Raw genomic sequence first — 265,241 nt, 5'->3', positions numbered from 1 at the left:
TTAACAGAAAGCCCAATAAAGGGCTTGTGTAGCATCATCTGTATCCACCGATATTTATTATTTATTAATTCCACGGAGTTCTCCCAGTGTGTGTATCTGAGTCTGACTAGACAGTCGACTCGTGTCGATGTGCCCATGCGCGCAACAAACAACCCTGCCTGGACTCCAGTTGCTCGTTCAATTGGCTGACATACTGACATGTGATCAGCATGGATAGTTAGCTCTGATTGGTTTAAATGTACGTTTCTGGGACAAAAAAAAGAAAAAGCTTGTTGAATGAATGCGATAAAAAAAAGGAAATGCAACGGAAAATTGAGCAGATCTTTAAAGTGCCTTTGATACCATTAAAAAAATCTTAAAAAGCATTTTATGTGAATTAAAATCATACTTTGCAAAATGTCATTGTCATTGTTTTTATCTCTCTACTCCAATACTTTTACAGGATATTCTTTTTATTTAAGTATTTTCCCCAATTGCTAAATAAATTATATGGTCATTCAAAATAACAGTCTTGTGCTAAATGGAATATGAAATATTAAAAATGCATTTATTCAGTACGGCAGGGCTGAATCACTGCATAATGGTTAAAACTGCCGACTTCTTAAACCTCCCCAACAGTATTTTATGCCACCGGAGTTAGTCCAGCTTTTGTCATCTCTCTGCCCCGGCTTTGAAGATGGAGTAAAGAGCGTAAACAAAACAGGAGGCGTGAAAGCTAGGCAACATGCTAACCCCAACCAAGCGGCTATTCCAAATCTCTTCCTCGCCTTTCAAAAACGAAAAATCACACAAAACTACTCTGACTCATGTCACACACGGCGACAGGGGTGACTGTCTTCACCGTTCGGCCAAATGTCGCATTCTTTGTGGACAAACCAGCCAACGTCAGAGCGCGTGGCTGGCTGCCCGAGCTCAAGCCGAGTATAGCGCTCTCTAGGCGGGCACATGAAGAAGGCCAAGGTGGGTGGAAGTCTTGACACAATCGAGAACCAGAGACGAGAGCGGGGGGCTCCCCAGGCCCAAGCCGAGGATATCGCTCTATAGATGGGCACACCTTTATCGGCCGTCGACCATGGTGTGCGACAAGCCGCCAGTCGTCGGCCGAGTAGCCTTCTCAGTGGACAGGGAGCATTGTCACCCACAAAATGCAAGTTACCTCCTTATTAAAAGGTTTGCCATGATCCCAGTAATTTACATAATATAAAACATGTAGCTTACTCACTTCGTCAGACTTGTTTTGCCCATTCTTCGTGGTAAAGAGTTTTTGTAATGGCTGCATTGTGAAGATTAGTCCGCTGACATCACATTCGCCTTCTTCTTCAATCCAGACTCTAGCCGGAAGTCACTCATTTTCATGGCGCGGGATTCAAAAAATTGAATAAATATATCGATTGCTTTCACACACATCCAAGCGATCTATTTCATTCAGGAGCATAAAAAACTGTGCGTAATATGAAATAAATACGCTTTTTTTTGTGTCTCAGGCACTTTAAGAGAAAGGAAAGAGTTGAAGAGGTTAATTGTGTGTACAGCTTATTTGCGAAATGTGCAAAACAGGCCATACAATTACAACTATATACATACATTTTAGTCTTCGATTCCTCAGAGGCTTTGGTGGAACTGCAAGTCGCAGTTCTCCTCTGGCTGAAGACACAGGCCCACATTGCATGTCTCACACTTCCAGACAGTGCTCCTTTGACAGAGTTTGCAGCGTTGGCGCCACGCCCTATGCTGGCTCTCTGCGATTTCGGTCTACGACCACACTGGAATCTCCAGCTCCAGCATCTCCACAGTGATAGTTCGCTACTTCGCGCTTTTTTCTTTTTTTGTAATTTAAAAAAAACAAAAAACGAAAGAGCTGTCGCGAGCCGTAGTCTCACGCTCCCTCCATCCCTCCCTCTCATTGCTCGTTGTTGGTCAAGCAGTTAGTGCATTGGAGTAGCTTATTAAAGTTAACAAATATTGACAGACGTTGATGTTTGATGTTTCCAGAGAACCGAGCTTCAAATGCCGCATGCATCAATCATCGTTTAACTTGTTAAACAGTTAACAGTTGCTGTGGCAACTCGTTGTCTGTAAGTGAGCAGCTTTGGATTTGAGTGGACTCAGTCAATGAAGCATTTAATAAAGCCAAGCATTTATTTTATTTATTTTTTGCTTTATTACTGTTTAAAAATAATTTGGTGGGAGAGTAACATTTTTAAAACTTTTTTTTTTTAAAAACATTGTTGTTTAACTGTGTGAGAATAGGGCCTCATTACTATAGACTGAAGTGCTTTTCTTTTTGTGAACATTATTTTTTTTGAGAGATAGGAATATTATTTTTGTTGTGCTTTCACTCAACGTTACTTATGTTTGTTGTGAAGGAGTTGCTGAAGCTTATGCCAATAAACGGGGCGGTCCAAAGAAAGCCTGTGTCCACTCGCCTTTATAAAATATACTGTATATCTCTTTACATATCTTACCCAAAATACAACAAGAGAGACATAATTGCCGCTAAAAGAAAGAAAACTTACCGAAATATGAGTGGAGCACAAATAGCAATTTGCATTGCATTGTGCATACAGCATAAACATCTCACAACTACTAATTCTCCCACGTTTAGAAGAAATAACATTAGAATGGAACGGCGCTGCCCCCAAGCGGCCGGTGGCATTCGCTTCACTCTTAATGTCCATAAACGGCCTCATTGTAATCTGTTTGAGGCAATGTGCGAGCAAGTCATACAGTGCATGCGTTAATTGCGTCAAATATTTTAACGTGATTAATTAAAGAAATTAATTAACGCCCGTTAACGCGATAATTTTGACAGCCCTAATATATGTATATATATATATATATGTATATATATATATATATATATATATATATATATATAAATCTGAATACATTGAACACATATATACAAAAAAAAAATTCATCGCACATACACAGTATAGCTGTTCCTCATCACAACACAAATTGTAGCTGAGTAGAAGTAGTCACAAACGCTGCAGTTTATAGTACCAACAATGTATGAATGATTGCGCATACATGAACATAATAATTTTATACTGTATATAATTTGAAACAGGACTTTGACAATGTAACCCAAATGGTTGCTAAGCCAACGAGGCATACATCGTAGATTGCCATGCGCATTTATACTCTGTACTGTAAGTCAACACACCATACAAAAATGTTTTATGCATAAAGTACCGTACACAAAGTAAAAATGAGCTTGAGTAAAGGAGAGAGGTTCAGCTACAGAGAAACAAACGATACCTTTCTTCACCAAGAGTTGCTTCTCCAGCTGCGCCATTGCTCACAAACTCTTCTCTAAACCTCTGTGGAGGTTTTATTGGATGACCGTCTTGGTGGCATTTCCTCGCAAAAAAATAAATCATAAAAAATAATCAAAGCTGTCATTCTTTGCTGTTTTTTCACCATTCCCCTGACTTTTCCTCTTCTCTGTGTCTAATGCGGTAGTCCAACAGGTCGCATGCGTAAATGTGCCACTGCCAGAACATCAGAAAATAAAAGAGTTGATTCGCTGGTTTCCTGGCAGTAGGAGAATGAGATGACAGCAATGACACCCGTTTGGCTGTCAAGCGCAACCTCTCAGCTTTCAGGAACCGTTGAAAGTTTCTCAATAACACAAACCGATTAGGAGTTACGGTAGATCAAAGTACGCATGCGTAAATGTGTCGCCGTCGACACATTGGTCGTTAAAGGGTTAATATCTTTTGGTGTAAATATCCCATAATACAGTGACGTGCGCGTAATAGTCCAGTGCGGCCTATGAATGAACAAATGCTGTTTTGTGTCAAATTTGGTGGGTGGTGGCTTATAGTCAGGTGCGCCTTATAGTTGGAAAATTACGGTATTTGTGACATGTTTTGATTCATTTTTGTGCATTATAAAATATTTGTGTCTGAATTTCAGGGGGTTTGGAACGGATTACGGCATATACAAAGGAAACACATTTCTACTTAGAGAATTTTCAAGTTACGAAACTACTTCAACTAATTACCACTGTAGTTCAATCCTACAGTAAATGACCTTTTTTCCCGAAATCTAAGCACAGCGTTAATGCTCAAACTGTGGCTTGTAATAATTAAAATAAAATCAAACATATTTTTTTATGTTGGGCATGATGGTGGTACTTGGAGAGCTTACCCCAATAGCAGGCGACTGCGTGCCGGATCTGGCCTCAACTCGCCAGATCCGCATAGCAATCACACCCGCTTAACGTCAGTGCGCCAGATGCGACCCGGATCAGCAATACGACACTCCAAATGATAGGTTACGCACTATTCCTCTTTAAAAGAAACTGCTGTATTTTAAGCCAAAACAACTGTTGTGTTTGATAGAACAATATCTCTATATGCTGCCATAGCAGATTCATGGCACATTAAGCCCCCGAACTATTTTTAATTTGTCCGTTTTACCCTGAAACTGACAACTGAAACATTAAAAACGTCGCGCAACCGCTTTTGTTTCAACCTAGCCATAAAACAAAGGTAATTAATTATATTTATTATTTAAAATGTCTGTCGTTTTTAGCTTAGAATCATTCATTGATGTCTAATATTTCGTTTAAAAAAAAAAAAAAAAATTTTTTTAAACGACTTTAAAAAATTATTCACTCACATATTTTAAACAAATTACGTCACAATGAAAAAAATGGCGTCTGTAAAAAAGTCACTGATATCTACCTCATAACTATCGCTTAATTGTATTTTTTTTGTTACTGTTGCATTTTCTCCGATGTGTTAGATGATAAATAATTGATCCAAACAAAAAAAAGTTGAAAAAAAAAAACGTTTAAAAGGGTAAATATATGAAAAAGAAAATCTCGACCACTCCTTGATGTCTGCGATTTCTGCATTGCGACCCTTGTTATATGACCATGTTTCACCCATAAAATCCAGCTGTGGCCATTCACAGCTGTGTCTTGACACTCAGTGATACATGCTAAATGGAGTTTTTGGATCGAAACAAAGTAGGTACACGATAATATCTCGTTAAAGTCATGGCGTCTGTAATTCTGTTCTCGCGTTCTCTCACCTCCAGATAGGGTTTTGCTGTTTAAAAAAATATTTAAAAAAAAAAAAAATGGCCTCCTGCTCAAATATTTTCTCCCCCCAGAAAATTGAGATTTTAAGCTTTCCAATGAGCTTTCCAATCACACATGCATATCGGACAATTTTGAAAGTTGGCTAAACTGGGGGTCTCAGAGCGGAACTTTAAGTCACCTGAGTGTTTTCCGCCATATGTGTATATATTTGTCGACTAGTCGTAAACGTAACGTTTTTCAAAGGGGTGTACTCACTTTTGTTGCCAGGGGTTTAGATATTAATGGCTATATTTTGAGTTATTTTGAGGGGAAAATAAATTAACTCTATTATGTAAGCTGCACACAGACTACTTTTCAGTGTGTCAAAGTGTCATTTTGTCAGTGTTGTCCCATGAAAACTAAATATCTGCAGAAATGTGAGGGGTGTACTCACTTTTGTGATACACTGTACATTAATGTCGTGTCTGCTACTTTGGACCAGTTCTGTCCCAAAACTGGTTGCTGATCTGGCAAGTGACTCTATACTGAGTTTGGGCCATTGTTCAAAAAGACACTGGGGCATATCCATTTTACGAAGTTGGGCAGAAATTTGCAGGACATCTGGCCCATGTCCGCTCCAGTTATATTTTGCAATCTCAGTAGTATTATTTTAGGTTGTATCTGCTGTTAAACTGTTTGAGAACCAGTGATTGAGCAAGCAGACACATGCATCTTGTTTGGATGCCAACGACCAGGATGCGAAGTTTGGTTTGTCAAACATTGCGTGTGCATTGCAAATGTTCACCCCAGAGCCAGGGCATTTGCAATTTCGCGTAAACTTTTTTGGCTGTCTTCCACATGTTCCGCACCAGGACCGCCTATGTCTCCAACGCGAGGTTCTGCATTTTAGTCAATTCGACACCTCTGCTCAAGTGCGAAGGCTTGTGCGATACGACGGGACTATTTTTTTTTCACCCCTCTGCTCTTGTCTCATCTCTCCCATGGGCTACACTTTCATCCTTCTTTCTGCAGCGGACCACCCTAAGCCCAAATAAGGTGTTTGTGCCTTCAGTTCTGCCTTCTCATCTCTCAAGAGTTCAGAATGTGCCAAAACTTTGCACCACCCCTCACCCACACCCCTTCACATTTATACATACACACACACACATATACACGCTTTGACTCAAAGGGTAATCACAAATAAATAGCATTTCTGGCGAGGAGCACAAGGAGCCTATCTCAGGAGCAGATAACTAGTAGATGCGATTCCTTCGATAAGAAGCAGTAATTTGGCTTTTAGAGATCGCCGCGGGGGCTGGCGCTGATTTACTCTGTATACGGGAGCTTGTTTTTTTTTCTTCACATTTTTATCTCTCCTGTTGAAGAGCTTTTCATCTCTGCCTTTTTTTTCATATGTATTTTCCCCCCAGAAGGAGGCGAGATCACAAGGCAACACAAGGCAAAAGAGTGGTGCCTTTTAAAAAGCGCGCTGGACAAAATACAAATATTTGAAAATGTATTTCATGGCAATTATGTCAGGTTTCATGGCCTTGGCACAGCACTGAGGCACAGCCTGGATGCCTTAATTTGTATAGAAATTGTAATCATTTGTTCATTTCAAGGTGAAAATTGCATTTTTTAATTTAAATTGTATCCTGCGTGATAGGCTATTATCTAGAAAAATTGTCTCCGTGTATGGCGCTCTGTGCCCCGCCGTCACGCCTGTTTGGAGCCCACTTCTCCCTGAGAAAGGGCTTATACATGTGAATCTCCTGACTGAATATGCCCAAGTCACTCACTGGCGCACTCATTTCCATTTGGGTTATTAATATTAATTAGTTTGAGAGCACAGAGGCTGCGATTTTGAATGTAAATGGAGCCGGCCAGGCTTCACAGAGAGATTTCTATCCTTGCACTGATTTACTACTTTGCTTGGACTTTTCATACCCATCTTCTTTCCTTTCTGCTTTAGGGTGCACTTATATGTAGCATGACCATAGGCCATAAAATAAGGCTCACCTGTGCAGCAGTTTTATTTTAAAAGCCCAAACATGGATGTGCCTATTCTTAGTTTTCATTGCCAAAAACCTATCATTACTTTGCTGCAAGGGCGTAGGTTTGCATAGGGACGGTAGGGACATAACACTAGATAATTTTCCGGATGCTCGAATTGTCACTACCAACTTTTAAGCAACCTTATTTGCATGACTTCAGTTGTAGAGGTCATTTAGATTGTCTCCCCATGTGTTGTAAGGATAGAATAGAACCTACTACAACCCCTAGCAAAAAGTATGGAATCACCCATCTCGGACGAGCACTCCCTCAGACATTGTATCATGTAGAACAAACTCAGATGAAAAGCTTGAAAAAATAATGAATTAATTAAAAGTGAAACTCTTTAGTAGTCAGAAACACTAAAAGAAATGAATAAAAAACATTGTGGTGGTCTGTAAATTTTACTTTTATAGAGCAAGTGCAGGGAAATATATATGGAATCCCTCTATTCGGAAGAAATACGCCCTGAATTTAATTGAGCTGCTTGACTGGACGCTAAGTTACTAAACTCAGATTGTTGATTGTGTTATTGTACAGTTTTGATGTATGTTCCATGCCTGAATGTGCGTCTTTAGTTGTATGGGGGACAGGAAACTGATAAGCATATGCTTCATCCCGTCCGCCTTTGTCTTCTTCTTCGGTTCCTTCGGGCAAATCATATCACATTTTGTAATTGTCAATGATTGTCAATGATACCGATGATGATGACACTAAATTTCCATTCCAAAAAATATGGAATCATGAGAAACAAACAAAGAAATAACAATCAAAACACATCTCTAGTATTTAGCAGCACCACCTCTGGCTTTTATGGCAGCTTGCAGTCTTTGAGGCATGGACTTGATGACTATTTTTCATCAATTTGGTGCCAGCTCTCTTTAATTGCAATTGCCAGGTTATCCTTGCAGGTCGGAGCCTTGCTGTGGACCTTTTTTTTTTCTTTTTTTTTTTTAAATTTCCACCACAGGTTTTCAATAGGGTTGAGATCTGGGCTGTTTGCAGGCCATGACATTGACTGGATGAGTCTTTCTCCAAGGAATGTTTTAACAGTTTTAGCTCTGTAGCATGATGCATTGTCATCTTGGAAAATGACAGATTTTCAATTGAAAGGATAACAAAGCTATCTAAAATTTCAATGTAAATTGTGCTTTTATTGAAGATTTAACCACAGCCATCTCCCCAGTGCCTTTGCCTGACATACAGCCCTATATCATCAAGGACTGAGGGAATTTTGATGTTTTCTTCAGGCAGTCATCTTTGTAAATCTCACTGGAACAGCACCAAACAAAGGTTCCAGCATCATCACCTTGTCCAATGCAAATTCTTGTCTCTTGACACCTTGTCCAATGCAGATTCTTGACTCTTGACAAGTTACAAGTTACCTACAATCTACGCCTCGATATCACATGCATATAGACCTATACATGCGAAATGATAGACTAGGCGGCGTTAGTAAACAGCCGCCATTTTAAAGCAGTAGACTTCTCAGAAAGGCTCTGTTGTAGTGAACCTTCCTTGCGAACCTAAGTAACTTTTTATCTAAAATACTCCTAAATCAGCAAATTCTTGACTTGAATCTATCTTTAAATGATGAAATAGTTTTAAAACTTTCACACATCGAAAGTAGAGAGAAGGGAACTAATGCATAAATGGGAGCAATTTTAACAACTTTAAAAGTTGATTCACAACATTAAATGACTTCCAAACATTGCAAAGGTTACTATGGTGTTTTTGTTTGTTTGTTTGTTTTTTAATTAAAAAAAAAAAAAAACCACAAAAGGTAACACTAGTTTCTTTGCCAAGTAACTAATTACTCTTACATTCCGGTAATTGAATTACTAACTCAATTACTTTTAGGGAGAATTAATTTGTAACTGTAATTAATTACTTTTTAAAAGTCAGATTAACAACACTGGTCATAAAGAGTCTGGTCATAAAAGTCTGCAGAATGAAAAGTGACGAAAGCGTAGATTTTATTCTGCCAATTTGTTGCCGAACACAATTTGCCCGCAACTATTGCTGATCACTTCTCAGAATTAGCAAAAGAAATGTTCCCTGACTCAAGGATTGCATCGGTAAGTTAATTTCATCAATTGACCTTTTTAATTTATAATTGGACACACTAACGAACTACCTTCAAGTCAAACTGAATTGCGAGCTGAAGTGCCATGAAGTGCAGCCATCAAAAGACATGATAGAAATTGCCAAAATTGCTACATACAATTATAACAAAAGTCACTGTTAAATTTTAGTAATCATGATGTAGCTGAAGATATGGATTGTTATTTGACTGCACCAGATTATATGTTACAATATTACTAATAAATTCATATTATTTTAAAAATGTAGTTTTATTTTTGTTTCATATTGGACGCCATATGCAAAGTTGTAAGATTAATCACCAATTTGTAAGGGCATACGTCACTATTCGAGTTGACAGGTATGGAGATCTGAGTTTTATAATAAATCTCAGTGGTCCATGGTAGACAGTATCCAATGCATGAAGACAATGAGCAGATGAATGTAAATAAAGGACATCGCCATAGTCATGTATAGACATAAAAGATTATTCAACAAGTCTCTTTCTGGAGTCAAAGGAAAAACAGGCCTTGTTTCTAAAATATAAACCCCAGTTTCAGCTTTTAACTTTTTGACCAAATGCTGAATATGAAGCTTATAAGGTAGTGAATCATCGATTATGAATCCATGATACCTAATTTGTGACAGTGTCTCAATTTCAGTACTCTGAACAGTTGCAATTGATGAGAGATTTACTGGCATGTATTTTGCATTTGCAAATATCATGAGTTTGGTTTTATGAGCATTTAAAGGAAGCTTCAGGTTAAAAAGGGTGCTTGTGGCTTAGGGGCCAATTGCGGTCAGGGGACAATATTTTGGGGACCCATATGGACCTATTTTGAGAGGAGAAAAATCAATTAGTTAAATAGTAATGAATTTTAAAAAAAAAATCATAAAAAAACATGACTAATTAGAAGAAAACATTAAAACAAATTGTAATAAATTGGGAAAAGAAAGAAATGATGAAGACATAAATCCAAATAAGTGTGCCTCGTGTGTATTTACCCCCGGGAATATTTTCGTTTTGTGACCTCACAAGTTTAACTCTTTGGCTGCCACTGATGGCAATAGACATCATTCAATCGCTTCCAGCCCCTCCCAGTTGAAATAGATTACAGATCAATATCAATTTCCCTTTTTTACTAACTACCACAACACATACTCTGTGACCTGACCTGGCAGTGAATAAGTTAAGTTAACGTTATCTTTTAAATAGATGTCTCCTGGAATGACCACTGTCCCTGAAATGGTTAGAAGACAAGAGCTAAGAGTTTTTGGAAAGAAAATTAAACTACTCTAAATTAGAACTGGCTTAAAGTTATTATCATAGAATAGCCACAATCTATCCGCTACGTAAGGAATATTTTTTTTTCTATATTTTGAGGGGGGGGGGGGGGTGCAAATTTCAATGACATTCGCAAATATCAAGAATAGTACACAGTCAGAAATTGATTGATTGATTGTATAATTTTATTTCGAGCCATAATAACAAAAACAGCAAGAATAGGGGAAAACAAATAACAGTAGTACAAGTAATGTTGATTATAACAAAAATCAAAAAGGAGTGGGAAGAAGCTGAGCTTTTTTTGGGTCCCACCCGCAATTCACTCCCCAAAAATTCAATATAAATACAGTCACTTCCCAACACCTTCATCATCATTGCACTATCACCACCACCATCACTACCACCGCCATCATCGTCGTCATCACCGCCGTCCCCATATATTGATTGTAGGGCTATCAAACGATTAAAATTTTTAAGCGAATTAATTACAGCTTAAAAATTAATCGTAATTAATCGCAATTCAAACCATCTAGAAAATATGCCATATTTTTCTGTATACTATTGTTGGAATGAAAAGATAAGACACAAGACAGATATATACATTCAACATATGGTACATAAGTACTGTATTTGTTCATTATAACAATAAATCAACAAGATGGCATTAACAGTATTACATTCTCTTAAAGCGATCCATGGATAGAAAAATGTGTAGTTCTTAAAAGATAAATGTTAGTACAAGTTATAGAAATTTTATATTACAACAAAGGCTGTCAAACGATTAAAATTTTTAATCGAGTTAATTACAGCTTAAAAATTAATCGTAATTAATCGCAATTCAAACCATCTATAAAATATGCCATATTTTTCTTAAGTTATTGTTGGAACGAAAAGACACAAGACGGTTATATACATTCAACATACGGTACATAAGTACTGTATTTGTTCATTATAAGAATAAGTCAACAAGGAAGAGAATTACAAGGAACAAGATTCGGTATGAATGATCATTTCCCGCGCGAGATCAACGAAAGACGGAAAATCCTCTATCCAATTCTGAAGCGGTCCAGAGCAGAGGGCAAACGTGCAATTATCACGCTCGACAAACTTTTCATTGATGGTCAACTATACCGAGACCAAGTGCTCACCCCATGGCTATTCTGACCGATAAGTAATGCCTAAATATTTCTATTATGCATACAATGCTGAATGTAGCTGTCTTGATTTAAGCAAGACATATGTATAGATTAGGGATGCTTAATACTTAGTTTGCTATTCCTAAACACTTCCAGTATGCATATAATGCTGAATTAAGTGGTTTTTTGTTTGAGCAAGGCACATGTGTAGATTAGGATTGCATGATAATCACTTTGTCTGTACTTCCTAAGCACTTCCAATATGTACACAATGCCGTATTAAGTCGATTTTATTTCAACAATGCACACGTACAGATCAGGGTTGCATGATAATCACTTCAGCCGGCATAATAACACAATCACCAGAAAAAATTAATGAAACTTTCTATAGCTACTACAAAAACTTATACTCGGGGACAAACGATCAAAATGAAGACATTGACCTATTCGTTAATAATCTTGACATCCCCCAAATAACTTTAGAAAGCCAACAATTACTAGATACCCCACTTACCCTCGCTGAATTATGGAATGCCGTAAAGGACATGCCAATAGGTCGCGCACCGGGGCCCGACGGGTTCTCGACATCATATTTTAAACACTTTTGGAATATGCATCACCTCTCATTCAGTACCAAAGACGGATATAAAATGTTGTTTACAATGTTCAGCTGCTTATAACAAATGAAAGAAAAACAGTAGAAAGAAACTCTGGTAACACTTTATCATAACTTTCCCCTTTTAACTAGTTAACGTATCATTAGTAAACTGTTAATACATGATTTATTGTTGATGTGTTAAGTGTTTAACAGTTTGTTCAGCATTTATAATGATACCTGATAGATAGTTAATATATAATAAATAAACAATGAGTAAGAAATTACTCGAAAGCTCTATGCCAATTATTTATACCTGTACCTTATTAATTAGCTTTAGGTCATGAACAAGCTCTCCACGCTACATTCCCATCCACCGACTCCTGACGCAGCATCAGGAGCAACGTGGGGTTCAGTATCTTGCTAAAGGATGCTTACACAAGTTCATCACCTATGCTGCGATGCTGTCTGGGCTTTTGCCCCTGGTAGTGTTCCACATGACAAATTGGTCCTAGGCGAACGGTCAGACACAGAACAGTTAAGAAAGACCCTGATGGATAGTAAAAACAGGTGTAAGTGTACCTGGCCCGGAGGAATACCGTGGCTCCGCCTGGGGCTCGTGTACGAGTGCCTGGTGGTCGGGCCTTTGCCCATGGTTACCCGGCCAGGCACAGAACCAGATACATGGGCTCGTCGTCCTGTGGACCCACCACAGACATGATAAAACCGCAGAGTCTGTTGCAATGTGTACCGGGTCGCAGACCATGGCGGTCTGATTGTGGAAACTGTCTTTTGGAACATGGAACATCACCTCTCTGGTGGGGAAGGAGCAGGAGCTTGTGAAAAAGGTTGAGCGATTCCAGCTAGATATAGTTGGCATCACCTCAACACAGGCTCTGGAAGTCCTCAAGAATGGTTGGACACTCTCCTTTTCTGGAGTTGCTCTGAGGTAGAGGCGGAGGGCTGGGCTGGGTCTTTTGATAGCCCCATGGATGGCTTTATGCCTCTGTGTTGGAGTTTACCCTGGTGGACGAAAGTGTCCTTTCCCTGTGCCGGAATAGACTCTGAATAGAGCCGCTGATCCTCTACGTATTTCGAGAGGAGCCAGTTAAGGTGGTTTGGACATCTGGTTAGGATGCCCCCTGGATGCCTCCCTCGAAGGTGTTTCCGGCATGTACAACTGTGAGGAGACCCCGGGCCGAACCAGGGCACGCGGGAGAGATTATATCTCTTGGCTGGCCTGGGAACACCTTGGGATTCTCCCAGAAGAGCTGGTGTTTTTTGTTGAAGTTGCTGCCACTGCGACCTGGATTCGGATAAGCTGGCGACAACGACGACAAGTATATTTGTTGTATTTTAACAAAATGCAAGATAAATAATCTTATGAAAAATTTCAGGCATAATAAGCAGGGTACCCAAACCTTAGCATACTGTAGTGTGTGTAACTATGCAAATTTACAACATGTTTAACGTGCTGTACGTAAATAAATCATCCGATTTCAGCCAGACAGTATCTCTGCGATATTGGTGTGTCGATACTTTTTGCTATGTTGTTACTGTTATTGCACAGAGAAAAAGATGGATTCACAGTCAAACAATAGACAAATTCACCATCAAAATGTATACCCACTTCACATCAGCCATGTTGATGGTGTACTGCGATGTCACTGCTTTTTCCCCAATGTTGTTTTTACATTTTTAAAACCTAATAAAATGTACGTTGAATTTTTTTCCCAATATAAAATGTCCCAAATTTCATACGAGGAAAGTATCAGAGCGACAATAAAGCCTGTGTGTGAAATGAAATGGCATTAATCTGTGACAATACCACTCTTAACTTTTTTTTTTTTTTTTTACTTTTTACATGACAGATTATCTATGTTTAATACTTGAGAGGTTTAACCTTGAAATTCAAAACAGCCCGGATGTTTCCCGAAATAAGATTTGCTTGGCCGTATGCAAACGAGAAGCGAGCAGATATATATATGCGCGTCTGCACAGGATCCTTGGAGGTGACGAGCACAAAGCTGAGGCTCAGGTACATGGCATATGCTGGCATAATTACAGGATTTGCGGGGGATTATTATACTGTAAGTGCTTTCATGGCGACAGCTGGGAGCTTTTTTTTGCTCCCCGCCACACGTAATCTCGGAGAATAAAACCAAGACCCCTGGAGCTTCTCTTAATCATTTCATAGCATACCTGCACACGGCTTCAGACTCTCTTTCTGGCGACACTCACTCGATCTGGAAATGAGAATAGAATGATCAAATACGATAGGTCTGTCTGGGGCAAGAAGAAGCACTTTTCTTTGAAATAAAATTATTACCTGGCACTGAGCTAAAGTTTTCTGTTAGTTAGCAGGCTACTTTGTGGTTTATTTCACTATTAATCCTTTAAATTGTATTGAAAGCCTTATTGTAATGAACATTTTGTCAAATGGTAACCTCGCCAATACGAGTGTAAACGGGGCCATAATAAGATGCTGCTTGGGAGGCAGTACAGTGGTACCTCGGCATACGATTCTTTCGACATCCGACGTAAAATTTGACTCATCACATGACCATAGGCGGAGTTTGACTTTTGGGGCAGGGGGTCCACAACATGTTGATGACCCCGAAACGCAGTGTCATCAATATAATTAACTTACAAGAATATTTATAATAATAAGTTGACAATGAGCGTTTTTTGTTTCCCATCATTCTTGAGGGGAATTCTAAACAAGGCTGCTTAGGCAATACAGTACTTTTCGCCAAGATCGTCATCCAATGAATATGGTACACCCGCCGGTGTCGTGCCAATTTAGTTACCCGAGTCAAAAATGGTATCTCCTGGGCGGAGCCATATGGAGGTAGATTTGTGTCTTTATTATTCAATCCAAAAAAAGTTGCTTGATTAAGAAAAAAAAGTTGCTTCAATCAAAATATATATTTTCAATCAAAAATAATTTGCTTCAATAAAAAAACTGTTTTTACAAAAATAAATTTGAAACTCATAAAAATGTAAATGCATGTAAAAGCTATTTTTCTTTGATTTTTTTTTTTTGATTGAAGTTTTTTTTTTTTTTTTTTTTGATTGAAGCATTTGATTGAAGATTTGAAAAAGTTTGAAGGAAGGATGTCAAGGCAGCATGTTGTGGGCTTTAATTTTGACACAATTTCTGTTAAAGTGGCATTGTCCAAGAGGCTAAACTGTCCAAGATTGACGGTGGGGACATTTTGGGAGGCTTTTAGTGTAACAATTGTTAATCTGGTGTTGCACACAGTCTGTCTAATCTTTAGTACTTTGTGTGTAAAGAATGCTGCGAAATCATTACAGGACACCTCAGATGCAAATCAAGGAAAAAAATCATTTGAAAAATAAAATTGCCCTCCCCTAATTTTGTTTTTTGCTTTTTTTTTGGGGGGGGGGGGGGGGGTTACAGTATATGCAAAGCAAATGACCGTCTAAGGTGCTAGTCACATGATCTGTTCGAAAAATAAGTTTGACCCATTATAAAAATATAGTTTTTATAGTTTTATTGCTTTACAACTTTTATACATATTGGAAAGTCAATTTCATGCAATGACATTTTTCGGCCACCAGGCATATGACGACATTCTCAAAATACGACGATTAATGACAGCATCGCAATGTCATTGTTTTCTCGCATAACGGATGCACGCCGGATTTTCTTGTGACAAAAATCAACATGGATCCTGAGAATGTTAGTGCAGGCGGTGAAAAAGGAAAAAGAGGACACTTACCATTGAAATTAAGAAGGAAAAGATAGAAAAATATGAGCGTGGTGTGCATGTGAGTGAACTGGCTTGACAATATGGCCGGTCTCTTACCTCCGTTCGCCAGTCTCTATCTAAACACTTTGTTATTTCCAATTTATTATTATTATTATTTGTTAGGGCCTCTGCCCCTCCCTCGTGAGACCTAAGCCACCTTCAGCAGGTGTGCATGTTTTATCCACTTTACAGGTTGGACATCAGACGGGTGGAGCAGCCTCAAGTGCGGGTTATCACCATGAGTAGCCTTTAATTAAAAGCCAGTGTATGCCTCACCTCGTCGCCAGATCAACTTGTCTAGTTCAGCTGTCAGTTGCATCACGCCTTGTTTGCTTTTTCTCTGTGATTCCCAGCTCATGATTTTTTACTGTCGTCTGAAGGAATCTGACCTTTTAGCCAGATTGCCGGAGTCACGTCAGCCGAACCACCGGAACTGCGCCGCGCAATTCCGACGACCCGGGCCAGTGGAACCCCAGCAACCCGGCCAAAAGGTGTTCACCTTAGTCTTAACTCCTTGTACTGACTCCATTTTAAAAGCTGGAAAAAGGCTTCGACAATTTATTCCGATTCGACAGCAATCATACAGCCGGAGGGACCCAGGCGAGGATCCAGGGTGACCATATCACAAATTAGCAAAAGGTTCCCAGGAAAAATAACAATGACAATGATTAGTTTACCCTTGAGAGTCGAAGGATGCGCCGGCGCGTCCTCAACGCACGTCGTCTTTGAAGCGCCCTCACGTTTTAATTACGTCACTCACATGCCGTTGGTTGGTCTCGTTTTAAAGTGCGGAATTTGCGGTTTACTCTCGTTATTGTTTGAAGTCAATCAACCAACTAAAACGTGAGGTATTGTCATTTAAGTTTTATAGTTTTATTGTCCCCTCAAAAAAAAAAAATTTACAACGCTGCATGGATCATTTGTTTATGTCTATATTTCCATCATTTCTTGTCCTTTTTCAAAACGGAAGCTCCATGAAAAAAACGCAAATCAAACGAACCCTTTCGAAGTCACAGTGGAAGCACAAAATGCGTTTTTTGTTTTTTTTAATAAATATAACTGCCGTGCGAGGTTCCACCGAACGAGAGGGAGGAGTGTTCTGAAGCAGCGAGGTGGCGAGCGACGGCCGTTTGGGTCGAGCGAGCGACTTTGTGTGACTTTGAGAATGAACGGAAAACTAAATTTAGCGCAAGCAATTGTGCTTTTTGATCAACTTGAGGAAGAGGATGGTCCAAATTCGTCATCATCGTCTTCTTCGGAAGAGTCCTCGAGTGAAGATAGTGACGGATTTGAACACGTGGCTGCCATCGACGAGCAGAGGTAAGCCAGCTCACTTTTTTTTTTTATGCTGAAAAAGTTTCTTTTGAAAGTTTCTTTTGATATTGCAAGACAAAGTTAATTTTTATGCAATATAAGTGTGTGTTTGTGTATATAATAATAAAATGTGCATATCAGATCAAAGTCGTACGTGCACTGTGTGTATCCCAGGCAGGAATTTATAATTTGTGGTGTTCTTCTTTCTATATGAAGATTAGGGATGTAGCACATATTCAGCTATGGTATTCTTTCTATTGTCATACATATAGATTTCCATTATTATTTATTGCTGTATATATTTTTATTTTATACTTTATTATTTTCATAAATACTGACTTTTTTTCATGTACATTTATAGTGGCAATGAAAGTAAAGTGCAATGAAAATGGAAGGGTGGAAGGGTGGAAAGAGGACCGACACCCCGTAGAAGTGTGGGCTGTGTGATGTAGCCCTGTGTCTAATTCCAGGATGAAACTGCTTTTCGGAGTGGCATGCCTGAAAAAAATTTAACTTGTTTATTGTAAATATTTTTGAAAATACTTTTTTTCCCAATGTTATATATATATATATATTTTCCCACAATCAGTCTTCTCAATTTGTGTATATAAATGTGTGTTCAAGAAGCTTGATTGTGTGTACATAGTTTTCATCAGGTGATGGGCCGCAATACCTAAACTCATAAAGAGATGGCCTCTAAACACTTTTTGTGTTAGATGGTATATTTTTTCACTGTTCTTCACTGTTTGGTCTGCTGTATATAACCTGTTTTGACTAGAGCATGTATAATGGCAAAAAACGCCTATGGCTATACCTGTTGTTTATTTTGAATTGTCAAATATAAGACTATTTATTAGGAATAAGCGGCATGGAAAATGAATGAATGAATGAAAGACTATTTATTCTAAATTTTTTTGGTTGAATGTTCATCCTAACATGTTGAATAAATATAGTTTCAAAACGGTTCGTTACGCATGTTTGGTTGTCAATTGGACATCAATATCAAAAATTTTGACAAAACGATTTTGGAATTTTTGGTCTTTTTGGGCTCAAAATGATGATTTATGATTGGTTAGTGAAGGAAACAACAGTTTGGACATGAAGTTCAAGGTGTCACAAAAAAAGGGACCAAACCAGGCCATCGTAAACAATTCTTTCTTTGAAATATAAAGGCAACTTCAAAGGCATGCAAAATCAGACAAAATAGGCCCAGAAGGGTTAAACATTCAGTCTTTTATAGGCTCTGGTGATGCGGGCTGTGGTCCGGAAGAAGGGTGTGTTTGGGTGTTGTTTAGAATTACTGGACTGTCTCAGAAAATTAGAATACACAATATTCTAATTTTTTGAGACAGTCCTGTGTATATATACAGGACTGTCTCAGGAAATTAGAATACACAATATTCTAATTTCCTGAGACAGTCAGGAAATACACAATATTCTAATTTCCTGAGACAGTCAGGAAATTAGAATATTGTGTATTCTAATTTCCTGAGACAGTCCTGTATATATACACAGGACTGTCTCAAAAAATTAGAATATTGTGTATTCTAATTTCCTGAGACAGTCCAGTATTGTCTGTTTGTGAATTGGACAAGAGGATTTGGGCGTTACTGTTGTCAGGCCACACGAGTGTTGAATGTTCACTTCTCGGTCGCGGGTTCCTCCGTATCAGATGTTCCTAGTGGCAAGACAAGATTTCCCGCCATTTGATCTGGACTGTTCGAAAGAAGTGATTGCGGGATTTGGTAGTGCAGACGTGGGCTTGTAGACGTCTTGCCCATCACCTGGTTGTCAGCGTCAATCAGCTGCATGACGCGCGTGTTGGGCTTCCATGGTCAGAGGGAGTCCTGTATCTATCTGTCCTTATCTGCCCGTTGTCTTGGCGTTTCAAGTTTGAATCATTCCAAGTCCAGCTGTTCATAATATCAAATATATTATGCCTGTTTATATATATATATATATATATATTAGTGATGCACGATAATGCATTTTTCAGCCGATACCGATAACCGATAATTTCCTCCTCGTTCCAACCGATAACCGATAATGTCAAGCCGATAATTTTATTAAAGATTTATGTAAAATTTTAAAGTATACACAGGAGAAAATATTGCTGTGCAAAAATAATATTGCTCTTTTTTTTCAACATCAAATGTGAACAAGTAGTAGTAGTAGTAAATTCCAACATCTAAATAAAGACAGATTGTCTGACATTGTGTAATGGTAAACTTTTGGCAACAATTACTTACAGAGTAAATACATAAGTTGCACAAAAATGGCTTTAAAAGTATGCTATTCCTAAAGTATAACACTACTATACAGCAAAAACACAGCTCCTTAAGACTAGTTAAAGTCCCTTGTTTTCAGTGTAAATCTATTGGAAATAAGTTAAATTAACTGCCAGCACTTCAAGTATATTTCACTCAGATTTCTTGAAGAAAAATGGCCAGCTGAAAATAAGATTAACAGCCTTATTTTAAGCAATACATTATTATACATAATCCTAAAAAAAAAAAAAAAAAAAAAAAACCTTGTCAGAAATGTTCTTTATTCAAGAATATGTATGGTTCAAAACATTATTTGAAAGCAATTTTTTCTTGATTTAGGTGAAAAATGACCTTATTTTTTTTATGTTTGGGCTTAATAAGAACAAATTGCAATATTTAGTTCAAGTAAGTGGAATAATCTGACGCATTCAACTAGTCTTCAACACTCAAACAAGATGGGGAAAATTATTTGACTAGATTTAAGAAGCATGATCTGATTACGTCATAAATTTAAAGCGTGCTGAATGCATTACTGACTGGATGACTTCTTTGTGTCGTTTGGTGCATGTTACAATTATCAACTAACCACTGTGCCGTCATGATAAACATGGTTTGTTGACATCACCTGTGTAAATGTCCGTGGTAAAACTAATGTGATCGGCATGTCCTTCACGAAGAATCGTGGTCGTATAAACTGCATTATTTTTTCATCCAGGGGTTTGGCTATCGGGTCATTTCGGGAATTTCCTCCCGCCTGTGCCCTTCAGTCCGCCCGGCTGCCAAATTAGCACCCGCGCCAGGCCTCTGTCTCGAACCGGAGTGGCGGCGGCAGCTAAGTTTGTACCGGATATCCGCCCGCCACGGCCCGCTCGCTGCGGCGCATTCGGTGCGTGGCTCTGCTCTCATGCTCTACCCGCCTAGGGCGAGGCGGCGGAGGCGGCCTGCCGGACCGGCGGGCTCCGTCGGAAGAGAGCCACTTGTCAACTATCGATCTCGTGAGGTGTTTAGCCATAGATGGGAGTTTACCACTCGCTTTGGGCTGCATTCCCAAACACCCCGACTCCGGGAGGACCGCAGCGTCTCTGTATTGTCACAAGCCCCGTAGCTTCCTTTATAGTTTATTTGTTAACAATAGCTTTAGCATTCGTGCTAGCAGCAGCCTCATATTCGTTCCAAAAATCATTGTGATGCAGTTTTAAATGGCTGCTGGGTTAGTGCTAATGGTGTTCAATGAGGACGCTTTCTTTAGGCCTTGAGGAACTGTTTTGTAGATGGCGAGAGCGTCGTTTATTTCATTTCACACACTGGAAAAGCAACGCACGCTAGTGAGAGCGCCTCAACACTGATGTGTAACACCGCCTCCTCTATGACGCCGTACTCCTAAACCCCTCCTCCCACAGGGGCTTCAGAGAGGGGAGGGGTTAAGCAGGCGGCAGTGAAGAAGTGGAGAAAACTGCTTGGTTGCGCACATTTGGAGGCTAAATCAAGTATATAATTATCGGATTGCATTATCGGTTGATTTTTTTATTATCTGTATTATCTGTGTGACGTCATAATTGCCATTATCGGCCGATAATTATCGGTAGCCAATATTATCGTGTATCTTTAATATATATATACATATATATATATATATATATATATATATATATATATATATATATATATATATATATATATCAGGGGTTGCGTTAACCGAATATTTTCCGTCGTTGACCGGTTTTTTAAAACGGTGACGGAAAAAACTGAAGTCCGTCCGTCATTTTGACAGGTTGCAATTCACACCCCAGACCACAGGGTGGCGAGTGAGCATATTAATGATCTATTGTCTCTCTTAATGCATGACGTCGTTGGCTATTCTGTCAGAATATTGTAGCATCACCGGGGTCTGGCGGCGGCACCCTGATTGACACATCAACGCGAGGTTCTTATTGGTGCACCCGGTGTGCCAGCGCGTCATCCAATTGGTGGACTAGATTGCCGCCTGTGTATAGACCCCAATCACATGACGTCACAAATCCGCCCCCCCGACTGGAGCCGCCATATTGTGTGACAGCTCGTCGTGTGTACACATTACCGCTACGTACATGCCTCCTATTACGGCGTGTTTTTCTGCTCGTTAACATTAATAATCAAAATGGTGAAGGCGTGTGTGGCGGTTGGTTGCAGTAACAGAGAAGATAGACGGAGAGACTTGAAGTTCTACCATATTCTGAGAGACCTGAAGAGGAGAGCGAGATGAACTGCTGTAATTCGACAAGAAATCTGGGCACCAAACGATCACCACAGACTATGTAGTAGTCATTTTATATCTGGTAAGATGCATTTAATATATATTTAGAAGATTTTGGGCTGACAACCACAATTAAGATCATTGTGTGACGTTGGTGATTGGGGTCTATATAGTTGCCTCTTTTTCTTTGGGGGCGGAGTTGTTGTTTTGTTGGTGTTGTTGGCGGTAAGCAGAGTAAAAAGAGGGAGAAAAATACCACGACTTCCGTTTCTAATTTTTCGCCGCCAAGCAAGCGTTACAATATTAATTAAAAATGAATGAAAACTAAATACTATTGAATATGTCATCATTATCATTTTAAAAATTTAAGTGACGGGTAAAAATAGATTATGACCGGATTTTTATGATCCTGTCCTCTGATATATATATATATATATATATACATATATATATATATATATATATATATATATATATATATATATATATATATATATATATATATATATATATATATATATATATATATATATATATATATTAAGGGTGTAACAGTACATGTACAGTATTTGTATTGAACCGTTTCGGTACGTGGTGCTCGGTTCGGAACGGAGACGTACCGAACGAGTTTCTGACGTACTGTAAAGTGCTGTCAAATTTAGCGCGTTAACAGGCGGTAATTAATTTTTTGCATTAACCACGTTAAGATATTTTACGCATTTAACGCAAGCGTCGCATGCCCGCTCATGCATCCCATAATCCCACTGTTACGCCCCACGGACGGCTCGCTAAGGGCGTAACATAAAACGAGCCACGGACACAAGTTGCAAGTGGACACAAATTCATTCACACAAGTCGAACTTGCAATGAACAAAATATACACAAACAACAAACAAACAAACAAACAACAAACAAAATGAAACTACCCTTAAACCCCACCCGCTAAGTAAACCCTGATTCTAAAAAGGAAATAACAAGACAGCCACTACTCTGGCTTCTACACTAAACAAAACGGGTTGAACGAAAACGGCAGTTTACCTCTACTGCTGCGGTGCTCTTGTGGTGAACAAAAACGATCCAATAACGAATGAACACAAAATACCTCACCGAAAAAGAGTGTAACAAAATAGCGATCAAATGCACAGGTGAATGAATGGCGAGCAAACAGCTGGTGAGGAGGTACGCGGCACGTATGCTGTCAAATACGACGTTGCGAACTCTCAGAGTGTTGACTGTAAAATGACGAGCGGTCAGATGACTTGTGTTAACGCTGCCTTTATTTGGTTAACAAGACTCAGGCACAATAAAACACACATGTGGGGATGCGAGCTCAAACTACCTTGTATCGGCTTAGCTGCCATAAGCAAGTGTCGTTATTGCCGCAAATGTAAACAAAGCGCTGCATAATGGATACATGACAGACAGCGGCTAGTTTTTGAAGTTGGCCCCCTTCCTCGGGTGGCCCACCAGCGGCGGCGACCTCGTCTGCCCGTCCGGCATCAATCAGAGTACGTCACGTTGGGAGGGGAGGCAGCCAGCTGGCGGAAGCGACGATCAGCTGACTGACAGTCTCAAAAAAGATAACACCACTCAGAAGTGCAGTGAGCCGCGTGGGTAACGGTTAAATGTAAACATGGAAGAAAATCAGGTTAGCTCCCTGGGTGGGGAATTCAAATTAAAAAAGAATATAGATGGAACAACTGTCAGAAAATGTAAATAAGTTGGTTTACTGTATGTGTACACTACACACACTTTGCACACATTATAAATAATACTGGTTTTGTTACTGTTCTATGGCTCTGTTGTGTGTTTGTTTTTGCAGAGAAAAAGAAAATGTCTTCAACAGAAAGAATGTTAATGTTAATGCCATCTTGTGGATTTATTGTTATAATCAACAAATACAGTACTTACGTACAGTATGTTGAATGTATATACAGTACAGTGCCTTGCAAAAGTATTCGGCCCCCTTGAATCTTGCAACCTTTCGCCACATTTCAGGCTTCAAACATAAAGATATGAAATTTAATTTTTTTGTCAAGAATCAACAACAAGTGGGACACAATCGTGAAGTGGAACAACATTTATTGGATAATTTAAACTTTTTTAACAAATAAAAAACTGAAAAGTGGGGCGTGCAATACTATTCAGCCCCTTTACTTTCAGTGCAGCAAACTCACTCCAGAAGTTCAGTGAGGATCTCTGAATGATCCAATGTTGTCCTAAATGACCAATGATGATAAATAGAATCCACTTGTGTGTAATCAAGTCTCCGTATAAACGCACCTGCTCTGTGATAGTCTCAGGGTTCTGTTTAAAGTGCAGAGAGCATTATGAAAACCAAGGAACACACCAGGCAGGTCCGAGATACTGTTGTGGAGAAGTTTAAAGCCGGATTTGGATACAAAAAGATTTCCCAAGCTTTAAACATCTCAAGGAGCACTGTGCAAGCCATCATATTGAAATGGAAGGAGCATCAGACCACTGCAAATCTACCAAACCCGGCCGTCCTTCCAAACTTTCTTCTCAAACAAGGAGAAAACTGATCAGAGATGCAGCCAAGAGGCCCATGATCACTCTGGATGAACTGCAGAGATCTACAGCTGAGGTGGGAGAGTCTGTCCATAGGACAACAATCAGTCGTACACTGCACAAATCTGGCCTTTATGGAAGAGTGGCAAGAAGAAAGCCATTTCTCAAAGATATCAATAAAAAGTCTCGTTTAAAGTTTGCCACAAGCCACCTGGGAGACACATCAAATATGTGGAAGAAGGTGCTCTGGTCAGATGAAACCAAAATTGAACTTTTTGGCCACAATGCAAAACGATATGTTTGGCGTAAAAGCACAGCTCATCACCCTGAACACACCATCCCCACTGTCAAACATGGTGGTGGCAGCATCACGGTTTGGGCCTGCTTTTCTTCAGCAGGGACAGGGAAGATGGTTAAAATTGACGGGAAGATGGATGCAGCCAAATACAGGAACATTCTGGAAGAAAACCTGTTGGTATCTGCACAAGACCTGAGACTGGGACGGAGATTTATCTTCCAACAGGACAATGATCCAAAACATAAAGCCAAATCTACAATGGAATGGTTCAAAAATAAACGTATCCAGGTGTTAGAATGGCCAAGTCAAAGTCCAGATCTGAATCCAATCGAGAATCTGTGGAAAGAGCTGAAGACTGCTGTTCACAAACACTCTCCATCCAACCTCACTGAGCTCGAGCTGTTTTGCAAGGAAGAATGGGCAAGAATGTCAGTCTCTCGATGTGCAAAACTGATAGAAACATACCCCAAGCGACTTGCAGCTGTAATTGGAGCAAAAGGTGGCGCTACAAAGTATTAACGCAAGGGGGCCGAATAATATTGCACGCCCCACTTTTCAATTTTTTATTTGTTAAAAAAGTTTAAATTATCCAATAAATTTTGTTCCACTTCACGATTGTGTCCCACTTGTTGTTGATTCTTGACAAAAAATTAAAATTTTATATCTTTATGTTTGAAGCCTGAAATGTGGCGAAAGGTTGCAAGGTTCAAGGGGCCGAATACTTTTGCAAGGCACTGTATATCCGTCCTGTCTTATGTTTCCATTCCAAAAATAATTTACAGAAAAATATGGCATATTTTAGAGATGGCTTGAATTGCGATTAATTACGCTTAGTTAATTTTTAAGCTGTGATTAACTCAATTAAAAATTTTAATCGTTTGATAGCCCTAATAACCGAGGCTGTGGTCATTAAGTTAAAATGAGAAACTTGAAACCGTTCAGTGTTGATATTTATTTATTATATTTTTTTTAAAGAAAAAGTCTTAGCCAAAGTTAATTATTTTTATTTTGTTTTTCAAAATATCTACATTTCAGAATATTGTATTTTCTATTTTTGAGCAGAATTCTAGCTTTGTATAGGCTAATGATCCTATTGTTGAAAGCACAAAAGTGTGTAATAAACAACTAGCACATTTAGCATTTTGTTTTCTTACTGTGCCGAAAATGAACCGAACCGTGACCTCAAAACCGAGGTACGTACCGAACCGAGATTGTTGTGTACGGTTACACCCCTAATATATATGTATATACTGGTATATAATTCTATTGGTGAGATTTTTATGAATAATTTTATTTCGTGTTTTGATTGTCTTTGTTTTTACGTTCTATTGATTTAATGTGATTTTTATGATGTTGATGTGATGTAAGCACTTTGAATTGCCTTGCGTTAAATTGTGCTATATAAATAAATTTGCCTTGCCTTGCGTTTTTCACATGTTCTAGGTTTCTGCACTGACTTGCAGTCAAGTATTGTTCTGTATGTCCCCTCTAATTTAAAACATAATTTGGATTTTTTTAGGTTGGGGGGTGTACTAGAGAAATTATGGTGAATTCTGTTAGAGTAGCAGCAGGAGTAGTAATGTGAGAATTGCTTTTTCTACTTAATTTTTCAGAGGAATTGGTTTTGTAATATAATGGGAAATAAACTTTATCCTACATATTTAAGTAATGTATAGCTTTTAAATGAAAGTATTGTATTCTTTAGCTAAAACATTTTTAAATGTTACCCAACTGAGGTGGCTGCAAATGTTTACCCATTTATTGGGTCAAATGTATAGGTCTTATTTCTTGTTTATAGTGTCACATTTAACAATTGGTTAGTATTCAGTTCTTTTTCAACAGTAGGCGAGGCTGTTTTGGTTTGGAGCATAGCCACAGCAGTTAATATCTGTTTATTCATTTATTATCTGTACCCCTTATCTTCACGAGGGTTATGAGGGCACTGGACCCCATCCCAGCTGACTACTGGCAGGAGGAAGGGTACATCCTGAATTGAATTGCAGCCAATCACAAGACCCAAAGACACAAACAACCATTAACCCTCACATTTTCACCAATGGACAATTTGGAGTGTTCAATCAACCGTCGTTTAATGTCTGCATTTCATCTTATTTTTTTCCATGTTGAAGTAACTCCACAGTGTAGCAAGCTAATAGTTTTGTATGGTGCTATTTTTTTTCCTATGTTTCTCCCTCCAGACATGGTCCCGCTTCCCCCATGGCATGGCTGTCAAGCAGGCGGCAGGTTACTTATCAAGCGCGTCCAGGTTCAGGGGCCCCAAATGAGATGAGAATCACAACTCCCGCTGCACGGATCATTTCAGAGTGGCTATGACCGGGTTGAGTCTATGAGCGATAGAGCCCTGCTGGCCTCTTCGCCAAGGCTCGGGACCCCACATCCCCCCACCCATTTCCATCCCTGTGATGTAAACAAACCCATTACCGTCAGGGGCATCGCGCGGGGCCCCTGGACCTGAGGACGCAGCCCGCAGCTAAGCTACCGTGGCACTTCTCCGCCACATCTCCTCTCTTCTTCAATGCCCTCATGTCCGCGTCGAGGCGGTAGAGGAGTCAGGATGCCTGGGCACTTTTATCTAAAACCTCCCTATAAGAGAGGCAAGGGAAAAGGGGCTCTTGTTGATCCGCGGCTCCTGTAGTCAATCAATTACTGGATCAAAGAAGGCGGAAGGCCAAAGCTCTTCGGCACAGTGACGCCTGAGCCGCCACCTCGTCCACTCGGAGTGACAGCCGCGCGGCAGAGGGGGGAGGGCAAAACCCAAGGGACGCCAACTCTAATCTGCTCTGGCAAAACACTAACTTTGAGTAGAAGAGATGAAGGGTGACACAGGCGACAAACAATGCGTTCTCAAGGCCAGTATTCAACAACGGCTTTGGACGTCCGTCCACTTATTTTCCATAGGTCCACGGGTGAGCTGGAACCTATCCGAACTGATTTCGCAGCTATACCCTTGACTGGTCACCTGTCAATCACAGGGCACAAACAACCATTCACACTTGCATTTATTCACACTTGGACAATTTTAGGTAGACTGGTGTTTTGACTTTAGTTTAATGCATTAATTCATTTTGTGACCACTCATTACTTGTTACAGACAACACGTTAATGATTTGAATCACTTGGTAGCGTGCGGAAATAAATCTTGTTTTATAAATTGAAAAAACAGAATTTAATGTTTTGGATGTGTAATAGTGGGGAAGAAAAGACAGTATTGTACAAGTTCGTTTCGGCAAGTACGGCTACATAATTACTCATGGTGACCCATCTCATCAAGTGTAATCTGGAGAGAATCGTTGCCGAGTGTATTTGCATTGACATTTTAATAGGCCAAGTCATTATTCATGTGACTTCTTAAAGAAATGGTGATTTTTCCAAAAAAGTCTATTAACGGGTCTATCGTATTCCTCGTCGAATACTCTATAACCGAGGTCACGGAACTGCGGACCTCGGTCCGGTTCCGGACCCCCAAGCCATCTGGACTGGATCTCAAGCTGTCCAGACTAATACAAGTTGCAACATCAAAAATCATTTTTTTCTGCGGGTTTGCAGAGCGGAGGTGGGCAACAAACAAAAACCTTAGTGGTGACACGCGTGAGCCAGCCAATGGGAGTGAAGCATTTGAAAGTTAATTTTAGAACAGCATATCTCACACTCACTTTCCAGACTCCGCGGAGTGACAGCCAAAAACTGAGCCGAATGAAGTTGGAGGAAGAGGCGAAAAGGTACGGCAAATGGCGTGCTCAAAACTACGCAAGATTGATGCAGAAAACAGAGTGTTTAAGGAGGAGTAGACCAACACATATTTGTTCATTTTACCTGGCGGCAGCACAAGTCCGCTATGCCTCATCTGTTCAGAGACGGTGTTCTGCCAAAATCTGCAACATCGGCGAAACGTCCTACATTAGTCGAATTTGACACACAAAGTACTACCGTGCGTGCTAAACTTGTTTTGTTTGGATACATATAGGCAGAACGTACTAAAAATGCCTTGAGAAAATACTTAAATGCAGTTGTACCAAATAAGGACGGTTCAAATACGCTATGTGACTAATGTGGTCAACTGTTTCAAAGCTAACACAAAAAACCACAATGGTTAAAAGTATGAGAGGGTAATACATGCAAAAAGTATTTTTGAGGCAATGAAAAGGTTATAAAAAACTATATAAAAACAAAAATAGGGAGTACTCGCCGCTTCTGACCAATGTGCGCATGCGTCCGGATGCTTGCGCAAGCGCGCTGAGCATTGTGTAGACGTTTCGCCGCGTTGTAAGGAATGGCCGAACAACAGTAGCGCTTGTAAAAAGCAGTAATTTGAAAAGGCACTATGAGACGAAGCACGCATCTTTTTCGCAAAGTTTCCCTATGAACCATCCATTCTCAAAAAATAGCGGGATTAAGGGCTCAATATGATCGCTTTATTATTTACAATTTAGTTATTATCAAATTATATTTATTACTGACCATAAATTTATTTTTTACATTTTATTTACATCTTTGAATGTTGTAATTATCAGCATGGCCACGTAAAGATACGTTTGTATTTTTGGGAAAAAAAGAAGCATTAAAAGTATTTCCGGATCCGAGATTGTTGTAATTTTTTAATTTCGGACCCAGAGGATTTTTAATTCATGACCCCTGCGCTATAAGAAAAAATATAACATACGTATATGCATCTAAAATAATCCTAAACAATTTTATTAGCAATTTTAATACTCCTGTTAGAAAGATTCCATGGGTATGCGTTCGTTCCCATAGCAACCAGTCAGTTTCCTGTTGTTGTCCAACGTCATGAGTCACGATATTTTATGACACCTAAATTGGACAGATGTCATTTCCTTACCCCGGCTTCGGAGAATGTAAACAAACCAAGAGGCGTGACAGCTAGCCGACATGCTAACCCGAACCGAGTGATGTTTCAAAGTCTTCGAAGCGGAAAATCACACATAACTAGCCCGGATTATTTGACATTACGACTGGGATGTCGATTGTCTTCGCGGAGAGCAATGTTCAGTTCGTTCCCTGGAGGAGGGCGGCAGGAGTTGTTGTGCAGCTAACGTGCAGCTAATGTGCTTGAGGAGAGCTTTTTATATGCTCATTGATCAAATGTAAGTAGTCCTTTATTTAAAGAAAGTTTGTAGTGTTTAATCGCTGTATTAATATTTGACATGATACAAAACAAGATGTTTACTCACTTCCTCGTAAGTCCAATGGTCCCACAGTAGTAGGGCTTGGCCAATATCCACGGTGAATGGGAACCTTTTGAAACTCCAAAAAGGCGCATACGCCTCTCCCTCATAAAGCAAGATTTTTCTGCAGCCGTTTGGCTGGCGTGATGCGAAAAATAAACGTATTAATCCGCAAAATCAGCTGAATCCTTAGTCCTCATACACAACAGTACGGCTGTTTAGTGAAGAGGACGCCTTCACCCGTACAGGTCACAGCGCCCTCCTCCTCAATGCAAGACCGAAGCCGGAAGTCACTCATTTTCATGGCGCGGGATTCAAAAAACTAAATAAATATAGCGATCGATTCCACACACATCCAAGCGGTCAATATCATTCAGGAGCATAAAATACCACGTGTATTATGAAATAAACATGCTTTTTCGTGTCACATGCACTTTGGGTGCGCATTTCGTGCAGAGGATGACCACCTGTTGGAGGAAGTATCTGTGTGCGTCCATGAACAAATGTAAGTATTTCCTCTTCATGCCATAAAGTTCTTATGAGAAGTTAGAGCCGTTATCAGCCCGACCGTTTCGTGTTTTTACTGTTACGTCGGCTGGTTGCTCCCGCTTGGTCACGCTGCGTTGAGGAGAGCGTTGTTTACATTATATTCGCGTTGCACATTTGTGATAAGAGGGAATGTGTTAGTTTAGCATTTTAGGATGATGTTGTACATCCATATGAGTGTAAAGTGCTTAGTTTCCACCACTTTTATGGCCAAGATGACCGCACGCAGCTGGCTTCCGGGTTGTGCGCGCGCGCTCGACCCCCCCACCTTTGTGTCATTATAATGTGCGACTCGTGTACATGTGTTATTGACTGCTTTACAGTCAATTTGCATTGTTTATTGCATCAGCACTAATTTTCTTTCCTTTCCGAACCACACATTTACCCACACATTCCAGTCTTGTTCCACACACATACAAATACACCAACATCTTTCCATCATACTCTCATCTGCTCATTGAGTGATTGTCATATCAAGTGCCATTGCCTGTATATAGTTGTGGCTGTTGCCAAGTTGGATTAAAAGTGCCAAAGACCAACTCCACTCTCTGCTCCTTGTGTTCTAACCGACACCCCGAGGCGAATGAACCATAAAACATATTGAACCCAGAACCTCATACAGTCCATTAGTCCAAATTAGAATCGATAAGGAAATCGATAAAGAATCGTAAAAATCTTATCAATTCCCATCCCTAATTATCAGTAATTTGGCCGTTGTTTTGGTACCTGCGTAATAACGTACTTGACACTGTTACAAAATTTATAATATGAAGTACCCCCAAAAAAAAAAAACTTACCGTTTAAATTTTGATGCATTCTCTTCTTGATGAATCCATCCATCATCCATCCATCCATCCATCCATCCATCCATCCATCCATCCATCCATCCATCCATCCATCCATCCATCCATCCATCCATCATCCGCTTGCCCCAGTGTCGGGTCGCGGGGGCAGCAACTTTAACAGGGAAGCCCAGACTTCCCTCTCCCCAGCCACTTCAACCAGCTCCTCCGGCGGGATCCCAAGGCGTTCCCAGGCTAGCCGAGAGACATGGTGTCTCCAGCGTGTCCTGGGTTGTCCCTGGCGCCCCCCGCCAGTGGGACATGTTCAGAACACCTTTCCAGGGAGGCTTCCAGGAGGCATCCTAACCAGATGCCGGAGCCACCTCAGCTGGCTCCTCTCAATGCGGAAGAGTAGCGGCTCGACGCCGAGTGCCTCCCGGATAACCGTGCTTCTCACCCTTCTCCCTCTCTTGGTCCAGCAGCCCTTCAAGGTATGATAACTGCACTGTTTTTAACTGCTGACTAACGAGCAGATCTAATTTGAGGCAGGGGCCTAATTAAGGAAAGGAAATTGACTGGGTATGTCTGTGTTTTCTACTCAAAATTGAGTGATTCCATATTGTTTTTTCAGAATGGACTGATTCTATATTTATTTCCCTGCACTTGCTGTATAAAAGTAACATTTACTGACACCTTAACGTTTTTTATTCATTTCTTTCAGTGTTACGGAATGATAAGGAGTTGCACTTTTGAACTAATTCATTTTTTTTTTTTCAAGCTTTTTATCTAAGTTTGTTGTACATAATAAAATGTCTGAGTGAGTGCTTGTCCAAGACTGGTGATTCCATACTTTTTGCTAGGGGTTGTACTGTACATACATGTTTTGAGAATATTTTACAATGTTCCAGCATTAAGGAATTAAGCATTAAAGAAAGAGAAAAAATAACAATTCAAGGCAAAAGACTTCTTTTTTCATTTAATGCTCTTGTAATTTTACATATAGAATATTAAAATTGTATTCACTCACAATGAATCACATTTTTGTCCCCTAGTTAGTCAGAGTTAACACTTTATTTCTATGATTTTATGACTTTTTCCTCATAATACAAGTTTTATTTGCGTAATTTTAAGTGGTATATTTAAGATAAATTTACTTTTCATTATAAATAATTATTTTGCAAGTGTAAAAGTATGTACCGTATTTTTCGGACTACAAGTCGTACCTGAGTATAAGTCGCACAAGCCATAAAATGCCAAACGAAGAGAAAAAAAAACATATATAGGTCGCACCGGAGTATAAGTCGCATTTTTGGGAGATAGAATCCAACACATAGAACAGATATGTCATCTTGAAAGGCAATTTAATATAAAAATACAATAGAGAACATGTTGAATAAATGTACAGTGTACAGTGCATGAATGATGAAATGCGAATATACTGTCCTCACCAGGACGCTACGGCTCGGCTCTGGCTATACAGCGAACTCCCAAATGACTGTGCTGGACGTCCGTATAATTTGCTGAATCAATTTGGTCCTCGATACCAAACAGGTTCGCGTCAACGTAAATAAATGATAATTAGGTTGCTTTACAGCAACGACATAAACGGTTAGCATGCGTTCGCTGGCATTAGCACATCGTTCAAACACCCACACAACTGGCTCTAAGTGTCCGATCGCGGGTGGAAAACAACACAACAACAACAGAAAAGATGATACACACAGGCATTGCCTGTGTACAGATATTTTAAAAGCATAAACAATGAACGTAGGTTCGCAGCCGTGTTTCTCTCTCGCTAACTCACCTACTCACTCAGAGCTACGTAGCTGTCCGTCTTCTTCTGGCGTATGAGTGCTCTTCACGTAAACAAGTGCGAGTGCGCCCCCACGTGGGCGTGAAAGCGCCACAAACTAAAAGCATGCATTTCAATATAAAAAAGTCAATAATATATTTGAACACACATTGCCAAAAGGCAGAACGCGAACGTGGCCATAGCTATTAAGAGTTATTCAGATAACTATAGCATAAAGAACATGCTAACAAGTTTACCACACCATCAGTGTCACTCCAAAACACCAAAATAACATGTGAAATGATATCATAATGTGTTAATAATTTCACACATAAGTCGCTTCTGAGTATAAGTCGCACCCCCAGCCAATAAATGAAAAAACAAAACAACACGACATATAGTCCGAAAAATACGGTAATTGTAAAACTCATTTCCATTTTATCGGATATGCAGATTGCTTTGGGTAAAGCACCTACATACGTTTCCACCCAGTCAGGAAAGAAAAACAAGTAAAAACACCTTTGGTCAAAGGAAAAATGAACAAATCCAGTAATCTTCTCAATTAATGAGCAACAGATGTTTATTTAGAGAAGTATTTTCTATATTACATTTCTCATCTGGTATGCTTAAAGTGTTGTTCATTCTTGCGATTGCCTTTTCTCACTTCCATTAAATTGCAAATGAACAATAATACACTTTGAATTATTTCTCGCCATGTAAGCGTCTCTCTCTCAGCCTGCAATCATGACCTGATTTGCCGTTTCGACTAATCAACACACGATTCTAATCATGGTAATTCCATAACGTATAACTAAGAGCTCTTAAAGGATGATATGTGAGGCAGGCGACAAGTAGCAGTGAAATAAACACTAAGTGAGCTCAGATGTTTGACATGCAACATAAGATGTGCCGCACTGACAGCATGGCGGGCGGATTTGTCGACAACATTCTTGCGGTTACACGCTGACGGACTTTTCACAGCTGCAAGCCACCACAAACGATGCTCTTCAGTACATACCGAAATGCAGCGGACGTTTTAATGTTTCATCACGCATTTCATCACACACTCTCTAAGCAACAAAATGATCTTTTTCTCAAGTTCTTAAAAAGGCATTGTTATAGCGCTAGCCTGATTGCATTGGAATTTTATTTTTCTTGAAACTATTTTTATAGAAGTAGAAACAATTCTTTCAAAATCACCCATGTTTCTTTCTTTCTTACTTTCAGTTTCCTGTATTAAAATTCACACGTTATTCTCACATTTTTTAAATATAAAATATACATCAAGATATCAATATGTTTCCATTGATTTTTGGGGGGGGTAAAATTTTCCAATAAGGGTCGCATAATTAACATTAGTTTATTCATTTTATACAATATTGTTTAAATAACATTATAAAAAACGATAATAATTCATATAATCCCTTATATAACGTTAACTAATACCATAGACTTCAATACTATTGACGTGATACTTCGTCATTCTTTGGGCGACGCCTTACCATAGGGGGCCGAGCTTAAATCTTCATTTAGTAATAATCAGTCGAAGGCGGCACACGGTCATGTCAAAGCTTGTTTAAGTTAAGTTTAAGTTTAATCTTGGATTTTGGAAGAACTACGAAAGCTGTACCGCAAACAAACAGGAAGGATTGTCTCAGGAGTGATTTGTTCGAGGATTCAAGGTAAATATTTTTCGTACCATGCATGCATTTTGAAAGGAAAAAATTAATGGGACAATGGGAACCGCTACGGCATTGGCGTCATTCTTCGACATAAATACGTAAAATAGATGCGTAACTGCCCGGTTTTTAGCTCTTTCAACAAAGAATCGAGACAGTTTTACGTCCATATCTATTAAGAATTCAGTGATTAAAGCATTTATTCTCAAGAATTTTCATATTTGTTTACACATGGAGGCGGCTTAAAGACAAGCCACACATTAGCCATATTTACGTAAAATACATGCTACCTGCATGGTTTCTTTTGCTTTTAACCAAGCATGGAGACTGTTTTACGTCCTTATCTATGAAGAATTCAGGGATTTAAGCATTTATTCACAAGAATTTTCGCCAGAAAAGCTCTGTTTACGCCAGGCGACCGCTAGCCTCATTCGCTAACAGAGTAGCATTGTACTTCGACAATATACGTAAAATACAGGCGACCTGTATGGTTTCTTTGCTTTTAATCAAGAATTGAGACTGTTTTACGTCCTTAACTATATAGAATTCAGGGATTTAAGCATTTATTCACAAGAATTTTTGCCAGAAAAGCTCTGTTTACGCCAGGCGGCCGCTAGCCTCATTCGCTAACAGTATATACTGTATAACGATTATAAAGGGCTATTCTATTCTATAGTAAGTTGTGTTTGTATATAGAATTTATTAATAATCTATTTACATATTATTTATAATTGATTTTGCATGTTTTCCTCAAATATTAAGTTTCTGATGTTAAATTGAGTGATTTATTAACTGTTGAAAATTTGCAGTAAATAAAAAGAATTAAATTGCTACTTTTGGTCAAAAACTTATATGATATGTTAAATATTGCTATTGATCCTGAAAATATAGGCGATTATCTCTGCATTTGCTGATTTTTGTACATCTAGTGTAAAATCAGACACTTTTATAGCCATTTTAAGTTGTGTAATACTCATATAAAAATAATTAATCAGGATTTTATAAGGGAACGACTTTGAATGTTTTGATGCCACCGCTCATGGAGACTCATAAATGGCTATGGTGCCTGTTTTGGTTTTAGGTTGGTAGCAGCTTTGGTTTTGAAAATATTTGAATTTGAAGTTTTTGAAAATAGGCCCCCTACGAATCAGCCCCATTTCCCGTGTCATGTCAATAGGTTATGAAGTCTATGCCAATACATTTAATAACATTTGTAATGCATAACCATATAGTAACTCATGTAATGGTTTTGTAACATTGAAAAAATATATATAGACAAGTAGAGGAGACAGAACTACCGAGGACAGCGGGAGAAAGCCCGCCTGAAGACCGAAATGTCCGGTGAAAGTTTGGCGAGACTCCGGAGCTCTGCTGTCTGATATTTTGCAATTTTTCCAATAATTTTATAAATTGTGATTTAATGACCTGTTTTGCACATGCACCAATCGTTTTAAATAAAACAAGAAATGGTATCATGTTGTCCAAATGTATTATTGCAATCAGTATCTGCATTAAAAAAGAATTGCATACTATTTTTGTATATATGTACATACCGTGTAGTATTTTCTTGTAAGGAAAAAATCTGCATTCGGCAAATGTAATATAATTTGTCATTTCACCTCATTTTGGCTGGCGTATCAATCTATACCTCACGTCAACACAGGCTGGCAGGTTGTTATAATTTTGTCCACGAATGATCAATGAAGTGATAAGAACAATCATACAGTCTCATCTACGTTGTGCTGAATCCATTTTTGGAGATTCCGTGGGTTCCTCTGGCTTGATTTTGCTGTTTTAACTTTGTCAACACACTGCTAACCTCAACCGCAACTCATGAAGTTTTTTTTCTAAACCGAAAGTTTTTCAAGAAATCAGCCTGTTAGTGCTCAGGCCATACGCCCCACTCTAAATCAAATTGGTGTGCATGGCTGTCACCCCAGGAGGAAGCCTCTTCTGAATACGGGACACAAGAAAGCCTGGCCGTCTCATCAGACCATAGGACATGGTTCCAGTAATCCTAGTGCTTGGTTGACATGTCTTCAGCAAACTGTTTACGGACCCATCCCCCCCCCACCACCGCCTCTTCAATTTCTGCAGCAATGTTGACAGCACTCCTGTAACGAGTCACATGACATTTTGGAAAGAAAATGACAAGTAGTACTCATCTGGACATTTAGTGATGTACCTAGTTTCTATGGGGTGTACTCACGTTTGTTGCCAACGGTTTAGATATTAATGGCTATATTTTGAGAGGAAAATAAATTACTCTATTACATAAGCTGCGCACAGACATCTTCTCATTGTGTCATTTTGTCAGTGTTGTCCCATGAAAGGATATACTTAAATATTTGCAGAAATGCGAGGGGTGTACTCACTTTTGTGATACACTTTATAATAATTAATTGAAAATGAGTCTTTTTTTGTTCCCCATCATTTTTCAGGGGAATTCTAAATAAGGCTGCATGGGACAGCTATAATTTTCCCCAAGATCGATATCAATTGAATATGTTACGCCCGCCGGTGGTGGCTCTGTTGTACAGTACAATTAGCGTCTTTAGTGGGGCATATTAAAACTCCGCTCACCTTTTTGGCAGTGCTCCCTGGTGTTTCATGGTCCACATTTTCAATCCTTGGTTCTTGCTCAGTAGTTGTTGTCGCTTTTGAAAGCTTATGTTTGAAAAAATTACGCATATCCATCTTACCTTTTTGGTCCTTGAGTGGTTTTGGCTAAGCAAAGCAAATGACCATCTAAGGTGCTAGTCACATGATCTGCTCGAAAACTTTAATAGACAATATTTTACCGGAAAACTCTTACTTTGAAAATCATATATAGGAAAATTCTGGGGTGACAGCCATGCACACCAATTTGATGTAAAGTGAGCAACTGGATGCTTCGGAGCTTTTCAGATCCCTTATTGCGTTTTCATCCACTGCCATTAAATCAATAAAATACAAGACTATTTTGGTTACTGTAAGCCATTTGTTCATGTTGTCCTCCCATATCCAGTGATGGCAGATGAATGCGACATTTCCAAATTGTCTTTTTCGAGGGATTTTGATGAGTAATTCCATGCCAGCTCCACTGTTTTTTGGAAAGAGAAAGTGTGTAAAACGGAAGTCGCGAGCAGATATGCGGAAGTAAAATGGAAGTATGTCGGAAACATGTCTATACATATAAAAAATAGATGCCAGCTCCAATGGATTTCAGTGATGACTTCCTATCCAGTTGTATTATTATATCTATAGATTAGACAGACATATTGACGTGTCGAAAAGCACAGGCTAGATTGTGCTAGTTAACAATTTTTTTTAAGTATTTCTCTGCGGCCTGGTAGCAAATGCACCACGGACCGGTAGCGGTCCCTGACGTAACATACCTAACAGCTAATTTAGCTAAATTAACCGTTCATATTACATCCAGGGGTGAAAGTGGGCTGGAACGGCGTACCGACATTAAATTTTAAGGCGAAACGCCGTTTTGGAATACGGTGCTTTGATCCCAAAAATATGACGGCAACTGTCAAAATTCCTTGTTTAAAAAAAAAACAAAACCCTGCCACGCTGCCACACACACATCGGCAATAAGAACAATCTACTAACGTCAGATTTAAATACACAAGTGTTAACAACAAGCCTAATAAAGTGCTTGTGTACCGTAACCCATGTCCACCGATATTTATTATTCATTTATTTATTCCACGTAGTTCCCAGCGTCCCTCTTTGTATCTGACAAGTTGCGTCGCTGAGCACATGCAGGCAGCAAAAAAAAAGACAAACAAAAAAACTGGACTCTGGTGTCCATTCATCTGGCTGATATACTGACAAGTGATCAGAAAAGATAGCTCTGATTGGTTCAAATGGTTTTCTCATCCCAAGGGAGTCCGCTGCAAAACGGGGCTGAGACGAGTGGAAGACGGGCCTGAGAGGTGCGGTTTGCAGCCAGACCCTTCTCCATTTTTTTTGGAACAACAAATAGTGGAAACAAATCAAGCTTGTTGAATTAAAGGGGCAATGCAACGGATTATTGATCAGATCTTTAAGAGAAAGGAAAGAATTGATGAAGTTTATTTTATTTTAATCTTCCATGTTAATGTGCACTTTGCACTTATTTTTGTTCATATATGTAAGGCTACTTATTTATTTCCTTATAATTAAAAAGAAGTTTTGCTTCGTCTTCAAAATAGTATCCATTTCACTGTGCATAATGTATGTCATTTGTACTTATTTTTTTATTAATGTTACTTATATCTTTTTTTAAGTCAATGTTTCCATTATCTTCAATGTTAAAGTACATCCTATGTTCTTGAATAGTGAAAATTGAGGTTTTGCTTTTAGATTTGAGGAAATGAGGGAAAATAAAAATTAGATGGCGTTTCAGATGGAATTTTGTAAATCAGTGAAAAAATACCATTTTGAATGGAAATTCTCATTTATAACTTGCTCCAATGTAATGTAGTAGCCTAATGCAGTGTTTTTCAACCAGTGTGCCGTGAGAGATCGTCAGGTGTGCCGCGAGAAATTATCCTATATCTTTTTTTTTTTTTTCAAAAATTTTTTTTTTAATTCGACGGGCCGAGTTGCAGTAGCAAGGAAGGATTAGATAGAAAGTTGTCCAGTGTTGCAGTGTTGTCCAGATGAGCGAAGTAATGCTCGTGTCGCGTTCAATAACTGCTCGGATTTCTACCCATTAGCAACCTTGCTGTCCGCGACAATGTGGACCACAGCTCGTCTACTGTACATCACTTGGTTAGACTCGTCTAGAGTCAATATACACGAAAGTCACCTTTCCATTTTATCCATATGATATGACTGTCAATTCTCCCCGTGTTTTATTCCAACACATTGTCGAGGACCGCAAAATTGCTGACGGCTAGAAATACAAGCAGTTCTTGAACGCGACACGAGCAGCTATCCTAAACGTCATCTCCAAACGAAACACCCATCACTTCAAAACTAGTTGATGGACTATTTTGTTCGCCTTCATGAAAACACGGAGAAACAGGCAACTTTTTTGAGAAAAACTACACAGGTAAATGAGAAAACCCTCAAAGCCCTCAAAGTGGTGCTAAAACAAAAAAGTCTCACACTGTGGCAGAGACCTTAATACTACCTGCCTGTAAAGCTATTGTCAGTGAGATGCTCAGCCCTGATGCGGTTAAAGACCTTGCTAAAGTCCCCCTGTCTGATAATTCTGAGCTTTTCAAGCCTAACTGAAAAAATAAATAAATAACTGAGAGAGACTGAGAGCTGTTGACGATGATTCCTGCTAGGATATCAGCTTTGTGTTCATCTAAACAGGCTCAAGTTTCACACTGAGTAAGTATAGATATTGAAAAATTATTTTAAAATTAAATATACTGTAATTATGGAACAATTTCGGTTTGTGGTGTGCCGTAAGATTTTTTTCCAATTTAAAAACGTGCCGTGACTCAGAAAAGGTTGAAAAACACTGGCCTAATGCATGTGTTAAACCTTTCATTCATTCATTTTCTGAGCCACTAATCCTCACGAGGGTCATGGGGGCACTGGGGCCAGTCGAAGCTAACTATGGGCAGTATGTGAGGTACACCCTGTATCGGTTGCCAGCCATTCGCAGGACACAAGAAGACGAACAACCATTCGTGCACACAGTCATACCTAGGGACAATTTAGAGCGTTTGATCAGTCTACCATGGATGGAGCCTAGGACTGAACCCTTGATCTCAGAACTGTGAGGGGAATGTGCTAACCACAGTGTGTGTGGAACCTTTCGTGTTTTACTGTGTATTAATAGATACAGCTAGACATGAACATATTACCCCCGTGCTATCCAGTGTTGTTAATCTTACTTTAAAAAAGTAATTAACTACAGTTACAAATTACTTTTCCCAAAAAGTAATTGCGTTAGTAACTCAGTTACCTGAATGTACTGTAAAAGTAATTAGTTACCTGGCAAAGTAACTGGTGATAATTTTCATTTTTTCTCAAAAAAAAAACAAAAAAAAAACAGGTCACACAATGCGAAGTTTAAAGGGTTTTTGGGACAATTGGCCCTAGCCCAATTCTTTAACCTAAACTTAACTAGACACTGGGGTATTGGGGATATTGCGATAACTAGATAATTACCTTTGCTATGTGTGGAAGTCATTTAATGTTCTGAACCAACCGTTAAAGTTGTTAAAGTTGCTCCCGTTATTGCATTAGTTCCCTTCTGACTACTCTCGACATGTGTAAGTTTTAAAACTGTTTCATCATTTAAAGACAGATTTAAGTCAAGATTTTGCCGATTTAGGAGCATTTTAGATAAAAGGTTACTTAGGTTCGCAAGGAAGGTTCTCTACAACAGAGCTTTCCTAAGAGGTCTACTGCTTTAAGATGGCGGCCGTTTACTAACGCATCTTGTTCTTTAGATATGTTGCTAATGCCACCGTGTCTGTCATTTGCTTCTAGTTCTATAATGTATGATTTCTACCGTAGCATCATGTGGGGCCTTGTGGGCATAGTTTGTAGGCTATCGGCTACAGTCAGGTATTATTGGAGCCACCTAGCATCGCGTTTGCAACGGCGTCACCACTCCTGCTCTGCTCTCTCATCTCCGTGAGTCCGTCTCTCTCACTCTTTTCTCACGTCAACCAACATAGTAACGTATAGTAACGCACGGCTTTCCCGCCTCAGTAACGGTAACAGCACTGCCAAGATGAGAAAAGTAATTAATTAGATTACTCACGACTGAAAAAAATAACGCCGTTAGTAACACCATTATATTCTAACGCTGTTATTAACAACACTGTTGCTATCATCGCTCCACTGGCTTCCAGTCCATTTTAGAATTGATTTCAAACTTTTACTGTTTGTTTTTACTTCAATTAATGGCCAGGCTCCTTCTTACCTATCGGAAATTTCAACCATCCGTAATTCTGGCAGGACTCTTCGTTCTACCAGCCAACTTCATCTGCACGTTCCGAGGTCCAAACTCAAACAGTGGGGAGACCGATCTTTTGCAGTTGCTTCCCACAGGTTGTGGAATAGTCTTCCCCCTAAAATCCGCACCACTACGAATTTGGGCCTTTTTAAATCTCGGTTAAAGACACACCTTTTTAGACTAGCCTTTCCCCCAGATTAGTGTAGCCTGGTTTTATTTTTGGTTTTTAATGTTTTCGGATTTTATCTGTTTTATTGTTTTATTTGCTGTCTGACTTTTATCGTGATGCGGTGTTTTGTTTCTTTTTCTTTTTTCTTAATGTCATTGTATAATACTTTCCTGCCTTTTATTTATTTTGAACCCTGTTTGTCCATGTTGTGAAGCACTTTGGGGACCTTTCGGGTTTTGTAAAGGGCTATATAAATAAATTTGATTGATTAATTGATTGTATTATATTTATAACTCTGCCAAAAGCAGTTTTTGCATTTTGGTGGTTTTAGGAGGTTTGAACCTCCCCACCCCCCACCCCTTAAAAGTTAGGGAGTTCCGGCAAGAAATTCTAGCCACTTTCACCCCTGATTACATCCATACATATTACATACTTTAATAATACAACTAAATTCTCGTAATACTAATACTTTTTTCTTGTACTAATACTGTAGTGCGACTTTATTCATGAACTAATAGTACTTTTTTCTTCTGCAAATGATTTTTTATTCTCATACTTATACTACTAGTTTAATCTCGTAATCCTACATTTTTTCTTTTTTTTTGGCCGGAATACTTCAACGTACTTCCATAAATATTCCATTATTTAACAATCCGACTAAAATGTCATACTAATAATACGTTTTTTTACTTGTACTAATACTATACTGCGACTTTATTCATGTACTTTTCTTGTGCAAATAATAATACTTGTACTAATACTACGACTTTAATCTTGTAATCCTACATTTTTTGTTTTTTGGGGGGCCGAGTACTTTATCGTACTTCAATAAAACAAGAACATTGTCATTATAAAATGTATTGTTGGGGGGCTGGGGGGGAATTAACATTTGAAATTATAAGATACAAAAAAAGACATTTTGCAACATTTGATTTGGGATCTTTATTTGATACAGTTACGCCAGTGTTACAGTAAACACACCCACAGGCTGAAGGTAGTAAATACCAATACAAGTTTTCCCACTAGTCTAATATTCATAGAGCAGAATAAATTATACCATGATAATATATACACACACACATGCCAAACAGAAAGAGGAGAAAGCAACTAAACAGGTTAATTCAGCTCATCGGGGCAATAAGACGCTTTAAATATCCAAATGTTTATTGAGAGTTAGAAATGATTTTGATACACTAAAGACAACTCTAATTCCTTTTTTTTTCTTGTCTTTTTTTTTTTCTTGAAGTATCCACAAGTTCACATGAGAAGCAGGTGATTCAGTGCGTACGAATCTAACGCCACTCTTTTTTTCTTTTTTTTTTTTTCTTTTCTTTTTTTTTTTTTTGAGCGAAGGGCGCGTAAACATGAAAATGGTCCAGTCCTCTCTGGTCCGCTTGTAAAAAGATCCATCTGATCTGCCAAGTGTTCTGGTCAGAGTCCATTCGGAGCACTTTTTGGTCCTCTCACTTTACGGCGTCACCAGGGGAATTCATTCCAAAGTGTTTACACATTCTCCTTCCCGAAGAGGGATTCAAGCGCAATTAAATACAAAAAAGTTTGACAAAATCAACAGAAAACCACCAGACAATTCAGGGGAAAGGTTGAGTTTTGTTTTAGTATAAAACATACTCTTTAGAAATAAAACAGACTGTACACATTTGAAAATAAGAAAGAATGAAATTGACACGTGAGGGGGAACAGATGTATGCTTCTGTTGTCTTTGTGAACATGGTATGTAAGTATGAAAAGGGGCACATTAGCATGTATTTCCCATAGTAATACATTTTTTCATAAAAATGAAATATGACTGTTTTCTATACTTGTGACTCCATTTTCTATTGTTTGTTGTTTGTTTGTGTTATTAACAACAACTTTCAAATGATTTTCTGTGATTTCAGTGATGCTTGATAATAACTATCCATTATAACTAGTTAATACATCATTAGTAAACTGTTAATAAATGAGTTATTGTTGACTTGTTAAGTGTTTGTCAACAGTTTTCTGTGATACCATATGCCCCTCATAAATTCAGTTCATCCTATGACTAGCACAAAGTGTCCAACTTATGGGTTCGTGCTGTACTGTTGTATTTTGTTGTTCTGCCATGTGATGGCTCAGTATGCGTGTCTCTGTGTATTAAGCAAAATGTTCAACATTTCATCTGTGGTGTTTCTTTGGTACAGCACACAGACAGGCCTATAAGATGAAGAAATTTGATATTTTAAATATCCATTGACTTCATAATAGTATTGACGGGTCAGATCGGTCATGCACTGCGCCTCGCCTCGAGCTATTGAAAAACACACGCACGCAGCAATCTAACGCCAGATTTCTGTTGAAAAAGTACAAAGGCTGTACCGAATACAAACAGGAAGGATTGTCTCAGTGATTTGTTCGAGGATTGAAGGTAATTATTATATTTTTCGTACCATAAATGCATTTTGAAAAAAAAAAAACAACAATGGGAGAAATTAGCCGCTACTGCATTGGCATCATAGTTCACAATATTTACATGAAATAAATGCGAACTGCACAAATTTCTGCTTTTAACCAAGAATCGAGTCTGTTTTACGTCCATATCTATAAAGAATTCAGGGATTTAAGCATTTATTCACAAGAATTTTCACCGGAGAAGCTCTGTTTACATAAGGCGGCTGCTAGCTACATTCCCTAACAGAAGGGCATTGTACTTCGACATATTTACATAAAATAAATGCTAACTGCACGTTTTTTTGCTTTTAACCAAGAATTGAGACTGTTTACATCCATATCTATAAAGAATTCGGGGATTTAAGCATTTATTCACAAGAATTTTCACCGGAAATGCTCTGTTTACATAAGGCGGGCGCTAGCTACATTTACTAAAAGACTAGCATTGTACTTCGACATATTTACATAAAATAAATGCTAACTGCACGTTTTTTTTGCTTTTAAACAAGAATCGAGACTGTTTTCGTCCATATCTATAAAGAATTCGGGGATTTAAGCATTTATTCACAAGAATTTTCACCGGAAAAGCTCTGTTTATGTAAGGCGGCCGCTAGCTACATTCACTAACAGAAGGGCATTGTACTTCGACATATTTACGTAAAATAAATGTTAACGACACGTTTTTTTTTTTTTTTTTTTTTCTGCTTTTAACCAATAATCGAGACTGGGGTTTTTTTGGTTTTAACCAAGAATGGAGACTGTTTTACGTCCAAATCAATACAGAATTTGGGGATTTAAGCATTTATTCACAAGAATTTTTAACGAAAAAAGCTCTTTGTCTGTGACTTCACTCGGTCAGCTTTGACAGCCTTGACAACAATGCAGTTGTTATATTGTCCTATTTATCAGCTCCGTGCCCCGTGTGCTGTCAATACATTATGAAGTCTATGAAATATCACATCAAATTTCTGTACCTTGAACTTGTTCAACTTATTTGCTGTTCTTCAAAGTTTAGTATATGCTTAGCAAACTATTAACAACTGCTTTGTAAAGTGTGAGTTATAATATATATAATATATTTAGTACTCGTTATAAGCTTATGTATGCTTTTGGGATGTTATTTCTATGTAAAGTTCCACTTTTTCCTCATTTACTAACAATTAAGAAATGAGCAGTTGCAACTTAAGAATAACGTCCCAAGAACGTTAATAAACTATGAACTAATACTTAATAAGTCATTAGTTAATCAGTTACTAATAGCTTGTTAATGACCTTACATGTCATTTATTACTCATTAACCCTAAGTTTATTTATGATATATTAATGATCTATAAGGCATCATTATAAATGTTTAACAAAATGTTAACAAACACTAAACAAATCAATAAACCATTCATTTACACTTTACTAATAATCTATTAACTAGTTGTAATGGATAGTTATTCTTAAGTGTTACCGTGATTTTTGTGGCGATCACATTTGCTAAAAATCTTTTTTTGAATGTATGAAACACAACTGAACACTTAAACTGAATTGCAACTGTAACTGTAAGTTACATTTTTACTGCCATGATACGTTTTTAAATTGTGTGTTTTTTTAAATGAGGGTTAAGTTGTAATGTGACAAGTATAAAATGTACATTACAAGAGTAAAAAAATAAGAAGACAGTCATTTATAGTATAATAAGTCAGAATGGATGAAAAGAATTGTAATATTCATGTAAAATACAACTTTAATGCTTTTGTTTCTTGCCAATTTAAACTTTTCAGGTCATGTTACAATTATTTTCACAATATTTAATTTTTGTTTCATTACATTATGACTCTTTCTCATTAATTTAACTCATTTTGTCATGTAATATTCTAACAATTTGACTAAATTAGACTTTTACTTTGCATGCATCAATTGCATTTCTTACGAAAATAAATAATGAACATGTAAAAGAGCCTTAAATGGAGAATCAGTTTTGAATTTTATTCACCATAAATGAGCTATAAAATTGGAATGTTGCCTAAATGGCAACTTTTTAATCTCAAGTACTTTGAGAAATGTTGTTTACATTTTTTTTTTATTATTGCAACTTTATACTTGTTAATCATTCTTATCCGTGTAATAGTACAATTTGATTCTGAATGATTCATGTAATGACCACCCTTTTCATAAATTGCTGACTTAAAATTATGTCTTGTGTACTTCGTCACTGGAAAAAGTGTTGGAATATTTCTAGATTATTTTTTGGGGGAATGTCATGGAAGGAATGCTTGTTTTGTGTGAGGCCAAGTGAAGGTGCATCATTTTATATTTTACGTGTGATTTAATCTGCTTTCCACTTTGGCAGCCATAATGTTGTCTAGCTTCCATATTTTCAAACAAAATACATTAATTTCCCCAATCCGTTTTCCCCAAACAAAGCCCCCCTTCCCAATGGACCGCGGCTAAGGATGGCATGGAGGTTGTAAGGAAGGGGGGTGGTGCTTTAGGCCGCCAAAAAACTGCTTAAAATTCCCTGCAGAATCCCTCCAGCCAGACTTCCCACAGAGTGGCCAAGTGCTTTTGGAATGTCAAAATGAATATGAAAGCGGGAAGGTCAAATCGCTCGTCCCCCTCCCCTCACACACACGCAAAATGGAGTTCTGGGTGAAGAAGAGCAGCTTGAGGAAAAAGAAAAACTCCTCCTGCTCACCATGGAATCAAAGAACAACATATCAACAGCAACAATAATATTAACAATATGAAAAAAGGAGGGAAAGTAGTTGAAATGATATTGTTAACTACTATCAACATCAAAGTGGCTCCAAAATGTTCGTCCGCGATCGTGCGGTCCTCGGGGGAAGGAGTTGATGCTTCAGTAGGCCTGACCCGTCTCCACCTGCAGCAGTCCAAGCACGGCCGAGTGGTCGCCAAGCTTCATCCTCCTTTGGGTGGACAAACTCACGTTCTTAGCCAGGTAGTCTACGGCAGCTAACGACAAACAAAGACAAAAAGCAATGGTAAATACAGCATGACAAAGTGGCTTTGTGTTTAGAAAAAGCATCAGAGTTTGAAGTAGGGTTGCCAACTGTTCCTTGAAAAACTGAATCATCCAGTATTCAAAAACAAAAGTACGCGTCCCTTATTGAGCTTTCAAGGGACGCACGCGCTCTGTCCCTTATTATTATCAAACTCGAAAATAGTGTGTCATTTGCAGAGGTGGGTAGTAACGCATTACATGCACCGTAATTTTCGCACTATAAGGCGCACCTGACTATAAGCCGCCACCCACCAAATTTCACACGAAAACGACATTTGTTCATAGATAAGACGCACTGGACTAAAAGCTGCAGCTGTCCTCACTGTATTATGGGATATTTACGCCAAAAGATATTAACCGGTAACGCTTTATTTGACAGCGGTATTAAACGACTGACATATGACCAAATGAACCACCATGAAGCTTTGAACCAATTGGCTGCAATGCTTTGTTGCTTTAAGAAGTTTCGTTTGGCCATCCTTGCTCCCTTGGGGGAGACAATCAACCTCTGCTGCCACCTGCTGTCAACACGGTTGTTGTCCAACATGCCTCCTTGCATGCATTGCAGCGCTTTATAGATGTACATGAAAATCAAAAGTCATGTTCTGTGCTAATTATTTCTTCAGTTAGTGTTCCAGTTGTTTCATGAATTGCAATTGAAGGTATTTGGTAACACTTTATTTGACAGTGGCGCCATAAGACTGTCATTAGTCAAACATATTTCTGACATGACACTGTCATGATCATTAATGTATACTTATAAAAGATGTCATTTAGTGTTATCCGGCAAATTATCTCACTTTTGAATGTTTGATTTGATCTAAAAGATCCAAGCTGGACATAAATGGAGTTAGAGACATAATTTGCCGGATGACACTTTATGACATCTGTCATAAGCGTTCAGTAATGCCCATGATAATGTCATGTCATAATTATGACGGTCTTATGACGCCGCTGTCAAATAAAGCGTTACCTATTAACTAGTGTTGCACCGATACCATTTTTTGGGCCCGATACCGATACAGATACCTGGCTGTGCAGTATCGGCCGATACCGATACCATTCCGATACCACTCTTTGCAAAAAAAAATATATATATATATATATATATATATACACGTCATTCAAGAAAAGTTTAGGGCCTATTTTTGGTTATTAGAAAAAAAAAATATATATATATATATATATATATATATATATATATATATATATATCAGAGGTTGCGCTAGACTTTTTCGTTGTCTGTCATTTTGACTGACAGGGTCATAAAAATCCGGCCATAATCTATTTTTACCTGTCACTTAAATTTTTAAAATGATGATAATGACATTGTGGTGACCCTTTGTTTGGCATAATTCACCTTCCGTACTTGTGTGTCCATTTGGCCGAGCGTGTTCCCGACTACGACAGTCACGTGACAGAGACACTTAAGGTTCAAACACACCAGCAACGTGAACGTCGCGTCAACGATCTCGCCGCGATTACGCACCAGTGACGCTCTGCGTCATATTCCATAGGACGCGTTTCACGAGCAGCGCGTCTGTGGAGAGGCTCAATCTGTTCACGCGAGGATTGCAAGATCGCGCGAGAATAGCGGGTATTTAAAGGTAATAAAACAACAACACTTTGCCTTTCAGACCCCGCGTATTGGCGAGCTTTCTTTTTGAAAGAAGAAAAAAGAAGTCGTGCCAAAGCAAAAAGCAATCCCAATAACAAAGATTTTAACATTTTTTTTCTTATGAACATTTTTCTAAGCTTTATTGATGTTTTTTTCTCAAGTTAAAGCACCACGCAGGAATTAATTTTATTGTGTAGCAGGATTTGTGTATTATTCGTATTAATTGCAGGTGTTTTAGCTCATTTCAGTTTATTATATTTATATAGGAAGTTACGGTTGCATATTATTTTGAAAATCGACCGGATCCACTGTATTTTTACACGAGTGACTTCCGGCCTGCCCGATCCTAGCTAGTAGTACTTACGCAGGGGGGCTGCGTGTCACGTCAAAAAACAAACTCTGCTGTTCTTTTCGCGTGCGTCGCGTTTAGCGCTTCTGGGACGCGTCTAACACGCGGACGCACTGCGACTGGTGTGCATTGGCTGATTGACTTTAACGGCCGCGTTTCGAAGCGTAATCGCGGCGAGATCGTTGACGCGACGTTCACGTTGCTGGTGTGTTTGAGCCTTTAAGAGCCGCGCGCGGTCCCCTCACTATCCACTCGCTCTAGCTATATGATTGGCCGAAGAGTCGAAATGCTCTCCCGTGAACTGCCTGTTTAAAAATGTTCCCGTTGTTACTTCTTGCGTTCGCTTATAAGTGCCCATTTAAAAAGGAAAAGCGATGGATGATACTACACACAGAGCGTATTATTAACAAATGTTAAAGTTGTATAATCATCTAGCGAAAATAAGGAACGTCACTGACAAGCGCAGGCCCCCACGAGTGGATAGTGAGGGGGTCTAGGATAGTGCGCCTACAGCTAACAAGACTCTTAACATTGCATACCGCTTCAACATATTCAATAGTATTTAGTTTTCATTCATTTAAAATTAATATTCTGTCCGAACAAGCTTAACAGAGAATCCACACCGTGCCATCACACATCAAGCAGATGAATATGTAACTTTTTCTCCGCAGTGACAAAAACAGCTGACTGTGGCCCCAGTAGTTAGGTAGCCTACCATATGTAGCATATGGAACAATGAAATTAATAGTTCACCTGCTGTGGCCTGAACGTAGTCTCACACTTTCCTCCTGGTGCGCATGGACTTGAATTGCGTGCCCGCTTGTACAGTCCCTGTTTTTTCACCTCTTTTATCAACACCATCGTCGTTTTGGGGCTTTTTGAAGAAACTTCGGACACTCAGTTGCCTTGACATTTTTCAGAGTAAGGCCAACGACGTCATGCATCAAGAGAGACAATACCTAATTAATATGCTCACTCGCCACCCTGTGGTCTGGGGTGTGAATTGCAACCGGTCAAAATGACGGATGGACTTCAGTTTTTTCCGTCACCGTTTTAAAAAATCGGTCAACGACGGAAAATATTCGGTTAACGCGACCCCTGATATATATACAGTATATAATACTGTAATGTACAATACTGTATATGTACATATAAGGGATGCAACGATACAGTTAAGTCATGGTTCGGTACGATTTTCGATACAATTCAATACATTTGATGCTCTGAAACAGAAAATACAACTGTTATTATTATTATTATTATGTTTGTTTTTTGTTTTTGTTTTTTTTTGCTAACAAGCAAAAATAACAGCACCATCATATAAGCAAAAATAACAGTGCCATCATATAAACAAGCATTTTAGTGCATAATATTTGTGTGCTTACCTCTTACTGATCTGAAGAAATGTTGTATATAAGTGCTGAGAACAATCTTTACTGTTAGTAAAGTGGGGCACATTGTTGATTGCTGCAGCTCTCTGAGCAGCTATATTTACCATATAAGCTAAACATCCTATTTGTGGTCCGAGTCCATCTGTAACAAGTAGTGAATTAGCAGTATTTGCAGCATTATCTATAGTCACTGGTATGAATTGATTTGGCCTGCTTAACTTCCATTCAGTCATGGCGGTTTCTAATTCATCAATGTAGTGTATGGACTATGCGTCCCTCTGGGCTCACGCAGCTAATGGCATGTGATCTAATGTAGCACATCTCGGTTGCTATTTGATGATATCTAGTGTGTGCGCGCGAGAGTTGGCATGGGATCTAACATAGGACATCTAGGTTGCTATTTGATGATATCTAGTGTGCGCGCTGCGTCGCTAGAGTGTTTTCTGGCCACAGAAGTCACGTCTGCTCTTTACGGCACAACACCAGCATATGACACTCGACTTTCATAAACAGGACGAGTTTGAATTACGGCGCTCTTAATTTGCCATTGCCACTCATTGTTTATCATGAAACTATGAGTTTGCTTTGTCTCCCACGGTCTTAAGCTTTCTGATCCCATGGCTATACAACAGCAGGCGTTAGCCGACACATGCTAATCATTTGTGAATGTCACGTTAAGAGGCCAGCGTAATATCACGGATATGCGTTGTAGTTTACATCCTTAATGTTGAACGAAGACGAAGGTGTTAATTTTGTTTGGTAATTTCGAGACAAAAACACATGCATCGTGATTTGGAAAGTTAGCTCATGTAGGAGGACAGTACATTTGCGTTCAAGTGGTGCCAGTAGATGGTATCGGCGCCCTAAATGTTGGTACTCGTCGATACCGATACCACCAATTCGGCCCGGATCGGCGCCCCCTGCCGATACTGGCATCGGTATCGGTGCAACTTTACTATTAACCCAAATAAATCAACAAATAAGCCGCACTGGACTATAAACCACAGGATTCAAAATGAAGGAAAAAAGTAGCAGCTTATAGTCCGAAACTTACGGTACTCTGTTTTTATGTTTATTGTTTAATCAATCACGTACATATCTATTTCTACCGTCATCCCACGAGAGAAAATGGCGTCGGTTCGCGCATACGAAGTTGCAATCAGTCGTGATCCGGTAGCCCGTCACGATTGGGTAGTGACAGTCAGGGAATCATTCTACAATATGTTGTTTTTTGGCCACTTACTGTAGATTTTGGGGCATTCTCTGGGTCATTTGCTGTTTATTCTAAAGCATTTACAGATCACTTCCAGATTATTTTGGGTTACTGAAGAAGAAGTGACATGGGAAATGAGTAGGAAGTGACTCAGAATCAACAGGAAGTTGACCTGTAAATACCTGAAAATGAATTTGAAGTAACCTATAAATTTCCCCAAAACTGGGAAAGCTTGGTGCCTTTGACGATCAAAACCGATTGGACGTGTAGCGCTGTCAGTGGCAGCCAATGAAGTAACACAGATACTATTCTAGTGGAAGATTTTGGTAGGAACTTGTTGGTTCCTTGGACACCTTTTTAAAACAATATGTCGATTCTTGGCAGGAGCATATCAATAACGTTTTTAGGTACAAAGTAACCCAATATGTCACTATTTAGATATATTGTCACACCCATAGTTTCCAAACTCAACAATTGCAAGGATATGTATTTTTGTTTTTCCAAACATTTTTTAGTCATAAGTAGAGACATAGACTTTCAAATTGTTGACGGGTCAGTTTCGACCTTCAGTGGGCCACGCCTTCAAGAAGGGGGCCATCCCACAATCCGCTTCAGTTATTCGCAGTCGGTCGCAGTGACACATGCAGCGATCCAACTCTGGATTTATTTTGAAAAAGTGCGAAAGCTGTACTGCATACAAACACGAACGATTGTCCCAGGAGTAATTTGTTTTTCGTACCATGCATGCATTTTGAAACGTGAAAAAAAATAAATGAGAGAAATTAGCAAGCAATATTTACGTAAAATAAATGCTAACTGCCTGTTTTTTGTTGTTGTTTTTTTGTTTGTTTTGCTTTTAACCAAGAATTGAGACTGTTTTATGTCCATATCGATAAAGAATTCAGGGATTTAAGTATTTATTCACAAGAATTTTCAACGGAAAAAGCTTTGTTTACGTATGGCTACTGCTAATTTCCTCAATGACTAGCCTCAAGGTAAGCAATATTTACGTAATATAATGCTAATTGCCCTTTTTTTTTTATTTTTGCTTTTGACCAAAAATCGAGACTGTTTTACGTCCATATCTATAAAGAATTCAGAGATTTAAACCTTTATTCACAATAATTTTCAACGGAAAAAGCTTTGTTTACATATGGCCATATGGCTGCTGCTAATTTCCTTACTGACTAGCCTCATGGTAATCAATATTTACATAAAATAAATGCTAACTCCCCTTTTTTTTTTTTTTTTGCTTTTAGCTTTTAACCAAGAATCGAGACTGTTTTACGTCCATATCTATAAAGGATTCAGGGATTTATGCATTTATCCACAAGAATTTTCAACGGAAAAACTCTTTGTCTGTGTTTCCACTCGGTCAGGTTTGAGGGAGATAGGCCCCTTATCAATTGGCCCCACGCCCGTGCCCCATCGATACGCTATGAAGTCTATGGTAGAGAATATTAAATTTTGCGGGTAAATATGAAATCCAATTAAACTTTATTTCACAACATTACTAACACGGCGTGTTGCAATCACATTGAATATTGTGTTCAATTGAATTTAAAAATATGAACTGCAAAACAAAGTCATGTTAACATGTATTACACACGCACACGCTTCAATTTTAGATGTTTTGTTTAAGTAATAAGCTAATTAATGGTGTTTCATCAGTATAACCTTGTTGACAGGAATTGACAGGAATGCCACAGCAAAAGAAAATGTTAAAAATAAATAATAACAATAATGAGAAAAAAACTTGTTGGCATGCCTCTGGCACCGAGTGTGTGCTGCTTGGTAGAGCCTCCGTTCTGTCACTCAACAACACCCCCCCCACCCCGCCCAAGTCTACCCTCTCCACCCTTGAGTATGCGTGCCAGTCTTCATTACACTTGGCATCTGCGATTTCATGCCCTCCACACTCCACACAACCGATCATTTTCATTATCCGACGGCAGCTCCTCTTCCATTCATTAGCCATCCGGTGCGCTCAATCAGCATCTTAATTAACCCGGCATCAGCTCGTCCGCTTGACGTCGCGTGACGCAACGGCGAGAAGTGAAAGAGGTCTTCTGGTAAATGCAAACAAACGGCGGTTGGGGAAGTGTTCTCTGTTTTACCTCGGCGAAGGGCCGCGACAGCATCAGTCAATTATGCTAATCTAATGAAGCTAACTCTTTCCTAACCCGGGGCTGTGCTAGTCTGTGAGAGGAAGAGGTGGGCAAGAGGACATCGCGGCCCCTGGGGGCATGCCGCTGTTTGAAGTGGCCCTCTTGCTCTTTCTCATCCAAGTGGAGAGGGATATGACTAAGAAGCATGATGGTGCTGGTGGGAGGCGAGCGAGAGGTCTCTTTATCGAGAGCACGTGTCAAAAGGTCAAAAAGGTCTCCGCTCTTTAGTGTTTATGTCTTCTACTTTAACATTTTTGTTGGAAACATGTTGGCAATAGGGGTGTAACGGTTCACGTGGATATATTGAATCCAACTGCTTTTTTCCCCTTATAAAATTTATCATTAGCACAAGCTAAGCGCTTCCAGGGACACAAAGTCCTGGGGAGTTTCCTCACAGACGCCTTACGTGTCAGACAGTATTATAACAATTTGATGTCCATAGTGTAGACAAAAGAGGGCACACCTTCAATGAAAGGCCTTCAATGAATGTTTGCACTTAATGTATTCATTAAAAATTAACCAGTTCAGTGGTCACTACAGTAGACAACTATATTTTAAATGATTAATTATCATTGTATTTTTTGTATTTATTTTAGAATATAAATGTATTTATGAAACATGTCCCTGTGAGCGGCTGTGGTGCAGTTGGTAGCTGGAGTTGTCCTTGGACCGATGGGTCAGCGGTTCAATTCCCGGCTACGACCAGAGGCGTCGCGTCCCATTAGGCAAACCAGGCAATTACCTAGGGCCAGCAGGGGCCCCCAAAGGGCCAACAGATTTAGCACACGCAGCTTTACTGCACTGTTGCAGCGATAAGTGCGACAGTGCCAGTGACAGCCTTGTGTCTGAGTTCCCAGAAGGGGCCTCTACACTCCCCCCCTCCCTCACGTGACTCAGAGTGACAGTGAGCGGCGATTTGGCTTTTTTTTGAATTGGCGTATATCGAAAATGAAGAGAAGTTATCCTTCTGGAAGTGACAAAAGAAAGAAAAAAAAACAGAAGAGGAGAAAAGGGAGCAAGACAGCGGTGAGTGTACTATGTTACTGTAGTTTTATGTCCTAATGTAGTAGAAGCCGAGCACTTTGAGTGTCCTAAAAAGCGCTCTATGAGACCGAGGCGTTTTTAACTTATCATGCTTTTATTAAATATGCTATTGCTCCAAGTCTAACTGTCCCCCTTACTTGCACACGCTCAAAGGGCCCCATGTTGCTTGTTGCCCCTGGGGACCCTTGCTACGCCTCTGGCTATGACTGCCCACAAGGCACTGAACCCTAATTTGCCCCCAGTGGGTTGGCAAAATGGCAGCAGCACCATTGGTGTGCGTGAAAAGGGTAAATGTGTGCTAATGTAAAGTGTTTTGGGCATGGTAACCATCTAGTTAAATGTGCTATATAAGTACTGTCCGTAAATTATTGAAAATTCAAATAATAAAATAAAAATAAAAATAAAACACACACCGGGGATCGACCCAAGTAACACTCTAAAGTGGATTTTTCTTTTCTTCATAGTATTTAACGCTTTGCATGCCATTAGATCGATATCCAAATCATTTAAACTGGGAAGACTGGCTGTGAATGCTCATGTTTCAGCACCACTGACAGTGCTATAAACGTCAAATCTATTTGGAGCGAATGAACGAGTGTCTTGGGAGCTGGAAGTTCATTCACCCCTTCCATTCAAAATGGACTGGACGTCTAGGGGTGTCAGTGTCAGACAATGAATTAAATGAGTCTCAAGTAAGGTAGGAAAAACAGCAATAAACAAAATAAACAAATAAAGTAAAATAAAATAATTAAAAGTGATTAAAAAAGTAAATAAATATTTTCGGGTGCTACTGATGATTTGAATGGGTGAAATTAAATCTTTCCTTTACAGGCCAGTGAAGCAGAAGCAGAAGAGCAAGAGTACGTACTCTGTCCATACTGGCTATACTGGTAGCCTGCGGTGACGGGGTCCACACTGTAGCTGGTGGCGCTGTAGGTAGGGGGGCAGTAAGACTGCGAAGAGGCCAGGCTGTCCACACCTTTAATGGGGTCTGATCGCTGGCTGCAGCTAGCCGAGATGGGGTTTGAGGCGTCCAGACTGCCGTGCAGCGGCGAAATGGAGAAGTCGTGCTGCGGCTGCGAGGCCACTGCGCTCCCGTTGCTCAAGATGCTCATCACCTGAGGACAAGCAAAGGAAATTGGATTTTTGCTCAGTTTAGTCACTTTATGGCTAAAGTTTTCCAAAAAAACAGTTTACTGTTTGAAGAAGGGTCTGTGATTTTTAAGACAGGTAAATTTATACTTTTACACATTTTGTCAAAGTGCTTGTTGATTCCAAACAATCCAACTGAAACCCCAACCAGCTCAGTTACATTTACAGAACAATTAGCGAGGTTGTTTTCAGGTATTGAAAGTAACGAGTTACGTTTACTCTTGTTACTGTAACAAAGTGTGGGGTTTTTTTGTGTTCAACAGACCAAAGAGGAGGTTTATGGATGAAGTTAAAGAGAACATGAAGGTAGTTGGTGTGAGAGCAGAGGATGCAGAGGACAGGGTAACATGGAGGCAACTGATTCGCTGTGGCAACTGCTGAAAGGAAAAGCCGAAAGTCCTGTATCAGTAATTTAACTGGAGATGTTTGTCTTAACAGGGAGCTGCTAGATTCAGCCATGTTAGACGAGTTATGTCATATTCACTGCTGCCACTAAAGGGCAGTGTATCCACCCAAATCAACAAAACTAAACGCAACACTCATAGACTTCAGAATGATATTGACAGGACACATTCCCCAGACACTGCGCCACGCCTTCAAGTAGGGGGCAGTCCCACACTCCACTTCAGCCGGTCGAATTTGGTCACAGATATTCTCAAACACATGCAGTATCCAACACCGGATTTAGGTTTAAAAAGTACAAAGGCTGCACCGCATACAAACAGGAAGGATTGTTTCAGGAGTGATTTGTGTGAGGATTTAAGGTAATTATTATATTTTTCGTACCATGCATGCATTTTGAAACGTGAAAAAAATTAATGGGAGAAATTAACCGCTACGGCATTGGCATCATAATTCGCAATATTTACGTAAAATAAATGCTAAATACCCTGTTTTTTGCTTTTAACCAAGAATCGAGACTGTTTTATGTTCATATCTGTAACAAATTCAGGGATTTACACATTTAGTCACAAGAATTTTAAACTTAAAAAACTCTTTGTGGTGATGAGGCAGCGCCACAGTTGCTTAAAGACTAACAGGACATTCGCCATATTTATGTTAAATAAATGCTAACTGCCCGTTTTTTTTTTTTTTTTTTGCTTTTAACTAAAAATCAAGACTGTTTTACGTCCATATCTATAAAAATTCAGGGATTTAAGCTTTTATTTACAAGAATTTTCAAAGGAAAAAGCTTTTGTCTGTGTTTCTCGGTCAGCTTTGATGGAGATAGGCCCTCTATTAATCGAGCCCACGCCCTGTGTCCCAACAATATTAGGTCTATGCAACACTTTCACAACAAATCATTACAATGCCACTTTTATTAAATGAATCATCAAAGCAGCAAAATTTAAGTCGAAGCCTTTTCTTATTGAATAACTTGATTTAATCGATTAATCGTTGCAGCACTAATTATCAGGCACATATTTCCATATATTTATATTTGCAGGAACCAATTTACAATATCAGGTCCAATATTTTGGGGAAGACTTTACTGAAAATTTAAAAAATCAAATATAATTAAAAAATTGCTTCATAATAAAACTGTGTTAAAAAGTCGCATTTTGAGGGCAACATCTCCATTTTCAGGATCTGTTGTACAGGACACACCAACTCAATGTTTTTGTAAGATTTTGAGTAAGATTTTAGGAATATGTAGGTTGAGGTCAAAATTCATTCTCTTTTTTTGTCCTATAGCTTTTGTCCTCTCTAATGTCCCGTGCGAGGTGGAGCCTAATTCAGCTGACTTTGAGAAAGAGCACACGCTGGACTGGTGTCCTCCACTCGTTACTTTACTTCATGTACCAATAGGAAGGCGTCATCCCCACTCGGGATTGAGTAAAATAGGACGAAGCGGCACGTTTTTTTCTCAAGGATGAGTCGGGAGGGGTTTGATGGGGTTTGAAGGAAACAAGAGAGTCTGTTTCCATTAGCTGGCACTGTCACTAAGTGTTCTGCTGAGGGACACCGGGGTCCCAGGGCGATAATAGACCTGCCACCCGTGCCAGACGGCCCCCGTCCTGAGGCCCGAGCCGCAGCCCGCGGCACAACAAGCGCCAAGGGAGTCCCTAATCCCTCGCCCCCAAGCCCGCCATCTCATGAATAGTAATGGACTTGGAACTGGTAAATGATCCCCTCAGATCCCCGCGCAGAGTCGGAGAAGCCCGCTGATACTGCAGGTTAGGGCTCGGCCCCGCAATATGACTGTGCACGCATTATTCCGACCGCATAAAGCTTCCAATTCAATATTCTAGATTATTGTAATAGCATGTGACATTCGCCAGAGGAAGCACTCGGAATGTGTTCAAACGGAAGAAATTACGTTGAGTTGTGCTCCACTCTCAAGCACGTTTTGAAAGAAAAAAAGGATTATAATATAATGTATTAGAGGTAAAATACTAATAAATAGCAGAAATACAAAAATACTGAGACACTGATGATAAATGCTTGATTTATTTGTGAAAATACTGTAGGTATAGGGATTGTAATGGATATTTACATCAATAGAAATAATACTTTAAAGACAAAGACATCTAACTATCCATTTTCAAGATGGTCACATTATGCTGGACCCTATGCCAGCTGACTCCAGAAAAAAGGCATACTACACCCTAAACTGGTCGCCAGTCAGTGACTGAGCACATACAGAGACTGACAAATGCACTTGCAATCATACAGTCACTATGTAGGAATCGATCCCACACTTAAGTCAGGCAAATGTACCACTATAGCTAGTGATGAAATCAAAACAATAAAAGTAAGGCTTAATATAACACAACATACAGTGATTCCTCAATTATCACCACTGGTGGATGAAGTTTTTGTTTTTTTAACTCAAGTAAAAGTACAGATACAGGGGCAAAAAATTACTTCAGTCAAAGTACAAAAGTACTTGTTTTAAAATTTACTTTACAGGTATAAAGTAAAAGTATTTTCTCCCGATGCAAAAATGTGATATATTTTATATGACCATGCAGGATGGAAAAAGTAATAAAATTTACTGCACTGTAAACAGAAGCTTAACAAGCTCAAAAAAAAAAAAAAAACTTATCTTAATGGCAGATTGCAAGCATCAGGTGCATACCCTCACCTACTGTACAAGATTGTGCAGCACCCATTTATAGGTGCTCCCACTTTTTTTTTTTTTTTTATTGGTCACCTGCCTAATCTTGCTTGTACTCGTGTTGCTCCCTGTAGTGCTCAATAACGGGTAGATATTTGCACGGGGCTTATCGATTGCGCTGGAGGGATGAAAACGAAATTCCCAATGAGAGAAAACCAAACAAAAGTAACATTTAACGCAGGCAACAATTTTAAAAGTCTTGGAGTGTGAATGTAAAGATACATTCTGTAAAATGTAATGAAGTAAAAGTAAAAAGTACTCATTAATCTTTGTACTCAAGTAAAGTACAGATACACAAAAATGTATTTACTGTAAGTATTGTAACAAAGTACTTTTACTTCGTTACATTCCACCTCTGATTATCGATGTTAATGGGGACCAGAACCGACCGCGTAAAGTGAAAAACTGCAAAATAGTGTTAACTCGCCCCCAATTTAACATACGGCGGAAAACACTTAGGTGACTTGAAGTTCCGCTCTGAATTGTCCTGAATTGAACTAAGATTGTCCGATACATGTGTGATACATCATTGGAAAGTTTAAAATCTCAATTTTCTGGGGGAAGAAAAATTTTGAACAGGAGGGCTTTTTTTTTGTTTTGTTTTAAATGTTTTTTAAACAGCAAAACCCTATCTGGAGGTGAGAGCACGCGAGAGCAGAATTACGGACGCCATGACTTTAACGAGATATTATTGCATACTTACCTTGTTTCGATCCAAAAACTCCATGTAGCATGTATCATTGAGTGTCAAGACACAGCTGTGAATGGCCACAGCCAGATTTTGGGGGGATTTTATGGGTGAAACATAGTAATATAGCAAGGGTCGCGATGCAGAAATCGCAGACATCAGGGAGTGGTCGAGATTTTCTTTTTCATATATTTACCCTTTTAAACTTTTTTTTTTTTTTTTTTAATTTTTCTTTGTTTGGATCGATTATTTATCATCTAACATATCGGAGAAAATGCGACAGTAACAAAAAAAATACAATTAAGCGATAGTTATGAGGTAGATATCCGTGACTTTTTTACAGATGCCATTTTTTTCATTGTGAGATAATTTGTTTAAAAGTTTAAAATATGTGAGTGAATAAATGTTTTTATTTATTTTTTCTTTAAACGAAATATTAGACATCAATTAATGATTCTAAGCTAAAAATGATAGACATTTTGAATAATAAATAATTACCTTCATTTTGTGGCGGGTTGAAACAAAAGCGGTTGCGTGACGTCTGCAAACACGGGTTTCCAGGGCAAAAAGGAAAGATTAAAAATAGCTCGGGGCTTAATGCGCCAAGAATCTGCTATGGCAGTATATAGACATATTGTTTTATCAAACACAACAGTTGATTTGGCTTAAAATACACCAGTTTCTTTTAAAGAGGAATGCAAGAGCAGAAACTGCTGCCATACATATATTAAATTATTTGTACAGGTATGCATGCACATATCTAATATATATAAATAAAACAGTGTATTATATATACATTTTTTTCAATCGGAAAAAATATGCAATGGACTGAGGGGCGCCAGGTTTGAAGCACGAAGTTGCGAGGGATCACTGTAAATGATGTGATTTCAACAAAAATTGTGGGACAAGTAGCATTTTCAAATTTCACTATTTTGGGGCAAACAGTCATTTTCGGTGTGTCAAAAGAGTCTCAAATGCACCAAAGAAACTGCATCCAAAAATATATATATATATATATATATTATATATATATATATATATATATATATATATATATATATATATATATATATATATATATATATATATATATATACATACTATAGATAGTAGCTTTTCATTACATGCAAAGCTACCATTCAATACATCCGTTAATAAAAACCTATGTGATCTAAAATTCATGAAAAATCTTATAAACAATGCATGGCAAACACCGATAGTGTAGTGTGAGCGGAAAAGAAGTTGGTTTAAAACCAAAAAAAAGCAGAAATTATGTCCCACACATGCTTCCCTCCTATAGCGCGCAGGCCTTCCTGTCAACATCAGGTTCATGTTGAGTTTTGCCACGCTAGGCTGACCTATGGCCCCTTGGCTGCTAAACCAATTAGGGCCTCACAGAGGCTCTTACCACACGGACATATGTCTGCAAGCACAGGAGGAATGGAGCATTTCCCCAATTCATCACATCCTTTGGAACTCCTACAAATTGTGCGGCGTTGATTTCCATGTGTTGGTTTTATCCGTGAGCAATGTGACGTGTCGTACCCATGAGTGGAAGCTTCGCATGAAAGAAGCCGATTTGACAAAGCGTCCTGCAGGGACAGTCCATTTTAGCTTTTAATTGAAGCTCGATTGCATCGCCCTCCCTGATGAAGCGCAATGGCCAACAATCGCTGCAATTAATATTCACGCCCATAAAAGTTCTTCAAAAGAAAATGGATGGCTTATCTCCGGAAATGGCCGCCGTCGCAATTTTTTTTCTTCTATTTTAGTGAATCAGGATGGGTCAGACAGTGCCGTCAGTACTTCTCAAAAAGAAAAATTTTGCCTTTAATCGTTTCATTTTTGCTGAAGCAGCAAAGATAAGCACTTTTTTAAGAGCACTCTTTGTGTAACTTTTTGATAAAAATACTAATAAAGGGCAGTGTTATTATGCTCTAATGAGAATTTAGCATGATTTCCAACAAGTGGCGTGGCACATTTTTCACATTTTTAGCTAAGTTCAAAGTCCACAAGAGAACAACTATCTCAAGGTACTAAAATTTTTATCATAATTTTCGGATGCTTCAGAATGCTTTGTAAAAAAAAAAAAAAAAAAAAAAAAAAATTAATTTTAAAAAAAGGAGGAGTGGGTTCTGTTACGTTTTTGCCTATATGTACGGATTTTACATTTATCTGTGTGTTTAAGGGGAAACGCTACATGAACGGAATTTGTTAATAAGTCCTGCTGTATGGAAGCTCAACTATACTTGCTGTATAGCTTGTAGCTCAAGTGAAGTGTGGCATCTACATTGTTTTTGTATACCGCCGTGTATTGTGCAGTTCTGTTGAATGCAAGCATTTTTCTTTGTTACAGTTTCACAAACTTAAACAAATTACTTCATACAAAAACAAGAAAAGACCAAACCATGTGTTTTATTGACGAACATACAATGTTAGCTAGCTGTCGGGCAGTGCACGAGGAAGCGCACTGTTTTGAGCAGTACACTTATATATTTTTGTGTTTTTTAAGAGCTAAAAAGTACCAAAATAATCCAGAAAAACAATGGAATTTCCAAAAGAAACAAAAATTTACACGTTTTATCCTCTGCAACACTCGATCGGGACATCTCTATTTTAAATTATATAAAGCGGGCCGGTCTGAGGCATGAAATTCCCGGGCTGAAAATGAGTCCCACTCTGGCCCTGGATAGTACGTTATTCTAAAAGGTAACTTCAGAGATTTCAAAATACATTTCCATGTTTTTCAGACTATAAGGCAGGTAATCAATGAATGAGTTTATTTTCATTCATAAGGCTTACCTGATTAAAGGTCACATCACTACATGACATTACTGCATATTTCATTTGTTACATATGAACATTGTAATAATTGTTTTGTTTAATAATTGATTCACTACAGTGGTACCTCTTCTTACGAACATCGCGACATACAGAATTTTCATGATACGCCTCAACTGGGGAAATATTGCCTCCTGTAACGGAAGAAATTTCATGATACGAAAGGCAAAAAAATACACTATGGACTGCAACTCGCAGCTCCCAGAGTTTACTGAACGTAATATAATTATAGCTGCCTTGCCATAAGGGGGGCCTCTACTGCATGTGGATGTGTGTATCCCAGCGTCCTCTTCATTCGCCATTCCGGCTATAAGGTGTTCCAACAGCTTTACGTTGGTGTAATAACTTTTATTCTTTACTCTATTCTTTGTTTTTTAAACAATGCACAACTCTCATTTTAAGTTTATTGTTCAATAATCTACTTGTAACATGTATTTGTTACATGTTGGATGCATTTTTACGCTCCATAAAAGATTTATGTCTGAACTTTGCAACGGATTAGGGCATTTATATGGAAAACGATTTTTTTTAGTTTAAGGAACTAATTCCCATTTAATTTCGTGAGTAGAGGTACCACTGTAATTGGTTTATTGTTTAATTCATGGGTTTGTGAATTTGTCATGAGCACCTTATTAGCAAAATCTTCAGGGCAACGCTGTGTGCTTTTGTGAACAGTTGAAATGCGTATTTTGCTGAAATGCTTGTGAGGAAAATGTGATGCTATGAAACAACTAATTCAATAACGCAACATGACTTACAATTATAAACCATCACATTTTTACATTATTTCATAAACATGCCTAAGAATAGCACACCGGATTATTATTATTATTATTATTATTTATTTTTTATTTTGGTATGGGGACAGTTGAAAACGTTAAATCTTTTTTATAGCAATGCTGACATTTGTGTCTTGATAACAACTAACTTAAAAGCTATTTTTAATGAAATTCTGGTCAAATACTGAGTTTTGATTTTGAATGTTTTATTGATATGGTTCACGTGTGGCATGTTTTAGTGAAGAGGTTGAACTATAAAAAAAAAAAGTTTTATTGATATGGTTTATGTGTGGCATATTTTAGTGAAGAGGTTGAACTAAAAAAAAAAAAGAAAAGAAGAACTGATTTCTTTTTCCACTATACAGACCCTCGGCACCGCCAATCTTTTTCCTCTTCCTCAGCCGCTCATTTTTTGTTGTTGGTTAGTGCGAGTGCTGCTTGGGGAGATAATGCGAGCCAGGACTTTAGTTTAAAGGACAATGCTCCGGGCTGTTCCCTATACCTCCCCCCTGCCTCCTCCCTCTCTACAGATAGATTACTTTAAAAATAATAACAAAAAAGTAATTAATTCTCTCAAGTTGCGAGCCCAGCAGCCTGCGGAGCATTGTAAATTGATACAATGTGCATCCTTTCAGATAAATAAATAGCGTACTTGAGGCACATAAAGAGTTCCTTTTATAACTCCTGTCTCATGTCGACAACAGTCACATAGTGTTTTTTTTTTTTTTTTTTTTTTTTGTCTGTGAGGATGTTTGACGAGTTTCTCTTTGTGCAATGCTGTTGTTGTGAATTCATGTAAAATTAAGACTTGCTTTCATACTCTTTAAAATACATTTTAAGGGTGACATTTATATTATTTGGAGCACTTGCAGTGGTGTTTGCTAAAAATTGGAAATTTGATGCCAAGTACAATGTGTGGAAAGGAGGTCAGAGGTCTCGAGACACAACTCATTGGCTACCATTGACGACACTAGAGGTCAAATCCGTTTTGACTCGGAGGGGTCAGTTTGAATGAATGTTGGAGTGGAGTGCAATACTATGAAAAAAATAAATAAACAACTTTAGACTTCCAGGAAGTTGCCCCCCCCCCATCAGATGCAAATATTTCCAGTAAAAAATGTTTTTAAAAAAATGCCATTCATTTGTGCTGGGAAAAAAATTACTTTGTGATCCTATCGTTTTATTCATACTGAGATATTATTTTCAGGTGATGATGTCACACAGCCCCCCATTTTTTGCGAAATGTACCCGAAATGGTGCCATTCAATGGTGCCGGTTCCACGGATAGAAAAAGTTTTAGTTCTTAAACGATTAACGTTATTATGAGCTAAAATAATTTGATATTGAAACCCCTCTTGATGTTTTTGCTTTTATACAATTTGTACAATTAGTAGGTAAAAAGTAGTAGGTCGCCATTGTTGTTGACGTCGCAGTGGGGTGACGTCACATGGCTACGCTGCTTGGCTTCCAGAGTATGACTCTAGCGACATAAACATGTCATCTGTTCAACCTATTTAATTTGAACCCGAGAGGAACACTATTGAGCATGGCAGCATGGTCGATAAAAATTGCAAAACTTTTTACAATGAAAGAAAGAACTCATAACTTAAGCAGATATGGAGACTTCACAATACCAAAAATTTGAACAACTCCTAAAAGTTTTTGTGTGTGGAGTGAAACTTTGGAATAATCTGGGAATGCAACACAAGCAATGCCAAACTATCTACAGGTTTAAACAGTTATACATATTTATGGTCTGGTCACAGTATACTGATATAAGGTCATAATTACATCAATAAAATGCCTTGGTATGAGTGCTGTTTTTTTCTTACCATCGCTGGTATAGTTATTGTTGCCATTTATAATTTGTTTGTCCTGTGTGCTTGGCCTTTACCATTGTTGGTATGATTTTACTTTCATTTACCATGTTGGTATAAAACTGTTTTTTGTTTGGGTGTTACCTGTGGTTACCTCATCACAAGGGACAATTTTTTTTTTTACAAAAATGTATATGTACAAAACTGCTGATTTTTGGTTGCCTACATTTTTGGACGGAAGTAGCAAGATTTTTTTTTTTTTTTTTCTTCTTAATTAAATAAGAATAGGGGTGGGATTAAATAAATTTTCTTCTTTCCACTCCTTTTTAGGCATGTAGTTGATGTTGCTATGTTACTTAGTTTTGCTGCACTTTTTTGTTATATGATTATATGAGCTGCATATATTTGCCGTCTTGACAAGGAAAATCATGACCTGAAATAAACGAATAAAATGAAATGAAAAAATGATATTTCACAAAACGAGCAGCAACAGCATATTGAACAGGAAAGACGAGACGAGAGTAGGAAAAAAATCTGTGTTTTGCCAAAATGTGCCACAATTGCAAAACGTCTACAAGAGGCGAATTGGACACCCAAAGTACTACTGTGCGCTTTCAGCTTGTTTTGTTTAGATGCATACAGACAGAACATACTAAAGATGCCTTAAGAAAATACTTCAGCGTAATAATCTCAAATAAGGGTGGTTTAAATATGCTACGTGACTAATATGGTCAACAGATCAACAATCTGCTTTAAAGCTACCACAAGAAAACACAATGCTTAAAACTATTAGAGGGAAACACATGCAAAAAGTATTTTGAGGCAATGAAAAGGTAGTAAAAGACTCAATAAAACACAAATAGTAAGCATTCGCCGCTTTTAACCAATGAGCACATGTGTTGGACGTCTCGCTGCGTAGAAGGAATTGCAGTAGTATTCGTCGAGTGACAGTCACAATCTACACCATCACCCCGAGCGTCCATTGCGCGCTTAAAACATGGAGCCCTCATAGGTCAAAACATGTACTACATATTAGATTTTTAAATCAATGGCAATATTTTAAGTGAGAACAATTGTGGCTTATTAGAGCCTACAAGTATTTAAGTCTGAAGTTCTCTTTAGGTGTCCACCTTTGAATTGCTGTCCCTGAAAGGGTTGAAATACAAGTTTGGAGTAAAATATACAATATTTATTCCCGATTCAACAACTGCATCAGCGTGTGTGTAAAAAGAGAAAGTTGACACGTAAAGGCCAATAGAAGAAGAGCAGAGGTCCTCGAGACCTGTCTAAGACTTAAAATACTTAACTTAAAATACTGAAAAGAAATACATGAGGGCCAAAACTATATTCAAATTCTAGGGAAACTTTGCTCCTTATTCATTCATCTGAACACCTACAACATTGAATGTCAAAGGGAAGGGAGAATGAAAACAGGCAACAGTCAAAGGAGGGCACAGGAACTCGTGATATGAAGAGAAAGCGATATTGAAATGAAAAAGTTGGAGAATTCTGGAGTGAAATTTACCCACCCTTTCAAACACCTGCAGCAATGTGTGTAAAAAATGGGAGAGAGGAGCTGCAAAGTCCTATAGAAGGAGGGCAGGGGTGCTGGAGACGTGAATAGAAAGTGATATTGAAAAGAAAGACATGCAGTAACACGATTTCAAATATAATTCTGGAGTAAAATCTTCAGCTTTCCCTCCCAATCAAACACCTGCAAGGAGTGCATATGAAAAGGAAAGCGGAAATGTGAAGGTCCATGATAGAAGGGAAGTGGCGCTCAAGATGTGAATAGAAAGTGATATTGAAAAGAAAAGGCATGCATTAATGTAATTTAAAAGTGATTTATAGCAGCAAATCTAGTTTTTCTGAGCACTTACAGCAAGTGTGGAAAAGATGGGGGAGTGGAATTCAGATCGAGCTTATAGGAGGAGGGCATGGGTACTTGAAATGCAGAGAAGAGGAGATGCTAAATGGAAAATGTGTAATAAAAGTGGTTAAATGAGAATTCTGGAGTAGAATTGGCACTTTTCCTTAAGTTCAAACAATTGCCAATTTGAAAGTGTACAGAACAGGGCAGTAGCAGAAAGTTCAACCATGTGTTCGGTACATTTTCTTATCTATACCGTGGACAAAAACTTCACTTATATACAGTATATATATTTTTGAATGCAGGTTGTTATAACTGTGTTACTTTTGCAACTAGGGCTGTCCCAAACGACTATTTTTCTTTTTTCTTTTTTTTTCTTGTTTTTTTAATGATTAGCCGACTAATCTAATAAAAAAAAATGTTTCAATAATCTAGCAATTAAGTTTTTTTTTTTACACTTATTATTCATAAAAACATTTTGGAACACTTAAATTCTTTATTAAAGTACAAATAAACATGTAAATAACTATAATAAATCACAAATAAACAATGACGTCAAATCCATTAACTAGTGTATAATAATGGAATGTAAACATTCATAACAATGACTTCGCCTTTCCAACCTGATTCAAAAGAAATCTCAAAAGAGATTGAAGAGGTGGGGGTCAGCCTGTTAGTGCTCAGACCATACGCCGCACTCTACATCAAATTGGTGTGCATGGCTGTCACCCCAGGAGAAAGCCTCTTCTGAAGACGGTACACAAGAAAGCCGCAAACAGTTTGCTGAAGACATGTCAACAAAGCACATGTATTACTGGAACCATGTCCTATGGTCTGATGAGACGGGCGGCCTTTTTTGTGTAACAGGCTGACCCCCCACCTCTTCAATCTATGCTGACAACACTCCTGTAATGAGTCGCGTGACATTTTGGAGGGAAAATGACAAGCAGTACTCAATTTGGACATTTAGGGATGTACGTAGTTTCCATGGGGGTGTACTCACTTTTGTTGTCAGGGATTTAGATATTAATGGCTATTTTTTGAGGTATTTTGAGGGGAAAATAAATGAACTCTATTATATAAGCTGCACACCAGGGGTCGCGTTAACCGGAAATTTTCCGTCGTTGACCGTTTTTTTAAAACGGTGACGGAAAAAACTGAAGTCCGTCAGTCATTTTGACAGGTTGCAATTCACACCCCAGACCACAGGGTGGCACATTAATTAGCTATTGTCTCTCTTAATGCATGACGTCGTTGGCTATTCTGTCAGAATATTGTAGTGTAAGCGGGGTCTGGCGGCGGCACCGTGATTGACACATCAACGCGAGGTTCTTATTGGTGCACCCGGTGTGCCAGCGCGTGATCCAATTGGTGGACTAGATTGCCGCCTGTGTATAGACAAGTTTTCGAGGTACCGGTTTACTTCCTTATGTCTTCCTTCCCCTTCCGTTTCCGCCTGTTTACCATTGAAGTCAATGGCGGTGGAATAGAAGTTGGAAGGTCTTTATACAAGATCCCGGGAATGTTATTTTGATGTAGGCGGGTGGAGAACCAAGCCAAGGCCTCCATGCTTCGTACCATGTCGATTTCCAAACCATGGGTGCTCATACTCGTCATAAGGAGATGGACAAAACTGACAGCTCCTGCAGTCATGCCCCCGCTGTTATGGAAGGTAATGTGCTCTAAAAATACGAAACCTAAAATCTGGCGCATGAAACGACTTGTTGCCTTTGCTATTGATATTACGATGATGATTGTAATTACGAAGTTTAATCATTTTTACAACAACTAGCTTCTGCTACTGCTGCTAGCCGCCTGTTGCTAATCGTGTTTGAATGCACCGCATATATCCAAGTGTTACAAGTTTTTATTCGTTTGTTTACAGCTGGGAAATGCTGTTATAAAAGAGAAGACAACTTGACTTGTACGTTGATGGACATATATCGAACATATATAGTTTGCGTTCCACAATGATGATGACAGCTCGACTCCCGGGAGAGGCCGAGAGAGGGAGGAATTGTGACAGACGGTGGTTCGCCGAGATCGCCGTGATCCAACTACGAACTTGTGAACGGTAGCATTTTTAAATATATGCTATTGGAGCTGGAATTACCGAAGAGGAGAGCGAGATGGACTGCTGTAATTCGACAAGAAATCGGGGCACCAAACGATCACCACAGACTATGTAGTAGTCATTTTATATCTGGTAAGATGCATTTAATATATATTTAGAAGATTTTGGGCTGACAACCACAATTAAGATCATTGTGTGACGTTGGTGATTGGGGTCTATATGGTTGCCTCTTTTTCTTTGGGAGTGGAGTTGTTTTGTTGGTGTTGTTGGCGGTAAGCAGAGTAAAAAGAGGGAGAAAAATACAACTTCAGTGTCTAATTTTTCGCCGCCAAGCAAGCATTACAAAATTAAAAATGAATGAAAACTAAATACTATTAAATATGTCATCATTATCATTTTAAAAATTTCAGTTACTGGTAAAAATAGATTATGACCGGATTTTTATGACCCTGTCAGTCAAAATGACAGACAATGAAAATGTCTAGCGCAACCTCTGCTGCACACAGACTACTTTTCATTTGTCAAAGTGTCATTTTGTCAGTGCTGTCCCATGAAAAGATATACTTAAATATCTGCAGAAATGCGAGGGGTGTACTCACTTTTGTCATACACTGTATTATCAGGCAGAATGGAATGCATTGGCTCTGTAGGCAGAGGTAGGTAGCGTAGCCAAAAGTTGTACTCAAGTAGGAGTAGCGTTACTTAAATAAAAAAATTTAAAAAAAATTACTCAAGTACAAGTAAAACTAGTCATCAAAAATACTCAAGTACAAGTAAACAAAAAAAAACTATTCAATGAAAAAAACTACTCCAATACTTAGTAATTCCTTATGATATCTTATTATTTTTAACCTGATAGCATATTTATTTTTACAGCATAAGGTTATCCATATGAACTGTTATTATTATTGTACTATAATCTATTAGATTACCATATTAGGCCAAAAATATACGTATACAAATATCTGTTCATTCATTCATTCATTCATCTTCCGTTCCGCTTATCCTTAAGAAGGTTCATGGCGTGGGGTTCCTAAATACACACACATACATATATTATATAAAGGTTCTATATACTGTACATATAAATACTAGTATGTATATGCAACCTAGCTTCCAATTTGAACACATTCACTCATATGTGTAAAAACTGAAAGTGCAAATGCAAAGGCCCAAAGGAAGATGGCAGAGGTGCTCCGGAGGTAAAGAGAGAATCATATTGTAAGAAATGTGTACATTAATAGTGTTAAAAATACAATTCAGCAGCTTTTTGAGCACCTGCAGCTGTGTCTAAAGGAAAAAAAATGGCAGTGGAAATGTGAAGGCCTATTGAAGAAGGGCAGGGGTGCTGGAGACGCGAATAGAAAGTGATATTGAGTGCGAGGAAAGTGGGGTCCTTTTGGTGGGGGTGGAGTACAAAGACTCCTGCAGGGCTGCGCTGGCCCGAGGGCTCGCCTGCCTGGAGAGCTGATAGCGAGAGCCCCTCTGTTCCATCCAACACAGCCGCAGTTCCACAAATACTCTTAATCTGCGCAAGACTGGATTAGTTCCTCTGTCACCGATAGCTGCGGCGCTCTGCCCAAATGAAATGGCCCCGAGATGTACCTTTAAGTTAGGCAGAGGTCAAAGGGGCCAGACAGGAGGTGGGGGAATATAATAAGCACTGCGAAAATGTCTGCAAGTTATCTGAACGCTGCAGAATGTAGCATCTTAGCAGATCTGCCGATAGCCCGACAGAGAGCGATTACTTGAGATCCGCGCGGATGACGCTTGAATTGCAGATCAATATTTGGAAGGGTCCATCCTCAGGCTGCGATTACAGCCACTGCTCATCCTGCAAGTGTCTGACTTTGTCAAGGGGACCAGGAACTATTCGGGGGAAAGATATTTATGGGGTACAATGGCTTGTCACACTCAGAATGCTTTGCTATTGTATTCATATCTAATTTTTTAGTTTGGATGAATGAATGTTGCCTTCTTATTTCAGAGCATTAATAAACTTTATTTGGTATACAAGTGTTATCTAAGCGTAATTAATGCCAAACACTAAAGGGACAGAAATCACCTTGATAATGTCCATTCCAGTGGAAAGAATCTTGTTTTATAAAGTGAAACGACACCGAATTTCTTTTTTTTTTTTTTTTAATTAAATAAAAGCCAATATTTTGTGGTGGTCGGCGAAATTATTGCTGTCAGAAATCTCAGATTGTCCCGCCTACTTGTCACACATGTGTGTCCACCCACTGTATTGCACTCGCTGCGTGGGATGGCATGGCTCAGTGGCATACTAGCTGTTCCCCAACCCCAAGGTTGTGGGTTCAATTCTCTGCCTGGATGAGCTTGTCTAAGTATCCTTAAGCATGACACTGAACCCTATGTTCCTCCTGTTGCTGCATCACCAGTAGGTCGATGAGGGTGCACTTTTCTCTTAATGATTTCGTTTCTATAGTTTAACTGCATAGCAACCTCAAGAATGCTCCCTGCTGCCATACTCTATTGAGGTCAATTCAGTGGTCAGTTGGTAAAACTGCAAGTAAATATCCTCTGAACCCAAGATAGTCGACAACCTGCCACTAGTGTCGACTACAACCAGTGTTGTTAATCTTACTTTTAAAAAAGTAATTAATTACAGTTACAAATTACTTCTCCCAAAAAGTAATTGAGTTAGTAACTCAGTTACCTGAATGTAAGAGTAATTAGTTACTTGGCAAAGTAACTGGTGTTACCGTTGATGTTTTTTTTTTTTTTTTCCATTCCAAAAAAAAAACAAAAAAAAAACATAGGAACCTTTGCTATGTTTGGAAGTCATTTAATGTTGTGAATCAACCGATAAAGTTGTTAAAATTGCTCCTGTTATTGCATTAGTTCCCTACTGTCTACTTTCGACATGTGAATGTTTTAAAACTGTTTCATAATTTAAAGATAGATTTAAGTCAAGATTTTGCCGATTTTGGAGCATTTTGGATAAAATTTCTCATTTTATCTACAACAAAGCCTTCCCCGAGAAGTCTACTGCCTTAAGATGGCAGCGAGTAAATCATTTCGCATCTAGTTCTCTGTACATGTGCTAACGCCGCCATGTCTGTCATTTCGCACCTAGTTCTATATACATGTGATATCTACCATAGCATCATGTGGGCGTAATTTGTAGGCTATCGGCTATAGTCATGTATTATTGGAGCCACCCAGCATCCCGTTTGCAATGGCGTCACAACTCTGTTCCCACTTCCCCACTCCCACTCTGCTTTCTCGTTTCCGTGAGTCCGTGTCTCTCAGACTTCTCTCGAGTCATTCAACCAACGTAGTAACGCATAGCAACGCACGCCTTTACGTCCTCATTAACGGTAACAACGTTGCAAAGATGAGAAAGGTAATTAATTAGATTACTCAGTACTGAAAAAAAAAAAACGCTGTTTTACTCTAACACCGTTATTAACAACACTGATCACCAGTAGGTCGATGAGGTTATACCTTTCTCTTTAATGCATTCGTTTCTATGGTTTAACTGCATAGCAACGTCAAGAAAGCTCTCTGCTGCCACACTCCATTGAGGTAAATTCAGTGCTTAGCTAGTATAACTGCAAGTAACTATCCTCTGAATACAAGATACACGACTACAACCGGCATATCCTGTCAATACTGCTATGCCCGAAGAGCTACAGTGGTAAAAAAAAATATTGTGGTATACCATAACATCTGGGGAAAGATAATATCTGTTTGGAATATGAAATATTTGTGTATAGTATATAAAAATCTACGATTAACCATGTGTCCAATGAAGCGGACATCATGCATCCCCAGTATATTTTTTAACACAAGTCACGTAGTTGCGTCACTGTTTTTATGACTGTTTTAGTAAGATGTTAGTATATAATTGTTATATTTCTAAGCTGTTAATTTATAACATACATTTTTGTGCACATTATCTGTACGAAGTTTATCTTATTTTGTAGACTTCAAAAGCAGCAAAGAATAAGGAAATTACGATCCAGGAAATTCCATCTAGCTCCAGTGATGATGGCAGATAGTGACACCAGTGATGATGAGTGGCTGCCAGACAACAACAGAGACATTGGTGCTTAGGTGTAGTAGTCACAACTAGTCGTAAGAAGAATAAAAACACGTCAAAAAAAATTCTGACCAAGAATTTCAAAATTCATATATCAGAGGGTCAAAGGTGGAAAGGCGCTATCAAAGTATAACTCCATTTACCATTTCCATTACATGCAAGCTTTTATCAGGAAGTGAAGCGGGCTTTGACTCAGATGAAGAGGGGAAAGACGGTGACAGACTGAACAGGTACAGAAGCTTTAGTGAGTTTGTGCCTACTTTTTGGTCTACTTTGACTTGTTTAATGTTTATGAGTACTTATTTGTTGTACACGCGTGTCATTACTCATGACTGACGTGGTGTTGGTCACACAATGGCTGCGCTCATAAGCTTTGTCGTTTCTTGTTGAACCATTAATTTCTTTGTTATTAGAGGTCTAAGAAACTTGAAATTTACATGCTTAAATACCTTGTACAACAGTTTTGCATAGAAGGTAATGTACTGCTAGGTGTTGTCTATTGCTTAAAATAAATCTATCAATTGGAAGTTGGCAAAATGTAAGAAGTTCATGAATTGATGGCTATTTTTAAAAAATGTAACAAATAAGTGAGTTTATATCTTTGGTAGAGCCATTTTTAATCATTTGTAAATATGTTGTAAAGATATGGAATTTTGTCAACCTTTTCAGCATTGCAGGTTCCGGTAAAGTACATGTTTTCTTTGTTGGTTTGGAGATTAATCGATTGTATTTATTAAGAATATGTGCAAAATAATCATAAACTAGTGAAATTAGAGAGAAAAGATAACTCAAGAAAATCCATCTATTTCAAATCTAGACTCATTTTAGTAATTCTAACATTGATTGACATGTATGTATTGTGTTATCACAGTTATTCCCTAAATGCCTGATTGTACATATTAATGAAAATTAAAGGTATCAAGGGGTCAAAAAAAGGCAAAAAGTATTTATTATGATTTGTAGTACATTTACAGAATCACTTAACTGATCAAAATGAAGAATGTATTGATTTATATCAATCATCATATATATTTTTTTAATTTTGTTTTTAAAATGTTATAACGTATATTATTCTAAAACTTAATCATAACTTTTTCCTTCGATATTGTCATTTTTTGCATTTTTCCGATTCAGGAAATCACATGGTTCCTTAAGTTGAAGCAAATATTTTAAAGAAAGATTTTTGGAAATACCTTCATAACATCCTTTAGATTTACCTTACTTTAATCATGTTAATATGAATGTATAAATTATATAGGAGCATTCATTGACACTGAATAGCTTTTCAAGGACAAATTCAGCTGTGTCCTTGTAGTTATCATATTTAGCACTTGAAATAGGAGGCACAATCAATACGACCTAGTAAATAAAAGTATCTCGGAGTCAACTCCTTCTCCCCGAAGCAAGCGTCCCCATTTTCCCTCCCTTCACATGAGATGAGGGGGCCATCCCAGCGGGCAGTCAGGCCCCTCATCTGAGCAGACAAAATGACTATTTAAAAATAACAGCGATTGCATAAATTGAATTAAAGCGTTTTGGTCACGGTGGAGGTGGCGCGGTGCATGGGGGGGCCGCAACTGTGGCAGGCAGCAGATGATGGGCTTTGGCCCACATGCCACCGTCTTAATTGGCTGCGGCGCATTAATAACAAGTGAAAAGTGTCTTCCACAAGGAATGAGAGGTACTGGCATAGGGGGGTGACGGAGGGCTCTTTGAAGAATGTGCTGTTGGGGTGGGGTGCTAATTGTGTTCAATTAAGTGGCTGATTGGCACTGACAGAAAGTGGGCACTGACACGGGAGGCGCAGATGAGGATGATTAGCAGCCGCTGGAACAAGCTGTCACTCTTCACAACGCCTTTCCTGTGCGTGTCACCTCTTCCCCTCGTCTTCTCACCAAGACCCACGAACAATAATCAGGCAAATTTTAAAACCAACGTTCTACAGGAACTTGGCTCCCACTTTGTATTCTTCTGTTTATACTGTACATACAGCAGAGGTGGGTAGTAACACGTTACATTTACCTCATTACATTTACTTGGGTAAGTTTTTGAGAAAAATGTACTTCTTTAGTAGTAGTTGTTTTACCATGCAATTTGTTTGTTTTTTAGTTGTTTTACCATGCAATTTGTTTGTTTTTTGTTTTTTAACTTTACTTGAGTAGATTTGTGAAGAAGAAACACTAATCTTACTCTGTTACTTTGGGTTACACTACAGTGGTTGCATTTTCCCCGTTTTGTTCTACATATTGACTTTATTTTTGCCAGAGATGCCAACAGTAGTTGTCTGTTTCACCAATGAGATGTCACAACAATAACCACATGACTTCAATCAGAGGTAACAATGTTTTTTTCTCCACTACAAGGCGCTCATATTCTTTGGATCAGTGATGTTTCATTTTGTCGTTTGAATTCCATAATTTTCATGTATTTATTTGACCTGATATGGTCATGTAATAAATTATCGTACAGTATGGTAATAACAGTTCATATAGATGAAGTTGTGCTGTGAAAAAATATATACCATTATTATCATCATTATTTTAAATCAGACATTGTAAGCAGTTATTCACAATATTACTCCTTACTTGAGAATTCTTTTACACTAACATTTTTTTACTTGAGTAAATTTTTGGATGACTACTTTTACGTTTACTTGAGTAATATTATTAGATCAAACGCTACTCGAGTAAAATCTTTAGCTACTCTACACACCTCTGACATACAGTACTGCTGACTATTAATGCCAAAGATATTATTGATGTATCGATATGTATGTAAGAACTAGGGGTGTAACTGTACACACAAGTTACGGTTTGGGACATTACTTGGTTACGGGCGTCACGGTTGGGTCAGGGTATGGTACAACAGGAAAAGCAATTTTTTTTTTTTTTGCACAGCATTTGAAAGTTTAGGCAAAGTTTAATCTATTGGCTAAAAATCGGTTCTTATTAAAATGCAAAATACATTTAAAAAAAAACATCAAACTTGTGAATTTGTCTTGTTATTTTTTTTTTTTTTACTATTATTAGTATTTTTCACATTTTATGTGCAAAAATAGACAACACACCCTTTTTTGTAGGGACTGACTGAGGTAACAGTTAAAGTCAGGTAACACTCACTAGCTAGCAACCTTGGTAACATTTTTTTTGTAAAATTAAGGTACTATCATTTTGAATGTTGGATTGCACACAGTTAGCTTTAAACCATTACAAGTGAACATACACTCCCACCAGAGTTGTTTTCAACGATGACAATAACGAAAATATTTACTCAACGAACACTTCTTTCATGACGATGCGAGACAATAATGAGCTAAACGTGTTTTTACTAAAACATAAAGAGATGAATGCCAGTTTTCGTTTGACGAGACTATAACGAGACGAATATGCGCAATAGTTTCTGTCACATGTTTACAGCGGGTGACATTTTATGTGTAGTTAGCCTGCATCGTAGTAGTGTCTGGTTGTGTCACTCATGTGATGTGCTGTAACCCCCACCCATCCCCGACTCACGGGTGTGTCTTCTCCAGTCTCCATGCAGGCTTACACACAGTTAAGATTTGTTTTCTTATCTTGGCAAGAGAGAATATGCAATGTTGCTTTAGCCTTTAGGGTCTGTGCTGAGTGATCATCACATACAGTACTAAATGTAATTCATAGCATCAGCATAGCATTCACGTTCGCGTTAGCATTAGGCTAATGCTAACGGCGAGCGTCCTCTTAAAGGCTCGGACAACTTTTTTTTTTTCTTTTTACTTGCAGTTCGTAGTGTCCAGGTGGGTGTAATTAATTTTTAAAATTGTACTATGTTCCTGCTGAGTGTATATTATCACTAAGTCTGCGTTTTCCTTGTAGACGCTACAATTCGTGCTCGTTTTTTAATGTTTATTCGAAATAGTTGGAAACCCTAATTTATTGATTTATTTTTGGAGTACTTTTTTTTTTTATTTTACAGACGAAAATATTTTTTGTAAACGTCAACTAAAACTAGATGAAATTAGTCTTTAGTTTTCGTGAACAAAAACTAGATGAAGACAAAAACATTTTCTGGTGACTAAAATATGACTAAGACTAATAAGTATTGTCGTCTAAAAGATCAAGTCGGGTGGCCTTTTTTGTCCCTAACATGTCCATGTTTCACGTCCTGTCCGTGGCGCCCGGCCGGGTCTTATAAATTCATGAAAATGTCCGGTTTTCATTATTTTTCATGGGACCAACTAGCGTGTGTTGAAATTGAGTGACACTTTGCACAGAATACTACGGTACTGTGCTGCCTGTGACGTGTTCCCAGAGAGCCTGCCCAGTTGTTAAGAGTTTACGATCAATACATATATAATCAAAAGCTCATGTACTCAAAAGATTAATTAAGTCAAAAATACCAATATCCTACTTTGGATACAAATTTCCGCATGCGTGCGCAGTCACAGACTGGCTTTGTCATGGCATTAACTGTCGATTCTCATTCACAAACAAACCTTAGTCAAGACAAGAGCTCACAGGCTACAGGTACACTTGCTAAATTTACTTTTTGGCAACTGTTGAATTCTGTCGGAACTTTGCACTGACGTGATCTATAAAATCCTGTTTGATGTTGCGTCGTTGCTCTGCCGATGATTGTAAACTTTTAGAGAAATGTTTGATTTTGCCTCGGCTACCAGTGCTCACTAATAGGGTAGCTATCAGTGAGCTAAGCCGCGCTAGGCATTATGGGAAATGTAGTTTTGAACTGCTGCGTTTGGAAACCTGCTGGTTGAATAGTTTGTCAGTTTATTTCGGTTACTGTTTGCGTGCAATCTTGAAAGTTGAATGAGAATAACAATTGAGTAAGAATAACAATTTGTCAATGATAATTGTTGTGATAGTAATTTATAAAAAATGTTTAGTTGGCACATAGCCTACACTGTAGGCCCTACAGTGTGTGTGTATTGACTGGACTACATTTCCATTGGTCTGCATTATATTACTATTATTTATCATTACTTCATTTGTTTTTTTGTTTTGTTTTTTTTTTTGTTTTTTTTTTTTGCATTTTTATTGTTTAATGTTTTTATTTTTTTTATTATTTTTTTATTTTTTTTTGAAAGAATAAAGCCTCTTGAGTAACCGCTGAGAATTTGAATTGTGTCTTTAAATTGGTTGTATTCTGTATGGCTGTATTTTTTTTTTTAAATATATTTGATGAAACTGAATTTTTCTAACCAGACAGAGACGGCACATTTTAAATATAAATAGATAGATAAATTTATTAACAGACTCAAGGTCCAAGCCACAACCACACAACACAAGGGAACGAACCATACAAAACTAAAAAACAACATAACAATAAAAGAAGGTATAGTATTATAGTATATATAATATAGGCACCTTTGAGTAAACTTGGAGTAAAATTCAAGTATCTCGAGGCCGAGCCGAGTGTCCTCTTTTTTGGAAATCAAAATATGGTCACCCTAGATTACGAATAAGACAAAAATAAAAAAACACTGACTCCCACATAAGGTATATTTTTAAATTGGCTAAAATAAAATGAAACGTGCAAATCCTCCAAAACTTAAGCATCTCTTGAAATAAAATAAATACTCACTCAGTGTTTCAATGACTTCATCCAAAGGCTAAAGCAAAATAAATATTTCCTGATATGAAAAAAATAAAATAAATACACTTTAAAAAGTGTTAGTAATACTGCATTTGATAATTCCGGCTCTGTACATTCACCATAAATGTTGGTTTTTGGTTTAGGTACATTACTTTTACTGCTCCCTGGAGTGAAGGAGGAATAAATCTGAAAGTTATCAATTTTTATTTATTTTTTGTACTCAAAGTATTCACCGTCTGACTGCATTCACCGAACCATAATGCCTGTACCGTGACACTACGAGACGAATACAAATAACGTTACTATTTTAGTAGGAACATCAACAGACAAAATCATATGAATTTCATCACATTTCATGCGAAAGTACAGTTAAAATTGAATCTTTTTTTAATGAGTGTTTTGCCATTTACTAGAAAATACTAAGCACATAACCCCCACAAACCCAGGACCATCCACCCTGTTCCCCCACTTTCTCATCAACCTTTTTACTAATACCATAACATTTGAGCGACCACAGCTGTCCGCTAACCTCTTAAACACACGAGTACGAGCTATAAAGTCCTTGGCCCTGCACTAACCAGAGGTTAATATGTCGTCTATTGGACTGCAATTGGAGAACGCGTGGGGAGCAGTCGTCTATTCTCCGCTAGTGATATGCTTGAGTAACTATGGGATGGATTCAGCCACTGGGAACAAGAGAGCCCCCCTTTCGAAAGGGCACACACACACAGAATTCTAAATTAAAGCGCAGATTTTCTGATTCCAGGAGAGTGGTTTTTGTCGTGTGTGGATGCGGCAGCAGAAAAGCGAGGCGGATGGAGAAAAGGTTGGAGGAAGACAAGTGGGTAGGGGGATGTTGAGGTTGAGAGGAGGGGATGGTTTGTTTGCTCAAACCAGCAGGGGCCAGGCATGGTGAAAAATGTCAGGTCAAATTGTTCTTGACAGTGTTAATATCTGCACCTCATAGCCATAATTACATGTAAATAAATAGTGAAATAGCTCTCAGCTGGAGGCTGAGTGGGGAGCTACCACGGAGCCTGACGGCACAGCTGAGCTCCGACCGAGCGGGCTCGGTTTATTGGTTGGGGCGACGCTAACGTTGTAAATAAACTTTGCTGCAAAGGGGGTTCGCCCCCATGAAAGTGTAGGTGAGAAAGTCGGAGGTAAAAAGTCAAGGAGGGGTATCAATCACATCAATGCACCTGTCAGAGTGGCATCTGGAACTAACAGGAAGCACATGAGGTGCGCGCGCATACAACACGGGTGAGCTGGGTGGCAGGTTCACAGTAAAAGCAACTCAGCTCTTGCTCGCCTGACCTTTGAACCCCCAGAGGAACAAGACGGGGGTCACCACGGACACTTCACCTGCCGCCACCCAGCCATAAGCAAGTTGACATTATTGGCTTGCAATGCAAAGAGATCAGAGGTGGGTAGTAACATGTGACATTTACGCTATTACATTTACTTGAGTAACTTTTTGAGAAAAATATACTTCTACTAAAAATCTGGTTCCATTGGCAACCTTTATGTCAGGAAGTTCCGGCAAGAAATTAGAGCCATTTTCACCCCTGCTCGTAACAAAAACTTTCCAACATATGGCAAGTAAATTTTGGCTGCCAGGAACATATGATGTCTAATATTGCGCAAGGTACTTGTAACATTATCAAAATGTAAGTTTACATCTCATATCCTCCTAACATACTCAGGGTTTGTAATGTATTAGGTAGTGAAAGAATTCGGCTTCCCAGCCAAGCCGCCGGAACAGCGACATCCGAACCAGTAGGCGTCCCGCTGGCGCAGCCCCTGCAAGTTGGCCGGAGAGCCAAACTCCGCACGTCCACTCCAGCGTTAACCCTTTGTACTGACTCAATTTTGAATGGTTTAAAGAAGGCTCACCGAAAATAGGTTGATAATTTATTCATCGACAGTGATCAAGAAGCAAGGCAAAACAGATGACGGAGAGGCAATGCAGGGCCCGCAAAACAACGGATACATCGGAATGTTCCCGAGAAGCGACAGTTGTTAGCTAAAATGTTCAGTCTTTTGAAAGCGCGGTGGAGTGGGCCGGGCGGAAGACGTGCCAGGGTGTTGTCTTGGGATAATCCTTCTGTGGCAGGTTTGGGCAGTCAAGTTCATGTGTAATCTTTCGTGGCTGCGTCGTGGTTGCCACGGCATCTGAGGTGGGGGTTCGACATGCCTTGACGTCTAAGGCACCGAGCTATCAACTTGTTGCCTTGGTAGGGCGGGGGTATCCTGACCCCACCGAAGAGATGCTGACGTCTTTTCCTTTGCTTATCAGGCGAGGACTTATAAGATGGTCCACTTTACTGTGTCAAAGGGCATGGAGTAAAGTCTGGCTATTTCTTTAAACTACGGTTAAATTCTTTACTATAATAAATATGTTAGACTAATGCAAACAGATATATAGTGTCTGCGAGAAAAGTAACTATCCCCTTCAGTAGCCTGTATGAACGCTTTATAAAGTTGTAATAAAGCTATTGTTAGTATAGTGAAGCCAGCAGATGTCACCTTGAACAGTGTGGATGAGCCAGTCGAGAGCGCAGTGTCATCAGTGTCTATATTAGATAGCATCCAAGTGTGTGCCTCCACTGTAATAAAGGCAGAAGTAGCAGGCCTGTGCACCTTATAGGCATTGCGGATGCGTGGGACACACAGCATGTGAATCAGTCGCAGTCATTTTGCTCCTTAAATCCCCATCTTCTAGGATTTACCCAAATTCATATTGGCTGCCTCGGTGAGATAAATGTAAATCACATTCCCGTTATATTTATTATTTATCGGGATGCGGCAGCTCACTTTCAGCGGGAAGTATCTCTCACCCGCACACAAACACCCTTGCATTTAAATAGCATTTTTATTGTCGCCCTAGCCTTTCATCTGGGCGCTGCCTCTCCGGGGAAGAGACGTTTTGGAGCTCAGGAGGAAGGTGGTGGTGGTGGTGGAGGTGGGTGGGTGGTTGTTGAGGGAGAGGAGGAGGCGGTAGTGAGCGCGCCATGGCATGCGGCCAAATAGAGAGGAAGGAGAGGTTGCTAGGTGAGAAATAAGAGTGTGAACGCATCACCTCAACACCGGAATATTTAGGAGAAAGGGCTTCACACAGTTGCCCTGGAAACCACTTTTTATCATATTATTAATATCCAGAGGTGGGCAGTAACGCGTTACATGTACTCGGTTACATTTACTTGAGTAACTTTTTGACAAAAATGTACTCTAAGATTAGTTTTACTAAGCCGTAGTTTCTACTTTTAATCAGTGTTGTCAGTAACGCGTACTGTAATCTGATTACTTTCATCAGTAACGAGTAATCCAACGCGTTAATTTTTCCAACCCAATAATCCGATTAAAGTTAGTTTCCCTAGTGCCCGTGCGTTACTATTTTGTTTTTGTCCTCATAATGTATGTAGAATGAAGAATACTGTAGTCATGTACGAAGAGCGTTTCTCATCGGGGAAAAAAAAACGGGTCACGTGTTTTACGGCGCTGTTTGAGGCTGAGCGCTGTCTGCCACGGCGGCCAACAACATAGCATTCTGACGAGGGAGCGAGGCTAACAGTGAAAGGGAGGATATGTACCGCAAATAGATGCCTTTGCTTACTGGAAATACAGCCATTACTTCACATTTCTGTCCAGTAAAGATGACAAAAGTATCTCCGTTGGATGTCATGTTTTCTCATCGGGGGGAAAAAAACGGCTCACGTGTTTTACCATGCTATGAGCGCTGTTGGCGGCTAACACACAACTGGCTACCTCTCAGGATGCTAACAGTGGAAGACGTAGGAGAAGAACCGTTACAAACGGCTGCATTTGCTTATTGGACATAGAGCCATGACTTCACATTTCTCTCCAATAAAGATGACAAAAAATATCTCCGTGCGTCGCAAATTTTGCACTGGCTCAAAAGGGCAGTCGATCGCTAACAACTCTACATCTAATTCAGGGAACCACTTGGAATTACAGCACAACGTGACAAAAATCGAAACAAAGCCAACAGGTTACGAGACAGCCAGCACTTTTACAGTTTGTAACCAGCCTTTACGTACATTTTATAGTTATAGTTTGTAACCATAGGCGGAGTGTGAAGTTGTGTGTGTGTGTGGGGGGGGGGGGGGGGACAAAAGAGCGAGTCAAAAGTTTGGACACGCCTCATCATTTGTGCTTTTTATATATTTTCACTACTATTGTAAGTTCTCAGTGAAAATATCAAAACTATGAACATGAGGAATTATGTTCTTGAAAACAGGTTTTATATTGTACATTCTTCAAAGTGTCCACCCTTGAGGTGTCTCCAAACTTTTGGCCTATACTGAATGCATTATGAAATACTTTGTAGGATTCTTGTTCATTTCATTTGTTTTTGTTGTTTGTCTTATTGCTTTACAACTTTTCTAGACAGCATTTTAACGGCTAAGTCTTTATTTTAAAGGGGGAGTTCAGAATTTTTGACATTAGGCTTAATCTTCGAGTTAGTGGGGGTTTAATTAGTCGTTGGAGTTGTTTTGAACAAATTCTGTGCAGTTTGTCAGTTATTTGTTAGTTTCAGGGCTCCGGAGTGGCTGAGCTAGCGCAACTCAGTGGTGGTTGAAATCAACTCCATTAAACCCCTGCTAACTCGAAGATAAAGCCTTATCTGAAAAATTCAATTACATGCAATGAAATTTTTCTGTTGAGGCAGCAAAGGGAGAAAAATTGGGAAAAGTAACTGACAAATTACTTTTAAAGTAACTTAGTTACTTTGATAATAAAGTAATCAGTAAAGTAACTAGATTTTTTGGAGGAGTAATCAGTAATCGGTAATTAAATTACTTTTTCAAGTAATCTGTGATATCACTGCTTTTAATTGACTAAATTTGTGAAAAAAAGAACGCTACTCTTACTCTGCCACTTTGAGCTACACAAGAATCGTTAAATTTTTCCTCTTTATTCTACATATTTGTTTTCTTTTTTTGCCAGCGATGCCAAGACTAGCTCTACCAATTTCACCAATGACACGTCGCAACAATAATCACATGACTCAATTATACCAATCAGACGCAAGATTGCCGTTCTATGATCATGCCAGTCTGTTCAATCACATGGCGTCTTTAAAGCACTGTAAAAAAAAAAAAAAGAAGTATTTGACATACAGCGCTGCCCACAACATGATTCTAAATCGCGTATTTTAACTTCTCCCCCAGTTTTTATTTGGCACCAATTGACCACGGAAAACTGGAGATATGATCCTTTTAATTCCATAGTAACTAAGTTAAATAGTAACTACGAAGGTTGCACATCACGTTGACACTACTGCCATTCTGTTTAAACAAGGAACTATTTTCTCCACTAGATGGCACTCATGCTATTTGGATGGATAATGCTTCATTTCTGTCTTTTTTTTTTTCTCTCGCCGGAATTCAATGTTTGTTTTATTTTTTATTACTTTGGCTTACTGTGGTTATGTAATGGGTTATTTTACAGTATAATTATAATGACAGTTCATATAGATAACTTGGTACCCAAAAAAAAAAAATACCATTCTTAAAAAAATAAAAAATAAAAAAAATAAAATAAAAAATCAAACTAAGATGTAAGCAGTTACTCACGATGTTACACATTACTTGAGTATTCTTTTCACCAAATACTTTGTTACTTGTACATGAGTACATTTTTTGGATGACTTCTTTTACTTTTACTTGAGTAATATTATTTTGAAGTAACGCTACTCCTACTTGGGTAAAATATTTGGCTATTCTACCCACCTCTGTTAATATCCTCACCAAGCACACTAAATTAAAGCATTTATGGTAACGATTGAATTACATCGATCAAATCCTTACAATAAATGAGCATGAGAAGAAATCGTACTTCATGGAGTTTTGTCCAAAATTCAACATCAATGCTAGCACTAGCCACATAACCGCCTAGGAAACAAATTAACTTATTTTACCAGAAACTCTTGTGGGATGGAAGATATAACGTCTCCTCTTAAACGAAATAATTGAGATTAAAAATTTAAAAATTAAAAAAAAAAAAACTTTTTTCATGGACTTCATAATGATATTGACTGGTCACACCCGTTGAAGGGGATAGTTACCTTTCTCACAGACACCCTATAACTGTTTACATTACTTTCATTACAGTAAAGCATTAAAGGAGACGTTACTCCATGCCGTTTGACACAGTAAAGTTGACCGGCTTATCAGTCCTCGCCTGATAAGCGAAGGGAAGGACGTCAGCATCTCTTCGGTGCGGTCAAAACACCCTCGCCCTACCAAGGCAACAAGTTGATAGCGCGGCGCCTGAGACTACAAGACATCCCTCAGTCAAGGCATGCTGAACCCCCACCTCAGTTGCTGTGGAAACCACGACACAGCCACGAAAGATGACACACGAACTTGACCGGCCAAACCTGCCACAGAAGAATGATCCCAAGACAACACCCAGGCACGCCTTCCGCCCGGCCCACTCCGCCGCAGCTTTCAAAAGACTGAACATTTAGCTAACAACTGTCGCTTCTTGGGGACATTTCGATGTATCCGTTGTTTTGCTGACCCTGGATCCAGCATTGCCTCTCCGTCGTCTGTTTTTGCCTTGCTTTTTGATCACTGTCGACGAATAAATTGTCAACCTGTTCTCGGTGAGCTTTCTTTAAACCGTTCAAAATGGAGTCAGTACAAAGGGTTAACAAGTAGGGGACCTGCCCACATCAAGAGGAGTTATTGTCAAACACAGGCACGCAGCGATCTAACGCCGGATTTAGGTTGAAAAACTACGAAAGCTGTACCACAGGAAGGATTGTCTCAGGAGGCATTTGTTTGAGGATTTAAGGATTCAAGGATTATATTTTCCATACCATGCATGCATTTTGAAAAAAATCAGTGGGAGAAATTAGCCGTTACAGCATTGGCATTATACTTCGCAATATTTACGTTAAATAACTGCTAACTGAATGGTTTTTTTGCTTTTAACTAAGAATCAAGACTGTTTTACGTCCATATCTATAAAGAATTCAGGGATTTAAGCATTTATCTACAATAATTTTCAACTGAAAAAGCTCTTTGTGATTATAAGGCGGCACTACAGTGGCTTAAAGACTAGCAACACATTCAACATATTTACGTAAAATAAAAGCTGCACTTTTTTTTTTTTGCTTTTAACCAAGAATATCTATGAAGAATTGAGGGATTTACGCAGTTATTCACAAGAATTTTCAACGTAAAAAGCTCTTTGTCCGTGTTCCACTTGGTCAGCTTTAATGGAGATAGGCCCCCTATTAATAGGCCCCACGCCCCGTGTCCCGTCAATATCATTATGAAGTCTATGCATTATTTTAATTCCCACACAACAAACATATCACACCATGAATAAATTATAATGATTATAAAATAGGGAGTCACTTTTTAATTATCCTGTAAGCATTTGTAAATATACTGTCAGTCTGTAACCAGTTCCATTCTGATACTGAGCAAAAGTCAGGTTGCAAATATCTAGCTCTTTGCCTTTACTCATCATGAGATGTGTCTTATTTAATGTCTAAGTGAGAAAACCACTTGTTTATAGGACCATCAATTTGTTCTAACCCAGCTAATTTTGGTTTGCACTGACTGGAGATATAAGTAATTATTACTGGCACATTTCAGGCATATTTCCATGCCAAACTACACAGGCTCTCCATGATGTGTTCAATACCTTTTTCCTGTGTTTTTGCACTTAATTCTATATAATCATTATTTACACAGTCAAATGTTGTGGTCTCTTTTTATGTGTGGATTATCTGAGTTAATACCAATGTCTGGTAGAAGTTTCATTTGAATTGCAGTTTTTGAAATAACTAAGCAGAAAACAGAGATTTAGCTCTCTTCATGTCATATGTAGGATGCAAATTGACATATTTAGCCTTAGAAAAATGTGCATATACCATTACTTCGGTGCCTCGACATACGAACGCATCGACATGTGATGTGAAAATTTGACTCTTCATTTGTTTCGACATATGACGACATGATCGAAATACGACAATTCATGACAGCGTTGCAATTGCATTTTCTTGTGAGAGAAATCAACATGGGTCCCAAGTAGGTTACTGCAGGTGGCAAAAAAAGGAAAAAGGTGACGCTTCCTATTGAAATTAAAATGGAAATCATGGAAAAACATGAGCATGGTGTGCACGTCAGTGAACTGGCTTGACAATACGGTCGGAATGCATCTATGATCTCTACGGTCCTCAAGCAGATGGAAGCCATCCAATTAGCCATTGCATCCAAGGGGACAACTATTCTCTCAAAACGTCATGGCGTTATTTCAGAGGAGATGGAACACCTTTTGCTGATATGGATTAAGGCTAAAGAGACCTCCACCCGCCATCTCCTCTGACCTCCGTTTGCCAGTCTCCATAAGTTAAGGTTGTAGCGTGGAGTCTAAGGCAGTGTGTCAAAATGCGATGCTTTATTGACATTCCAGCAGCAACGTTACACACAAATCAACCAGCATGCACACTGGTAAAAACTAACAACCTCCAGTTTTTTCCTCAACCAAAAATGTTCCTCACCGGAACATCATAACCGTAACTATAGTTCTGTGGGTGAGTTATGTAAATACCACTACAAGGTGACATTAAAAACACTTTTTTTCCCCCAGATTTATTCACTGCTGGCCAAAAGTATTGGCACCCCTGCAATTCTGTCAGATAATGCTCAATTTCTCCTAGAAAATGATTGCAATTACAAATGCTTTAGTAGTAATATCTTCATTTATTTTGCTTGCAATGAAAAACACAAAAGAGAATTTAAAAAAACATTATCATTTTACGCAAGACTCCAAAAATAGGCAGGACAAAAGTATTGGCACTCTCAGCCTAATACTTGGTAGCACAACCTTTAGACAAAATGACTGCAAATAACCGCCTCCGGTATCCATCAATGAGTTTCTTAGAATGCTTTGCTGGAATTTTAGACCATTCTTCTTTGGCCAACTGCTCCAGGTCTCTGAGATTTTCAGATTCATTCATTCATTCTCAGCCATTTTCAGATCTCTTCACAGGTGTTCTATGGGATTCAAGTCTGGACTCATTGCTGGTCACTTTAGAGGTCTCCAGTGCTTTCTCTCAAAAACTATTTTCTAGTGCTTTTTGAAGTGTGTTTTGGGTCATTGTCATGCTAGAAGACACGTGACCTCTGAGGGAGACACAGCTTTCTCACACTGGGCTCTACATTACGTTGCAAAATGTGTTGATAGTCTTCAGACTTCATAATGTCATGCACACGGTCAAGCAGTCCAGTGCCAGAGGAAGCGAAGCAACCCCAAAACATCAGGGAACCTCTGATTTTGGTTCCATGTTTGACTGCGTGGACTGTGTTCTTTGAAGGCCTTATTTTTTCCTGTAAACTCTTTTCCCAAAAAGTCTACTTTGGTCTCATCTGACCAGAGAACATTCTTCCAAAACGTTTTTGGCTTTCTCAGGTAAGTTTTGGCACACTCCAGCCTGGCTTTTTTATGTCTCTGGGTCAGAAGTTGGGTCTTCCTGGGTATCCTATCATAGAGTCCCTTTTCATTCAGACACCGACGGATAGTACGGGTTGAGACTGTTGTACTGCAGTCTCTCGGACTGCAGGACAGCTTGAACTTGTTTGGATGTTAGTCAAGGTTCTTTATTCACAATCCACACATTTTTTCGTTGAAATCTCTCGTCAATTTTTCTTTTACGTCCAAATCTAAGGAGGTTAGCCACAGTGTCATTAGCTTTACACTTATTGATGACACTGCGTAGACACAGGAACATTCAGGTTTTTGGAGATGGTCTTGTAGCCTTGAGATTGCCTATGCTTCCTCACAATTCTGCTTGTCAAGTCCTCAGACAGTTCTTTGGTCTTCTTTCTTTTTCCATGCTCAATGTGGTACACACAAGGACACAGGGCAGAGGTTGAGTCAACTTTAATCCATTTTAATTGGCTGCAAGTATGATTTAGTTATTGCCACCACCTGTTATGCCCCACAGGTAAGTAACAGGTGCTGTTAATTACACAAATTAGAGACGCATCACATGATTTTTCAAAGGGCGCCAATACTTTTGTCCGGCCCATTTTTGGAGTTTGAAATGATAATGATTTGATTTTTTTTTCCATTCACGTTTGTGTTTTTTCATTGCAAGCAAAATAAATGAAGATATTACAACCAAAGTATTTTTAATTGCAATCATTTTCTGGGAGAAATTGAGCATTATCTGACAGAATTGCAGAATTGCCAATACTTTTGGCCAACAGTGTAATTATTATTATTATTACAATTTGCATTCATAATTTATTTGTTTTGCTACGTGTAATTGCTATTTGTAATTGTACCTGCAGTATTTATGAAGGATGTAGCGTAGGTTTTTGTGCTGTGGAACGAATTAATCAAATTATAATGATTTCATATTGGAAAATCTTGATCGACACATGACAATTTCGACTTACAAACCAGGTCCTGGAACAAATTTAATTCGTATGTAGAGGTACCACTGTATTTTACTGTGCATTAACTGCTGATCCTGTTTTCATTCTTTTCTTCTGATATTTGAACATTAAACAGTAAATGTAGTATTAAAAAAAATCCTGATAAGCAATCAATGGGGCCTTGGCGGAAGCATACACTCAAGTAGGCACCATTCTCATTCAACAAGCTGCTATTGCTGGAAGCAGATCGCTAGTACAAGCTGTTACATTTCTGCAAATGGGAGCACCTAGCAGAGTACACACATACACTTGCACTGTTTGTGTAGCGCACTTTAGTGATGTCACAGTCTTCGCAGGTTTCCTCAGAGTTCAAAAGTATTGCAAACACAACAGGCAGCAGTAATAATCTGAGCACAAACAGCATACCCACTGGATATGATTTACAGTCTCTGGATTTTCTTGGCAGCTGCCAACAGCGGGTGTCGTATTTTATTTATTTTTTTCCACAGAAAGCCTCTTACATTTTTTAAAATACTTGCCAAATTAAAACAACATTTGTTTTAATGGGACTTCTAATTAACCACTATGTGCCCCCCTACACATACACCGTTCACGCACCCCCTCTTGCTGAGCGAGCGCCGGTGCTGTGAATGCAGGCGGGCGATGTGCTCATCCCCTTTGATTTGTTGTCAGCGGAGGCTGCCAGCTGACACAGTGCCCGGTGAACGGCTTAATGCCCAAGTTTTAATAGTGTGGGGGACTACAACAATTCCCCCTCCCCGACACTCTCTCTCATTGGTATTCAGGTGCAGGGAGTCTTGTTAGAAGTCAGGCAGAATGAAGCCAGATTGTTCCATATATTCCCCCCCTCCCCCCCTTCTCTCTTCTCTCCAATTTTTGGCAGCGACAAGAGCTCTTAAAATAATTCATCCCATTTTTTTTTAAAGAAACATCTTCGTAGGCTAATGGAGGAGAGAAGCAGCTCAGTTTGGAGTCTCCCCTGCCTTATCTCGCACAGACAGTTGTGGGGAGTCGCTGGTGAGCACGGTGTCAGCGTGCGTTGGTGCGGTGCAGGCGGGCAGGCGGGCAGGCCCCGGGACACGGATCAAAGGGAGGCAGGGGTGAGAGCCGCATACTGCCTCTGATCCTGTGTACGTATGTGTGTATGTGTGTGTGCGAAGACCCTGCCCACTCACACAGCCCAAAGGCCCTCAACATACACACACATATCGCTGTCATTCCAAAACAGTTTTGCGAAACTGGGGGAAAAAAAGTTCTTTTTTGGTAAACTTTTTAAACTTCCTTCATTAAAATGGCAATGAAATCTCACATATCAGCGTTCGACGGTGGGTGATAGGTGCCTGGAGAGTTGAATATCTTTCTCTGGTCATACAGCATCCCCCAAACACTAATTCAATGACTTTCCATTGGAAATGATTTACACTTACCGGAAATAGTCAGCAAAGCTTCCATCTACTCCGCCCTCAATAAGTAAACACATTGCCTTACCTTGGACTTCTGTAGGTACCGCTTTTTTTTTTTTTTTTTTTTCAAAATAAATCAATTCTAAGTTGCACGTAAGTACAAGTCTAAATGACATTGGAGGGAATTTTATTTCATCAGAGACCAAGAACAAATATTATCGATTAGAGTAATAACAATAAAATGGAGAACAACTTGCTTAAAGTAACACAAGCTTTTTGGTTTTTGGTCGTTTTTAGCGACGCCGGTAGAAAAAAGCGTAAGGGTTTTGCCTTAAGGAAGACCGCGTGTCCCATGAGGACCAGCGCACACCTGCACAGTGTCGTAAAATCACGATCTACCGGTCGCCTGCAGATGGATTAAACGACATTCCTGTTTCCAGTGGCTGTGTGAAGGTTGAATAGTGATAAGGTAATGAATCCAGTTGTGGCTAAACGATAGCATATGACGGATAGCAACCGTGTGGCTTAGTGTGGCTAAACCTCCCACCCGAACTCGTCAGCACTGACGAGTTTGGGGGGGGGGGGGTCACGCCAGCGAGTGAACGCCAGGCCAATGTTTATTCTTGAGTATGCTTTTATCCCTGGAGGCCTCCCTTTTTTTCCCTCCTTGGAAAAAACTTTTAGTCTCTTTTGTTGCTCTGCCATCTTTGTAGAATTCGCGGGAAAGTGTTCGCACCAACTTGTCTTTATAATGAAAGTTGGAAGTGATGCATGTCATAAAGCAGCCAGCAAGTTTGTAGTTTTTTTGTCTGGAAGGGTTCCCCCCACCCTCTTCAAAGTTAATTACTGCCGGTGAAAGCGATACAGACCCCCTCAAGCGATGTCATTCAACTAATTGTCAGTCGACATAACATCACAAATGTTATGAAAATATTTTATTAAGGTTGAAAAGGTCCCTAGTGTTGCTTTAATAGGGGTCTGTTAAAGTAATAAATTAAAAGTCAAAATATATTCTGGTAACTATAGCATAAACCAGTGCTTCTGAACTATTTTCCGTTACACCGCTACAGGAAGAAGTAAATGCCCCCCCCCCCCCCCCCACACACACACACAACTTTCTGTAAATAGTATCATTTGTCTATAAAATTATTATAAGCACACCTCTGCATAACATTAGTTTGTAACAGAAAAGACTTAGAGGACATCAGTTTGCCTAATTTAAAAAAAAACATTCAATGCACATTTTTTGACTGTTTGATGTGAAAATTAAAATTGAATAAAATCAATAAATGATAATGAATTCAAATTGATTATCAACATTAACTCAAAGCGCAGTATGACCAACAAAAAATTATAATACAAAAAGGAGTGTCAATGGACAGTTTTGCAGCACTTGTCGTCCAGCGAGATCAAGACAATGTCTAATGCTGCAGGCAGTATCAGCTCCTCGGCTATGGTATGGGGTTTTTTTTTTGCACTAAACATTTTGGTATGCCACCTTGTATGATGCTAACAGTGCTCGCAAGTTTACTAATGTAGCACTCACATTAGCAGGATCGCTACAAACGACACCTCATACAAACCACGTCCCCTCCAAACCACGCCTGCTGTTGGTACGGTGGCACGAAGAATTGGTTTACTCTGTGAAGTTCAAAGGCTTTTTGGGACAATAGGCTTTAGCCCAATTAAACAAAGAATTATATACAAGACTCTCTTCATCACCTTCATGTCTTGGCCCCAACCTATATATCAGTACTTCTCAAATTGTGGGGCGCGCCTCCCCGGGGTGGCCCATATGACCTCTTGCACACCCACTCAGTGGGTGGCAGTGACGCTCTCATTTTCAGAGTGTGCGCAGTATTTTTTAACCAAACAAGAGCACACAACAAAGAGCACTGGATATGAAGAGCTAGACGAGGGTATATGATGAAGCATATGCAACTTTAGGCTTTTGGCTTTGACTTTTAATACAGTAGGAGACGAGGAAAGACCAGTCTGTTTACTGTGTCTAAAAATAATAGCAGCAGACAGTGGGAAGCCAAATCAATTAAGACGTCACTTAAAGACATTAGACCCAAATCACAGTGATAAGCCACTTGATTGTTTTTCAGCAAAAACGTGCCAAATATTGCCAACAATCGTCCGTCTTTGTCATTGTTTCATCAGTAAACCAGCGAGGACTTTTAGAATGTTTGGTGCAAAATATCCCCACACCATAGCAAAGGAGCTGATGCTGCCTGCAGCAAGAATAAAAAGTGTCCCTCTGTCCAATGACACTGTCGTTTTTTTTCTATTTTTGTTTTTTCGGTCAAATTGTTTGGGATATTGTCTTCGTGAGTTAATGTTGCCAATCAATTTGAATTTATTATTATTGATTGATTTTACTGAAAATAATAACAGAAAATAACTGAGAAGCACTGTGTTACAGTACAACGGCGTTATTTTTTTAAGCAGTAAGTAGCATATTTGCATTGTCATGACCGTTACTTAGGATGTACTTACTACAATTTTTTTAAAACCCTAATTCTTTCTCAAAAAAATTGCGTGCACATGCATCTGCAAGTGCGACGTGGGAAAAAAAAACAAGATTTAGCCAGGTTTATAAATATTAGAGCGGTTATTACACATGTTCATTTTGATTTTTCTTTTATACAAGTTTGAAAAAAAGTTCCCTTAACACCTTATTGTTCAAATTTCCAGATTTTATGACAACTGATTCATGTTGCAGGCCATTAAGGGTTAATGATAGCTTTCTCCTTATTGTGCAGTAGGCTAAACATACAGTTTGAGATTCGCAATGGTTAATGGTAAGTTTACGTTGGTGTTTTCTTAACAGACTACTATAACTGATCCAAATAAATACCAAATGTTCTAAAATACTATATATAGTGTTTATTCTTCAATCAATTAATACAAACATATTTTATGATAGAATGTATAATGTAATAATGTGTAAAACTGTTGTGGAATTCAAAGATCAGACTGACGCTTTTATAGAGCTCACACAGGCATTTTCTAATGATGACCTGACATTTTGGGTCAAAACGGTCAAACTGACCGATCCGCCTCATTAAAAGGCTCATAATTCACACATTGGGTAACTTATAGCCCATGTGCATAAAATCACGGAACTATGCTCATTCGCAATGAAACACAATTTCAAAATTGTCATATATGCATGTGTGATACATCATTGGAAAGCTTAAAATCTCAATTCTCTGGGGAAGGAAAATTTTTGAACAGGAAGGCATTAAAAAAAAAAAACATTTAAACAGCAAAACCCTAACTGGAGGTAAGAGCCAGGAGAGCGGAATTACAGACGCCATGACTTTAACGAGATATTATCGCGTACTTACCTTGTTTCGATCCAAAAACTCCATGGAGCATGTATCATTGAGTGTCAAGACACAACTATGAATGGCCCCCGCCAGATTTTGGGGGGAATTTATGGGTAAAACATGGTACTATTACAAGGGTCACGATGCAGAAATCGCAGACATCAAGGAGTGGTCGAGATTTTCTTTTTCATATATTTACCCTTTTAAACTTTTTTTTTTTTTTTTTTTTTTTTCTTTGTTTGGATCGATTATTAATCATCTAACATATCAGAGAAAATGTGACAGTAACAAAAAAAATAAAATTAAGCGATAGTTATGAGGTAGACATCTGTGACTTTTTTACAGACACCATTTTTTCATTGTGATGTCATTTGTTTAAAAGTTTGAAATATGCGAGTGAAAAAAATTTTTGGTTTTTTTTTTCAAACAAAATGTTAGATATCAATTAATGATTCTAAGCTAAAAATAAAAGACATTTTGAATAATAAATACAGTATAATTAATTACCTTCGTTTCATGGCTGGGTTGAAACAAAAGCGGTTGCGTGACGTCTGTAAACGGGGGTTTCCAGGGTAAAATGGACAAATTAAAAAAGTAGTTTGGGGGCTTCATGCGCCATGAATCTGCTATTGCAGCATGTAGACATATTGTTCTATCAAACACAACAGTTCTTTTGGCTTAAAATACAGCAGTTTATTTCAAAGAAGGGTGCAAGAGCAGAAACTGCTTTTTCAGTGTTGTCTGTGTTTTCCGCCATAGACAAAGGCAAGACTAAACTTGGTTTGAGTGTGTTTGTGTGTATGCGTGTCACCTGCTGTGCCACCAAATAAACAACACGAGCAACAAGGAAAACACTTCTGGTGTCATTGCTGTTGCCCAGCCATGCACAGCTAACCCATCGCCACCCCTCAAGCAGCCACACACGCATCACCGAAATGAAAATGGCGAGCCCTTTCACTTTTTTTCGGGGTATAGCTTTTCCCCTGGCTGTAATGAAAGGGAAAAACGTGTGCTTTTGGGATAGGTTACGGGATTGGAATGGACATGGGGCTCCTGTCAGGCCTTGCAGAACGCTGCAGGATTCCATTAGGGACTTGGCGGCACGCCACCGCAGTCCATTTGCTGGGAAGCAGAGAATTTTTATTCCGCAGCAAAGGGCCATATAGCTCACACTTTGCAACGCACAAGCGTATCTCCTGCAAACAGACAGAACAATACTAAATGCTTATTTCCATTCTAATGAATTGCTCTTCATGTGTGTTTTCCCCGTCAAGCGCTGTAAATCATGACGAGTGAACTCAAGTTGAAATGAATGAAAATATGTTTAATTGCAAGCCGGCTGAACTAACCGGTGGTGTATTTGCACATTTGTCTGCATGCTCGGCTGGATGCAGTTAACTACCGGCGTGAACTTTGATTCCTCTGCCAGTGGGAACGTTTCGTTTCCCTGCTGAGAGACTGATGGGACCGCCGCACAGTCTTGCACACAAGCGTGGCATGACGTATCAAAACATCCACCCCAAGAAAATCTCAAGAATCCACAGAAATGAAACAAGAAGGAAGCCTGGTAGTGTGCAGACCTCTGCCAAAAAAATCCCCAATTTGAATCAATTTTACTAGAATATCCTGCATATGACTGAGGTTCTGGTTGGTTTAAAGAAAACACCTTGTCAATCAACAGCTAAAAAACATTAGGTTTGTTTCTAAAGTTGTTTGTGCTTGTTTAATTAAAAGAAAATTCCATGTATTACAATTTTTGAAACCAAATGTTTTTTGTTAATTTTCCAGAAGTACAGTAATGGCGATGTGTCTTGTCAACAGTGAACTCAAAATTTTATGTACATTTTGAAAATGTGAGAAGGATAATTGTTTTAATAATACAAAGTCAGGAGTGCTCATTGTTTTTTGTACCAAGCATAGACTTCATAATATATTGACGGGACTAGGGGGGTGCGTAACCGAATAACAGGGGGCCTATCTCCGTCAAATCTGACTGAGTGGAAACACAAAGAGCTTTTTACGTTGAAAATTCTAGTGAATAAATACTTAAATTCCTGAATTCTTTATAGATATGGACGTAAAACAGTCTTGATTCTTGGTTAAAACCAAAAGAAAAATGGGCAGTTAACATTTATTTTACGTAAATATGTCGAATGTGCTGCTAGACTTTAAGCCACTGTGGCGCCGCCTTATCACCACAAAGAGCTTTTTACATTGAATATTCTTGTGAATAAATGCGTAAATCCCTGAGTTCTTCATAGATATGGACGTGAAACAGTCTCGATTGTTTTTTAAAAGAGCAAAGAACAGGGCAGTTAGCATTTATGTTACGTAAATATGTTGAATGTGCTGTTAGTCATTAAGCCACTGTGGTGTCGCCTTATCACCAAAAAGAGCTTTTTACGTTGAAAATTCTTGTGAATAAATCCCTGAATTCTTTATAGATATGAACGTAAAACAGTCTCGATTTTTGGTTAAAAGCAAAAACCGGGCAGGTAGCATTTATTTTACGTAAATATTGCGAAGTATAATGCCAATGCTGTAGTGGCTAATTTCTCCCATTGATTTTTTTCACATCGTTTCAGAATGCATGCATGGTACTAATAATATAATTATTACTTTGAATCTGCAAACAAATCACTCCTGAGACAATTCTTCCTGTTTGTGGTACAGCTTTCGTACTTTTTCAACCTAAATCCGGCGTTGGATCGCTCCATGTGTTGAATAACCGCTACTGACCGCGAATATCTGAACTGGAGTGTGGGACGACGGCCCCCTACTTGAAGGCATGGCGCAGTGTCTGTGCAATGTGTCCCGTCAATATCATTATGAAGTGTATGCTCCAAGATTTACTGTACTATTCAGGGAGACAACCTCATGCGATCTACCTACCCTGGCAAAAAAATAAATTAAAATAATTATTAAAATAAAATAAAATGATTTTAATGACTTGAAGGTGTGTTTTTGCAGTAAATTATGTTGGGTGAGCATTATATGAAGTTATGCTGCTCACACAATATAATTAGCTGTGTGCAGTGATATTTTAAATGTACATAGATACATGATTATAATGTTTGACTGTGGCGCAGTTGGTAGCTAGAGTTGTCCTGGGACCTACGGGTAAGCGGTTCGATTCAAGGCTTTGACTGCACACTGTCCCAGTGCCCTTGGGCAAGGCACTGAATCTTAACTGGCCCCCAATGGTTTGTAAAGGGTAAAAGTGTCCTAATGTAAAGAGCTTTGGGTAGTGTAAGTACTCTCCGTTTACAATTTTGTGGATTAAAAATATATATATTTCTTAAATATAGTTAATTATGTATAATATATATAACAATAATAATTATTATTATGTATAACATCATTAACATTCTTTCTATGAAGCGGATCCACGGATAGAAAGACTTTTAATTCTTAAAAGATAAATGTAAGTACAAGTTATAGTAATTTTATCTTAAAACCCCTCTATATGTTTTCGTTTTAATAAAATTTGTAAAATTTTCAATCAAAAAAAAGAAGCTAATAGCTCGCCAGTGTTGACTTTAAAACGTACGAGACCTCTGATAGTTTGTATATTGTGTCTAAATATTGCCATCTAGTGTATTTGTTGAGCTAAACGAAATGCTTGAATAGAGTTTGACCAAAGTCTGGGTCTATTATTTTGCATAGCTATTTTGATTGGGAATGCCAGTTTTCTTTGCATTGAGCGCTTTTCTTTTTGTGAACATTTTTTTTTTTTTTTTTTTTTTTTGAGAGATAGGATTATTATTTTTGTTGTGCTTTCAGTAAATCATACTGTAGCGACTTAACTGTTCCGCCCAAATGCATGATGGTGCATGATGATTAGCTCTCAATATATATAAAACGGCGCCATTGTAGTCGGTTTGCGGCAATGCATGAATGGGTCGTTCCGCGCATGCGTTAAACGCGTTAAATTTTATAACGTGCTTAATTTAAAAAATTAATTACCGCCCGTTAACGTGATAAATTTGACAGCCATATATATATATATATACTGTATACATATACACATAAATATATCACTTTATTTTTTGATGCCGCGAGCTACCCACACTAGCGTTGCGATCGACATAATGCACTAAGTAATTGCTCTATCTCTAACAAGCACAAACTTATATTCATTGTTTGCTCACAAATTTACCAGTACTTGGCTTATTAAAACAAAATATGGGCTTCATTTTTGCCAGTTGTAAACTCCATAAAGCAAGAATTTGACATTTGCTTTCAAAAATACATGCAAAGGTACCATCAATCATCAGAGAGCTAACTAGCTAAGAGAATAGCAAACAAACTAATTGACTAGCCAACTAGCTAACTGAGTAGCAAACAAACTAATTGAATTTTTTGTTGTTAATGAACTACAGTAGCAGTATCAACATGATAGCATTTGACATTGCATCAGTAATCAAATGGATTTTATGACAGGACATAATATGACAGGATATATATATATATATATATATATATATATATATATATATATATATATATATATATATATATATATATATATACTTTTATTTATTTATTTTTTTTTTTTTATAGCGTGTCCTATAATACGCTGTAAATAGCGTGTCCTATAATACGCTGTAAATAAAGTACCGTATTATACACTATTTTATACGCTATATATATATATATATATATATATATATATATATATATATATATATATATACATACACACACACATATATATATATATATACATACATATGTATATATGTATATATATTAATATGTGTGTGTGTGTGTGTGTGTGTGTGTGTGTGTGTGTGTGTGTGTGTGTGTGTGTGTGTGTGTGTGTGTGTGTGTGTGTGTGTGTGTGTGTGTTTGTCTTTGCTACATTGTGGGGACCAACACCTGACAGCCCAGTCATAGTGTGGGGACCAAAAAACTTGTGGGGACCAAAACCCTGGACCCCACAATTTTTATCATTGATATAGTGATAAAATGACTAGATAGACGTTCTGTCAAAATTTCAGCGCTTTACCCACAATACACGAAAACCAACTTTTTTGTGTGAAGTGTGTGTGCTCAGTGCTGCCCCTGTAGACAGAACATGGTACTGCATCTACACACAGTTACGCACACTTTCACACACTTGTCTTGTTTTTATGCCATTGTGTGGACATACACAGAACAAACTTGTCTTGTTTTTATGTCATTGTGGGCACACACAGATCACCCAGTTTTTGATCTGTTGTGGGGACACATTGCGCAACTACAATAATACAAAAATCCCTCTCAGGTAAAAGCTTTAATATATACAACACTTTGAGTTATATAAATTATGTGTATTAAAACTTATACATTCATTCACAAGACACCTTCGCGTTTTTTAACAAACTTTTGCGGATCTTTCCCAACAGATGAAAGCGTAAAATGATCCAATTTTTCAAGCCATGGGTGAAAGGTGTAGGTGGTTCATTACCATTTTATGCTTATGAATACACGAGATGATATCTCGAAAATGTTTCATGCACATCTCAACGTTTATTCAAATAACTAGTCAGTTTTACCATGTTTGGAGTTTACCTTTAATTCTGAATGAAAACTGATCCTTTTTGGAAACTGAGAGCGTAAACAATCGGAAAAACGATGTTTCCTTTATCCTAAATTTGCTAACCATCTAGGATTTTAGAAGTTTTAGGAAGTTTGAAATTCTCAAATTCTGTTCAGTGACGGACTTTAAGCAGAAGCACTTATTTGGATTTTGTTGTTTTTCAATGTCTTAAATTAAAATGTTCAATCTAAACTCACTGAAGCACTTCATTACGACAAGCAATTTCTACAAAGTATGGCATCAAATGCGATGCAATGAAAAATATGGGTCCTAGATTTTGTGCTGGTGCATCCAAAAAAAAAGTTAGGCTCACCAATGCAAGCAATGCAAAACGTGTGGAGCCCTGCCTCACAAAACATTCAGATTTTCCAGACTGGCATCTTTTCCTACCACTGGAGCCAACTCATAATGTGATCAGTTGACAGCTCCACCTCTCTCTTCACCCGAGCGTCCATGACATTCAGCCGCAGGCCTAATGACACGACTACAAAGTCATTAATTGAGCTGCGGCCTAAGGTGTCCAGGTGCCAAATGGACATATGGACTTCTTTATGCTTAGACATTGTATAAATATTGATATGCAATGAGCGCAGATTTCCAGGCATTAAAAACCACTCAGGAGCTGATCTGGGGGTGTTTGGGGTTACTCTCAATCATGCCCCTCCGGGTCTTGCTGTCATTCAGGTGAGGTCAGGTGTGGGGACACGTGCAAGGAAGACGCTTCGCTGCGTACACCCTCGCGCTCCACTCAGCGGCTGATCTCCTAGCGTAGGTCCGGGCGCCTTCCCGGCCCGGTACCCTTACATTCGCAAGATTCTCTTCCAGCTACTACACAGCACCCTCTGTTCCAGAGTACAGAGCCGGGATGAGAACAAGGTGCAGTGGAATGCTGCGGAGCTCCAAAAGTCTCCACAAAGCGTCTCTACTCACTGACTCCAACGCCTTCCTGAAATCGACATAGGCAGCTAATACTTCCTTCTCATATTCAAGAAGTCGCTCTGAAAAAACGCGAAGTGCTAGGATGCGGTCGACAGTGGACTTCTTTGGTGTGAGCCCAGACTATTCAGGACGCTGGTGATCAAGTAGCTGCTGACGTATCCTGTTCAGAAGTACATGTGTGAAGGCTTTGCCGGGCACTGAGAGGCGGGTGACCCTGTGGTGGTTGCTGGACTCTCGAATGTCACCCGAGCTCCAAACGGAGCAGATGAGTGCCTGCAACTCCCGCAGGGCGGCGTCGGCCCAGCTTTAAGCGTCTATCCGTAGACACCGCAGTTGCCTGGTGCACTCCCATCCCCCAACTGGCCAACAGCCTTTCGGACATCCTCAAGGGTTGGCACAACAATGTTGACCAGTGGGTCAGGCGTCAGGCATGCAATGCCCTTGGCGGGGAGCTCTCAGCTGGGAGGCTCGGCCCCACGCAGCTCCTCAAAGTACTAAACCCAGCGCCACGGGGCGTCCTCTTCCGACAGGACTGTGCCATCAGCAGCTAGAACCACCGTGCAGCTTGGACGGGAGGCAGAGGAACGCAGCTCGTGGATGACTTAGAAAACCAGACGAGCGTCGCCGGAATGTGTGTCCTCCTGCTCCCCATGAACTGTGCAGATGGGCTTTCTCCTCAGCTGCCTGTAGGGCTCGGAATTGCGGTCAAGTCTTGCCTTGCGGCTCTCGTCGATGATGTTTAACGTCGCTTCCGAAAGCCCACTCCGATGGCCCCGGGCAACTTTGGGATGCTGTCACTAGCTGTCGCCCGGACACAGTCCCTGAAGCCAGTCCACATATCCTGCGCCTCCCCCACAACGCCCAGTCGCCCAAGCCATTCTGTCAGGTTTTTGGAGTGCGCGTCTGCCACCCGGGGGTCCCGCAGGCTTCCGACATCCAGCCGAATTTGGCTGGCCGTCGCGCAATGCGGCATGCCCCTAGCTGTAGCTTCAGTGTCGCTACCAGCAACTGATGGTCAGTGCTGAAGAACTGGCCACTCTGGAAGACACGACAGTTCCGTCCACGAGTACATGATCGAGCTCCTTCGCAGTTCGGCCAGTATTAGAATACCAGGTCCGTAAATTCGGCCTCGTGAACCACGACCCTCCAACCCGAAGACCGCGACTTACTGCAAAGTCGAGCAGCCTCTCGGAGTTGTCGTCACAGATTCCCTTGGGGACACGTTCCAGAGCTGTGAGGACCGAGACATGACTCCTAGCAGTCCCATGACGTACGAGTGACAGTGTTGAAGTCGCCAAGCATGATCCTTGTGTCTCTCTTTGGAACAGCATCCATCGCCGATTCAAGCTCAGTGTAGAAGGCTCCCTTCTTTGGAAGCTCACTTTCCCTGGTTGGAGCGTACACTGCAACAAACGACATAACGCCCACCGAGTGAGCGGGTCGCACCCTCATGGTACGCTCTGAGACCAGCATGACCTCCCTGACCTGCGAAGCCCCCCTGTTGGCCACCACAATGGCCAAACCCTCGGTGCGCCGACCTTCGGCTCGACCCGACCAGTCATAGGTGTAACCACCTACCTTGATCTGGCCACTGCCTGGTCGATGAAGGCGACTACAGCGATGCCCAACCTGGCAAGCTCAAAAGACAAGGCAGACACGCTGGCATCATCTTGGAGTGAGAGCTTGTTCCAGGCGTCCATCCAGCGTCCACCCGTACCGAACGCCTCAGAATCAGCCGAGAGCGTCGAGGTCCAGTGGATGACTCCTCAGCGCCACTGCGACGCGAGGCGTGCCCTCACCAACCTGGTTACTGGCCCCCTCATCAGCCGGCGGGGGTCCGAAAGGCTTTGCGGCGAGAATTTAATAGGGTGGGGGTGCAAACCCCACTCCCCGAGGCTCCGGTGGCAGGGCCCGCCACAGCCCTTCCAGCCCGATTGGACCGCCAGTCTAAAACTAGGTCTCCTTTACTAGTGAGAAAACAAAAGATGTGGGTGCGAATTGCAGGTGGATCTACTGTAGCTGGCCTTGGGATGACCGACAAACTAGCAGAGGAAACAGTATGGTATGGGATGCTGAAGCTGCTGTCCCTGTGACCCGACCTCAAAGAAGACCGATGGATGGCTGATATGATTTGTATTTAACACCATGGTGTTATAATGGTGTTATATATATATACATATATATTTGATTGAGTGAGTTAGCAGCCAATGGTTGCCCTGCCTGTCAAAATTGATTGGACATCTGCTGCTGTTAATGGCACAGAAACATGATCGTTTGCTTCTCACCCTTACAGTTAAAAATAATAATTTATTTTTCTTATCAATGGCAGCCACAGAGTTCAGTCCAATTTCTGGGGCTAATTGCCAAATGAGTTGTTGTATTTATTTGAAATACAGTGAAGATGAATGGGAAAGTGGCTGTTTTCCCCCAAAACATTCAGATAAACACTATATGTTTTCATACCCTCCACAAAAGTCTGCCTACCTTGCCAAGTCAACCAGAATAACCACGTGGAGAAAGAATAGAACTGCTTTTGAAAAAAAATCTTAAAGTAATCTTAATCGGGCAGTATGTTATGTATGTATACTATGTTGACGGGAAAAAACACATCATCTATCTATCTATCTATCTATCTATCTATCTATCTATCTATCTATCTATCTATCTATCTATCTATCTATCTATCTATCTATCTATCTATCTATCTATCTATCTATCTATCTATCTATCTATCTATCTATCTATCTATCTATCTATCTATCTATCTATCTATCTATCTATCGTAGCGGTAAGACGTTGGATGGAGTCTTATTTCATGTGTTTCTTGTAACTCGCTAGGAACTCTGCTGCTCTCTGTGAACTCTGAACTCAGCCGGAACGCGCGCGGCTCTAAAGTGTCTGTCACGTGACTGTGACGTAGCCGGTAACGCGCTCGGCCAAATGGACACACAAGTACGATGGGTGAATAATGTCAAACAACAAAGGGTCACCCCACAGGTCCCCCCAGAATTCACCCACACAGGACGCCAGGCGCAACCCAAATCAAAAGAACGGAATGCATGAGTTGCTCTGCCGGGGCGTCAGTGGAAAACGACCGAACAGACGGTCAGGCGGCCGTCCAGGACGCCGGATGCGGGAAGTCTGAGCAGAACAGTCTGGAGGACGTCCAGGATGCCAGGCGGCGGGCGACCAAAAGCGACGACCAGGATGCAAGGCGGTGGACGACCGAGCAGGACGATCGGGCGCCCGTCCAGGACGAGGAGCGCGTCGCGCAGCTCCGCCCAGGCGAGGCCGGAGAAGCGGACGCCAAGAGAGGCGGCACGCGTTGCTCAGCTGCGGTCGAGGAAGAGGTCGAGACGTGCGACGTCTCGGCGGAAAGACTATGAAGTGCTGTGCTCTGACCGCCGTCGAGTACCCGAGCGCGGCTACCACGTGGTAGAAGCGGATGGTGTCGTTGGAAATACCACGGAGGACGAACTGCTCCTCCGCGAACGCGAACAACGCGGCCGCAGAAGACTCATTAAACGTCGCCAGCTCGAAAAAGCTAGCGTCCGCCATTGCTTAAAGTGTTCAAAAATGCCTCTGAGACTTCAGCGAGGCTCGTCGGGGTCACCAGGGTAAGCGGTAAGACGTTGGATGGAGTCTTATTTGCCGTGCTCGGCGGCTCATGTGTCTCTTGTAACTCGCTAGGAACTCTGCTGCTTTCTGTGAACTCTGAACTCAGCCAGAACGCGCGCAGCTCTAAAGTATCTGTCCGTGACTGTGACGTAGCCGGTAACGCGCTCGGCCAAATGGACACACCAGTACGATGGGTGAATTATGTCAAACAACAAAGGGTCACCACACTATCTGTCTGTCTGTCACGACTTATTGCAATTAACTCCTAGCATGCGACTGCTATGAGTGATAACCTTGATTTTTGTGCTTTACCCAACATACCCTTTTTTATTCAGTGTTATTACAGGTTTTACCAGAAATTTGAGTAAAAGCAAACAATTTTTTGAATTTATATATATATATATATATATATATGTGTGTGTGTATTTTAAGACGTGCTTTTGGAAATGAACTCTTCTTATGTAAATTGTGTTTCCTGAAAAAGGTCACTCAAATATAATTATTAACAACCACACATTAATTAAAGTTACAGTGAGACCCCTTCAGATCCGCAGTTTTACTGATGGGGAAAAAAATAATACAATCTGCCCTGATTTTTACTCAAACACCACAACAAAGTGCAATTTTTTGGTTTGGTTATTTAAAGTTTTTATTGGTCATTTTTTATGTTAATGTGTTTTTGATGACAAACGGGCACTTTACGTTATTCGTTTTGAAAGAGCCAAAAATAGCAAAGAGGGCTTCTCACTACTCATGATTTGATTTCAATGGGTAAAGTTTCATACAATCATCTCCCAGAAGTGACAATTGCAACTGAATTCACTGTATTTATTGGTTTAGAGATGCGCACGCATCATGTCCTCCCGCAGCAAGTCTGAAGGGGTTAAAACATATTGACGTTCACAGCTGGCGCGGGAAGACTGATTAAGCACCGCCCAATGCATTGCAGATGAGAACAACTGAATGAGAGGAGGAAGTGCAACTTTTGGAAAGTCACCCTGATTAAAGTACATATACTACCTGTTTTAACGCAGAGGTAAGTGTTATTTTGACCCAATATACACTCTCCTTGATTGGAGTGATGGTATAGTTAAAAATAAAACGTTTAAAATAAGCAGCTTCGTTGTGATGGTAGCATTTAGCACATAATTGGCCTTGCTCTGAGGCGCACGTAATTTAACCAACTAATTTAGCATTGTAGCGATAGCGATTTATATAAGCATATAAGACAACTATGCTATGCAGTTAGTGCAGAAATTCAGTGCCGGTATGTATGTGCTGCAAGGACTTACTTTAGTGAGCTAGCTTAGCATAGTAGCCAAAACGTTTTTATTGAAGCACCTCTATGCAAACTAGCAATATGCTATGTAGGACATTAACGTATACCCTCTTGCGTGGACAAATTTAACAAGATAGTTTTGCATTATAGTGTAACTCTTTTATAAAAGCGCTAAGAAAGCTATGTAATGCAGCTACATTGTTTAAAGAAAATTACAAATTGGTGTGGCAGCAGGCAGAAATTTAGCCTATAATACCAATAATGTGTAAAATCATTATATTTTATTTTTTAGAATTGGCAATGCCTTCCCTGAGAAGCAGGAAATCACCAAAACAGGATGCCATTGAACATGCTTTAATGGGTCTGGATAAGACTCTCGAGTTGGAGAAGAAGTACATCAGTTCTTTTAAAGGTACTGTATGGTATTAAAATGTTCACTGAGATATACTGTAAGTTATTGTTTTTGTTTTACTGTATCCGAGTTGACTTCTTAGCGTTTTAGTTCAAGTCAGACGTGTCTAAATCTCAAAGAGTATTTATTTAGATTTTTTTCAAATTATTTAAATGTGGCCTTGCATTATTTTTTTCGGTGATATATATATTTTTTAATCGCCTTATGTCAGCGGTCGGCAACCCGCGGCTCTAGAGCTGCATGCGGTTCTTTAGCACTGTCCTAGTGGCTCCGTGGAGCTTCTTGAAAAATGTCTGAAAAAGATGGGGGAGGTAAATATATTTTTTGTTTTAATATGGTTTCTGTAGTAGGAAAATCATGACACAAACATTTATTCAATTCATTAATATTGTGATGAAGTTCAAAGTTGAGGTAGCATCGTACAACAGAGTAGTCACGTGGTGCGTCATTCTCAATAGGATGCACTGCAGGAAAAATAAACATTTAATGATAAAGGCTCATGATCTATTTGTAGCCAACTTAGTCATTTTGGTCATTGGCTAACATATCTAATATAGATTCGTACAGCATGTGTTGCCTTCATTATAAGGCTAATATGTAATTTTTTGCGGCTCCAGACATGTTTTTTTTTTTTTTGGTTCAATATGAGTCTTCATGAGTCAACATTTTGGGTTGCCAACCCCTGCCTTATGTCATTTTATGAGGTGCGCAAGGCAATTTTTGTGGAAATTGCTTAAAATTTACCTTTTCAAGCAACTTTATGTAGTAACTTCATGCTCCTGAAAACAGCCAAATTCTCATCGTGGCTGACTGTATTGCTGGCTAACCCTATGCATGTAACAGTGCCAAAAATTGGAAATCCGTATATGGTTAACTTTAAATGACCATTGGGTATAGGCATGGGCCAAAATCAGTTTCTTACCGTATGATAACCTTGAGTACAAATATTACGGTATCAAAATAGAAATCTAAAATGCATTATTTTGATAATTTGTTTACATTATTCATGTTTTCTCAAACAATATGTAGAATATTTTGTACTGAAAAAAAATGCTCAGACCAAGTTTAAATTGTTGAATCGAGAACTAACAATATTGCATCACTGGTGAGCTATTTTTAAAACTGTCGACTACTTATTTGTTTTTTGGGGGGCAGGGCACCTGATGACGACGGGCACCATATTGGTTACCGCTGTTCTACAAACATAAAAACTAAAAACCACTATAACAAACGTAACTCTTATTCCCTGCCCGAAACACTGGGATCCCAAGCTTATGCCATTTTAGCAGTGCATATTTGTTAACAATTGACTGTATGCTCGTGTCGATGTATTCACATTATCAACATTCAACAGTATGTTGTGCTAACCGACCCATTTACAGTACGTCATCAATGTCATCGACTACTTGGGACGGCTCTATACGCAATTACATTGAACAACTGTGTTGTGTGCCTAAGATTCGTATTAACAAAACAGCATGTCCTTCGGCTTTGAGAAGCTGATTTGATTCCTGCGAACTGTCAACACCATAAGCTCAGCGAGAACGTTTGTTAGGGTTTAAAAGCAGCCAATAATATTGAAATAGCTCATCTAACAATCGGATAATTAGACATTTTAAAACCTTGGTATCCTTTGAAACTAGTTATCAGCCCATGTCTGAATATATGTTTTTTTTTTGTTTTTTTTTAATATAAAGGGTAGTAACAATTTTGTCCACATTTATCTCCTATACTGCGATGTATCGTCAAATGTTCAATCTTAATTCTATTTTTTTTTTTTTTTTTTTTTCCAAACACCAGGCTATTCAGGTAAACAAATTATTTTTTCACTAATTTTCCTAATTTTCCAAACAACGGTTTGCACTAAACAACTTGATAACAAACCAATCCAGTTGTACACAGATATTACAAAAACAAAAGTATATATTTCAACAAATCCAGAAACAGCAGAAGCATATGTACCACAAATAGAATGTTCTGCTGGCTGTTGCAGGACGTTAATGATAAGATCATCATACAAGAGTGATATCTGGAATATGAAATTTTTTTACATTAACTAGTTCTACCTTTTTTTTTTTTTTTTAATCTTAATTAGGCCTGAACGATATTGGAAGAAACATTGCTGCGATTTTTGGGGGGATTGCAATATATTGTGATATTAAAAATACTTATTTATACCTATTTTTTTAGCATTGGAAAGAGATATTAGACATGTTTTTCACTTTTTTCCCCCAAAGTATGCTTTAAAAAATGTATCTAAATATTTTAAAAAATGGGTTTTAAGCATTTCAAATGAAATAATGATGATCAGTTTTAAATGTAACTGTCCCACCTAATCATTTTTAAACAAGAATAAAGTACTGTAGTAGACAAATGCTTTGCTTTAGTAAATGCTTCTGTTTATCTACCTTGGCTGCAGAATCACTATTGGCGTTCATTTCCAAGACACAACAGGTGTACAAAGAAAACCCCTTAGAAGACCGGCTACCTCGAACGTTTCCACACACACACATTCATTCCAACGCACGCTTCCTTCTTGCAAGAAGTGCTTAACAAGTTAAACAATGACTGAAACATCTGGTGCATTTGAAGTCCGCTTCAGTGGCAAGATCAAACACAACCATCGTTAACTTTAATAAGCAACTGTGCAGAGGAACATAGAGCTGGGAGAGGGATGGAGGGAGCACGAGTGACACTAAAGCGATCAGCTCGGGACCGAGAAAGCATGAACCAACATAAATTTGTGGATTAAAAAAAAATAAAACTATCGCTCATATGCACTTCGCGATGGAGATGTTTAAATGATATATCGTTCAGGCTTAATCTTAATACATTGCCCTGTTATTGTATCGTGACCAGGAATTGTCAAATCCTCAAAATGGGGTGACTCCGATTTAGGTGCAAAAATGTGATCAGGGCATTGTAGAGTAAATGGTGGTACAAATGATGATCTTGCTACTCTTTTTTTTTTTTTTTTTTTTTTCTTTTCCATAGTAATTGTGTCAAAATTATGAAGATGAAGCTACAAACCTTTGTTTTTGTTCATACAAGGTCGAGGAGTATTTACCAAAGCCCCTTTCAGGAAAGAAGATTTTGTGGTGGAGTACAGAGGAGAATTAATAGATTGGGATGAATCCCAAAAGAGAAAGATGGACTATGGAACAGGAAGAGTCTTTGTCTTTGATTTCCGCTGGCAAGAAAAAACTTGGTGGTGAGGCTAAGATTGCAGTTATCAGATTTTTATTTTTTCATGCATTCAGTGTTTTAACTGTTCAGGTGAAAATCAATGCCATAAGACATAAATTGTCTTGAGAAAAATCACTTGATCTCTGAGGATATATATGTTATTATATATATATTATAATATGACCCAATTGTGCATTTCCCTTCCCCTTTTAAATGTGTATATACTGTATATTCTATATATTTTATATATATATTTTTTCATATTGTCTTTTAAGCATTGATGCTGCCAAAGAAGATGGCAGTCTCGGAAGACTGGTCAATGATGACCACAAGCACCCAAATTGTAAAATGAAGATGATTGTGACAGAGGGCAAGCCTCACCTGTGTTTATTTGCACAAAGAGACCTTGACATTGGTGAAGAGATAACTTATGACTACGGACCAGCGGACTGGCCTTGGAGGAAAAAGGTTTGTCAAATAAGTATCAGACATAAAAATAACTTGCAACAGAGCTTTGGTCCCTCAAATGTTGGGGTTTCCAGTTTGTTTTCATTTTATGGTAAACAGATTGACTGTTTGTAGGCTAACCACAAACTAATTTAAAAGTTGTTTTCCTCCTTATCGCATGATCACATCAATAGAAATTGTATGTCTCCATTTGCGGATCAGGACAAAGGACAATCGACTGTGACGAAAACTGCTGAGAGTGAAATTTCCAGGACCAGAGAGCAGCCTCCACAATCTAAAGACTCGGATATGGAGGTATGCATAGCATGTGCTTTAAAGCTGCAGTTTGTCTCATATTGGTTAATGGTTTATATTACTTCTCCACTTGTTGATTAGGTTGGAGGAAGCCATTCCACTGTGACTGAATATTCTGAGGTTGGGGTCTCCAGAACCAGAGAGCAACAGTCTCCGAAATCTACACACGCTGCAATGGAGGTATGCATCGCTTGTGCTTTAAAGCTGCAGTTTATCTGACTTCAGCCAATTGTTCGAGACTTGAAATACAGTCCAGCCCAGCCCAGCTTAGTGTGTGTGTGTCAGGTTTTACAATGTTTGTGGGGACCCCGTAAAGTTATTTATTTTGTTTTTAAAAATACTATTTAATAACCTGTTTCATCATGAGTTTATTGAAATAATAACAGAAGTTGTATATACCCTTAGTCTTAAATAACCTACAACATTACCAGCCACTGCAGCTGTTAATTTGGGAGACGTTTAGGACATGTCGGGCACTGATGTGGTCCCTAACACGTTATTGTTTTCATTAAACCTCAAATGAATAAAATGCTAGTCAAAAAGAGAACAAATGCATCACGATAAAAGTGATTTTGAATCGGCCATAGTGAGTGGATTCAACTGAGTTATGGATTTTTGTTGTTGTATATGGCCTAATCTTAAAATGCATAGAGATATACATTTGATGTTTGTTAATGAATTATATTCTCAACTTGTTGATCAGGATGGAGGAAGCCATTCCACTGTGACTGAATATTCTGAAGTTGGGATCTCCAGAACCAGAGAGCAACAGTCTCCGAAATCTACAGACGCTGCAATGGAGGTATGCATCGCTTGTGCTTTAAAGCTACAGTTTGTCTGACTTCAGCCAATTGTTCGAGTCTTGAAATATAGTACACCCAAGCCCAGCTTAGTGGGTGTGTGTCAGGTTTTACAATGATTGTGGGGACCCCGTAAAGTTATTTATTTTGTTTTTAAAAATACTATTTAATAACCTGTTTCATCATGAGTTTATTGAAATAATAACAGAAGTTGTATATACCCTTAGTCTGAAATAATCTTCAACATTACCAGCCACTGCAGCTGTTAATTTCGGAGACGTTTAGGACATGTCGGGCACTGATGTGGTCCCTAACACGTTATTGTTTTCATTAAACCTCAAATGAATAAAATGCTAGTCAAAAAGAGAACAAATGCATCACGATAAAAGTGATTTTGAATTGGCCATAGTGAGTGGATTCAACTGAGTTATGGATTTTTGTTGTTGTATATGGCCTAATCTTAAAATGCATAGAGATATACATTTGATGTTTGTTAATGAATTATATTCTCAACTTGTTGATCAGGATGGAGGAAGCCATTCCACTGTGACTGAATATTCTGAGGTTGGGATCTCCAGAACCAGAGAGCAACAGTCTCCGAAATCTACAGACGCTGCAATGGAGGTATGCATCGCTTGTGCTTTAAAGCTAAAGTTTGTCTGACTTCAGCCAATTGTTCGAGTCTTGAAATATAGTACACCCAAGCCCAGCTTAGTGGGTGTGTGTCAGGTTTTACAATGATTGTGGGGACCCCGTGAAGTTATTTATTTTGTTTTTAAAAATACTATTTAATAACCTGTTTCATCATGAGTTTATTGAAATAATAACAGAAGTTGTATATACCCTTAGTCTGAAATAATCTACAACATTACCAGCCACTGCAGCTGTTAATTTGGGAGACGTTTAGGACATGTCGGGCACTGATATGGTCCCTAACACATTATTGTTTTCATTAAACCTCAAATGAATAAAATGCTAGTCAAAAAAAGAACAAATGCATCACGATAAAAGTGATTTTGAATCGGCCATAGTGAGTGGATTCAACTGAGTTATGGAATTTTGTTGTTGTATATGGCTAAATCTTAAAATGCATAGAGATATACACTTGATGTTTGTTAATGAATTATATTCTCAACTTGTTGATCAGGATGGAGGAAGCCATTCCACTGTGACTGAATATTCTGAGGTTGGGATCTCCAGAACCAGAGAGCAACAGTCTCCGAAATCTACAGACGCTGCAATGGAGGTATGCATCGCTTGTGCTTTAAAGCTACAGTTTGTCTGACTTCAGCCAATTGTTCGAGTCTTGAAATATAGTACACCCAAGCCCAGCTTAGTGGGTGTGTCAGGTTTTACAATGATTGTGGGGACCCCGTAAAGTTATTTATTTTGTTTTTAAAAATAGTATTTAACAACCTGTTTCATCATGAGTTTATTGAAATAATAACAGAAGTTGTATATACCCTTAGTCTTAAATAATCTACAACATTACCAGCCACTGCAGCTGTTAATTTGGGAGACGTTTAGGACATGTCGGGCACTGATGTGGTCCCTAACACATTATTGTTTTCATTAAACCTCAAATGAATAAAATGCTAGTCAAAAAGAGAACAAATGCATCACGATAAAAGTGATTTTGAATCGGCCATAGTGAGTGGATTCAACTGAGTTATGGATTTTTGTTGTTGTATATGGCTAAATCTTAAAATGCATAGAGATATACGTTTGATGTTTGTTAATGAATTCTCAACTTGTTGATCAGGATGGAGGAAGCCATTCCACTGTGACTGAATATTCTGAGGTTGGGATCTCCAGAACCAGAGAGCAACAGTCTCCGAAATCTACAGACGCTGCAATGGAGGTATGCATCGCTTGTGCTTTAAAGCTACAGTTTGTCTGACTTCAGCCAATTGTTCGAGTCTTGAAATATAGTACACCCAAGCCCAGCTTAGTGGGTGTGTCAGGTTTTACAATGATTGTGGGGACCCCGTAAAGTTATTTATTTTGTTTTTAAAAATAGTATTTAATAACCTGTTTCATCATGAGTTTATTGAAATAATAACAGAAGTTGTATATACCCTTAGTCTGAAATAATCTTCAACATTACCAGCCACTGCAGCTGTTAATTTGGGAGACGTTTAGGACATGTCGGGCACTGATGTGGTCCCTAACACATTATTGTTTTCATTAAACCTCAAATGAATAAAATGCTAGTCAAAAAAAGAACAAATGCATCACGATAAAAGTGATTTTGAATCGGCCATAGTGAGTGGATTCAACTGAGTTATGGAATTTTGTTGTTGTATATGGCTAAATCTTAAAATGCATAGAGATATACATTTGATGTTTGTTAATGAATTATATTCTCAACTTGTTGATCAGGATGGAGGAAGCCATTCCACTGTGACTGAATATTCTGAGGTTGGGATCTCCAGAACCAGAGAGCAACAGTCTCCGAAATCTACAGACGCTGCAATGGAGGTATGCATCGCTTGTGCTTTAAAGCTACAGTTTGTCTGACTTCAGCCAATTGTTCGAGTCTTGAAATATAGTACACCCAAGCCCAGCTTAGTGGGTGTGTGTCAGGTTTTACAATGATTGTGGGGACCCCGTAAAGTTATTTATTTTGTTTTTAAAAATACTATTTAATAACCTGTTTCATCATGAGTTTATTGAAATAATAACAGAAGTTGTATATACCCTTAGTCTGAAATAATCTTCAACATTACCAGCCACTGCAGCTGTTAATTTCGGAGACGTTTAGGACATGTCGGGCACTGATGTGGTCCCTAACACGTTATTGTTTTCATTAAACCTCAAATGAATAAAATGCTAGTCAAAAAGAGAACAAATGCATCACGATAAAAGTGATTTTGAATTGGCCATAGTGAGTGGATTCAACTGAGTTATGGATTTTTGTTGTTGTATATGGCTAAATCTTAAAATGCATAGAAATATACATTTGATGTTTGTTAATGAATTATATTCTCAACTTGTTGATCAGGATGGAGGAAGCCATTCCACTGTGACTGAATATTCTGAGGTTGGGATCTCCAGAACCAGAGAGCAACAGTCTCCGAAATCTACAGACGCTGCAATGGAGGTATGCATCGCTTGTGCTTTAAAGCTAAAGTTTGTCTGACTTCAGCCAATTGTTCGAGTCTTGAAATATAGTACACCCAAGCCCAGCTTAGTGGGTGTGTGTCAGGTTTTACAATGATTGTGGGGACCCCGTGAAGTTATTTATTTTGTTTTTAAAAATACTATTTAATAACCTGTTTCATCATGAGTTTATTGAAATAATAACAGAAGTTGTATATACCCTTAGTCTGAAATAATCTTCAACATTACCAGCCACTGCAGCTGTTAATTTGGGAGACGTTTAGGACATGTCGGGCACTGATGTGGTCCCTAACACATTATTGTTTTCATTAATCCTCAAATGAATAAAATGCTAGTCAAAAAAAGAACAAATGCATCACGATAAAAGTGATTTTGAATCGGCCATAGTGAGTGGATTCAACTGAGTTATGGAATTTTGTTGTTGTATATGGCTAAATCTTAAAATGCATAGAGATATACACTTGATGTTTGTTAATGAATTATATTCTCAACTTGTTGATCAGGATGGAGGAAGCCATTCCACTGTGACTGAATATTCTGAGGTTGGGATCTCCAGAACCAGAGAGCAACAGTCTCCGAAATCTACAGACGCTGCAATGGAGGTATGCATCGCTTGTGCTTTAAAGCTACAGTTTGTCTGACTTCAGCCAATTGTTCGAGTCTTGAAATATAGTACACCCAAGCCCAGCTTAGTGGGTGTGTCAGGTTTTACAATGATTGTGGGGACCCCGTAAAGTTATTTATTTTGTTTTTAAAAATAGTATTTAATAACCTGTTTCATCATGAGTTTATTGAAATAATAACAGAAGTTGTATATACCCTTAGTCTGAAATAATCTTCAACATTACCAGCCACTGCAGCTGTTAATTTGGGAGACGTTTAGGACATGTCGGGCACTGATGTGGTCCCTAACACATTATTGTTTTCATTAAACCTCAAATGAATAAAATGCTAGTCAAAAAAAGAACAAATGCATCACGATAAAAGTGATTTTGAATCGGCCATAGTGAGTGGATTCAACTGAGTTATGGAATTTTGTTGTTGTATATGGCTAAATCTTAAAATGCATAGAGATATACATTTGATGTTTGTTAATGAATTATATTCTCAACTTGTTGATCAGGATGGAGGAAGCCATTCCACTGTGACTGAATATTCTGAGGTTGGGATCTCCAGAACCAGAGAGCAACAGTCTCCGAAATCTACAGACGCTGCAATGGAGGTATGCATCGCTTGTGCTTTAAAGCTACAGTTTGTCTGACTTTAGCCAATTGTTCGAGTCTTGAAATATAGTACACCCAAGCCCAGCTTAGTGGGTGTGTGTCAGGTTTTACAATGATTGTGGGGACCCCGTAAAGTTATTTATTTTGTTTTTAAAAATACTATTTAATAACCTGTTTCATCATGAGTTTATTGAAATAATAACAGAAGTTGTATATACCCTTAGTCTGAAATAATCTTCAACATTACCAGCCACTGCAGCTGTTAATTTCGGAGACGTTTAGGACATGTCGGGCACTGATGTGGTCCCTAACACGTTATTGTTTTCATTAAACCTCAAATGAATAAAATGCTAGTCAAAAAGAGAACAAATGCATCACGATAAAAGTGATTTTGAATTGGCCATAGTGAGTGGATTCAACTGAGTTATGGATTTTTGTTGTTGTATATGGCTAAATCTTAAAATGCATAGAAATATACATTTGATGTTTGTTAATGAATTATATTCTCAACTTGTTGATCAGGATGGAGGAAGCCATTCCACTGTGACTGAATATTCTGAGGTTGGGATCTCCAGAACCAGAGAGCAACAGTCTCCGAAATCTACAGACGCTGCAATGGAGGTATGCATCGCTTGTGCTTTAAAGCTAAAGTTTGTCTGACTTCAGCCAATTGTTCGAGTCTTGAAATATAGTACACCCAAGCCCAGCTTAGTGGGTGTGTGTCAGGTTTTACAATGATTGTGGGGACCCCGTGAAGTTATTTATTTTGTTTTTAAAAATACTATTTAATAACCTGTTTCATCATGAGTTTATTGAAATAATAACAGAAGTTGTATATACCCTTAGTCTGAAATAATCTTCAACATTACCAGCCACTGCAGCTGTTAATTTGGGAGACGTTTAGGACATGTCGGGCACTGATGTGGTCCCTAACACATTATTGTTTTCATTAATCCTCAAATGAATAAAATGCTAGTCAAAAAAAGAACAAATGCATCACGATAAAAGTGATTTTGAATCGGCCATAGTGAGTGGATTCAACTGAGTTATGGAATTTTGTTGTTGTATATGGCTAAATCTTAAAATGCATAGAGATATACACTTGATGTTTGTTAATGAATTATATTCTCAACTTGTTGATCAGGATGGAGGAAGCCATTCCACTGTGACTGAATATTCTGAAGTTGGGATCTCCAGAACCAGAGAGCAACAGTCTCCGAAATCTACAGACGCTGCAATGGAGGTATGCATCGCTTGTGCTTTAAAGCTACAGTTTGTCTGACTTCAGCCAATTGTTCGAGTCTTGAAATATAGTACACCCAAGCCCAGCTTAGTGGGTGTGTGTCAGGTTTTACAATGATTGTGGGGACCCCGTAAAGTTATTTATTTTGTTTTTAAAAATAGTATTTAATAACCTGTTTCATCATGAGTTTATTGAAATAATAACAGAAGTTGTATATACCCTTAGTCTTAAATAATCTACAACATTACCAGCCACTGCAGCTGTTAATTTGGGAGACGTTTAGGACATGTCGGGCACTGATGTGGTCCCTAACACATTATTGTTTTCATTAATCCTCAAATGAATAAAATGCTAGTCAAAAAAAGAACAAATGCATCACGATAAAAGTGATTTTGAATCGGCCATAGTGAGTGGATTCAACTGAGTTATGGAATTTTGTTGTTGTATATGGCTAAATCTTAAAATGCATAGAGATATACATTTGATGTTTGTTAATGAATTCTCAACTTGTTGATCAGGATGGAGGAAGCCATTCCACTGTGACTGAATATTTTGAGGTTGGGATCTCCAGAACCAGAGAGCAACAGTCTCCGAAATCTACAGACGCTGCAATGGAGGTATGCGTCGCTTGTGCTTTAAAGCTGCAGTTTATCTGACTTCAGCCAATTGTTCGAGACTCGAAATACAGTACAGCCCAGCCCAGCTTAGTGGGTGTGTGTCAGGTTTCACAATGTTTGTGGGGACCCCGTAAAGTTTTTTTTTTTTTTTTTTTTTTAAATACTATTTGATAACCTGTTTCATCATGAATTTATTGAAATAATAACAGAAGTTGTATAAACTCTTAGTCTGAAATAATCTACAACATTACCATCCACTGCAGCTTTTTATTTGGGGGACTTTCAGTACTTCCTGGCTCTCCTGGGGTCCATTGCACACTATATTGTTAGCAAACAAAATGGATAAAATACATCAAGATAAAGCGACTTGGCATCAGCTATACTGAGACAGTCAAACTGATAAAATAAATGTTCTCATGGATTGCTAATGCTTAAAAATTGGTAGAAAATCTGTAGCAAGTACAGTGAGGTGCAGAAGTATTTGCACTCCTTGTGAGTTCACCCCTTAAGTAAATAGAGGATTAAAATGTCATTCATAGATGCATTTCCACTTATGGAGATATAGTTTAAAAAAATAAATTTAAAAAACGCAACTGGCATTGTATGATTTTTCTATAATTCAATTATAATTTACTGGGGTTCATAAGTATTTGCCCCCCCCCCCCCCCCCGAGAAAATCAGTGCTAATGTATAGTGCAGAAGCAATTACAGAGGCTAGATGCTTTCACATATGGAAACGGGGATTTTGGCCCATTCCTCCACACAAATCTTCTTTAGATCTGTTGGGTTTTGAGGCTGTCGTTGAGAAACAGTTTCAGCTCCATCCAAAAATTTTCTATTGGGTTTAGATATGGAGTCTGGCTTGGCCACTCCAGAACCTTGATGTGGTCTTTACCCAGCCACTCCTCGGTCAGCTTGGCTGTGGGCTTTGGATCATTGTCATGTTGCAAGGTCAGGTGGCGTGTGGGTGGTTTCTCATGGAGTTAACCTGGACTTTTTTTTTTCAAGGTAGACTGACAACTCTTTGAATGTCATTACTAAGGCTGTCCCAAACGACGAGCTGTCCATTTACCTCCATATTCACTTCAAGCCGGTAGATTTTTGTTTCCAGTACTGCTATCTTCTGGAGCAGTTTGTGGCAATCATCCATTGACAGGGGAGGCATGTTGCTGCTACTTAGCTTCCGTTAGCCGAATTCCTCAGTTCCAGTCGCGATAAGGCAGGCTTGTGTTCCAGTAAAGACAAAAAAGCACTCTAAAAAGGCTCAAAAATGCTCAAAAAGCCTTTGTTTAAATATAAACAAGATTAAAAGAAAATTGCAAGACTTGCTGAGTAATTTAGAGGTGATTAAAAATGATTAAAAAGATGATTGAAGCATGAGAAGCAGGAGCAAAGCAGAGAGATGTCTGCAGGGTAGCGAAGCAGCAGGAAGAAACAAACCCAAAAACATAGTAACCTTTGCTATGTTTGGAGGTCATTTAATGTTGTGAATCAACCGTTAAAGTTGATAAAATTGCTCCCGTTTTTGCATTAGTTCTCTTCTGTCTACTTTTGACATGTGAAAATTTTAAGATTGTTTCATCCTTTAAAGACGGACTCAAGTCAAGATTTTGCAGATTAAGGAGTATTTTAGATAAAAAGTTGCTTAGGTACGCTCGGAAGGTTTACTTCAACAGAGCCTTTCTGAAAAGTTTACTGCTCTAAAATGGCGGCTGTTTACGAACGCTACCGCGTCTGTCATTTCGCATGTAGTTCTATATGCATGGGTTATCTAGCCGTAGATTGTATGCTGTCGGTTACAGTCAGGAAATATTTAACCCGCCTAGCATCGCATTTGCTACAGCGTCTCAACAAAAACTCTTCCCTCTCCGTGTCTGACTTTTCTCGCGTCATTCAACCAACGTATCAACGAACATTCTCGTTGCAGAAACGGTGACCAAATCCGAACGGATGAAAAAAAAAAAAACGTAATGCACGAAAAATGTGCAGATTTTGAACGTAACGTACGGCTTACACATTTAAAAATCAGTGCTCACTTGTACAAATTACGACGAGACCGTACAACTTGACAGGTATGAAGAATTAAAGTGCACCGTCACAGTTAGGTTGTAGCACTCTGTAGCACGGGACGTCCAACTATCAGTGGTCAGGGCGAAACTATGTGCTTTAGCAAAATCATCTTCGATGGCTTTGCTTGCCATTTCATAAATGTTGGGGATTAGGTTGTTGGAGAAATATGTCCGCGAGGGAACAATATAACGCGGGTCAAGCGTGGCAAATAAATTAACGAAGCCCACTGTGTGTTTTCACTGGTGTCATCTTTGGGGTTGTCCTGCCCTGAGAAAGTGATATCTGTGTGAGAAAGTGATATCTGTGGGTGATGCCGGCTGAGGTGCCGGAGTCATGTCATAAAAGTGTTGCCATTAGCATGGGGAACAAGCGCTGAACAAAGCTTGCATTTTTTTTCTCTCAATAGTTTGTCTCCCTCCGCATTGTAGTCCACGGGGAAACCAAAATGTTGCCACACCGCAGATTTGAAAGACGCCGGTGCTTCCTCAAAATTCGGTCCCTCCACTCCTCCGCTCCCCATCGCTATTTGTTTTCTTTCTTGTTTCACTTACACTTCTCTCGTAAGCGCTCTCTGCATCTATTACACAGGTGCTTGACAGCGATCCGACATTTACTTGCGGGGCGGGAATTTCTCCACAGCGGTGCTTCATGTCACACACAGGCACACAGAGGCCGATCAATTCATTCCACAAGCGTTCAGAATACATTAATTGCAAAACCGAAAAGGCGCGGTTCATAAAGGCGTATTGAACCGTACTGGGCGAACCATACGGTTCGGCTTTGAACCGCAAACCGTTGCACCACTAGTGACTGCGCTTCAAGTGTTCGTTCATAGCCGATGTGCTACCATGGTATGTGAGCCCAGCTTAGCAAAGAGTACACACGGTGGCACCCTCCATATTTTCCTTGAAATAATTCCAGGCTCTGGCTATTCTGGTCCGGTTTTTGGGCTTTTTGCCACTTTCAGGTGTTACCAATTCTGCCCTTTTGGTAATTGGCGGTGTTTTTAACTCCTCGCCGTACTGACAAGTGAACCAGTGATTCACTTGGTTCGTTGTCGTCTGTTCGTCTGATTTCCTCCTCCGGAAGGCGGCGGCGTGCATAAAAACACCGAGAGGCGTCGGATAGCTCTTTAGATACTTTTATTGACCAAAACAAAAATGTGGGGGATGCAGCCACTCAACTCCGCGATACCCACAAACTTTTCCAACTCCCTCTCTCTCGCTCGTCCACTTTCTTCCTATTTGCTCAATCTGACATTGGCGGTCACATTGAAATAACAGCGGCCCCCTTGGAGGTGCCAGTAACAACCGCTTGCATCGCGAGCGCCCGCCATTCTAAACTTTATCCGCATTAAAAAAAATTTTAACCCGTCATTACCCGTCGACGCAATTACGTCATCGATGACATCGACTAGTCGGGACGGCTCTAGTTATAACTATTGCTGATTCTCAGGGGTACAAATACTTATGAACCTCAATAAATTACAAATAAATTTAAAAAATTACACAATGTGAGTTCCGGATTTTTTTAGATTGTCTGTATAAGTGGAAATGCATTTATGATTGAAATATCAGACCTCTACCTATTTTGTAAGTGGATGCAAATACTTCTGCTCCTCATTGTAAATATTGTCAACCTAAATCTCAACTTGTTGACAGGACGTACAGTTGAATTTAAGTGAATCTCCGGAATTTGAGATGTCAAGCACCACCGAGCATTCCTCTCTAGGACCTACGAAGTCAGAAGTGAAGGTACTTTTTGTTTTTCAATGTTGGATATATACCGTTTTTGATATTGGTGTGTAGACCTCTTTCCTCTGTGACAGTATTCAGCAATTCATGGTTTCTTTGTTCTTTAGAAATTGGATTCAAACCATTCTTTTCCCATGGACAAAAAAAACCTGCACAATATGGGTTTGGTTAACTACACTGATTCTGATGAATCCCAGGAGCTATCCATAAATCTTTACCAAAGTACTATCCCAAAGCTCAGGAGAACTAAATGTATGCAGGTCAACAGCACACTTAGCCGTTATCAGGTATGTATTAGGTAGAAGTGTGCAAAATTTCCGATTCTTAGATTATTCGCGATTCGGCCGTGGAAGATTCGAGAACGATTCACAAACATCCAAATTCCGATTATTGAAATATGCCAAGTAAAGCAGAAGTACGACACACTCAGCGCGCCGCGCGGTCTTCGGTACGCAATTAGGGACGGAGCGAGAGTAGCTAAACAACCTGCTTCTCATTACCCGGCCCCTCGGGTAACGCCAATGCTCAACTCACGGCTCTAGCTCAACTCATGCTACGAGATAAAAAAAAAAACAACAACATACCTGACTGCTGCCGAAAAGCTACTACAAGCCACATTATGTTACGGTAGATATCATTTATATAGGACTAGATGCATTATAGCTTCGGTATCGTTACCAGCACATCTAAAAAAAAAAACTAGATGCGGGCGTTAGTAACGGCCGCCATCTTAAAGCAGTACACTTCCCTGCAAGGCTGTTGTTGCGAACCTTCCAAGCGAACCTAATTAACTTTTTATCTAAAATACTCCTAAATCGGTAAAATATTGACTTGAATCTATCTTTAAAATAGTTTTAAAACTTTTACATGTTGAAAGTAGACAAAAGAGAAATTATGGAATAACAGGAGCAATTTTAACAACTTTAACGGTTGATTCACAACATTAAATTAATTGAAAGTAGTTTAAAGCTGCTGATATAGAATGGGGACTGGAGTTTTTTAATTTACTGTTATTTTTGTATATTTGTTTACTGCTATATGTTAACTTGATATTGAAACAGTAGTTTGGTTTAGCCTGAGAGGATTTTTGAACAATTTTGGAACTAATGTACAAAAGTAATTTAAAAAAAAAAAAAAAAAAAAAAAAAAGAGTGGGGTGCATCAATAATCGTTTTATAATCGAATCTGAGCCTCTGAATCGTAATCGAATCGTTAGGTGCCCAAAGATTCCCAGCTCTAGTATTGGGAATTGTGTTGAGTCTTTTCATTGGTCGTCTGCCTTCTTTCCTTTATAAGTTTTTTTTTCTAGGTGGGAAATGAAATTGACGGTAATGGAGAGCTTCTTTACTCCACCTCAGAGGACAGTGGAGATGAATATATTCCAGGCACAAGTGAGGAATCAGATGAGAGTGAAGGTTTGCAATGTGTCGACTCTCTCGTTAAGAAGGATATCATCAAAGATTTGTTTCACCTTACAAATACCTCAAAAGCCTCCTCGATGCCATCTGTTATGCACGTTGATGGACCATCTCCTCAGCATATACCCAAACGTCAGTCCACCAAACGGAAACAAAAGTCACCCAAAAAAGGAAAAGGTAAGTTTCCTGAGATGTTTTTAATGTTGATTTCAATGTTTATTTCTCTAATTAACTTTTCAGATATACTGTATATATATTTTCATTTATTTTGGAAATGATATTGTGATGTGCTAGTACATTTACAGTGCTTGGGCTAGTTGACTGTGCACTACGCAACAGCCATATTTAGAACAGCGTGTCATGGACTAAATGACTTGACTAATTTGAAACAAATTTAATGATGAATGTTTGTTTTTGTAAAGGTCGACAACCGGTTAAAAAGAAGCCATGGAAGAAAGAGGTCTTGGCTGTTGAGAAGCATATGATGTCATTCATCACTACCTGCCGTGTTCCACGGAAGAGCGACTGCGATGACTGCCTTAAAAAGGAACAAGTAGCACTCAAAAACAGGCATTGGTCAGCAGTAAAATTTTACATTAAAAACAAGATCACAGATCTCAAAAGGAGAGTTTAGGGGGATGTAGGGGTTATATATGGTGACCCTTTTTATATTGCTATTTGTGCTTTGTGACCATCTGTACAGACCTCCGTGAAGTTGCCCCATCAGATGAAAATTTATATAAAAATGATGGCAATAGTTTGTGCGTTTTTTTTTTTTTTTTGTGTCCTGCTATTGTTGCAATATTTCTCTTATAGGTTTGAGGTCAATCAACCTCCCATTTTGATTTAAAAAATGGTGTCAATTGTTTGTGCTGTAAAAAATTGTCGTTTGTGCTGCGATCGTTTTATAGATATTGAGATATTAATTTCGAGTGAAGACGTCATAACTCCCATGGCTGACGGAGCTTATCAACTCTCAATAACAGAGGGCTGTCCAAACAACTAGCACGAACGTATCAGGAACGAATGGCACTTCTGGTCCATTTTGCGGTTAATGAGGAGCTGAGGGTGACGTCATCACTCGTAATTCAAATCTCAAGCCCCCCCATTCACTACAAAATGGACCCGAATTCGTTTCTGCTCGTTATTGACACCCTCGTTATTGAGACTTGATACGCTCCGTGAGCCATGGGAGTTATGACATCCTCACTGGAAATTAATATCTAAATATATATAAAATGATACCAGCATAAACAACATTTTTTACAGCACAAATGATTGACATTTTCATATAAATTTGCGACTGATGGGGTGGAGGGACTTCACGGATGTCTGTACAGATGGTCACAAAGCACATATAGCAATACACGAAGTGTCGTCCTTTTTTTTTTTTTTAACTTCTGTGTCATCCTTTTGAAGTTGTGCTGTGGCAATTGGGGTTCTTGCTTTTGCCAGTTTGCAATCGCGCTTTAGAAATTGGGGATCGTGTTGTGGCAGGTTGCATTCGTGCTTTTCTTTTGCAAAGTGTTTGGTCTTTTGCATTTTGCCTCACACCTCTCGGCCATGGTAGATATACACAAACTTAACTATCAATGGCATAACTGTTTGCACTTGTTTCGTCTGTTTTGAAGCGATACAGCAGTTAAGAGAGAATAAAGACGATGACTTACCTTGTGCATGTTGCACTTCACTGTTACTGGCTAAAACTTTTCGAACTATAACCCCCCCCTTCGACTTGCGGTTTACGGTCAAGTGTTGCCTATCTATGGATTTTTAGAACCTAAAGTGCACTCCTGCGGCTAAAAGTCGAGTGCAGCCTATGTAAACAACCAATTATTTGTAAATATTGCTGATTGTTTGAACCCCAAACTTTTGAACCGTAGTGTACAGTCTGAAATTCCAGTAAATTTTTATCCAACATAAGGTAGAATTTAAACTGTAAATGTATCGTAATTAATGCAGTGATATACAATGATCCCTCGTTTTTCGTGGTTAAAGGGGATCCCCCCATTATAATCGAAATCGGCGAAGTAGATGTGTAGCTTATTTACATTAAAAAAAAAAAAAAATCTTTTTGGTGTGTGTTCAATGCTTTTACTCAGATTTAGCATTGGAAAGAGTATAGTTTACTATAACAGTATAATTCTTTAAATTCTTCATTGACTGAGTCCTCTCAAATCAACTTGCTGTTTAGCAAGCAAATATCAGCGATGGACTGAGGGCGCAATGTAGCGAGGGATCACTGTAGTTCTTATATGGCTATGCAGTGATTTATTTGAGCAATGCTAGAACAACCTGTGCAAAGTTACTACAGAAATTGAATATCAGAAGTCCAAGACAAAGAATAACTTAATGCCAAGAGGAAAAAAAAAAAGTTTTAAGGCACATTCCATTAAAATATTATGTGTCAGTTTTGACACATCAATGGTCACTGAAGAAAATGCACATATAAAAAAAACTTAATACTACCTGGTCAATTAGTAGTTTTACGGCATGTTCTTCGGGTGACATAGAGTGGTTCCACAAAGTCACAATGATCTGACATTTGTGTGGGTGGTGTGCATTATTACCGTCCCCAGAAGTAGGCATGATCTGACGTTTTTCTAACTGGTACCCAGAAAGGGAGAAAAACAGATGGTGTGCATAGTTACTGACCCCAGAAGAAGGTATGATCTGACGTTTGTGTAAGCGGTACCAAGAAGAGAGGAAAAAGCGGTCAGTGTGTAAAGTTACTGACCCCAGAAGTAAGTATGATCTGAGGTTTGTGTAAGCGGTACCCAGGAAGGGATAAAAAACAGGTATTGTGTATCGTTATTGACCCCATAAGTGACGAAAACGAAAAAATGTCCCCATAAGTCGGTCTGTAGTCAGGTCGATGCCTCTATACTTTGTCTAAATGGAAATTTAAAGTGATTTTTGCATTGTACAATTTTCGAGGATGCTCCCTGATTTTTTTCAGCTCTCTACGACATTCAGAAAGGGTGGTCCCCATAATGCACGGTCTTGTCAGGTGTCCCTACAATGACAGAAAAACAAGGCTGTGTGTGTGTGTGTGTGTGTGTGTGTATACTTTCCTGGTGTTTTTCTGCAGGTTTTGCAACGGGAGCATTAGCAGCTAAAGCCTCCTGCACCACGATTAACAATCAAACACACTGTGAGCTGCTGTGTTATCCTCCTCCGTCGCTCCAGCAGAAGAGAAAATCTCTTTTTTTTTGGTCACAAAATCCTTAATTCTTTCTTCATTGAAAAAAAAAACAGTAATACCAAGATTCAGCTTTTAGAAATATTTAAAAAGGGGGTCGGCGAGGGGGGTTCAAATAAAACACGTGAACGACGGGGGTAATTGTGGACAAATGCAGCATTGAAATTCATTTTCAACTCTTTACGCACCATTTCAATCTTATTTTCTGCTTGTTAACCGCATCTTGTCGGTGAGGGTGGGCAAGGCTGGCCAGTCTTGATGGGTAATTGTGTATAATTCACTCCGTACACACGATTTGCATCATTTACAAATCATTTCTTTGCCACTCTGTGCCGCTTAAAGCTCAACCAAGACCACAGCGCCCTAGAAGGTCAACTCATGGGCCTCTTCTTTATGCAGTAAATGAGAGGGCCAAAATATATTTAAACTGTAAAAAAAATGGACAGATTCTCTGCAAATGTTTGAAATAAAACAGAAAAGAAATAGGGGGGTTTAAAAAAAAAATGGAGTCTTGCAGCTACAGACAATTACACCAAGAAGATTACGGGTCTACATTTTTAAGCTCGAGCTAATTATTTCATCTCCGTGTGTTCTGGCTGCAACGCTCAGGATTTAGACGTCCCAGGAAAGTGGCTGTTTGGAGCGGCTCGAGCGTTCACTGTCTACTATCAAGATGAATTTTAATTTGTTGATGTTAATCCAATTGTTTTACCAATGTAGCAATTTGGAGTCGCTGAAATAAATCCAAGGGCTTTGGAAGGCGCGCATAAAAGCCCACATTAGTAGTTATACCGCCCAACATTTTTAATTGCTCTCAAATACAATGACACACAGTGACAATTCTTATAACTGAGGAGAGCTGCAGAAGGACAGGAAGACGTTGGAGCTTGACTGACCTGCGGGGAGAGCCCGTTGCCGACTGCATTCATGTGGTTGCCGGAAGCCGAGGGGCTCATAAAGGAGTCGGAGTAGCTGGAGAAACTGTGGCGGTTGGACGACAGGCCGTACGCCGAGCTGCTGTCACTCAGGCCTCCCTGGTGCATGGATGACGGGGGCAAGGGTTGAGGTCTGTGCAAGGTACTGCCCTCTGGGAGCAAAAGCACATGGACATGTAAGCAAAGGATTAGTAACGAATGAATCTATTGTCAACCACCGCATCAATAACATCTTCTATGGTTTCCAAAGTAAAGCTTTTCTTTACATTACCAAGTTGTCACTACTTGACCAATGGAGAACAAAAAGCATTGTTCACACTAATTGTCAATTCAGCCAAGACCTTATAGTCATTTTTTTAGTAATAGGAGCAGCTGCGCCAATTTTACATCTGAGCTCATAATGTTACCTCAGCTATAACTGGTACTTGATTAAATTAAACTACCGTATTTTCCACACTATAAGGCGCATCGGAGTATAAGGTGACCCTTCAATGAATGGCCTTTTTTAAAACTGTTTTTACATATTGGGGGCACTGGATTATAAAGCGCAGTAGTAGTACCGTAATTTCTTGACTATAACGCACACCTGATTATAAGCCACACCAGCCATATTTCACAGAATTTTAGAGATAAATCCATATACATGCCTTATCTGACTATAAGCCGCAGGTGTCCATATCTTAACATTGGGTATTCACATAGATGTGACACAGAAATATTTCATCACCAACTCGTTTTGTCTGAATGCTTAAAAATAAACTTTAAAAAACAGGCACTACATTTGAGAAGATATATAATCCACTTTACCTTGCCTTCTAAACTTGAATGGAGGAAATCCTCTTAAATACGATTAACAGTGAAGGAGATAGTACCTTTTCTCGTAGGCACCGTCTAAATGTTTGCATTATTCAAACACACTTAATATAATCAATCAGGGAGTAGTATCTTTTCTCGTATTTACTGGGTCACTGTTTGTATTACATTAACACACCAGATATAAAATAAATAGCAATTATAACGTAGTTTAGGGAAAACTTAAACTATCTTATCACGGAAGCCCAACGTGTGCATCATGCAACTGACTGAACAAGATTGACGCTGACAAGCCCATGTCTGCACCACCAACTCTCGCAATCAGTTCTCCCGGACAGTCCAGAACAAATGGCAGGACGCCCAGTCCCAACACAAGGAACACCGGAGAACGTCAGATATCCAACTGATAACACGACTGATAAGACTCCAAGAGCCCCTTTGACGCTGAGGTGACAAAATCCACAACCCTCGTTCCCTTGACAAGAGTAACTCCCGAAACCTCCTGTCCAAGCCACAAGCAGACAATAATCCTAAACAACACCCAAACACACCCTTCTGCCCACAGCCCGCCCCGCGAGAGCCCTCAAAAAGACTGAATGTTTAACTAATCGTTGCCATTTTTTCTCAGGAACCTTTTGTTGACTTGTGATATGGTGACCTTGGATCCTCGCCTGGGTCCCTCTGTACTGTATGATTGCTGTCGACTCAATAAATAAATTGTCAAATTGCGTTTCGAAGCCTTTTTCCAGCTTTTAAAATGGAGTCAGTAAAGGGGTTAAGATTAACTAACTAGTTTGGCCTTTTAGCCGGGAGTCTCGCCGGCCCAGGTCGTTGGAGCCGCGCCAGCCGGTTCAGCTGCTGTTATATTGCAGCTCTGTTGTAGCATACCTTGGCAATAAATTCCTCCGAGTGTCAGTTGAAAACGGCTAATCAATGCTAGAATCACGTTCTCTTGTCATAGCATATAGTGGATACCCATCCATTTGAAATTGTTTTTTTGTAGTAGCATATAGGAGCCATATTCATCCATATTTTGAGTAAGCCTGTCGAGCTTCTGGCAAGCTTTATCGGTGCTAGTGTAGCGGTTGAGAGCTATGTCCTGGCAAAATTTGGAAAGCCGTTCTTTTAAAATATGTCTAATTATCAATTAGTATTTATTCTCAATTTTCAGCTTAGAAGTTTCGATATGTTTTGAATACAACAACGTAATTGAAATAACAATTGTAAGACATTACCTCCAATTTTTATGTGTTGATTTTTTAAATTATTACCGGTAGTACAATATTTGGTCAAATTTAAGTAAGGGCTCCTCCTACTGTCTACCACCGGCATGAAACAACAACAAAGTTAGCAGTTAATGTAAAACAATGCACAATACTGTGGTACCTCTACATCAGGGGTCGCGTTAACCGAATATTTTCCGTCGTTGACCGGTTTTTTAAAAGGGTGACGGAAAAAACTGAAGTCCATCCGTCATTTTGACAGGTTGCAATTCACACCCCAGACCACAGGGTGGCGAATCAGCATATTAATTAGCTATTGTCTCTCTTGATGCGTGACGTCGTTGGCCTTACTCGGAAAAATGTCAAGGCAACTGAGTGTCCGAAGTTTCTTCAAAAAGCCCCAAAACAACCATGGTGTTGATAAAAGAGGTGAAAAAAGAGGGACTGATGCACTGGAGGATGAAGGATGACAACGAATCAAGTGAATCGCCGGTTCACTCCTCACTGCGGCGAGCAGTTGAAACACCGCCAATTACCAGGAAGGGCAGAATTGGTAACATGGTGAAAGTGGCATAAAGCCAAAAAAGCGGACCAGACTAGCCAGAGCCTGAAATTATTTCAAGGAAAATATGGAGGGTGCCACCACTGTGTGTACTCTTTTTGCTAAGCTAAGCTCGCATACCACGATAGCACGTCGGCTATGGACGAACACTTGACGCGCCGTCACCCAGGTGTATTTCGGAAGACAACAGGAAACAACAAGCTAGCGGATTGTAAATCCATACAACTTTCTAACGATTTAAAAAAAAAAAAAAAAAAGAAGATGCCTTTATGTGTGTCGTATCAACGAGCATTTTTATTTAATAATAATAATAATTTTAAAAATATATATATATATAATGGAATTATATAATATTTTTATTATTATTAAATGTATTAGGATCATGGACCCACTTGGGGGGGGGGATATATATATCCTGTATATACATAATATAATAAAAATATATATGGAAACACAGCACTGGCCTGCTTACTGTAATCCATGACTGCACTAATGTTAGGTACTTTATATTATAAAATATTATTGTATTATTGTGTATATACATGAAGTGACTGCATCAAGATATAGTCATTTTAAAAATTTAAGTGACTGGTAAAAATAGATTATGACCGGATTTTTATGACCCTGTCAGTCAAAATGACAGACAACGAAAAAGTCTCGTGCAACCTCTGCTCTACATATGCATTTAATCTGTTCCAGGACCTGGTTTGTAAATTGAAATTCTTTTGGCGAGCGGGATTTTCACATTAGAATAAATGATAATTCGATTAATCCATTCCACAGCCCAAAAACTGCCCAATACTGCAGGTGCAATTACGGCCGTGTTGTCGAGCAGGGTCACTTACGCGCACACCATGCTATTTTTCTATCATTTCCATCCTAATTTCAATGCTAAGCGTCACCCTTTTCAATTTTTCACCACCTACAACCACCAACCTTCTTGGGACCCATGATGATTTCTCTCACAAGAAAATCCACCACCTGTCATAAATCATCGTACTTCGATCATGTCATCAGATGTCGTGACAAATGACAAGTCAAATTTTATATTGGATGTGAAGACTGTGTCATACTGTATCATAGCATATTGTGCCATGGACATATTTTGCCATCTTTGTGTGCTTTTCTTACGGCCCTGAATGACCACAATAGGTATCTGTTGACCGCCTTATCAGAAACTGTGCTTATGACTCACTGTCGTACCACCTAGGACCAGCTCTCAAGGTCTCTGTCAACAGTATAAAAAGACTTGCCCTGTAATGTGTTTCCTCGTACTTTTGCAAGATCACAGCCCTTGTCTGTATCACATTTGTACCCAGAATATTCTGCAATAAAACCTTCAAAGCAATACTGTTCATCTCCGGCCTCTAATTTACCAGCATTCTCACCACCGGACATTCGCGAAAGACAAAGAAAGAAAACTACGTCCTTCAACAGATGTCAAAAGGATCGTATGTCGGAGCGATCGTTTGTTGAGGTACCACTGTAATATACATTATATGGGGATGCGCAGAGCTATAATATGGTATTTTAGTGTTACAATCTCTCTGTAAGCTACTCCCCTAAATCCCACCACCTTGTACCAATGTATGTGTTTTATGTGAATTTGTTGTTGTTGACAACAAGTTACACAACATACAAGGGTACCTCTACTTACGAACGTCCCTACAAACAGTATTTTCAGGTTAAGACACGTTTAAACGGGCAAAATATTGTTCTCTTCTCCTCTCTTAACTCTTGTTAGGAAAGAAATTTCACGTTACAGGAAGCAAAAATACCATTAAAAACTGTAAAAGATATGTATGTACTTCCTGCTTTCTGCTTTTAAATATCGCACCATAAGATCCTGCTGCCCTAATGCTCATATTTCCCATCATGCTTAGCAATGGAATTCCACTCTCTTATTAGCCTATTGTTAATGACGTTTTAATTTGGAGTCGCAGCATGATGACGTGCACAGGCGCGATGGTGTTATTGTTGATATTGCGGGCTGACGTCTGAGCCAAATGCGCACAAGGCTCCTCGTATTTTTGTCTCACGAAGAGTTTTTTTAAGCCCACAGACGGTTCATTACATTACAACCAAATGAGAGCAAAGGTTTCCTCGCGTTTTTGTGTCAAGAAGAGTGAGATAGATGATAGGCACCATCGATCCCATGAAAGAGGGCATTGCCTCTCTTGAAAGTTAAGATATATTTTTCTCTTTTTTTTCTTTGCATTTTGTTCTATTAGCCACTTCATTACAGGTAACAGTTAGGTTAGGTATATGGAATGATTCAAATGTGTTTGGCTGTTGTTTTTCTTCCGGTTTTACCCCAATTATAAAATTTTATGTGCCATGTCAGTAGTGCTTGGAACGGATTAGTTCACGAAATTTTCAGATTACGAGACAACCTCCAGAACCAATTAATGTCATAAGTAAATGTACCACTGTATGAATAGTGGAATTGACTTTGCTAAAGTGCTAAACTGCGGATATGTTTTTTTCATTTGAGCAACAGAGACCCATAGACTTCATAATGGTATTGAGGGTCGGATCGGTCATGCACTGCGCCTCGCATTCAAGTTGGGGGCCGCCTACATCAAGAGGAGCTATTCACAAACACACTCATGCAGCGATCTAACGCCAGATTTCTGTTGAAAAAGTACGAAAGCTGTACCGCATACAAACAGGAAGGATTGTCTCAGGAGTGATTTGTTTGAGGATTCAAGGTAAATTTTAAATTTTTTCGTATCACGCATGCATCACAAGAATTTATAACGCAAAAAGATCTTTGTCTTTGATTCCACTCGGTCAGCTTTGATGGCCCATCAATGCAGGACCCCTATTTATCGGCCCCGCACCCTGTGTCTCGTCAATACATTATGAAGTCAATGAGAGACCCTTGACTGAACACAAAGGACAGCCGTTGTAACGATAGTGACTACACAGTATCGGCTGAATATTGGTAAGGACATGTCCCAAGCATTTGCACCTGGTTCTTCTGCAGACAATTTTGGTGAAGTGGTGTGATAGACACGAAGAACTTTGAAGATTGTTACTTAGCTCACAGTATGGACTTCGAAAGCTAAAATATTGCAGCATCGTGCACTCACCTTGTGATAGTGTGGTGCCGGGGTAGCTAGACTCTGGGAGTTGGTATGTGGGCAAAGTGGGCATGCCAGTGGGCGGGAATCCACCGGGAAGTAAGTGGTTAAAGGCAGCGAGCTGATTGGCACCGGCCTGTTTACGCCATCTGGCTCGTCTGTTGCTGAACCACACCTGTAGAAGACATCATGGGGAAAATATTCCTTAGACCAAAAACTAATTGTTTCAAGGGTTCAAATTGGTAAAAGTTGTTAAGTGGAGTGTGTGGATCAAATATTTCAGTATCTTTCACAACTTCTGACCACCAAACAGACAAAAAGAACAAAAAGGTCCATATCAATCCAAGCCAAACTGCATTGCTCTTATGTCATTTCATGGACAGTCAACATTTAACACTTTTCTTGTCTTTGTTATGAAACACAATAAGCGTAGTGATGGTTATTCATGGCGCTGATCGAGAAGAATCAGCAGGTTTTTCGATCCATCCAAGTGAGTAGCCAGGAGATACTGATATTTAGATAGTTGAATTACTGCCAATGCTTGCACATAACTCATATTGATACTATTTGGCCTCAACATTGCATACCCCTCAAACAAATAAAGTTCTATTCTAATCTGCGCTACACTTCTGAAGTGTTTAAAGGCAGGGTAAGAAACTTTTACTGGCTTTGGATTGGATGAAGCGGTCTCCAAAGGTACATACTTTAAAGGTGAAGACGGTAGCTTAAATGTTATTGCCAGCAGATGTATATCGCAACTTATAATGACTGCAATGACTACAACTTGCATAGACAATCTCAGCTTTCACAGTGCTGTCAGTTGCAGGTTTGACTTTCCAAAGAGTTGTTGGTTTGATGTGAACCAAAGAGGTCAGGATTATGGATACTTTTTTTCTCTCCATTTGTCTGTGAGAAATCTTATTTTTGCAGTTGTTTTGTAGGGGTGTGACAATACATCGATTCATCAATTGAAACAGGGGCAAAGCTTCACTGGGGTGTGGCCAGACCCGGGCCTCTAGGGCAGGGGTCTCCAACCTATTCCATAAAGTTTTAGCAAAAACCTCATTCGTTCAACGGTCTGTGTTGGTCTGGTTCGAACAAAAAGCAGGACCCACCAGCGGGCCTTGAGGACCGGTTTGGAGACTCTTGCTCTAGGGGTCTAAAAATGATATAGTGAGGAAAATAATTATTTGAACACCCTGCAATTTTGCAAGTTCTCCCACTTAAAAATGATGGGCGGGTTTGAAATGTTCATAGTAAGTGCTTGCCCACTGTGAGAGACAATCTTAAAAGAAATCCAGAAATCACAGTGTATGATTTTTTAACATTTTTTTTTTTTGTATTATACGTCTGCAAATAAGTATTTGAACACCTGAGAAAATCAATGTCAATATTTGGTACAGTAGCCTTTGTTTACAATTACAGAGGTCAAATGTTTCCTTTAACTTTTCACCAGGTTTGGACAGACTGCAGCAAGGATTTAGCACCTGTGCGCTACACAGATCTTCTCTAGATCAATCAGGTTTCTGGACTGTCACTGAAAAACACAGAGTTTGAGCTTACTCCAAAGATTGGGTTTAGGTCTGGAGACTGGCTCAGCCCCTTCAGAACCTTGATATGCTTTTTACGAAGCCACTCCTTGGATATACAGGCTGTCTGCTTCGGGCCATTGTCATGTTGGAAGACACAGTCACGACCCCATAAATGCTCTAACTGCGGGAAGGAGGTTATTCCCCAAAATCTGACAATACTTGGCCTTGTCATCCTCTCCTTAATACAGTGCAGTCGTCCAGTCCCCTGAAGCATGATGCTACAACCCCCATCTTCACAGTAGGGATGGTGTTTTTGGGGTAGTACGCATCATTCTTCTTCCTCCAAACAATATGAGTGGAATTAAGACCAAAAAGTTCCATTTTAATCTCATATGACCACGTGACTTTCTTCCATGACTCCTCTGGATCATCCAAATGGTCAATGGCAAACTTAAAATGGGCCAGGACATGGGCTGGGTTAAGCAGGGGAACCTTCCGTGCCATACATGATTTTAAACCATGATGTCTTAATGTATTCCCAACACTAACCTTGGAAATGGTGTTCCCAGCTCCTTTCAGGTCATTGACTAACTCCTTCTGTGTTCCTCTTGGCTGATTCCTCACCATTCTTAGGATCATTGAGACAGTACGAGGTAGATCATGCATGGAGCCCCAGTCCGAGGGAGATTGACATGTTAGCCTCTTCCATTTTCTAATAATTGCTCCAACCGTGGATCTTATATCACCAAGCTGCTTGGCAATTGCCCCGTAACTCTTTCCAGCCTTGTAGAGGTCTACAATTCTGTCTCTGGTGTCTTTGGAAAGCTCTTTGGGGTGTATGGGGTGGACATGTGTTTATATACAGCTAACCGCCTCTAACAAGTCACAAAGTCAGACTCAAAAAGTCCACCTCCACTCCACTTATTTAGAAGAATAAGTGGAATGCGGGTGGACTTTTTAAAGGCGACTAACAGGTCTTTGAAGGTTACAATTCTAGCTTATAGACAGGTGTTCAAATACTTATTTGCAGCGGTATAATACAAATAAATTGTTAAAAAAAAAAAACATACACTATGATTTCGGGAATGTTTGTTTTTTAGATTGTCTCTCACAGTGGACAAGCACCTACCATGAAGATTTCAAACCTGACCATCATTACTAAGTGGGAGAATATGCAAAATCGCAGGGTGTTCAAATACTCATTTTTCTCATGGTATACGATGATGCGCAGAGGTAAAATATAGTATATAAGTGGTACAATCTCTCTGTAAGCATCCACCCCATTTTTATTATATTCAGACCTACATTTACCCCACAACAATGTTTTTCTCCCATTTCTTTTTGTGTTTCTGAATGCTAAAGAGTTGCACTTTTGAACGAATTCATTATTTTTTCAAGCTTTTTATCTGAGTTTGTTCTAAATGATAACATTTCTGAGTGAGTGCTCGTCCAAGACTGATGATTCCATACTTTTTGCTAGGGGTTGTATATACTCCCTACCAATGTTGAGACCAAACCTACGCCCATTGTTTGTTTGTCATTTTGTTCAAATGTTATGTAAAGCTGTTACATATAGAATTGAATGAAGTGTTTCAGAAACTGTTCCAAAAATGTATTTATGGTGCTTATGCCAATATGCTTAAATAGGGTTTTTTCAATATTATTTGGAAGTATTTATCAAAAGAAAACTTGCAATATTTACACACGAATATAAAGTAATAACTTCATGCATACCGGTACATAATAATAAGTTGGTGGCTGCATTTGACGCCCTAACAAAGAGGTGGAAAAACATTATTTCATTATAGTTATAGTTAGCTTTAATAGTTTTATTCAGAACGCCAAGAAACAAATGTCTCCAACTCTAGTCTAGACAGAAAGCGCTCCTGAAATGAGCAGCACACAATATCAACTCCCTGAATGAAAAGGCAAAAAAAGAAAAAAGTAGGAGTTCTTTGGGAAGATTTACACATTTAAAAAGGCTTCTCCTTCAACAAAACATGAATATAATCAGGGTTTGTGAAAGGAGCCAGCAACCTGTTCCATTTAGCCGAGACAAGGCCCGGCCTTCGCTGCGTGCTCGGGGGGTTGAAGGACATTGATCTATGCCTCGCACAGGCAATTCATCAGAGTTTAATACACTGTCAGCGCAGTTCATCTACTGTTGTGTTTCAAACGGCCCAGTCCATTGTGAGCACACATGAAAGAGGGGGACAAAAGCCCCTCCATACGCCAACCAGAACAGTGGGGACAAAGAGGGGGGCGTCCCTTTTTAAACAGTCCTTCAAGAGGGACACTTTCAAGGGGACTTACACTTGCAGATTTTTTTTTTCTTCAAGAAGAGGGGTGCCTCTTTTTGTACACACAAACATACACACAAACTTATAAAAAGGGTCTACATGGGATCTTAACCGCATTTGAATGTGTAAAAAAGGGATTTTTAGAAAGAGGAGGAAAAGGAAATTCGGTGAAATCTTCATCTTCCGTAGCCTCAATCATTGGCTGAAAAACAAATGTGATGTGTGGCTCCAGTCAAGTGGCTCCTATTGGGATGTAGTAGAGCGTGCTCGCAGGTCTGAACTATCTAAGCTCCTACTGGGCCAGACAAACAGCTGCCTCAACCACCCCTCACTTCCACATCGCAAACCCCCTCACACACACACTTCTTCATCCCGCAGTGCCACTTCACCTCCGACCTCATCCTCTCACCCCGACTCTCTTTTATGTTCACTTTAACTTCCTTCCCCCTCTTTTGTCATCCAAGCTGAGCCAGGAGGTGTTTCATCATAGGAGCTACAAAAGCACTTAAACGTTTCACTTCTGTTCCTTGTGAACAGTGCCGGAGATACACATTGAGAAGCAAATGTGTCGCCGTCACGAGGAATCCCCCTAAACACTTCTGGTTCAGGTCAAAATTTCTCTCACTCCTGGCTGTTGTGTTTTTTACTTACACCTTTAAATTGTTCATTAAGAAAGTCAATGGATTGTTTCCAACATGAACAGATATATTTCACTGGGTTACATGCCCCAGTATTGATCTGCGGTGCCCCAATGTGCATTTCAGTGGTATGAATGAATGAATGAATAAATAAATAAATAAATAAAAGTACTTCGTAGTTTACATACAGTGGTATGAGAAAGTATCTGAACCTTTTAGAATTTCTCACATCTCTGCATAAAATCACCATCAAATGTGATCTGATCTATGTCAAAATCACACAGATGAAAATACAGTCTGCTTCAACGAAAACCACCCAAACTTTTAAAGGTTTTCATATTTTAATGAGGATAGCATGCAAACAATGACAGAAGGGAGAAAATTAAGTAAGTGAACCCTCTGCCTAAGGAGACTTAAAGAGCTATTGAAAACAATTTTTACCAATCATAATGAGTTAGGTGTGTGCCTAATCACTGATGAGTAGTTTAAAGCTGCCCTGCCCACTATAAAACACACACCTGGTAAGAATTGTCTTGTTGAGAAGCATTGTCTGATGTGTATCATGGCTCGGTCAAAATAGCTGTCTGAAGACCTGAGATTAAGGAGTGTTGATTTGTATTAAGCTGAGAAAGGATACAAAACCATCTCTATAAGTCGGGATGTTCATCAATTGACGGTCAGAGAAGTTGTCTACAAATGGAGGGAGTTTGGCACTGTTGCTTGTCTCCCAATGAGTGGCCATCCACCAAAGATGACGCCAAGAGTTCAGCGCAGAATATTAAGAGAGGTAAAAAAGAACCCTAGTGTTCCCGCTAAAGACGTACAGAAATCACTGGCACAGTCCAATATCTACGCACACATCGACTATATGTAAAACTATGACCAAGAATGGTGTTCATGGGAGGACTCCACGGAGGAAGCTGCTGCCATCTAAAAAAAACATTGTTGCTCGTTTAATGTTCGCAAAAAGGCACTCGGACACTCCACAGACGTTTTGGCAAAATATTTTGTGGACTGATGAAACCAAACTTGAATTGTTTGGGAGTAACACACAATGTCATGTGCGGAGGAAAAATGGAACAGCTCAACATCAACACCTCACCCTCACCGTGAAGCATGGTGGAGGGAGCATCATGATTTGGGGCTGTTTTGCTGCCTCAGGAGCTGGACAACTTGCAGTCATTAATGAAAGAATTCAAAAGTTTTGCAAGAAAACCTGAGGCTGTCTGTCAGACAGTTGAAGCTAAAAAGCGGATGGATGCCGCAACAAGACAATGATCCAAAACACAGCAGTAAATCAACATCACAATGGTTTCAGGAGAATATAATACACGTTCCGGAGTGGCCAAGTCAAAGTCCAGACTTGAACCCCATTGAAATGCTGTGGCATGGCCTAAAGACAGCGATTCATGCCAGGCATCCCAGGAATCTGACTGACTACAGCAGTTTTGTAGAGAAGAATGGGCCAAGATTAGTCCTGATCGATGTGCCAGACTGATCTGCAGCTACAGGAAGCGTCTGGTTGAAGTTATTGCTGCCAAGCACTAGCCCTTATTTACCAACTTTGTTGTAGAATATTGTGGCAATAAAGTCCTCTGAGTGCCAGTTGAAAACAGCTAATAAATGCTAGTATGACGTTCTCTTGTCGTAGCAAATAGTGGATGCCCATCCATTCAAAAGTGTTCATTTGTAGCAGCATATAGTATCAGATGGAGCCATATTCATCTATAAAATCCTGAGTTTTGAGTAAGTCTGACGAGCTTCTGGCAAGCTTTATCGGTGCTAGTGTAGCAGCTGAGAGCTATGTCATGGCAAAATTTGGAAAGCCAATCTTTTAAAATATGTCTAATCATTATCCATTTTTGTTATTTTTAACAAGAAAATATGAAAAAAAAATAATAATAATTTTTTTTTTAGAAAAATCCATAAATAAGCTGCTTCCTTATAAAAGCCGCAGGTTAGAAATGCAGAGAAAAAAGTAGCGGTCCGAAAAATACAGTAGTTGACGAAATGTAAACATAGACAAAAAAAAAACACACAGTGCAATAATGATTTTAAACTTCATTGAAGTTTAACTTAGTGTTATTTTATGGTGGTTACTTTGTTTTTTGGGGGGTAAAATTCCTTCAATTCCCTGTTTAGAGCTAAAAATGAATAGAGTTAAAGGTAAATTCTGAAACAATTTGGTTGGTTTTCATTATGAATGAAATATAAATGGTTGTAGATTCAAATTTTTGCAAAATTATTGATCTCAAAAATGGTTCATTTCCCATTTAAAGAGTTCAACATGCATAAAATAAAGGGGACAATAGAGGAGCATATGTCACAAAATGAGGCTCTTTGACTCTCCAAAGCCACATGAAAACAGCACGAAGCCACAGATTTGAGGCTGCTGCACTCTGGAACGTGATCACAAAGTCACCTTGGACCACAATTTTTCTCTCGGCTCTTCTCAATCCGGTTTAATTCTTTGCAGTGGCACAGGCAGAGCTCCCTAGCTACTTCCATGTCTACCTGCACGACGGGCCTCCGTCTCAAAGCGCTAAGAGGTTTCCTGGCGCCTACGTGCACTGGACAAGGCAAAGACAGGACAGCTTCTGAGCTAAGCTTAGCTGCAGGAACCGCAGAGATGGAGGAGGACCAAAGGTGAAGGTTGTTGTAAATCGCATGCAAACCTCACTCACACTTTTTGGAAACATCTGTCATTGTTGAATACAGTGCAAAAGTGCAGAAATGATTGGACATAGTATTCACTGCTAGTGAGTGCGTTGCTTGAAAAAAAAAATCCATTAATAATTAAAAAGTCACTGAGCAATGTTCTGTACACAATTGCAGTTAGCACGTTCACCCGTCTCATAGTTTTAAGGTTCAGGTTTCAGTTGTAGACCCGCCCCAGGCCTGCATGGATTTTTTACAGAAAAATCTGGCCTCCTCGCATTTTTCAAAAATATGAATGTCAGGTTCACTCAAGATTCTAAATGTGGCCTGTCATTGGCTCGGCTCATGTACTGCTTCATTCGCCAAAAGTTGTAAATGCCAATATACAACTAAATTAAATATGATATGTGAAAGAAACTCAATTTTTATCAACCTGTTGTGAACACTAATTTATAATAAGTAAGTACCATAATTTTCGGACTATAAGCCGTTTTTTTTTTCCCCACATATTGAATCCTGTGGCTTATAGTCCAGTGCTGTTTATTTCTTGATTTATTTGGGTTAGTTGGTAACACTTTATTTGACAGCGGCGTCATAAGACTGTCATAAGACCGTCATAATCATGACATGATACTGTCACAGGCATTAATGAACTGTCAGTAAGTGTTAATTTTGTCATTAACTCCATTTATGTCCAGCTCAGTTCTTTTACATCCATTCAAAATTGAGATCATTTGCCTGATGACATGAAATGACATCCGTCATAAACATTCATTAATGCTAATGACAGTGTCATGTCATAATTATGACGGTCTTATTACAGTCTCGTGACGCCGCTGTCCAAAAAAGTGTTGCCGGTTAATATCTTTTGGTGTAAATATCCCATAATCCAGTGAGGACAGCTGCGGCTTGTCTACGAAGAAATGCCGTTTTTGTGTCAAATGTTGTTGGCCGGGGGGGGGGGTTATAGTCAGATGTGCCTTATAGTCCAAAAAATTACAGTAGTAATTTGGCGCTTGAAAACATGCCTAACTTCATGTATCTCAGTTAACTGAAATTTGAAAAAATACTGTTTTGTAGAAGCAAAATGGTACAGAAACAATATTATTCTTATTACTTCTCTATATTAATCTTACTCACTTTCAATTCTTAGTTTTTCTCCTCACTCCTCAAGTCATGCACCTCACAACTACAGTATATACCATCGTGGTGTCAGTAACCCACCAACGGGTGCGCCGCGTTGCCGTATCAAACGCACCAATAGGACGTTGCGCTGCTGTATCGAACGCACAAACAAGAGTGTCGTGCTGACACATTAATGCGGCGCTGGCAGAAGTCTTGGTGATGCTACTATACGTTTCTGTTGAATCTTGTTTTGTGCGCTGCAGATTTTCTAGTGCGCCGAGTCTGTGCAAGCAGTGCGCGATTTGTCATCCCTTAAATTCTGTTAGGTTTATGCCGTAGTGTGCCTTGTCATGTGATTACCCATTGATTTCACCCGTTGTGGCGTGCTCCTTGTGTGTTGACCAATCCGCTGCCTCTTGTGTCACCCACCTGTACCTCATTGTCTTGTTACCCCATGTCTGTATTTAAGTTCCCTATGTGCTTTCTGTTCTTTTTGGGTCATTGTCTTTCAGAGTATCGTTATCAGTGTTCAATTTACCAATTTGCGACATGTTGCTTTAGACTGTGAAATCCGACTCCCGCGGAAATTCGGGTTCTGTCACCAGCGTAGGAACGGAACTCGTGGAATCCAGGTATAATACCGTCCTAAATTTATCGGAAGCACTTGAGTCAAAAAGAATCGTGGCAGATTTTGTTTTACCAGCAAATATTGTATCGTTGTACAAAGAATCAAAATCTGCCAAATACAAAAAAATGTTCGTGAAAAAAAAAAATGAAGTAAAACACAGTTGTGCCAGACAAATACTGCTACAAACAAATATAGTGAAATTGTTGAGGCGCTTTCACACTAGCGCTGTTTGATCCATTTTAAACAGACCAGAGTTCTTTTACTCATATAGTCCGCTTCGTTTTGTCAATGTGAATGCGCATCGAACTCTCATTTGGACCAAACAAGCGAACTCTTGTCCGCTCAAAATCATGTGTCTTGGTCCGCTTTAAGCGCACCCTGCTTCACTTGTGAATGGAACCGGATCAGGATGCGCTTTTGCTACTTTACGTGCAGCATCACAGTGTGGAGCTGTGATAGTCCAGGCTGCGACGCCATACGCAGTGCATCTTTGGAAGCGGAAGTACAGCGCGCACAATTTTTCAAAATCAACAATGGCAAGAGGATAGACGATTAACTATGTCCAAATCAGTTATTTTTTCGTCACTGATGACTATAACGAAAATATTTCGTCAACAAACAATTTTGTCATGACAATGACCAGACGATAACGAGCTAAAAACGAGTCTTGGGAGACCAAAACATTAACGACACGAATGCCAGTTTTCGTCTAAAGAGACTAAAACGAGACAAAAATGCGCCATTGTTTCCGTCACGTTCACAATGACTGATGTTTTATGTGTAGTTAGCGTACATCGTACACTGTCTGTTTGTGTCACTCATGTGACGTGCTGCGCCCCACCAACTCACCCACTAGTGTCCTCTCCAGTCTCCCCATTGCCTGTTTTGAGAAACACACGGTAAGATGGGTCTTTTTATCTTGGCAAGAGAGAATATGCAATGTTGATTTAGCCCGTAAAGGTCTGTGCTAAGTGATCCTCACACAGCAAATGTAACTTATAGCATTAGCATAGCATTCACATTCGTGCGAGCATTAGGCTATTGCAAACGGAGAGCATCCTTTTAAACTCTCGGACAACTTTTTTTTTTTTTTTTATACAAACAGTTCGCAGCATGCATGTGGGTATTATTAATTTAAAATAATGTTCTGTTTTCCTGCTGAGTGTGTATTATCATGTGATTGATTTGTAGATGCTACAATATGTGCTACTCTGTCAATGTTCATTCAAAATAGTTGGAAACCTTTTTTTAAATTTATTTTTGGAGTGAAGCGTTCAAATTTTACAGAAAAAAATATTGAGTAAACGTTGACTAAAACTAGACAAAATTAGTCTGAGTCTGAGTCAAAACTAAAAGAAGACACACACATTTTGAAATGACTAAAATATGACTAAGACTATTGATTACTATCGTCCAACAGACTAAAGCCTGAGTTATACTCCCGCGTTGCGGTGACGGCGTAGCGACTACGGCGTCATTCGACATTCGATAGTTCTGCGGTGAGGGAACGCGTTGCTCTGTAATTCACCGCCAAGCCACTAGAGGGATGTGGCGTTATGTTTGTACGGTTTTGGGGCATGATTGTTGACTACTTCCGCTAGTCGGAGAAAAAATAAACAATGCAAGATGGAACTCTTGAAAGTAAATATTCTGCTCATCAACACTGAATAAATATTGAACATACAAATGTTGACGGGCAGGCGACGCAGAAGACGGTTTCGAAGCGGTCTGGCCGACTTTTGATGCCGCACAGAGAGTTTTAGACTCGGGTGGAGAGAGCTAGCTGTGGCGGCTAGCTTCAAACTGGCGTCGAGCACTGCGTTCAAGGTCTGCAAAGCCCTCCAGCCTGATTTGTTTGCCGTGTCCTACAACCAGCCAGTGGGAAGCCATAGCAGATTTCTGGCGTCTAAGGAACTTCCCAAACTGCGTTGGGAGGCTTGATTTTAAGGTTATCATAAAAAGCACCGAGGCACTCTCAATCAGTGATGATGTATTGTGTGTGTGAACTGTCTGTTATTGAAAATTAAAGATCAAAACAACTCTTTGACACCAAATCTGTGCTTTATTCTTCATATACTTGAAACATATGTACACAGTAAATGATGAAGTGCACCAACCAAAAATACGACATAAAGTGATAAAAAGTTGGCAGTTTTTGGCCGACTGTGTCACCGCTTCGTGTGGCCACTCGATTCCGACCACCCACGTCTCGGTGGTTCTTCCATTTATTTATTTTTTCGATCGCCGACCTTGCCATTTGGCAGTCACAATAATAATTTCTTGACGAGACTTGCTCTTCGATGATACTCCCGTCGGCTCGGTGCATTTTTGCGTGTAGAAAATAATGTTTGATTCTATTCTACAATGGCGGTGTTTTCGCCCGGAAACAACAGTCTGAGCGGACCAATCACAGTCCGTTTTCGCTACGTCAACGCGTCTACGCGACGCGAAGGTTAGAAAAATCGAGAGGTGCGCGTCAGGCTACGGCGTAGGGTCGTAACTCGATTCTTCCTTGACGGCGTAGGTCTGACGCGGAAGTATAACTCGGCCTTAAGACTAAGATGTAAATTAAAATGGCTGTCACAAACAACTGGTCCAAATGCTGTTGTGCTGCGCTAAACAGTTGCCTTGATACACAGAATCGGGTTCTAATGTGACGTTAATGTTTTTCATGCTGTTCCTGGACGCGCCGCGTGAGAGTGCGGAAGTGTGGGGCGGGATACTTTCACTTTCTATGTTCTGTTGTTGTTGGCGTCGTCTACGGCGAACAGTAGCTGTTGTGTAGCACAAGTTCTAAAATAAAGGACTAAAAATCTGACGAAACTGGCGACTTCCTTGTCGTTGTTACAGAATTAAGGAAACAAACGCCTGCACCAGAGGCTCCATTTTTCGGTTGTTTTTTCCCCTCTTTTCCGGTATGGATGGTGGGGGGGTAGTTCGGTTGATTCGCTGTGGCGTCCCCTGAAGGGAAAAGCCGAAAGGTAAAGAAGAAGAAGAAGATTTGCAAGTGTTGTTGCGAGGTAGCTCTCCAACTGGACCCTGGTCCTCTTGGTCTAATGTGAAAGTGCCCTTAGATACGTAAATGAATGCTAACCGCCGTAAGTAAATGACTGGGCACTGTTTTACCCTCCATGCTCAAAATGTGGAAAACTGAATCAGTAGAAAAACTGTTTATTGCTTTACTTCCACTGTTCAGTTATTCTCAGTCTTTGCTCTTGTTTTCAGCAATCGTCTTCAAAGATGTCTAATGTATTTAGAAACAAATGCTTTCACGGGTCTTTTAAACATCGGCTGAGCTGTTTCGAAAGGTTTTATGATGACAACAGTGCTCATGTGGGCATGGCCTTAGCCTCGAATTCAAATAGAGACATTTGCTTTTCAATCGTCCATTCACCCTCAGCCAAGAGTATCGATTGATGGCAAGCTGCCTCCCTGTCTCCTTTCATATCGTCACTGATCTGAGATCGTCCTCGCACTGCGCTAGCGAGCCGTTTGCCTTCAATAGACGGATCACGCGTTCCCCCCCCTGTAAATTCCCCGTTCAGCCGATCCTCCATGAAGGATGCTGTCAATAGAAGGCAAGTACGTGTGACGCCTCTCAGGAGCCAATTTGCGACATGTTGCTTTAGATGAATAGCAAGAGGCGAGATAATGACAAAACAAAATATCCAGCCCAAACGAACACACAGGGGGTGACGCAACCGACCTCAACACACAAACACGCCTTCAGTCTCCTACCACGCAATATCACTCTTCCTCACACGCTTTGGCTCATCCCTCCCACCCCCTTCCCGTCTTCGCTCTCTTCCTCTCGCTGCCTTCCAGACTGCTGGCACTATGCTAATTAAAGTAGCTAGGAGTGTGAATTTGAGAGGAGAGTGGGATTAACTTGATAAGTATCAGGAGTACAGAAGCACTGTACCAAAGTCATTTAAATTCTAATAATAAGAAAGTGTTAGAACATTCAGTCTGACGCACGGCAACAATTTCTCCCAACCACAATCTACATAAATCCTATTTGTGCCTTTATGAAACATAAACCCCACACTGGCGGGAATACAGTTTGCCTGTTGGGTTCGACTGCCGCCACTCGGCTCCATTGTGATCGTCTCTCTTTTGCCGCTGGTGGGCGATTGATAGTGAAACAATTGCTACTTTGTTACATATCCCTCTTGGTTTATGTTGCATTAGAATTCGTAGCATGAGTCTGAGCTGTAAAGCTGCATTTTAGGAACAAAAAGGATTGAGACGTGCTTCTCATTCAATTAATCAATCAAGACGGGGACTTTACTTCTTACAATGCTATCCCGGAAGAGTGGAAGCTGTTGTAGCATCAAAATGAAGGAATGACTCACTTTGCTCAATTTTCACATTCAAACGTTTTCACAAAATAGCGTTGTACGTTCTGTGCTCCTGAAATACGTCATCATTATGACAATGACATTAAAAATGATGTAGTGCTTTGATTACTGTAATTTGTGGTAGAAAAAAAAGTAGTAATTTTTTAAAACTGTAAACCATATTTTGTTGATTTTGATGCTGTTGACGTCACTGTGCTCCTTTTTCAGTACCCTACTACTAAAAGCCATAATTCTAGGTTTTCATTATGTTGTTGTAGTAAACAGGCCAGTAGAAAACTGTCAGAAAGACTTCGGGACACGCCTACTTATTTACTTTGGTTAATTGTGTTTCAAGTTACTAATTTAATGACCATTGTCCATAACAGTCCAGTCAACATTTTGTGTTCCGCAGCTACTACAATCTGACATTACAATGTATCACAAAAGTGAGTACACCCCTCGCATTTCTGCAGATATTTAAGAATTCATGGGAATTCAACACTGACAAAATGACACTTTGACACAATGAAAAGTAGTGTGTGCAGCTTATAAAAGTTATAAGTGTAAATATATTTTCCCCTCAAAATATAGCCATTAATATCTAAACCCCTGGCAACAAAAGTGAGTACACCCCTTATGCCCCTTTCCCACTGAAACTAGTGGGTCAACGCACGTTTTTCCAAGCCGATGCAACCCACTAGCAATTGGCATTTGGCACCTTTCCCATTGACAAAAAAAGCCTTTTTTTTTTTTTCACTCGTCTGACCCCCCACCCCTCTTCAGCGGTGAAGTAAGGTTACGTGACGTCACCACGCTAAAATGCGCGTCGACAAATGCGACCGAATTCATTAAGTTCAAGGAAGTAAACAATGCAGAGCAAAATGTAAGCCTCCTTTCCGTTCGTGTTCTCTGTTTTCATGCTTTTTACTTCCCTCAAAATGGTTGAAATGCAGCAAAGGATCAACTCTCTGCTTGTGCTGCAGAGAGGGTGGCGACTGGTACGTTGTTATGACGCATCACATAAGAGCCTACGTCACCACTTAGATTAGGGTGTTGACTGTTGACCGAGGGTTTTGCTTTCACACTGCATGACGATCGGAGCCGAGGTGATTTTAACGCGGGTCGCTTGGCGGGTTGATTGACACAGGTCGAGGCGGGTCGCTGCACCTTTACCACTGCCACCAAAAGCCGATTGTTAGTGGGTTGACACGGGTTTTTTGGCCAGTGGGAAAGGGGTATTAGTGAAAGTTGTCAATATTAACATACAACATGTCACCTGTCAATATTTTGTGTGGCCACCACTATTATCCAGAACTGCCTTTACTCTGTTGGGCATGGAGTTGACCAGAGCTTCACAGGTTGCCACTGGAATGCTCTTCCTCTCCTCCATGACGACGTTGCGGAGCTGCTGGATATTTGAGACTTTGCGCACCTCCACCTTCCGCTTGAGCATCCCCCAAAGATTTTCTATTGGGTTCAAATCTGGAGACATGCTTGGCCAGTCCATCACCTTTACTCTCAGCCTCTTCAGTAAAGCAATGGTCATCTTGGAGGTGTGTTTGGGGTCATTGTCATGCTGGAACACTGCCCTGGACCCAGTTTCTGGAGGGAGGGGATCATGCTCTGCTGCAGTATTTCACAGTACGTGTTGGAGTTCTTCTTTCCATCAATGGAATGTAACTCTTCAACACCTGCAGCACTCATGCAGCCCCAGACCATGACATTCCCACCACCATGCTTAACTGTAGGCATGACACACTTATCTTTGTACTCCTCACCTGGTCGCCGCCACACATGCTTGAGACCATTGGACCCAAACAAATTAACCTTCGTCTCATCAGACAATAGGACATGGTTCCAGTAATCCATGTGCTTTGTTGACATGTCTTCAGCAAACTGTTTGCAGGCTTTCTTGTGTACCGTCTTCAGAAGAGGCTTCCTCCTGGGGTGACAGCCATGCACACCAATTTGATGTAGAGTGCGGCGTTTGGTCTGAGCACTAACAGGCTGACCCCCCACCTCTTCAATCTCTGCAGCAATGCTTACAGCACTCCTGCGACGATCTTTCAAAGAAAGCATTTGGATGTGACGCTCAGCTTCTTTGGACGACCAACCCGAGGTCTGTTCTGAGTGGACCCTGCTCTTTTAAAACGCTGGATGATTTTAGCCACTGTGCTGCAGCTCAGTTTCAGAGTGTTGGCAATCTTCTTGTAGCCTTGGCCATCTTCATGTAGCGCAACAATACGTCTTTTAAGATCCTCAGAGAGTTCTTTGCCATGTGGTGCCATGTTGGAACTTTCAGTGAGTGTGAGAGCTGCACTACAAATTTGAACACACCTGCTCCCTATGCACACCTGGACCTAGTAACACTAACGAGTCACATGACATTTTGGAGGGAAAATGACAAGCAGTACTCAATTTGGACATTTAGGGATGTAGTTTATCAGGGTGTACTCACTTTTGTTGCCAGAGGTTTAGATATTAATGGCTATATTTTGAGTTATTTTGAGGGGGGAAAATAAATGAACTCTTATATAAGCTGCACACAAACTTTTCATTGTGTCAAAGTGTCATTTTGTCAGTTTTGTCCAATGAAAAGATATACTTAAATATCTGCAGAAATGCGAGGGGTGTACTCACTTTTGTGATACACTGTATACTGGCGAGTGGGGTGGCCAGTGTGGTGGCCAACATATTAATGGGGGGGCTGTGGCCTCTCCTGGTCACCCCCTGGTGGCGCCATTTGAAATATGACAAAACGTATGTAGCTATTGGCCTTTGGCTTTGACTTTTAATACGAGACGAGAGATGAGGAAAAACCTGTCTGTTTACTGTGTCTAAAAATGCAGCAGACAACAGGAAGCCAAATCAATTAAGACTTCACTTAAAGACATTCGACCCTAATCACTTTGATAAGCCGCTCGAGTTAAAAAAAATTGTCCCTCTGTCCAATGGCCTAGTTTTTGTTCTATTAATTTTTGTTTTTTCGGTCAAATTGTTTAGCATATTGTCCTCATGAGTTTATTTTTTCCAGTATCATTTTTTTTAATGCAGGCAAATTAATGTGCTTTAAGTCTTTTCAGTGTCAAACAAAACAATGTTAATAAAGTTATATATGCAGAGGTGCACTACTAATAATAATTATTTTATTTACAAATGTTCCTATGTATTTACAGTGGTGGCCGAGAGTTTGGGTGGGCACGAAACGTTTTCGTCTTCCTGGGGGGTGTAACAGAAAATAATTAAGAAGCACTGGTTTATTTGAATTTAAAAAATTACAAAATAATTCTTTTTTTCATTTTGAATTGAATTGTGAAATAAAAATAATGTATAAATAACTTAATGAAATCAGATGAAATGTTGATATACAGTGTCTTATTTTGTTGAAATTGAAAAACAAATATTTAAAAAAAAAAAAAAAAAGCAAATAATTGCGAATACATTAATTTTAGGTAACCAATGATTGTGAAAACGGCTAAAATAAATAATAAAACAAAATAAAATTTTTAAAAATTATAATGCAGTAGACTCTTGATAATGCCAATGCTTTAAAAGCCAGATTAAATCATTAAAGAAGCCATACCATACTTTACTCACCTCTGCTTCCTGAGATGGACATGTAGCTGTGACGGACATGCAACCAATATGTTTGTCCTTACAGCTAATGTAAGTAGTGGTGTTGTCACCAGATGTCCCAATACTTGTATCCGTATAATCAACAGCATGTGCAAAGAAAAGGGGTAATGACCATGTATCTCAAAGCTTTTTATATGTAGCATGAGAGTGATGACAGACCTCGACCCCCACAAGCGAGAAACTATCCCCCTCCTCCTCAAAAATTGATTTACACGCTTCCTCCTTATTAGATTCCACTAAATATCAATGTGACATTTTGGATGTTTATTGGTAATAGAAGAGGATCTCACATGACAAACTCGGCAGCGTGCTGAGTTTGAAGTGTCGTGCGACTCCAAACTGGTTCAGTCTAAATAGGTGACAAAAATGTGATTTGCATCTTCTGTGAGACCTAATTCAGAGCAGCTTACTGGTCTCCGTCTCGACCATCTTATTGGATGGAAAATCAATGATTCTCTCATAAACAGTGCCTGGTTTTCTGACACTGAAAAACAGTGGTGGAATGTAAGTAAAATTACTTCAATACTGTACTTAAGTACATTTTTGTGTATCTGTACGTTACTTCAGTACAAATATTTAGTGATACTTTTCACTTTTACATCACTACATTTTATAACACGTACAGTAATATGTACTATTTACTCCACTACTTTTCAAATTGTCGCCCACATTACACATTACTTTTGTTTTTTTGTTTGTTTTATCTAGTTGTGAATTGATAGTTTCGTTTTCATGCCTTTAGCGCAATTGATATGGCCCATGCAACGATACCGTGATTGAGCATTAGAGGCAGCAACACGAGCATTAGAGGCAGCAACACGAGTACAAGCAAGATTAGACAGGTGAACAAGATATTGAACAATAAACACCAACAATGAGAGCAGCGCGCATTCAGATGAGTGCTGCACACTCTTGTACAGTCGGTGGTGGTAAATAGGCCTGAACGATATTGAAAAAAACTATTGTTGTGATTTGGGGTCTGCGGTATATTGCGATATCATATTACGTTATAATTTTTTTTTTTTTTTTTTTTTACGAAATTTTCACTAGATGATTCGAATAGGTGTTTGGAAAGACTTTGGATGATTCACCGTGACCACAGTGTACAGTGATCCCTCGTTTTTCGCGGTTAGTGGGGACCAGAACCCCCCGCAATAAGTGAAAAACCGCAAAGCAGCGCACCCCCCAAAAAAAAATATTTTTATTTTAGTGTGTGTTCAATGTATTTATTCAGATTTAGCATTAGTAAGAGATACATATAAGACTTGTTTTTTCACTTTTTTTTCCCCAAAAGTATGATTTTAAAAATTGTATATATGTTATATATTATTATATATTTTAATAAATGGTTTTTAAGCACTTCAAATATTATAATTATGATCAGTTTTAAACATTATTGTCCCACCGAATCATTTTTAAACAAGAATAAAGTACTGTAGTAGAAAAATGCTTTATTAAATGCTTCTGTTTACCTACCATGGCTGTGACTACTGAAGTGACATGTAGAAATTACAAACTCCTCAACATCACTTCTAGCATTTATTGCCACGACATAACATGTCCGACTGCCTCGAAACGTGTTGACACACACACACATTCATTCCAGCGCTCGCTTCCTTGAACAGCAACTATTAAACAAGTTAAAAGATGACTGACATATGAGGCGCATGTGAAGTCGGCATCTCTGGCAAGATCAAAGACAACCATCTGTCACCATCGTTAACTGTAATAAGCAAGTGCCACAGTGACTAAGGAACAAAGAGCTGTTGGAGGGAGGCTGTGCGAGCGCATGAAGTTTGTGGGATTAAAAAAAAAAAAAAAACTATCGCACGTCCTTGCGATGGGACTATTGCGCATGCGCTCATCGCGATGGCGATGTTTAAATGATATATCATTAAGGCTTAGCACTGGTATGTACCTGATGGTTGCTTGTAATCTGCCATTAAACTAAATTTAGGAGTTTTTTAAGCTTGTTAAGCTTCTGTTTGCAGTACAGTCAAAATTATTGCTTGTTTTGTCCATTCTGCACAGTTTCAAATCAAATTGAGAAGTCAATTAATTTTCTGGTCCTTTAAATATTGGCTCAGATCTCTGTGTGTCACATTTTTGTATCAGGTGAAAATACGTTTAGTATTTACTTGCAAAGTAAATTTTAAAGCAAATACGTTTGTACTTTTACTTGACTAAATCTTAGATACTTGTACTTTTACTTAAGTATTTCATTTTTGCCCCTGTATCTGTATTTTTCCATGAGTAAAAAAATAAATAAAAAGTGAGTACTTCATCCACCACTGCTAAAAAATGGGTCGCTGTAATCCAGGAAAGACCTTTCTAAAACATTTTAAGCAAGGTAAAATTTCATTTCTGCCAAGGTGAAACGCACCCCAAAATCAAACTCTTTGATCATATCTGTGCTCTTGTTGACATGGAAGTAGATATGTGAAGAAGAAGATACAGCAGTAGGAGGAATTCCCTCCCACTGTGACGGCTCTTCAACGGCTCACATGGATCATATCCCACAATTTGTCAGATGAGGTCATAAAATACGCTGGCGAAGGAACACTGGTAGCTGAAAGTGACAGGAAGGGCTGATAAAGATGGATGGGAGACGGAAAGGGAGGGGGGTCTTAAAATGGCAGGCTGGGTGGACATAAGGGAGTGTGCTCTCATTTATGAGGTGGTGAGTTTGTGCTGCAAGTCAAAGTGCAGCGCTGAAATCCCAACATACACTGACATCTTTAGCCTCCAGAGTCACATCTACTTCATGTGCTGGAGAACCTCTGTGATCAACATCATGGTGTGAGCTCATCAGTGTCTGTCTTCTTACATTATACATTTTTATTCAAAATTCTATCATTTTACAGTGATACCTCAACTAACAAAATTAATTCGTTCAGGAAGTAGTTTCGTAACTTGAAAATTCTGAAAAAAGAGATGCATTTTCCATGTAAATGCCCTAATCCATTGCAAGCCCACTAAAATTCAGACATAAATCTTTTATAATGCAGAAAAATGCATCAAAACATATGTAAATAATACATGTTACAATTAGATAATTGCACAATAAACATAAAATCAGAGTTGTGCATAGCGTAAAAAAACAAGAATAAAGATTAAAAGACAATTCACTCATGAAAAGCTGTCAGAACACGAGGGGCGAATGAAGCGGACACTGGGATACACACATACATACAGTAGAGGTCCCTCTTAGCCAATTGGATCCCAGGAATGCTAGGCAATTTCCAATGGCAGAGCAGCTATAAGTATGTCACGTTCAGTAAACTCTGGGAGTTTCGAGTACCAGCCATATTGTATTTTTGCCTTTCGTATCCTGGAATTTCTTCCGTAACAAAAGGCAATATTTTTCTGTTGATTCGTGTCCTAAGCTGAAAATTCTGGATGTAGAAACTTTCGCAAGTAGAGGTACCACTGTATTGTATTTATGTATTTCGAAATTTAACCTTTTTGCTTTGGATATTTTTTCTTGTTTGCACGGATTTGAGTTCTAGTAGAAGTTTGATATTTTGTCATATCAGATTTTAGCTAAAATATGTATATGCTCTATTTCAATCTAACATGTGCAGTGCCTTCAGAATATATGGTGCTGGTCAATATTATTTAGAGACTTCATAAAGCAAATTCAGAGATGTGTTTGTAAATCCATTTTAGATGTTTTAAGATAAAATATGCAATGACTGAGAACCTGTTACTGAATTGTGGATACACTGAATAGCGTCCACTCATTTACATTTTTTTTAAATGTATTTATTAATTCATAATGCATATTACTTATCTTCAAGAGCCTAACCCATCCTATATACTATAACATACTATCAACTATAGTATAGTTTGGAATAGTAGCATTATAGTTTGAGTATTTAAAATTTAGTTGTTTCAGATAAGAATATTTTTAAAACTTTCCTGATTTTTAGGAGCATGGTTAAAACAGTACCCCCTGACCTACATCGGAGTCCAGAATGAATTGCTCCTACCACATCAGTAGCTCGCTGTGCATACACCCCAGAAATTAATCATTCCTTCTGATAATCCCCTAGCTTGGGCGCTTTAGGCCTTGTTCAGACTGGCGGCCGAAATCCGATTTCTAGCCCATCCAGATTGAAACTGGATGGCTCTTTTGTAGACTGATCAGTCACAAAGCACAGAATACGATTTTTGCAGGACGGATTGAAACCACATACGGTGGTTTCATATCCAATATAGACAATATGCTTCTCAGTCTGAGTCTGGGTTTTTACTGTCCGTGACATAAATGAACCCAGGGTGGCGCCTTCGTTGCCATAGCAACTTGTCAGATGGGTCAATAATGTGACCCCGTCTGAATAAGCCCGGATCCGATTTGGACACTTGCGAAAAATAGTTTGAACGGTCAGCCCTAAAAATTAGATTTACCGAGGAATTTGACTGGAAACAGATATGCCTGCAGTCTGAACACAGAAAGTTGCTTTTGCCAGACTACTAGTATAACAGCGTTATTTTTTTCAGTAGTAAGTAATCGAATTAATTATTTTTCCCATCTTTGCAACGCCGTTACCGTTACTGAGGATGTGAATGGGCTCGTTACTACAATTTGGTTGAATGAAGCTGGATTTGTCTGATTTTGTCACACATCAGTTGTCTGTTTGGAGAGAGCAGAGCGGGAGGTGGGAGGCGGGAAGGGGGTGGTGACACCGTTGCATACGTGATGATGATTAGCTAGATGGGCGGATCATGCCATGCTTCACTGCACACTCTGGCAAACACAACAAGACAGCAATAATGGCGATGGGCCAGGGAATTTCAAAGGTAGCGTTCTCAAACCTGAATTGTATGTAATATTGTTACTTAAGGAATATTTAAGGATGGTGTTCTGCTTATTGTGCAGTAGGCCTAACATACAGTTTCAGAGATTTGCACTGGTTAATGCTCAGTTTACATTTGTGTTTTCTTAACAGGCTAATATATATGATCCAAATAAATACCAAATGTTCTAAAATACTGTATATCGTGTTTATATTCTTCAGTCAGTTAATATAAACATCTTTGATGTGAAATATATTATACAATGTAGAACACAGGTGTCAAACCGATTCCAGAAAGGGCCAAGTGGGTGCAGGTTTGCTTTCCAACCAAAGAAGAGGACACCTTTTCACCAGTCAGATCTTTTACATGTGTAATCTGTTAAACTTTGTCAGGTGCCGCTTGTTTCGGTAGAAGGTTCATTGGTTAAACTCTCTGCACTGTATCGGTTGGAACAAAATCCAGCACCCACTTGGCCCTTTCTGGAATCGGTTTGACACCTGTGATGCAGAATGTAACAACATTTACAACATGAAGAGTACGTCAGTTACTTTGCTGAGTAACTAATTACTCTTACAATGAGGAACCTGAGTTACTAACTCAATTACTTTTTGACAGAAGTCATTTGTAACTAACTAATTACTTTTTTAAAGTAAGATTAATGACACTGGCCATGAGTTAGCGTTAGGTTTGGTTTGCGTTATGGTTAGCTTTAACATTAGCTTATGGCTGCTTTTGCCTCATTGTTGGCACGAGTATTTGACAAGTGAGAGGTTTCAGTGCATTACGTATTTGCTAGGTGATTTTTTTTTATCATCCAAATTTGAAAGAGTCATTTACAACACTAATCTCTCTGTCTTAATTTTTAGATGTTCATTGAGACAAGATTGAAAACACATCTAAAGCGCCCTGCACACATTAATACAGTAATAATCAGCATCTCTAGTGAGTATGATAAATTTTCCTTACTTTACATATGACTAGTAGACAAGACGTAGATTTGTAATATGATTTTGCCCACCCATTTTGCTCTTCGCGTAACCCGGACAACTTTGACGCCCAACGACATCTGGAGGATGCGTCATTGCAGCTGTGCAGGAGAAGATTGGCTCTTCAGGCCAAAGGTTCTCCTCTCTTCTCCCATCATTTGGGCACCTTTGCAGAAGCCCAGCTGGTGCTTTGCTTCACTATCAAACACAGATGTGCTTTCCATCAAAACTCACATGTAAACAACCGTAACCCTCAGCAAAACTTAGAACCGGGATTGCAGATCCCTTGACTGTACATGACGTTTCTTGTATTCTGTTAAATCTGAGTTTTGAACTGAAATGTGATAATGTGAAAATGTGATAGAAAGTACTGTGTGAAAATCTTCTCTTCCTTCCATACTTGGGATGTCCTGCTCACAATAATATTAACTATAAACTAATCAAGCATATATATTTTTTAACATCTTCAAATGTATTTATAAAATTGTGCTGACAATCTTAAATACTGAAAATGTATGATAATCGCTATTCTATTAGACTGAGTTTAATGAAAGAAAGTTGCAGCTGAACGTGCAGCTGATGGTGTATTTTGACGATTACTTTGAAAATAAGTTGGCATTTATTTAGTTGGCAACGATCAGATTTTGAACAGCAGTTTATTCTAAAGAGAGTGCCATGTTTCGTTAGGCTACTACTTTTTAATCGCACTGTAAACAATTTATAGCAACTGAAGTCAGTATGCATCTCGCCTAATGCAACCATGTCCATAAATGGAGTTGTTTTTCACAGAAAACCGCTGACAGTTAGTTTTGCCTCAGATAATCATGGACTTTTACCTGCCAAGCAGCAAGGCTCATGACCTATTTTGTAAGATGAGTTAATCAGCAAACAGACAAACCTTTTAAGTACAGCATAAAAGCAACGCCGAGCTCTCTGTTCGGTGTGCATTTCTCTACACAGCTTTGTTCTGTCATTGAATGCACCCAGAAATTTCTGAAAATAAAACTGTGCAGTAATGATCTCTTGCCTCCAGTCTTTTACTTTGCAATCCAGTCTAGCCATCTCACCTGAATTGAAAATGAACACGCGGAGGACCTGAAAGACTGCCTTCAACACTACTGTAGAAAAACTCTGGTGTCATTGAGTGTCCTAACCGTCACCCTAAATCCTAACCTTAATAATTTCAATTTTGCATCAAAAGTGACGTACAGTATTGACACATCATGGCATCTGTCATAAGCATTCACCCATATTCATGACAGGTAGGTGTCTGACACCATGACATTGTCATGACATTGTTTGCATTTGATGTATTTTCCATTTATTGTGCGTAAATTTCATAAGGGTACCACTGTTAAGTAATCAGTCGAAATGGAAATGATTAATAACGACAGAAGAGCAAAAACACTTTGATAAAATTACTATTAACATTTCACACTAGTTTTGCATGTATACATAATTAACACTTTAAACATGAATATTCATTCATTCATCGGCCAAGCCGTTCATTTCCACAAGGGTCGCAAGGGTGTTGGAGCCTATTCTACCAAACAATAGGCAATAGGCAAGGTGCACCCTGAATTGTATATTTTTATATGAATTTTGTCATGGATATTTGTTTTCTGTTGTTTAATTCAGTTTAAAAACAACATACAAATTGGTAGGCATGTTTATCATGAACAACCCCGCTAGTCTCAAAAACATGCTCTAAATGACATGTAACCTTTTGGTTTGAAGTAGTGCTGCAACGATTAATCGATTAACTGGAGTAATTCAATTAGAAAAAAGCTTCGAATCAAATTTTTCTACTTCGAGTATTCATTTAATTATAGTGGCGATGTGATGGTTTGTTTTGAAAGTGTTTGCATTTAGTTTTATTGATTTGGTTGGATACTCTTCCCTCAGTGAACCTGACAGTGAATCTGACATAACTCCTTTAACATGGCTGAATCCAGCTGCTCCCTGTTACCACTAACATAAGTTTTTGTTTGCGCTAATATGTTTTTTAATGTATTCGTAATTCAGTGTATAGGTATACTGTATTTAGCCGTTTCTTTTGTGGGAATACGTGTTTGAACGGTTTGTTAAGAGCATTATAAAAATGTTAGCATTTTATAGCATTTAAGCTAGCGGACCTTTGCTATGCAAGTTAGCCAATTGTTCTTTTTCATACCTAGATCCTCATTTATTTGTTTTTTTATATCGATAGAGGTTAAACTCAGATATTCAATTTATTTTTAATTAAAAGTACAATCCTGCATAGTTTGAAGAAATACCTAGGAATTGTATTTTGTATTCGCATATAATGCTCTTTTGAAAGTGCGATCTTAACAAGCCTTTGTTTTACATCTAATAAAATTGATTCATTAACGCGTTAAATGTTCCTAATACGATTACTCGATTATTCGAACTAACTAGTTGATGGTTTGAAGTGCCTATGACAGCAAAAAGCATGTTTGCCGGCATGTTTGCTTGCTGTCAAGAGAGCGCTATATTCGGCTTATGCTCGTGTGGTTCTCCATATCGTACAGACTTCCAGCCCCCGCTGCCCTCTTCGTGTGCCCGGCAATATACCACTATCCTCGGGTTGGTCTCGTGCGCCCGATCTGTGAAGACAATCGACAACCCCACCGCCGTGTGATATGATCCCGGGTAGTTTTTTTGTGATTTTTCGCTTCAAAAGGCAAGAATAAGACTTGGAAACGCCGCTCTGTTCGGGTTAGCATATCGGCTAGCTGTCGTGCCTTCTGGTTTGTTGACACTCCCCACAGACTAACTCCAGTGGCATAAAATATTGTTCGGGAGGTCGACAGTTTTGACCATTATGGAGTAACTGTGCCATGTCGTACTTAATAAATGCATTTTTAATATTTCATATTCGATTTAGCACAAGACTGTTATTTGTCATGACCATACCATTTATTTAGCAATTGGGGGAAAATGCTTAAATAAAAACAATATCCAATATGTACACTGAAGTTGAGAGATTGAAACAATGACATTTTGCTGCTCTCTTCGTCGCATTTTCCTTGTTCTGAATAATTCCCCCTCAATGAGCTGGATTCTAAATCAGATGAAATCGTGACCCTGCCGACATCATCCTCCAGCTGGGGATGCTAGAGCACTATAATGACAGGCAGGGCTTAACGACAGATTAAAAGACTAATTTCTCATCATCTGCGCTTTGCCAAATTGTTGTATATAGTGGAATTGTCTCAAAACATGATTCCACTTCAATAATAATAATATTTAAGATTTTTTTTAATGCTGTCACAAGCACTTCAATCGACTTCTAAAATAATCAGCCCTAGTTTGAAGTGTATGTTTCATAGGGGCTTAGCAAATCAACTTTTCCTAAATATTTGTCGTAATTTTTACCAAATTTGAATTGTATGTACTGAACAGATGAATGACACTAAATTGTGAAAGCTTTGAGATTGCGTGTGGAGGTCACATGGCAGGGAAATTTAATGACTCGCCACAAAACACTCAAGTCTAATAAGACAATTCCTTGAGGCCAGAACAAACCTCTTGTGTGTGATGAAGGTCCACACCTTGAGGACTTTATGAAATATATGATGTACCGATGCAGTTCGACTCACATTATGTCCTTCATTGCATCATGGTTTTTTTTTTTTTTTTTTTTTTTACGATGAGTGATTTCCAGTATAGCAGCTGCTTCCCGCACACGGACAGACTGACACTCTCACGGCTAAAGCACGAAAACCAACAAACGCCGCCTCATGAAATTCAACGAGACGGACAAAGACATGTGTGCAAGCAGTTATTCCAACGGATGAACACTTAGCATACGCTAACACACTTGGAGGAGTTCAGACACAGTGTGAATGACTGTGGTAAGAGGAGAGGGCTGCCCCAGAAAGCCCCCCCAACTCCCAACCGGTGGCTGATTGATTAATGTTGTCGAGGCAAAGGGGTCCCTGGAGAGGATGAGGAGCCCCGTGTGATATGTGGAAGGTTTTACAAGCAGCGGCAAGCTTAAAAGTGATGGGATGAGATCCTGGCCAAAAGGCCGGAATGAGAAATCCATCAGGAATGCATCGACTTTCTCTCCTCTTCCCCCCAGACTTTGGGTGAACAGCTGCCGCTATAACTCTACTGTAAATATTTTCCCTCGCTGACACACAGCTGCGTGGCACCCAAGCAGGCAGCAGACAACTCACAGTTTTTTTTTTTTGTCCAGTTTGCACTACATTACTGAAAGCTGGTGATAAGCATGGGAATTTCTTTAAAAGCACTGTACAATAGAACCTATTAATATACCATCTCACAACAATGCGTTTGTAGGGATTAACGAGCCATCAAACTACATTGACATCCATAAAGAGAGAATTAGGATTCCACTATAAACAGCAAACATTAACCTCTAGTCAAAGCTTGTTAAACCATAAAATTACAGGAAAGGAAATTACAACTGTTGCAGTAGTCTGTCGAATCACTGACATCGAGCTCAATAATCTAGAACCTGCTGTCCAAAAAAATTCTTGAAAAATCAGCCTTCACTTGTCTGATTTTTCTGAGATATATTCATCAAAATGAACTATAAAAGGTCTAACAGATCTTATAGATCAATGATATTTCTTATTACATGATTTGTGGAAAGTAACGCATTAATTTTCCTTTGTTATATTTACTTGAGCAACTTTTTTAGAAGAAGGTACTTCTAAGAGTATATAAGAGTTATTTTTACTTGATTACCCTACTCTTATTCCGCTACTTTGGGCTAGATTTGTTACATTTTTCCTCTTTAAACTACATTTTAAATTTTACGTTATTTTCCTTGAGATGCCCACAGTGGCACTTATGACACGATGCAACAATAATCACATAACTCCGTTATACCATTCAGAAATAGCAATAGCATTGCTATTTCGGAAGTCATAAAATCGCACCGGCCTGCAAGGGCGTCCCCAGACAGGCCCCATTATTGATCTGCAGTGCCCCAGTATAAAATTTTCAGGGTGTTTTACGTCTACATAGCATAATCTACAAAATGTGTCGATTTAACTAGAACTACTAAGAGTGGATCAGTTGATACAAATCCCTTTTGTATCCAGAGAAGGGTCATCTGACCCTAATCAGCATATCTTTTGTTAACATTGAGGTCCTCATTAGTAATTCCAATTCACACTCGCACAACCACAGGGTTGGATTGCTATAATTAGCATCTTGAGTGATTTCAGGGCAGAGGTGCTTTGGCTTTGTTGGACAGCGGACCACTCAGGCAGGCAATCAGGCTGACAACGTTTTTACATTTTCCAAAAGCTGCACTTTGCCTCCGTACAAGGGAGAGTGTAATAAAAAACAAAACATTTTTTATGTCGTGACATATGACACTTCACCCTTTTCTAGTTGTTTTCTAGGCTAGGGGTTCGACGTTGTTTTCGAAGCACACCTTGGCAGCGACTCCACAGGAGTGTGTAGGGGGGTTGTCTGCTTGATTGCTTGTTTGATTGGTCTATTGTTTGACAAAGCCAAGTAGTCAATTTGGTATCAGGGTTATTTGACGTCTTTCTGGTCTTTCTGTACAGCCCCCAAAAAAACCTGGGACTATGGTCATATTACTCTGTTCACTCAATATACACAATATGTCTCCTTAATATGGTATTTTATGCAAGTAACTTTGGCTGTGATAGGCATTTGAGTTGAAACTTCCGGGAAGCATCTTCAGGAAATACGTTGCATTCAAGTGTGTTGGGAGATCTGAGTTCCAAAGTTGGAAAATCGTTCGTTGCAAAGTTGTAATGTGGGATAAAAACATGGTTGCTGCTACAAAAACGAGTAGCGTATTTTAATGCTCCAACGATACATCACAAGTTGAGGGACTGTTTGGCGCTTTTTATACTTACTCCTAGACGTGACGTTGTTTGGTCACCTATTCCCATGAATTGTGAATATAAATAGTTCAACTTTACTCAGTTAAGTGTGGTAAACTACTCTGGTCGCAAATTGAAGTAGCAGCTTAGCTGCCATCTTTTAGTAACAGGCTATGAATACAAGAACAATTAAATGTGATTTGAGTGAGAGGCTCTCACTCAAGAGCTTTGTCTAATATTGTGTTAATATGATATGTGGTATTCGAATTGTATCAATACAGATGCTATTTATTGCAATTTGTTTATAACACCAAAATGAATAGAATCAATCTGTATGAATTAATTGCCTATTTTTAGTATATACAGTGGGGCAAATAAGTATTTAGTCAACCACCAATTGTGCAAGCTCTCTTACTTGAAAAGATTAGAGAGGCCTGTAATTTTCAACATGGGTAAACCTCAACCATGAGAGACAGAATGTGGGAAAAAAAAACAGAAAATCACAGTTTGATTGTTAAAGAATTTATTTCCAAATTAGAGTGGAAAATAAGTATTTGGTCACCTACAAACAAGCAAGATTTCTGGCTGTCAAAGAGGTCTAACTTCCTCTAACGAGGTCTAACGAGGTTCCACTCGTTACCTGCATTAATGGCACTGGTTTTAACTCATTATCGGTATAAAAGACACCTGTCCACAACCTCAGTCACTCAGACTCCAAACTCCACTACGGCCAAGATCAAAGAGCTGTCGACGGACACCAGAGACAAAATTGTGGTCCTGCACCAGGCTGGGAAGACTGACTCTGCAATAGGTGAAACACTTGGTGTAAAGAAATCAACTGTTGGAGCAATTATTAGAAAATGGAAGACATACAAGACAACTGATACTCTCCCTCGATCTGGGGCTCCATGCAAGATCTCACCCCGTGACGTCAAAATGATAACAAGAACGGTGAGCAAAAATCCCAGAACCACACGGGGGGACCAAGTGAATGACCGACAGAGAACTGGGACCACAGTAACAAAGGATACTATCAGTAACACAATGCGCCGCCAGGGACTCCAATCCTGCACTGCTAGACGTGTCCCCCTGCTGAAGCCAGTACACGTCCAGGCCCGTCTGCGGTTCTATAGAGAGCATTTGGCTGATCCAGAAGAGGACTGGGAGAATGTGTTATGGTCAGATGAAACCAAAATGGAACTTTTTGGTAGAAACACAGGTTCTGATGTTTGGAGGAGAAAGAATACTGAATTGCATCCGAAGAACACCATACCCACTGTGAAGCATTGGGGTGGAAACATCATGCTTTGGGGCTGTTTTTCTGCAAAGGGACCCGGATGACTGATCTGTGTAAAGGAAAGAATGAATGGGGCCATGTATCCAGAGATTTTGAGTGAAAATCTCCTTCCATCAGCAAGGGCATTGAAGATGAGACACGGCTGGGTCTTTCAGCATGACAATGATCCACACAGCCAGGGCAACAAAGGAGTGGCTTCGTGGGAAGCATTTCAAGGTCCTGGAGTGGCCTCGCCAATCTCCAGATCTCAACCCCATACAAAATCTTTGGAGGGAGTTGAAAATCCGTGTTGCCCACTGACAGCCCCAAAACATCACTGCCCTGCTCATCAGTGCATGGAGGAATGGGCCTAAATACCAGCAACAGTGTGTGAAAAGCTTGTGAAGAGTTACAGAAAACGTTTGGCCTTCGTTATTGCCAACAAAGGGTACATAACAAAGTATTGAGATGAACTTTTGGTATTGACCAAATACTTAGTTTCCACCAGGATTTGCAAATAAATTCTTTAAAAATCAAACAATGTGATTTTCTGTTTTTTTTTTTCCTCATTCTGTCTCTCATGGTTGAGGTTTACCCATGTTGACAATTACAGGCCTCTCTAATATTTTCAAGTGGGAGAACCTGCACAATTAGTGGTTGACTAAATACTTATTTGCCCCACTGTAACCTCTAACAATTTTGTATGTGTGCTCATCATAAATTCCAGCTGTTTTACAAGCATTTTATTTGCTTGCTTGTTTTTTTATTTTTAAGTGACTCAAACAGCATTAAATTTTCAAATAGATATTAGACAGTTATTTGCTTGCAGCATGGCGGAATGAGAGAGGTAAGCTAGATAATCCACCCAGGCAACAGAAACCACTTTTAGGTCACAACTTGTTTCACAATCAGCTGAGAAACACTGATTAATTACATAACAGTTACAGTGCTATATCTCTATTTCTGTCTAGACAAAGTAGAGCAGCAGAGTGGAGGAAGAGGTGAAGGAGAGATGATGAGCATGAGCAGAGGTGAACTGACTATCAAGAAGGGATGTCCCAATTTTGAATTTTTTTTTTTTTTTTTACAGAAACGTGTATTTCGGTCAAGTGACTTTGGTCACACAGGAAGGGGGATAATAAATTAAATTGAATTATATTATAGATCGTTTAAAGTGCTATTTCTGACTTTTTGTGCTAAAAAAAATTAAATTAAATTAAAATAAAATAAAATAACTGCTGTGCCCTATAATTGTATTAGGTCACGTGATGCCCCTGACAACCTATTCAATCATATTTAAAGCACTGTAAGAAAAAATAGCTATTTCACATCGAGCAACATCATCAACATTACTCGAAGGCACGGATTTCAACCTCTCTCCCAGTTTTTTTAGACCACGGAAAACTGGAGATATGATCATTTTAATTTCATGGTAGGAATACGGTTCATCCACTAAAAGGGCACTCATGCCGTTTGGACAGGTGATGTTTCATTTCTGTAGATTCTTCGAGTGACCTAGTACAGTCATGTAAAAGGTTTAAAGTACAGTAAAACAATAATAACAGTTCATATAGATGCTATTGTACTAAAAAATATATACCATTGTTTAAAAAAAGATCAGACACTATAAGCAGTTACTCATTACCTGAGCATTCTTTTAACCGAATACTTTTTTACTTGTACTTGAGTACATTTTTTGGATGACTGCTTTTGCTTTAACTAAGTTTTAAGTAATATTGTTTTGAAGTAACGCTACTCAAACAAAACAAGAAATGTGCTGTAAAATGCTAAGTTATCATTTTTATGAATCGTTAAGGTCTGGGAGAGAGGTAATATAATTGCATACTATTAATAAAAATCTAATTTTATTTCAAACAATTTACATAGACAAAGTGAAATAGTGTGATACAACTATGGTGTTCAAATGGATTCCAGAAAGTGTAGAACATTCAACCATTGTATAAAGAAACAAACATAATTGGACTCTACCTGCACCCTGGCTTCTGTCAGTTTGGTCCTCTGGGCCAGCTCCTCCCGGGTGTAAATGTCCGGGTAATGCGTCCTCTCAAAGGCTTTCTCCAGTTCCTCCAGCTGCTCGGCGGTGAAGGTAGTGCGGCTACGCCTTTGCTTGCGTTTCAGTGGCAAGTCGGGCTCCGAATCCACGTCCGAGCCGTCATCTGTGCGGCTACCTGGAGAAAACAATACAAGAATCTTTGGTATCATCCAGATATGTGGGAAAACGCAAACATTTCAATTCAAAGTATGCAAAACCTCTTTAAGCGATGACTTTTAAACTTTTTAATGGTATACTTACTGGTATATATTCATATGCGGGAAAGGAGCACTTTTAAACCATTTATTGAATGGACATAGACTTCATAATGATACTGACAGGTCATATTCGACCTTCACTGCACCACGCCTTCAAGTAGGGGACCATCCTACAATTCACTTCAGTTATTCGCAGTCGGTCGCAGCGACACATGCAGCGGATTTAGGTTGAAAAATTATGAAAGCTGCATAAAAACAGGAAGGTTTGTCTCAGGAGTGATTTGTTTGAGGATTCAAAGTAATTATTGTATTTTATGTTTTTTCACAAGAATTTTCAATGTAAAAAGCTGTTTGTTGTAAGGTTGCCGCCACAATGTCTAACAGACTAGTCATTCTTCGACATATTTACGTAAAGTAAATGCTAACTGCCCAGATTTTTGCTCTTTTAACAAAGAATCGAGACTGTTTTACGTTCATATCTATAAAGAATTCGGGGATTTAAACATTTATTCGCAAGAATTTTCAACATAAAAAGCTCTTTGTTTTAAGGCTGCCGCCACATTGACTAATAGACTAGCATTGTACATATTTACGTAAAATAAATTGATCTTCATGTGTTTTATAAATTGTCAAGTGTTTAAAAATTGCAAATTGCCAAATTATTTAGCTCACCCCAAAAATTTGCCTGATCAGTTTTTGCAGTAAGCTGTGATATAGCTGTATCGCATTAATAATCAGTGGTGGAACGTAACAAAGTAGAAGTACTTTGTTACTATACGTAAGTATTTTTTTTTGTATCTGCACTTTACTGAAGTACAAATGTAAAGTGGTACTTTTTACTATATTTTACAGCCCGTATCTGTACTTTTTACGCCACTATTTTTGCAAATTGTTGCCTGCGTTACATGTTACTTTTGTTGGTTTTCTTTTTTACTCATTGTGAAATGATAGCTTCATTTTCATGCCTCAGGCGCAATCAATTAGCCCCGTGCATCTATACCACAGGTGTCAAACCGATTCCAGAAAGGGCCAAGTGGGTGCTGGATTTTGTTCCAACCGATACAACGCAGAGAGTTTAACCAATGAACTTCCTGCTGAAACAAGCAGCACCTGACAAAGTTTAACTGATAACACATGTAAAAGATCTAATTGGTGAAAAGGTGTCCTTTTCATTGGTTGGAAAGCAAACCTGCACCCAGTGACTAGGCCGTTTCTGGAATCGGTTTGACACCTGTGATCTATACCGTAATTGAGCACTAGAGGCAACAACACAGGTACAAGCAAGACGTGGCAGAAAAACAAGATATTGATCAATAAAAAACAAGAGTGAGAGCAGCTCGCCTTCAGATGGGTGCAGCACACTCTTGTACAATAGTTGGCAATATGCGCCTGATAGTTGCTTACAATCTGCCATTGAGCTACATTCTTTAACTTGTTAAGCTTATGTTTACAGTGCAGTCAATTTTATTGCTTGCTTTTTAGATTCTGCACAGTTTTTAATACAACTGAGATGTCAATGAATTTTCTGGTTCTTTCTTTGAATATTGACTCAGATCTCTGTATGTACGTACGTATTTATGTATATAAATAAATTTATACAGTCATTGACGAATTTATTGGCACTCCTGGAATTTTTTTCGGAAAATACACAGTTTTCAGTATGAATGTGTTTGTTGTTTGGATTTGCATTAGAAAAACACAAAAAAGCGGAAGAGAAAAGCCAAAATGTACACAATTTTACACAGAATGCAAAAAAAAAAATGGGCTGGACAAAATTGTTGGAACCCTCAACTCAATATTTGGTTGAGCATCCTTTAGAAGAAATAGTAAAACAATCGTTTCCTATAACCATCAACAAGTTTTGTGCACCTCTCAGATGGAATTTTGGACCATTCTTGTTTTGCGAACTCCAGGTCTCCCAGATTTGAAGGGTGCCTTCTTGAAACAGCAATTTTGAGATCTCTCCATAGGCGTTCAATGGCATTTAGATCTGGACACATCGATGGCCACTTCAGAATTCTCCAGCGATTTGTCTCCAACCATTTCTTGGTGCTATTTGAGGTATGTTTAGGGTCATTGTCCTGTTGGATCACCCATGACCTCTGAGGCAGACCCAGTTTTCTGACAACCCATCCTTCATTGCAGCACAAAATAATTTGATGGTCTCCAGATTTCATGACACCTTGAGCAAAACTAACCCAAAACATCATTGGACCTCCACCATGTTTGACTATAGGTGCTGTGTTCTTTTCTTTGTAGGCCTCATTCTTTTTTCTGGCACTGGGTGCCTTGACAGAGTGCAAGGAGTCATGAAATATTGAGACTATCAGAATGTTTTGGGCCGGAATGTGGGGTGTCGTGTCAAAAAAACGGGTCTGCGTCAGAGGTCATGGGTGTTCCAACAGGACAAAGACCCAAAAACATACCATAAACGGCACCAAGAAACGGTTGGAGACAAAGCGCTGGAGAATTCTGAGGTGGCCATCGATGAGTCCGGATCTAAATCATATTGAACACTATGGTGAGATCTCAAAATTGCTGTTGCAAGAAGGCACCCTTCAAATCTGAGAGGCCTGGAACAGTTCGCAAATGAAGAGTGGTCCAAAATTCCATCTGAGAGGTGCACGAAACTTGTTGATGGTTATCGGAAGGGATTTTCTGTTATTTCTTCCAAATGATGTGCAACTAAATATTGAGGTGAGGGTGCCAACAATTTTGTCCAGCCTATTTTTTGAGTTTTGTCTAAAATTGTGTCAATTTTGACTTTTTTCCTCGGCTGTTTTGTGTTTTTCCAATGCACATCCAAGAAATAAACACATTCATATCGAAAATATTTGTAATTGCATTAATTTCTGTCAGAAATGCTGTATTTTCTGGAAAAATTCCAGGGGTGGCAATAATTTCGTCCATGACTGTATACGGATATTTCATTTTTGCATTGGGAGAAAATACTTTCACTTGTAAATTTTAAAGCGGGTACTTTTGTACTTTTACTTGAGTTTTTTTTTTTTTTTTTCATAGATACTTGGACTTTACTTAAGTAAAAAAAAAAAGTGAGTGTTTCATCAACCACTGGTTATAATACAGTTATCTGAACAATGGCTAATTTCTTGATACACTGATTTTAGTACGTTCGAGTTTAAATTATGTCAAATGTCAAAGTCACCCTTCGTTTTCACTGTATGTGCCCCTCGAAGGGAGAAAAAAAATCCGCCCACTCGATATGTGGATTTTTCACCTATTGTGGGTGGGTCTGGAATTTATCCCCCACGATAAATGGGGGTTCACTGTATACAGCTGTGAGAATATTATCTTAATCTGTGAATATTTATTTGATATAGCAGAGGGTCTGATACACAATCCTGCCTCCGAGAGTGGGGGCCCCCGGAGGAAGTTAAGGCGGAGTGCCGGAGCAGAAGAGGGGGCGTAGCTGGGGAGTGGGGTTAATCTGCGCGGGCCACCTTGCTGCTCCTCGCCTCTGCTTGGCCCAGGGCACACTGCTTAGACACAGCCGCAGAGTGCGTGTTAACACGCCGCACAATATCGCGGCAAAGCCATTCAGCCCGATGCTTGTGTTTGCGTCTGCTGTCATTAAGTGAATTAGAACACATTTTACACGACTTTTGAGGCATTCAGCTAAGCCGAGGTTTCGCTCGAGGAACGGAGATACGGCACAAAGAGGCACAATCCGGGCCCGTCAGGGACGTTTTTTGACAGAAAAACGCGCATTACCATTGCACATTACCATTATAACTGAATTTAGAAAATTGCATCATTTTCACCTCCTCTGCATGTCTATTCAGACTACATGGCCCCTTTCATTTCATGTCACAAAATTCTTATTTTCATAATTTCCTCATTGAGACAGTGACAAGGCGGCGCTGACGTGCCAGTGTTGCTGCGGGCCTTGTTGGATTGCATCACGCGCAGTCCAGAAAAGTGTGGGAGAGGGAAAATAAAAGGGAAGATGTGCAAGAGGAGCCACCGGATTCCCGCTCGTGACACCATTCGGCTTTAAATCGAAGGCGGAGTGGTCACCTAGCTCCTTCCTAACTCATTCTCATTCGTTCATCTGCTCTGTGGCAGCATCTTTCGGCATAAGTGGACAAAAGAATACTCAGACGTAGCCTACGAATAACAACTGTGAGAACAAAAGAGCAACAGAGCTGGCAGAGTCTCAAGGCCGGCTCCAGAGTTTAATTAAACAAGGAATTAGGGGATTATATGGAGACTATCATCACAGGCCACTCCACCAACATTTTTTTTGTCTCCCCTGAGCTCGCGCTCGACGATTCTCTGCGGATTACAACGTGGCCGCCGGACATGAGGCCGCATTCATTAAATCAATTCTTCAGTCTTATCCGTTTTAATAAAGATTGATTCTTGGAACGCGCGCCGCCCTTGAACATACAAAAGTTGAATATGTACATACAGCGCGTATCCTTTTGTTGGTTTTCATGAGGATGCGTACATCCTTCGGGTCGCTAAGTTGCCGTGAGGACACTTGAGACCGGCCTCGGATCACTTTCCAAAGTCACCCTCAGCGTCCTACCGGGAGGAGACGCCGTCCACGCGGACTCGAGGGGGCTTCCAGAAACAACCACGAGTCCCCTTACACCATCTTCTTTTTCTTCGTCCTTTCCGAGACTTTGCGGCGAACCTGGTGCGGCCTCCCGTGTCACATTCAGCCTGCCACCGGGCTAATGACTGATAACCCTAGACAGCTGATAGCGTGTACTACGGCTCTCCATTAAGCCCTTCAGAGCCAACACATCTGCTCTTAAACATGAAGCACAGCCAGAAGGTCAACAGGCCTGCCTGTAATGAGCACGGAGGAACTGGAACATGCTACACACCCACGCATACATGTATGCAGGAAGAGCCCAGCTGGGACTGCATGTGAATGCAAGCAGGGGCGCTGCCAGGGATTTTGGGCCACATGAAAAGATATCACTTTGGGCCCCACCACCAGTGCCAGGGGACACACTCACATTTAGAGTATCAACTACGTAATTTCCTGCATTCTGGTGAATCTTTACACACTAATTTGTGCATTTTCTGCGATGAAAATACATTTATGTAAACATACAGCGTATAGAGCAATAATGAATACACTGATATAATCTAAAAGAAATGTACCGAAGGCCATCTTTTACAATCTCAATATATACTTATTAGAAATATTCTCAAAGCAAATACCATACTGAATGACTTAGAATAAATGTTTTAACTTAACTATACTACAGGAAACATTAACCACAATTAAAACAACACCATCTTTAGAATGATATAACAAACAAAGCGAGCAGCAGATTTTTTTTGGACCTTGTATACTTATTGTAACAAGTGTATTGATCTAATGTAGCCATACATTTAACAGGTGTCACTCAGGGCCGGCCCAGCCTATACGCAGACTATGCAGCTGCTTAGGGCCCCTGACCACTAGGGGGCCCCCAATCTGGCAATTGTTTAATTTATATTCTATTTTGTTTACTACAATTTGCTTTATTTGACTTTTGTGAGTTTTGATACTTGATTACAAGCTTAAAAAAATAAAAGTTCTTCCTTAACTTCTTTCTTTCCTCTTTTAGAAAAAGGTTTGGCGCTATCTACTGTAAGTACTGACAATCATTTGGGGTGAGAAGTTTGAAGTATGCAGTGCAACAAAATCTGATTATACAATAATAATAATATACAAAATATGGACGTATGGCTTGGATTGCATGTATGGGTTTCTCAGTACACTGTGACGAAATGGTGGGCCAATAATATGGGCCCCTTTGCATTATTTTGCTTAGTGCCCCCAAATGGCCCTGGTGTCACTGCATGATCCATGGTCCCTTGCTCAGCCTTACTCACCAAGAGTCCAGCGCCGAGCCTTCTTGCTAGCAAAGTAACTGATCAAATCATTAAAGTCTAGCTTCCTAGCCAACTGACTTTCAATGGACAGCATGGCAAGACTAGAAAGCCTGTCCTGACACATAGGGGACCTTAAATAGTTCTTTGAGTTTTAGCTTACTGAAAGCTCTCTCGCCACCTGCAACCGTTACGGGGAGTGTGCAAAATATACGTAAAGCGATGCACACTTCTCCGAAAATGCTTTGCAGCTGCATCTTACAAATTGCATTCAGGAGACCAAGAGAGGACAACTGTTTTACTATGAAGAGCTTGCTAAGGGTTTGCCTGCTGTTCTGATTAAATGTAAGCTAAAAGTGGAGCAAACACTAGCTAGCAAACAATTACAGTACTTCATTATGGAGTAGGCTTAGCCCCATCTGGAAACTCGCGATCTCCACTATATGCTACAGCTCCGAAGCGGGGTCCCTTGTTAACAAACTTAATTCACTTGATGACAAACTAAATTCAATAAATTCTTGACAAACTGGATTCAAGCTGAACAAAAAAATGCCGTCATTATTTGGAATTCATGTTTTTGAATAGGTGAATGTCGCTCACTGAGCAACAGCCGGGAAAATCCTGTTTTTTCAAGGCGTGAGCTAGGACCTCACTTCGGAGCTTTGTAATAGACATCGCGAGGTTCCAGATGGGGCTAAAGTTCTAATTTTCTTTGTGGGCCACATCAGGGCACGGGCCCTTAGAAAGCATATCACTTTTCACCCCTATACGGCGCCCCTGAATGCAAGAATTGTATTCTGAGCAAAGACCAGACTCCATATAGTTTTGCACTTCAGTGAAACAAAACATCCATGGCCCCACAAATTCTTCTTTCAAAATTTGGTTGGGCAGGTTTGTCCAACAAAAGCTTGGAAATGAGTATGGTTTGTCTCTAGCAGTAAAACATTTGCAACAACACGATTTTGTCGGTAGGACTGAGTGCTTTTTTGTGAGCTAAAATCTCAAAATATTGCTAATTTGGCATGTTTGAAAAATACCCCACAAAAAAATACAGTGGTACCTCTACCTATGAATTGAATTTGTTCCAGGACCTGTTTTGTGATTCGAAATGGTCGTACGTCGAGCGGAACTTTCGTTTAAGAAAGCATTATAATTCGATTAATTCGTTCCATAGCCCAAAAACCTAGGCTAAACCCTTCATAAATACTGGTGCTACAAATAGCAAAACAAATCAATTTTAAATACAATTCAGAATAATAATAAAGGTAGCCCCTGGGTTACGAGCGAGTTCCATTCCTACACCGGCAAGCCGAATTTCCATGAATCGGAATTAACCCTTTAAGTACCCCTAAATTTCAAAAAAATTATCCAAGAACATTTATTATAAGTCACTGTACTGTCCGCGCCAAGACGTTTGAGTCCTAGATAGACAGCGAGCTAAGCTGCATCTTTCCCCTCTCTCTCACTCTCTTGCGACTGGAGGGATTTAAGCATTTATTCACAAGAATTTCAACGGAAAAAGCTCTTTGTTTACATATGGCGGCCACTAATTTGCTTACTGACTAGCATCATAGTTCGCAATATTTATGTAAAATAAATGCTAACTGCACGTTTTTTTTGGGGGGGGGGGGGGTTTGCTTTTAACCAAGAATCGGAACTGTTTTACGTCCATATCTATAAAGAATCAGGGATTTAAGCATTTATTCACAAGAATTTTCAACGGAAAAAGCTCTTTGTCTGTGATATGGCGGCTGCTAAATTGCTAACTGACTAGCATCATGGTTCGCAATATTTACGTAAAATAAATGATAACTGCACTTTTTTTTTTTTTTTGCTTTTAACCAAGAATCGGAACTGTTTTATGTCCATATCTATAAAGAATCAGGGATTTAAGCATTTATTCGCAAGAATTTTCAACGTGAAAAGCTCTTTGTCTGTGATATGGCGGCTGATAAATTGCTTACTGACCACCATCATAGTTCGCAATATTTTCGTAAAATAAATGCTAACTGCACTTTTTTTTCTTTTTTTGCCCTCTACAAGAAACAAAAAGAAAACACTCAAGTTCTGCATATATCCTCCAAAAATTAAACTCTTTCCACCGGCTATGAATGTACTCAAAAGTTTGAAGTCACAACTTGTGGTCACGACTGTCTCCCTCCAGTACTTTACATGAGGACATATAATTAGCATTGCCATAGCCCTTGTTCAGATTGCAGTATTTCTTTAACCAGTTCACAAAATTTCAGAAAAACAGCAATTTGTGGAGGTGACAGCAACGGATTGGCTAGTACATAGTAAGACATGAACATGAGCTGGCTGCTATTACTACAGGATGTCTGCAGGCTCAACCAATCCCTTTCTGTGTGCATAGCAGCTAATGATAACATTTAAAAGTCATTCCTTTTTGGGTTGATACCCTCCCCAACGCGCCAGTGGTATTAATCACATAAACGAGCAAACAACACTCCCACAGGGGTGTCGAGACCCATTCGTTAATGGTCCGCGCTGCAACAAAAAGGTACATACTGATTAGACTTTGGCATAATACCACCGCTCTAAGGGTTCATGGGATATTGATAAACCTCTCGCGTCTCTCGTTACTTACATAAAGTCCAATTAGAATCTAATTATGCGCAATCCAGGAGGCACGATTACTGTGGTGTACTCTTCTCCAGGGGGGCCCGTAAGGTTTACCCCGCCCCCTCAAACATTGATTCAAATCCTGGTCAGTGCTTTGTTTGGTTAAGTGTTGATTAAGATGGAGAATGAGGTGAAGCTATACTGAATTCAGAGTGACAGCAGGGAGGAATGAAATGGTGTACTGTCTTATATGAAGTGTGATAGAGCTTTTACATCTGGTTATTTAATAAAAAAGTAGAAAATCCATTGCAATTAAACTAAGCATTGACTTAAAATTCTATTGAATATTGTCAAAGAAAGTTATTTATACAGTACATAAAATTGTCCAACTTTTTGAACCCAGGACTCTTCATTCCAAGTAAAATAATCAAACAGTTGTTGACTAAGTAAATGTTCCTACATTGCATTTTGGGAAAACACAGACACGTTTCTGTTTTGCTTCCTGTTTCCAGTAAGAAACGTTAATCAAAGCCTTTTTAGAAATCATTTCCAGAACTTCGTGCAAAGTAAAATGAGGTCGTCGATGTACTTAATTAGGATTCCTCCGGACAAAAGAATTGTACAGAAATAAGCTCTAACGGCATTAATTTAAGAACACGTTTGAACTCTTTTTGTCAGACCGGGCTTGCTAGTTCAGATAGTTGAAGGTGAGCTTGATTCACACTCCAGATAGGTCTTCCTCACCCGCAATTCCTCCAACTCCAACTTATCAGAAAGACCTATCTGTATGATGTACTGCAGTTCCTTAACGGTGTCAAACAAAACAGAACTTTGTCTTTGTAAAGACTTTTTTTTTTTCTATACTCTTACATTTGCTCTCCTTCGCTTGTGCAGGTGTAGAGCTCATGTGCACTTCATCTTCCTGCAAGAACTATGACTTGTCAAAAGAACATCTATCAGAAAAATCTGGTTCTAAAACTGGTTCTGGGCGGAACCTAACCTTATTTGATGGTTTGCCGTGTCGAAGACATCTGATTAGATCAGAGGTGTTAAACTCATCTTTGTCATTATGGTTTCCTTCCGAGGGCTGTTATGTCTGTTATGAATTGACCATGATTTTGAAAGTTGATGAATCGATTAGATACATTGTTGACCTAAAGTTCAAAATTCTATATTTTTCAGCATCTTAACAGCAATTAGTCCCTTATAATTTTCAATGTTTTTTTTTAAATAGTGGGAAAGATAAATTTTCTTTTTTAATTTTGTTTTTGTAATTAAAAAGCAAAAAGCCGTGAATATTTTTGTATTCATTTTATTTTATTTATTTTTGTTTATTTACATAAAGAATATATAATAGAGGAAAAGGTAACTCTTCATTTTCTATTCATTTTTTTATTAACCAGAAAATGAATATCCTGTACATATTCATTTATTTTAATATATATATATATATATATATATATATATATATATATATATATATATATATATATATATATATATATATATATATATAGTATATGAAAATGTTTATTTATTTATTTAAATAAAAGTAGATAACTAAATGAAAGCAGTAAATATTCTCAGATTTCTGAATCTTTCGATGAGGAGTACACATTATTATTTGTATTTAATTTTTTTTGCAGGCCACACAAAATGATGTGGCAGCCCATATCTGGCCCCCAAGCATTGAGTTTGACACCTGAAGTAGTTTTGTAACTTGAAAATTCTGTAAGTAGAGACACGTTTTTCATGAATATACTCTAATCCAGGGGTTTTCAACCCAGTCCTCAAGGCACACTGTGGGTCCTGGTTTTTGTTCCAGCCGATCCAGCAGAGACAGTTGAACCAATGAGGCTTCTGCTAAAACAAGCCACACCTGACTGCAATCAACTGATTGCACTTGTAAAACACCAGATTGGGGAAAAAGTGTTGTCATCTTGTTTGGTAAGAATGAAATCCTGCACCCACAGTGTGCCTTAGTGGAATAGGTTGGGAACCCCTGCTCTAATCCATTCCAAGCCCCCAAAAATTTAGACATAAATCTTTTATAATGCATAAAATGCATCAACACATTTAACAAATATATGTAACAATTAGATTATTGCACAATAAGCATAAAAAAACAAGAACAGAGTAAGGAATAAAAGTTAATACTCCCATAAAAAGCTGTCGGAACACAAGGGGAAAATGAAGATGACGAGGGTAAACACATACGGTACACATACAGTAGAGGTCCCTCTTAGCCAATTGGATACAATGAATGCTCGGTAATAGCCAATGGCAGCGCAGCTAGAAGAAGAATACGTTCAGTAAACTCTGGGAGCTGCGAGTACCAGCCATACTGTAATTTTGCCTTTCGTATCCTGAAATTCCTTTCGTAACAAGAGGCAATATTTTCCCGTTGAGGCGGATCTCAACTTAAAAACTCTGCAAGTTGAAGCATTTGTCAGTAGAGGTACAGTGGTATGAAAAAGTATCTGAACCTTTTGGAATTTCTCACATTTCTGCATATAATCCCCATCAAATGTGATCTGAGCTTTGTCAAAATCATACAGATGAAAAAACTGTCTGCTTTAACTAAAACCACCCAAACATTTATAGTTTTTCATGTTTTCATGAGGAAAGTATGCAAACAATGACAGAAGGGGGAAAAAAAGGAAGTGAACCATCACATTTAATATTTTGCCCCCCCCCCCTTTGGCAGCAGTCCATTCTTCTCTACAAAACTGCTATTGTTCAGTCAGATTCCTGGGATGTCTGGCATGAATCGCTGTCTTTAGGTCATACCTCAGCATCTCAATGGGGTTCAAGTCTGGACTTTAACTTGGCCACTGCAGAAAGTATATTTTGTTCTTATGAAACCATTCGAAAGTTGATTTATTTCTGTGTTTTGGATGTAGTTGCAGTATCCATCCTCTTTTTTGCTACGTGAGGCAGCAAAACAGCCCCAAATCATGATGCTCCCTCCACCATGCTTCACGGTTAGGATGAGATGTTGATGTTGGTGAGCTGTTCCATTTTTCCTCCGCACATGACGTTGTGTGTTACTCCCAAACAATTCAACTTTGGTTTTATCAGTCCACAAAATATTTTGCCAAAACTTCTGTGGATTGTCCAAGTGCCTTTTGCGAACATTAAACGAGCAACAATGTTTTTTTTAGACAGCAGTGGCCTCCACCGTGGTGTCCTCCCATGAACACCATTCTTGGCCATAGTTTTACATATAGTTGATGTGTGCACAGAGATATTGGAATGTGCCAGTGATTTCTCTAAGTCTTAAGCTGAAACTCGAGGGTTCTTTTTTACCTCTCTGAGTATTGTACGCTGAACTCTTGGCCTCATCTTTGGTGGACCGCTACTCCATGATGCACATCAGACAATGCTTCTCTTCAAGATAATTCTTACCAGGTGTGTGTTTTATAGAGGGCATGGCCGCTTTAAACCACTTATCAGTGATTGGGCACACACCTGACTTAAATTGTTTGGTAAAATTGGTTTCAATTGCTCTTTAACTCTCCTCAGGCAGAGGGTTCACTTACTTATTTTTCCCCCTTCTGTCATTGTTTGCATACTATCGTCATTAAAATATGAGAACCTATAAATTTTTGGGTGGTTTTAGTTAAAGCAGACACTGTTTTTACATCTGTGTGATTTTGACAAAGATTAGATCACATTTGATGGGGATTTTATGCAGAAATGTGAGAAATTCCAAAAGGTTCAGATCCTTTTTCATTTCACTGTACCATTGTACTTGGGATCCTGATTTTAATTTACCACCACTGACTAGATTAGAGGTGAAGTGCAGTTCCTTGAACATAAATAAAAACCTTGCAAGAACCTGAGGTTACTTATGCAACTTGGGGATGGCGTGGCTCAGTGGTAGAGTAGTTATCCCCCTAACCCAGAGGTTGTGGGTTCAATTCTCTGCCCTGATGAACTCACCTAAGAATCCTAGAGCAAGATACTGAACCCCCACATTGCTCCTGGTGTTGCGTCACCAGTAGGTGGATGCAAATGTAGTGTAACGGGCCTTGAAAGGTGGAAAAGCGCTAAACAAGTATAACAACATTAACAATTTTTGGTCAGGTGAGGCTGTTAAAAGTTGTTCCATATAACCGCCTAGTTCAGATTGCTCCCATACAAAGCAAACCAAGTTTAAATTTGTTTTGGCAATTTGAAAATGACTATTCATGATAATTTATTATTTATTAAAATAGCCCAAAATCGAGAAACAGAATATTTTAAAAGTGTTCCACAACTAACAAGTACTTTTGATCAAAATTCTACATTTGCTGTTTGGCTAATCTAAAATTGGCATTTATAATAATAATTGAGCAGCTCCTTAATTAGATCCAAAACCCTCGCAGAGGAAAAAAGGAACTAGTTTGATTAAAACAGACCAGAGTTCCAGCTGATTTTGATGGAATTCACCTATTACAATGACCCCATTTGATCACTTCTCATTTGCTTATTAAGACCAAAAGAGCCTCACTAAGAGGGAAACGCATTACACTCTGATTAGAACAGACCAAAGGGTGCTTGTGTGAAAGCACTCCAAATGTTACAGCTTCCTCACTCAGAATGCACCTTTTGTTGTTTTAACAGCTATGATGAAAAGCAAAAATATGGTTCGAGTAGCCAAATTAGACATGGAAACAAACTACACTTTTATATAAACGGACCAAATACACTTTTTTGTTGTTTTAAAACTTCTATAATGTAATATAAGATCAATTTCACTGTACAATACAAACAGTATTTTTGCTTTGATCCCTTTGTCGGATTTTCAAGGCGCACCTATAATTACAGCATGGCTTCGATCGTGGAGAGATGAGAGAACAAAAGCAAGGGAAACTTTACATTTACAGACGCTGCCAAGTGCTTCATCTCAAATTCACATGGCTGAAAACACTCAGGTGACTTGAAGTTTTGTTCTGAGACCCCCAATTTGGCCAAATTTCAAAATTGTCCTATATGCTTGTGTGATACACCATTGGAAAGCTTAAAATGTCAATGTTCTGGGGGAAGAAAAATTTTGAACCGGAGGCATTTTTGAAAAATAAAAATGAAAATTTTTAAACAGCAAAACCCTAACTGGAGGAGAGATCACGCAAGAGAGATTTTAACGAGATGTTATCGCGTACTTACCTTGTTTCGATCCAAAACTCCATGTGGCATGTATCACCGAGTGTCAAGACACAGATGTGAATGGCCACAGCTGGATTATTTGGGGATTTTATGGGTGAAACATGGTAATATAACGAGGGTCGCGATGCAGAAATCGCAGACATCAAGGAGTGGTCAAGATGTTCTTTTTCATAAATTTACCTTTTTAAACATTTTTCTTCAATTTTTCTTTTTTTGAATCGATTATTTATCATCTAACATATCGGGGGAAATGCGACAGTAAGAAAAAAAAAGAAATTAAACCATAGTTATGAGGTAGATATCTGTGACTTTTTTACAGACGCCATTTTTTTCATTGTGGCGTCATTTGTTTAAAAGTTTAAAATATGCAAGTGAATAATTTTTTTAAGTCTTTTTTTTTTTTAAACGAAATATTAGACATCAATTAGTGATTCTAAGCTAAAAATGACAGACATTTTGAAAAATAAATATAATTACTTACCTCCTTTTTACATCTGGGTTGAAACAAAAGCGGTTGCGCGACGTCTGTAAACGGGGGTTTCCAGGGTAAAACGGACAAATTAAAAATAGTTCGGGGGCTTAATACGCCATGAATCTGCTATGGCAGCATATAGACATATTGTTCTATCAAAAACAACAGTTCTTTTGGCTTAAAATACAGCAGTTTATTTTAAAGAAGGGTGCAAGAGCAGAACCTGCTTTTTCAGTCTTGTCTGTGTTTTCCACCACATGTAAGTAAAAAGCTCCTCGCTCACCAAGCCGACATGTCCTCAGTATCTCAGCCGCACCTTTAGCGCGCTATCCGAGCCACGAGGACAAAAACAGACAGGGCTTTGGCAGCGCGGCATTAGCTTATAATGGCTCATTTTGAAAAGCATATTAGTTCCAGCATAATTACGACGAGGCCTCGCGCTCTCTGTGTGCATGTGTGACTGTGTGTGTGTTGCAGGCATTCACAGGACCAGCCTGTGAGCTCCGAGTCACACCAGTTGACTGTGACTGACAGCAGATTTAGCTCAAAATGCAATTTTTTTCCCCCCTTATATCCCACAGGACAAAAATAACACGGCGTCTTTTCTCCCCGTTTTTATGTTGACTTGTTTATTTTTGTGCCTACCTTTTGTCGTGCCTGATACCGCAATTATACTTTTTGTCAGTCATGGGGGGGTGAATATCAAAAGACCTAATTATGCAAACAGGCCCCAGATAAGCGATGGGATCTGCTATCTGTGACATGCATCTGTCTCTGTGCTGTCTCTGCTGCTCCAGGCCTGCATATAAACAGGGCTGCCTGTCCTCGGGACTGCATGCGATTCAAGCGCACAACACTGTGGGATGTTTTCGGGGCGTGGAGTTGGGGAGGTGGCGGTGGAAGTGGATGGCGGTGGGGGGTGCTGCAACATCAAATAACTAACAACTTCCCCAATTTGCATTTTGCGGAGAACGGCAATGCCGGCGAACGCACGTCATCCCAAAGGGGCCGCCGAGCAAAAGGGACGGCACGATGCATCGCAGATAGTGACTCTGCGCGATGGCGGTGAGATTGGCGATAAACGCGACACTTTGAAAGACAATTTTCGCCATGAAGAACCTCCTGCGGTTATCTTTCAGCGGGAGGGAAAACAACAACAAAAAGTCTTTGCACTGTATTGTATTGAACGTGCTAAGTATTTCAAAGTTTCTCAAGAAACTTTATCCTGATACTACTTCAGACAGAAAGATTTTCAAATAGTTTCACCCCTCCCAATCGTGTTCACCGCATTTCAATTTAAGCTATGTCTACACTAGGACAGGTCATAGACTTCATAATGTATTGACGGGGCACCGGGCCGATAAATAGGGGGCCTACATTGTTGGCGAGGCGGTCAAAGCTGACGGAGTGGAATCACGTTTTGTTGAAAATTCTTGTGAATAAATGCTTAAATAACTGAATTCCTTATAGATATGGACGTAAAAGTCTCAATTCTTGGTTAAAAGCAAAAAAAAAAAAAACACAAAAAAAAAACCTGCAGTTAGCATTTATTCATATGTCGAAGTACAATATAAGGGTTTTAGTAAATGTAGCTAGCCGCCGACTTATGTAAACAGTGCTTTTCCGGTGGAAATTCTTGTGAATAAATGCTTAAATTTCCTAATTTTTTATAGATATGGACGTAAAACAGTCTCGATTCTTGGTTAAAAGCAAAAAAAAAAAAAAACATGCAGATAGCATTTATTTTACATAAATATGTCGAAGTACGATGCTAGTCTGTTAGTGAATGAAGCTAGCGTCCGCCTTTTGTAAACAGTGCTTTTTCCAGTGAAAATTCTTCTGAATAAATGCTTAAATCCCCGAATTCTTTATAGATATGGACGTAAAAGGGTCTTGATTCTTGGTTAAAAGCAAATAAAACGTGCAGTTAGCATTTATTTTACAAAAATTTGTCGAAGTACAATGCTAGTCTGTTAGTAAATGTAGCTAGCGGCCACCTTATGTAAACAGAGCTTTTCCGGTGAAAATCCCCGAATTCTTCATAAATGTGGACGTAAAACAGTCTTGATTCTTGGTTAAAAGCAAAACAAAAAAAAACGTGCAGTTAGAATTTATTTTACGTAAATATGTCGAAGTACAATGCTAGTCTGTTAGTGAATGTAGCTAGTGGCTCCCTTATGTAAACAGAGCTTTTCCGGTGAAAATCCACAAACTCTTCATAAATATGGATGTAAAACAGTCTCGAGTCTTGGTTAAAAGCAAAAAAAAAAACAGTGCACTTAGTATTATATTATATTATATTATATTATATTATATTATATTTTATGCGTAGAAAGGAAATGCCTCATCGCGTCATCGTCCACACGGTTTACCTCTAAACCGGAAACTCATTACTCTCTGGCGGGAAATTTCGAAATTACTACACCTTCTAGACCAGGGGTCGGGAACTCCGTTTTGTGATCACTGTTTTTTTCGTGAAAGCAATTGAACACATCACGCGAGTGCGAGAGTGAAGGGAGAGCATGCTCAGCATTAGGTTGCAATACACTACTGTTGTAACCAAAGCTGCCCTAGGGGAAAGACTGACAGAAACGAGGCAGCCAATTTGCACCATCTGATCACCATTAAGGAGAATAAATGTTTGGTGAATTATTGAGCACAGGTTAGCTTTCAAAATGGAAAAATACAAAGCTCATAAGTATAATGATAAGGAAACCTGAACATTTCAAGCATGGTCTGGCTACTTTCGAGATTGTTATTATATATTATAGCTTGAAACTGTTTCTTCATCATAGACTTCATAATTGTATTGACGGGTCAAACCGTCAGCCAATGTACAACCCTTTTTTAAGTAGAGGGCTGTGCTGTACTACAGTCTGCTTCAGTTATTCGCAGTCGGTCGCAGTTAGTCAACAAATGCAAGGATCCAACCCCGGATTTAGTTGGGAAAAGTACGAAAGCTATGCCGCATACAAACAGGAAAGATTATCTCAGGAGTGATTTGTTCGAGCATTCAAGGTAATTATTATATTTTGCGTAGGATGCATGCATTTTGAAACAAATCAATAGGATAAATTAGCCGCTACAGCATTGGCATTATACATCGCGATATTTACGTAAAAAAACTGCCAACTGCACGTTTTTTGTTTTTGTTTTGTTTTTTCGCTTTTAACCAAGAATCGAGACTGTTTTACATCCATATCTGTAAAGAATTCAGGGATTTAAGCATTTACTCACAAGAATTTTCAACGGAAAAAGTTCTTAGTTTACGTATGGCGGCCGCTAATTTCCTTACTTACTAGCCTCATAGTTTGCCATATTTACGTAAAATAAATGCTACCTGCATGTTTTTTTTTTGCCTTTAACCAAGAATTGAGACTGTTTTACATCCATATCTATAAAGAATTCAGGGATTTAAACATTTATTTACAATAATTTTCAACGGAAAAAGCTCTTTGTCTGTGTTTCCACTCGGTCAGCTTGATGGAAATAGGCCCCCTATGAATCGGCCCCGCGCCCCGTGTCTCGTCAATACATTATGAAGTCAATGTTCTTCCTTTGAACCAAATGGTTTCAAAGTCTTCGAAATCAATTTTTGTGATCCTTTATTGACCCAAGGTGTCACTGAAATTCAAAGTCAAATGATAATGGTTTCATAGCAATGCAACAGGTGAATATGCAGGTTAGTCATATTGTCTGCCATCTAATGGAAGAGCATTTAATGGTCAAAATGCTTTTCCATTCTTCACTAATGTTCCACTGCTCTAAACAATAAAACACAACAAGAGAGAATCAAATACACCACTAATAGAAAAATGACCAAAAGGGAACTTTTACAGGAAAAATCTTCAAACCTTTCTTCTGTGGGACATTCTCTTGGCTGTTTTAAGAAATGTTGGAAGAACGATGGGAGTCTCTAATCTTCTCACAACAAACAATTAGCCAGCCCCTATTTGGGGTTCGGGGGGGTTGTAACAGCGAGAGGGACGCTCTTTTATGGCAGTTGTCACTGGGAAGAAGGCGCGGCGCGTCCGTGAGAGTGCACGCTCGCCTCCTCTCAGCTCTCACCCCCTGTCCACTAGGCCTCCCTGCCTTTTCAGGCCACAGAGACAAGCTCCTCGGGGGGCCATTAGAGCATGAATAGGTGCCTGACAGGCCTGTGCAGCACGGCGGGGCATCCATAAACGCTGACATATTGACTCCCCATGCCTAGGCGCTGCCCAAGTGTGAAAACGTGACGGCCTTGAAGGGTGGTGGGATTCGCCATTTCTTTCATTTACTATTCAGCTAAAACTATTTCAGCATCCCTACTGTGGAGTAAAATGCTGTTTGTACACTGTAATGCTATTGCAAGCAAGTAAGTATTTTGTAGGGGTGCAGCTATCGATTATTTTAGTAGCCGATTAATTGATGAACTAGTTAATTCAAATAATCAAGTAAACGGTTAACATGAAAAATTAAAATACCTGAGCTCAGCCTCAAACAGTATAAAAAAAAATAAATGAGGATCTATGTACAACAAAAGAACAATTGGCTAACTTACCTAGCAAAAGTCTGATAGCTTAAATATTTTTTGCAGACACATATTCCCACAAAAAAAAAAAAAAAAAAAAAAAACGGCTAAATATACCTATAAACTAATTTACGAATGCATTAAAAAAACATTAGCTCAAACAAAAACTTAGCTTGTTGGTCTTAACAGGGAGCAGATGGATTCACCCTTGTGAAATGAGGCAGACCAGAGGGCAGTGTATCCACCCAAATCAATAAAAGTAAATGGAAACACTTTCAAAATAAACCATTACAACGGCACTTTAATTAAACGAACACTCGAAGCAGCAAAATTTAATTTGATTCATTTTTTCTAATCGATTACTCGAGTTAATCGATTAATCGTTGCAGCACTAGTATTTTGCTATTGTTACAGAACGCAATGGTAGAGTATACATTATATATATATATATATATATATATATATATATATATATATATATACATATATATATATATATATATATTAGAGATGTGACCGAAAAAAAAAAAGTAGGGCTGTCAAGCGATTAAAATTTTTAATCGAGTTAATTACAGCTTAAAAATTAATTAATCGTAATTAATCGCAATTAATCGTAATTCAAACCATCTATAAAATATGCCATATTTTTCTGTAAATTATTGTTGAAATGGAAAGATAAGACACAAGATGGATATATACATTCAACATACTGTATTTGTTTATGTTTTAATGTTTGAGCGGGGCATTTGTGCGTTAATTGCGTCAAATATTTTAACGTGATTAATATGAAAAAATTAATTACCGCTCGTTAATGCGATAATTTTGACAGCCCTAAAAAAAAGAAAAAAAACTTTCGGCCTAAAATTGCATTTCCGGTTTTCGAAAACCGAAAGTTTACCACCAAAAAGTGCGAAGAACCGTAGTCCCCTTGTGATGACACCAACATGTCTGCAGTTTGGAAGTATTTTGCAGTATCCAAAAAAATACATAAATGATTAAATGAAGGAAAATAAAATAAATTTGCTCCATCGCTGCTACACGCTCCTTCTGAAGTTGCTCTCCATTGATGTCACATCGAGTACAGTGCATTTGAGCCCGCGCTTGAGTAGTTTTGAGTTTAATCAAGCGAGCAATATAAAAATAAAGTAGTATTTAAATGCATATATGTGCATTTACTGTGGTTTAGAACAATAATTTTATGGCACGACCACTTCCTCTTTTTGACACATTTTTTCCTCGACTTTCACACCCCTCTGCCAGCCTTCGTTTTACCCGGCCGGGAGCAAATTCGATGGGCTTCTTCGTCGCTAGAACTCTCGCTTAATTCCAAGAAAAGACTGAGTCCTATTTTAAGGAGCAGAAGAGATTGTAATAGCCTTGTAAACTAAACTAAATTTCTCAAGCCTGTAGGGTTGCCAGGGTAAAGGGCATTAATTGGAAAATAATGATTTTTAAAAAATAATAATAATAATAATGAAACAAAACATAAATTATATGCATGTTTATTTTTCAGCCTTTTGGTTTCGGTTTTTCGGCCAGGTGTTTCCAATATTTGGTTTCCACCGAGAATTTTGCTTTCAGTACACATACCCTAATACATATACAGTATATATATATATATATATATATATATATATATATATATATATATATATATATATATATATATATATATATATATATATATATATATATATATATATATATATATGTATATATGTATATATATATATATCATCTGTTGTATATACGTAGATTGCTTTAAAAATGAATTCCCCCATTGTTGGATAAATAGATGCTTCTTGTAATCAAGCATTGCATAAACAATAATCTAAATGCTTGTTTTCCTGAGCATAAATAAAATAATTAAGTTATTACAAGGACCATGCAGCCTCAATCGAACAAATTCAGCCTTGTTTCCATATTTCGAAAGCAACACATCCATTTAACGTGTCAAAAAAGATGGCAAGCATCTCATCTTTTAAAGTTGAAAATGAATATGAAGCTCATTTAAAGACATCATTTATAATTATGGAAATAATAGACAATTTAAATTAAATTTTATGCCAAAATATAAGCACATATCATCACAAATCATTGAGTTTGAAAAGTTTCATTTTACAATAAGAGGAAAAACAATGTTATTTAGTCCGATAAATAAATAAGCAAGTCACTTTTCACAGCCTTGGAGTTACTGCAAAACACCTTGCAAACAAGGTACCCAGTCCAATTGATCTATACATGCAATACTATACGATGGATTTCCTGAAAACTAAAATATTACCCCCCCACCTAAAAAACAATTTCTAAAAGTTAACATGTTTTAAATATTTTAAATTTTAATAAACATAACATTCGTTCATTCATCTTCTTAACTGCTCATGCTCATGTCATGTCATGTCGTGGGGGTGCTCGAGTCTATCCCAGCTTACAACAGGCAGGGTACACCCTCAGCTGGTTGCCAGCCAGTGGCAGTGCACATAGAGCCAAACAACCATTCAGGCACACACTCACAATAAAAATAACAGATGATAAATATTTAATAAAATAACCTCCCTGAAGTTGGCTGAAGCGGAGGTGCTGCGATTAACGTCATCACTCGAAACTAATATCTCAATACCTGTAAAATGATAGCTGCACGAACGAAAATTTTTACAGCACAAACGAGCACAAACGTAGCATAAACAAATGGCACAATTTTTGGTCCATTTTGCAATAAGTGGGGGGACTGCGTGACGTCATCACTCAAACTTAATATCTCAAAAACGATAGCAGCACAAACAAATTTTTACAGCACAAACAATTGACACCATTTTTAATCAAAATTGGGGGCTGGTTGACCGCAGGTTGACCTACAAAAGAATTGTTAATTACAAAAACAATAGCAGCATAAACGATAAAAAAAAAAAAAACGTTTTGCAACAAGCATAAACCTACATAAGTACACAATTTTTCTATAAATTTGTGTCTGATGGGGGGGCCCAACTTCACGGAGGTTTCAGACAGACCATATGTTGCCAAAAGTCTGTGAAACCAAACAACTACTGGTTCGCGTAATATAAAAAAAGCGATATAACGACTTCAATCTTGTAATATTACGTTTTTCTCATAACATAATGATTTCCATCTCGTAGCATTTTGCCAAATACAGTTATGTCTTGACACAGATCTTACATTGCCAAAAGTTAAAGCCCGTGACTGAATTTTTACATTCATGTAATGTAACCGTTTTTTACATTTTTTCTTCGTAATAGTGTGACTTAAATCTAGTAATATTATATGATAACTTTATTCAAGTAATATTACAACTATTATCGCGTAGTATTGTGACTCTTTTCTTATTTTAAATTTTACTAAAATAAGACTAGCGTTACATCCATAGGCGGAGTTTGCTTTTGGGACATGTAGATGACCCCGAAACACAGTATCAGCAATAAAATTAACTTAAAAGAATATTTATAATAATAAGTTGAAAATGAGCATTTTTTTGTTTCCCATCATTTTTGGGGGGAATTCTAAATCAGGCTGCTTAAGATCATCATCCATTGAATATGGTATGCCCGCCGGTGGTGGCTCTGTTGTACAATTAGAGTCTTTTGTAGGGCAAATTGAATGGTAAATGGTGTTTACTTGTATAGCGCTTTTCCACCTTTCAAGGCACTCAAAGCGCTTAACACTACATCGCCTGTGGGGTTCAGTATCTTGCTCAAGGATACTTAGGCGAGTTCATCAGAGCAGAGAATTGAACGCAGAACCTCTGGGTTGGGGGACAACTACTCTACCACTGAGCTACGCCATCCCCGAAACTTTGCTCACCATTTTGGCGGTGCTCTCTGGCATTTCATTGTCTACATTTTCAATCCTTGGTTCTTGCTAAGTAGTTGTTGTCGCTGCTGAAAGCTTACGTTTGAAAAAATAAAGTATATCTATCTTGCCTCTTCAGGCCTCAGGTGGTTTTGGCTAACCAAAGCAAATGACCGTCTAAGGTGCTAGTGACATGATCTGTTCGAAAAACAATTTTGACCAATTATACTTTTTTTGTTTGCTTATTCATTTCATTCATTTTTGTTGTTTATTTTATTGCTTTACAACTTTTATAAACAACATTTTACCGTAAAACTCTTAATTTTAAAATCATATGGGAAAGTCAATTTAATGCAATGACACTTTTTGACCCCCCCCCCCCATAAACTCCGTGTATGGTTACATCTAAATAATATTACTCAAGTATAAGTAGTCATCCAAAAATTTACTCAAGTAAAAGTAAAAAAAATTGTTGAAAACTCACGTAATGAGCAACATTGTGAGTAACTGCGTACAATGTCTTTCTTGTTTGTTTGTTTGTTTGTTTTTAAACAATGGTATTTTTATTTTTTGCCATTTTTAATCAAATGGGAGGCTGGTTGAACTGAGATGGACCTATAAAAGAATTATTAATATCTCAAAAATGATAGCACAAAGGGGAAAAAAATAAGCAAAAACGTACACACAGTGGTAATAAAATAATGCACTCTTCCTTAAATGTTTTTTAATAAATAAAAAGTTTTCTATAAGCACCTACCTAGCTGTCTAACTTTCCGGCGTCCATCCATCCTAAAGACTGTGCTTTCTACCTCTGGAGGAAGGAATGTCAAAGCCCAGGATTTGCTAATTGAGGTCAGAGCGAAAAGAATTAAATTAACAGAGGAACGAGTTTTAAAAGTGATGCCCTGTGGGGGTCTCAGAGTCATGGTCTCCTGGCAAAGAGCTCCTCTTACATAAAAGAAAAATACGTTATAAAAACAGGGGAAAAAACTCAAACCGTAATGTCTCAAGGCTGCACCAAAGACAGATTAAGCTAACAGAGTAAGGGATGCTCTCATTTTTGTGTGAGAGTGCCTGAAGTAGGCGTTTTCATTTTCTGGACACTAAATTTTCGTGGAAAATGTTAAACTACACACCATTACATGCCTATTACACTCGGAGAATAAAAAGGTAAATGAACAGTTTCGTGTCTAATAAATAAGGCGTGTGACTGTTCCTAACAAAGAGCTTATTTGCTCGTTGCAAAAAGATGTGGCACAGTAAGCGCTGCGCTTTCCCCAGGGAGGCAATGAGTGACGATGCAGAAATAAGCCCATTAGTTTTGGAAAATAGGGGGGACAAAACATTGCAAAGTTGTCGGACAATTTGATGATTGGCAACACTCACGGGGGGAGTTGAAATATGTCTGCAGTCTTTTTGTAGCGAGCGGCCAATTAAAACAAATGAATATGGCGGCCCATCAGGAGCAGAAAATGGGAAATGTTCTGGCGCTAAGTAGCATAGGCTAATGGGCATTTTTAAAGACTAGTGGAGCATGGTGGCGGCGGTGTGTGCTAAACCTAATTATTGTTGCACATTATGCGGCCCTCTTCCTGTATTGTAATAAAATTAGCCCCAAAACGCCTTTTGTCTCGTTCCGAATGCAGCTCGGCGGTGAGCAGTCAAGACTTTGACAAGCCTCGGCGGCGAGGTGAATCGCTTGCAAAGTGCGCGCCGTCTTTTCAATAAATTACGTGCCTCCTGACCGGCTCATCTGATTTAACATGGACATCATAAAAGCCCGCGTGGCGTCGACTAATTTCGCCAAAGCTAGCGTTTTGCCGGAATAACGACAGCTTAATCAGCACGACAAACATGCATTTGTGCCAGAGGTCCTGCTTATTATTTTTTATTATTACGACTACAGAAGATTCCCTCAGACAGGCGGGCAAATCCAATGTGAGTGTCTTTTGATGTGCCTATTTTTTTTTTTTTTTTACACCAAACCAGCCGTATTCGCTAGAACAAATGTCGTACAAATGAAATAGATCTCCCTGTCTGTCATTAAAAGTCAAACATGATCCTTCCTATTTTTTGGGAGTCAAAAAGTTTACAGTCATCTTCCCAGCAGGGAAGATCATCAATATTCAAAGAAAAAAAACTTAGGAAGGCTTTTGTCGTCGCTTGATGTCAGCTGTCAGCCGCCAACCACGTCTGATAAATAACTCGTTGGTCGGGATGACTGTGATGTACGGAATTACACGGTGAATTAAATCATGTTTACGACGGAAATTGCTCCGTTGGGTGCTACAGAAGCACAGACAAAAGATGGAACGTTTTGTGCCTCCTAGCAAGAACAACAAGATAATATTGTATGTTTTTGTATCTTCTTTTTTTGTATGTCGTCTGATGCCGTGAAGGAGCTCTGTGTTTCTAAACAATAGTCACTATTGTTTGGAATGGTCATGGGGTCAATTAGTTATGCTTTTTTTTTTCTGTTTAATCACAGTTTAATGATGTGTGTACATCAACTGCAATTTTCTTGTTCCTATCGCTATTTAAAGCTAAAATTGGGAACATTAACTCTACAAATGCTCCATCACATTATTTCGGCATGTAACGACGTCCGAACCTTTTGTACAAAGACAAAAGTACTATTATCTGCATTAGATTTTTATTCTTACATTCTTTTATTTTTCTTTTGTGGATAATCTCTAGGCAAAATAAAAGGTGCTCTCTTTCCAAAGTTTAAATTTCCAAAGCTTAAAAAAAAAATGTCACTGTATCTTGGTATCACCTTTACAAAAGGTTATTTCTGACCGACAAGTGTGAATGGTGGGTTGAAAACATTCAGTAATTCATATAACGTTTCCTTTTTAGGGTGGGAAAGTTCCAAGTAAAAATAAATAAATAAACTAGGACTGAACAGGCCCTCGCAGTTTGGCGCAAATCGGATGTCACGCAGGCACGCCGGCACGCAGGTAAGGGTAGTAGCAGATCGTGCTCCTCTCACCATCCATGAGAATCTAACGTGCCCGAAACTTTTTTTTTTTTTTTAAAATACATTCTCATTAAAACATAGTATTATAAAAGGGCTGTCAAGTTATGACTGTTCAAATTAGTGGTGAGACAAAATGGCAACAATCTATTTCACTTTCCTGTTTGGACCCCTCCGCTTCAACGAAGCCTCAGTGTTTTTCACCAGGCACCCAAACACATGTCTTAAGGCTCCCCTGATGCAGGTTTGAGGTCAAATGATTTTTTTTCCCCTTGGAGGAGGAGCCTGTCTAATAGAAATGTGCATTTCCTCTTCCCAGCAGAGGGCGCCAGGCCTAATGGGGAACATTTGACTGCAGTCATGTTCAGGATGAGATACCTCATATAAATGCCAGATATAAAAAAAAGATTGAAGCTTGGGTCAAGGACTTATTAGTCATTTATTGAATTTGACGTTATGCCAAAGAAATGGCCGACTTTAGCACCCCGCTCAGGTCAGACCCGTGAATGAAAACGCACCATTTTGAAAATTTAAGATCTCATATGTCTCATGAACAGTTTTACCAATTTTGAAGAGTATCCAACTAACTCCGTAAGCGCCAAGGTCTTGAATATGCACCCTGTAAATCGATAAAAATTTCACATTTAGTCCATAATACCCAGTTTGCTGTTGGGTTTGGAACGTAGGTGCAAGAGACTTTTTGGAGTAGTTTTGCACAAGGTATGGACTCCCCAAATTTCATCACGCCACGTTGAAAAAAACTGATAGGTGAGGCCTTTTTGAAAATTTCAAAAGGGCGCCACTGAGCCATTTTGTTATGATTTTTTTGCAACGTTGCAAAATTATTGAAATTTAAGCGAACCACATGTAGTTTTCGAGCATGTTCAGGCCTCTAAATTGGCCATTTTCATTTGCCGTGAAGAAGAAAAATTAATAATCCTTTGCATTCCAATAGGGCTCTGGCACCAATTGGTGCTCGGGCCCTAATAAATGTAAATAAGCAGACCCCTAATCTATAAAAATTGTGTCAATTCTAGGTGTCATTGCCAATCCGGAAATGGCATACTGTACAAACCATTTGGTGATAGTGAACAAATTATCTGTTAAAGTATTCGTCGGTAATACAGCAGAAATGAGTGGAAATGTCAATATTCATCCCACAGTGTCGATTGACATTGTATACCCCTATAATTTAAGGACATAGCAACAACTCTATTAGCATGGCGAAAACACTGTTTCAGGTGAAAACTGTCGTATAAAGTGGGAAAACGACGCTTTCAGGCAAAGCGGTCAGTACTGCTCTCAATTCTCTTTCTCTTCCTTCTACATTGAAAACAAATGAAGGGTCCGTAAAATACAGATTTCTTGATTGCTGTATTCATGGCCAGATATTCGGGATAGAAAAAGTTAAAACAGAAGCAATAATTGGGTTTTTAGAAAGCGGAATATGGCGATACTTTGGATTTTGAACGCATTTACATGGCAATAACCTGATTGTAGAAGGGTTATTTCAGTGTAGCCATTTTTTTCAGTAGTGAGTAATCTAATAATTTACTTTTCCCATCTTTGCAATGTTGTTACCGTTACTGAGGATGTGAAAGAGTGCGTTACTACAGTTTGGTTACATGAAGCGTGAGTTGTCTGATTTTGTCACAGCTGCCTGCCTGCCTAAAGAGTGCAGAGGGGAGATGGGAAGGAGGTGATGATGATGAGGTAGTGTTCTAAAACTTGAATTATTTTCAATAAGAAAGACTTCTTTTTCAGTGACAGGTTTCAAGTAAAGTGGGCAAAAAATACTTTCAGTTCAAGAGAGTGCACCTTAAAGTAAATGAGGGGTGTTTTTGGTGAAAAAAAAAACGGGACAACAGACGTTTTTTCCAGTTCAAAGGACAAGCAGTTCCTGAGAGCTTTCCCTCTCCAGTGTTCTCACTAAAACACCATCCTCCCGACATACGTCTTACCTGATGAATCAACTCTGAGAGGTAAATAAATGGCCTTTAGGGAGCCGCTGCCCTTCTTGTCAAGACACATATCCACTCCAGAGTAGCTCCTTGTCAACCAATTCCTCTTGGCCATTTCCTCAGCTCACTCCAGTCTAATGGAACTGAGCCTCCGCAATCGGCATCGGGGTAATACGCCCCAATCAAGATTCATTACAAGGACAAATGTGCGCTCGTGATGCCCACCACAAGTGACACAAGACTGAAGAAATAAGCCAGCTCTCTTGCTGCAAATTGGATAACCAACACGGCCCACAGATGCTGGGCGAAAGTGGCGAGAAAGACAATGGGGCAGAAAATAAGCCACCGTAATGACTCCACTTGGTAAACTAACACAGTATTGATCGCCTTCTCCTTCTTGTTTGTTTAGAAAACACTCATCCCCGCTAATAGCTGTCTGAGAGTGTAATCTCTCCCTTGTCCTCCTTCTCAGAACCCCTCCCCGCACATACACATTATGTGGCTCTTTTCAAAGAATGGAGGTCCAATGTGGTGCCGGGCTGCACGGCAGCAGGAGCGCCAGGCGATTGTTTGCTTATGTTGACACCTGCCAGAGCCAGCTCGCTCTGCTCGGGGCCTCCGACGGGATGGTGCCCCCCCCTCCCCCCGAAACTCCCGACTTTCTACGGCACTCCGCCACCCCTCTTTAGCCAGATTAAGCGCAGGGTTGCCGGGGTCACAAATCAGCGGACTCCCTCTGAAGTTGGGAGGCACCGAGCCAGAGAGCGAGAGGATTCAAAGGGAACGCTGCGGAGGGGAGGGACAGAGGGAGGGAAATGGGATAAAGACTGACAGTCTATTGTCCACTCAAAAGGACGGGAAGAATGTATCTTCTTGGCTGATGGCCCCCTTCAAACGTATATCAACACAGGAGCACAATACAGGTTTTGTGAGGGGGTACGTTTTGGCTTCTGTATTTATTTTCACCTGCTAAGAAATACATTATAAGGGACAAATAGATTTTGAAAATAAAATAAAACAATAAATAAACCCTTAAACTAGATTTTGTGTTTGTGATGTGCAGTGTTGTTTTCGTAAATGATGACGATAAAAACTTTTTCGACGATGATGTGACAACGACGACCTAAACACATGTCTTGGGAGACTAAAACATAACAAGAAGGATGCCAGTTTTCGTCTGACGAGACAGGAACGAGAAGAAGACTAGCCATCGGTTTCGTCTTACGCTCAAAATGTGTGACATTGTCTTATCCTATGTGTAGTTAGCACTGAAGAACAATAACTTATCTCGTAGGCACAGTTTAACTGTTTGCATTATTCTAACACACTTAATATAATCAATCAGGGAATAGTATCGTTTGTCGTATTTACTGTCTGACTGTTTTTAATTACCCGAACACAACCAATATAAAATAAAGAGCACTTATACTACAGTTTAAGGAAAACAAGCAGAATATAGGGCATAAAGATACATGACGCCTTCTTATCATGGAAGCCCAATGTGTCCGTCATGCAACTGACTTAGCAAAATTGACGCTGACAAGCCCACGTCTGCACCACCAACTCTCGCAATTAGTTCTCCCAGACAGTCCAGAACAAATGGCGGGATGCCTTGTCTCAATACAAGGAATACAGGAGAACGTCGGATATCGAACTGATAACACGACTGACAAGACTCCAAGAGCCCCTTTGACGTTGAGGTGGCAAAATCCATAACCCTCGTTACCCTGACAACAGTAACTCCCAAATCCTCCTGTCCAATCCACAAACAGACAATAATGCTAAACACACCCTTCTTCCTGCCCAGAGCTGCCCCGTGAGAGCCTACAAAAGACTGAATGTTTAACTAATTGTTGCTGTTTTTTTCACGGGAATCTTTTGTTGACATGTGATATGGTGACCTTGCCTCCCTGCCAGAGTCTATTTTCTGTTTGCCTTACCGTTTGATTGCTGTCGACCTGAATAAATTGTCAACTTCTGTTTCGAAGCCTTTTTCCAGCTTTCAAGATGAAGTCAGTGCAAGGAGTTAAGACTAAGGTGAACGTCCGGGGTTTGGCCTTTTGGCCGGGATGTCGGACTTGCGCCGGCCCGGGTCGTTGGAGCTGCGCCAGCGCGGGTCCGGCAGTTCGGCTGCCGTCATTCCGGCAATCTGGCTAAAAGGTCAGATTCCATTAGCACGTATGGCAGCAGTGTTTATTTGTGTCACTCATCTGACGTGCTGCACCTCCCACCCGTCCCACACACACATGCTTACTCAGTGAATAAGCGTGTGTCAGGTACAGGCTCTTTTTGTGAAACACATGTGTCAGGTGCTGCTTGGTAAGTTTTGTTTTCTTATCTTGGCTAGATATGCCATGTTGGTTTAGCCTTTAAAGGTCTGTGCTGAGTGATCATCACACGCTAAATGTAACTTGTAGCATTAGCATAGCGTTCACATTTGCATTAGCATTTAGCGTGGTGAGTGTCGTCTTAAACTCTTGGAAGACGTTTTACATACAGTTCGTGGCGTCCAGGTGAGTTTAAATAATTGAAAATAATGTACTGTTTTCCTGCTGAGTGTGTATTACAGTATTACAAAGTTGGCGTTCTCCTTGTATGTAGACGCTACAATATGTGCCCATCTGTCAATGTTGTTTCGAAATAGTTGGAAACCTTTTATTTATTCATTTATTTTTGGAGTATATTTATTTTATTTTACACACGAAAACGTTTTTAGTAAACGTCGATTAAAACGAGACGAAATTAGTCTTGAGTTTTCGTCAACAAAAACTACACCAAGAATACATTTTCAGATTACTACAATCATACGCGGACTTAAAGGGGGGGCTAGGGGGGCATGGCCCCCTCTGGTGGTGTTCTTGCATGTAATTGACTTTCCCATATATGATTTTAAAATTAAGACTTTTCCGGTAAAATATTGTCTATAAAAGTTGTAAAGTAATAAAACCAACAACAAAAATGAATGAAATGAAGAAAAAAAATATCTACATATATATATATATATATATATATATATATATATATATATATATATATATATATATATTTGTTTTTGTTTTTTTATAATGGGTCAAAATTATTTTTCGAACAGATCGTGTGACTAGCAGCTTAGACGGTCATTTGCTTTGGTTAGCCAAAACCACCTGAGGGCCGAAGAGGCAAGATCGATATACGTAATTTTTTCATTTCGTTCCGTTTTGGGGTCAACAAAATGTTGTGCCCCCCCTCAGCCCCAGTCATACTCCGCCTATGACAAAAATATGACTAAGACTAATAAGTATTTTCGTCCAATAACAAAAACAACACTGGTGATGTGAATGAGAAATAGTTTGGGGGCGAACATGTTTTTCAGAGTTGAGAATTTGTTATTGTTCTTGTGAAGATAATTTGTAATCATGTGCTTTCCGTTTAAAACAGAGTTAGGTAAAGTAACAGAACAGCATTTATTGGTATAAACTGTTGAGTAAAGCAGAGTTGGGACATTTTACATTCAAAATGGTGGTAATTGATCATGGACAATGACCCTTTAAAGAGGTTATGTGTTTCACTGTTAGGATAACTGATCATGGAAAATGACCCTTTAGAGAGGTTATGTGTTTCTCTGTTTTTATAACCAAACTGAATTAAGCGATAATCATGTGTTCTCTTCGCTAAGACAAGCCAAAAAAACTGTATTCTCTGTTACCTCATTGCTAAGGACAAACGTCTAATTCATATAAACCAGAAGAATCGGCTTTGATTGCTATTGAAAATGACTAGACTGGAGCGATCAATGCAGAGGTGGGTCGTAACGCATTACATTTACTCCATTACATTTACTTAAGTAATTTTTCAAAATGTACTTTAAGAGTAGTTTTACTAAGCCATACTTTTTACTTTTACTTGAGTAGATTTATGAAGAAACGATGTTCTTACTCAGTTACTTTGGGCAATAGTTGTCGTTACATTTTTCCTCTTCATTCTACATTTTAGATTTTACATTTTTTTCACTTATTTTTCTTTCCAGTGACGTCACAACAATTATCACCTGACTCCATTATAGCAGACTCAAGCTTGCCGTTTATGATCACACCAGTTTGTTCAATGATGTGGTGTCTTGAAAGCACAGTAAAAAAGTATTTGACAACTTGAATCAAAAGCGCAGATTTTAACCTCTCTTCTAATTTTTGGCACCGATTGACCATGGAAAGTCAGAGATATAATCCTTTTAATTTCATAATAGGAATTATGAAGGAACTATTCACTATTCGGAATATTTCCTCCACTAGAGGACACTCATGCTCTTTGGACAAATGATGTTTCAGTTCTGTTCACTTCTTCCTCTCGCCGGAAGGCAATGATTTTTATTGCATTTCTTTGACTTCATGCGGTTATGTAATAGGTTATAGTACAGTATAATAATAGCAGTTCAAATAGACAACTTTGTGCTGAGATTTTTTTTTTAAATCAAACATTGTATGAAGTTACTCACAATGTTACTTATTACTTGAGTATTTTTTTTCACCAAATAGGTTTCTTACATGTACTTGAGTACATTTTTTGCATGACTACTTTTAAAATTTTGTTCCGGCAATCACTCTCCAATTTAAATGGATTGGACGTCTAGCGCTGCCAGTGGCAGCGAATGATTTAAAAAAGACATTTTCTATTCAAATCGTTATGTAAAGGCCAAGTGTGAAGCATGCAAAAACTACTCGAGATATATAGTGTACAGTACACAAATAGTGTTTTTTGTCAAAGAAAAAAAAAGTCACAGGAAGAGCATGACAATATTTTCAGTTCTCATTTGGTTTTCACCAAAGTGGTTTATTAAACGCAGACGCCATATTTTCAATCTAAAATTTTACAACATTTTTGGTTAAAAACTGACTGTTAAAATGGACAATCGCCTATTTTTTGTTTCGGGCGTGGGCCAAGAAAGAACTATTTATATTTTCATGTGGCTTGAGATAAAGCTGGAGGGTTTGTTTGTAACTAAGGAAGTGGCTATTAATATGCGAGAAATCTATTAGGAAATTTAGATATCAAACTCATTAAGGAAGGATTGACTTTTGTTGATTAGAGGTTTTTCAAAAGCTAAAGTGTTTTGTTATGTAACCATTCAAACAATTACCTAATGGAGATCCATTATTCATTTTCTGATATCAGATAAAATTGCTGTTAGTTGTTGTTTTTGTATTTTACTTGTTATGAACTATTTTGAGAAGGTCATCCATGCATTTGTTGTCTCACGTCAAGTGAGAGTATGAGTTTTATGAGTTTTCTTTTGTGAAAACCCCACTTGTATTGTGCAGTGGCGTAACTAGACCTAATACAATAGGGGGGCACAGCGGAGCAGTGGCAGTGTGCAAAAGGTTGGGTTTTTTTTTAGCACTTACAGTATCTGTCGTAAAAAGTCAGAAATAATATGATATATAATATATAATTATAAAATAATGTCATTTAATATATATATAAAGAAACCAAAATACAATTTTCTGTAAAAAAGTGACGTTTTTTTTGTTTTTCAGCCACCCGTATTCAAAATCAATATTGGGACATCCCTTGTTCATAGTCATTTCACCTCTGCTCATGCTCATCAACTTCCATCTCTCATTCACCTCTTCATGCACTCTGCTGCTCTACTTTGCACAGAACTGAGGATATATCACTGTAACTGTTATGCAATTAATCAGCGTTTCTCAACAAATAGGTTGTGACCTAAAAGTGGTTTATGTTTCCGAGGTGGGTTACCTAGCTTACCTCTCTCATTCCTGCTTGCTGATTTATCCTTGCTGTGAGCAATTAAGTTTCTAATATCCATTTGCAAGAGTAATGCTGCCAAATACAAATAACAAAATATTACATCATGTTACAGATTACAGGGACTGCAGCAACAAAATGCTTGTAAACAGTTGGAAATGATGATAAGCACACATAAAAAATTGTGAGAGGTTATACCCCAAAAATAGGCAATCAATTCAAACAGATTGATTCTATTCATTTTGGTCATACAAACAAATTGTAATAAATAGCATCAGTATTTATACAGTTCAAATAGCACATATCATATTAACAAAATATTAGACATAGCTCTTGAGTGAGAGCCTCTCACTCAAATCGCAAATAATTGTCATTGTATTCATAGCTAGTTAGCTAAAAAAAAAAAAAAAAAAAAACACTTCAATTTGTGACCAGACGTAGTTTACCGCAGTTAACTGCCTGATACGTAAAGAGTAATGTTGAATTATTTAAATTCACAATTCATGGGAATAGGCGACCAAACATCAACACAAAGGTGAAAACGAACAACAAGAATTGGCAGTTTATCTGGCACTAACCCACTAACCTGTAAAGCAGGTGGGAAGATGTACCCGTAATTTTTGTATTATAAGGCGCACCTGACTATAAGCCGCCACCCACCAAATTTGGCACGAAAACGGCATTTGTTCATAGATAAGCCGCATTGGACCATAAGCCGCAGCTGTCCTCACTGTATTATGGGATATTTACACCAAAAGATATCAACCAGTAACACTTTATTTGACAGCAGCATCATACGACTGTAATAAGACCAAATGAACCACCATTGCTTCAAGAAGCTTCATTTGGCCATCACTGCTCCCTTTGGGGAGACATTCAACCTCTGCCGCCACCAGCTGTCAACGCTGTTGTCGTCCAACATGCCTCCTAGCATACACTGCAGCGCTACAGATGTAAATAACAATCAAAACTCATGTTCTGTGCTAAATATTTCTTCAGTTACTGTCCCAGTCGTTTCATTAATTGCTAGTTATGGTATTTGGTAACACTTCATTTGACAGTGGCATAAGACATAAGACATAACACATAAGACTGTCATTAGACAATCATAATTATGACATGACACTGTCCTGAGCATTAATGAATGCTTATAACAGATGTCATTTAGTGTTATCTGATCAATTATCTCGCTTTTGAATGGAGTTAGTGACATAATTTGCTGGATGACACTTAATGACATAAGCATTCAGTAATGCCTATGATAGTGTCGTATCATAATTATGACAGTCTTCTGACAATCTTATGACGCCGCTGTCAAATAAAGTGTCATTAACCCAAATAAATCAACAAATAAGCCGCAATGGACTATAAGTCAAAGGTATCAAAATGAAGGAAAAAGGTAGCGGCTTATAGTCCGAAAATTACAGTAATTTGCACCGTTGACTGTTTGATTGGCACACGCACCGTAATATTGATGCTGCCTTCAGGTGTTTTTGGAATAATTGAAAAAATGATTCAAAACAGTCACTCAACTTGTGTTGTATTGTTGGAGCATTAAAATAGGCTACTCTTCTTTGCAGCAACTACTGTATGTTTTTATACCACTTTACGACTTTACAACACATCACAACGATTTTGAACTTGGGATGTCAGATCTCCTGACATACATGAATGAAGCACATCTCCTGAAGGTGCTACGTGGAAGTATCAACACATATGCCCATCACAGCCAACATTACATGATTAAATTACCATATTTAGGAGCCATGTGCAGAATGTGTAAATTGAGTGAACAGAGTAATATGACCATATTAAATGGGTGCATTCTGTAGATTATGCTATGTAGCATTTTTGTGCATTGTTTTTTTACCGGTGAAATTTATACTGGGGAACGTGCCCCAATGAAATATGTCTGGCGACCAAGGGCGTAGGTTTGCATAGGACGGTAGGGACATGACACTACCAACTTTTCAGGATGTGCAAATTGTCCCCACCAACCTTTAAGCAACCCTTATTTGCATGATATAAAGAATTCAGTTATATAAGTAATTTAGATCATCTTCCCATGTGTTGTAAGGATAGAATTGACCCTACCATTATTACCAAATTACTTTCATTATGTTGATTTACATTGACCCCTTTTCACTTGCTAAAAGTGCCAGTCCATTTTTTCCCCTCAAATGTTTTTTTCCAGCCAGCAGCAGCCAGTAAGTACTGTAAGTAATGTAAAAGTGTAAAAAGACGTCACTGTTGTGGAGGTGGGGAAACACACCACTAATTTTGCTACTGAAAGTCTAACCTGCATCAGAGTTAGTATAACATTAATCTGTGTGAATTTCCCAAACTCGAGTAGGAAGCAGCTTTAATAGTAATATCCTCCTGTATGTGTTTTCTACTGTTAACGTTAATCAAACTGTGAGAAATATAGTGAACAGAGGTTTACCCCCTTCTTCACAATTTTTATTTTTATTTTATTTATGTGGTTTTAAAGCAGCCCAAATGAGCTTTCATTTTTTGTCGAGTTTGTCTATACTTGTGGACAAAAGCCATACTGTTTTACCTGAAGGAAGGCTCCATTTTTATTTATATATATTTTTGTTATTCCCTGACTAAAAGGTTTTTTTAGTTATATTTAATTTCTTTATTTAAACAGACAATGTTGAGTGGTCTTAAGACAAATGTTTATTTTTTGCATTCCTGGATATTTAAGAGATTATTAACAAGTTTGTATTTATTGTGTATGTCAATATAATTTGAGTTATGTTCAAATATTGCAATTTAAAATTTACACAAGTTTAGTTACACAAGTTTACACAATCCAGACACATATTCTGGAAGTTTTCAAACTGGTTCTTTATTAGTTTTTGAAAACAAAGGTTTGAATCGAACGTTGTATCACCTGAACCAGTACATATGAAAATTAGCATAAGTCAATACAGATGTATTTTGAATTGATCATTTAACCTATCAATTGATTAGGTTCATATTCGTGAGTAATGTCGCCCTGACCCCCGTTCACCCAATCTGTTTGTTCTTATTAATGTCCCGTCCCCAGCAAAAAGTCTAGATGCAGTAGTTATGCTGTTATATCATCACTACCAATGTTGAGACCAAACCTACGCCCTTGCTGGCGACACCCATGGTATTGTGTTTTGTGTCTAATTGCTGTAATGTAAGAGTTCCTTTATAACGTTTGTATATTTCAGCACCCAAAGCAGCAACAACAGCATAAAAAAATCTGAATGTCCATGAGGGACGATGTCCTCCTCCCTTCTGCCGGTTGTTTGCAGATGTACGTACATTAATGCAAGATTTTTTTAAGTAGAGAAAAAGAGGGAGAGAGCGAAAGCAGAAGCGGCTTGTGTCCTTTTTTAAAAAGTGCTGCTGTCCAGCCTTATCGTGTCAGATTGAAGGCCCCCATTGAAAAGTATTCATGCATCTGCCTTTGAGGCACAATAGCCGCTAGTTTATAAACTGTCTGCCCGGGCAGCCAAAGGCTTTGGTTCCTATTGTTTTGCACCCCTTAATAAACTTTTCCGAGGAGTTCATCAACTCGCCTGAAAAGCAAGATTCAAGACAGAAAATAACAGAAAGGCCTTTTCTCCGCTCCCCTCCTCTTTCTCTCCACCCTCTGCGGAACAATGGCGAGAGGAGGCTGTCAGACATCACACTGCGTTTTTTTTTTTTTTTTACGCGCTCTCTTTCCACGCCGCAATACAAGAAAAAGTATTCAGCCACAAAAGGAAAGAGAATGAAACCTTTTTGGAATGGAACAGGATAACAATGCTATTGTGGAGATTTTTTTTCACACAAACTGCCTAAGAAAGTAAATACAGATTTAGATGGAAATGTGGCATTTGGACTGTTCGCCAGACAGAGCAAGTATCGAGAATTTGAAGGAAATTCTCAATTGCTGGATCGATATGTAGTAGTAATCTTAGAAGAAAATATTTAAACTTTGCCAGAACGCTACCTCAAAATGTAGTCGTTCAGAAAACGAAAATAAATAAATAAATCTACACAATTTAGTGACATCCATTTGTACTTTTGTCTTGGATGAGTATATTTTTAAGGGACCCCTGAAAACAGCCCCAAAATTTCAAGCCATTAAAGACAAAATGTGAGACTTCTTCTCGAGCAGGCTCTTTGTCATGACATGCTGACCAAATTTCGTGAGGCGTTTGAATATTAATATAATTTCAATATAGTATATAGTGCTGCAACGATTAATGGATTAACTCAAGTAAATCAAATTTTGCTGCTTCGAAGATTCATTTTATTAGAGTGGCAATGTAATGTTCTGAAAGTGTTTGCATTTCGTTTTATTGATTTGGATAGCTACACTGTCCTCTAGTGGCAACAGCGAATATGACATAGCTCATCCAACACGGATGATTTCAGCTGCTCCCTGTTAAGACCAACATAAGGTATGTTTTTGTACTTGCATTTGTTTTTTCAGTTTAGGTGTATATTTAGCTGTTTTTGTGCTTAAATGATTTGTTAAGAGCATTGTAAAAAAAAAAAAAAAAAAAAAAAAGGTTAGCAATTTATAGCATTTAAGCTAGTGGACCTTTGCTATGCAAGTTAGCCAATGGTTTTTTGTTGTACTTCAATCCTCATTTATTACTGTATTTTCCACACTATAAGGCCCATCAGAGTATAATCTTCCTCTTCATTGAATGGCCAATTTTAAAGGAAACCACGGATAGAAGGACATGTACTCCTTAAAAGATTAATCTTAGTACGAGTTATAATAATTATATATTAAAAACCCTCTTAATGCTTTCATTTCAATAAAATTTGTAAAATTATTTTAACTACTAGGTCGTCATTGTTGTTGACGTCACAGGGCGGTGACGTCACATGGTCACGTTGCCGGAATTCCACGTGTCACTCTTAAAAAAAAAAAAAAAAAAAAAAAGTGCCACTTTAATCATGTAAGGTAGTGATTTTACTACGCCACAAGGTGTCAATGGCGAGTTTTAAATTAGGGATCAAGCCAATGAGTGTGTTTTGTCCCTTGACTGACACCATAGTTTTTCTTTAATCCCAGTGGGGGTGTAAGACAGGGAGAAAGGAGAGTTGGCACAGGCGGACAGCGCCGTTTCATGGCATAAGCCTCAGCAGCTACTTCACAACAAACAAAAGTATCATATAGTGAAAATACAACAAAAATAATATTAATATCTCTCAAAAAATAATGTTCAAAAAAAGAAAAGTGCTTCAATCTTTATTAATGAGGCCCTATTCTCACACAGGTAAACAACAATGCAAAAAGAACTGGCATTCACAAATTCACGATCAAAATAGGTATGCAAAATACACATAAAACTTACTCAGACTTTGGTCAAACTCTACTAGTATTTGAACATTTTAGCAACTCGTTTAGCTCAACAAATACACTGGATTGCAATATTTAGTCACAATATACAAACTATGACGCTGTGAGCCATTATCAGGAGCCTTGTTTGTTGTGAAGACAACACTCAAATGAACGTAAATCATAATGGACCCGCCCGCACTATACAGGAAACTACAGCTTCAGTCGAGGGACAAAACGCACTCAATGGCTTGATCTCTTATTAATCATAAACTCGCCCTTGACACCTTGTGGTGTATTTAAATTACTACCTTACATAGTTAAAGAGTAACACTGTGAAGTACGGCTGCTTGGCCATGTGATGTCACCGCCCTGCGACGTCAACAATAATGACAAGCTACTAGTTTAGTTTCTGATTTTACAAGTTTTCAAATTTTATTAAAACGAGAACAAGAGGGGTTTTAATATCAAATTATTATAACTTGTACTAACATTCCTTTTTTAAGAACTACATGTCTTTCTATCCGTGGTACCCTATAAAACTGTTCTCATATATACGTAGGGTGTATTGCATCGCATTATAAGGCGCAGTAGTAGTAGTAATAGTGGTTGGGGTTGGGTTATATATCCACTAGATGGTGCTGCGGTAAAGGGAATGTCATGCCACGATTAACCAAAATTGATCCATACAGTATATAAGGCGCATAGACTATAAGGCACACTGTCTGCTTTTGAGAAAATTGAAAAATTGCTTCTAGGTGCGCCATGTAGTGCAGATTTTTTTTTTTTTTTTTTTTTTTTTTTTTTATACCATTTGAGGATAAGCTCAGGTGTTTTAGTTTATTTTCAAATGAAAGTGCTATTCTGCATAGTTTGAAAAAACACTTAGGAATTTTATTTTGTATTCGCATTTAATGCTCTTTTGAAAGCATTTGATTAGAGTGGCGATGTAATGATTTGTTTTGAAAGTGTTTGCATTTAGTTTTACTGATTTGGGAGGATACACTGCCCTCTAGTGGCAACAGTGACTATGACATTACTCATTTAACATGGCTGAATCCAGCTGCTCCCTGTTAAGACCAACTTAGGGTAAGTTTTTGTTTGAGCTAATGTTTTTTAATGCATTTGTAATTTATTGTATATGTATATTGAGATATATGTATATTAAAAACATTAGCATTTTATAGCATTTAAGCTAGCAGACTTTTGCTATGCAAGTTAGCCAATTGTTTTTTTGTACAGTTTTAAATCCGCATTTATTTTTTTTCTACTGTTTGAGGCTAAACTCAGGCATTTTAATTTATTTTCTGCATAATTTCAAAAAAACAGGAATTTTATTTTGTATTCGCATTTAATGCTCTTTTGAAAGTACAATCTTAGTAAGCCTTTGTTTTACATCTCCTAAAATTTATTCTGCAACGCATTAAATACCTAATCTGATTACTTGATTCTTTGAACTAAATCATAGAGTAATCGATTACTTGAATAATCGCTAGCTGCAGCCCTAATTGAATATTATTAGATTTTCAATATTCTACTGTGTTCGCAAGCCTTTTTAATGCGCAAAATACTATTTGTTGTCATCTCCAATGACAGGATGCAATAAGTGTAATTTTGGCTGTAAGCCACTAATCCTCTGTTACACCTTTAAACTCTGTGGCCAAATTTAAAAGTCCTTAATAGATATCTGTTTTAATTAATTTCATAGTCAATTAAAAGAAGGCTCCTCTCCACGCATGCGGCCCTGTTCGCCCGCTGGCTGCCGGACAGCCGTAATTGATGTAATAGCCGGTAAAGCGGGCGAGAAAAGCTTGGAAATAAAAGCCCGCTGTGGTCCAATTCAACAGCATCCCCCTCCTCCCTCACCATCTGACCCAAAAATGCCTTATTGGCTAGCCCCGACCATGCCGCCTACTGTTTCCCACCAATGCTCCCAGCGCGCTTTAACACCCTAATTAGATGTGACAAGTTCAACGAGCCGGTTTCGCGGGAGGAAAAGCCGCTCAGGTTATGATTTCCGAGTCGGAGCCACAAGGGAACGTGCGGACAGCTGATTCCTGTCAGCCTCATTCATCTTCTCACAGCCAATTAAACATCAACGCTAACAAAGCGGCCAACGATTAAACGCCTCCGAGGAGACTTGATGGAAGGCTTGGCGGCGGAGAAGCTGACGGAATCATACCGAGAGCTGTTTCTAATACTATGTCTCTCCCGGGAGGCCTCAATAAGCTACCCATAATATTAGAAACAGATCTTTGAGTGACGCAATCTGTGCAAACTCAGACCACAGTGACAATTTGTACATCACTGACAGTGTCACTCAAAATTGAACATTATCTTTATGAAGCAGAGTGTTTGACACAATTCTTGTGGAGTAAGTAGCGTGTAAGGCCATGTTTTTTATTGCATCAGCAGATGATGCAGCCACATTAAGGCAGTAAAAGCACTTTAAGGTAGAATCTAGGGTTGGGCATAACATTTGACATGTTAATTTGTCAGTGTTGTTTTTGGCAGCCCTTTTCATTTTCGTCTTCGTCTTTTGGACGATAATACGTATTAGTCATATTTTAGTCTTCTCAAAATGTGTTTCCCTCCGTCTAGTTTTAGTTGATGTTTACTAAAAATCTTTTTGTCTGTAAAATTTTGAAAAATTACTCCAAAAATAGGGCTGCAACTAACAAATATTTTTATAATCGAATTGTTAATTGGAAAAATGTCACTTTTTTCAATGACTTTCACAATTTACCTTGAAGACATTTTAGGCTTGTTATAAGTAACAATGAAGACAAAATGGATGACTATTTGCCTCAAAAATAATATAATATTACAGCTTCCTGACTTAACTGCAGTCTACAACTGTGCTGCTTTATGTACATAAAACTTAATAAAGTTTTTGATAAAGGTTCTGAGTATAAAACATAAAAATAATTTCTCAAAACACAAAGCGCTGATATAAACTGTCAATTTATTTTCTTTAAACAAACTAAACAAAAAAAATCGAATAAGAAGGAGGCAGACTGTGATTAATCAGTTTTTCTTAATTTTTCAACAGTTGTTCATAAATACTGTACAATCCAAATCCAATTTCAAAGCACACTCTCTTGTGTGACGAGTTACAGTTTGAATGGAAGTTTGTGATGAATGCAGACTCTAAGATGTTATATGTTTTTTTCTTATAAAAAAAAGAAATGGGACAAGTTTACTATCGAACAACAACTCAAGTGCTAATATACTTCCCCAAAACAGAATACAAACAGACACTTAAGACACTGATTAGCACAGTCGCTAACTATATTAGCGCTCTGTGCTAAGTAGTAATGTCTCACCAACAAAGAATAAAAACAATACAATTACCTTCACTTACTCACCTCTGACAGAGGCGCACTCAATCTAACAACACAAAGGACAACTTACTGTAACTCTCCACATTTCGTAATATTATTGATTCAACCACCCAACCTGAGTGTAACAGTGAACTCTCTCTCTCTTCGCTCTAATCACTGGCACGTGTGGGCATCCTCACATTACACACAAACAAGTAGCCAAACGGGACTGCTCATAGCTGCCAGCAAAAATGGATGATTGATCAATTTAATCTATTAATTGTTGCAGCCTTATCCAAAAATATATCAATAAATAAAGGTTTCCACCTATTTCGAATGAACAATGACAGACAAGCACATATTGTAGCATTTACAAATTATCACGTGATAACACAGACATAGCAGGAAAGCAGTACATTATTTTCAATTACCTGGACACCACGAACTGCATGTTAAAAAAAGCCAGCAAGTACAAGAGGGCGCTTGCCGTTAGCATTAGCATAATGCCAACGGGAACGTGAATGCTATGCAAAGGCTACGAGTTACATTTAGTGTGTAGTGATCACTCAGCACAGACCTTTAAAGGCTAAAGCAGCACTCCGTATTCTCTCTGGCCAAGATAAGAAAACAAATCTTACCGTGTATGCCTGTGTGCGAGCATTGAGAGTGGAGAGGACACTGCACTGGTGAGTGGGGAGTGGGGGGCACGGCACGTCACATGAGTGACACAACCAGACACTGCTACGATGAAAGCTAAATACACATAAAATGTCACATATTGTGAACACGTGACGATAACTATTGCACATTTTCGTCTCGCTCTCGTCTCTTCAGACGAAAACTGGCATTAGGCTCGTTATGTTTTAGTCCCCCAAAACACGTTTTTAGCATGTTATCGTCTCGTCATCGTCATGAAAAAAGTGATCGTTGATTAAATATTTTTGTTATCTTCATCGTTGATGACAAAAAAACACTGCAATTGGTCAATTAAGAGTTAATGTGAAATTGACATAGGTGGGTTGAGTCTCCAAAAATGTAACTCAAGTAAGAGTAGTGTTACTTTAAAAAAAAAAATTACTCAAGTAAAAGTATTCATCCAAATAATTTACTCAAGTACAAGTAAAAAACTTTTCAGGGAAAAGCATACTCAAGTAATGAGTAACTGCTTACAGTGTCTGTTTTTTTTTTGTTTTTTTTAACAATAGTATTTTTTTCAGCACGTCTTCTATATGAACTGCTTTTGTTATACTGTACTAAAACCTATTACATGACCATATTGGCCCAAAAGAAATACACAAAAATATTCGAATCTCAACGAGAAAGTTCTACATAAATGAAACATCACCCGCCCAAACAGCATGAGTTCTCTCTTGTGGAGAAAACGTATTTCTACCATGAAATTGAATCGATTATATCTCTGGTTTTCTATCGGTGCCAAATAAAAACTGGGACAGAGGTTGAAATCCGTGCTTTCGAGTAATGTTGATGGCAACGCTATATGTGTAATAGTTCGTTTTTTAATGGTTTTTTAAAGACGCAACATGATTGAACAGGCCGGTGAGCAGTGTTGTTAATCTTACTTTGAAAAAGTAATTAATTACAGTTACAAATTACTTCTCCCAAAAAGTAATTGCGTTAGTAACTCAGTTACCTGAATGTAAGAGTAATTAATTACTTGGCAAAGTAACTGGTGATAATTTTAGTGGGTTTTTTTCTCAAAAAAAAAAAAACAGGTCACACAATGTGAAGTTTAAAGGGTTTTGGGGACAATTAGCACTAGCCCAATTCTTTACCCTAAACTTAACTAGACACAGGGGTATTGCGGATATTGCGATAACTAGATACGGTAGTAATCTTTGCCATGTGTGGAAGTCATTTAATGTGAGTCAACCGTTAAAGTTGTTAAAATTGCTCCCGTTATTGCATTAGTTCCCTTCCGTCTATTTTCGACTTGTGTAAGTTGTAAAACTGTTTCATCATTTAAAGATAGATTTAAGTTAAGTTTTGCCGATTTAGGAGCATTTTGGATAAAAAGTTACTTAGGTCTGCTGGAAAGGTTCTCAGAGCCTTCCTGAGAAGTCTACTGCTTTAAGATGGCGGCTGTTTACTAACGCATTTAGTTCTTTATTATGCATGTTGCTAATGCCGCCGTGTCTGTCTTTAGCATCAAGTTCTGTATATATGTGATATCTACCGAAGCATCATGTGGGCGTAGTTTGTAGGCTATCGGCTACAGTCAGGTATCATTGGAGCCACCTAGCATAGTAACATCGCGTTTGCAACGGCGTCACACTCCCTTGCCTCCTCCCCACTCCTGCTCTGCTTTCAGCAGATTTTTGCTGTCTGCTAGCATGGCATCCATAGGCGTGCTGTTCTCTTGTTGCCGTGTAACCATTCCTTCGTTCTGTCAATATGTACTAGCTAGCGCAGCTAAAACTTCGGTAGACATCATCATAAATTGTAGTTGTGATGCCATAACCAGAATTGCTCTTTAAAAAAAAACATGTAAAATTCCATTAGTTAAGTCCTTTTTTGACATGGTCACCATTTCACTCACATAGACAGTTCTAGAACTCATTCTAAGCATTTAGGAACAAGTTATAAGGATCATTCCACTTCACTGTGGCTTATTAAACAGTTAAAACATCTGCCTTTTTTTCCTGACTATTTAACCTATTGCAATACAGTTTTTTTGTTTGGTTTTTATTTTTAACTCATTGCCTACCATTGACGTCCAATTCATTTGAACTGGGAGCACTGTCAGTTAATGATCATGTTTCAGTGCCATTGTTTTGTTGCCAGACTCTTCCAATCAAACAGATTAGACATCTAACTCCGTCAATGGCAGCCAATGAGTTATTGATGGCCCTAGTGTTGTTAATCGTTGAGTGAAGTATTCTTTGACGGGGTACTTGTTGCAAAGTGTTGAAAAGTTATGAGCAAAAGAGCAGAAATCTGTCTTCCACAACGTGAAAATTGGATAGGAAATCAAACACAGGCCTAATGAAAGACGGCCAATGTTTTTTTCGTGACAGGATACCTGGAGGGGGTGTCACTTCCTGTTTAATTTGTATCACATGGCGCGAAGACCCCAAGCGCACTACTCCATCCAGAATGAGCCGACTGAATGGTGGATGCAAATAAAATGATGTTATTAAACATCACAAGCTAGTGACATCACACAAACACACCGCGCCGTGCTCTCTGGGAGCAGGAAGTGTTAACCTTCAAGTGCTTCCCGACAATGCTCGATCACAAGACACCACCCCTCCCCGTCAACGAGGGGAGAAATTGAATCCCTTTAAGTTATTAAGCAGGAAAGGATTATAAAAGGCTCTTTATAGAAATGAGCTAGAAATCCCCATGTCTTCCTCTGTGTACACTTTTTAAATTTCCCACAAGAAGCCGGGGAGGGGAGATTGGCCCTTTTCATGAGGAGAAACCACAAGAGATGGGGGAAACCTTTTTCTTCTTCTTCTAGTCATCGTCCCACTTGGTAAGCGCGCACTTTAATTAATAGACAGCCTTGAGAGGTATCACTGTCAGTCGGGATAATGGCACCCAGAGTGTTTGTGCCCCCATGAATATTTGTGATGTGATCAAAGTCAACGTCTAAGCCCGCTTCCCCTTTTATTTATTTTTTTAGATATATATTTCTGTCGATGCTTAAGCCGCTGACACTGAAATGTCACTCCGGGTTCGGCGGGCCCGTACCCGTACACCCAACCCCCTCTCCCTATCGCTCCGTTCCTTTTTATGTGTTGTGTTCCCAACTTGCTGACGCTATTTTAAAAACAACGTTGTTCAAGAGCTCTCATTTAGCATGTTCAGCTTTTGCCACAGAATGGAATTACACTGTTGGCCAAAAGTAAGCACCTGCAATTCTGTCAGAAAATACTCCGTTTCTACTAGAAAAGGCTTTAGTAGTAATATCGTCATTTATTTTGCTTGCAACGAAAAAACACAAAACACAATGGGGAAAAAATTAAATCATTATCATTTTTCACAAAACTCCGAAAACAGGCCAGACAAAAGTATCGGCACCCTTTGAAAAATCATGTGATCCCTCTCTAATTTGTGTAATTAACAGTACCTGTTACTTACCTGTGGTGGCAATAACTAAATCACACTTGCAGCCAGTTAAAATGGATTAAAGTTGACTCAACCTCTGTCCTGTGTCCTTGTGTGTACCACATTGAGCATGGAGAAAAGAAAGAAGACCAAAGAACTGTCTGAGGACTTGGGAAGCAAAATTGTGAGGAAGCATGGACAATCTCAAGGCTACAAGTCCATCTCTAAAGACCTGTCTACCGTGCGCAGTGTCATCAATAAGTGTGAAACCCATGGCACTGTGGCTAATCTCCCTAGATGTGGACGTATATATAATATATATAATATATAAATATTTTAACAAAAGATTGTGCGTGGATAAAGAACCTCGACTAACATCCAAACACGTTCAAGCTTTCCTGCAGTCCCAGGGTAAAACAGTGTCAACCCATACTATCCGTCGGCATCTGAATGAAAAGGGACTCTATGGTAGGATACCCAGGAAGACCCCACTTCTGACCCAGAGACATAAAAATAAGACAGGCTGGAGTTTGCCAAAACTTACCTGAGAGAGCCAAAAACGTTTTGGAAGAATGTTCTCTGGTCAGATGAGACAAGAGTAGAGCTTTTTGGGAAAAGGCATCAATATAGAGTTTACAGGGGGAAAAAACGAGACCTTCAAAGAAAAGAACACAGTCCCCACAGTCAAACATGGTGGAGGTTCCCTGATGTTTTGGGGTTGCTTTGCTGCCTCTGGCACTGGACTGCTTGACCGTGTGCATGGCATTATGAAGTCTGAAGACCACCACAAATTTTTCAGCATAATGTAGGGCCCAGTGTGAGAAAACTGGGTCTTCCTCAGAGGTCATGGGTCTTCCAGCAGGACAATGACCCAAAACACACTTCAAAAAGCACTAGAATATGTTTTGAGAAAAAGCACTGGAGACTTCTAAAGTGGTCAGCAATGAGTTCAGACCTGAATCCCATAGAACACCCGTGGACAGATCTGAAAATGGCACCATTCAAATCTCAGAGACGTGGAGCAGTTGGCCAAAGAAGAATGGCAGTTATTTTGTCTAAAGGTTGTGCTACCAAGTATTAGGCTGAGGGTGCCAGTACTTTTGTCCTGCCTATTTTTGGAGTCTTGTGTAAAATGATAATGTTTTTTTTTTAATTGCAGGCAAAATAAATGAAGATATTACTACCAAAGCATTTGTAATTGCAATAATTTTCTGAGAGAAATTGAGCATTATCTGACAGAATTGCAGGGGTGCCAATACTTTTGGCCAGCAATATATATATATATATATATATATATATATATATATATATATATATATATATATATATATATATATATATATATATATATATATATATATATATATATATATATATATATATATATATATATATATATATATGGCAGAGAACAAAGACAAGGCTGAAAAAGCATTTTCTTCCTTTGCCCCACCCTTTAAAATAAACTGCTGTATTTTAAGCCAAAAGAACTTTTGTGTTTGATAGAACGATATGTCTATATAATGCCATAGCAGTTTAATGGCACATTAAGCCCCCAAACTATTTTCTATTTGTCCGTTTTACCCTGGAGACCCCCGTTTACAGACACCAGGCAACCGCTTTTGTTTCAACCCAGCCATAAAAATAAGGTAAGTGATTATATTTATTATTCGGAATGTCTATCATTTTTAGATTATAATCATTAATTGATGTCTAATATTTAGTTTTAAAAAAACGACTTTATGAAATTATTCACTCGCATATTTTAAACTTTTAAACAAATTACGTCGGATGAAAAAAATAGTGTCTGTAAATTGGTCACGGATATCCACCTTATAACTATCGCTTGATTGTATTTTTTTGTTTGTTTGTTCGTTTTGTTTTTTTTTTTGTTACTGTCACATTTTCCCCGATATTTTAGATGATAAATAATCGATCCAAACAAAGGGGGTAAAAAAACGTTTAAAAGGGTAAATATTTGAAAAAGAAACTATAGACCACTCCCTGATTTCTGCATTGCAAACCTTGTTATAATACCGTGTTTCACCCATAAAATCCCAAAGAAGTCCGGCTGTGGCCATTCACAACTGTGTCTTGACACTCTGTGAGCCATGCTATACTGAGTTTTTGGATCGAAACAAGGTAAGTACGGATAATATCTCGTTAAAATCATGGTATCTTTAACTATGCTCTCTCATGCTCTCACCTCGAGTTAGGGTTTTGGGTTTTATTTTTATTTTATTTTTTTTTTGTAAATGCCCTCATGTTAAAAATTGTTCTTCCCCCATAAAATTGAGATTTTAACCTTTCTAATAATGTATCACACATGCATAGAGGACAATTTTGAAATTAGGCCAAATTGGTGGTCTCAGAGCGGAACTTCAAGTCACCTGAGTGTTTTTGTATATATATATATAGATAGATAGATAGATAGATAGATAGATAGATAGATAGATAGATAGATAGATAGATAGATAGATAGATAGATAGATAGATAGATAGATAGATAGATAGATAGATAGATAGATAGATAGATATACAGTATATATATATATATATATATATATATATATATATATATATATATATATATATATATATATATATATATATATATATATATATATATATATATATATATATATATATATATATATATATATATAACTTTCATCGGATTCAAACAGCGAGAATTTTTACCAAAGAAAGAAATGTGGGAATAAAAATTGCAGTAAAGAGGCACAATCCAGATGTGAATTTAAAACCTCGAACGCAAAACCTAGCAGATAATCTTTAGTACAACTGTACTCACTGACCATTTCATTAGGTACACATAAGGAGAACTGATAGGGGGAACCGTTGCCTAATTGACATTTTCAGGGAGGTATTAGAAAAAATATAATGATTTGTATATGATATTGGTTGAACACTGTATTTACAAATGTGTGTGGGTACAGCTTCATCTGAGGAAAAAAATGTACTGCATTTGGAGTGTGATTCAATGCAAAATAGTCATTTAAAAAAGAGGATTAAAAAATATACTAGTATACATGCATGTAGAAACGGTACTTATTTGAATACATTGCAAATGCATTACTTATAATTGAAATATAATTTGATAGTTCAGTTCAAAAAGTGAAACAATAGTCACTGCAATGAAATATTTGATGATTTCTCTCATACTATTTAAGATATTATATCTGTGGTCATACGTATTGAGACACGTTTCGTATACTGATTGGTGACGAGTGTCAAAACGTTTATACATATATTGATGATTAAGATGAGCTTTGAAATAATAAATCACAATTAGGATACACGCTCTAAAAAAACAATGCTTCAGATGTCCTTTATTGCATTCTTCTGCAAAAACACACCTCCTTAAAACGAGTTAGATTGTTTTCAGTTTAAATTTGCTAGAAATAAGTGAAATTATCTGTCAGTGCTTCAGATAATTTTTACTCACTTATATTTTTGAAATAAGAAAAATAGCTAGCTGAAAATAAGTTTATAACAGACTGATTTTAAGCAATAAATTAGTATTTTTAATCTTCAAAAAAAGCTTCTTTGTCAGAAATGTTCATATTTTTTTCTTGATTTAGCTGAAAAAAAATGGCCAACTTTTAGATATATGGGTTTAATAAGAACAAATACTAATATTTGCTTAAAGTAAGTAAAATAATCTGACGCATTAATGCGTTAACTAACATTCAAAACAAGTTGGAGAAAATGATTTGACAAGACTTGAGAAAAAAATCTCATTAGGACACTATAAATTTGCAGTGTAGTCTGAAGTCCTATGATCAGTAAGTACTCACTTTTTTACTTAAGTAAACGTACACTGGAAGTGGATTTACTTGATAAAATCATTGTAACAATTTGCACTTATATTAAGTAAATTTTACTGCTTGTGAACGAGCAAAATTGTTACAATGATTTTATCAAGTAAATCCAGTTTTTTTTGGGGGGGGGGTTGTTGGTTTTTTTCAGTCGACACTTCAACTTTATAGCGTCTTGATTAGATTATTTTTCTTAAATCTAACAAAAATCAATCTAATTCTTGGTCATTTTTCACCTAAATCAAGAAAAAAATGCTTTCAAATAATGTTTTGAACAATATCTATTCTTGGATAATTTTTTAAAATTAAATATGCTAATTTACTGCCTAAAATAAGTCTGTTAAACTTATTTTCAGCCAGCTATTTTTCGTATAGCAAGAAATCAAAGGATAAAATTTACTTAAAGCACTGGCAGATAATTTCACTCATTTCTCGTGGATTTACACTGAAAACAAGGGAATTTAACTAGTTTTAAGGAGGTGTACTTTTGCAGTGTACAGATACAGGTGCAAAAAAAATGACCTAAGTAAAAGTACAATTATCTAAGAAAAAAATACAGTACTCAAGTAAAATTACATGCTTTAAAATTTACTTTACAAGTAAAAAGTAAATGTATTTTCTCCCGATTCAAAAATGTAATATAAATACAGAGATCTGAGTCAACATATAATAATTAAAAAAAAAAAAAAAAAAGAATCAGAAAATGCATCAACTGCTCAGTTTTATTTAAAACTATGAAGAATGGTGAAAACCTAGCAATATTGTAAGTAATGTTTACTCAAAGTAAGTGGAATAATCTGACGCATGAATGTGATAACTAGTTTTTAACACTCAAAACAAGTTGAGAAAATTATTTTACTATATATAAGAAAAATAATCTGATTAAGACGTGATAAATTTGCAGTGTGCATATAGCTGGGATGCGGACCTTCGTTGTGGTGGTTTAAAAGGTCTTGGCACCCTTGTTTCTAAGAGAGAGCCAAGTGTTTTGGAATTTTTTTTTTTTTTTTTTTTTTTTTAATTCAATGCAGTGCTAGACTTGCCCAGTACATATTATTATTATTATTTATTAGTATGGCTACGATGATGATTAGTGAGCAAAGTGTCTAGCGTAGCCGCATGGTGCCCCCGCGTATAATAAAGAGCGATGTAAATTCCAGCAAGAAGTGTCTTGAGTGGCTGCGGGGACAGAGGAGGTTAATCCGAGTTTAATGCAGTGAAGCGCAGCGCGGGGTCTTATGATGGGTGTGTTATCTCTGCCCACCATTTGGGTGCTCTCCCCTCTCCGTTCCCAGCCAAGCCAAATAGCTCGCATGCACGGATGGAGTTGTGCACTCTCACTTTCACTCTCTCTCTCTCCTCTGCGCCCGAGGAAAGAAAACGTTATTAATAGCTAAATAACTCGCCCATACTTTCACTGAATCTCTCACACACTGTTCCAGATGGATTTGTTTGAAGTGCGCTCCAGCCCCCCCAAAACCCCTGCATGCGCACCCCCCACATCATCCTCCTCCATTCATGGAGCGAGGCTTTAGAGCCCAAATGTAGCCAGCATACATTTAAGAAAGGGAAACTTTTCAAACACTCATTCGCGCGTCAAAGGACGACATGCAATCAAATAATACTTTGTTTGTGCGCACCCCCAAAACCTTAACCCCCAAATTAAACCCTGTTCGTGTGCACCTCTCTGTCACTTCCCCTCCCTCAAACTGCGAAATAATCCCACCTGGCATCTGTTTAATTAGATTGAGGACCTCTGCTAATCCGGCGATTTGCTCAAGTGTCCATCGCCTGTCGCCGCATGCGTCACTTTTACAGTTTGGCAGATGTGCATCATGCAAGACCAAATAAAGGTCGGCAGAATAATGGAACACAGCACGCATGGTGCCAACGTATCAGAAATTTTACAGTTTTAGTCCCCCAAATTTATTGCAGTTTTAGTTTACTTCATATATCATATTTTATTTCACTGTATTTTTAAAGTGGATTTTATGAACATTGTTCCGTGAGAAAAAACGTTTTTAAATTTTTTTTTTTTTCATGAAAATTGACACGAGGTCGCATTTTTATTTATTTATTATTATTATTATTATTATTATTATTATTATTATTATTATTATTATTATTTTGTACATCCAAATGTCCTGATTTGATTAAATATATACTTATTAGTGGTAACTTTTACAGTATTTTATGTTATTATATAGGATACATTTAGAAAAATATTAATAAAAAATAATAATAAAATTATAATAAAAATACTTTAACTGAGTCGTTATTCTCGTAAAGGGGTAAACGCATTTTTATCATTATTATTATTATTATTAAAAGGTTTTTAACATTTATTCAAATAGCATTTCTGTTGTTATTTTCATATTTTGCTTTATTTATTTTTTTCTGTTTTTCAATGTCTGAAGAAGGTAACTTTTATTTTTTGGTTTTTTAGTCAATATCAAAATTCAACAATTTGTTTTCATCATATTGGTGGTATACATTTATGAATCATGATTATTATATACATATTTGGGTTTATTGTTGTAGCGTGTTCATGTTAAAAACAATTTTTAAAAAATAATGGTAATTTTCAAGCAGTTACATGTAAATATAATCTATTACATTTACTTCATAACTTCTTGCCTTTTGTTATCAATTACTGCTAATAATAGTGCTCAAAACAAGACTAAAAACTGAATAATACTCCACATATTTGAGTGCATTTGAAAAAGAAAAACCAAAAAACATTGATAATAACAATGGAATTACGTAATTTTCAAGGAGTTGGTAATATTTCACTTTAAAAAAAAAAGGTTTGTGTGTCTCTTGTAAATTTGAGTGACACTCGTCCAGGTAGAATTTCTAAATTTCTCCCGTCCGAACATTTCTACATACAGAATTTTCAGGTTAAGACACGCCTCAACAGAAAAATATTGCTTCTTGTTACGAAAATTTTTCGGGATACGAAAGGCAAAATACATTAAGGCTGGTACTTGCAGCTCCCAGAATTTACTATACGTTAACATACTTATAGCTGCTCTATCATTGGCTATTGCCTAGCATTTCTGGCATCCAGTTGTCTAAGAGGGACCTCTACTGTATGTGTGTATCCCAGCGTCCTCTTCATTCGCACCTCGTGTTCCGACAGCTTTGCATGAGTGTATTAACTTTTATTCTTTATTCTTGTTTTTTAGATTACGCACAACACTGATTTGGGGTTTATTGTGCAATAATCTAACTGTAACATGTATTTGTTACATGTTTTTGATGCATTTTTTTAGGCATTATAAAATATTTGTTTCTTAGGCTTGGAAGGCATTAGGGCATTTACATGTAACAGGACTCTGCATATAGAATTTTCAAATTATGAAACTACTTCCAAAACCGAAATTTCGTAAATAGAGGAATCATTGTATTTTAAATCACATTTTGCAAGCTATGTTAGGTCTATTCGGGTGGGAAGGGAGGTCTTTGGCCATGCAAATGGACCCCAAGCCACATTTTGGACAGCTCTACTTCCCACCCTCTGATCTCTCATTAAAAGACCCGACCATAATAAGGTTAGCAGTTCGAACACTCATTTTAATGAACTCCCGATTAGAGCAGGAATAAATCCGTGATGTAACCTCCAAAATACGTTCAATAAACAAGCAGATAAATAAATAAGAAGGACTTAAAATCTGTAGACGCCAAAAAGAGAGCGAGTGGATGGAAAAGAGGAAAAAAAAAACTCATGAATTTTTCCGCCCTGCAGGGCAAGCCTGTACGATGTGAGCTCGGCTCTGAGATGAAAGTGAAAAGAAATAAAAGGCTCCGTTTAATCTGCTTTAAAACCCCTCTCTGCACATATAAGGGGGCTGCGCCGCGCACCGCGAGAGTGAGCGGCTGATTGGGGATAAATACATTTGGGAGCGTGCCCGCCAGCTATTACACCCGGTGCGAACACGTAGTCACCTATTCAAACGAGCCTCGTCTCCGCAGCTCCCCGCTAATAAGTATTAACATTATGACTATTATTAAAAGCCATCCGGATGCATGGCGCGCGTCTTCCTATGCAGCCTAAAATGGGGCAAAAACGCCATTACGCGTGTGTTGCCTGCTTTTTATATAGAGTCGTAATTCTCTCTCTGGTTTCAAGCACCACGGGGACACATGTAGCAGCAAGGGGAATTATGGGATGTTTGTATAAATCAACAGGAAAGCGATGGGTGCGTAAAACCATGCAGGACACTCGGAGCAGAATTTCCTTGGAAAGCGTGGCGTGGCAAAGGGGCAGAGGGAAAAAAAGAGAGCGTTTTCACGCTATCAAGCCATTCCATTCTAACCAGCCATTATATGAAATTACAAAACTATATAGCAGCGGGGCGTGTTGAATTATTCATCTCCTTTTTTATGGGTCCCCCTTGCCCTTTTGTCCAAAGTTTTGGCGTTTGTTTGAATGGGAATGGACGCGCCTGCAGTGGAGAGCTTCTCGCTGCTCTGCTTTCCAGGATTCTTGCTTTTGTGGCCCCATGAGAATAGTTTAAAATGGTGGGGGGGGGGGGGGGGGGGGGGGGGGGGGAATGGTTGTTGAGGTTCATCTTCAAGTTTGAAAGGGGACTGCAGCTGTCTGACAATTTATTATTGTTTAGAGTTGAAATTAATCCAATGCGGTCCAAGTGCATTTTAGTCAATTGTGGTTGGCGTGTTGCGCGAGTGACATAAGAAATAATTAAAGATCCAAATAATTGGGAAAAATCCTGTTGTATGCTAATGGTCTTAAAATATTTGTTTGATGTACATGCCTGTGACAGCGGGGAAAGTTTTGTTTTTTATTTTTTTTTTAATCGTTTTTTTTTGTTTGTTTGTTTTGTTTTGTTTTGTTTTTTGTTTTTTTGTTTTTGTTTTTTTGTTTTTTTTGTTTTTTTGCTTTTTTTGTTGAGGGGGAAAAGTGTCATATTTCTGTAATTCCGTCAAATCTGAATAAATACATTCAAACACAAATAATTGAAAAAAACAACGACTGAGACGCTTAGAATTTTTTGTAGCCATTTTAGTACTTCAAAATTGTATTTTGCATTTTCTATATTTTGCAGTTCATTCCATAATTGCATATATCTATAATTGCTGTTTTGTTTTGTTTTGTTTTGTTTTGTTTTGTTTTGTTTTGTTTTGTTTTGTTTTGTTTTGTTTTGTTTTGTTTTGTTTTGTTTTGTTTTGTTTTGTTTTGTTTTGTTTTGTTTTGTTTTGTTTTGTTTTGTTTTGTTTTGTTTTGTTTTGTTTTTTACCATGATCAGTTCAGGACGTCTCCTAAATAATGTTTTTTTCCCCCTCTTTTCCGATATAACCATTAAATGTAATCCATATTTTAGGTCAAAATTTTTGAAGTTTCAGTTTAATTATGAATAAACAAGTTGGATAATTGATAATGTCATAATATATTCATTATTATTTTCTACCCACGTTTCCTTACAGATTGGCTACAGATTGCCCCCCCCCCCCAAAATGTTAATTTACATTGAATACGTTCCACCCCAAATTTTGGCTTTTGCGTAATTACGCATGGGGACCAGTGATTGAGCATCTATTTAAAATATTGAAAATTTCATTCAAAAATCGATTTCATGTAGTTTTGTGGGTTATTGATAATAGTAAAGCTCCCTTTGATTGAGTTTGAGTTATGATATATTACAATTTTTCCTCCTATATGACGAGATAAGGTATTGAAATCTAATTGAATTGAGGAAATTGAACAAAATATCTATTGATCCAATGAGCGTAAATTGATTTCCACTTAAAAGTAACAAGTGGTGAAAATGATGCGACCTTGAGTAACGTGGACAGCAGCATTTTTGCCAATGAATGGCCGAGCGTGTCTATGAACGAGGCGGAATGAGCCGACACAAAAGGAATTTCGCTGCTAAATACCTTCCTGCCAGGGTTCTCATTAATAATCGTGAAGTGAGCGAGTCCCAAGAGGACGCCTCGGAAGAATGGGAACTATTTGGGGAAATTTTTCTTCCTTACAGAGGTGACTGAGGCTGACAAGACATGCAAGTAGAAGCCATTAAGGGCCCATAAGGTTGCTAACTTACATTTATCACCGAGGATGCCATCGATGCTATGCTTTGTTTTCTTTTCTCCGTCTTCATCCTTCTTATCACAGTCATCCTCGTCATCTTTTTTGCCAAATCGGGCCCTCAAAACGCGGCTGATGGAGCTCACTAATGGCAACAAGAAGGTAAATGGGTGATTAGCCCTTAAAACCCAGAACACAACCATATAATCTCATTTTAAGAAGGACACTGCACACAAGTCAAGCATATTTTGCAGGCATATCGTCTTTTTGACGACGAGTGATGCTGCACTTGTAGGCTCCTACGATAAGGTTATTAAAAGAAGAATTGCAGCTTACCAGATGAAGCCTCACCTGAAGGAACTGTGCTTCTGTCGCACACCCCGTCCTTCAGCAGCTTATCCCGGATCTCCCAGCTGAACATGCCCGGGTTCTCGCGCTTGTACTCCTCGATCCTCTTCTCCACGTCGGGAGTGGCCACCTGCTGCAAGAACACGGGAGAAGGGCAGCGTTTTATTGAAGCTGCATGGCACATATGTTGAATTTGGACTTCATAGAAAATCTAAAAATTTAATAAATGCTTTTTTTTTTTTGCATTTCAATTCCATGCACTTTCAAACTAATGCACCATATCAATTGTTTCAAAAACAGACTCCGATTATTTTATGATGGCCATTCAAATAATTGTTCATAAATCGGACTGGTGCATTAAATGATCACATCATTACAATACAATATTCAATCAAATACATATTTTGGAAAACAAAAAGAGGTGCGATTTAATTACTATTCGACTGAATTGACTAACTCAATGAAACAATATTTTTTAAAGGGAGCTCAATATGATGCACTTTTTTGTGCAAGCATGGCCAATTTATACTGTAGTGATTGCAAAATGAATAGACGATTAATAAAAGGACAATAAAAACTTCATTAAATATAGGTTATTGGCTCATGTTGCATCGCCTCGTTGTACCTAATTTAATGACCATGGATTTACAACATGCTAATGAATATTTATTTTATAAATGAATGGCACAACGGACGTCATAATATTTCCATGCAGTGCAGGTGCATGTACCTATGATGTGCATGCAGGGAATATTTCAAATGAAATCAGTATATAATCAGTCCGAATAATAATGAACTAAGCAATGCTATTGTTTTTTTTTGTTTGTTTGTTTGTTTTTTACCATGCAGCGTACCTAATATTATGGCATTAGAAGAAAATGAACAGACAAATCTGGATATTCCAAATCGACGATTTGCACACTTCCTATCATAATTCATATATGAGCAGCGTAAATTGCACGAATAATAGTGGATTTTTTAAAATTTAAATTCTTGACCAATTAAAAAATCGAGAAATTATTGCCCTAATATTCTTGATTTGGCTGCATCGGAATCCATCGTACTTAATATTGTGACCAGCGGTTCGTCCCCGTGTACACTCACCCTGGGCTTGCTGCCTCCGATGGCCCCCGGGCGGATGGAGCCTGTCTCCTGGTACCGGCAGAGGATCTTGGACACGCAGCCGTGCGAGACGCGCAGTTGTCGCGAGATGACGCACGGCCGAATCCCGTGGTGGGCCATCTCCACAATCTTGTGCCGGATGTGGTTGGGCAGCGGCCTCCCGTTGATGAACACGCCACCCAGCTGATTGACCCGGCCCTGGCCCAGTGGGGTGGAGACTGCGTGGGCGACACACGTGCGGGGTCATCGTCACGACAAACAAAAAACAACAAACCTTTCGTTTTGGTATTATTATTTTTTTTATTTAATTGGGCGCACGATTCATCCGAGACTGCTCCCGGCGCCTCAATTCCACGACTGGAGAGCCACAGTGGAGAGGCTGACACTTTGCCACCTTGATTATTCCTAGTCATGCTGTCCAAATATTGATGTGATCCTCCAACGTTTCTCCCGTGGCTTATTTGCCATTTGCAGCAGCGGCCCTCTCGAGCAAATCCACGGCCAACTCGCAAAGCAGACGCGTGTCTGTGTGTGAGTGCGTGTGTGTGCGCGCAGGCGCGTGTGATCTCCTTCCCCACTTGAGCACGAACGTGGCCCTAATGGGAAAACGGTTGCCATAAATGCATGCAAATACAAAAAAGTGGTCTTCAGACTCATCCTCCTACAGCCGAATGATCCAGACAGCTCGAGTGTGCGTGGGGACTTGTCGCCAAATTAACAATTAGATTGCCTCTTTTGGCGGCTCGATCGGACCAGTGTGTTTTTTAATGTTATTAAAACAGACACTTGTATTTTTGGTGCTTTTTAATTGTTTTTAAATCATCGTAATATACCCCTCGTCCATTTGCGAAATGGATTTGCATTTTAGGAAATGATGCGCAATGTTGTTTTTTTAGTACTAAAAAGTGTGGTATTCAGTAACGGAATAAATCCGTTTGACGGCGTAAGCAAATAAGAAAAGACACCGAAAATGCTTATTTATAGGAATATTACAATAAAAACATTATGCTTGAGTATATTTTTATACTTTGAAAATGTTTTAAGATATCAGCAAAAATGCATCGAAAGAAAAATCAAAGCACTGATAATCAGTAACCTTCAAGCTCATGTAAAAATTCAGTAAACATAATTCCAACTTTAATGTTGCAAAAACAGGAAGATTCGTGTTCCTTTTAATGCTATTAGCACAAATTTGATACATGACTCATTTGGCTTTATTATTATTATAATTTAATAATAATTTATAATTAAATTAGAAACGTGTAATCTTAACGTCTGATATAACATTAATATAATATTATACAAGCACCGGCGTATGTGTCTTTTTTGTTTTGTTTTTAATTTATTTAATTATACCAATGTCTCTTAGGCAGCAAAAATTAATATTTGCCTTCTCACCTTCCAAAGGGAAGCCGGTTCGTGGGTAGTTCTGTCCCGGCGTGGGGCGGACCATCCGAGGCACTGTTCCGGGTAAAGTAGCCATCCTGCAGCTACTGGGTCAGCAGCACCACCAGCACAAAAACAAACAATAAGGACTCGCAGCAGCTCTTACAAAGTCCAAAATTCAAGGAATGTCTTGGTGGAGAGTTTGTGGGGAAAAATGCTCAGAAATCAAAAATTTTCGGCTAAATTCCAATCCCGGGTGGATAAACTGGACGAGGTTCATATAGAAGAAGCGAAGGGAATAATAATGAAACGTAAGGGTACACACACACACGCACCCAAAAAAAAAAATCACTGTATAATTAAAAAATAATAATGAGTCAAGTAGGCAACTGGGAGTTGACAAAATCAGGCACCCTTGTCCCCTTGATGCATTTGGCGTGAGTCTAATGTCTGCTGGATGCGTGGTAGTAGTTGAAGTGGGCAACTTTAGTGTACACGTCGTGGGAGGAGACAGCCAAGCGCTCCCATAGGCTCCCGTGGCCTTCTCCTTTTTGTACTCAAAACGAGTGGGCTCAGCCTGAAGCCACGGCGACCAATCACAGGGCCGCGTTGGACTTTTTAATACACTGCTGCCGCCACCACTATACCATCATCCTTCTCATCATTCTCGGCAGCTTTCTCATCCTCCATCACAAGAGCTTGCACTGCTCAAGAAACAACCATCGGAAATGGGAATAATTTTTTAAATTGGTACATTTTTCCATTTTAAATGTCGGATAAATGTGTATGTATATATTAAACGCCCCCCACCGAAAAAAAATTGAGCCCCAAAATAAAGTATTAAACCAATTTCATTATCAATAAAATACAAGCTTTTCTCCATATAGATAAAATAAGATGGTTATTCCGCAGATATTGAGTATTAAAGTACAACTTGTGCAAACCTTTCAGTAAATCAAATGATTTGAAATAATTAATTTTATTTTGAAAGGAGAAAATAAAGGTTGCGACTGAACAGAGGATGTTGAAAATTAAAATTAAAAATGAAAAAAATAAATAAAAACGAGTTCAAATTCTTAGTTTTTCTGTTTGTACTTTTAAAAAACTGAAAACACAATTTAAAGTGTCACGCTTTCATCGATAAATAATATGCATGATTAATTCATAATGTGCGCACAATATATATATATATATATATATATATATTTTTTTTTTTTTTTTTTTTTTATGTGTCTAGAATATTGTGAGTGTACATCACATTGAAATTTCCAAAATTCTTCTTAACTAACTTAACTATAAATTAGGGCTGTCAAAATTATCGCGTTAACGGGCGGTAATTATTTTTTTAAATTAATCACGTTAAAATATTTGACGCAATTAACGCACATGCCCCACTCAAACATTAAAATGACAGCACAGTGAAATGTGTACTTGTTGTGTTTTTCGGAATTTTGTCGCCCTCTGCTGGCGCTTGGGTGCGACTTCAGCACCCATAAGCATTGTGTAAGTAATTACTGGCATCAACAATGGCAGGCTACTAGTTTATTTTTTGAATGAAAATTTTACAAATTTTATTCAAACGAAAACATTAAGAGGGGTTTTAATATAAAAATTCTATAACTTGTACAAACATTTATCTTTTAAGAACTACAAGTCTTTCTATCCATGGATTGCATTAACAGAATGTTAATAATGGTAATGCCATCTTGTTGATTTGCTATAATAAACAAATACAGTACTTATGTACCGTATGTTAAATGTATATATCCAGCTTGTGTCTCATCTTTCCATTCCAACAATAATTTACAATAAATATGGCATATTTTATGGATGATTTGAATTGCGATTAATTGCGATTAATTACGATTAATTAATTTTTAAGCTGTAATTAACTCGATTAAAAATTTTAATCGTTTGACACCCCTACTATAAATAAACAATTATACATACATACTGCATACTGTACATATCAAGGGCATAGGTTTGCATAGGGACGGTAGGGACAAAACACTAGCAACTTTTCAGGATGCTCAAATTGTCCCCACCAACTTTTAAGCAACCTTATTTGCGCTATATAATGACTTCAGTTGTATAGTCATTTAGATTGTCTTCCCATATGTTTTAATTGATGTAATTGACCCCACCATAATTAAGTGAATTGTTTTTATTATGTTCTGACTTACATGTACCTCATTTCACTTGCTGAATGTGCCGGTCCATTGGCTGATGACTTGTAAAAAGACGTCAATGTTGTGAAAGTGGGGAACACACCAAAATAGATGGGTAGAGTAGCCAAAAATTTTACTCAAGTAAGAGTAGCGTTACGTCAAAATACCATAATTTTCGGACTATAAGCAGCTACTTTTTTCCTTCATTTTGAATCCTGCGGCCTATAGTCCAGTGTTGATTTATTTGTATTAACAGGTAACACTTTATTTGACAGTGGCGTCATTAGACTGTCATAAGACCGTCATAATTTTGACATGAAACTATCATGGGCATCACTCAATGCTTATGACAGATGTCATTAAGTGTCATCCGGCAAATTATGTCAAAAACTTCATTTATGTCCAGCTTGGATCTTTTTAAATCCACTCAAAAGTGTGATCATTTGCCGGATAACACTAAATGACATCTGTTATAAGCATTCATTAATGCTCATGACAGTGTCATGTCAGAAATCTGATTGTCCAATGAAAGTCTTATGGCACCACTGTCGAATAAAGTGTTGTCAAATACCATAACTAGCAATTAATGAAACAACTGAAACAGTAACTGAAGAAATAATTAGCACAGAAAATGAATTTTGATTTTTATTTATATTTGTAGCGCTGCAAGGCATGCTAGGAGGCATGTTGGACAACAACAGTGTTGACAGCAGGTGGCAGAAGAGGTTGACTGTCTCCCCCAAGGGAGCAGTGATGGCCAAATGAAGCTTCTTGAAGCAATGAAGCTTTGAAGCCAATTGGTTCAAAGCTTCATGGTGTTTTATTTGGTCTTATGACAGTCGTATGATGCCGCTGTCAAAAAAAGTGTTACTGGTTAATATCTTTTGGTGCAAACATCCCATATTGCAGTGATGACAGGTGCGGCTTATATTCCGGTGCGGCTTATCTATGAACAAATGGCATTTTCATGTCACATTTGGTGGGTGGCGGCTTATAGTCAGGTACACCTTGTAGTGCGAAAATTATGGTAACAAGCTTGTATGTATTGTGTATGTTAATATAATTTATGTTCAAATAATGCAATTTAAATTAGCTCATAAAATGCAGACATTTTTCCTGGAAGTTTTCAAAATGTTTCTTTAGTAGAACGGTGTAGGCTGAACCAATACGCATAAAAGGTAGTATAAGTCAATACAGATTTATTTTGCATTAATCATTAAGAATGTCCCATCCCCAGAACAAAGTGTACATGCAGGTTATGCCATATTGTCCCTACCAATGTTGAGCCCAAACCTACGCCCTTGGTTCATATAATAAATGTGTTTGTCCGCCCATACACACATGTGTGTCCTCGTGCATGTGTGTCAATGGCTGTGCCTGGTGGAGTGCAAATTTCCCCCAAACCTTTTTAGCCAGCGACAATTAGGGGAGTGTGCTGGGGGTGAAATGGCGATTTCACATATGCATGCAGCGTGAGCCGATGTGAGGAGGATGCGGGAGCCCCCTCCTCACCCTCCACTATGTTGCCCAGGGAGAAAGGGGGGTGCGCTGTGGGGTCTTAACCCAAGCATTAATCATGTGACGACCATTAATAGTGCTGTTAATAGCAAGTTAATGTTGCTCTTACAAGGAATCAACAGGTACACACTGTTCAAACAACGTAAAGTTATTTATTTTTTTTTTTTTAATCATGTAATTTGACTGTCTGTTCTTGCTGGTAACTCATGACTCATGATTTGTAGACATTGCTTTAATAAATCACTGTTGTTATTCCACATAATGAAAGCGTTAAAATAATCTCACAGGCATTAGTTTTAAAATATGAAAATGATAAAAATTTGGAAAGACCACAGGAGGGCTTCACCAAATTTATTTACAAATTTAAAGTGGACATTAGCCTGAACTTATCCAATGTTGCGTTTGTCCAAGCAGCCAGCAGGAAGAAATCCGTTCCATTTTGAGGTCTATAACTGTGGTTGTTCAGTTGTCACTTTTTGCCATTGTTTTGAAGTGTTGTCTAGGGTTTTTTATGATTATTTTTTAAAATAATCATTAAAATAAATAAAACAAATAAATTAATAAATAAATAATAAATAAACACAGTTGTCCTTTAGAGCAGTGTTTGTTATTGTACTATTCAATTTCAAAACATTATCTTTTCCTACCAAAAAAAATCAGTTGATGGCATCATGTCATGGCATGTCATGGCATGTCATATACGTCATGTGAAAAAATTAGAGCACCCTATTGAAGCTTGATTGTTTTGTAATATATTTGGTCATATGGATTTTTAATATCAATTTTAAAAAATATTGAGCCATTCAAGTAATAGAACTAAACAATTAAAACTGAAAAAAAGATTTTTTTTTTTTTTTTAATAACTTTCTGTAAAATGTGATTTTAAATAAATGCAATTTCTTTTAAGGAATAAATTAGGACACCCCCATATTAAGTCCCACTTAAAATGGCTAAAATCACACACAGCGGTATCACATCAGGTGCACATGATTAGAACACCATTACCCAGTGTTTTGAAGGAGGCTTGCTTGATTTAAACCTAACATTTAGTTTAGTGTGCTACTGACTTTTGACGTGAGAGAAAACACCATGCTGAGCTCAAAAGAGTTATCTGAGGCCTTCAGAAAGAAGGTTGCAGACAATTATGAGTCTGGTAAGGGATTTCAAAACATCTCAAAAGAATACGAAATCAGCCATTCCATTGTCTGGAAAATAGACTACAAGTGGAGAACATTCAAACTAACTGCCAACATGCCCAGGTCTGGCCGTCCAAGCAAGTTCACCCTGAGAGCAGACCGCAAGATGCTAAAAGGAGTCTCCAAAAACCCTAAAATTTCATTAAGGGACCTACAGCAGGCTCTTGCAACTGTTGATGTGAAAGTGAATGCCTCTACAATCAGAAAGAGACTTCGCATGTTTATTCTTCATGGGAGGTGTGCAAGGAGGAAACCTTTGCTCTCCAAGAGGAACATGAAGGCCAGACTGAAGTTTGCCAGAGCGAATGTAGACAAAGACTAGGGCTTCTGGAATCATGTTCTTAGGACCGATGAATCTAAAATTGAATTATTTGGACACCAGAGCAGAGGACATGTTTGGTGTAAACCCACAGCATTCCAGGAACCTGCTACCGACTGTGAAGCATGGTGATGGAAGTGTCATTGTTTGGGGATGCTTTGCTGCAGCACTCTCTTTTCCGGAGATAAAGAAAAACAAGATCAGACATTGATATGTGAACATTTCTTAATTAAGAACTTTATATTTAATGGGGTGTCCTTATTTTTTCAAATTGCTGTAGTGTGACAAGCTCTTCCCCTAGATAGGAGAATGTATAATTAATCTTCATTTCCACACTTTGACATTCAAACAAGAGAAAAACAGATTTATGTTTAAACCAAACAACCAGGTTTCACACAGACTAGATTTTAGTGTACACTGAAAAGTCATCAGTATTTTGATATACACGTACTTTTTGTGAATTCAGTCATTCCCGCACTACACCATCCACACTGCAGATCTATGATCTTCCTAGCCAACTTTTCAAGGTATTCCTGTTGATGCTTATATGTAATTCCTTATAAAGGTATTTGGTGCAAAACTTCTTATATCAAGTACAGGTAGTCCCCGGGTTACCGACGAGTTCCGTACCTACGCTGGCGACGTAACCCGAATTTCCTTCCCAGTAGGAATTAACCCTTTAAGTACCCCTAAATACCTCCAAAATCTCAAAATAACTATCCAAAAACATGTATTATATGTCATTGTACCGTCCTCACCAAGACGTTGGAGTTAAATCCTAGCTAGACAGTGAGCTAAGCTCCGGAATGACAATGTCAGACACCCGTGTGATTTGCTGACTTTATTGAGCTGCGCATGACATCAACACTTGCTGAATGATAATAAAAATGAAATTAAATCAGTTTTATCTTGAAGAACAGCAATTAATATTTGCATTTACTGTAGCTGCTGATTCAGGGTTATGATTTAGCATTAGCATCCGCATATTGTCAAAAACAATCACATGAACTCACCCCAAGTATTTGACCACAATTGGAAACAATAAACAGTACTAAAGGTTTTATATAGAGGTGTTGCCTCTGAGGATGCTTCACAAGCAACAAATGTCTTTCCCTTCTCTTTGTCACTGGGTTGCACAACTTCTTCGTGGGAGCAAAATACAAATGCGCTCTTCATTGTGTGCATACATTACAAAACAAAAATTAATATCATTAAAAATAAAATAAAATAAAATAAAATAAAATAAAATAAAATAAAATAAAATAAAATAAAATAAAATAAAATAAAATAGAGGGGATGAGAGGGCGACTGTTGATTGGCAATAACTAGATTTAGCCAAAGACTCCACCATCACCACCCAAAGACATTGCGCCAAGCCTTCCCGTAGGATGGCCAACTCAGGCAGAACGTTGACTTGGCTTTCACTGATATAAACTGAAACACACGTTGTATTCCAGTGCCGGATTTAGGTGGAAACAGGACGAAGGTTTTACTGCATGCATGCAGGCAGGAGTGTCCGAAGAGTTTGGTCAAGGATTCAACGTAACTATTATATTAAATAGCACAATGCATGTACTTTGAAACGTGAAAAAAAATCAATGGATAAAATTTGTGTAACTTTGGCTTGAAATATTTACGTAAAATGAATGATAACTGCCTGTGTTTTGCTCTTAACCAAGAATCTAGATTGTTTTACGTTCATATGTATAGAAATTCCGCGAGTTTAGCATTTATTTAAAAGAATTTTAAACTTAAATAGCTCTTTGTTTCGTGACGGCCTCCATGTTGGATTACACAATACTCTAACTTTTGCTTGAAATACTACATAAAATCTGGTGTAAAATTTAAGAATTTTATAGCCATTTTATCTAGCATAAAATTTGAGAATTTTATAGCCATTTTAAGTTTTGTTATGCTCATACTTCATTAGCGCAAACTGCTTTCTTTCATATTTCTATCTGCGAAATTACCAATACCAAGTCTTACCTGCTTCTTCACAGATTTGGAATTGGGCTTGGCCCAAAAATAGTACTCTCTCCCTCCATAATGTATACTGCCTTTACATGCTTTACAATGAAAGTTGATCACCTTTTAAAAAAAAAAAAAAAAAGAAAGAAAACAGCAGACACGGACTTCATTTTTGTTTGTTACGTGGGCAAAACTGTTGTAGACCTATTAATTCCTGTCCTACAACAAGAAGAGAATCCATCAAAATGCAAATGTAAAGATTTTGTAAATGGACATTTCAGCAAAAACCTTCAAAAAATAAGAGTTTTTAAAACATAAGAGTTTTATAAATGTGTACAAAAAAGTGCAAATGTAAGATTAATCTTTAAAAGAAAAAAAAATCAATAGTTTCTTATGTTTCGCAGCTTCTTGTTCGCATGCCGCGATTTTGAAAAGTAAAAGGAGGTCCCCATCACGAAAATTTGGGTATCATAATAAAATCTCACTTCTCTACTCTCCACTAGAAAATACGACTTGAGGTGGTGTTCACATGCCACTTTTGACTCGACAAGTGATATTTACCATAATTACCACATGAAGGCAGCAATAGTATATCAAAGCACAGTAGTTCTGCAAACTGCAAATTTACTCCTCAAGTTTGTCTCACATACACCAACAGAATGGCATTGCCCTTGGTCTAATGTCTTTAAAGGGAATGACGGATATAAAGACTTGTAATTCTTAATAGATACAGTGGGGCAAATAAGTATTTAGTCAACCACTAATTGTGCAAGTTCTCCCACTTGAAAATATTAGAGAGGCTTGTAATTGTCAGCATGGGTAAACCTCAACCATGAGAGACAGAATGTGGAAAAAAAAAAAAAAAACAGAAAATCACATTGTTTGATTTTTAAAGAATTTATTTGCGTGGTGAAAAAAAAGTATTTGGTCAATACCAAAAGTTTATCTCAATACTTTGTTATGTACCCTTTGTTGGCATTAACAGAGGCCAAATGTTTTCTGTAACTTCACAAGCTTTTCACACGCTGGTATTTTGGCCCATTCCTCCATGCAGATCTCCTCTAGAGCAGTGATGTTTTGGTACTGTCGTTGGGCAACAAGGACTTTCAACTTCCTCCACAGATTTTCAATGGGGTTGAAATCTAGAGACTGGCAAGGCCACTCCAGGACCTTGAAATGCTTCTTGCGAAGCTACTCCTTTGTTGCCCTGGCTGTGTGTTTGGGATCATTGTCATGCTGAAAGACCCAGCCACGTCTAATCTTCAATACCCTTGCTGATGGAAGGAGATTTTCACTCAAAATCTCTCGATACATGGCCCTATTCATTCTTTCCTTTACACATATCAGTCGTCCTGGTCCCTTTGCAGAAAAACAGCCCCAAAGCATGATGTTTCCACCCCCATGCTTCACAGTGGGTATGGTGCAATTCAGTATTCTTTTTCCTCCAAACACGAGAACCTGTGTTTTTACCAAAAAATTCTATTTGGTTTCATCTGACCATAACACTTTCTCCCAGTCCTCTTCTGGACCATCCAAATGCTCTCTAGCGAACCGCAGATGGGCCTGGACGTGTACTTTTTTCAGCAGGGGGGACACGTCTGGTAGTGCAGGATTTGAGTCCCTGGCGGCGCATTGTGTTACTGATAGTAGCCTTTGTTACTGTGGTCCCAGCTCTCTGTAGGTCATTCACTATGTCCCCCTGTGTGGTTCTGGGATTTTTGCTCACTGTTCTTGTTATCATTTTGACGCCATGGGGTGAGGAGGGAGTTGAAAGTCCGTGTTGCCGAACGACAGCCCCAAAACATCACTGCTCTAGAGGAGATCTGCATGGAGGAATGGGCCAGAATACCAGCAACAGTGTGTGAAAAGCTTGTAAAGAGCAACAGAAAACGTTTGGCCTCCGTTATTGCGAACAAAGGGTACATAACAAAGTATTGCGATAAACTTTTGGTATTGACCAAATACTTATTTTCCACCATGATTTGTAAATAAATCCTTTAAAAATCAAACAATGTGATTTTCTGGATTTTTTTTTCCACATTCTGTCTCTCATGGTTGAGGTTTACCCATGTTGACAATTACAGGCCTTTTCCAATATTTTCAAGTGGGAGATCTTGCACAATTAGTTGTTGACTAAATACTTATTTGCCCCACTGTAAATGTTAATATGAGTTATAACAATTTAAATATTAAAAACCCTCTTGATGTTTTCATTTTTATAAAATTTGTCAAATTTGTTTTACTAGTCGCAGGTTAGGGTGATGTCATTGGATTATGCTGCTGGGCTTCCAAAGAATGACTCTAGCGACATAAACGTGTCGTCTGTTCAGCCCTTTCAATTTGAACCCGAGAGGAGCATTAATGAGCAGGACAGCACTGTCGATATTTCACAAAACGAGCAGCAAAAGCAAAATAAACAGGAAAGACGGGAGAAGAATCTGGTAGTGTTCATGTAACAAGTTCGTCTTGTGACACTGACAGCTGTCAATAACTCCAGTTCTTATTTGCAGATGTTCACGGTAAACTATTGTGCAATCAAACATATTCCAATATAATTATGGAGATTGTTAGCATCCAGAGCTGTCATGTGCTTTACATATGATTAGGATATACAGTGAAACACAGCAGTTTGATTATTTGTGCAGATAGCCCCTGCGTCACAGTACACGAAAACTTTGATGCCGTTTGCCTCACCCAAGACGTCTAATGGGCTCAGCCTCCATGACCGAGAGAGTGCTGCACCAACTATCATATTTTCTCAACAGATTATAGTGACGCCTTATTTTGTACATCAAGATATACATAAGAGGACTTGTGGACATTATTTGTACTTAAAGCACTTTCGCTGCATAGAGGTAACGTTCAAGTCCATAATGTTTAGTAACATTAACTAACACCACAAGGACCATGTTATTTCTATACACAGTGTATCACAAAAGTGAGTACACCCCTCGCATTTCTGCAGATATTTAAGTATATCTTTTCATGGGACAACACTGACAAAATGACACTTTGACACAATGAAAAGTAGTCTGTGTGCAGCTTATATAATAGAGTTAATTTATTTTCCCCTCAATATAACTCAAAATATAGCTATTAATATCTAAACCCCTGGCAACAAAAGTGAGTACACTGCATGGGAACTACGTACATCCCTAAATGTCCAAATTGAGTACTGCTTGTCATTTTCCCTCCAAAATGTCATGTGACTTGTTACAGGAATGCTGTCAGCATTGCTGCAGAGATTGAAGAGGTGGGGGGTCAGCCTCCCAGTGCTCAGACCATACGCCGCACTCTACATCAAATTGGTGTGCATGGCTGTCACCTCAGGAGGAAGCCTCTTCTGAAGACGGTAACATGACAAGCAGTACTCAATTTGGACGTTAAGGGATGTACGTAGTTTCCATGCGGTGTACCCACTTTTGTTGCCAGAGGTTTAGATATTAATGGCTAGATTTTGAGTTATTTTGAAGGGAAAATAAATGAACTCTATTGCATAAGCCGCACACAGACTACTTTTCATTGTGTCAAAGTGTCATTTTGTCAGTGTTGTCCCATTAAAAGATATATTTAAATATCTGAAGAAATGCGAGGGGTGTACTCACTTTTGTGATACACTGTACATAGATAGAAGGTGTCCTCAGATGAAAACCAACAAATCTGTTACAGTCTATGAATGAGGAAGCAGACAACAATAACAGATTGTTTGCATAGAAGGGTTTATTGAACGGAAAAAAAAAAAAAAAAACAACTGTGAAAAGGGAGACAAACAAGGGTCCGTGACAGTAGGTCGGTATCAATAAAAATAACAAAATAAAAACGAGGGAAAACCGTGGAGAGAGGCAGATGAACGAAAAAATCAAGGCAAGGATGCAAGAGAATACAAACTGTAAAATGGCAGCAAGTCAATATCTTGGCAAGCCGCCAAGGATCGGTTTAAAGACACTGCTGATGAACTGGAATTGGATGCAGGTACGACGTCAGGAATTCATCCCCATCTAAACATAGACTAAATATTACAGATTTTTGAATCAATGACAATATTTTATACGTTTCTAATAACATATTTTAGTAAAAGAGAACAATTGTGACTTATTAGAGCCTACAAGCCTTTAAGCCACTGGTACCCTTTAAGTGACGTCTTAATTGATTTGTTTTCATGCTGCTCGCTGCTAACGTTTAGACACAGTAGACATACTGGTCTTTCCTCGCCTCCCACTGTATTAAAAGAGAAGCCAAACTTGTTCTCAATGTGATAATGCTTTTGGGGAAATGTTTCATTCATAAGTGTAGATTTTTAAAACCAAATCATGTCTGGCTAACTGGAAGAATGATATCTCTCTCTTTTGTAAAGCATTTAAATTGATTGTCGATGGGTAGGCTCTTCATCAATTTTCTTTATTGAAACAATTTAAGTTGATATAGAAAGTCCTCTTACAAACGAAAGTTGCTAAATTTTTTGCTGTTTGTTCGATAATGCTCTATCAAATTGTATAAGTTGTTCATATTTGACTGCTTTGTTTTGTTTGTATAATGTTTTTTTTTTATTTTTTTTTAAATACATACTTGTCATCACGTTTCCTCGTCTTAGCGCTGCATGGCTGCGTTTGACAAACAGTTTGAGTCGCCCTCGCTCACTTGCTAAGACGTCACGCGGATGTCACTTGGCCAGACACAAGGCTAGACAATCATGGATCAACCACCTGTTGTTGGAGTAGTGCTATACTACCTATTCTAAATCTCACAAAATACACGGAGACTCATGTCATTAGGATGGAGACGTATTCTGTGCTTGATTTCATTACATTGGTGCCTGGTAATTAACAGAATTATCAGTTTTTTATGAAATTTTATTCGAGCAATTCATTATTTATGTGTTTATTTGTCTTTACCTTATACAGTGCTGGCCAAAAGTATTGGATCCCCTGCAATTCTGTCAGATAATGCTCAATTTCACCCGGAAAATGATTGCAATTACAAATGCATTGGTAGTAATATCTTCATTTATTTTGCTCACAATGAAAAAACACAAAAGAGAATGAAAAGAAATCATTATCATTTTACACAGAACTCCAAAAATGGGCCAGACAGGAGTATTGGCACACTCAGCCTAGTACTTGGTAGCACAACCCTTAGACAAAATAACAGCAAATAACTGCTTACGGTATCCATCAATGAGTTTCTTACAATGCTCTGCTGGTATTTTAGACCATTCTGCTTTGGCCAACTGCTCTAGGTCTCTTGAGATTTGAAGGGTGCCGTTTTCAGATCTCTCCACAGGTGTTCTATGGGATTAAGGTCTGGACTCATTGCTGGCAACTTTAGAAATTTCCAGTGTTTTCTCTCAAACCATTTTCTAGTGGTTTTTGAAGTGTGTTTTGGGTCATTGTCCTGCTGGAAGACCCATGACCTCTGAGGGAGACCCAGCTTTCTCACACTGTGCCCTACATTAATGTTTTTTTTTGTTTTTGTTTTTTCATTCTCTTTTGTGTTTTTTCATTGCAAGCAGAATAAATGAACATATTACTACCAAAGTATTTGTAACTGCAATCATTTTCTGGGAGAAATAAAACATTATCTGACAGAATTGCAGGAGTGCCAATACTTTTGGCCAGCACTGTAATTTGTTAAAAAAAAAAAAAAAAAATTTGTTCAAATACATTTAACCTACTTTAAATTTAACTGACATTAGTTTCAGTTTCAGTCCATCCCAACACCATTTGTTTGACTGATCGTTCCTCTTGGTAAAAGCAAAGGCAAAAGGCAATTGCAAAAGAGAAAGGCAATAATAAGCGAAACAGAAAGGCAAAGAAAATAACTTATTATAGTGATGGCTCTGTTGTACAATTAGCGTCTTTAGTGGGGCAAATTCACCATCTTGGCGGTGCTCTCTGGCGTTTCATGGTCCAAATCCTTTCAATCCTTGGTTCTTGCTCAGTATTTGTTGTCGCTTTTGAAAGCTTAGGTTTGAAAAAATTACATACAGTGGGGCTAATAAGTATTATGTCAACCACCAATTGTGCAAGTTCTCCGACTTGAAAAGATTAGAGCGGCCTGTAATTGTCAACATGGGTAAACCTCAACCATGAGACACAGAATGTGGAAAAAAAAACAGAAAATCACATTGTTTGATTTTTAAAAAATATTATTTCCAAATTAGAGTGGAAAATAAGTAATTGGTCACCTACATACAAGCAAGATTTCTGGCTGTCAAAGAGGTCTAACTTCTTCTAACGAGGTCTAACGAGGTCAAACGCGGCTCCACTCGTTACCTGTATTAATGCCACCTGTTTTAACTCATTATCGGTATGAAAGACACCTGTCCACAAACTCACACTCCAAACTCCGCTATGGTCAAGACCAAAGAGCTGTTGAAGGACACCAGAGACAAAATTGTAGACCTGCACGAGGCTGGGAAGACTGAATCTGCAATAGGTAAAATGCTTGGTGTAAAGAAATCAACTGTGGGAGCAATTATTAGAAAATGGAAGACATACAAAACTACTGATAATCTCACCGGTGGCGTAAAAATGATAACAAGAACGGTGAGCAAAAATCCCACAACCACACGGGGGGACCTAGTGAATGACCTACAGAGAGCTGGGACCACAGTAACACAATGCGCCACCAGGGATTCAAATCTTGCACTGCCAGACGTGTCTCCCTGCTGAAGCCAGTACAAGTCCAGGCTCGTCTGCAGTTCGCCAAAGAGCATTTGGATGATCCAGAAGAGGACAGGGAGAATGTGTTATGGTCACATGAAACCAAATTAGAACTTTTTGGTAGAAACACAGGTTCTCGTGTTTGGAGGAGAAAGAATATTGAATTGCATCCAAAGAACACCATACCCACTGTGAAGCATTGGGGGTGGAAACATCATGCTTTGGGGCTGTTTTTCTGCAAAGGGACTAGGACCACTGATCTGTGTAAAGGAAAGAATGAATGGGGCCATGTATCGAGAGATTTTGAGTGAAAATCTCCTTCCATCAGCAAGGGTACTGAAGATTAGACGTGGCTGGGTCTTTCAGCATGACAATGATCCCAAACACACAGCCAGGGCAACAAAGGAGTGGCTTCGTAAGAAGCATTTCAAGGTCCTGGAATGGCCTAGCCAGTCTCCAGATCTCAACCCCATAGAAAATCTGTGGAGGGAGTTGAAAGTCCGTGTTGCCCAACGACAGACCCAAAACATCACTGCTCTAGAGGAGATCTGCATGGAGGAATGGGCCAAAATACCAGCAACAGTGTGTGAAAAGCTAGTGAAGAATTACATAAATCGTTTGGCCTCCGTTATTGCCAACAAAGGGTACATAACAAAGTATTGAGATGAACTTTTGGTATTGAGCAAGTACTTATTTTCCACCATGATTTGCAAATAAATTCTTTAAAAATCAAACAATGTGATTTTCTTTTTTTTTTCACATTCTGTCTCTCATGGTTGAGGTTTACCCATGTTGACAATTACAGGCTTCTCTAATATTTTCAAGTGGGAGAACTTGCACAATTAGTGGTTGACTAAATACTTATTTGCCCCACTGTATATCCTCTTGCCTGTTTGGTCCTCAGGTGGTTTTGGCTAAGTAGAGCAAATGACCTTCTAAAGTGCTGGTCACATGATCTGTTCGAAAAATAATTTTGACCCATTATAAAAACATCTTTTTTTGATCCTTTCATTCATTTTTGTTGTTTTTTTTAATTGCTTTACAACTATAGACAATATTTTACCGGAAAACTCTTAATCTTAAAATCATTCAATCAATTACACGCAATGACACTTTTCGACCACCATGGGGGCACCAAAATTTGTAAAAACCAATAATAGGTGATGATTAACATTGGTTTGGTCATGTCTTTTCCCAGCTCTCAAATGACTGATTTGAGATCATTATCCAAAGCGTGAATTTGGTGTATTTTGTTCCGACTCTTAAATTTCAACCGGTCAATAAATTTGGACAGTTTGTGTTCACATTTCCTGGAATAACACTTTCAAGTAATAATAATGACTTTTTTAAGTTTTTGTATTTTACTTTGAGTGATTGGAAAGAGAAGGAAGGGGGACAAAACAGCATCCTTGTTATACATTTCACAGTTTGTTATCAATGTTCCTTTCAAGCTCTCCTGTCACAAAAAGCCACGAGCTCATCAATTTTTCAAGCATTTCTGGGGTTTGGAGTTCCTAGTAGTGGAATTGCGTCCAATAGAGGGCTCGTGAGAATGTCAGCCAGCATCCCCCACCCCTTCTTCATCTTCTTTCCTTATATGAGCACACAAACACTCTGAAATCTTATCTCATCTTCAAACGCTTCCGTCTACTCATCTGCACCACGGCAAATTAGCAAAGTTTCATTTTATGCTTGTAGGTGTCATGTTTAATCTCCATGTTGTTCAGTACAAAGCACTGAAAAAGAAAGACGCATCATAGAAATATCTTGCTTGGCTTTGTCTCATTTATGAGTAGATAAAAAGGGTGGGTGATTGTTTCATTTTTCACCAATGTAAAAAAAAAGTACCCATTGTTAATATGAGAATGTAAAATGTAAAAAAAAAAAAAAATAATAATATGCATGCTTCAGGCGATGTACATAGCTCACAAATTTCTTCTCTTTGTTAAGACCAATAGTCTTAACTTTTTAGCGAGGTAAATCTCGAAAAAGACTCTTCACTAAAGTACAAAGAAAATCTGATCACAATTTTTTCCATTGACTTTTGGATGATAACTCGTGTCTAACCTAGAATGGCAGGGCAAAACAGATGATAAACCATTCACACTCACAAACAGCAATGGAGCATTAAAGTTTTCAGTGAAGTTACATTTTTACAGATTAGAGAGTACAATGTATTTTTTTAATAGAAATTACATCTTTAAAGTAAGATTAACAACACTGGTAGTAACACGTAACGTTTTTGGAGAAAAGTGTACTTCTAAGAGTTGTTTTACTAAGCCATACTTTTTACTTTTTCCATAGACTTCATAATGATTGACGGGTCAGATTCCACCTTCACTGCACAACGTCTTTAAATTGGTGGCCGCCCAACAATCGGCTTCAGTTATTCACAGTCGCTTGCAAAGTCAACACCTGCAGAGATCCAACGCCTGATTTAGGAATGAAAAAGTACGAAAGCAGTGCCGCACACAAACAGGAAGGATTGTCTCAGGAGTGATTTGTTCGAGGATTCAAGGTAATTTCTATATTTTTCGTACCATGCATGCATTTTTAACCGCTACAGATTAGCTTCTTCTTCTTCTGTTTACATAAGGCGGCCGCTAGCTACGTGAATTCACTAACAGACTAGCATTGAACTTGGACATATTTACGTAAAATAGATGCAACTGTACGGGGGGGGTTCTGCTTTTAAACAAGAATCGAGACTGTTTTACGTCCATATCTATAAATAATTCAGGGATTTAAGCATTTATTCACAAGAATTTTCACCGGAAAAGCTCTGTTGACATAAGGTGACTGCTCGCTACATTCACTAACAGACTAGCATTGTACTTCGACATATTTATGCAAAATAAAGGCAAAATGCACTTTTTTTTTCTTTCTTTTTTTTACTTTTAACCAAAAATCGAGACTGTTTTACGTCCCTATCTATAAAGAATTTGAGAATTTAAGCATTTATTCACATCGTTCAAACACATATTTCCACAACGGCAAAAGTTGTCCTGAATATAAATATGCTAAATATACAGTCATTTGAAAAAATTAGGACACCCCATGAAATATGAATTTCTTTATTTAGAAATGTTCACATATCAATGTCTGATCTTGTTTTTTTGTTTTGTTTTGTTTTTATCTCTGGAAAAGAAAGTGATTTAATTGCAGGTAAACAACAAAAATGAACATTGTTTTACTCATTAAACCAAATACATCAACAAAAATGCATATTCTGACTGAGGAAAAAGTAAAAGTACATCCTACCACCTAATAGCTAGTATTACCCCCTTTCGCTGAAATAACTTCAGTGAGACACTTTTTGTAGCCATCTACCAGTCTTTGACATCAGTCTGAAGAAAGTTTGCCCACTCCTCAATGCAGAATACTTTTGGCTGTGAGATGTTTGAGTGGTTTCTTGCATGTAGAGCCCGTTTCAAGTTACCCCACAGCATCTCAATGGGATGAAGATCTGGGCTTTGACTTGGCCATTCCGGGACTCTCCATTTCTTCCTTTTCAGCCAGTCCCTGGTGGATTTACTGGTATGTTTTGGGTCATTGTCATATTGCAGGGTCCAGTTTTACTTCAACTTTAATTTTTTCACAAATGATCTCACATGTTCCTCAAACACCCTCTGATACACGGTAGAATTCATAATGGATTCTATGATGGTAAGCTTCCAGGTCTTGCAGCAGCAAAGCATCCGCAAACCATGACACTTCCACCTCCATGCTTCACAGTTTGTATGAGGATGTTTTCCTGGAATGCTGCATTGGGTTTACGCCAAACATGTCCTCTGTTCTGGTGTCCAAATAATTAAATTTTAGATTCATCTGTCCAAAGAAAAGCAAATTTCCTGGTCTTTGTCTACATTCACTCTGGCAAACTTCAATCTGGCCTTCATGTTCTTCTTGGAGTGCAAAGGTTTCCTCCTTGCATACCTCCCATGAAGGTTTAACTTAATCTCTTTCTGATTGTAGAGGCATGCACTTTCACATCAACAGTAGCAAGAGATGATATTTTAGGGTTTTTGGAGACTTCTTTTACCATCTTGCGCACTGCTCTCGGGGTGAAATTGCTTGGACGGCCAGACCTGGGCATGTTGGCAGTTATTTTGAATGTCCTCCACTTGTAGACTATTTTCCGGATGGTGGAATGGCTGATTTTATATTCTTTTGAGCTCTTTTGAAATCTGTTACCAGACTCATAAGCGTCTACAATGTTCTTTCTGAAGGCCTCAGACAGCTCCTTTGATCTCACCATGGTGTTTTCTCTCAATTCAACAGTCAGGGGACACACCAAACTAAATGTGAGGTAAGGCAAACCTCTTTCAAAACACAGGGTAATGCTGTTCTAATCATGTGCAACCAATGTGATACACCTGTGTGTGTTTTTAGCTATTTTAAATGGGATTGAATGTGGTGGTGTCCTAATTTATTATTAAAGTTATAAAAAAATATTTTTTTTCAGTTTTGTTTAGTTCTATTACTTGAATTTCTCAAGATTGTTAAAGTTTATATTAAATATCTATATGACCAAATATGTAAGAAAACACACGGGCTTCCTTAGGGTGTCCTAATTTTTCACATGACTGTACCTCTAAACTGAATTACGAATACATAAACAGTCATATTAACGCAAACAAAAACTTGCTTACAACTTGCAACCTTATGTCGATCTTAACAGGGAGCACCTGGATCTAGCCATGTTATAAAAGTTGTATCATATTTACTGCTGCCACTAGATGTCAGTGTATTCACCCAAATCAACAAAACTAAATGCAAACATTCTCAAAAAAAGCTATTTTAATACCACTCTAACTAAACGAATCCTCGAAGCAGCAAAATTTGATTCAAAGCTTTTGTCTAATCTAATTACACAAGTTAATCGATTAATCGTTGCAGCACTACTTGAGTAATATTATTTTGAAGGGAGGCTACTTTTACTTGAGTACATTTTTAGTACTGTTTTCAAACTTTGCATTGTTTACTTTGTATTTTTTGTTTCCACTTCATCACGATCAATATTTGTCCTCAAGTGTGTAATTCCATTTATTTGAAGATCATTTTTGCTTCATGTTGACAATAAGAGGAAGCTCCTTAGAATATCAACATTAGCCTTCTTCCAGCAAAAGAGTTAACTGTGATGAATTGGAGTTTATTTTAAAAGCGGAAGTTGCGGCCCAAAATAGGAGATTTTTTGGTACCCACTTTCATGGTTGCTAACCGTGCGATTGCAATGGCTTCACTTGTACAGTATGTGCGTGTTGTGCTTTTAACCACCGCTTCCTCTACATCCTTGTTAACTTGTTGAGACATCTTCAAATCTTCTTCGAATTATCCATCACTTCCTTGTTGAAAATATTTTATCACTATAAGTCAGGGAGAATGATCAAAGTCAATTTGGGTCACGATTTAATGAACAATGGACGATGTAGGTGTGATGAGGGGCTGTATGAGGAGAGCGTCGACACGGACATTCCTCATTTGGAACACGTTAGCCTGTATGACTTTAGGTCAGTTGGGTTCAAAGTGAGGTTCACTCACAATATAAAATGTTCACTGACCAAACACCATATTGCAACCACCTGTACAATCCAGTGACAATCCCTTTCACAATGCTGTAGTTATTGACTTATTGCAGCGCATCCAAGGTTTACAACACAGTTCCATGTGTAACACTGATTAAGTATTAGAGCAAATATTTGTAAAGCCATCATTCATACTCACATTCACACCTTAAACAATTATGCATGCATGTTTAAGTAATGCGGAGTGAAACCCGCACAATAACTGCATGGGAAAACGTGCTAACAATATATTTAAAGCACTACCTATTAAACTGATTTCTGCGCTGTGTCCGGCAGAGTGAAAGTGAGAGACAGAGAGAGAGAGCATGGAGAAGGGTGGGGGGAAGACAACATGTGTTATGTTGACATTTAGTCTAGTGTCTGACATGGGAAAGCAAAGCAGGGATTCTCACAAGTCATAGTGGCGATCAAACACTGACACTTAAAGAGGGTAACTGCAGGCAGGTCCCAAAGGAAAACTCTAGAAGAGTAGTTTATTTTAAGAAGCTACCTAACACAATGTATTTATCAAATATATTGTTTTGTGCGGTGGCCGAGAGGTGTCAGGCAAACTGCAAAGTCCAAACACTTTGCAAATAGAAAAAGCACGAACCCCAATTGCAAACGCTTTGCAAAAGAAAAAAAGCACAAATGCAAACTGCCACAACACAATCCCCAATTCCTAAAGCGAGATTGCAAATTGGCAAAAGCACGAACCCCAGTTGCCACAACACGACAACAAATGGCTCGCAACGCGAAAAGACGCAAAGACGATTACCCAGAAGAAAAAAAAAAAAAAGACACTTTGTATATTGCTGCAAGTGCTTCGTGACCATCTCTACGGACCTCCGTAAAGTTGCCCCCACCCCCCCATCAGACACAAATTTAAATAAAAATGATGTCAATCGTTTGTGCTGCAACGGTTTTGTAGATACAGTATTATGTTTTTATTGAGATATTAATTTCGAGTGGTGACTTTCTAGCTTAGCTCCCGCGGCTAATGGAGCGTACCAACGCTCTCAATAACAGAGGGGTGTCCTAAGAACTAGCACGAACGTAGCACAAACAAATTCGGGTTCATTTTGCAGTAAATCGGAGGGCTTGAGGTATTAATTTCGAGTGATGACGTCCCCTTTACGCCCCTCATTTTAGGACACCCCTCATCAGTGATTGGGCACAAACCTGACTTAAATTGTTTGGTAAAAATTGGTTTCAATTGCTCTTTAAGAATCCTTTGGCAAAGGGTTCACTTACTTAATTTCCCCCCTTGTGTCATTGTTTGCATGCTATCCTCATCAAAATATGAAAAACCTATAAATGTTTGGGTGGTTTTAGTTAAAGCAGACACTGTTTTTACATCTGTGTGATTTTGACAAAGATGACATGGTGACATGGTTATTTTATGCAGAAATGTGAGACAATCCAAAAGGATTCAGATACTTTTTCATACCACTTTATGTGAGAAATGAGTGACTAAGTGTGAGAATAGCAGATGGGCATTGCCAAACATATTTCACTAGGTCACCTGCCTCAGTATTGATCTGCAGTGCCCGAGTATAAATTTCACAGGTAAAAAAAAATACTTTGGAGTTCTAAGTCTACGTAGCATAATCTAGAGCAGAGCTCACGGAACCGCGGACCTCGGTCCGGTTCAGGACCCCCAAGCCGTCTGGACCGGATCTCAAGCTGTCCGGACTAATACACGTTGCAACAACAAAAATCATTTTTTTCTGCGGGTTTGCAAAGCGGAGGTGGGCAACAAACAAAAACCTTAGCGGTGACGTGCGTGAGCCAGCCAATGGGAGTGAAGCATTTGAAAGTTATTTTTAGAACAGCATGTCTCACACTCGCTTTCCAGACTCCGCGGAGTGACAGCCAAAAACTGAGCCGAATGAAGTTGGAGGAAGAGGCGAAAAGGTACGGCAAATGGCGTTCTCAAAACTACGCAAGATTGATGCAGAAAATAGAGTGTTTAAGGAGTAGTAGACCAACAAATTTTTGTTCATTTTACCTGACGGCAACACAAGACCGGTATGCCCCATCTGTTCAGAGACGGTGTTCTGCCAAAATCTGCTACATCAGCGAAACGTCCTACATTAGTCGAATTTGACACCCAAAGTACTACCGTGCGCGCTAAACTTGTTTTGTTTGGATGCATACAGGCAGAACGTACTAAAAAATGCTTTACGAAAATACTTAAATGCAGTTATACCAAATAAGTACGGCTCAAATACGCTACATGACTAATGTGGTCAACTGCTTCAAAGCTAACACAAAAAAACACAATGGTTAAAAGTATGAGAGCATAATACATGCAAAAAGTATTTTTGAGGCAATGAAAAGGTTCTAAAAAACTAAATAAAAACAAAAATAGTGAGTACTCGCCGCTTAACCGATGTGCGCATGCGTGCGGATGCTTGAGCAAGCGCGCTGAGCGTTGTGTAGACGTTTCGCCGTGTAGTAAGGAATGGCAGAACAACGAAAGCGCTTGTAAAAAGCAGCCATTTGAAAAGGCACTATGAAACGAAGCACGCAGCTTTTTTGCAGTTTCTCTATGAACTCTGCCATCCGTTCTCAAAAAATAGCGGAATTAAGGGCTCAATATGATCGTTTCATTATTTATTACTAATTAATTATTAAATATTATTTATTACTTACTATAAATTTATTTTTTATATTTTATTTACATTTTTGAATGTTGTAATTATCAGCATGGCCACGTAAAGATCTGTTTGTATTTTTTGGAAAAAAAGAAGCATTAAAAATATTTCCGGACCCGAGATTTTTAATTTCGGACCCAGAGGATTTTTAATTCATGACCCCTGATCTAGAGAATGTGCCTATTTAATACGGTCGTATTACTCTATTCCCTCCATATACACAATCTGCACATGGCTCCTTATTATGGTAATTTATGCACGAAACATTGGCTGTGATAGGCATATGAGCTGGAAAATCATTCTAGGATATTTAATTCAATATTTAGTTCAAATTTGTTTTATTATATTCAGTGTTTATCATTTTTTTTCTTTCACCTCACTTATTACACTTCCACATGGACACCATTAGTTGCATGAAACACATCAATACCGCACTCGATTTCTTGCCATCCAGACTGTTAAATGAATGTGGTAGCTCTAACTGTGTGGCAGCAGTACAGATGAACTTGGTAGGAGAACAAGAAAAGGATTGTCCAAGCAGATCAATGTTTTCATTAGATGTTCTTGGTCAACATGACAGATATGATGGTGGATCTCTTCCATAATTAGTTCTGTAGTAACGCTGAGCTTGCCTATCTTGCCTACACATTGCTCCTTCTCTTGAACAAACAGGATTGCTGAAACACAAAAATGCAATATCATTACAACGAATAATGTCAATTGTTAGCCACAACTGCATTCATTACCTCAATACTATTCATCATTCACACACAGCTGGAAACAGAAATGTCGTTCAATCCATCTGTAGGCGACCGAAATATCAGGATTTTACGACACTGTGCACTGGTTCTCATGGGAACCACAGTCTTCCTAAGGCAAAACACTACCGCTTTTGTCCACCCGCGTCGCTAAAATCGACCAAAACTGAAAAGTTACCTAGTGTTTCTTTTACACCATACTTTAATCGCTCAACATAACATTCATATAATTCATATGAGTGAGTCCACTCAAATTCACTCACTCATTGACGCTCACGCTGCCGAGAACAGCCTCTCGACAACGAAGATTGACTAAATGAAGATTGACGCATTTGTGCCTTTGATCGTAGACACATTCATTCATTTTCCAAGCTACTCATCCTCACAAGGGTCACGGTGTGCTGGAGCCAATACTTGCTAACTATCGGCAGGGAGCAGACTTCCACTTATGCACTTTTAATACACAAAAAAAATATATAAATCCAGCTCAACCACTTGTCACTCGGGAGTACAACGGACCACGCACACTTGATCACACTTGACTCCACAAAAAGTTAGTAGCAACTGAAGAAGTGAACATAAAGAGGCGCCACCGCGGGGTGGATGTCCTAAGGAACAAAGAGGATCACAGAAGATTCGCGCGCACACTCATACCTAGGGACACGCAGGCACGGGGAAAACATGCAAACTAGCATGCTATTGATGGCGATAGACAGCCCGGGATTGAAACTTGATCTCAGAACTGTGAGGCGGACGTGCTGACCATTATCAAGTCATGCATTCAACTACTTCAAATTGAGATCATTCTTGATAAATTAACAGAATATTGTACCAATTCATAATCAAATTTTTGTCAATAAGAAATGTGCAATGACATCAACTGAATGGGTGCAGGTGGGCCGGGCCGTGATCTATAGGAGAGCAGTTGACACATCTTCTCGCTGTTCATTACGCATGTCCGTGTCCCCACTGCTAAGCCATGTGCACCACCCAATTGTGTGAGACTGAGGATAACGGGGGTAAATCAAGGCTGATCTGCACTGGGAGGCAGCTGGAGCCTAAGATGCTCCAACAAAATTATGCTAGCAGTATCCAATGAGAGAGAGAAAGCCTGCCAATGTGAGTGTTGGTCTCATGTAGAAGCCGGAAGGAACTGAGAGTTAACGAGCAGAAAATGGAAGGCACATGACAAAGCACTGATGATGAGGATGGTCTCTTCTTTCTCCAAAAGAGCATCATTGCCCTTTTATTTTTAACTAAAACAGTACATTTCCTCACCTGTTTATCTGTCAAGACTATATTTACAGGAGTGCACTCCTATCTTCTCTTTATGAGAGAATTTTTTAACCCTTACATGGCACTCATTTAACTCATCGGTTGCCAATCAGAGGTGGGTAGTAACGCATACTTATGTACGTACATACATGGCACTCATTTAGCTCATCGCTTGCCAATCAGAGGTGAGTAGTAACGCGTACTTACATACGTACGTACATACTTTTTACTTGAGTAGATTTGTGAAGAAGAAACGCTACTCTTAACCTGCTACTTTGGGATGGACTAGTCGTTACATTTTTTCTCTTTATTCTTCATATTAATTAGATTTTACTTCTTTTTGCCAGAGATGCCAACAGCGGCTCTACCAGTTGCACCAGTGAGACGTCGCAACAATAATCACATGACTCCATTATACCCATCAGACTCAAGCTTGCCCTTCTATGATCACGCCGGCCTGTTCAATCATGTGGCAAATTAAATATTTGACGTAGAGTGATGCCGTCAACATGACTCGAAAACGCGGATTTTCATCTGAATGACCACGGAAAACCAGAGATTTTATCATTTTAGTTTCATAATAGGAAATATGTTTTCTTTTCTCCACTAGAGGGCACTCATCCTCTTTGGGCGAATTATGTTTCATTTCTGTAGATTTCTTTTCTCTCTCGGAATTCAGTGGTCCACCCCCCGCCCCCTTTGGCTTAATGTGGTTATGTAAGAGGTTATAGTACAATATAATAATAGCATATAGATAATTTCGTGCTGAGAAAAAAAAATACCTTTGTTTAAAAAAATATTTTAAAAAAAACAATCAAACATCATAAGCAGTTAGTCACAATGTTACTCATTACTTGTGTATTCTTTTTAACAAATGCTTTTCTACACAGTGGTACCTCGACTTAGGAAATTAATTGGTTCTAGAAGTAGTTTCTTAACTTGAAAAGTGAAAATTCTGTAAGTAGAGACGCGTTTTCCATGTAAATGCCCTTAACCATTCCAAGCCCTCATAAAATTCAGTCATAAGACTTTTATAATGCATAAAAATGCATCAAAATATGTAACAAATACATGTTACAATTAGATTATTGCACAATAACATAAAATCAGATTTGCATATAATGTAAAAAAACAACAATGAAGATTAAAAGTTAATACCTTCATGTCTGAAAACGAGAGGCGAATGAAGAGGACGCTAGGATACAAACATAGAGTAGAGGTCCCTCTTAGCCAATTGGATGCCAGGAATGCTACGCAATTGCCAATGGCAGGGGAGCTATAAGTAAATCCAAGTAGCTGCGAGTAGCAGTCATACTGTATTTTTGCCTTTCGTATTCTGAAATTTCTTTTGTAACAACAGGCAATATTTTCCTGTTGAGGCGTCTTAACCTGAAAATTCTGTATGTAGAGACATTTGTAAGTAGAGGAACAACAGTACTTTTACTTTTACTTGAGTAATATTTTTTTGAAGTAACGCTACTCTAACTTGAGTAAAATTTTGGGCTACTCTACCAACCTCTGTTGCCAATCCATTATGACTGGGAAGGCCGAATTTCATTCACCCCTTCCAGTAAAAATGGATTGGACGTCTACTGCCATCAAAAGCGTACCGCACGAATGCAATTTTTAGACCGCAAGTAAACCGGAAGGGGGTCAACATAGAAGCGCCCTCGCATACAACCTATGTTAGTACTGCTTGTTTTCTACCAGTAATCTTTTAAAAAAAACATGCACAACACTGCTGCTATGGAACTTGTAGAAACGACTCTAGACAGTACGACATATGAATGATGTTTTCTTCATATGTTTCCCGAAGCCAAAAACTCAGAGGAAAAAATGTGAACAATGGATCAACTTGTGCGGAAGTCCAAAAGACCACTTTAACGCCAGCAAGGTAAAGCCATTCACCTTCATGTGCAGTAAACATTTTGATGGGGGCTATGGTCATACAGATGACAATGCTCATCCATTGCCTGCCCTAAAGAGGTAAGCCATTTTGATGTTTCTACTTATTTTGTAGCGTGGCGTTCTGCCGTGCTGCTTCTGTCTGACAATGAATGACCTGAAAACAATTAAAATGGTATCTGACTGCCACCTTACAAGGGGGAAGTGTAAATGAATTATGGAATTAAGATTTGTTATTAAAAAACAAATTAAAAGTGTTCGTTGGCTGTCACTGAGTAGCATTTGCAATGGCTGCATAAAAATAGCAATATAAATTACCCCCAAGATCGGTCAGAGACATAAGACAACCAGAGGATATAATATATAAGAAAGACAGGGCATATGGTGGTAAAGGATAGCTTGTTGAAACAGGAGAATTTCCTTGTCAGTGGCGTAAGGCAATGCATACAAGAAAAAGGTGTCGAGGTCTTTTTCACCCCTCGACACTCAAGCTATCTCTTAAACTGAACATTTGTATGTTCTTCCACATCTTCACCAGTGAATCTGACACCCTGGACATAATTTTCGGACAGAATTGGTAGGTTTAGCTCAGTCAACATCTCGTTCATACACTATTTACATGCATCTAGCATTAGGGACAAAAGGATGTCATTTGAAAATGAAAATTCCATAATTGTTCCTTAAACAGCATGTTTCAAGGTTTCAATTACTAGGAATAAAATATTTCTCTTCCATCACTTAGGCCCAAAAGAAGTAACACAAGGAGGTACAATTCAGTGAACACAGATGTATGGTTTAAATAAACATTCAATTTACCTGCCAAGATTTACAGTACATAAACTTTTCACAGTAAAAAGTGTTTAATTTTTCAATTTCCTTATGAATGCTGATTAAACGCAGTAATAACTTAATGTGACACCCTTCTGACGCTGCCTATACAGCTAACTCTTTCACAGCAAAATGTGTGACTGTGTCAAAATGGCGGTTTGTAGTAATGTGGCTTTGGGAGAAGACACTGTGTGTCGCAATTGCAAAGATTTGCGCTAAATTTGTCTAACAGCGCCTCTAAACAAGCTACTCGTGACCACATGAAACAGCTTACCATTCAAGCTATGATTCAATCATTTATTAATCATTCTGATGGTTCATTAGCTTATCATTGGGTACATCACCTACGGATGACAATACAGTGCCTCAACAATAAAATTACGGTCTTTTACAGTTAGCATTAACATTTGGGCCTTAAATCTGTAAAAACATTGGTGAAAAAGACGCACGGGCAATTCATGAAGAAAAATACATCAACAAATGTGCATGTACTTATAAGCAAAACCATAATATTTCTCTTGACCTGCCACTCTGGGCCTTAACTGGAATGGTTGCTGTTATCTTTCATTTCCTCACTAAAGCCTGAGTTCTACTCCTGCGTTGCGGTTACGGCGAAGTGATTACGGCGTCAATGAGCATTCGATAGTTTTGCGGTGAGGGAACGCGTTGCTCTGTAATTCACCGCCAAGCCACTATAGGTGTGTGGCGTTATGTTTGTACTTTTTTTGGGCATGCTTGTTGACTTCAGCTAGTCTAGTTTAACGGAGAAAAAAATAAACAATGCAAGATGGAACACTTGAATGTGGATCTTCAGCCCATCAACATTGAATAAATGTTGATCATACAAATTTTGAGGCGCAGGCAACGCAGAAGACGGTTTCAAGGCAGTCTGTCCAACTTTTGATGCCCCATAGAGTTCTAGCCTCGGGTGGAAACCAGCTAGCTGTAGCGGCTAGCTTCAAACTGGCGTCGAGCTCTGCGTCCAGCGTTTTGTCTGAGGTCTGCAAAGCCCTCCAGCCCGATTTGTTTGCCGTGTCCTACAACCAGCCATAGCAGATTTCTGGCGTCTATGGAACTTCCCAAACTGCGTTGGTAGCCTTGATTTTAACGTTATCATAAAAGCACCGAGGCACATCAATGATGATGTATCGTGTGTGAACTGTCTGTTATTGAAAACTAAAGATCAAAACAACTCTTTTGACACAAACCTGTGCTTTATTCTTCATATACATGAAGTGTGACACGTAAATACTCTAAGTCACAGACTCACAGCAAACATATGTATATAAATGATGAAGTGTACCAACCAAAAATACGACATAAAGTGATAAAAAGTTGGCAGTGTTTGGCCGACTGGGTCACCGCTTCGTGTGTCCACTCAATTCCGAACACACACGTCTCAGTGGTTCTTCCATTTTTTTTTTTTCCAATCTCCAACCTTGCCATTTGGCAATCATAATATTGTCTTGACGAGACTTGCTCTTCGATGATACTCTCGTCGGCTTGGTCCATTTTTGCGTGTAGAAAAATGTTTTACAATGGCGGTGATTAACAACAACAGTCTGAGCGAACCAATCACAGTCCATTTCTCCCACGTCATATGCGTAGACGTGACGCTAGGCGGACGCTAGGGTTTGAAAAATCAATAGGACCGCGTCAGGCTACGACGCAGGGTCGTAAATCGTGTCTTCCTTGACGGCGCAGGTCTGACGCGGAAGTATAATTCGGCCTTAAGTCTTTTTTATCCGTGGTTCCCTTTAAAGAGCTGACTAGAATACCATTGTGTTGTCCTTTGTTATTTTAGGTTGTTCATTACCTCTCTGTTTTCTTCCTTTTTTGCCTTTTTTGTTGTTCCAAAAATGCATTCGAACGAATCAGAGCAAACTATGCATGCTGATCACATGTCAGTCTGTCAGCCAATTGACCTATCGCAAAACCAAAATCACAAAAGTCGGGACACCTAGCCGTAGAGTTGCATAGGGATACTGTGTGGTTGTGACTTAAAACATCCTTTTTCTAACTTTAAAATAGCAAAAACCCGATAGTTTAATGCTGTGCGTGGGGTACCTTTAATTCCGACACCAGGTACCCTGTAAGATTTGGGGGAGGAATTTTTTGTGCCTTTTTCGAAGCCGAAAAGAAGGCTCGCCAAATGCACGCTATGGATAAGGCTCGGTCGTCGACCACATAAACAATTCCATGTCAAGACAGTCTCCCAAGGACACTTATGCTTGCTCAAAAGGTAGGTTAATAATTGATTTATAAAATAATAATAATAATTGATATATTTCAATTAAATATTTGATAGCATGCAGTAAAAACCTAGACTTAACTATTAAAGTTAGTTTGCTGACATTTGACTGCCTACTTGTTTACTAGCCTGTCACTACACAAAAAGAATAAAATGTAACTATTATAAGCTGTCAAGACCGCAGCAAAGGAAGTCCAAAGTAAACACCACAAACCTGTGAAAAAAAGGAAGATGTACTTACGCTTGGTCATTGACGCACACGAGGAAAAGTTCGCCTGTCACACACTCCTAGCATTTGGCTGCGGTCAACTCGAATGCACGCCAATCTCTCAATGTTGAGCATTAACAGTGGTATGAAAAAGTATCTGAATCTTTTTGAATTTCTCACATTTCTGCATAAAATCACCATCAAATGTGATCTGCTCTTCGTCAAAATCACACAGATGAAAATACAGTTTTAACTAAAACTACCCATACAATTATAAATTTTCATATTTTAATGAAGGTAGCGTGCAAACAATGACAGAAGTGAAGCCTCTGCTTAAGTAGACTTTAAGAGCAATTGAAACTAATTTTTTTCCAAACAATTTAGGTCAGGTGTGTGCCCATTACTGAGGAGTGGTTTAAAGCTGCCCTGCCTACTATAAAACACACACCTGGTAGGAATTGTCTTGATGAGAAGCACTGTCTGATGTGCATCATGGCTCGTTCAAACTTGCTGTCCTGCGACCTGCAATCAAGGATTGTTGATTTGTATAAAGCTGGGACCATCTCTAAAAGGCTGGATGTTCATCACCATCAGAAAAGCTGTCTAAAAATGGAGAGAGTTTGGCACTGTTGCTTCTCTCCTAAGGAGTGGCCGTCCACCAATGGTGACACCAAGAGTTAAGTGCTGAATACTCAGAGAGGTAAAAAAGAACCCTAGTGTGTCTGCTAAAGACTTACAGAAATCACTGGCACAGTCCAATATCTCTGTGCACAGGGGAAGCCACTGCTGTCTAAAAAAAACACACTGTTGCTTGTTTAATGTTCGCAAAAAGGCACTTGGACACTCCACAGAAGTTTTTGCAAAATATTTTGTTGACTGATGAAACCAAAGTTGGATTGTTTGGGAGTAACACACAATGTCATGTGTGGAGGAAAAATGGAACAGCTCACCAACATCAACACCTCATGCCCACCGTGAAGCATGGTAGAGGGAGCATCATGATATGAGGCTGTTTTGCTGCCTCGGGGCCTGGACAACTTGCAATCATTAATGGAAGAATGAATTCAAAAGTTTATCATGATGTTTTGCAGGAAAACTTGAGGCCGTCTGTCTGACAGTTGAAGCTAAAAAGAGGATGGATGCAGCAACAAGACGATGATCCAAAACACAGAAGTAAATCAACTTCAGAATGGTTTCAGAAGAACAAAATACACGTTCTGAAATGGCCAAGTCAAAGTCCAGACTTTGACACAATGAGACACTGAGACAGAGCCGCCGGGAAGAACTCCGTGGAATAAATATCGGTGGAAACGGATGACGCTACACAAGCACTTTATTAGGCTTGTTGTTGTTAACATTTGTTTTGAAGTCTGATGTTAGTAGACTGATTTCATAAGGAGATGCGTTTATGGTAGCCTGGTAGGTTGTTTTTTAACATGGGGTTTTGACAGTTGCAGTCTAATTTTCGGGATCAAAGTTGCTCTGATCCCGAATTTTTTACTGGAACAGCATACCGGACCGTTCCGGACCGCTTTCACCCCTGATGTTAGGCCAACAGAGGAAGCATTGCTGGCCCTGACGGTCTGCCACTAGTTCTGGCTGATGTATCAAGAACTACAAAGGGTGGGTTTGTTTATACAAACCAATTTTGTATCCAGAGAAGGGTCATCTGACTCTAATCAGAATATCTTTTGTGAGCACTGAGGTCCTTATTAGTCATTCCCATTCACACTCCCAAAACCACAGGGTTGAATTGCTCCAATTAGCATCTTGAGTGTTTGCAGGGCTGTCTTGGCTTTGTCGGGCAGTGGACCGCTCAGGCAGGCAATCGGGCAGACAACCTTTTTAGGTGTGTTTTAGTGTTTGGTAACTGCTCAGCATGGTTGTCTAATGTGATCGAATTGTGCACGATTTGACAAAATTGGGAAGATATCAGAGCATTTTTGCTAAGGATTTGTTGCGGAGGACTGTCTGACATTACAGCATTGAGAAAGAACAGCTGTCTAAATCTTTGAATATTTAGTTGCACTGTTTCTTGTATGTATGCAGCTATAATTGTCATATTGCTGTTGATGGATGGCTGATGATACACAACACAAATCATTTTTTGCACAAAAAAACTTTTCAATCAATAAAGAAACGTATGTGAAAAAGACAACAAAAGAAACTATATACGAGGGATGGTGTCATAAAAAAACAAAACAAAACATTTTTTATGTAGTGATATATGATACTTTGCCCTTTTCCCGGGGTGGGGTGTTGTAGGTTGTTGCCGGAGCAATTTTTCCTTCTGCGCCTTCTTTGTGCCCACATGAGAGTGAGCCAATTTCTTTGCAAGACCACCACCAAGAAGTCCACCCGTCTCTCGCCTTCCAGTGCATGCCCGATACAGCACATATGCATTCAGTACTGCCACGTCAACAATATTGTAGAACACGGCCACTGGGCATCTCCGTGTTCCTCCCTGTTTGACAAAGCCAAGGGAGCCCTGGATTTTGCAAATATTGAAGAAGCTATCTAGAGTGAAACCCCCCCTTCACACCTAGGCAGCGACTCCACAGGTAGGAGGGGGGTTGTCTGCTTGATTGCTTGTTTGAGTGGTCTATTTTTGACAAAGCCAAGTCGTCAGTTTGGTATCGGGGTCATCTGACGCCTTTGTGGCCTTTGTGGTCGTTCTTTATAGCCCAAAAAAAAACTGTGATAAAGCACTTCCTACCCCAAAAAATATAGGCAGAAAATGTGCCTAAAAGCCATCACAAAAAACATAAATCACTATTGAGTTATTTATGGGGGTAAATTATAGTGCTAGCATCATTTTTTAGAAAAAGACCTATAAAATAAGTGCCAGGCTTGAGCCCAATTAAGGTTCCAATAGGTTTTAACGGCAGCCCGAACGTGTGGATGGCATATCAAAAGACATTTATGGCCATGATCTTGTCACTGTGCAAATTATAAATCTGTAGAGCATTAAGAATATTTTCAAAGCACATAGTTTTGCTTTCAAGCTTTGCAGCAGATCTGATTTGATCATTGAGGCTATAGACCATTTAAAAAATGCGCTTCTGATCTTTCAGTGAAAACAAAAATGGAATCCACCAATTCTATTCTGATTAAATTCTCCAATTTGCATGTCAAACTGGAGATATAAGGAAGTTAAGGGGGAAAAAACGTTGAGTTTCACTAGAGGTTTCTGGCAACATATTACAGCAGATAGTGTAACAATCCATTTTACGCGACCATGTGTGGGGGTGAATGTGTGTGTGCCTGTCATGTGACAGGACCAAAATGTTTGGGTATCACGCTCTGATGTGCATGCAAAATCCACTTGTCCTCTCACACAAGCTAGCAGTGTGCTGCTTGGCTAGCAGAGGTCTGAGTGGAGCGCCACAGGGATGGAGACAAGACATTGGTCCATAAATTTTTATTACCCTACTGTGTATATGACTGCTTTGGATAGTACAGTAAATGTTGAATTTGAGAATGAATTATAAAGTCACAGGGTTCTTAGTTTAGGAAAATTGTTTTGAGTGACTGCTTGTGTGCAAGTGCAGGCATGTGTTTGAATGCATGCATGTACGTGTAGTCTTTCCTACAGGATATTTGTAAATTTTTAAGTATTTTAAGTGTATTCATTTTTTTTAAGTAAATCTTTTTTTCCTTTCGGCTTTTCCTCTCAGGGGTCACTACGGTGAATCAGCTGACTCCATCTAACCCTGTCCTCTGCATCCTGTGCTCTCACACCAACTACCATAAGTATTTTTATTAAATGTATATTTTAATATTTTCGATGAGTATGTGTATTTTTACATTTTGTCGATGCGAAACCTACGTGAAGTTGGTCCCTCATCAGATGCAAATTTATAGAAAAATTATGTCATCCATTTGTACTAGGTTTTATAATTGTGCTGCCATTGTTTTTAATACATTAATAATTCTTTTACAGATTCAATCTGAGGTCAACAAGCCCCCCATTTTCATTAAAAATGGCAAAAAAATTGTGTCAATCGTCTGTGCTACAGTACTATGAAAAAGTATCTGAACCTTTTGGAATTTCTCACATTCTCACAAGTGAGCTGATCTTTGTCAAAATCACACCGATAAAAAAAAAAAAACCTGTGTCTGTTTAAACTAAAATCACCCAAAGATTTTCATATGAATGAGGATAGTATGCAAACAATGACAGAAAGGGGCGGGGGTAAGTAAGTGAACCATCACATTTAATATTTTGGCACATCAATCCAGACTAATCTTGACCCGTTCTTCTCTACAAAACTCCTGTAGTTCAGTCAGATTCCTGTGATGTCTGGTATGAATCAGTCTTTAGTTCATGCCACGGCATCTCAATGGGGTCCAAGTCTGGACTTTGACTTGGTCACTCCAGAATGTGTACGGTGGTACCTCTACATACGAAGTTAATTCGTTCCAGGACCTTGTTTGTAAGTCGAAATGGTTGTATGTCGAGCAGGATTTTCCCATAGAATACATTATAATTCCATTAATTCGTTCAACAGCCCAAAAACCTACACTAAATCCTTAATAAATACTGCTGGTACTATTATAAATGGCAATTACACATAGCAAAACAAATAAATCATGAGTAAAAATTGGAATAATATAATAATAATTATTATTCCTGTAATAATATAACGAATCAGGTTCTAATGTGGCAGACGTTTTTGCTGTACCTGAATGCACTGCGCCCGAGAGCGGTGAGCTTGAGAGTTTCGCGTTCACTTTCAATGTTTTATTGAGAACACCATCAACTTTGGCTATCAGGAGGCGTTTTTTGTTGAATAAGTTGTGAAATAAATGATAAAAACGTGTCAAAGCTGGCGATTTCTTTGGCAATGTTACCACTATAATAATTGTTAGCTTAACTTATAAAGACTGGCGAACGGTGGTCAGAGGAGGACCATGGAGATGTATTGTTGAGCCAGTTCACGGATGCGCACCGCACGCTTGTATTTTTCTATAATTTGAATCTTCATTTAGCAGGTAAGCGTCACCTTTTCCCTTGTTTCACCACATGTACAAACATTTTTTAAACCTGTGTTGACCTTTCACACAAGAAAATTCACCACGCGTTCATCTGCAGTGCTGTCATGGCGTCGTATTTCGAGCATGTCGTCGGATGTAGAAAAAAAATGATAAAAGTAAAAGATTGTGTGTTGAAGCGATCGTATGTCGAGGTACCACTGTATTTTGTTCTTCTAAAACAATTCTGACATCGATTTACTTCTGTTTTGGATCATTGTCTTGTTGCAGTATCCATCCTCTTTTTAGCTCCAACTGTCTGACAGATGGCCTCAGGTTTTCCTGAAAGACATCCTGATAAACTTTTGAATTCATTCTTCCATTAATGATTGAAGTTGTCCAGGCCCTGAAACAGAAAACAGCCCCAAATTATGATGCTCCCTCCACCATGCTTCACGGTGGGGATGAGGTGTTGATGTTGGTGAGCTGCTCCATTTTTCCTCAACACATGACGTTGTGTGTTACTCCCAAACAATTCAACTTTGGTTTCATCAGTCCACAAAAAATTTTGACTTCTGTGGAGTGTCCAAGAACTTTTTTGCGAACATTAAATGAGCATCAATGTTTTCTTTAGACAGCAGTGGCCTCCTCTGTGTAGTCCTCCCATTAACACAATTCTTGGCCGTAGTTTACATATAGTTGATGTGTGCACAGAGATATTGGACTGTGCCAGTGATTTCTGTAAGTCTTTAGCAGACACTCTAGGTTTCTTTTTTACCTCTCTGATTATTCTGCATTGAACTCTGTGCATCATCTTTGGTGGACGGCCACTCCTTAGGATAGAAGCAACAGTGCCAAACTCTCCATTTGTACACAACTTCTCTGACTGTCGATTGATGAACATCCAGACTTTTAGAGATGGTACTGTATACTTTGCCAGCTTTAAACAAATCAACAATCCTTGATCGCAGGTCTTCAGACAGCTCTTCTGACTGAGCCATGATGCACATCAGACAATGCTTCTCATCAAGACAATTCTTAGCAGGTGTGCATTTTATAGTGGGCAGGGCAGCTTTAAACCACTCATCAGTGATTGGGCACACACCTGACTTCAATTGTTTGGTAACAATAGGTTTCAATTGCTCTTTAATTCCCCTTAGTCAGAGGGTTCACTTATTTTTCTCCCTGCTGTCATTTTTTTCATGCTATCCTCAGTAAAATATGAAAACCTATAAATGTTTGGGTGATTTTAGTTAAAACAGACACCGTTTTTACATCTGTATGATTTTGACAAAGATCAGATCACATTTGATGGTGGCTTTATATAGAAATTGAGAAATTCCAAAAGGTTCAGATTAGGGCTGTCAAAATTATCGCGTTAAGGCGCGGTAATTAATTTTTAAAATTAATCACGTTAAAATATTTGACGCAATTAACGCACATGTCCCGCTCAGACAGTATTCAGCCTTTTGGTAAGTTTTACAGCAAGGCTTTTTGTGCTGTCTAACAGCGAACTCTTGTGGTCGCTTTGCGACATGGTTTATTGTTTTCTTGCCAGTTCAATATGGCTGCACGACGTCTCGGGCTGACGCCTACGTTGTAATGTTGTGCTTATATGATCCTTGGACAAGATTTGTCCGTAAGTATGGTTGTTGTAAAGAATGTACATATTATGTTAGTAAGCGAAATGTTACATTTTTTGTATGAGACGCTTTTTTTTTTTTTTTTATGTTTAGTGAACCTGTATAGCGTGCTAAGCTAACGTTGTTGCTAATGCAATGCTTGTGTACTTTTTTTTTTTGTAGTTTTACGACGGTCTAAAGAGGACAATGGTTTGAGGCCATTTCGATGGCCAGCGTCGTTCACTAGCTGTCTAGCTTTGGAAAAAGTAGACGCTTTGGAGTGAGGACAGCATAGACAGATTTAAATGACAGTAGAGTGAAATGCCCACTACAGTCCTTATGTACCGTATGTTGAATGTATATATCCATCTTGTGTCTTATCTTTCCATTCCAACAATTTATTTTACAGAATATATATATAATTTATAAAAAAAAATATGGCATATTTTATAGATGTTTGAATTGCGATTAATTGCGATTAATTACGATTAATTTTTAAGCTGTAATTAACTTGATTAAAAATTTTAATCGTTTGACAGCCCTAGTTCAGATACTTTTTCATACCACTGTACATTTGTGCTAGTTTGTGCCGTAAAATGTTTCGTTTGCTCCTATCGTATTTAAGATATTGGGACATTAATTTCGAGTGATGACATCTCGCAACACCACATTTATTGCAAAATTGACCCAAAATCACGTCATACGTTTGTGCTGGTTTGTGCTGTAAAAAAAATTGTTTGTTCTGCTATCGTTTCATAGATATTGAGATATTAATTTCGAGTGATGATAAAAAATGCTACTCTTACTTGAGTACAACTTTTGGCTACTCTAACCACCTCTGCAGATGTGTTAACCACTCATCTACAATCAATGCTAAATGAGTGGAAAAATTAGAACAGTTGCCTATAGTTGTTTTTACGGCCCATATTTTTTGACACCTAAATTTATTGGCTAATACACGAGAACAGAAGGTTGACCATTCCCAAGAAAACAGTACATTTTTGCTTTAATCCCGCGGCTGCAAGAGTACACAAAATTTAGCGCGAGGGGAAAAGAGCTCTCTTTGTTAATGAAGATAAAAGTAATGCCTCCATTTTGCATGCTATTACAATTAGTCTCACCACAACCATCTGAAAGATCCTTCCAGAAAAGGAAGATCACTTGACCGCCCCCCCGACTGTGACCAAATCCTGTCTTTCCATTAGGTGCTCCCTGTGAGGAGAACATCTATCAAGCAGTCAAACTGGACTCAGACACTTAAAAAAAAAAAAGTACACAGCATTACAAAGAGCTCATAGAAGACAAATCACACGGCGCCTGAGATTGAAAAAGAGTCATTTTTCACACCAAGTCTACTGGAATTTCATATATTTTACATATTAGTCGTCTCCCTTAGAAAAAAAAGAAATACTGAAAACAACTAAATAATTTATGACACTAAAAGTTATACAAAGCACAACCTTTAGGCCTTGTTTGCCGATGGTCTCTTGAAATTGTTTGTGGCCTTATTCGTCCTCATTTAAGAAAAACCCTTTCGGCCCAACAAATGGGAAACATGACACTGGCATTGATGTAAGCTTCATCAATAAATTTTAAAAAAAAGGGGGGGTTTGTGCCCTTTACTTAAAGTTTTTAACAAGCATTAGTTCTTGTTCATTTGTATAAAACATTAATTTTTATTCAAGACTAACTGGCTGTTTGCCAAATCAATATACAGATTGGAAAACAACTTAAAAAAATAAAAATTAAATTAAAAAAAAATATCATCAGTACAGTCGTTTTTCTAATTTTGTTAGTAGTCTTTCCGTTGTTCATTATTATTAATTTAGCCCAAGAGTTGTTGTTGTTGTTGTTGTTTTATTATTATTTTAAACCTATTCCAATCTTATGCTGAAAATGTCACCCCTTTGGTGAATTTCTTTTGGTTAAGTCAAAACTAACATTTGAGAGAGAGCGCATCCGTGTATACTCGGGTCTACTTTATTCCATGAAAGCGTTCAGTGTTCCTTGGTGGGTGCAGAAATGCTCCTGTTTTTAGGCAAAGTAATCAATTCAACGCATGGGACAATTGTTTAGAATTTCATGCATAATATTACTAAATTATGCTACTTCGAATAAATTCACCACTCTCCGGATTAATTGAGAAAACCCCCTTCTTTGGTTTTCATGGATCGCAAGAACCATGCCCTCTGATTTTCTTTTATAATGTGCCTTGCAAAGTTTGTTTGGTGTGGTGACAAGTCATTAGCATTATCAAATAGTTGTTTGCCTAGGGAAGTTGATGGCATGGAGCTTGTCTGAGCCCTAATTTTTAATGTACAATACACAAACCTGACTCGGCATAGCATTGTGCGCAATGTGTTAAATCCGCTGAAATCGTTACTCCAGTGATGTTATCACCAATATGGAGGTGCCGGACAAAGGCAGAGATTGACTTGTGCCAGGAGGGCAATGCCCCCCTCCCGGTGGCCGAAAAATGTTATTGCATGTAATTGACTTTCCTACAAATTAATTTAAAGGGGAAGTTCAGAAATTTTGACATATGGCTTAATCCTCCATTGGCTTTATGTTTATAGAGATTAGGACATATAAATTGGATTGCAAGCAACTTTCAGGTCCATAACGCCATATAGTGTACAAGAATATGCAACGCTCATGCCTTCACCCTTACGCTTTATAGTTTGTCTGTCTGGATCTGGAAGTCCCACTGGAACTTGGCTCGGTTGTTCTCAACCACCTTTGGGGGTGTCGCCCATCTTGACTCCGGGGTCTCCAGTCTGTACTCGGCACAGATGTTCCTGTACACTATGCCTGCTACCTGGTTATGTCGTTCCATGTATGCCTTGCCTGCCAGCATCTTGCACCCTACTGTGATGTGCTGGACTGTCTCAGGGGCCTCTTTGCATAGCCTGCAACCTGGGGTCCTGTCTGGTGTGATAGACCCCGGCCTCTACTGATCTTGTGTTTAGGGCCTGTTCATGTCTGCCATGATCAGTGCCTCCGTGCTGTCTTTCAGTCCGGCCTTTTCTAGCCACTGGTATGTTTTTAACATGTCAGCTACCTCCTCAATTTATCGGTGGTACATACCATGTAGGGGCTTGTCCTTCCATGATAGCTCCTCAGGGTCCTCCTCCTTACTGGGTTTCTGTTGCCTGAGGCATTCACCGAGCAGGTCATCACTGGGGGCCATTTGCATGTTCTTTCATGTCAGTATTCTCCCCACTGACTCACGACGTTCTTAGTCGAGGTCAGCAGTACACCATCTTCACCAGGGGTGGGCAAACCGGTCCTCAAGGGCCGCAGTGGGTCCTGGTCTTTGTTCCAACTGACCCAGCACAGATAGTTTAACCAATGCGGTTTCAGCAGAAATGAGAAGCACCTGACTGCAATCGACTGATTGCACTTGTAAAACAGCAGATTGGTGAAAAGGTGTCCTCTTAATGGGTTGCAACAAAAACCCGCACCCACTGCGGCCCTTTGTGGAATTAATTGCCCACCCCTGATCTTCACTATACACAGTGTTAGTGGTGCACTGCTTTCCTCTCCTCAGACGCCGGATGGTGGACCTCTAGCCGTCCGGAAGTCGTTTTCCATGGCCTCCCCGAACTCCTCCCATGTCTGAATTTTTGCCTCGGCAATCGCCGAAGTCGCAGTCTGCTTGGCCAGCCGGTACCTGTCAGCTGCCTCTGGGGTCCCACAGGCCAAAAAGGCCTGATAGGCCTCTTTCTTCAGGTTGACAGCATCCCTTACCGCTGGTGTCCACCAGCGGGTTCGGAGAATGCCGCCACGACAGGCACCAACCACCTTATGGCCACAGCTCCGATTGGCCGCCTCAACAATGGAGGTGCAGAACATTGCCCACTCGGACTCAATGTACCCCACCTCCCCTGGGACAAGGGAGAAGTTCTGCCAGAGGTGGGTGTTGAAACTTTCTGACAGGGGATTCTGCCAGAAGTTCCCAGCAGACCCTCGCAATATGTTTGGGCCTGCCAGGTCTGGCCAGCATCTTCCCCCGCCATCGAAGCAAACACACCACCAGGTGGTGATCAGTTGACAGCTCCGCCCCTCTCTTCACCCGAGTGTCCAAAACATGCGGCCGCAAGTCCGATGACTCCATTACAAAGTCGATCATCGAACTGCGGCCTAGGGTGTCCTGGTGCCACGTGCACATATGGACACCCCTATGTTTGAACATGGTGTTCGTTATGGACAAACCGTGACGAGCACAGAAGTCCAATAACAGAACACCACTCAGGTTCTGATCGGGGGGGCCGTTCCTCCCAATCACGCCCCTCCAGGTCTCACTGTCATTGCCCAAGTGAGCGTTGAAGTCACCCAAAAGAACGAGGGAGTCCCCAGAGGGGGCGCTCTCCAACACACCCTCCAAGGACTCCAAAAAGGGTGGGTACGCTGGGCTGCTGTTCGGTGCATAAGCGCAAACAACAGTAAGAACCCGTCCCCCCACCCGAAGGCGGAGGGAGGCTACCCATCTTGTCTACCGGGGTAAACCCCAACGTACATGCGCCAAGAAAGGGGGGCAATAAGTATGCCCACACCTGCTCGGCGCCTCTCACCGTGGGCAACTCCAGAGTGGAAGAGAGTCCAACCCCTCTTGAGAGGATTGGTACCAGAACCAAAGCTCTGTGTGAAGGAGAGTCCAACTATATCTAGTCAAAACTTCACTGCCTCACACACCAGCTCAGGCTCCTTCCCTGCCAGAGAGGTGACATTCCATGTCCCAAGAGTTAACTTCTGCAGCTGGGGTTCGGACCGCCAAGGCCCTCACCTTTGGCTGCCGCCCAACACCTGAAGGGAAAAGGTACCGTTCTCACACACACCATATCATTGTTTGCATTAGTCTAACACATTCATTTAACAATAGTTTAGGCAGACTTCACTCAGCGGCCATGACACAGTAAAGTTAATCACCTTATCGGGGCTCCTGAGGGGGAAATGGAAAAATGGTACCATTTCTCGTAGGCACCGTCTAACTGTTTGCATTACTCGCACACACGGAATACAATTAATCAGGGATTAGTATCATTTCTCATATTTACTGTGGGACTGTACTGCTCTGACACACCTAGTGTAGAATAGATAGCACACCATAGTTTAATGAAAAGAAGCAGAATAAATACACAACGCCATCTTATCATAGAAACCCAACGTGTGCGCCACGAGCAAGATTGACGCACCAAAACTTGCAAATCAGTTCTGCAAGGACAAAGCGCTCTGTCGGACAACAAGTAGAGCCAGCCTGGATAACAAAGTTGATAGCAGGCGCTTGGGACGTCAAGACCAGCGTCGGTCGCTGTGGCAACCACATCTCATCCACGCACGAACCTAAACAGCCCGAAACCGGCCAGAGAGGGATGATCCCAAAGCAACGCCCGGACACACCTTCAGCCGGCCCACTATATCACAAACTTAAAAACACTGGACACTGAGATAACACAGATTTTGCTGCTCGAAAACATGTAGCCTTGTTTTGGATCCAGAATTGTCCCTCCGTCGTCTGTTTTTGCCTTGTTTTTGACCATTGTCGACGAATAAATTGTCAACCTGCTTTCGGCGAGTCTTTTTCAAACTTTTGGAACATGGAGTCAATACAAAGGGTTAACATCAGAGATGAACGCGCGAAATTCTGCCTTCCTGCTTGGCGCGCGCGAAGCAGCATCGGCAGAGCGGCACTTTGTTTGGCTGCGGCTGTTTCCGTGCGGCTTGACTGGGGAGGCGAATTTCAACACTCCCTCCGTACCCGACCCCTTTGGCCCCTCCCAAAGGTGGTGAGCCCATGGGAAGGGGAACACACGTTGCCTTTTCAGTCTGTGCCCGGCCGGGCCCCATGGGGACAGGCCCGGCCACCAGACGCTTGCCTTCGAGCCCCACCTCCAGGCCTGGCTCCAGAGGGGGGCCCCGGTAACCCGCGTCTAGGCAAGGGAAACTCGAGTCCATTTATATTACTCATCATAAGGGGTCTTTTTGAGCCATACTTTGTCTGGCCCCTCACCTAGGACCTGTTTGCCATGGGTGACCCTACCAGGGGCTTAAAGCCCCAGACAACATAGCTCCTAGGATCACTGAGACACGCAAACCCCTCCACCACGATAAGGTGATGACTCACAGAGGGGTATATGTAACGTGATTAAATTAAATAACATTGAATTTTAAAGAGGTGTTTTCGTCTTACATACATATTAGCTTTGTGTTTTTACTATACAGTGGGGGGAAAAAGTATTTAGTCAACCACTAATTGTGCAAGTTCTCCCACTTGAAAATATTAGAGAGGCCTGTAATTGTCAACATGGGTAAACCTCAACCATGAGACAGAATGTGGGAAAAAAAAAACAATCACATTGCTTGATTTTTAAAGAATTTATTTGCAAATCATGGTGGAACATAAGTATTTGGTCAATATCAAAAGTTCATCTCAATACTTTGTTATGTACCCTTTGTTGGCAATAACAGAGGCCAAACGTTTTCTGTAACTCTTCACAAGCTTTTCACACACTGTTGCTGGTATTTTGGCCCATTCCTCCATGCAGATCTCCTCTAGAGCAGTGATGTTTTGGGGCTGTCGTTAGGCAACACGGACTTTCAACTGCCTCCACAGATTTTCTATGGGGTTGAGATCTGGAGACTGGCTAGGCCACTCCAGGACCTTGAAATGCTTTTGACCTTGAAAAGCCATTGTCATGCTGAAAGACTCTTCAATGCCCTTGCTGATGAAAGGAGATTTTCACTCAAAATCTATCGATACATGGCCCCATTCATTCTTTCCTTTACACAGATCAGTCGTCCTGGTCCTTTTGTAGAAAAACAGCCCCAAAGCATGATGTTTCCACCTCCACGCTTCACAGTGGGTATGGTGTTCTT

At 38.9% G+C, this 265,241-nt stretch overlaps 2 protein-coding genes across 7 annotated transcripts; one reads left to right on the top strand and one right to left on the bottom strand.

Annotated features, from left to right (window-relative positions):
* Nucleotides 1-42,585: 42,585 nt before the first annotated feature.
* On the bottom strand, nucleotides 42,586-222,991 carry pax7a (paired box 7a). Of its 5 annotated transcripts, none has more exons than XM_057846864.1 (9): nucleotides 222,502-222,991; nucleotides 221,086-221,321; nucleotides 219,970-220,114; nucleotides 219,650-219,778; nucleotides 163,688-163,887; nucleotides 131,952-132,117; nucleotides 126,220-126,410; nucleotides 55,770-56,019; nucleotides 42,586-47,069 (listed from the first exon to the last, which is right to left on the bottom strand). In XM_057846864.1, exons 1-9 carry the CDS (start codon nucleotides 222,584-222,586, stop codon nucleotides 46,954-46,956), a joined length of 1,518 nt encoding a protein of 505 aa, XP_057702847.1. In that variant the 5' UTR covers nucleotides 222,587-222,991; the 3' UTR covers nucleotides 42,586-46,953. The 5 variants fall into 5 exon arrangements, with proteins under 5 accessions (XP_057702847.1, XP_057702848.1, XP_057702849.1 ...); XM_057846865.1 differs by having other exon boundaries at nucleotides 219,985-220,114; XM_057846866.1 differs by lacking the exon at nucleotides 219,650-219,778.
* LOC130922235 (uncharacterized) lies at nucleotides 105,188-125,316 on the top strand. 2 transcript variants are annotated; one of them, XM_057846871.1, is made up of 10 exons: nucleotides 105,188-105,270; nucleotides 105,806-105,925; nucleotides 108,977-109,136; nucleotides 109,387-109,579; nucleotides 109,781-109,873; nucleotides 109,955-110,053; nucleotides 120,611-120,703; nucleotides 120,811-120,990; nucleotides 122,013-122,298; nucleotides 122,544-125,316. In XM_057846871.1, exons 2-10 carry the CDS (start codon nucleotides 105,814-105,816, stop codon nucleotides 122,753-122,755), a joined length of 1,428 nt encoding a protein of 475 aa, XP_057702854.1. In that variant the 5' UTR covers nucleotides 105,188-105,270; nucleotides 105,806-105,813; the 3' UTR covers nucleotides 122,756-125,316. The 2 variants fall into 2 exon arrangements, with proteins under 2 accessions (XP_057702854.1, XP_057702853.1); XM_057846870.1 differs by lacking the exon at nucleotides 105,188-105,270 and having other exon boundaries at nucleotides 105,300-105,925.
* Nucleotides 222,992-265,241: the final 42,250 nt, after the last annotated feature.

The sequence above is a fragment of the Corythoichthys intestinalis genome, chromosome 9, assembly GCF_030265065.1.
Source record: "Corythoichthys intestinalis isolate RoL2023-P3 chromosome 9, ASM3026506v1, whole genome shotgun sequence".
Taxonomy (NCBI): Eukaryota; Metazoa; Chordata; class Actinopteri; order Syngnathiformes; family Syngnathidae; genus Corythoichthys; species Corythoichthys intestinalis.
The sequence above is the reverse complement of the archived record's forward strand: the minus strand, read 5'-3'. Positions and strand labels throughout refer to the sequence as shown.

Bases quoted from the DNA above. Each gene is read 5' to 3' on its own strand.
- LOC130922235 (XM_057846870.1), top strand. From the start codon at position 105,775: ATGTGTAAAATCATTATATTTTATTTTTTAGAATTGGCAATGCCTTCC. The intron at 105,926-108,976 runs GTACTGTATGGT...TGTTCATACAAG, and splicing joins GTACATCAGTTCTTTTAAAG to GTCGAGGAGTATTTACCAAA. The intron at 109,874-109,954 runs GTATGCATAGCA...CTTGTTGATTAG, and splicing joins CTAAAGACTCGGATATGGAG to GTTGGAGGAAGCCATTCCAC.
- pax7a (XM_057846864.1), bottom strand. From the start codon at position 222,586: ATGGCTACTTTACCCGGAACAGTGCCTCGGATGGTCCGCCCCACGCCG. The intron at 132,118-163,687 runs GTAGAGTCCAAT...TGTCTTCTACAG, and splicing joins TGACAGAAGCCAGGGTGCAG to GTGTGGTTCAGCAACAGACG. The intron at 56,020-126,219 runs GTCAGTCAAGCT...GCTTGTCCTCAG, and splicing joins GCAACGGGCTCTCCCCGCAG to GTGATGAGCATCTTGAGCAA.